General features: G+C 45.0%; 6 protein-coding genes and 1 pseudogene across 12 annotated transcripts; 3 read left to right on the plus strand and 4 right to left on the minus strand.

Annotated features, from left to right (window-relative positions):
* The first annotated feature begins 54,541 nt into the window (after window positions 1–54,541).
* On the plus strand, window positions 54,542–84,424 carry LOC129502016 (uncharacterized). Its single transcript, XM_055313365.1, has 5 exons — window positions 54,542–54,731; window positions 55,308–55,429; window positions 67,787–67,935; window positions 81,712–81,832; window positions 83,688–84,424. The coding sequence occupies exons 1-5, from the start codon at window positions 54,542–54,544 to the stop codon at window positions 83,712–83,714; spliced, it is 609 nt and encodes a 202-aa protein (XP_055169340.1). The 3' UTR covers window positions 83,715–84,424.
* A 3,078-nt stretch (window positions 84,425–87,502) lies between these two features.
* On the plus strand, window positions 87,503–200,203 carry KCNE2 (potassium voltage-gated channel subfamily E regulatory subunit 2). Of its 2 annotated transcripts, none has more exons than XM_055313736.1 (2): window positions 87,503–87,893; window positions 199,523–200,203. In XM_055313736.1, exon 2 carries the CDS (start codon window positions 199,535–199,537, stop codon window positions 199,904–199,906), a length of 372 nt encoding a protein of 123 aa, XP_055169711.1. In that variant the 5' UTR covers window positions 87,503–87,893; window positions 199,523–199,534; the 3' UTR covers window positions 199,907–200,203. The 2 variants fall into 2 exon arrangements, with proteins under 2 accessions (XP_055169711.1, XP_055169710.1); XM_055313735.1 differs by lacking the exon at window positions 87,503–87,893 and adding an exon at window positions 164,023–164,078.
* Window positions 169,004–169,104, minus strand: LOC129502265 (U6 spliceosomal RNA; annotated as a pseudogene).
* Window positions 200,204–204,401: 4,198 nt separating the features above from the next.
* SMIM11 (small integral membrane protein 11) lies at window positions 204,402–220,144 on the plus strand. Of its 4 annotated transcripts, none has more exons than XM_055313784.1 (5): window positions 204,412–204,483; window positions 207,580–207,663; window positions 208,304–208,406; window positions 213,885–214,093; window positions 219,965–220,144. In XM_055313784.1, exons 3-4 carry the CDS (start codon window positions 208,395–208,397, stop codon window positions 214,047–214,049), a joined length of 177 nt encoding a protein of 58 aa, XP_055169759.1. In that variant the 5' UTR covers window positions 204,412–204,483; window positions 207,580–207,663; window positions 208,304–208,394; the 3' UTR covers window positions 214,050–214,093; window positions 219,965–220,144. The 4 variants fall into 4 exon arrangements, with proteins under 4 accessions (XP_055169758.1, XP_055169759.1, XP_055169757.1 ...); XM_055313782.1 differs by having other exon boundaries at window positions 213,885–214,062; XM_055313783.1 differs by lacking the exon at window positions 207,580–207,663 and having other exon boundaries at window positions 204,402–204,483; window positions 213,885–214,062.
* An 11,827-nt stretch (window positions 220,145–231,971) lies between these two features.
* On the minus strand, window positions 231,972–232,730 carry CUNH21orf140 (chromosome unknown C21orf140 homolog). Its single transcript, XM_055313315.1, has one exon. It carries the CDS (start codon window positions 232,728–232,730, stop codon window positions 231,972–231,974), a length of 759 nt encoding a protein of 252 aa, XP_055169290.1.
* Window positions 232,731–250,698: 17,968 nt separating this feature from the next.
* On the minus strand, window positions 250,699–254,440 carry SMIM34 (small integral membrane protein 34). The gene is made up of 2 exons (XM_055313316.1): window positions 253,358–254,440; window positions 250,699–251,900 (listed from the first exon to the last, which is right to left on the minus strand). Exons 1-2 carry the CDS (start codon window positions 253,362–253,364, stop codon window positions 251,488–251,490), a joined length of 420 nt encoding a protein of 139 aa, XP_055169291.1. The 5' UTR covers window positions 253,365–254,440; the 3' UTR covers window positions 250,699–251,487.
* Window positions 254,441–277,518: 23,078 nt separating this feature from the next.
* Window positions 277,519–286,721, minus strand: KCNE1 (potassium voltage-gated channel subfamily E regulatory subunit 1). 3 transcript variants are annotated; one of them, XM_055313796.1, is made up of 2 exons: window positions 286,584–286,721; window positions 277,519–278,236 (listed from the first exon to the last, which is right to left on the minus strand). In XM_055313796.1, the coding sequence occupies exon 2, from the start codon at window positions 278,183–278,185 to the stop codon at window positions 277,793–277,795; it is 393 nt and encodes a 130-aa protein (XP_055169771.1). In that variant the 5' UTR covers window positions 278,186–278,236; window positions 286,584–286,721; the 3' UTR covers window positions 277,519–277,792. The 3 variants fall into 3 exon arrangements, with proteins under 3 accessions (XP_055169771.1, XP_055169770.1, XP_055169772.1); XM_055313795.1 differs by lacking the exon at window positions 286,584–286,721 and adding an exon at window positions 286,038–286,083; XM_055313797.1 differs by lacking the exon at window positions 286,584–286,721 and adding an exon at window positions 279,820–280,411.
* Window positions 286,722–288,358: the final 1,637 nt, after the last annotated feature.

Raw genomic sequence — 288,358 nt, forward strand, 5'->3', positions numbered from 1 at the left:
GGTAGTTTCTATGTTTTGACAAAGGTGTGTGTGTGTGTGTGTGTGTGTGTGTGTGTGTGTGTGTATTTGTTTAATTGATCTTCTCTGGAGAGGAGTAAAGTGAAAACATTGACCAAAATAGTGAAATAGTGAAAGTGTTGTATTTCAGAATGCAGGAATTCACAAATTTTTATTTTATTGCAGGTATTTCTTGGTGGATTTTTATGCACCAGCCACAGCTGTTGAGAGCATAATGGAACATTTGTCTCGAGACATTGATGTGATTAGACCGAATGTTATAAGACACCCTCTGACCCAGGAAGTAAAAGAGTGTGAAGGGATTGTCCCAGTCCCACTTGAAGAAAAGCTATATTCCACGAAGAAGAGGAAATGAGAAGATTTACCAGATTTTAGCTTTGTATTTAATTCTCTCACTTTTGAGTACCATGGATTAATAATTTACAAACTTGACCCTTATATGAGTATTAGGTGCCATTTGTTTTTCTAAGGTATTTTTAGCTCTTGATCTCTCTTGCCGTGAGAGGTAGGGGAATGGTTTGCTTAGAGCCACTTTGTAATCTGTGGTACCAGCACATCGTTCTTGATTTCATTTCATTAATGTAATTTCTTTGCCGTTGAGGACTTTGCCCAACAACACTAACACCATTTTGAAGAGCAAAGCTTATGAAAAATGCCTTGAATTGCAAGCTAATCATTCACTCTGTTATAACCATGCAAAATGAAAATTCAAGACTACTGTATCAGATGAGTAACTTTTGACCAGGATAATAAACACAATTTCAGAAAAACTCGGGGAGGTGTTTGTCTCTTCACCTACCCCATCGCAGTGAACTGCCCTTTACTGCCTGAGGCCCTGCAGCTTCTGTCTGTCCAGAAAACCAGCAGTGTGTGGGCAGGGGTTCCCTGGTTCTCAGCGCAAATGCAGAGACTGGGGAGAAGTCAGGGATGAGGGTGGGGTGGGAATGTGTCCTTCAACTGCTGGCATTCTATTAAAGCCATAACTTTTTCCTTTACCTCACAGGTAGCTTGTGGTTGGGTGGGTGTTCTGTGTAGAGGGACATGTATGTTCTGTGGCTTGGGCTCTGGCACTGCTTCCTCTCATTCTTCTGCCCTCCCCTGTCCTGCCTCCTCCCCTGTCCCTCTGCCCCAGCGGGTCTCTTTGCAAAAGTAGCCACCTTTGAATTCTGCTCTTCCTTCTCCCCCTACCCCCATGAGTCAGGAGCCAGTCGCTTTTGGGGTGAGGGTTGCCCAAAGAACTAGCTGGTACCAGTGTCTATCGCCAGTGGCGTGCTGAGCTCTTAAATAGGGAGACTTAGAAGAAGATCCATCTCTTTTTTTTCTTTTTTTTTTTTTTTTTTTTTTATTAGATACTTACAGACCTACTTTTAAAAAACATGTCCTGGAAATAAAAAGGCAAGTTTTGTTTTGAGAGTTTTTTGTTTTGGCAGGGGGAGAGGTTGGTTTGGTGATGTTGTTACACTCTGAGACTAAGAACCAACTAGTCTTTGCTTGAAATGGGTGTAATTGAGATACCATATTTAGCAAATAGAAATGCAAGGTGCCCAGTTAAATTGGCATTTCAGATAAACAATGAAGCATTTTTTTTCCCCATAAGTATGCTCCAAATGTTGTGTGGAATGTACTTATAGCCAAAAATGATGTGTTGTTTATTTGAAATTGAAATATACCTGGGTGTTCTGTACTTTATGTGGTAACCTTGGTGTAGTACCTCGCCAGGGACAGGGTCTGCTCTGCTCCACCAAGCTCCAGGGAAGTGAAGCCACCATCCTCTGGCATCCTGTAGTTTCAACTGACTGCATCGCACTGAGGCGAGTTTGAAGAGCATCGGGAGTTAATAGAAGAGAAAGCAGCTGGTGTGCTCCAGTTTGCCTCCAACTCTTATTCCTCGGCCTGCCAGAGAACTGATCTAGAAACTGAAATTTCATTCCTGGTCAGTTCCAGATCATCTGTTCTGTGAGCTTTAGTTTACACTGCAGTCTTAGCATCAGTAAGTGCTAGCAGCCTTAAATTTTTTTTTTCCTTTAAAAAAAGTCCACTTGGGGCAGCCCCGGTGGCGCAGCGGTTTAGTGCCGCCTGCAGCCCGGGGCATGATCCTGGAGACCCTGGATCGAGTCCCGCGTTGGGCTCTCTGCATGGAGCCTGCTTCTCCCTCTGCCTGTGTCTCTGCCTCTCCCTCTCTCTCTCTCTCTGTGTGTCTCTATGAATAAATAAATAAAATCTTTAAGAACAAAACAAATTAAAAATTTAAAAAATTAAAAAAGTCCACTTGGGGGCTCTGCCCCAGGCTGAGGACCCTGTGTCTCTGGCAGCCAAATGGCTTCTGAGGCGAGTAAGGAGGCAGCTTTTTCCTGGAACAGTTACTGGCACCTCCTCCTCATTTTCAGAGCTCGTGAATCGGGAGAAATTGAGCAACCTTCCCAAAGGGATGCTCTGCACGGGTGTCTCAGCAACCCAGTGACTGTTTCTGTGCGTATGTTGTTGGGGCCAGTACCAGCTACTAAGTAGAGTCTGGTTATACGAATTTATACAATCGGATCGTGTTAAAGCAGGAAGGGCCCCAGAGATGTGGCCTCCGCCTCTGAAATCACGATGAGACCGAGACACAGGTGTGCAAGACAGGTGCCCTGAGAAACAGGAGGAGCTGGGATCCTCCCTAATCCCAGGCCTCCTCCCTCTGACATGCTGCCCGTCTCTGCCTTGGGCGATCAGGTTTGTCACTTTGCTGAATTCTTCTGTTTTTAATTGACATGTAACTGACACACAACGTTCTATTAGTTTCCAATATACAGCATCGTGTGTTGATATTTTTATACGTTACAAATGCACAATGTGATCACTCTGACAGGTCTAGATAACCACTGTCCCCATCCACGGGTACTACTGTATTAGTGACTGTGTTCCCTGTGCCGTACGTTACACCCCCACGACTGACTGATTTTATAACCGGAAGGTTGTACTCTTCATCCCCTTCAGCTGCCCGTCCCACACCCACCCTCCTCCTCTCTGACAACCACCGGTTTGTTCTCTGTGTTTATGAGTCTGTTTCTGTTTTGTTCTGTTTTTTAGATTCCACACAGAAGTGAAATTGTACAGTGATTGTCTTTGAGTTACAGAGCCTAATATCCTCTAGGTCCATCCATGTTGTTGCAGATGGCAGGATTTCATTTTTTTTTAAGATTTTATTTATTTATTCATAAGAAACAGAGAGAGGCAGAGACACAGGCAGAGGGAGAAGCAGGCCCCATGTAGGGAGCCTGACGCGGGACTCTGTCCCGGGTCTCCAGGATCACACCCTGGGTCGAAGGCAGACACTCAACCACTGAGCAATCCGGGCTGCCCTGGATTTCATTCTTTTTCTCCAGACCCCAGATAACACGGACCTTCCACTTCCTCCAGAGGCAAAATACTATGAAGTCTCTTGGGGCACCTGGTTGGCTCAGTCGGTTAGGCATCTGTCTTCAGTTCAGGTATGACCCCGGGGTCCTGAGATCAAGTACTGCATCGAGCTCTCTGCTTCATGGGGATCCTGCTTCTCCCTCTCCCTCTGCCTGCTGCTCCACCTGCTTGTTCTCTCTCTCTCTCTCTCTCTCTCTCTCTCTCTAACTCTTTAAAAAATAAAGTCTCTTTGAAGAGCAGTTCAGTAAAGAGGGTCATTAAAACTGTAGACTGGAAATAAAAGGGATAAAGTGGAGGTTATCTGGGAAAATATGCTACTTCCTGCTTCATTAGGAATTTCCTGAAAGCACGGGCTTTTGGCCAGGGCAAGAGAGCGCAGACTCCTCCTGAATGGTTTGCATGCACTTTCACTCAGGTGCTCCCTAGGCTGAGTTATTCCTTCTCCTTAAAGCTGCATCTGTGCACCCTGCGTGCCGTGTTCTGTGCTGCACACGTTTTTTCCAGGACCTCCTTTAGTCCTTTGAGCAGCCTTATGGGAAAGTATCGTCACCCCTGGTGTTTGGATGAGAAAACAGACTCAGGGTGATTGGACTTTGACCCCACCACTACCAGAGGACAGCTGGGATCTTGAACTGGAGACCCTGACACCACGTGGTCTCTTCCCTCCAGTCACAGCCAGCTTGTCCTTGTCCTCCCAGGTTAAACAAAACACCTGGATGTCTTGGGTGGTTCATTACCGCTCCGGTAGTAGCAGTTGTCCTCATGGCCTGAGTGTGGTGCTGGCACGTTCTTTTCCTGTGCTTGGTAGTCCTTGGGAAGTCGACTGACATTCTTGAGCATTCCAGGTCATGCTAGCGTTCAGAATCCTGTGGCACAGTTTAGAGAGTGTCAGGAAGGAGGCTGGCTAAGTAGGGCAGCCATGCAGCATGCCACTTGCCCTCCTTGGAAGCTCCAGAAGGAAGCCACGGTCTCTCCTCTCTGAGCTGCTGATTCACAGCTGGACCCTCAGCCACTCAGGGACCCCTGTCCCCTTTCAGAATACTGGGTGTTTGAGTGGGGCATGCGTGTAGGTCATTTCCAGGCTGTGTGTTTGCTGTCAGAGCCAAGAGTGGCAGGTCCTCCTACCCAGGCTGGTATTGGTCTGCTCCTGCAGTGGATTTCTATGGGCAAGATGCTAGAGGGAGAGCTGCCAACAAAGGCAGCCCCCGTCTATCTGGGCTAGTAGGAGAGAAGGTGGTGCTTTCGGGACGGCGTGTGGTGGGCATGCTGCAAAGCAACTGCTGATGAGCTGAAGCCTGGAGGTGATGAGCCTTCCCTGAGACCCTGAGCTGGAGAGCGGGGAGTGGTGGGGAAGAGAGGGTCCTGACAAAGAATCCGGTCAGAGCTGGAAGATAAGACCCGCAGGGATAGAGTTGGAGGGTCGGAGTCTGCAGAGGTGCACTGAGCCCCAGAAGCACAGGAGGTCAGGTTCCAAGGTGAAGCAGTGATTCTGGAACGTTCCCTTGAAACGTTGCATCTTCCTTGGATTTGTTACCTTGACTACTTGTGGTTCACTTTGGACGCGAATGAGCTTCCAGAAGCACTTTGTTTTTCACATGGGGTGAAAGGAGGGAGGTGGAGAGTGAGATGGAGGTTGGGGCCCCAAGAAGCTAGTCTCAGGTGTGTCTTGGAAGCCGTTTCCTGGAGACGTTGACAAGTCAAGGAAGCATTTGGCAAGTGTCTAAATCGGAAATGACTAAGCCCTGTACCATGGAATGTCAGTAAGGAAGGACCATTAAGCACAAGTGAGCTGCTTAGGTTTTTGCCAAAAAAACACATTCGTGTTGATTGAAGTGAAATATTTGATTGAAGGGTTAGGAAGATTGAAAGCATGAACTGTGCTTCCCTACTTACAGTGGAGTCACTGTCTCCCCCGATACAGCTGGGGGTACCTGCCAGTACACCAGAGAGACTTTCAGCAAGAGCTCGATAGAACCCGTATTCCTTTACATTCCTTACAACTCCGTGAGGCAAGTATTATACCCATTCTGCAGATGGGACACCCAGGGCCTAGAGAAAATAAGTGACTTGGCCAAGGCTACAGTGGGAGGAATTAATTGGGTTGGTGATTTGAATGAAAGTCCACTTTGGGCTCACAGCATCCTGCCACAGGTGGGTGCCTACAGTCCTTGAAGAATAGGCCATTCTCCGATGGGCAGCTTCCAAGCGATGTACCACCCTGGACCCTTCCTACATCACACCTGGACCACGGACTCAGGCTTCTTTATCATTGTAAGAAGGGAGAGCCTGGATCTGGGACTTCTTGGAGCTGGGGGTGGTGTGTTTTTTAATCTCAGGTCTTCAAAGAGAAGTCATGCGAACAACAATAAAAGCGTCCGTGTACCCTGGAGACCAGGCCTCCTTTCTGCACATTTTTGCCTCTGCTCTGTATTTTCCCGAAGAGCTTTTTTTTTTTCCTCCGTACTCCAGGGGTGTGTTTATAAAGTGCACACATGGCAGGATGCAAAGATGAATAGGCAGTGACCCTGACCCCAAGGCCCTCATAGATAGGAGAGGTGGAAATACTGTGCTATCTGAAAACAGGCTATGATAAACATAATCATTAGGATTCAAACTAAATGCTGTGGAAACAACTGGTTTCATCAGTGCTTGGAACTGGGTGGGGGCAGTTTTCCAGCAGAGAGTGTTTAAACAAGCATGGGAGTGAGTGTGGAGCATAGGTGGGAGGAGGTGGGAGAGGGCAAAACCACACAGCGTGTTTCTGGAGCACCTGGGGTCAGGCAGGTACGGTCTGGTGGTGGCACGGGCTTGGTGTGTACGAGAGATTGGGGGTTCAGGGAGGGTCCAAGTCCCTCTCTGCTGGTGATGAAACATTTCATGAAGGGCTTCTTGAATTGAAAGGATCATTTTGAAGAGCCAAGAACGAGTACTGTGCATATTAACTCGCTGTAAAATGTGCATCCTAACTGACCAACCCTCGACCCTGTCTGCATGTTTGTAAGAAAGAAAGGATTATACAAATTCACCACACAGAGGTACAAAGGGGGTTGAGGCGAGGTTTTCAGATGCCCCCCAGCAGGCAGACCGTGTGCTTGCCCAGTGCCCCCAGCTGACCTGGGTGTGCTCTGAAATGCTGCGTGTGGGAGCATTTTGAAAGTAGAAATCATTCCTTTTGTGGTCTGGGCTGTTGCCACGTTTTGCTGGGAGGACTCAGGGACAGAGATGATGATACCTGAGATTGACGTGGAATGTCACCTGCCAAGAGCTACCCTATCTTCTGTCTCTGGGAGCAGGCCAGAATGATGGTGGTGGTGGTAGCTTTCCAAGGCACATGGGAACCTTGGTCGTCTTGAAAAAAATGTAGTGTTACAAGCATAGAACTTGGAGTCAGAGACCTACCTAATGGCTGTGTGTTGCCACGCTCCAGCCACAGGGTCTTGCACACTCTTTTCTCCCCTTGGCCTCAGGCTTCAGTCTTTGAATGGAAAATATGGCCAGTGAACCAGCTGGTCTTCAAGGCCCTGGATCAGGGCTCATTGCCTGGTTTGCTGAAGGAATATATTCCATCAGTGATTCATGGGGAGATGGGGAAGGGTTAAAATAATTTCTCAGAGGCTTATTCACACACTTCTTTTCATCTTCTGATAAGCATAGCTGTTGTTTTCATGGCCTGCCTGTGGGCTCTTGTGGGGCTGTTTAAACAGACTGTGCCTGAACACAAGACAGCAAAGGGTGTGCCAGGGGCCAGCACAGGGTTTGCTGGGCTCAAATGGCCAACATACTCTGAGAGCACAGCTTTAAGGCACATGGACTTCAAGCGCAGGCACGAGGCACTCTATTATTCCACAGGAGGAAAACACGGTATGGTGGCCAAGAAGTCACTGGGTGGTGGCAGAGTCTTTTTTTTGGAGAGGTGCACCACGACCCCAATAATCAACTCCTAAATATAGTGACAGCAGCAGTGCCTAAATACCCCTGCACACCCGCAGGTCCCCCGAGCCCAGCAGGGTGATCAGCAAAAGATTCCTGAAGCTAGAGAAGTCTCCACAGTGCTGAACACCTTTTGGGGTGTTGCAGGTGGTGACTGGTGCTGCAGAATTGGTGTCTGTGTGTCGCATCTGTACCCTTTTTCCCCCAGAACAAGCTAAGCTGTGCCTCCTCTGGGGAAAGAAATGTGATTTCATCCCATTTCCCAGAGATCTGCCTGAGATGAATCCATTGTGAGTGGAAAAGACAAGATGCATTGTTCAGTGGACAATGCCAGAAGTAAGGAATATGCAAAATGGACTCCATCTCTCCATTCCTAGTAAGTGGGAGACCATTGTTTCTATAAAGCTTGGGTTGAGCTAAGTGACTTGGATGTCACATTCTTTGTACAAACGAATCCCAAAATATAAGTATCTCTTTGTGGAGGACTAGATATTGCTTTAAAAAAAAATTATTTGAGAAAGAGAACATGTGCACTTGAGCGGAGGGGAGATGGAGAGGGAGAAGTAGACTCCCCAGGGAGCAGGGAGCCAGACATGGGGCTCGATCCCAGGACCCCGAGATCATGACCCAAGCTGAAGGCAGATGCTTAAGATGCTTAACCAACTGAGCCACCCAGGCGCCCCTGTTGTTGTTTTTGATAGATGTCAGACTCTGTTAACTGTCACTTCTCATTATTCAAAGATTCTTGTGAATTTGCCTACTCACAAAAATTTATTTGTAACCCCCCGAATCAATACTCAGTATTTTCACAGTCATTCATGGGTGGGGAGGTGAAAATTTGAGTCTCTTGTTGAGTCCTTTCCCAGCTGGGGTTGTACTAGGTGACACTCAGCCTTGTTTCAGCTCTTCTATTGTGAACAAGTGTCTTTTTTGCCATCTCTTTAGTATCATGTTGTTTGCCTCTGTGTGCTTTTTGTTGGTGACCTCTGTGTTTTAAATGGCCCAACCATAGTGCTATCTGGTATTCCCAAGCACGAGAAGGCTGTGATGTACTTTACGAAGAAAAGTGTTAGATTAGACTCAGTGAGGCAGGGGTTACAGTATTGTTTGCCTTTTTTTCATGTTAATGAATCAATATAAATTAAGTAAGGTGTCTTTATTTTTTATTTTATTTTTAAAAGATTTTATTTATTCATGAGAGACACAGAGAGAGACAGAGAGAGAGGCAAAGACATAGGCAGAGGGAGAAGCAGGCTCCATGCAGGGAGCCCGATGTGGGACTCGATCCCGGGATCCCGGCATCCCGACCTGAGCTGAAGGCAGATGCTCAACCACTGAGCCACCCAGATGCACCAAATAAGGTCTCTTTAAAAAGAAACACACGTAAAGCAAGATTGTGTATTGATGGGTTGGCATAAAGGTGACCAGAGGCTCACAGGAACCTAACCCTGTATATCTCCTAGGAGCAATGGGTTAGTATTCTCTAAACGATTGTTTGCACCCCACCTTTATAAGACCTACTGTCTTGAATAATAAGAATGGACTCTTATGTGACTCTGTGGCTCATGCTTTGTTTTTCTGCTGAGAACTCCTTTGACATATTTCTGTAATTCTCTGACATTTATCTACAATAAAGGCAATTTCTATTCCCAACATCATTCTTACTTTGCTTGTCTGGTTGTCTTCCACCATCCTGCCTCCCCTTTTCATCCACACATACTTTCATTCTCCATAGTCCCGTCCACTAGAAAACTACATGTCTACACAAACCTTTCTTTTAGAAAGTACCTTGGCAGAAGGGTTTGGCGATGTGGCCAAAAAGAGCCATGACTGTAAGAGAAGAGCCTCGATGCAGTGCTCCATTTATATCCCAGCAGGCATATTCCTGTAGGGTTTAGCTAGGGCCATGGAAAGGGGTAATTCGATAAGTAGTATAGCAATCCCCCACTGCCACCCCTGGCAAGACTCTGTGATAGCTCAATGATTTTCACAGCATTCTCCAAATCAAATACATTTTAATCACTTTTAAAGCAAGAGCAAAAATTTGGTCACAAGGCAAAATTACAAGGAATTTTAAAGGCACTGACTTTATAGTTAATGGTTACAACCAATGCCTCGAAAGCTTATTCTTCTTCCATATACCTTGTACCAGATCTGAATATAATAATATGGCATAAGGTATTTAACATGGTTCAGCCAAATATTAAAATCTCTACTCATTAATCCCTCGTTCCTCCTAATCATAATGAAATGCTTTGGGGTTAAATCTCTATTCTGGTCAAATGTGATGCCATAACAATGATTGTCCTCACCTTACAGCACTATTCATACTTCACTTTCTTTCTTAAAACTTGCAGGTGGGTTGCTAAACTAGAAACAGTCTCCTTTTTAAAAAATGCAAACATACATAAAAGTACAGAAGATCCTAGAACAGACTTGAGGTACTTACCACTTAGATTCAGCTAATACTGCATTTTTGCTCTACTTCAGCTCTTTCAAAGAAATAAAATGTTAGATAATGTCGAGGTCCTTTTTTGTATCTCTTCTTACCAATTCTTCCAAGGACTGACCATCATTCTAAAGTCAGTGTGCATCATTTATCTCATTTATATATATGTTCCACTACGTACATATGGGTTACAATTTATAAGACTGCCTTGTGGACTTGTACGGAACTAAATGGATTCATGGTATGGAGGCTTCAGCACTTAAGCACCATTTTTTTTCATTAAACACTATCATTTTGATATCTGTTGCGTAGATCTAGTTCATTGATCCCCATTGTCCCATAGATGCCATGTGTGACTACATCACACTTTGGCCATTAGCCTCTTAATGGGCAAGTCCAAGTTTGCAGTGTAGCAAGCAATGCCGCAGTACGCTTCCTGGCAGATGACTCCCGGGGCATATGTGTATTTCACTAGACATTAAATTGCTGGCTCATTGGGTATTTTCATTTTCACTTTTACTAGTTATTGCCAGATTTCTCTCAAAGTCATAGTACCAACTTATACACCCCACACAAGATTTGAGAATTCCTGTTTCAAACACCTCTGAATACATGGTATTATATTTAAAAAAAAAAAAAAAAAAACGGGGCAGCCCGGGTGGCTCAGTGGTTTAGCGCCGCCTTCAGCCCAGGGCGTGATCCTGGAGACCCAGGATCAAGTCCTAGGTGGGGCTCCCTGCATGGAGCCTGCTTCTCCCTCTGCCTGTGTCTCTGCCTCTCTCTCTCTCTCTCATTCTCTCTGTGTCTCTCATGAATAAATAAAATAAAGTCTTAAAAAAAAAACAAAGCTTTGCCAATCTAAAGAGTGTCAAAAGCTACTTTTTTTAAACTTACATTTCCTCAATTATTAGTTAGGCATGAGCTTTTTTGTTTCGTTTTGTTTTTTTTAAAGATTTTACTTATTTGAGAGCATGAGCAGGGAGGGGAGGGGGCAGAGAGAGAGGGAGAAGCAGACTCCCCACTGAGCAGAGAGCCTGACATGGGGCTCCATCCCAGGGCTCTCGGATCATGACCTGAGCTGAAGGCAGATGCCCAACTGACTGAGCCACCCAGGCACCCCAGGCATGAGCTTATTTTTGTGATAGGTCTTTTTGTTTTTTTTGTTTTTTTTCAATTAATTGTCTTTTTACTTTGCGAATTTCCTTCCTGGATTGTCATTTTTTCTAACTTAAGAAAACAGAAAGGCAATGCTTTCTATACAAATACAGATCATGAGAGTCAAAGACCACCGCCCTGGTCACACCCTGCCACTGGCAGGAATGAAGACAGATGCCTGGATTCTGTGTGCTTCTAGAAACACCACCTCTTGTTTTTACTTCCCCCCACTTCACATCCCCTGCACTAGCACACCTGTGCACACACACAGAATCTGCCTCTGCTGTCTCCTTTGAGAACTTTGGGACTAATACAGTGATGCCCTTTATTCTTGTTTGTGAGAGTCCCCATAAGAAGGGGAGGATTTCCAGGTCTCTCACCCTTGGCAACCCAATCTCCCATTTTGTTCAGTCTATTCCGTCTTTTGACCCATCTCCTTCTCTAATCCTGAAGCCTATTTCCTGTGCCCCTGGGACTCTCAGTCATCAGCCAAATTTCTGATCTCCTCAGCCTCGTCTAAAACAGGTCCTTCTTATTGCCCCAACTGAGACTGGGATCGCTCTTGGAATTGCAGGATCATATGGTTGATCTAGTTGTATTTTTTTGAGGAGCCTCCATGTTGTTTTCCCTAGTGGTTGGACCAGTTCCCGTCAACAGTGTATAAAGATGCCCTTTTCACCATATACTTGTCAACACCTGTTGTCTCTTGTCTTCTTGATGATAACCATTCTAACAGGTGTAAGGTGACAGTTTATTGTGGTTTTGATTTGCATCTCTCTGCTGATGAGCAATATTGAGCATCTTTTCATGTACCTGTTGGCCATTTTCATGTCCTCTTTGGAGAAATGTCTATTTAGTTCTTCTGCCCATTTTTCAAATCAAACTGTTTTGTTGAGTTGACCGAGTTCCTTAGATATTAACCGCTTATCTGATATACGGTTTGCAAAAATTCTGTCCATTTTATAGGTTGTCTTTTCTTTCTTTTAGGCCCCTTGTTGTGTTTTCTGTGCAGAAACTTTTAAGTTTGATGTTCCATTTGTTGATTTTTTTTTCCCTTTTGTTGTTTGTGCTTTGGGCATCATGTGTAAAAAATGTATTGCCACAGCCAATACCTGTGTTAATTCCCTATATTTTTTTTCAAGGAATTTTATGGTATCAGGTTTTCTGTTTAAGTCTTTGATCCATTTCAAGTTAATTTTTGTGAACGGTGTAAGTAGGGGGTCCATTGTCATTGTTCTGCATGTATTGTGCCAGGAGAAGAATACTTTTCTGCGATTGGTCTCTTCAAGAGATCCCATTTGGGCCTTGGTGCTTGTTGGCACAGGTAACTCTGTTACCCAGTTGACTCCCATCCTTCCCAGGTAAATCTTTCCTTCCCTTCTCAGTCTTCTGGTACATTTCTGCTCCCATTTCACTCTCAACTTTTGATCGTGCTCCCTATTTTGCTGAAAAAATTAAGACAATCAGAAAAAGTTCTACAAATGCTCAAACCACACCTGCTGTCCTCCTTGTATCTATAACTGCATCCCACCTTCCCTCCTGGATGCACTACCCACAATGCTAGAGGGGTCAGGTCTCCCCTGTGCCTGGGTGCCTGTCCCCTCATGCCTACTGGGGGCCCCACTCCAGCGAATCCGCCCCCCTTCCTCCTGCATCACCAGATTTCCCCTGTCTTCTGGTCATTCCCATCAGCAAAAAACAGGCTGTGAGTTCTTTCTGAGAAAACCTACTCTTGAGAAACCTTCTCAAAAGTTACGTGTGCTCATCACTTCTTCTCTTCTGACTCTTTAGTGAACACAGTGGTGAATGAAACAAAAGAACTTTTTGTATTGAGGTGCATTCTCCATGCCTCTTTGGACTCACTCTTATCAGGCTCACATCAATCAGGTCAAGGTATCCAAGCCCTTGCCACTTGGCTCTCATTTCACTCCTGTCAGCCCAGCCACAGTTGCTGGAAATGGCACCTTCACTGAGTTTCTAGGGCATCATGGTTCTGCTCTTCCTCTGTGTCCTCTGTGGGCCCCTGGGCTGGTTCCTTCTCATTTCCCTGACTCTTAGTGTTGGGGTGCTCTAGGCTCCACCTCCTCTGTGTCTACTCTCACATCTACTGCTCTGGTTTTACATATACATACTCCTGGTTTTTGTCTCCAGCATGTATTTCTGTCCTTGACACCATACTAGTAATTTCCAGTGTCTACACTCCATCTTCCCTGAAAGCCTGATAGGCACCTCAGGCTTCATGCATCAACACTGAGCTCCTACTTCCCTACCCCTCACCCCCTCAGGCCCAATCTTCTGAGTCTTTCTCACCTTCCACTGGCTCAAGTCCCAAATCCTAGAATCATCCTGGATTCCTCACTTCCTTTCATATCTCCTTTCCTGTCCCCTCAGCAATCCTGTTTTCTCACCTTCAGACCATACCTGAAATCTAACGGATTCTCATCTCCTGTACTGTCACCACCAAGGGTCAAACCACATCATCTAGACCACAACAAGAACCTTCTGGGTTAGGGATGCCTGGATGGCTCAGTGGTCTGCCTTTGGCTCAGGGTGTGATCCCAGGATCCTGGGATCAAGTCTCGCATCAGGCTCCCTGCAGGGCGCCTACTTCTCCCTCTGCCTGTGTCTCTGCCTCTCTCTGTGTCTCTCATGAATAAATAAATAAATCTAAAAAAAAATTTTTTTTTAAACCTCCTGGGTTAGTTTCCTGGGGCTGTCATAACAAAGTACCATGAGCCAGGGGACTTAAAAATTTTTTTTCTCCTAGTTTTGGAGACCAGAAGTATGAAATCAAGGTGTCTCTGGGTCTACTTTCCTTCCCAAGGCTCTTGAACAAGATCCTTGTTTCTTCCAGCTTTGAGTGACTTCTGACATAATCTTTGCTTGTGGCCACATCATTCCAGTCTCTGCCTCTGTCTTCACATGGCTTCTTCCCGTGTCTCTCTGTGTCTACTCTTTTTGGGCTATCAGATTTTGATCTAGAGCCCACCATAAGTCCAGGATAATTTCACCTCATGATCCTTAACTAATTACATCTGAAAAGACTCTATTTCCAAATAAGGTCACATTCTGAGATTCTTGGGGAATGTTCATCGTAGGGGGATACTGTTCAACTCACTCCATATCCTCACAGGGCTCGCTGTTTTGCTCTTGGCACCCACTGGTCTGACTTCAACTCAGCAGCTTGAGCACATCAGTTCTCTGCTTAAATTCTGTGATGGCTCCTGTTTCACCCAGAATAAAAGCCGAAGTCCTAATGGCCTATGAAGTCTAACTCTAACTTGATCTGGTCACCTCATTACCTCTCATCTTGTCTCCCACCATAGCCCGTTCCCCCACTTTGGCTCCCATACTTTGGTTCTGGCAGTGCCCTTTACCGCCTGCTGTATTTTTCACCACTGATTTTGCCTAGAATGGTGCTTGACACATTACAGCGGGATGAATGAAGAGGAATTTTCCAAGATGGAATGGTATATCTAAAAGCATCCTGGGCTATGAAATCTCTCGTTTAAAGAGAGCCAGTTCCGACAGCTCTTTCATACATCCTAGATGGAGAATGGATTATCTAGTCAAAAAGTAGATAAAGATTAGTAAGGAAAAGTACAGCAAAATACCTGTAGATGTAAAACATAAATTACCAAGGCCAAATTGGCAATAGATAGCAAAAGTAAAAAAAAAAAAAAAAAAAAACATGCATGCATGCCCTATGGCCTAAGTTATACTTGTGGGTGTTTAGCCTGAATCATGACAACACATAGAGCTAAGGTACCAGGATGTTCACCAAATTAATCTCTAATGATACCAAAAAGTTGAAAATCACCAAAATGTGCTATCATAGGAGATTATTGAAATAAATTGTGTATGGATTTACTCTGTCACCGGTAAAAATCAACATATGATAAATAGCATGAGAAAATATTTATGACACATCAATGAGAGTAAGATGAAATTTCAACAATGCCTGATGGCATTTTAGGTACATAAGCTTACTATGGAAATAAAACAGAATTTGCATCAAAAGAAAAGAGAACTAGCTCTACAAAACAGTAAAAAATACAGATGGGTTCGTTGGTAGTATCAATGGGAGTTCATGAAATATACTAGAAAGTCAGTGATTGGATGTTGGCGTAATCTTGAACACAGAAACATCATTAGGTTGACACCAATTTGGAAGAAAACCACTTATTATGAGGGTCATCGCAAGGGACTGGGTAGACACTAAGCAAACTCTCTTAGGATGACAACCACTGCTTTAGCTGCAGTGATGCGCCGATGCTCTTATGGAGGCAGCTGGTAAACCTGCTGTGGGGCCCCAGAGCACCCTGGAGAAGATCGCTGGTGTAAACCTGGGTAGACTCCAAAGACAGAACAAAGGAGAAGTTTTGGTTTGAATAAATAATCTCGCTTTGCCTTCCTTCTGAGCATCTCCCAAGGACTGGCCAGCGTATTCTCCCACCTATGGCTTTCTCTCTGGTTAAATGAATCACTGTTGGTGGATTCATTTTATTTTGCCTCCTAAACTGATCTGAGTGGCTGCTAGGACTGCTTCTGAGACCAGGAGCTGCTTTACATTGAATTGGGTTATGGCAATGGTGACAGCCTAATGCAGAGCCTGAGAGTGAGGCGGCTTTAAGCAGATGGCAGTGTGGGACCCCGATCCTAGAGCTGAAGAGCAGTACAATGCAGTCTGATTGCTTCTTAAAAATACATATATCAAGGGAAAAACCCTGAAATGCAAAGCATCAACATATGAGCAGATGTTGTCTCTGAGAAGTGTGATGATGGATAACTTTTATTTTCTTCTTTTTGTTAACTATAATTGCTAACTTTTTAAAAACAATGACCATGTGCTGAGGAACATAGTAGAAATATTTCCAAGAACAATGAAGAGAGACTGAGTAGCACCTTATGAGTAGAGACTGAAGTAGCACCGTATGTTAATAGTACTTCAGTTAAAAAAAGAAGCATAAAAACTGAAGCATTATACTGGAAAAAAGAAGGGGGAAAAAGAAAAGAGAAGAAAAAGAAGGAAGAAAAGAATGAGGGAGGGAGGAAGAGGAAGGGAAGAGGGAAAGAAGGAAAAAAGAAATAGGAAGGAAGAGGGGAGGAAGAGAGGAAAGAAGGGAGGGAGGGCTGTGCAAGCAAAACAATAGGAGAAACAACCTAATGGGTCTTCACAGCAGACAGTGAGCGAGGCCAGGCTTTTGTTTAGAGAGAAAGCTCATATGGTGCAGAAGACAGCAAACTTGGTTTGTGAAGTCATCATCCCCCCGGGGGCTTTGTTGTGCCTGGTTTTAGGAGAGGCCCAAGAGGGCTCAACAAAGCACAACTAATAATAGAATTAAGAAAATGATAGCAATTTGGGTTATTTAGCCTAAAAGAAATGAAGGTTTAAAAATTGTCTTAAGAGGTTCTAGATAGGGATCCCTGGGTGGCGCAGCAGTTTGGCGCCTACCTTTGGCCCAGGGCGCGATCCTGGAGACCCAGGATCGAATCCCACATCGGGCTCCCGGTGCATGGAGCCTGCTTCTCCCTCTGCCTATGTCTCTGCGCCTCTCTCTCTCTCTCTCTCTCTCTCTCCCTCTCCCTCTGTGACTATTATAAAATAAATAAAAATTAAAAAAAATAAACTAAAAAAAAAAAAAAGAGGTTCTAGATAAAAACATTGATCAATTGCAAGCCATTTTCACAGAGGCTAGAAGAAGAAATGGCCTTAGATTGATGAAGAGAGCTTGAAGGAAAAGATCCTCGCCAGGGAGGCTGATGATAGCTTGGCATGGACCGGTAGTGGGCTTGCTCAGCCCTGGGAGGACTGAATAGAAGAAACACCATCTGTCCTAGAAGATCCAGGGAGACTTTCCAGAAGTTTCCTTGAAGTTCCAATTCTGTGATGTCTCGATGAAGGTATAAACTCACCTAATCCATTCCTGAATGAGCTATCCTGGAACTCGAAGTGTCTGTGTTGTTGGCCAGGACTGGTCTTGGGAGAGCTGGTGGCCATCTGTGTGATGGGAGGGCGGGCTGCCAAAATACCATTCCTACCGCTGAGTCATGCTGTCTGAAATTCTACCAGGTGACAATCATTCTTTGGTCATCAAGAGCCCAATGGAGTGTGAGTGATATACTTATGGTTTTCTTTTTTTCTTTCTTAAGTTTAGGAGGGAATAGGTGTGGAGATTTTGAGATAACTAGTTTAGAATTTTCTCTCTTTAGAGATTGTTCAGAAAAATTATCCAAAACTTAGATAGAAGCCAAAGGGGCATGTCCTCTCAAGGTCATACCAAGGCACTGTTTGACAGGCTCATCCAAGGATTATTTGATTCTTGAGGGGAAGATACTCCTGTTTGACTTAACTATTTACTGGTTGATAAGCTCAGTAGAGTTACATGTTAACCTGTCAATTTCTGTCCCTTAGAAAAAATAACCACAAAGGTTATGATTTAATTCCCATGTAGGGCATTAACCAGTTTTGTACCTAACTGAGCAGTGATTTTAACATTCTGTGTTGTGTTTAAAGGTCATAGATTCTGCAAATGCTCTTTGAACCATCTTTCCTGTCGTACTGCTTTGCTCATTAATGAGTCAAATACATTTTGGACACATGTTCATTTTATATTTGTATGAGAGTCATGAGTTTAACTTTTTGAAAATTGTACTTTGACAGGAAGGAGATGAGGTTAAAGCATTAGAACAATTGCTTTAAAAAGCATGACATGGATTCTCTTCTGTATAGATGTTTATATATGATCATTCTTTGAAAGAGAAAAACTCATTAATTCCCCTGTAATCCATAATTAGCCAGCCCCTTGATGAGCAAGAGGTAATTGGATTTTTTCTAACCTTAAAAGAAGTGTTGGTTTCTTTTTGCTTTTTGATTTGCGTGGGTTTTTTGGTTTTGGTTTTGTTTTGCTGAGATCTGTGAGTGAAGCCAGCGCTGCCAGAATGGAAAGGGAGGGATTCTGAGTGCTGGAATGCTTAGGATTCTGATGCGTGCACGTGTCACATTGGAGAGCGAGATTTCAGAGGGCAGAGAGATTCAGGGGAAGTCCAGGCCCTGCCACCATCATGGGAGAAGGTGGCTGAAACTCACTGGAGTACAAGAGTTAAGGCAGAGAGTGGCTGGGAGCCAAGGGAGTCACCTGTGGGAATGTGGAACCCCTCCCTCATGGTGACAGACTCTGGTGGTGGCAGCAGTGCTACCTGCCCAGTGATGCCTGGTGACCAGGAGCTAACGTTTTAGACCATTCTGGGGATAAGAGGCACAAATGGAGAAGTTGGCCATAAGAGGACAAATCATCATAAAAATTATTTGGGTGACACATGGGCCGAGGATCTACTTGAGGTTCATGCCTGTCTTGCCCTAAGATGCAGAGACAAAGATAAATCTCAGATGCCAACCTATATGGGGTTGAGATCACATCTGAGGCCTTTCTAATAGCCTCCTCTGTCTCAAGAGGCTCCACAGATAGAGAAAGTTTAAGACCTCTCCCCAAGCTGTAGAAAGTGACACACAGCCCCAGGAGCCTTTGCACCTGCAGGGCTATATTTCACTCTGGATGGCAGTCTGCAGATTCTTAAAATCATTCCCTACCTCTACTCAGGGGCTGTTGTTCTGCTCCTGTTTAAGGCTCAAATGGCACCTCATGCTGTTGATCCCAACCTGGAAGTGTTTGGGCCCCCCATTCAAGATGTCTGAGCCCCTCATAGGCATCTCCCAAATACAACCAAACACCACACTTCTGCACCTTCATTGTGCGGAGCTGTTTCACAGCACGGATCTCTATCACAGCTGCAAATTCCAGTGTTATCTCTGTTGTGTTTTTGAACCTGTTTGCTTTTGATTATGGTTTGGTTTTGAAAGGGAAGAGTCACACACGATCCGGCTCCCTGTTTTCTTTCTCACATGGAGTAATAAAGCTTATTTACGGTGGAATTGTTTTTTTCCATCATAGCATATTTAATTTTATTACTCTACTGCTTTGTGCTTTGAATTGCATAGGGGAAGCAACGCATAAAAGAATATTCCACTGGGTTTTTTTTTTTCCCTCTTGTAGTTGATTGTGGAAAAAAAGGATGTAGCATCCTATTAGTCATTCTGTACCATGATGATTTTTTGGGCTATGACCAACAAAATTACATTTTACACTTGAAAGAACTCTCCAATTGAACCTTTCTATTCAACGTATGTGGACATAAGATTCTAAATATGGCCAGCCTCATGCATCATATCCAAAGTCCATTTCAGCCGTGGCTGATGATGCTCTCCAAGAATGCAGTTTGCTGCAGAGCAGGATGGTTTGGGCTTCTGAAGAGAAGTTTGAGCATGCTATTTATTTCGTTCTTCTTTCTATTAAAACTGTTTGAAAAATCACGGAACTCTAGGTAATTTGGGACGGCCTTTGGTTACAGCTACCTTGGCTCCTCAGCTTATTTCTTCATCACTCTGGTCTTTGCTTTCTTAGGCCTGGAAGAAGGACAAGGAGAATCTCTCTCTTTGGAACCAAGGGAGTTCCTTTGATTCTCAAATAGGCTTGTGAAAGATATGGTTGTATTGTATGTGGAGCCTTTTCACATGTTCTAAAGTCTTAGGTTTGAATCCACATTTCTTACCATTATTTACCATGTTTTGTATGTTCCCTATCATGTTGGACCAAATAGGTACTTTAATGAGAAGTTTCTGTCTCTGCCATTTTCATTTCTAGGATAAAAAGATGAAATCAGAGGGGAAGGTGTTTGCCATGCCAGAAATCTCCACAAATTAGGAGAAAGACTGATCAAACCCCTATCGTTCTATCTCTATTTTTACAAATGAAAGGGAAGCAGATTTTTACCAACTTGTGATGCCCTCCAAGAAAGAGGTGGGGATGCTGAATGTCCCAATTTTCAGTGGCTCCGTGGTTGCTTTAAAAACATCCTACTGATACGGAGAAATCAGAACCTTCATATACTGCTGGTGGGAATGTAAAATGGTGCATCTGCTTTGGAAAACAGTCTGGCAGTTCCTCAAAAAGTTAGACATAGAATTACCATATGATCCAGCATCCCACTTTTATATATGTGTATACCGAGGAAAATTGAAAAACACTTGTCCACACAAAACGTGTACACAAATGTCCATAGTAGTATTATTCATAATAGTCAAAACGTAGAAACAACCCAAATGTCTATCATCTGATGAATGGATAAATAACATACGGCGGAATATTATTTGGCTGTAAAGAAGAATTCTAGCAAGATATTTAAATCAAAAATAGAAATAAATCATTGGGGCAATTCTTCTGATCGAGGAGGGATTTATATCTAAACACATAACAATAATAATAATGCTCATTTGTTTATTAATAGGTACTATTCTACATATCTCATTTGATTCTTATGATAATCTTCAAAAATAGTTATTATCATTCCCATTTTCAGACAAAGAAACTAAGGTTCAAAGACATGCGATACTTTCTGAAATGTCTTAGTTGTTCTGTGTCCCAAGCCTGGGCCTCATACAGTTTCTGAAATGTGGGAAGCCCTTGACCTCAGTCTGGCAGAGTCATAATGGTGGAAAGAACCAGCTGCAGTGTGGTTTGGTGTATCCCAGCAAATATTTCTTCAGGTGAAGAAGCAGCCTGAACGGACACAATGCAGTTGACTATAGTTCTTAATAGTACAGTTCTAGTTGGTAATCAGATAAAAGATTGCATAGTTTTGCACCTGTACCCCAATAACAAATGTGGGGGCAGTTCTGAATTCATGGGTAAGAGGAAACTTTGTAATATATTAATTCAGTCATTCCAATTACTCCTGGGTTATTCTTTTCCCATCCATAGCTTGGTCTGGTTTGGAAGCAAGCTTCCTGGGCCCAGGGGTAGAGTTGTTCTAGTTTGGTTTCGGGAGCCAAGTTGCTCCTGGCAGGTCCTGGTTTTGTACTGGTGGCTCCTTTCAGCTCCCAGCCTCTCCCAGCACAGCAGCTAGAGCTTCTTTGCCAGTACGGACTGTCCTAGCCCCGATGTCCCTGAGCTGTTTGAAGGATTTTTTCCTGTTGGACTCTGCCAGACTTTGCACTTTTTGTTTTTTGGTTTTTCTTTGTTTGTTTTTGTTTAGATTTTATTTATTTATTAGACAAAGACCACAAGCAGGGAGAGTGGCAGGCAGAGGGAGAGGGAGAAGCAGATTTCCCACTCAGCAGGGAGCTTGATGCAAAGCTCAATCCCAGGGCTCCAGGATCATGACTTGAGCAGAAGGTAGGCACTTAACTGACTGAGCCACCCAGGCGCCCCAGGCTTTTTGCACTGTTATTGATACTTAAGCAGTAGCTGAGTGCTTTGTGCCACCTGTTTTTTTTCTGATGTTTGCTTTTGAGCTCAGCTGTGTAACAAAATTCTGTTGTTGTATTTTATTCAATATTTCCATTCATTTGGAGCAGGACATCTTTCCTCATCATCTCAGTCTTCCACATTGACCAGGATGTCTACATTTTTGCTGTTTCTTTTGTGGCCTAATTGTTATGGACTGAATGTTTATGTCTGTCCAAATGCAGATGTTGAAGCCCTCATCCCTAAGCTGGTGATGTGAGGAGGCAGGGCCTTGGGGTTGGGGGGTGGTTAGGATGGAGCCCTCTCCTAATCTCCTTGGTCCTATTTAAAGTGACTGGTCTTAGGGTGGTTTAGACTGGTCTAGATGCCCGGGTGGCTCAGTCGATTGGGCATCTGCCTTCAGCTCAGGTCATGATCCCGGGGTCTTGGGATTGAGCCCCTTGTAGATCTCCTTGCTCAGTGGGGAGCCTGCTTCTCCCTCTCCCTTTGCCTCCTTTCCCCTAGTACTCTCTCTCTCTCTCTCTCTCTCAAATAAATAAATAAATAAATAATCTTAAAAAAATAAAGCTCTTAGTCTTAAATTCCACTTTGATCTTCATATTGCCTCCACTCTCATTTTGTTTACTCTTGTCTGATATAGTTTCCCATCTCTTTCTTTCCAAGCTTTCTTTTTTTTTTTTTTTTAAATTTTTTTTAAATTTATTTACGATAGTCATACAGAGAGAGAGAGAGGCAGAGACACAGACAGAGGGAGAAGCAGGCTCCATGCACCAGGAGCCCGACGTGGGATTCGATCCTGGGTCTCCAGGATCGCGCCCTGGGCCAAAGGCAGGCGCCAAACCGCTGCGCCACCCAGGGATCCCCCTTTTCCAAGCTTTCTTTGTAATTTCACTTGGCTATTGTTTTTCATAAATAGCATATAACAAATAGTTCTTTAAAACTGTTTCAGATTATGTGTCATTCAGTGGAGGAATTTAATTGAGCCTTATTGAGATGTCTAATGTCTTTGGTCTTCTTTTTTCTTTTTCATTGTGTTTAGAGATTTTATTTGCTTATGAGAAAGAGAGAAACAGAGGGAGAGAGCATGAGCAGAGGGAAAAGCAGAGGGAGAAGCAGACTCCCTGCTGAGGAGGAGACCAGTTCAGACTCCATCTCAGGATCCTGGGATCATGACCTGAGCCAAAGGCAGACACTTAACCAACCGAGCCACCCAGGCACCCCTCTTTTTCATTTTTTACACATGATATTGGCCAGGCAGAGGGATCCTGGGTAAGAGCCTTACCTCTCAAAAACCTTAAGCCTGGCTCCACTCCTCAATGTTCCAGATGTTCCCAGTGAGAAATCTGGTGCCATTCAAATTCTCTTCCCGATGTAAATAATTTGTTTATATTCTCTGGTAGCTGACATTTGAGAATTCACCAGATTAGGTCCAGGGGTGATTCTTTTTTTTTTTCTTTTGAAATTGCTTTTATTAATCTTACTTGGTAGTTGAGTTTACTTATAAAAATTGTTCTTTATTCAGGTAAGCAGTATTCTAACTTGTTTTTCAAGTTCATGTCTCCATGTTATTTTTCTCAAACTCCTAATATTCAATAGCCAATATTCTCCCGGTATGCAGGATTCTTGAATCTGTACTCCCCGTCTCTTTTGTTTTATTTATGATTTTCATTTCATTGAGTTTTTGAGCTATGCTGTGAGATCAGTCAGATCATTGCTCATTGAGATAAACTTGTGCACCATTATGAGAAAGCTTAGGATGGAAGGATGTGTGGACACTGTTAGCATGCTGCCCTCTTTATGCTAGTTGCTTGGGGATGGTTTATACCTGGAAAGCGGCAGGATCCCAAACCTCTTGATGGAGACAACCTCATTAAGAGGGCAACTTCGAACTCCCAGGCTGACCCCAGATGGCATTTCAGTCTGACAGATGCTAGGATGAATCCAGCTTCTAGAGGAAGTAACAGTACTGATGGTTTTTGGTATTTTTTTATTTTTTTTATTTTTAGATTGTATTTATTTATTCATGAGAGACACAGAGAGAGGCAGAGACATAGGCAGAGGGAGAAGCAGACCTCTCACAGGGAGCCTGATATGGGACTCGATCCCCAAACTGGGATCATACCCTGAGCCAAAGGCAGACACTCAACTGCTGAGCCACCAAGGGGTCCCAGTACTGATGGTTTTTGAAGTTGAGTTTATTCTTTGACCTGAGTATTTTCTGGAATCACTTCTGTTTTCCCCACCTTGTACCCTGTTTACAGACCTACACACTTATTCTCACCACCTGACATGGGTCCTCAGTATTGTTACTCTTTGTCCTTGGGTCAGCTTGCTCATGAGCCTGTGAGCTCCATTTACCTTCCCGCCTCAGCTCAGGCTCTTGTCACAGACTGGGAAGCGTAAACAACAGAAATTCATGTCTCAGTTCTGGAAGCTGAAAGTCCAAGATCAGGGTGTCATCCGGTTTGGTTTCTTTTGAGGCCTCTCTCCTTGGATTGCAGGTGGTCACTTTTTGCTGTGTCCTCACATGGCCTTTCTTTAGTGTGTGCACATTCCTCATGTCTCTTTGTGTGTCCAAATTTTCTCCTCTTCTAAGGACATCCATCAGATTAGATTAGGGCCTCCCTAATGACCTCACTTAACCCTTAACTTTTTAAAGGTCCTATCTTCAAATATAGTCACATTCTGAGGTACTGAAGATTAAGGGATCAACATGTGAATTTGAGGAACACAGTTTAGTCCTAACACACCAGTATAGCTTGGTGCAGGCTTTGTTGATAGTAGATGCTCAACTAACATGATTAAAGGTTGGTTAGTTGAGGGCCTGAATGAAAGTCCCCCATTTTGTTCTATAATCATTTTGATCAAGCAAACTGTGTTGCATGGGATGGTACCATATGCTCTTTTAAGATAAATTAAGCCACCTGGGTGGCTCAGTGGTTGAGCATCTGCCTTTGGGTCAGGTCATGATCTCAGGGTCCTGGGAGCAAGTCCCACATCAGGCTCCCTGCAGGGAGCTTGCTTCTCCCTCTGCCTATGTCTCTGCCTCTCTCTGTGTCTCTCATGAATACATAAATAAAATCTTAAAAAAGAAATGATAAATTAAGTAACTATCTCATTATTGTCTTTTATTATCCTTAGCCAGTAATATTTTGTGTAAGTAACTCTATAGTTGTGTGAATATATGTCCCTTCCTTTTTTTCTCTCCCCCTCCCCAAATATCCTTCTATTGCATGGTAAGGAAATAAGTTCAGTGCCTTAGGGCAACTTCAATCCACAGTCTCTGTGGCAGAGCCACTGGATTTCTTGTAGCAGGCCTATGTGTGTTTGTCTGTGGGGATTTGAATCTGTGTTATTGCATACTGGATTTACCTGCCTTGGGGATTAAGTTCTTTTTTATTTCCTAGCACACTTTCTCTGTTTCATCATATTTATTTCCATGCTCTGCCCCAAGCTCTAACAAATTTGAATTTTTCAAAAAGCACAAATGCATTATGCTGATTATGTCAGTTATTTGTGGTTTTTCTAGTTTATAATAATGAAAAGCTAGAATTAAAATTTTTTCCTTTGGCTATTATATTCTTTTGCATTCTTCATTTTTATATTTTGCTCTCAGTCTTCTCATTGAATTTTTGATCTCTGAAATAGCAATTTAAAATAGCTATCCAATGGTATATGTATCCACAACAGAATTTGTTGCCAAGCATACAAAATGAATGGGCTCCTTATTCAAATGTTAAATGCCTACATACAGAGTCTATGTATAGAACTGAGATCGAGATCTGGAATTGGATTCTACAATGGATATCATCAGGATGACAGTTTCTAGTGGATTTAGGATTTCATTGAATTTCATAGTCCACCAATGCTATCTAATAAAACAATATGATTATCTTCTGTGTATGGTCTCAAGAGCCAAGAGAAGTTCATGTCTTGGCCACTCTGAATCACTTGCTGTGACCCACACTTTCCACACTGTGGTTCTTTTCTGGCTCATGAGCATGACTTTCCATCTGCAGAGAACACTCTTCCTCTCTTGCCCACTGGGAAGCCTTCCCTGATCTCAAACTAGTCTAGGTGTTCTCTATGCACTTCCAAAGATCCTAGCTGCTCCTCCCGAGCATGTATGTGCTGATTTGCATGTGACTGTTGATAGGTCTGTCCCACCTTTTGGGCTAAAGGTCCTTTCTCTGCCATGGATGTCTTTGGAAACTAATAAGGCCTGTGAATTGTATCTTAGAATCATTTTTAAATTTATAAAATAAAACACATTGTGTTCTGGTTCAGGGCAAGATGGAATAAGCACATTCTAGTCTGTCTCCAAGCAAATGCTGCTATAGGAGTTGGTAGAATGGTGAAGACAGAATCAGAAGTAGCCCTGAACTAGTAGTGGTGAGGTATCATTTTCCCTTTCCAGGACCATCCATCCTCGATTTAGCATAGCCCAAAACTCAGAAGTAGGCACTGGTATTTACAGAGAGAGCCCCAGGAGAAGCTCTACAGGGAGCAGAAAGGAGGTCTCCTAATATTTAGAAGAGTGGAGAAATCCCCTACATAGTTTTGTTTTTTCTTTTCTCCATTCTCTTGCAACCCAGTCCCCCAAGCAATCCTGTGGAATCAAGGGTATGAGAGCTTGCAGAAGCCTAAAACCAAGGGAGGAGAGTCTTCTTTCTAATCAGAGGAACTGTGGTCCCAAGAGTGTGAGGCAAACCCCCAATGCTTTTTTTTCCTCTGTGTCCTCCCACCGTTTGTCCCTGGGTGCAGATATAGTTATGAGAAATGCATAGAAGAGCAGCCTAAGTAAAGCCCCAGATTTCTAGCCAGAGGACCAAAAAGTTGAGCCTGTAGAAACTGGAAAGTACCAGAGAGTGGGAAGAGCTAGAGAAACCAACCTCATGAAGTTGTTAATGAAGTTCTGTGCTTAGCCCTGAGATTCACGATAATAGACTGAATAATAGACCTGAACCTAAATAGTATACCATTGTTTTTGAGAACTGGACTACAAATAAGATCACTGCCCAGGTTTCAGACTGGCCACCTGATAATGTGCACAGGGACAGATCTGAAGTCATGGAAAACAATTTACACTAGAACTACAACCCACAGAAGACTGGTTGGAATTTGTGACCTCAATTGAACCTGGCAGACTCTGTTAGAAAGACAGAAAAAAGAAAAGAAGGAGAGAGAGAGAGGAGAGAGAGAGAGAGAGAGAGAGAGAGAGAAAAGAGAAAGGAAGAAAGAAAGGAAGGAAGGAAGGAAGGAAGGAAGGAAGGAAGGAAGGAAGGAAGATCAACGTTCTCCATAGGATTTGGTCACAATCTAGAGTCCTAGAGTCTTGTAACATAATCATCAAATATCCAGGATACAGTTGAAAATTGCTCACTCAGCATTATGAAGAATTGGGAGGAATCTCAGTTTGTGTGGGAAAAAGACAGTCAACAGAAGCCAATGCTTAGATGACACAGAACTTAAAACAGCTATTATAAAATACCTCAACATGTAAGGGCAAGAAGCATTCTTAAAATGAAAAGATAAAAACTCTCAGAAAAGAAATGTAAGATATAAAGAAAAGCTGAAAGGAGACTTCAGAATGGAAAAGTGCTGTAACTGAAATAAAAATCTCACAGGATAGGCTCATTAGCAGAATGGAGATGACAGAGGAGTCAGCAAATTTCAATATAGACTAATAGGAATTATAGAATCTGGACAGTATGGAGAAAAAATATTAAAAATAAAAAAGACCAGAGCTTCATTAACCTTGTGGAACAACATCAAAATGTCTCTTTTCATAGGAGTCCTAGAAAGAGAAGATGTGTACAGAAAATATCTGAAGAAACAAGGGCTGAAAACTTGCCAAATTTTGAGAAAGACATAAACCTACAGACTGAAGAAGTCTAGGACACTCCAAATGAGATAAACCAAAGAAATCCATGCCTAGACACATCATTATCAAACTGCTGAAAACTAAAGAAAAAATATACCTAAAGAAGCCAGAGAAAAACTACACAGTACTTATAGGGGAACATGATTTATTGATTTATTTTTAAATATTTTATTTATTTATTCATGAAAGACAGAGAGAGAGAAGCAGGCTTCATGCAGGAAGCCCAACGTGCGACTAGATCCCGGGTCTTCCAGGATCAGGCCCTGGGCTGAAGGCGGCGCTAAACCGCCGAGCCACCGGGCTGCCCATGGGGAACATGATTTAAATAGCCACAGATTTTTCTAGAAAGAAATGGAACATTTTTGAAGAACATTTTAAAAGAACTACCAACCCATAATTCTGTATTTCATAAAAATTCCCTTCGGGATTGAAGATGAAATAAAGACATTCTCAGGTGAAGGGAAACTAAGAGACTTTAGTATCACCAGTTCTATTACTAAAGGAATTCCTTCTGATGGTAAATGACACCAGAAGGCAAACTGAAACAACAAAAATGAAGGGAAAACAACACAAATGGTAAATATTTGGGTAAATATAATAGTCTCCTTTTCATCTTTTAAGTTCTTTAAGATATATTTTGGTTAAAAATAAAAGTTATCATTGTTTAGTGGAATTTTCAGTGTATGTTGATGTGAAAAATATAAAAACCCAACCTGAGTGAGGAAGCATGGGAAAGAGAATGTATGTGGTGTTAATATATCACTTGAAGTGATACTCATTCTATATAGACTATGAAAAGTTAAATATGTATATTTTATTTTTATAAAGATTTTATTTATTCATGAGAGACAGAGAGTGAGAGAGAGAGAGAGAGGCAGAGACATAGGCAGAGGGAAAAGCAGGCTTCCCAGGGGAACCCAATGTAAGACTCAATCCTGGGACTCTGGGATCATGCCCTGAGCCGAAGACAGATGCTCAACCACTGAACCGCCCAGGCGTCCCTAAATATGTATATTTTAATGCCTAGGACAAATATTTAAACATTACACAAAGAGATACATAGTAAAAATGCAATAGATAAATTAAAATAGAAAACTAAGAAATGTTTAAAAGAGAAAAGAAACTTAAAGAAAAGGGAAAACATCAAAACTAAAAATAGGCAGAAAACAATAAAATGGTAGGCTTAAATCCAAAGATATTAGTAATTACATTACATGTAAATGGACTAAACACACTAATTAAAGCACAAGTTGTCAGAACCGATTTTTAAAAATGACTCAATTATATATATTGCCCATAAGAAAAACTCATTTCAAATATAATGACCTAGGTAGTATAAAATAAAGGTTGGAAAACATATATCACTAATCAGAAGAAAACTGAAGTGGCTTCAGTAATATCAGACAAAGCAGACTTAAGAGCAAAGAATAAAAAGGGATAATACATAGTGATAAAAGGAGTTATTTATCAAGAAGATGCATAATCCTAAATTTGTTTACCAAATAAAAGAGCTTGAAAATATATGATGCAAAAATTAACTGAAAGAAAAGATAAACAAATCCACAACAATAGCTAGAGACTTCAATATTCCTCTCTTGGTCATCAGGAGAACTAGTAGACAACCAACAAGGGTATATACTATAAATTATTGACTTGAGTTGACATTTATAGAATACTACATCCAAAAACAACATAATAAATATTCTTCTCAAATATACATGGAACTGTCACCAAGATAAATCATACCCTATGTCATAATAAAATTTTTTAAACAAATTAAGAGAATTGAAATCATGCAAAGTATATTCTCTGACTATAATGGAATTAGTCTGAAAGTCGAATAACAGGAATAATACCAGACCCTTGGAAATGTACAGTGTACTTCTAAATAATCCATGAGTCAAAAAGGAAGTGTCAGGGAAATTAGAAAATATTTTGAATATTTTCTAATTTGACTATGAAAGCATATATCAAAACCTGTGTGATACAGGTAAAGCAGTGCTTAGAGGGAAATTTATACAATTAAAATGCTCATATTTAAAATGAGAAAGCTATTAAACCAGTAATCTAAGATGCTATCTTAAGAAATTAGGGGGAAAAAAAGAGCAAAAAAAAACCCAAAACAAGCAAAAGAAAAAGAATAATAGAAATAAGAACACAATTAATCAAATTGAAAACAATTTCAAAACCAATAGGAAAAATCAATGAAACCAAAACTTGGTTCTTTGGGAAGATTAATAAAATTGATAAATCTCTAATGAGAGTTGTAGAGAGAAAACATAAATGACCAATATCAAGGATGAAAAATGAGTTATCACTACAGACTGTGTTCTTGAATGCAACAATTTATATAAAATGGACAAATTCTGCAAAAAACACAAACTACCAAAATTCACCTGAGATGAAATATAGATAAGTTAACTAGCCCTATAACTGTTTTTATAAATGAGTTTGCTGTTAAGAATTTGCAGTTAGAACCCGTCTGTTTGCTGAAATCTCCAGGCTCAGATCATTCTGGCAAATTCTACAAAATACTGCTAGCGATGGTTCACTAGAAAATTCTACCAAATATTTAAAGAAAAAATAAAACAAATTCTACACAATCTCTTCCAGAACATAGAACAGGAGGTAACACTTCTCAAATAAGAGGAACACCTCTCAAATAATAAGATCAGCATTACGCTGATACCAAAGCCAAACAAAGATGGTAAAGTAAAAGCAGAGTACAGAGCAATACCCCTCATGAACACAGATGCAAAAATTCTCAACAAAATATTGGCAAATACCTAGCATACATAAGCACATGAAGAGATGTTCAACATCATTGACCATTAAAGCAATACAAGTTAAACTCTGATGAGATCTAACTACATGCCCAGAATGGCAAAACACTGAAAATTAAAAAAACAGTACTGACAATACCAAGTGCTCATGACAATACAGAGCTGGAACCCTCATACCATACATTCCCAGTGGGAATGCCAAATGGCATAGCTCCTCAGGAAAACCACTTGGTGGTTTCTTATAAAGCCAAACAAAGACTTACCTACAATCCACCAATCCTACTCCTGGGTGTTTTCCCAAGTGAACAGAAAACTTACATTCACACAAAAGTCTGTACCTGCATGTTTAAAGCAGCTCTGTTCATACTCATCAATATCTGGAAACAGTCCAAATATTTTTCAATGGGTGAACATGTAAGTAAACTGGGAGTACATTCCTACAGTGGCATACTATTCAGTTTAGCAATAAAAAGGATGAACTATTGACACACATAACAACTTGGATGAATCTCAAAGGTGTTATGCTGAGTGAAAGAAGCCAGTCTCGAAAGTTCTATATACTGTATAATTCCATTTATAGGGACTTTTGGAAAAAATAAAACTATAATGACAGAGACAAGTCAGTCTTTTCCAGGGGTGAGAGGTTAGTGAAGACAATGTTTTTTTTTTTTTTTTTCCCACCCAAGTTCACACACTACTTAAGGAGAGGGTCTGTGGGCCCCAGCTTGAAAACCCATCCTATGCTATATATTATGTAGAAATTATCTTTTTTGTTTGTTTTTTGATGTTCTATGTCTAGTAAAGTAGACCAGCATATGGTAGACACTTAATTATCTGGTTAATAGAAGAATAAACGAATAAACAAGCTACAAAAGGACAAACATATAACAATATATTGAGAGATTCTAGAGACATTAAGAAAAATGAACCCATTTTGTTAACTCAACATATAATCACTATTCATAGTGATGAATTGGACTGTCTCTAATAACTCCACCAACTGCGCTTTCCTGATTGGGCCACTGACCAAGATTTGTCTTGTGTGGTTGTACTTGCACCATTCCTGAGCATCTCTTGTTTCCATCCTGTAGAGGGAACACAATTAAATCCTTTCTCAGAACGATACAGCTGTTGTCACCAAAGGTGGTAGATAACTGTCCTAAAGGTACACACTGCAATTAGTGCTTGAGATTTCCCAGGCCCTGTAGGACAGGATTTGGTAGGTGCAGTGCCGAGGCCATCATGAGATTCTGTCAATGGGCATCAATCAGGCTTAAAGGAGTCTGGGGTGAGGAGCACAGGTGGGCGAGTGCAGCAGAGCACTTTGCATGAGAAGGCATCGATGGGAAGTTGATGGAGACCTGAAAACTAAAGTTGTTGTTAGAACCCAAGAGCCCTCCTCACCCCCAGCCAGTAGTAAGAGCCAGTGAGAACACTTGCCGGAAGTTCTGGAAGAGTTGCACAAACCTAATGAGCTGCTACACTCTACTGACCCTGTCATGTACCAGCAGTGTCCTTGGTGACCCCTGGGAGGGTGGTGCCAGACCTGAATTAAGGATTGGAAAAGGTTAATCCCTTACTTCATTAAGTCACATCTGAGATGCCCTTGGATGTAAGATCCACCATTATTTTATATAAGAAAGGGAAAACACTGCCCATAGACTGCCGAGTACCTTTAACAACAATCCCGACTCCCGGGGATCCCTGGGTGGCGCAGGGGTTTGGCGCCTGCCTTTGGCCCAGGGCGCAATCCTGGAGACCCGGGATCGAATCCTACGTCGGGCTCCCGGTGCATGGAGCCTGCTTCTCCCTCTGCCTGTGTCTCTGCCCCTCTCTCTCTCTCTGTGTGACTATCATAAAATTAAAAAAAAAAAAACCAATCCCGACTCCCGAGTCAATCACAGTAGAGTTTTTGAAATTAATCTTCATCGCTTCTGAGAAATTTAGCAACTAAACAGATATCTCAGTGACAGAAAGTAACACAGCTTGCCTGTCTTTGTTGGTACCTTCCTTTCTGAGGTTCCTAAGGCACTCGGTTGGTTGTTCCTTAGCAAGAAAACATGGACTTAATGATCATTCCTCTGTGACAAATAGTCGTTGCTAATACCACATTTACATCCTACTGTTTGGCTTCTGCGCCTTCCTGAGTACAAAATAGCTTGTCATTTCAATGCTGAATCATGGTGAACTTTTTTTTTGAGAACATTTCTAAATGGCAGTTAAGCTCTCAGGTTAAACTTACAGATGCACATGTCTCACAGTCGAAGGGAGGACAGCATGAGCGGCCGCGTCTACATGGACACACACACAGACACAAAGGCAGCCATGTCACAACCACTGCCCCGTAGGCCAATGGCTGTTGAAAGGCACTGTTGACTTGAGATGCTTCTGGATTCCAGAAATGTTACATCGTGGAAAACTGTGCCTCTTAGAATCAGCGCAACGATTTTGTTAGATCCCGTGATCTGGGAGAGAGTTCTGCATCTAAGACATGTTTCTTGAACGTCCTCTGTTTGCTGGGGGAATGTTTTAGGCCTATGGTGGGAAGCCAGCGAGATAATTTCCTTGGCTGCGTGGAGCTCACACCGAGTCGGGACAACACATGATAAATGAATAACCAGAAAAGTAATCATATTGTTTTCAGTGCAGTGGGAGAAACAGACGGGTCAGAGATAGAGCTTCATGGTGGTGGTGAGGGGGTCCAGGGCACGTCTTGCATTTGTAGTGAGTTCTCTCCAATCTTGCTGATTTCCAACTGAAGAGACCTTTGGGTTTTGGTCTCTTGAGAGTCACTGATAGCCTGCAGGGTGATTGCCTGCCAAGGTTTGCCCAGGATGGAGGGGTTTCCTGGGATGTGGGAATTGCAGTCAGGAAATGGGCCTTCCCAGTCACACCGGCACAGTTGGCCTCCCTTCGGGATTCTAACTCAGTTTCTTTTTGGTTTAATATTTGCATTGCTTTCTCCATTATTTAGTGAAGTTTGATACTAAATTTACAACTGGGACTTTTTTTTTTATAAAGATTTTATTTATTTGTTCATGAGAGACACACAGAGAGGCAGAGACACAGGCAGAGGGAGAAGCAGGCTCCCTGTGGGGAGCTCGATATGAGACTCCATCCCAGGACCCCGAGATTACAATCTGAGCCAAATGTAGACACTCAACCGCTGAGCCACCCAGGCATCCCTACAACTGTGACTTCTTTTCTTCCACTTCCATCTTTTCTGTTTTCTTTTTTTTTTTTTTTTTAAAGATTTTAAAAGATTTAATTTATTTATTCATGACAGACCCAGAGAGAGAGAGAGGCAGAGACACAGGCAGAGGGAGAAGCAGGTTCCATGCAGGAAGCCCAACGTGGGACTCAATCCCTGGTCCCCAGGATCAGGTCCTGGGCTGAAGGTGGCGCTTAACCGCTGAGCCACCAGGGCTGCCCTCTTTTCTGTTTTCATTTAAAAAGGGGTTACTTGATAGATAAGACTAAAATCTTATAATTCCCAAATGCATTCAGCCATTTAACAGCTCCTACCTCCGGTCCTGTGGGGCTGCAGTGACGGAGCAAGGTGGTTGTTAGGGATGAGAATGCCTATCTACAGACAGCTGGAGAAAGGTAGGAAGCATCTACCAAGGACTCCAGGAGTTGAGAGCAAGTGGGTTCTGAGGATGCAGAGGTTAGGAGGGCAGGGGAGGCTGCCCTCTGTTTGTAATTTTATTTTACATTAGATGAGCAATATGAGCCAAAGGCTTCAAAGAACAGCAATTTTCTTTGCCTTTGAAATGAGTTAAGAGCAAAAACAATGCCATGCTTTCATGTTAGGAATCATTTTGGTAACGTGGAGCGGCTTTCTGTTTTTTAGCTAAAAAAAAAATGTCAAACTCTGGACTGCAAATGCTTTCATGACTGAAATATATGCTTTGTTCTCTTTAAACCAATGAAACACATAATTCTTGGCTCTCCCTTTAAGCTAGGGGCCCCCAGGTGGAGAAGCCATTTTCACTTGTGTGAGCAAATGTGGTTAGTGGTCAGTGACACTGCAGTCCTTATTAGTCCTCAGGGAACTTCGTGTCTGATCTCTGCCTTCAGCTCAGGGTCCAAGTGTAATGACTTACACATCCAGTGCAATAGTACACAACTACCATGTGATTCCTTTTCTTGCCCCTCATCCCTCTCCATTTCATGCCCCTGTCATATCTCTTGAACACATAGTTCCTCGTTTAATGGCTAACTGCACTGAATGCCGTAGTCAGTCTTAGAAGCGTTGTAATCTGAACAAAGCAATCAACTCTCTACCTCATCACTGTTGTTTATTATTATATTTTTCAAGATGGAAGTTGTCCTATGGAAATGGGAGCATGATTCCCTTAATCTATGCCAAAACTTTATTTAGCTCATATATGGCCAGGGAATAGAATGTAGGTGTGAGTGTGTGTGTGTGTGTGTGTGTGTGTGTACACACGTGCTCATGTATGTGCATGTGCATGCACTGGAAGTAGTACAAAACCTAAAAGGCTCAAAGTTAAGTAAAATTTGTAACCAGGGATCCCTGGGTGGCGCAGCGGTTTGGCGCCTGCCTTTGGCCCGGGGCGCGATCCTGGAGACCCGGGATCGAATCCCACATCGGGCTCCCGGTGCATGGAGCCTGCTTCTCCCTCTGCCTGTGTCTCTGCCTCTCTCTCTCTCTCTCTCTGTGACTATCATAAATAAATAAAAATTAAAAAAAATTTGTAACCAATTTTTAAATTAGGTATGTTTTACGGGTTGATGTTATTTGAAAGCTGAACAGCTGATGTCAAAAATAGACTTTCCAATTCTTTCCTAAGTGTGGCAAAAATAACCACATGCCTTTCTTGGCCTCCTGACTCTCACCCCAGAGGGTTTTCTTGTATAGGAACCAACAATGCTTTGGATGGAAACTCTGGATAGGCTAGTCATTATTTTAAGATTTAGGAGATTGCAGATTCTTGGCAGACCTTGGTTGTTTTTCTAGAGTAGTAGGCAAGTAGTTGGACAAAAAGCAAGGAGCAGATCCACGTTGCTGGCTTTGGGTTCTTCGTGAACAAATGAGACAAGGTGAGTAGCTGCCCTGATCATCCTACTCTGTTCCGTGAGGGAAGGTTCTGGTGGCTGCAGTCCTAGTGTGGAGCTTGTTCTCTTGGAAAACAACAGGACCTTTCCCCTTTGCCTTTAGGCTTGCCCGCCACTGGAGGAAGACCTAGACGATGTCTGCCTGGTGCCAGCACAGCCCATCGAGGGGTTAGAAATAGTAGCATTGCTTGTGGAGGGAGAACAATCACTCCATTGTCAGATTCTTTTTTTCACTTTTCATCCAAAAGCTGGGCTGCTTTGTAGCACAGTTGGAGATACTGTGTTGAGAGCCTTTGCTCATGGCAACGTTTCCTCCATTCGCTTTCTGCTGCTTCTTGCATTGGGAAATTCCATCCTTTAACACTGGGATTATATGTCACCATTGCTGAAATGATAGAGAGTTCACTTAATTTGCTGCAAGCATGAGAGACAGCCAGAGAGAATGGGAGAAGCATAGCATTCCCTGTATAAAGAGAGGATTGAACAAGGTCAGTGAACCAAAGAAGCAGCAGGTCACAAACCCTCAGGAGGTCATGAAAATCTCCCCAAGTTTCTTGTCTTTAGGAGCAAAAATGATGCCTACTTAGATTTTAAAAAACATTTTTTTACGTATTTAAGATTGACCGTGATAATTGAGCTGGGAGGAGAAGTTAAGGGCTCATTATTCTTGTTTCTGTACTTGAGCATGGTTTTGAAGATTTTAATGATAAGAAGTTTTTTAGAAAGTATTTACATGCTTCTACCTCTCATCCCAGAATGATTCGAGAGCCCCTGAGTGGGTATCATGTACACATACATGGCAGGGAGGGAGACTTAACCGAGCATGCTCATGAGTTGGCCTCAGTCAATTTAACTGAGCTGAACCCCCAAAGCTTCTAATCCATTGTACAGTTTCAAATGGCCTTTATTCTTAGCCATATGTTCTTTGGTCCATATCTTGAATGGATCATTTGTTAAAGACTAGAAGCACCAGCAACACAGATGCTGAAATTCGTGTTATTAATTCAGTTAATTGCCTGATGATAATCTCTTTATCTGAAGATGATCTTTTTCTCATCAAAATCTATCCCTCTGAAGATGCCCCTGGACTTCAGAAACTAAGTGTTACAGAAAGAAAAGACAGTGACAATTATGTATAATTTTGGTTTTCATTTATAAAGAACTAACAATTGTATGGAAGTGATTATAAATAGCAGCAAGTTGATTTTCTTTTTTTTTAAAGATTTTATTTATTTATTCATGAGAGATATATATAGAGAGAAGCAGAGACACAGGCAGAGGGAGAAGCAGGCTCCATGCAGGGAGCCCGATGTGGGACTCGATCCCGGGACTCCAGGATCACACCCTGGGCCGAAGGCAGGCACTAAACCGCTGAGCCACCCAGGGATCCCCGCAAGTTGATTTTCTAAGCACAAAATATAGGAATTTCAGACATGCGGTCATAAAAGCAATTTTTGATGCCCCAACTCCTAATTAATTTCAACCTGTATTTTAATGTGAGCGCCAAACAGCGAACACAAAATAATTCTTTTATTGACTTCCTCCCTGTATCTGAAGGTCTTACAATTGTTATCATGAAATTTATTGTCTCTTCATTGTTTCCTAGTGATTTTTGGGCACAGAAATGATAGAATTTTATAGAAATAGGGCATATGGGCACCTTGTAAGGTTTATGGGTTTTGGACACACACTCCTGAAATTCTATGTTAATACGCGCATTCAGTTAAATTTTTAAATATATTGAATATTAAAGATTATACCAATATGAGATTCACAATATATGTGGATAAAATAGAAACTATTTTTTACTCCCATTCTTCTTGCAATGCACCATATTGGACATCTTCTGTGTGTGTCTCTCACCTCTTGGCCCACCTTTGATGCCTGCCATTGTGGGGCAGCCACTCTGTGCAGGTGGATCCAAACAGTGCCTTGTTTCAGCTGCACCACATGTCTCTTTTTCAGCCCTGGGCTTCTCAGAGACCGTATCCTGGTATACATGGCTGCATTACCCGAAGTTGTAAGGGAGTTGACACTTCATGAGACAACCTTCCAAAAGGGAATGAGAGTCCATGGGATAATGCTTTCCTTTTTCTTCCCTCAGGCTGAAAATTCTGATGTGCATTCTACACAGCTCCTTAGAAGGGTCCTCACAGGAGGCAAGATGGATCATGTGGCCACCTTCTCTCCTTCCTTGCTTCGTTCCCTTCTGGCCTTGACTCCTGTTTCCTGGGATCACTCTCCAGAATAAGCTTCCTTTACAAAAGCCCTTGTCATAAGTTCTGCTTTCTGTGAGGAACCATGCTAGACACTAGAGTAATGTGCTAGAATTAAGACATGAATATAGATTGCTAAGGGATTGTTTGAGTTGTATATCTCTATGAGTGGGGTTCAAAGAGAAGTTTGGGAAGCACTAGACCAGATGTCTGTTGGAATCACTGCATGTAAAATGAGAATTGTCAGGTCCCCAATCCATTCTAACAGGTTTATGGGTATCTGAGTCTAACCATGAAGAACACTAGAAGATTCCCAAGCCTTGTCAAGCCTGCTCAACACCTGTGAGTATGTATGACATCCAGAAGAAGCAGAGAGCAAAACAAAACAAAACATTTTCACAGACATGTGAAGATTCCACAATCTTGGGAGTCTTCTACACTATTTCTGGGTCTAATTATAAAACTGCAAGTGATGCTGCCCTCCTCCAAGGAAATTGTTGACTTGACTCTAGGGCATGGTCTCTGCCTACAGGTAAAGGTAGAGGAGACCTAGGAAGAGAGCCTCTTCGCTTTTCTCCTGATCCATCCCTGGGAAGGGTGGCCTTTGCATCAGCCAGATTATTGGCTGGATGCAGGATTCTGAAATCTACGTTCCTCCCTGTAGTCTCTCTGTACGTCTAGTGTCTAGGCCAGTGGTTCTCAAAATGTGATCCCCGGGCAAGACCATCTTTTTCTGAAGGCAAACTTTCTCCTGAGGTGGTAAGGGGACAGGGTTAGAAATGCCAATTCTCGGTTCCCTCCCCAGATCTCTAGCAGCCTGTCCTGATAGCTTTCCAGTGATTCTGATGCCGGCTTACATTTGAGAACCGCTTCCTTAGGCTTTTTCCTTCTCACCCAGGCTTGTGCAAGCTTTGGGGGCCTTCAATGTTGATTTCACACTCCTTCCCAGAGAATGGGCTCAGGAAACAAAAGATGCCTTGATTAGTCAGGAGGAGAAAAGAGGCTAGAACTGTGTAGGCAGCTCCCCAGCTTCTAAGCAGATCATATTCTGGACTTTGGAAGTCAGCTGTTTGGAATGTGAGCTGTTTTCCTAGGAATGGTAGAAAGGTTCCCACGCCAGCACACAGGGCATATTTAATCCTGAATCTAGCTGAAATACTGCTGTGTCACAATGAAAAAGAGCAGATCACAATGCTCCAGTAGTATTAGCAACCACTCAAACAGAATAAAGTGATAAATGAAACACAGAAATAGTATTTTATTTATGCTCATGTTGGCGAGTTAAGGAAAGGTGGATTTGGAGGCAAAAGAAGAGGTATAAATGGGGATTTGTCAAGACTGAAGGAGCTGTTGGCTTTCCTCTTTAGATTGTCATGATACTAATTCCTTTAGTTCGAGTTTTCTTAAATGTGGTTCTGGACTGTTACTTTTTTTTTTTTTTTTTTGGAAGGCGAGTTTCACACTAGGAGGGTGTAAAGAATTCTGAGAAAGTTGGCAAGAGCTAAAAAGGAGAGTGGAAAGAGTAAGGGGATTAAAGAGAATGTGGGTGTGTTTTCTGTTAACATGACCATCAACAGAGACAGAATTACCTTGAGTTGTGAGCAGTAAGCGATGGATGAGTCAGGATTTTCTCCCTGACAAAAGAGGAAAGAAAGCAGACAAAAATTGACCACACAGCTGGTAAGCCAATTTTCATTTTGATAAATATTTACCAGTAGATAGTTGTATATGAAAAAAACAAAACAAAACAAAACCTGGCCACCTGTTTTGAGAACCTTCTCTATCATTGTATTGCCTTGAGACAATCACATTTCATGGCCCTTGTCCCCTCTCTGACCACCGATGGGCAAATGACCAGAGGCCTGACAGTGTCCACCGATGTGGTGTCAGAAGGTGATTTGGACCACTCCGCTGTCCTCCTTTCCCCTCCTAGACATTTGAAATAGGGAATGCCCAGAACATATATGTTCAGTCCGTGATGGGAAGAGGTACATGGCTAGCTGTGATCACTTTACACGTTTTCAAATCAAATGCTTCTAGCTAGGCTTTCTGTGGTGGCTAAAATACTTTCTTCCTGGACTCACTATGCCTTTATTAACCATTCTATTTTTGTATCATATGAATTATCATCACTGATGGTTGAATGGCTGGATTTAGAGAAATGTGGTAGCCCTAATGGAATTAATTAATTGAATAATATTGCCTGACAAATGGCTCTGTATACCGAAGAGGGCTTGAGACTTAATTACTGATGTCATTTATCTGTCTATTTGCACCCCAACAATAAGCGACTCGTTTCTCATTAACATTGGGTCATTTTCCAAAAGGAAGAAAAGAGGCCAAAATATCAGGAAGGGGAAAAAAAATCGATGTCTTTGTTCCCCACCTCATTATCCTGATAAATCATAACAGACTCTGTTAATTAGATGGGCAGCCTTAACTGGCTGACTCCTGTCCAACAATTACCTCAGAAAGAAGCACCACTGGGAACATTGCCTTCCCTTGGGAGGAGATGAAAGGAAGTCTGTAACAAAAAAAGGGATCTTTTCCCCAGCCATGCTGGGGGGATCACAGTTGTCAAGGCAGATTTCTAGACCAAAGGGCAGGACCTGTTTCAGGGACAGCGCCTGTGTATTATGGCGACGTGGGGTATCTGACACTGCCTTCCTAATCTAAGGCTTAGGTAATGGTGCTCAGTGCCTCCAACTCCCCCGGGGAGATTAAAGCCTAATTAAAACAGGGGAACAGGTGTAAGAGGGCCTGATTTGATCTGGCCAAATTAATTGCTGAGATTGGGCTTGCAATTGGTAACTGGAAACAGTGAATTAACTATCACCGGAATACAGCTAATCCCTTGGTCTCACCGAGACTGTGTATAAAACAGACTGAACTTGCTGGGAACACAAACACAGAGGGATTTGAAGTGAAGGTACGAAGCATCCTTGTGTGGGAAAGCCTCGGCAATGAGCCTAGCCACAGAGGGTGGCCATACATCCTAGACTGCCTGCCCGGGATAGTGCTGGTTTGTGCCTGTTGTCCCTACAAAATTGTTAAAAGTGCCTCCCTCCGTTCTCAGAAAAAATGTCCTTGCTTGGACAATAAATTAAATGATCACTGTATTTCAATGTCAATTTTAAGCTCCTTTTTTTTTTCTTTACCAGAAGAGTGGTTGAACAGCATTCCCCCAAAAGGTATCAAAGTCCTAACCCTCAATACTTATGAAAGTGAATTTATTTGGAATTTAGGGTCTCTGCAGATAATTAAGGTAAGATGAGGTTATTAGGGTGGCCTCTGATCCAATATGACTGATGTCCTTAGAAAAAGGGATCCTGGGATATTTGGACACAGAGGCATACATGCCCATATGCAGAATGCCATGTGACGATGGAGCCAGAGATGGACATGGTGCTTCTCCCAGAGCAGCGGTGCCAAAGATTGCCAGCAAACCCAGGAAAAGCCAAAAGGCAGGCCTGGAATAAATCCTTCCTCATGGCCCTCAGAAGGAACCAACGCTGTGGACACCTCAATCTTAAGACTCCAGCCTTCTAGAGTTCTGAACTGTTTCTAGAACTTTGAATCAGAACATTTCTGTTGTTCTTAAGCCATCCATTTGTGGCATTTTATTATGGCAGCCCTAGCACACTGATTTAAGTGGGCACTGGTTTCCAAGTGTCTGAAAACACTCTCATTGCTCTTAGTTTGTATAGTTCACAGAAATAAGCTGTGTTGGTGGCAAAGACTGGTACCGGGCTGGTGTGAGAAGTCAGTGAACCAACACTGGTTTCTCAGGCCCAGGTGCTGGGGATGGATGAAGGAGAAACAGACATGGATCCTGGCCTCCAGGAGCCAGCAGTTTGGTGGGAAGGGAGGTAATGCAGGTGACCTTGTATTTCCTTAGGTAGATATAAATATGTATCGACTATGCAGAGGAGGGAGGGAAGCACATCCCTAGGCTGGAAAGAAAATGTCTCTTCAAGAAAGGGACATCTAACTTGACCTGCTATGCAAAGGTTACCTGCATGAAAAAAAATGAGGGATTGGGGGAACATGTGTGAAGGCCCTAGGGCAAGAGGGAGCCAGAAATGTACACCGCATATCCAGAGAAATCCAACTGCAGAAGCAGAGAAACTGGAGAGGGTCGAGTTCCAAGTGAAGCCCAGTTCTTCATCCCAGCCCTCATCACCCACTTTATCAGAGGTTTAAAGACACATCATGTTCGAGACCCTGTGCTAGGGACTGGGAGATTCCAATGATGGAGACTAATGGAGTAAGCTGCTAACCAAGCAGTTGATGGCCTAAAGCTGGGAGAACAGGTGGGAATAGCCAGAGAGAACAAAGCCACCACTTCTGTCGGGAGAATTCAATTCCTCTGAGGTGAGTCTTGAGGAAACGCTATATGCAGTGGCTTGGGTGTGTGTGTGTGTGTGTGTGTGTAGGGAATAGGAGAAATCGAAAATGTCTATGCCAGGTTCAGAAGAAGGGACCCTTTGGTCCCTGAGCTCCCTGGCCAATAGTTTTCATGTGTCTAGACTTGGAGAGGTCACATATTCTGTCCAGAAGCACTTACTCTTTCTAAGTGTCTAATGTGATTCTATTTCACTGAAACCGAATTGGAGTTGCTCCTTGTCTAGGTTTCATTTAGGGACATGGCAAGACATTTTAGAACATTCTACAGAAAGCATTTGTGATGGCCTCTTGCCCTTGAGGAGCGTGCCCCGCATCTTTGGACCTTGGTTCCCAGGACCTACCAACATGATCCCATCTTGGATTTAGGTTTCTAGCTCCTTGGCCAGAGTCTGAGGGAATAATGAAATCAATACACTCAATCCATATTGTGCATGCGGTTTTGAACTCTAGGTTTGGGGGTTCTGAGGTGCAACCCAATCAAAAGGGCCTGTTAACAGCACCATTTGTGAGAGAGATTTCTAGGTTGGATGTTTGTCTTCTGCAGTTGACTTCGATTATCTGTCTCTGGTGGGCCCAGAACAAAAAGTTTTGGTAAGGCAAAACTAGGCTCTGATTTTGTAGGCATGGCATTCATTATGTAAGCGTACAGGTCTATGTTTCAAAATGAAAAATAACAATAATAATTAAAGTTTCTCTAGGCTTCTTGTGTCCAAACCACTCTTGCAAAATCACCTTTGGATGAGCTTTAAGTGTCAGCAAATCAGAAACATGTGGATTTAATTTCCTTTGAAATACACCAGGGGACCAAGGGGCAACAGGGCTTGGCAACCAGCTTCTTAGGGTTTGCCAAACCCCAAATACCTCACACTCTGGAAGAGCTGTCCCGCTGGCCCCCAGCAGTCTTATCTGGCCAGTCCAGCCGCTGCATTTCTTGCTATCCCAACTAGGTTTTCTCTAACCATTAGGCTGTTCTCTTGGTCCATTTTAGCTGCCAGAAGGACACTGTTAACACCACCCACATGCATAACAGAACTTTGGAAGAGGGACCAGACTGCAATGAGGTGTCAGGTTGGCTTCAGTCTTATCTGGACGAACAGGCCATCTTTGCAGCCATTACTATGTCTTTAAAACCCAAACCAACTGTGAGAGAGGTTTTTCCAACTTGACTTCTAGATGGGAAAATATTTTGCTTTTATGGTGGATGATGGTATTGGGCCCCAGATATATTAGGTTTCATGATCATCCATCACTCATGCATATAATATGAAACATGTCCATACTCTGCAAAGACCACAGCCACCCTGCCATTAGGTTCCAAGGTAAATATAGGCCCACAAACCTCCTGAAGAAACAGGGAAGAAGTTTCCTTCGAGGAGAGGAACCACAGTTGTGTAGTTGTGATGCATCTCTGAAACCCCTATCTCCTGGTCTACTCTACCCAAAGAGTAAGGATATGCCAATAGATCTGTGTCGTTCTCTGGCGCATTGTTTTTCTTTCTTGGTATTAATGCTTCTCTTTTTCTGTTCTATATTTTCTATGTCTTGTGTCTCTTTTGCCTTAAATACCAATGTACATTTAATGCAAAGGGCCAACTGAAGCTTTAAAAAGTACTTTTCACATCCAAAACAACTAATGTTTTAGTGCCTGTGTGTCGTATGTTTACATATACTGACTTCTTTGTTATCCTTATCTTACTGAAGGGGCAACAGAGGCAGTGCCAGAGAGACAGAGTAACCTACACATCACACAACCAGTAAATAAAAGCTCAACCTTGATTTCTGGCCACTGGGCTCCAGAAATGGTGTTCTATCCAGGGCTCAATGCTGTCTCCTACTCCATTGTTTTGTATGTCAAGTTGACTGGCCCACGAGGTGCCCAGATGTTGGTCAAACATTATTCTGTTTTCATGGAGGATGTTTGGGGATGAGATTAACATTTAAATTGGTAGACTGGGTAAAGCAGACCCCCGGACCTTGTAGTATGTATGTGGACCTCATCCAATCAGTTGAAGGCCTGAACAGAACAAGAATACCGACTCTCCCCTGAGTAAGAGGTACTTCTCTTGCCTGTCCTATTGAGCTGGGACATTGGCTTTCTTCTGCTTGAACTTGAACTGAAGAAATATCAGCTCTTCTGGGGTGTTGAGCCTACTGGCATTGGGTTAGAACTTCACACCTGGTTCTCCTGGTTCTCAGGCCTTTGGAGTTGGACTGAAAATATACCATTGGCTCCCCTGAGTGTCTAGCTTGCCAACTCACCCTGCAGATCTTAGGACTTGTCAGCTTACATAATGACATGAGCCAGTCCCTTATAATATCTCTGTTTCTGTCTGTCTATCTCTATTTACCCTATTGGTTCTATTTCTCCAAAGAACCCTAATACAAACTTTTCTTATTGAATTTGCCAGGCAATCCTATGGAGGTGATGGATCATCGCTGCTTGCCAGACGAGGAAAAACCTAGAACATGTTCATTTTATCCATGCACGTGTACCTGTACACATATATGCACACACATATACACACCTGAATTCAGGACGAAGAGCAAAATCAAGGTCCACGCATTTCTTATTCAGCACTTCTTCCCCAAGGCATCCACAGAGCAGCCACAGTTGGCATCGTTAGGTTTTTCCAGACCTTCTCGCAGAAAACTCTGCCTGGAGTATCGGGTGACAGAGGAACCACTGCTATTTTGTTTGTTCTTCAAATTCCATATTGTAAATTCCAGCCAAAAAAACCAACGAAGTAAAGAATTGGGAACCTTGCAAGTTCCCACCTGGAAACAGTGAATATAGGGAATGGATCCCTGAGGGTACAATTACCTCTGAACAATTGGGTGCTGAGCTGGACAAGGATATCTGGCTAGTGGAATTTTTGTGCAAAAATCTTTTATCTTTGTTAGCTCATGTAAACTCCAAGGCCATTCACTGCGTCAAGACTATTGACACTTATCCTAGGTGTTTACTTTTCAAGGCTTTGTCTTTTATAAAGCCACCCCAGCCTCAGGGTTAAGAAGAAATCAGGTTCTCTACTCTCACCCCACCCCCTGCCTCTTGCTTTTACAGTATCCACTGTGGCAGTCCAGGACAACAGGTGAGCTAGTAAACACTGAAGGTGTGTCGTGACTGTCCACTCAAAGCCAAGGGAGATTGGTGATCCACTAACATCTTCAACTGCTCGTACCGAGTGGTCAGAAACTCAGGAGGACGTGTCTGTGCCTTTCTACTGCTGTGTCCAAGCAGCAGAGGGGAATTCTATGCTGAGCTTTAGCAGCCTCAGGACCCTTGCAGCATCCTCTGAACCTCCCTGCTCTCCAGCTTCCCCCGCTGAGCTTTTTTTCTATGTTGAAAGTGGCTGGGGGTGACGGGGGAACGGTGCATCCACTTGAGGCACACAACTCCCATGCACACCTCCCTCTGTTTCTGCGGGAGCTGAGAAGCTGGGGGCAGGGAAGGCTGGCTGGGAAGGAAAGTCTGGGACTGATCCTGCAAAGATGGGGCAGGAGGTGGGACCTGGTGCTTGTAAGCAGGGAGCTTTGGTTTTTGTTTTTGTTTTTTTTTTATTTTTTTATTTATTCATAGAGACAGAGAGAGAGAGAGAGAGAGAGGCAGAGACACAGGCAGAGGAAGAAGCAGGCACCACACAGAGCCTGACGTGGGACTCGATCCCGGGTCTCCAGGATCACGCCCCGGGCTGCAGGCGGCGCTAAACCGCTGCGCCACCGGGGCTACCCGGAGCTTTGGTTTTAATGAATAAAATCTAAAAACCCCATGTTCCCACCTGGGGACCTTGGGTCCAAGGATGGGATCCTTGGATTGGGGTCAGTAGGTGGAATCCAGTTTGGTCAAAGGGTAATCATTCTCATCCTCTAACTGAAAACCTTCTCCCTCTCTCCCAACCCCCTAGCCCTAGAACAATACTATTTTCAAAAGGTTTGGTTTGGGCTTCACACGGTGCACTAGTTGCTGTGAGTGGCAAAGAAAAAAAAAAAGAGCATTTTCCATTTTAAAAATGAGCCTCAAATTCACTAGTTCTTCCTCAAGCCAAAAGCTCCTGACTTGCACTGGCTTCTCTCTAATGGATAATGGGTAGTTTTTCATACTTTGAAAAACACTGCTTTTTTTTTTTTTTTTTTCCTCTCCGGTTGAGTAAGCTCTTGCAAGTGGGATTAAACAAGAAACGCCATTTCTCATGGAAATGGCTTTATTTCCATTATACCCACACTGGCTTGTTTTCAGAGTGGCTCAGATGTGCTGGACAATGTATCCTGAATTGAGGAAGAAAAGGGAGATGGTTGAAACCTTTGCTTTGAGGGAAGAAACCCAGCAAAGAGATCTATTCATTCTCATTGACCTTGGAGATAGATATCACGTAATGCTACAGTTTAGGCCCAATTATTTGCGGAGGAGCAAGCAGGGCTCCTGTTCTGTGTTTTGTAGCCATGGCCCTCCCCTCTGCTGGGTGCCCCGGTATCAGGTGCCGCTCCCTAGCGGGCCGGGTGTGTTTGATGGGTCCTGACACGGCCTGGTCACATTCCCTCTCAACAGAGCTGTCCTTGGCAGCCAGCCCAGTGTCATTGGTGATGCCACAGAATAACATGTATACCTGCCTGTAGGATACCACCGGCTTTCTACCTGGTTCCCCTCTGAGATACTTCCAGCCTGCAAGAGGATCTGATTGCGCTTTAGATTTACTTAGGTAGCCTTCACAAATATTGATTCACGTTGAAACCTCCTAAAAGAAATACACCTAGCTCCACCCCAGATCAATGTCACAGAATCATGTGGGGATGGATCCTGGGCATGATCAACATTTAAAAAAAAAAAACCTCAGGTGGGTGCCTCTAAGGGACAGCCAGGGCTGGACCTCCTGAACTAGAGAAAGGAAAGCTGTCTCTTGGCCATGTCCTCGGGGATCTCCCGGTCTCTGTCTCTGTGGGTGGTGCTGCCCCATGTTAGTCGTCGGTTAAGGGCCACCCGAGTGTGTTTGTGCTCCTGGAGGAGGATTGTGTCACTGTTGTGAGCCCCGTTGATAGGGAAACGGGCATTGCATGGACTGAGTGTACCTGGCAGGTGGACACACGCACACACTCTCTCAAACCCTCTTCCCGGTTGAGAGGCCCTCACGGTGGTCACCTGTCTGGGCATGCAGGGTATCCTGTAACCATGGGAGCTGCAGTCCTGTGGCCTCGACTTCTAATCTGCGGAACTGTATTCACCCGTATTCTGGTTTCCCATTGATTAAAAAGGTACTTAATTTCTATTAGTAGTGTTAGAAAGCTTTTCTTCTCATGACCCTTGGGGACTTCCTAAACCCCACAAATGCCGCACCTCCTACTTGTTGGTAGGCACAGCCCTACGTGATGATGACAGAAAGGTTTACTGGAGACATACTTTAAATATACGGGCACAGACAGGCAAACAGGAAAGGATGGGAAAAGATGTACTCTGCCAACTCAAAGCATAGAAAGCTGATGTGGTGACCTTAAATTAAGATCAGGCAAAGTTGGCTTTAAGATAAGGCATATCAGCAGAGGTATTCCCCCAAACCTCAGAAGGCAATCCCCCTGCTTCCCACCGTCCTGCCGCCTGGGCACCCAGCCCTCAGACCCTGTGGTTCAACTGCAGCCGTGGGAACGGGAATCTGGGTAGGGATGCTGGGGGGCTACCTCCCTAGGTGCCTCTGGGCTCTTACTGCCTCCCTCCTTCCTCCCCCCTTCTCCCTCCTTCTTCCAGGCCCTTGGCATAATCTCATCCAGGGATTTAGCTTTTACAAAAGCAGGAATCCTTTCAGCTGGCTCAGATCCCTAAGGCAAGGAAGTGTGAAGCTTGGCTGCCTGGTGGAAATTGGTGTGGGTGGGGAATAAGGGAGCCAAACCCGAATTAGTACTTACTTGAGCAATTGATCCCACCACTTTTCCCAGGGGTTCAGGGACCGATCCAAATCTCTTGGTCTCTTGTTTGGACAAAAGCTGCAGAGGTGCTTGCCTTTCTGATCTTTCCCTTCCGGATCCCCAACTTTAACCCGTGCAAAGGCACTCTCATTTTTTTTTTTTTTTTTGCAGGGGCCTCTCAGCTCCCTCTGAAACCCTGTGCTGAACTGAGCAGAACTAAGTTACTCCCTCTGCAAGAACATATGGATGAGAGATTTGGCTTCTGGACCAAATCCTCACTGGAGATGTTTGCTGGTCTGACCCTGCTCCAGGTTCAGAGGTGCTCTTCGAGAAGGTAGCTGTTCTCACTCACCGATCCAAGTGTGTTCTGTCTTCTAATGGCCTTGTGCTGGTAGGGGCAGCTGGGAACTCACTATCACAGCAGGTCTGTGGATGCAGCACCTGTGTCATTTGGGAGCTTCTTAGAAATGCAGATTCCCAGCTGACCTGTGGCATCAGAATCTGCCACTTTAAGAAGGACCCAGGGAATTTATGCATATATTAAAATTTAACAAACACTGCTCTGGAGCATTCACATCAAGTTGATAGGAATCAAAACAAGACCTCTGTATTTAAAAAACATTTTCAAACAGGGAAAAACAGTTATGAAAAAAATTGCTTATTAAAGTTGCATAGAGGGGCACCTGGGTGGCTCAGTAGGTTAAGATCTGCCTTCAGTTCTGGTCATGATCCTGGGGTCCTGGGATGAGCCCCACGTGGGGCTCCCTCTCCCTCTGCCCCTCCCCCTGCTCCTTCTCTCTCTCAAGTAAATAAAATCTTTAAAAAATAATAATAAAATAACAAAGAATAAAAAATAAAGAGATTATGCTGATATTTTTGTTAAAGAGATACTTTTTTGTTTGATACTGCTAGTGGGAATTAGCACAGTGGCATAGCTCTTTAAAGAAATAATTTCATTTCTATGACTTAAAATTTAAGTGGTGCTATAGCTTCAAGGATATGGTGAAAGGATTTTCGGACAATGGCTTAGTTGTTTTTTCTAATCTTCTTCCTTGCCAACAGAACCCCAGTTTTTGGGGGGTGGGGGGCGCAATGTGCTTAGAAAACATTTTCTGGACTCTTTGCATATAGGGGTGGGTTTGTCATTGGGAGGCATCTCCAGATGAACTGTTCATGAAGAGAATCCAATCCCTTACCAGCCCCTTCTGACTTGTGACCTCTGTCCCTCTCTCCCCTTTATTTTGTCTGGAACTCTGATGGGATGCTGGAGGTCCATTACTCACTAACCTGATGTCAGCACTGCTTGCTTCCAGACTTTTCATAATATGAGAAAAACAAGATCCTAATTGAAATCGCTCTCTCTCAGGAGTGTGATATTTGCATTTGAACACAACTCCTAACTTATATGCAGTCTACATGTCCAAAAATAGAGGCTTGATCAATACATTATTATTTGCCCCCACAATGAAATGGTAAAAAGCTTTTTAAAAACTGTGTAGAGGGGAGTATTGATGGCTCAGTTGATTAAGTGTCTGCCTTAGGTTCAGGCTTAGATTATGATCCTGGGATCCTGGGATTGAGCCCCGCGTTGGGCACCCTACTCGGTAGAGTGTCTGCTTCTCACTCTCTCTCTGACCCTCCCCCTGTTCGAGTTCTCACTCACGTGCTCTCTCTCAAATGAATAATTAAAAAATCTTTTTAAAAATTGTGTAGAACTGTAGTTTCAAATTATTTCTAGTAGTGGGCACCTCCCCTTATTAACACTCAGCCTTTCATAGAATCTAAGTACATAAAAGTAGACTATCTCGAGTGAGTTGAAGGTGGGAACTCATAATCTTCCACCTGCAAAATTTGCTCTCTCCTCTGTGGGGATCTCGAAGCACCCTCTCTGGTCTCTAGAATCTGGTAAAACTCTAGAGCACAGTTTGAAAATGATTGTTGGAGTTATCTTGTTACCACGTGAAAAATATACTCATAAGATCTCGTTAAGGAAAGAAAGCAGTTGATTAATCAAATGATGATATGATCCAATTTTATATTAAGAACATAAAAGGTATAATAGTGATATATCGATCACTAATTTTCTCAGTCATCCCCTGTTTTTGAAAAAAAAGAAGTCACATTGATTGTAATTACTCAAATTCCCCTACTTGGGGGCCCTCATTCTCCACAGGGTAGCACCTGCCTCTGCAGTCCCCCCCAGCTATCTCTGAGGAGCCTTATGGGTGTTTCCCACCTGTTAGGACCACAAGCCCCCCATATTCTCTCTCTGGCCTCTTGGTTTCCATCACCTGCAGAGGTGTATGTGGACAGTCCCATCCTTGCTTTAGCTGCTGGTGCCTTGGGAAGGTCTGCTCCAGATGTCCACCTATCACCCACTTTGCTGCAAACATCTGCCTTGGCCCCATGCCATTTTCTGCAAAGAATGAGGAAGGTGAACCCCATGCTGTTCCATGGGGTTGAGCTGTGGCTCAGGGGTGGACTGAGAACCAGAGGCCATGTCAGGAGTCATGCAGACCTCCTCATTTTCTACCTGGCCCCATGCCTACATGCATTTAGCATTGACCTCCCAGTTCTCTCTGCCCCCACAAATGAGCTCATGGTGGGGGCAGGGGGCCTGTTCATCAGCCTGAGCTGATTCCCTGTGTGCATGTGTGTGTACGTGGATGTGCATGTGTGTATACATGTGCACATGTATTCTCAAAGCAATGTAAATAGGAATTTAAAAAAATTTTTAAGATCTAATTTATTTATTTAAGAGAGAGAGAATGAGCAGGGTGAGGGGTAGAGGGAGAAGGAGAAGCAGACTACTCGCTGAGCAGGGAGCCCGATGCAGGGTTCCATCCTAGGACCCTGGGATCATAACCTGAGCCGAAGGCAGATACTTAACCAACTGAGCCACCCAGGTGCCCTAGAATCAAAACTTTTTTTTTTAAAGATTTATTTTTATTTATTTATTTATGACAGACCTAGAGAGAGAGAGAGAAGCAGAGACACAGGCAGAGGGAGAAGCAGGCTCCATGCCAGGAGCCCGACGCGGAACTCGATCCCAGGACTCCAGGATCGTGCCCTGGGCCGAAGGCAGGCGCGAAACCACTGAGCCACCCAGGGATCCCCCTAGAATCAAAACTTTTAATAGTAATTTCTGAATGGCAAGATTGAGGGTGCCAAAATGTTCAATTTTTCTCCCTTACTTGTGTTTTTAAAATTTCTACAATAAACATGTGTTACTTGTATTTAAAAAAATGAAGATGGACTTGAAATCAGCTAATCACTGAATATACCTAACATAATTGCTTAGTACATTTAACTGTGAGTTTCTTGCCATCCAAGGCAAAGTATTTTACCTGTGGCAATGTTAGAGGGGTGGAGGCAGGCGCTGATGGGAGGAGAGGGAGGCAGGGTAGTGGGAAGGGGAGATAGCCATAGGCATACACATCATTGTAAAATTGTGGTTTCGAGTGATTTCTAGTAGAAGACACTTCCCCTTCTTTACATTCAATTTTTCATAAAATCTCAATATCTATATACTGTAAATAACGTGTGTGTGTCTATATCTTTTTTCCAGCTTTTGGAGAATGTAATTCACGTATAGCTAGGTAAGTTTAGGATGTACAAGGGATTGATTTGATACCCTTGTTATCTCTATCTTTGACTAGATAGATCTGAAGATCTGCTTTCCAACAAAGCCCAAACATCCAACACTTCTGGGGTGTGGCAACCTGTTCTTTCTAGAGTGTCAGTTCACTGGGCTCTCTGCCCTGCAGCTGGTGGGGACCAGGCTTGGGCGGGGGCCGGTCACAGGCTGACAATGCAGGGAGTGTACCAGAGGCCAGAGCTTCAGGTGGGGTACCCCTGGCATGAACACTGGCACATGGCTTGGGAGTGGGGGGGGGGGGTGGCTCCAGTTACAGTGACGAAAAGGGGACCATTAGAAAGGTGGTTATTACAGAAGCTGAGTCAGGTCACCATAGGAAACCATAAAACATCCTCGTTCCATTAAATGCTGCACCGTGTGGCCCTCCTTTTTGCTACTAAAGACTATTGGCTCCAGGATGATTTGCACAAAGATTCCTCTTATAACAGGACTTTCAACTCTGGTGGGAACAAGACCAGGGGTTCAAGGGCGCCTGCCAGGTGGGTCTCTGCTGACTTTAGTTCATTAGTGCTTTGCCTCCAAGGGAGTGGCCAAGCACAGAGGATTCTGATTTGAGAGCTGGACTCTCCAAATGCCCCGTTGCAGGGGATAAAATTGCAGTCCCCCTTTCCCTGTCACAACAAAAGAAGGCTCATCCCATGCCCTGTGGAGACTCCTGAATTTGTGTCATCTCCACGTCTGAGCCACTCCCAGCACCTGACACATTTTCTTTCCTTTATTTTCAGAACATTCCCTTTGAAGTTCTGTCCCTTCTCGTCATTGTTCTGTCTCCCAACTTTCTCAATCCCCACCCTGCAGTGCAGCATCTTGCTTAAAACAACTTCAAGAAGAACAACTTTGAGGTGTCTCCCTTTATGTTTTATTTTTTTAAAGATTTATTTATTTATTCATGAGAGACACAGAGAGAGGCAGTGACATAGGCAGAGGGAGAAGCAGGCTCCCCGCAGGGAGCCCGATGTGGGACTCGATCCCAGGACCCCGGGATCATGACCTGAGCCGAAGGCAGAGGCTCAACCCCTGAGCCACCCAGGCATCCCTCCCTTTTTGTTTTAATGCTGAAACTGGCCCCTTGTCTTCCTCACCCCACCAGTCCCCAACAGAGCCCAAACCAGCCAGTGTTTGTTTTTCTTTTTTTTTTAAAGATTTTATTTATTTACTTGAGAGAGAGCAAGAGAGAGAGAGAGAGAGAGAGAGAGAGAAAGAGAGCACAGAGGGAGAGGGAGAAGCAGACTGCCTGCTGCGCAGAGAGCCCAACTCCACTCCCAGGACCCCAAGATCATGACCTGAGCTGAAGGCAGATGCTTAACTGACTGAGCCACTCAGGTGCCCCCCATCCAGTGTTTTTTATTGGTCATTTATCTTTTGCTTAATTACATCAGCTCACATTTTTTGAGCTCAGACTCTGTTTCCAGCACATGCATCACTTAGCTTAATTCTGACAGCAGCCCAACGAAGTAGGTGCTTCAATAAACCCGACTGTTGAGATGAGCAAATTGACTCCTGCCAGGAGCCTGAAGCCTGAAGCCTCACATGAAAGGAAGGTGGAAGATGGCAACTCAGGCCACCTGGATCCCTGTCTGAGCGAGTGAGTCCTCTGGGGAGCCTGCACCAACATTTTTAAAACTTCTAATCCTACCATTCAGCATTTTGGGTGGTTTTTACCATCCCTCACCTTCTGTCTGCAAGGACAGACCACGGTGGAGCTTCCTGGTGCTGGGGTGTAGGTTGACATCTCAAAGCCCCCTGTCCTTATCAATATGTGGCCCAAGGAATAACACAGAGGGCATCAAAGAATAAGATGTTGAACTTGCTCAGACATTTCTGTGCAGATGTCACATCTAACCCTCGACTGGGTAATTTTATTATTAGTCCCATTACATTTTTAAAATTGAGGCAAAATTCATACAACCTAAAATTAGGCATTTGAAAGGCAGCATTTAGTACATCCACACTGTCATGTAACCACCACCTCTGTTTCTTTCCAAAACATTTTCATCACCCCCAAGAGAAAGCCCGTATTCATTTAAGCTGGTTACACCCCAGCCCCTGGAAACCACCAACCACTTCCTGTGTCTATAGATTCATCTCTACTGAATACGTCATATAAATGGAATCCTACAACATGTGGCCTTTTGTGTCTGCCTTCTTTCACCTAGGATCATGTTTTTTCGAGGTTCATCCATGTTGTAGGATGTTTCAGTACTGTTCCTTTTTATGGCTGAGTAATATTCCGTGGTATGCATACCCACATTCTGTTTATGTTCATCTTGGATGGCCACTTGGGGTTCCTCCACCATTGGGCTATGGTGAATAGCGCTGCTATGAACAGTTGTGTACTGAGTATCTGTTTTGAGCACCTGTTTCCAAGTTCTTCTAGGTGTATACCTGGTAGTGGATTTGGGTCATATAGTCATTTCTTTTCTTCTTGAGGAACCGACCTGTGCCATTCTCAAAGCAGGGAATCTGAGGCTGAACGAAATGATGAATTGTCCAAGGTCAGGTGACTGCAGATGACAGAACCAGCGCTAGGACCCAGAAGCTCACACTGCTGTCTGCAGGTGAGGACACACCTGCAGACTGCAGGGAACATCATTCATTCACTCACCAAACATTCATCCGGAGCCAGAGCTTGGCTTTGTGGCAGATTTAGCGATAAGTTCCAGAAAGGAGCTTCCTAATGCCAGAAACTTCGGAAGCAAACAAAACAAGGGTAGTATTTTTAATCATAAGTCAACACGCCCAGCTCACACATAAATTCCATTAAGCCAACAGTCTATTTGAGCACAGCGATGTTCTTCTCACATCTTGCTGCATGTTTTTATGCCAGTGTGGCGAGTTCACGCTGATCCTCCAAGAGCCCTGAGAGGTCTCCTCTCCCTTTTTCTGATTGTCTTTCACTGTCTGCATTTCTTGATTGACCCTGGGGACCGGCCTTTGCATGCTCAAAGGCTTCAACACCAGGGTCTGGAAGGAAGACTTTAAAGGGAAGGGAAGGGGTGGGGAATGGAGGGAGAGCTGGAGGGGGGTGCAGGCAGCAGGATTTAAGCACCCGGAATCTTATTTTCCTGTGGTTTCTAGAGGAATTTTCTTATAAAGAGGCAAATTCTCGTGTCTACCCCTGACCGTTCCCGGCTCACTGGAGCATTTTCTGTGTCGAAAGGTGACATCGAAAGGCTTCACTGAGCTGGCTTTGATAACAGGCTTGGGCTCCTCCTGCCCCCCCCCCCGCCCCGCCCCACTGTCCGGCCTCCCGTCCCTGGCCCCGCTGGCCTGATTAATCAGAACCCTGCCAAGCCCACTGAGGAGGGCTCCCTGGCTAATCTAATCGCCGTCCCCACGCGGGACAGACACCCCCGCTCGGCCAATGAGACGCGATTGTGCAAGCTCTGCTGGCCGGTGGAAATTTCCATGCGCCCGCGGCGGCTGCGGCGGCCCCTGGCGGCGTCGTGCGCTCCGCATTCCGCTGCGGTCCCCGAGCCGGTCCCCACGCCGGGTCCCCGAGCTGCGCGGCCCCGCTGCCAGGCGCTTTACCCGAGCCGCCGCGCAACAAGCTGGTGGCTTTTTTTCCCCCTTTGTTCTCCCCACCTCTCTGCAAGAAAAGCTTTCAATTGTGCAAATGCAAGAAAAGCTGGCGATGCCCGCGCGTGACGGGGGCGGGGGGGGGTGAAGAGAGAGAGGAGAGCAGGCTCCTCAGCTCCCGTGTTGCACAAGCAAGCTGTTAAGTCCTGCCTGGGTTTCTCCCCCAAGTTCCCGCACCGGGCTTTGCAACTCAGTGCGTGTAGGGAGAATGAATGAACTGGGCACCTTTCTAGATCTCTCCATCCGAGGACTCTGGCGACCTTTTTGAGAAGTGGCCGGTGGTCCTAGAGAGCGAAAGATGAGGAGTTAGCCAAGGTGTATTTCTAACGAAGGTGTGGAGGGAGATGGAGAGGGCACCCAGGACCCCAGGCAGTAAGATCAGTGCCATCGCCCAGAGCCGCACAGACAATTCCAAGGCCACAAAGAAGGGACATCTTGTTCAGCCTGCCTGTGCGGAGGAGGAGGAGGAGGAGGAGGAGGAGGAGGAGGAGGAGGAGGAGGAGGAGGAGGAGGAGATGCAGATCCCAGATAGGAGGAGAGGAGTTAGCCAGACAGAGAAGGGGGAGGCGCTGGGGAGCCTGTGTTCCAGCCCTGGACTGAGGCTGCTGGGCAGCCGGCTGCATTTCCACGAAGCTGGGCTGTGTTACCAGATCCCTATCTGTCTTTACTCCAGGTGAATTATTGCATTAAATCCACGTTATTCGGGGGGATCCGGGCCTGTTTCTGCTCCTTGCAATGTGAAAGGACCGACCTAGTGGACAGAGTCCAAAAATTAGAATGCAACCTTGCGGGAGAGCTGGTTCTGCCAAAAGACAATCACAATGGCTTCTTCTGGGATTGGAAGCGGGGGAGGGGGACCATGCGCCCTGAGCTATCTGGGAGGAAGGAAAGGGGGAAAATACGGGTTTTTCTTCCTAAAGGAGAGTATGAAGCTTCAGGAAGATCCAGGGAACAGAAAGAAGGGGCCACCCCCCTTCCAAAAGCCTGAGATGGGTGAACCAAGCCAAACATAGGGAGATAGAAAAGGTGGATGCCCCAGTTCCCCTAGGGGCCAGCTAGAGGTCCTGGAAAATCTGACTTTTATGAGTTTTTCACCTCTCTAAAATCAGGAGAATAACAATTCCTGAAACTAAACTAAAATGAAATGATATCTATGAAACTGCTCGTGGAGAAATATGTGGAAATTTTTACCCACGTATGCAAACAATATATAATCTATGTCTTTTTAGTTGAACCAACTGTGACAGAGAGCCATGGCTAAACTAATAGAGCAGTGCCTATATTAATGTATTCAGTAAATATTTACTGAGCACCTAACATTTTATGGGCATTGTTCTATGCCTGGGGAGACAACCCTGAAAGAAACAGCTATATCTGCTCTTGCGAAACTCAGATTGTGATGGGAAAGACAGGCCATAAAACAGATAAAGTTATAGACTATTTGAGGTGGTGATCAGTGGCTAGCAGGAAAGAGGGGTAGGGACATAGAAAGTAGGGGAGTGATTTTATTTTATTATTATTTTATTTTTGGATGTGCACATGCATGTGGTGGGGAGGATTGGGCAGGGGCAGAGGGATAGTCCGAAGTGGACTCCTTGCTGAGCTCGGAGTCCCACGTGGGGGTTGATCTCACTACACTGAGATCATGACCTGAGCTGAAATTAAGAGTCAGATGCTTAACCCCCTGAGCTACCCAGGTGCCCTGGGGAGTGACTTTGAATTGGGTAAGTAGAGAAGAGCTCATTGAAATGTTCATCTTTGAGCAGAGACCTGACAAAGAGGTGAAGGGGGTAAGCCCTTCTGGGGGGATTTCTGGGGGAAGAACATTCCAGGTGTGTGTGTGTGTGTGTGTGTGTGTGTGTGTGTGTGCAGGAGAGCCAGTGATTCAACGACGGGAATTGGGACTGTGACCCTCCCAGCTGGAGCAAAGAGAAGGCAGGCACTGTCCTGGGAGGAGGAGGACGAGTGGGTGATGGGGATGAGGTGAGTGTTCAGACAGGCAGTGGACAGCTCTGCTGAAGATTTCCCCTTGGGTCTTCAGAGACTGTAAAGCAGCTCCATTTCTAGCTTGGAGACTGGAGAGCAAGCAGTGAGCCTTAACCGAAAGCCTTGCTATGTGTTCGAGTGTATGCTGGGGACTCTGGAGAACACAAAGGAATTTAAATCAGACCCTTGCTCCGAGGGAGCCTGTGGTTTTGTCTGGAATAAAGTTGAGTGGCAAAAAGTAGTTAGTGACTGATACAAAAGAGTTCCTCACACTTGCTGAGTGCAGATGGGCCCCAAAAGGAGGAAGAAACTGCAAGCTTTGGGAACCCCAGAGGTACTCTGGGATTGTGATGGGAACCTAGCAGGTGCTCAGTGACTGTGGATCAAGGGAGTGCCTGAAGTGAAGCAGGGAAGGCTTTGTGGCTAATTGTCTCCTCTCAGGTTGGGGTGGCCTACAGCTTCTGGCAGCCACTCGCAGGCACCCAGCCAGTGTTTCCAGACCACGGCTGGGGCTGCTGTGGATGGTCCTCCAGCCACGCAGTGATGAAAGGCCTCGTGAAGAAGGAAATGACCTTGCTGGTTGCTGGATGGAATGTTTTCCCTGGAGAAATCACAAAATCAATCAGGTGTCCAGGCCTCAGCCTCACTCCTTTCCTGGGCCAGCCCAGGGTCCTGGGGTCAGCTCCTGGGGGGAGGTGGCTTCCTCTGACAGGCTAGTTTCCTTTCCAGGTCTCTGACTCTCCTTTGATTTTGTGATCCTGTTCCGAGGTGTCTCACCAGGCAAAGAGGGTGATCAGGGAGAGAGAAGTTTGATGAAATTGGTTCAGAAAACCCCACAGTGCCATGCCACTCAGAGCCCTTTGCAGGCCTGGCCAGCTGGCCCAGGGCTGACTCTCAGCAGCTCTAGAATGCAGCAGTGGTGGCCCCTCAGAGGCCACCCAGGAACCGGCTTCCTCACACAGGGGCCTAAGGCTCCTTTCCGAAATCAGAATTCTCACGGCAGAGTCTCCTAGCACTGGGCTTCCAGCTCTAGAATCACCCTTGACCTCCCTGAACAGGCCTGAGCAAGTCCTCAGACTTGCAGGGACTCATCCACCCCGGCTCTGTGCAACCAAGACAGCCACACATGCTTGTTGCTAAGCTCAGCCCAGTGGGAGCCAGGCTGCTCTGGTGACAGGGGAGGGAAAGAGAGGGGGCATTGCCCCATGCTTCCTTCTCATAGCTAAGCATTTATTTATTTCACATTTTGAGTAGGAAATATATCATATGATTCAAAAAACTAACAAATACAAAACTTGACACAGTGGAAAGTACCCTTTCCCATCAGCTCATTTCTCATCCCTCACCTCAAAAAGGTAGCCACTGTTCTTAATTTGTTTATCTCTAGATCTTTCTTTTTCTCTATTTTTTGCACATACAAGCAAAATGAATATATATGCTTCTCCCCTTTCCAACTTTCTACTTGCTCCGTTAGTATAAGAGCTGAGCTGCTATTCTTTTATTGTTTTTAAGGATTTTATTTATTTGTAAGAGACACACAGAGAGAGGCAGAGACATAAGCAGAGGGAGAAGCAGGCTCCCTGTAGAGTCTAATGTGGGCCTCTATCTCAGGACCCCGGGATCACAACCCGAGCTAGAGGCAGACACTCAACCACTGAGCCACCCAGGTGCCCTGCCACCTGCTGTTCTGTACCTTATTTTTTTCAGTTAACTCTGCCCTAGAGATCTTTCCATTGTGGTACATAGAGCACATCATTTTTCTTCTTAACCGATGCTTGCTTACTAAACAAAATGTGCCCCAACACATTTGTCCTCTATATGGACATTTAAGTTGTCTTTTGCCTTCACACAGTGCTGCCATGGATAACTTTCTAGTTCACGTTGCGCATGATTATGTGTATGCAGAAGGTAAATTCCTAGAAGTAAAATGGCTGAGTCAGAGGGTAAGTGCATCTCTAATGTGGACAGCTGTTGCCAGATTACCCTCTATAGGGGGTATACCAACCTCTGCTCCCAGGAACAGCTCAGGAGAGAGAGTGCCTGTGTCTCCAGAGCTCCCCAACAGAGTGTATTTTCAAGTTTTTGGATTTTTGCTATTCTGATACATTTTTAAAAAATCAGTATGGTTTGATGTGTATAATTCTTGTTATGATTGACACAGAGCCTATTTTCACATGTTTAGGGACCAAGTGTATTTCCTGCAAAATGTTCATATCCACACCCATTGGTCTTTGTCTCATCGGCTTGCAGGAGCTCTTTATGTACTGGGGAAATAAACCCTCTGTGATATGAGTTGCACATAGTTCTCACTTTGTCATTTACTTATGGGTTTGCTTAGGGTGTTTTTAAAAATGTGCTTGTTTTCTGCTGTGCAGAAGTTTTTGATTTTCATGTAGTTGAAATTGTCAACCATTTGTTTCATGGCTTCTAGATTCTGAGTCATGGTTAGCAAGACTTTCTTATCTCCCTTTTATGTCTTAGTTTGTCTTTGTGTTTTAAATTTTAATATTTAAAGTATATGCAGTTGGGATTTATTCTAACATAGATATGAAGTCTATATATATAAAATGTTTATCAAGGCACCTGTATGTTCAATTGGCTAAGCATCTGACTTCATCTCAGGTCATGATCTCAGGGTCCTGGAATCAAGCTCAAAATTGGGCATCCTGCTCAGTGGGGAGCCTGCTTCTCCCTCTTCCTCTGTGTACACTCTCACTCATTCTCTCAAATGAATACATAAATAAATGATCTTTAAAAAGTCACCTTGGATCAGTAAAAAATTTTCTTTTTATATTTTTATTGGAATAATATTTGCAAATTAACACTTCTAAGTTAAGGGAAATTGACATAAGGCAAAGTCTTCCTGTCTCAGGACATGATATGTCTTCTAATCTATTCAAGTCTTATACTTCTTTTCTCTGCTTTTTTTGGGGGGAGGAAGGGACTCACTTATGAGTGTTTAAAAGATTATGTAGGTCTTGCACGTATCCTGTGAGGCTTACTTTTAATTATTTTATCTTTTTTATTGTAAGTGAAGTATTTTCTTACATTATATTGCCTAACTGATTTGTTTGTATAAACAAAAGCTATTGACTTCTGTAGATTAATTTTACATATCCTACTATCCTACTGTATTCTCTTATTGATTGTAGTAGTTTTCACACATTTCTCTTGGGGTTTCAAAGAATAATACAAATCCCCTGCGAAGAGTGGTAGTTGTACCTCATTTTACTCAATTTTTATACTTTCAGTTGTGTTCTTTTTCTAGTTGTGTTGGCTAGTACCTCTAATACAAAATTAAATAACAGTGCAATAGTGAGCAAACACTTGTCTTATTCCTGACTCAAGGGCAAAGACTAGTATGTTTTGATTGTGTTTTTGGTTTTGAGGTTCAGATATATATTTAAAACATATCTATTTATTCTCATGTTATTGCCCTTGAAAAATAAAGGATGAATTGTCAAATTTTGTCACATTCTATTTGAACATGTATGAAGGTGATGACATAATTTTCTCCCTAGAATTAAGTGGATTTCCATAATATTGAATCATCTTTGGATTCTTGGAATAAGCCCCATATGGTCCTGTTGTGCATTATCTTCACTCACTAATAAATTGTCTGATAGTGTATTTGTTAACATTTTTAATGATAGTAAAAGTGCACAAAACTTAAGTATATAAGTAGATAAGTTTATGCAGGTGCATATGTAGTGGGTATATATGTATATATGCAGTATATGCATAATAATCTGCACATAAAAGTATGAAAAACTAATAGATGAGAAAAATGAATAGTAAAATATGTGATTAATCCTCAAAAAGGCAGAAAATGAACGAAGGAGTAGAACAGATGGAAAATAAAAAACAAATAGCAACATGGCAGGATTTAATGTGACTATATTGGTAATTAGTTGAAATGTACATGTAAAACACTCCAATTAAAAGAATAAAGCAGTCAGACTGAATAAAAAGAGTTGAGACCCAGGCATATAATGTTTCCAGGGAGAGCAACTCAAATATAAGGGCAAGGTTAGGATGAAAGTAGAAGATGAAAAGGTTATACCACACAATACTAGCAAAAAGAATTTTGATTGGCTGACTTAATAGTTAACTACACTTTAGGCAAGAAGTATTAGTAGAGGGAAAGCAGATGTTTCATTATGATAAAAAGGTCAATTCAACAAAAAAACCAAGAATCTAAAATTAATATAAATTTAAAGCACCGAAAGAAAAAAGCTATCAAACTAGGATTTTATATCCAGCAAAAGTCCTTGATAACATAATTTCAAAATAGAAATTAACAGAATTAAAGAAATAAATCAAAAAACCAGAACTGAGAATTAAGCATGTATTTTCCTATTCCATTTTATCATCCATTAGCTTTTTTGTTTTAATTTTTTATTTACTCACTTAAGTAATCTCTACACACAATGTAAGGCTTGAATTCACAACCCTGAGATCGAGAGTCACATACTCTTCCAACTGAGCCAGGCACCCCATCTTCACTTAGCTTTTTGATTATACTTCTTTGGGGAGTCATCGGCCTAAAGATTTCATTATGCATCTCTGACTTATTATCTTTGACCTTAAATTGGTACTTTTTTTTTTTTAAGAGAGGGAAGCAGGGAGAGGGGCAGAGGGAGAGGCTAAGAGAGAATCTTAAGCAGGCTCCATGCCAAGCATGAAGTCATACATGGGGCTCCATCTCACAACCCTGAGTTCATGAGCTGAGTGGAAATCAAGATTCAAATGCTTAATGGACAGAGCCATCCGGTGCCCTAAAATTGGTACTTTTATCTCTTCATTAATAGTGCAGTAATCTTACAACAGCATAAGTCCATTTACTCCATCCTGCACTTTTGGGTCTTGTTGTATAATTTTATGCATATGTTATAAAGCTCAGAGGATCTTATTATTATTATTTTGGCTTCAAACAGAAAATATTCTCTTCTCTTTTCCTGTGTATTTATTCTTTTCACTGTTCTTTATTCCTCTCTGAAGTTTTGTGCTTTCATCTGGGAACATTTTTCCTTTACTCGAAAAACTGTCCTTTAGTATTTCACGTAGTGCTTCTCCACAGGGGATGAATAATTTCAGGGTTTGTTTGTTTGTTTGATACCTGAAAAATTTTTAGTTTGCCTTTATCTGAAGGACTTTTGCTGGATATAGAATCCTAGTTTGATAGTTTTTTTTTTCTTTCAGTGCTTTAAATTTATCATTCCATTGTCTCGTAGCTTTCACAGTTTCTCCCAAAAAAGTTAATCATCAGTTTTGCTCTTGTCCCATTGAAGGTCACGTGCATTTTTTTTCTGGGTGCCTTTAAGATTTGATCTCCAGGGATCCCTGGGTGGCTCCAGGGATCCCTGGGTGGCTCAGCGGTTTGGCGCCTGCCTTTGGCCCAGGGCGCGATCCTGGAGACCCGGGATCGAATCCCACGTCGGGCTCCCGGTGCATGGAGCCTGCTTCTCCCTCTGCCTGTGTCTCTGCCTCTCTCTCTCTCTCTCTGTGACTATCATAAATAAAAAAAATAAATAAATAAAATAAAAAAAAGAATCTCCATACCATTAAAAAAAAAAAAAGATTTGATCTCCATTGCTTCACTTAGATGTGTCTAGATGCATTTTTTTTCTGGGTGCCTTTAAGATTTGATCTCCATTGCTTCACTTAGATGTGTCTAGATGCATTTTTCTTTTTATTTATCTTCTTGGGGTTCACTGAAACTCTGGATCAATGAGTTGACATCTTTCATCAATATTAGAGAATTGTTGGCCATTGTCTCTTAAAATTTTGCTTCTGCCCTTATTTCTTTCCTCTCATGACTCCAATTATACATGTATTAGATCTTGAGACTGTGCCTCATGTATCATTTATGCTCTATTTGTGCTTTATATTAACTTTTCTATTGATCTATTTTTGAGTTTACCAATCCTATCTTCTGCTGCATACAGTCTTCTTTTAAAACCAAGCTCTTAATTTTAGCTCTTGTATTTTCGGTGGTAGAATGTCCGCCTGATTATCTTCACAGATTCCATTTATTTCCTTTAACACATGTATCATATGATTTTAGAAGCACAGAAGCTGCAAGTGATATCTTCCAGAAGTGAGAGTTGCCTTTTCTTTCCGGTGAAAAGCAGATTTCTGTAGTCTGATCAGAGACTGAGGTGGGTTGGGGCTGGATTCTAGTTTAGGAAGATGCATTCCACCTCTGGTTTGAAAGTCCTGCCTTTTGGAGGTTTGAGCTAAGCAACCACTTCAAGCATGTTAAAATTTGGCTAATGTCTTGAGGGAAAGACTGGTCACATGTCTGGCAGGCCTCTCCATTTGATGGGACTGTTTTCTAAATACCTATAAGACTGCAGGATATTTCTCTCTGCCTTTCTAGCCCAGCCCCCAGCTTTCTGTGCATCCCTTCCCTCCCTTAGAACTTAGTGAATGTCTCATAAGTTAAATTAGCCTTGTGTTTTGGACTTTATTTTTTTTAAGATTTTATTTATTTATTTGAGAGAGGCAGAGCATGAAGAGGAGGGACCAGGAGACTCCCCCCCTGAACAGAGCTCAATCTCAGGACCCTGAAATTATGACCTGAGCTGGAGGCAGATGCTTAACTGACTGAGCCAGCTAGGCACCCAGCAGGTAAAATTATTTTTAAAAATATTTTATTTATCCAAATATATCTCAAATATTATCATAAATATTATCAACATATGATCAATGAAAATTATTAGTGGAATATTCTTTTTTTTTCTCTTCATAAGTCTTCAAAATCTGGTGTGTATTTTATACTGACAGTGCATCCAAGCTTAGACTGGCCACATTTTAAGTGCTCAGTTTCCATGTGTGGCTAGTTGCTGCTGAATTGGAGAGCTCAGCTCTAGAACACTGTCCTTTTCATCCATGTTTTCAAATGTATTTGAAAAATTGTTTTTATAACACTGGACAAACTACTTTTTAGATGATTTGTTTAATTTCCATGGTTTTTCCAGTTGTTGGATCCATTTAATCTTATTTCATATATTTGCCTTTTCTTTCCTCTTGATTTCATGAGCCATAAATTTGTACATTTTATTATTTTGTTTTTCAAAAAAACCCAACTTTTGAATTTATTAACTAGTTATATAATCTTCTGATTGGTAATCAATATATTTTAACTTTTTATTAATTTTAATTAATTTAATCCTATCCTTCAGGTTATTTGATTTTTTTTCTAACTTATTTATTGTTATTTCCTTCACTTATTTTTATTTTTTGTTTGTTAATGAAACTATATAAGACATATGCATTTTCATTGCACACTGCTTTAGCTGTATTGCTGTAAGTGCTCACATTCGAGTCTTCCTTATTACCATCTTCTCTTGTTCTGTGCTATCAGTTTGTATTTTTTCCTTTGACTCCACAGTTGTTTGAGAAAGTGTTTAAAATTTTCCAGTAAGTAGGGTTTTTTTGTCTTCAGATTTTTGACATTAATTTCTACATTGTCATTAAAGAATGTTTTCTGTTCTGTTTTTGTCTTTTGGAAATTTTGAGGTTTGTTCTGTGGTCACTTGAAAAGGAGATGTTCTCTATTTCTCTAATTTATTATATGATTTAGTTCTCCTTTAGCCTTGTTCATTTTTGTAAAGCTTGCCTTGTAAAGCTTTAAAGATTGATTTTTCTCTTTGTCCTTGGTATTCTATAGTTTCACTAGGAAGTGTGTAGGAATGGATTTATTTTAATTATCATTCTCAGATTGTGGTATACTAATTTAACTGAGGGTTCGTATCTTACTCCCGTATTCAAGATCTATGCCTGTCTTTGAAAATTGCTCAGTCCTTTCCTATATGTATTGAAAATTTCTCTTAGAAACCGTTGGTTTTTCCCATTTAAATGATCACATTTCTCAATTTCTCTCTCACGTTTCCATCCCTTTATTTTTTTGAGGCGTGTTGGGTAATTTCCTCTAACCTTTTGGTTTACTGATATTTTCCTCATCTGTGGCAGATATACCACATCAATTCCAGTTTCCCATAGGAAGTTTATATGTTTTCTTTCTCAAACTTCTATCGGGTCCTTTGGCCATCTTCCCATTCTATTTTCATTCTGGGCTAATGTTAATGTTTTCTTCCTTTATATGTTTAAATATGTTAGGTATCTCTTTTACATTGTCCTATTATCTTTGGTTCTTGATATTCAGCTTTTCCCATCTGTTGCATCTGTGATTTTTCCCTCATGGCCGTTCATTTCCTCATGCAGTTTATTATTTCTGTTTATCTTCAATGTGGCTCATATTTTTATGGTAAGTCCCAGTTCCCTGAGTTTGAGGAGGACCACCTCTACAGGACAGTTTCAATTTTTCTTCCACCAGGACCCTTATGGATTTCTTTAGTAACTTAACAACTTTTGATATTGATGTGGCTTGGGACCACTGTGCTAGGCATATAGTGTGAATTTATACTTGTCAACAGTGCCAGCCTGGGTGTCTGATTTCTACTATTTTCTCTTTCTTCCTCAAAGTACAAGTAGATTACAGTTGTCCTTGTCCCTTCTCAGACTGGTGGGGAGAATGTTTCTAATCCTTGGTGCTCATTTCATGTCTGGAGCAGTATTCTGTGAAACCCAATCCTGTGTTTTAGATCAGCAACTCCTCTGTATGAACATGCAGTCTGTACCTCTCAGCCGGTATCAAGTCCTGGTTTCCAGAAGTATCTCATCTTGAGTTCCCTCTATCACTTCAACTTTTCTTGCCTGGGAACCTGACTATGAATAAATCTTTTTCTTGTTAAGTTTCATCTGGAGATTTTTATCCATTTAAAGTGGGAGTGAGGGATTTACCAAGATAGTGACCAGAATTTCACAAACAAAATTTGAAGAGAAAATTAGTTTTTATAATAAGTTAAGGACAATGGTGGAATAGAATTCAAAATTTTCTTGAATTTTTAAGATACTCTGCACACTAAAGAAGTTTTGCTTGAGGCAGAGATTTGGGCCAATTTCCTTCATCCCTTGAGGTTACGTGTTTGTTCTGTTTTGTCATCAGGGGTACTTCTGTGGAAAAGTCTGAGAAGCATTGCCCTGAGATGACCTTGACTGCTAAAATGGAAATCACTCTGTGGGCAAGTCCCTGACATGTAAATTAACACCCAAGCTGCAGAGCACTTGCCTGGCTCAGTGGTCTGCATCTATTGTTTTGCCTAGGCCTGCCCTAAAATGTCAGGAAGGAAATCTTTAAAAATTATTATTATTATTCATGACAAAAAATTAAAACATTACAAAAGACTGTAAAGTAGAAAGAAAAAGAGCCCCAACCAGTCACCCCTCCCTCTCCCTCCAAATCCCTAAAGACTGCACTGCTTACAGCTTCTCATGGACTTTCCAGAAATGTTATGTGCACACGGATTCTTTTTTCTTTTTAGCACAAATAGGATCATAGTATACTTGCTCTGTATATTTATTTAGTTCTGTTACTTATTGCTACCTTTTGAATGTGTTTTCCTACGAGCACATGTAGCTGTACCTCATGTTTTCAGCAGCCGTAGGGATTTCCCATACATCGATGATCCTCCATTCATAGACAGTGGGCTTACATCCCATAGTTTTGCTATTTCCAACAACACTTCAGGAAGCGTACTTATGCAGACATCTTTTTGTATGTGTGTGAGCAGAACCTAGAAGAGAAATGTGGGCCAGAGTTTGGTGCATTTAAGCCTTTGATGGACAGGCTCTCCCAAAGTACAATGCACGCTTGAACTGTCACCAATGGTGGGAGATCTGCCTGGTGGTCAGGACTTTAAGGAGCTGCCAGACTTGTACCCTTGACTTGGCATTCCCAGAGAGTTTAGGGATATTGCCCCCAATTGAGGACAAAAATATGGTTATTGATACCAAGATCAGATGCTTCTCGTTTTTGAAAAATGTGGTTGCTAGAGTTGCTTTTGGGATTCCCCAAATGGAGAGCAGACATGGGTCAAAGGCCAGAAGGGCAGCATAAAGGACAGTGGATGAAGAGTTCTTATCACTGAACTCCTCAACTGTATTATTGGTTTTGATAAGTAACATATTTCACTATACAAAAAAGTGGAAAACGTGAAAACACACAAAGGAGTTAATAGGCTACTAATGTATGAGCAATGAAATAATACTATTTAAATAATTATTTAATCCGTTAAATAAGTAAAACTACCTTGTGGGGGGGTAGTTGGCACACAAAATAGGTCATGAAAATAATTCTAGCACTGAGACAAACTGTATTTGGGGATATGGCCCTTCATTCTTGGGAACAAGTTGCTAAACATTTTAAATATTTCTTCTGTGTGTATTGTATGTGTGTGAAATTTGAGTGTAAAGATAATGCAAAGTTGTTTTTTGCAAATGGTCACCAAAATTTGCACTTGACCTTGATGATTTCTAACTCTTTTAACTCTGATGAATTTTTTTTGGATTATTTTTTGGTGCCTGGGCAGTATGGAAGGGATGTGCCATCATTCATTTAGCTAATCCAAATACCATTAGACATTTTGGTAATTTCCAGCATTGCAATTTCCAGCACTATGGTGAATATTCATGAGTGTGCAGTACTGCTTTGCACTTCTTTGATTATTTCCTTAGGAAACGTTTTTGAATGTGGAATCACTGGTTCAGAGGTCATGTACATGTTTAAGTCTTTTTGCTCTATTTTGCCAAACTGACCTCTGGAAAGACAGTATGAATTTATATTGCAACTAGCAGTGCATAACAGCGGCAGTGCCCCTATGTGGTATTTGTTGACCATTTTATGAAGAGAAAAACAAAACAAAACAAAAAAAGAAAAAATGAGTCTCATTTTTTAACTTTACCTTTTTATGATTAGTGAGTGGTAACATTTTTATATGTTGTAAATTTTATGTTCTTTATGTATGTGTTCACTTAAATAAATTGGTCTGTAAAGGTTCATAATAAAATAAGGATAATCAAACCCTGATCATATAGGTTGCAGATATCCTCAGTTTTTCAGGGAATTTCTTGATTATTTTTTGAAAGAGATTTGACATAGAGTCAGATCTGTCTCTTCCCTCTCTATCCCATGATCCAGCTACAGGTCAGCAGCTGTATTTCTGCAGAGGATCTGGAAGCCCAGAAGCTGAGAAATGCTGGTGGGGTGCTGGGGACAAGGCTCTGTCAGCAGAGTCTGGTCATGGACAACTGTCATTCCATAGGATCACAAGGCAATGGGAGCTCTGGGTAAGGTTTGCTTTACCACTGCCTGCATTGCTTGTTGAGTGTCTTGCTGTGATTCCCCTCGAACCTAGTGGTCCAGGATGGAGGCTGCCCTGAACGCCCTGGGATGTGGAGCATATTGTTTCCACATTCCAAGCTGGCCACTGTGATATTGAGCCTCCTTCTTTGTCCTTGGTGGATGCAGGGCCAGCAGGCTGTCTTTTCATGGTTTGTCAAATGTTTCCCTGGACCTAAATGTCACTTTGGGCACTGGGACCTTGGATGTTGTCCTCATTCAAAACCCATTCATCTTTAGTCAGCAGTACTTGAGTGGCATGGAATGCAAAGGCAGCTGTTTTCTTGGTGGGGGTCATTATTAGAATGCCTAGAATTCCTGCAGCCGTCTTGATACCAGACAGAGAATGAAGCCCACACCAAAAGCAGAGAGAGGAAAAGAACTGGGTTCTTGTTGACATTCTTGAACCACTTATTCAACTGGCCCTGAAGCTCCCCTCAGGGAATATTTATGATATAAAATAATACATTCCCATATTGATTATGCTGGTTCCAGTGAGGGTTTCTTTTATTTGCGGCTAGAACCTCCCAGAGGATGGAGTAGTTATAATGCCAAAACCCCATAAAGCCCACAGCTTCTTAGCGTGTCCCAGGAGCAGTATCTGAAAACGCACAGTGGCATTATTCATTTGCAAATCTTCTCTGAGATGAAATTTTGTTCACTTTCTCCTCTGGTGAACCAGTGCTTCCACCTCTGCTAGCTTCTTTATTTCTATTCTCCTGGCTCCCACTCTTCTATGAAAGTCCAGAAGACCCTTCCAACAAGTGGATGTCTTCCCCTCAGGTTCCTGTTTGTGAGGAAGGATGAATCACTGCTTGTTAGTTGGTTCCAACTCACTACGGTGGCGGGGGGGTGGGGGGTGAGGGAGAGGCTCACTACGGGGTGGATGGCTCAGTAGTGGAGGTGACTTATCCCCTCAGGGGATGGCTCACTAGTGGACGGGTAACTCATTGGTGGGAGGGATGGCTCACTAGTAGAGGGGGATGGCTCACTAGTTGGGAGAGTCACACACTAGTTAGGAAGTGACTTATTATTGGGAGAGATGGCTCATTGGCTGGGGAGCGGCTCACTAGTGGGAGGGGCAGCTCACTAGTGGAGGGGCAAAGATTTCCAGCTGGAGAAGACTTGAAGAAAACCAGTCACATTGAGTGTATCCGGTTGGCAACATGGATGGTATTATTCTCCAGGACCCAGTTTCTTTCCTTCTGTATGCCTTGTCATCCTTGGAAATTGGCTTCATCCTCCAGCTGTTTTCAAGATGGCAGCATCAACCTGAGAAATAGCATCTTGAGGAATGGGGGACATTTTTCCTATGGCTTTCCCTCAGGGGAGAGGACCCTCCCATCCTGCTTTACTGTACCCCCAGCTGCAGGTTCTGTTCATGTCTTACTGGCCACCAGTGTGTTGCAAGGTCATCATGAGGAAATCACTGGCCACTGAGAATGGAGGGCCGCTTCCTGAGGAGGCCCAGCCCTGGGCTCACAGCTACACGGGAGTGGGGCAGATGTCTGAACACATGGGCATACTTTTCAGAGGGAGGATGGGAATAATAGATACTGTGACAGTCCAGGGTGCCGTCTATAAATATGATTTGCAGAGTTTCACTATGTTCCAGGACTTGATCTACAATATTTCTAACACCCACCTCAACCCCATGAGGTTGTAGCATTACCTCATTTTACAAAGGCGTAGACTGTGCTCGGAGGTTAAGATCTTTTTTTTTTTTTTTTTTTTGATAGTGTTAACCAACCCTTTTTCTAAAATGCTGTGGTAATAGAGTTTGTGAGTGGGCAGTTCAGGGTATAATTTCCCAGGTGGTGAGTGGAGATCAGCCAAGTGCAGTGTGATGCTCTCCCACCCTTTAGTCAAGTCAGGAACTCCCGGGGAGCAGGCTCTCCCCTGGGTGCTCCTCACCACGAACCGTTGAAAACCACTGTCAGGCAAGACAGGCCAGTTCATAATAATGGGAAGGCTTGCCAGGTACAGGACAAAATTACATGGGAGAACAAGTCAGGCACAAACCTTTCTAGATTGACATGTCTTTCCACCCCCACTCCAGCCCACTCAGGGCCACCCAACAAATGATGCCCTGGGGCCTTGGCATGCAATTAAAAGTGAAGAAATGCTTAATCAAATCATGCCACTTGAAGTGAGTTGGGCTGGAAAGAGAATGCTGTGGAGCGTTGGCCACAGTGGAAATTTACCAGGCCCAAGCCGACACCAAATACTCCCAGGTTGTTTTGAAATAGATACCGTTGTGTTCTGTAAAGTTCTGAGATCCTTTTGCAAATATTTAAAAACCTTTCTATTAACAACGATTGCTTTAGGAGATCACACACAGACATATACACACGCATCTGCACACACACCTCACTCCCCCTGCCCCAAAGGTTTCTACTGTGTGCATGGGGGAAGCAGAAACCCACAGCAGGCACTGCAGGCACCCCGAGCATCTCTTCAAACTGGCTGAAACCCATGAATCCCCTCTATCATCTGTTGAGACAGCTCCATTTAAAAAAAAAAAGTTTATTTATATTTTCCCCCCTCAAAAATGTCATGACTAACTTTCCATTCATTATCAAAATATTCTTTTGCCACTAATTTCCCTTCTTGGTTAAAATAAACAAAGAAGCAAACCCTGTTGGCATTGCATCTTAGGATGCACTCTGCTGTAAACAAGAGAAACTTTTCTTAACAGATCTTGAAGAGCCCTCCCGTGAGAATTTCCTCTGTTTATCAGCTTCATGTGGCACAGAGGGCAAGCAGCCATCATGAAGTGCAGGGCAGAGGGGAAGCTGTCTAGGACATGCCAGGACTCAGCATCTCCTCCTTCAAGGTGATGCTCCAGTTTCGCAGGTCAGGTGCTTCCTGCCCCCGTGTCCAGCTAAGGGTGCAGAATTGAGGGACCTGGACCTTGGGACTGGCTATTGTGTAACCTCGGGCAGTCCTTTCACCTCTCTGCCACTCACTTTTCTTACCCATAAAATGAAGCTGTAGGATCTTATGATCCCCAAGCCCTCTCTAGCACTGAAACTTTAGGATTCTAATCCAGCAATGTCTGCATGAAAAGAAGGGGGGATTCTTGAAAAAACAACAACAGCAAAATCTTAGTTTTTAGGATTCTGGAACATGCAGTGAAGAATCCTATGTGAAACTGAAACATTTCATTTTTGAAAGGCAGAATACAAGAGAAGAAGAGAAGTCAAAAAACTAACTCACCCAAGGCTTCCTTTCCAACAACACAGCTGAAAGCCTGCCCCAATGCCCCAAGGATACCCTGCAAATGGAGGAACAGGAAGGGGGTACAGAACACCCCTTTTTAACTGCCCTGAGCCAGGAGGGCAGTTCTCAACCCTTTAGCTTCACTTCTATTCCATGACCTAATCTGAATGCCTACCTGTGAGGCTTCTAGAGAAATGTTGAGGGGTCTGAGCGTGGGATGACTCTCTTGACTGTAGAGAAGAGCAGAGGTCTAGGGAGGGACTTACCTTAAGGGAAACCAAGACAAACCATTGAGTCTTTCTGTGGTAGATGTGGCTGTTGGTAGATGAGACCCTGCTCAGCATCCATTAGGGTCTTCTGGGCTGGTCTCCTGGACGTGTTCTACATGGAAGGGATGTGGGGGAGAAAGAGGGACCACTGTTAGAAAAAGTAGGGGCTTTTCAAGATTGGCCAAAGGGAGATGTTGTTGTCTCTGGTGGGGAAAGTCCCTCTTGGGGTGTGATGGCAGCAGTGATGTATATGGCCATGCTTATTGGAGACCCCCGATGTATTGTGAGATCCTGTAATGGGATTAGGTCCTGCAGCTACAGCAGTGAATGTGAGCTGCCCTGGGGCATTTAGAAATGCGAAGGGACTTGAGGTGGTGGAGGCTTGGATTTCTGTAGTACTACCAGGTGGCAGCTATCATAGTCATCCCCCTAAATCAGGGTAGTGTAGAGAAATAAAGATGAGACTGATGATGCTCTAACAGCCATGCCTCAGTCATGGCTTCCAGTTCAGGCCAGGAGATGGATGCTTGTGCCAGTTTCAAGGGAAATGAGAACAATGAGGATGATACAGTGCTGTCTTCCATAAATCTAAATTCATTTAATTTAAAAGACTGTTCTCTATTTTGAGATTATGTCTTCTCCAATTTTGGTATTTAAAATGTCCTTTCTTTTTTGAAGTGATGGCACTAGGTGATAGTTTTTTTAGAAATGTCCTTATTTGACAAAATAAAGAATTGGCAAATCCAGCTGATGCCTGTGGCCAATTCTACTGGTTTTTCTCTAAGTATTGGTTTTCCCTTTTTCCACGCCAAAAGAAATGTAAGGGGGCATGCGACCACCCAAAATAAAGCCTACAGTTCCCAGTTTTCTTTGGAGCTAGGTGTGGCCGGCTATTGAAGTTATGGTTGACGGGATGTTTGCAGAAGTGATGCCTGCAATTTCTGGGTAGTGTCCTTAAAGAAGGGACTTGTCTGCTCCCTGCTACTTTACCTCCTCCTGAAGCCTGGAATATAGGCATGGGGTTATCTGGGACTATGCAGATGAATGCATTGAGAGTGGCAGAGGAACCGGACGGAAGGAGCCTAGATGCCCCCAAACCATAGCATTACCATTTCAGCTCAGGATGCTTATGTAATGTGAGAGAAATGGACTTATATTTCATATCTCTGCAGATAAAATGAATCAGCATTTACATGATATTTGCAATAATGAGAATAGATGAAATTATCCAGGAATAGAGAGTAGAGGGAGAAAAAGAGCCTAGAATGGAGCCTTAAAGAAGTATAGTAGTTATATACAGGAGGAAGAACCCTTAAGGGGACTGAAAAGGGAAAGCCAGAGAACTACGAAAGAAAAATGGTGGAGAAGAGGCAGTGAAAGAATATATTTCGGGAAGGAAAGAATTCCAATTCCAGTGATGCTGAGAAGTCAAGGAAGAAGAGGCCCAACATAGCCATTCTGTTTAAAATGGAAGTAATTGGTGGTTTTATCAAGCATTGTTTCATTGAAGTGGTGAGATGAGAGCCAGGGGGAGGGAGTGAGGAGTAAGCAGGGTGAGAGAGAGAAAACGTGCTCAGAAAGCGTGGCCATGAAGGAAAAAGCAAGAGGGTAGGAGCTGGGAAGAGAGGAAGGGACTTCTTTTGTTTCTCTTGTTTTCTTCTCTCCTCTCCTTACCTTACCTCATCTTACCTTTCCTTTCTTTTTTTATTTTTTTCCTTTTAAAAACTGCAGAATCCAGGGTACTTACCTACAGATGGGAAGGACCCAGAACAGAGAAGAGATGGAAGGAACAGGAAAATAATACCTACAAACAGTTCCAGGGTAGATGGGAAGCAGGGGAGGCAGGGAGCATCTGCAGAGGAACTGGCCCTCAGCAGGACAGAGAGTTGGGTGCAAACTCAGCAATGCATGTTAGGCAGTTCATTCTCTTTTTTCAGTGTAGTAGAATCCAAGGTGGTCCATGCATCTGTGGGATTTGCCTCCAGCAGCACTCTGCTGGCTGGGGGTGGGGGGCAGGTGGAGAAGATGGATGCTCATGTTCATCCAGGGTTGGAATTTTGCTAGATGGGTGGGATGTGAGGACAGAGGAATAAGAGAATACATAGTATTTGGAAAAGAGTAATTAAACGAGTAGACCATTGAATCTAAGCAAGATAGAATGGAACCTGAAGAGAGTGGAAACAATGGACAAGGAATATCTGGAGAGGTCATTGATCAAAAGACGCCAGTGGAGTTGAGTAACATATGTAGTAGGATTATGGAATTGAGGGGAAAGTTAGGATATGAGGCTACAGAGAGCGGGAGCACTTGGGTTTGAGATTCAGAGGTGGAAGAGCCTCTAATGTCAGTCAAATCCAGAAGAGCATGGGAATGGGAGCTGAGGAAGAGGAAGGAGGAGGTTACTGGAGATGAGAGGACAAGAAGCCAAGAGGCTAGGATTGAGGCTGGGCCAACTGTCAGGATTCTGAAGCAGCAACATGAATGGGGGTAGAGAAAGTTGTGAATCATTTGCTAAATATTGGTTGGATGAAGAAATGTACCAAACAAAGTGCAGAAATGACCTAGACTAAGGCAAGGAAAAGACCTGAATGACCTTAGCCTCGGTTGAGCAGGAATTTGTAAAATCATGAAAGAAATGTTCTGGAAGTGACAATGCAGAGCAAGGAAGATGTGAGCCCAACTCCTAGTCCCAAGGTCAAGAGATAAGAATAAACAGTTTCCATTTGGAAAGTAGATAAAGTATCTCTCTCTGGGTCAGCCAGCAGCAGCCAGCTTAGTCACCTTAGCACTTCCTAGGAAGCCTTTAAAATGCAGATTCCAGGGCCCCATCCAGGCTAATTAAATCTGAATGTTTAGGGAAAGTGCCTGGGCCTAGGGCTGCCTTCATAGGCACAAGTCCCACTAGGCCCAGCATTCAGAAGAGCCCATGCTTAGTTTAATGCAATCTTGAAATTCTTAATAACTTCTGAACAGGAAGCCCTGTGATTTCATTTTACCCTGGGCCTCCCAAATTTAGGTAATCAGGCCTATTTGGGTAGCAGTATCCTTTAGAAATCTCCTCAAGGGAGGGGCACCTGGTTGGCTTAGTTGATAGAGCCTGTGACTCTTGATATTGGTGCTCTAAGTTCGAACCCCACATTGGATGTAGAGATTACTTAAAAATAGAATCCCCCAACAAAGTGAAACCACAATGAGATACCACCTCACACCTGTCACAATGGTTAAAATTAACAACTCAGGAAACAACAGATGTTGGAGAGGATGCGGAGAAAGGAGAACCTTCTTACTCTCTTACACTGTTGGTGGGAATGCAAACTGGCACAGCCACTCCGGAAAACAGAATGCAAATTCCTCAAAGAGTTAAAAATAGAACTACCCTGCAACCCAGCAATTGCACTACTAGGTATTTATCTGCAGAATACAAACATAGTGATTCGAAGGGGCACCTGCACCCCAATGTTTATAGCAGCAATATCCACAATAGCCAAACTATGGAAAGTGCCCAGATGTCCATCAACAGATGAATGGATAAAGTAGAAGTGGTCTATATATATATATATATATATATATATATATATATATATATGATGGAATATTACTGAGTCATCAAAAAGAATGAAATCTTGCCATTTGCAACATGGGCAGAACTAGAGGGTATTATGCTAAGCAAAATTAGTCAGAGACAGACAAACACCATATAGATTTCACTTATATGTAGAATTTAAGAAACAAAACAGATGAACATAGGGAAAGGGAAGGGAAAATAAAATAAGAGAAACGGGGGGGAGGCATCCATAAGCAATGCTGAACTCCAGGAAACAAACTGAGGGTGGCTTGAGGGAAGGTGAGTGGGGAGATGGGGTGACTGGGTGATGGGCATTAAGGAAGGCCCTTGATGGGATGAGCACTGGGTGTTTATGCAACCGATGAATCACTGGATTCTACCTCTGAAACTAATAATACCCTGCATGTTAACTAACTTGAATTTAAATAATAAAATAAAATAAGATCCCCCTCCCCCAAAGATAGAAAGAAAGAAGACCCCTCAAGGGATTCTAATGTGTGGCTCCAGTTGAGAATCCCCAAGTTAAGCCAAGAGTTGGAGGGAACACATGAAGAAATGTATAGGGTGCAGAGTATAGGGTGGCAGACTGAGTGGAAGGAAGGTGGCAGAGGGTATGAGGAGGAGGGCGCATGTGTACAGAGATTCCCACACTAGAGTTATGCTTGGTTCCTTGAAGGGTGAGTGCTGGGGCCTACCAACTTTGTCACGGCCTGAAAGAGGCACGCTGGTGGGGTTTGCCTTGCTGTCTTCTGGGGAGTGCATGGGCAGCTGGGGAGGGGGGCAGTGGATAGAAGAGCCTATGTAGGGGTAGCGACAGGTGTGAACAAGCTGAGCTGAGGCACTGTATGACTGTCTGGGGTGCTGGGGCCGGGGTGGGTGCAGACTCTCCAGGGCTCCTCAAAGCTGCGAGGCCTAAGATGTTTGGCTGGAGGTCTAGGTTCCGGAGCCGCCATCACATAGATGGAACATGGAGCAAGGCCAGACTCAAGTTTCGAGCACTCACAGTACTCAGGGAGCCTTACCAGAGACGGGGCATATCCATGAGAATCTTGCTTTCCCCTGGGAGTCTGAGAGGAAGTGAGCAGAGCTATGTAAACCGAGACAGGGCTCTGGGAAGAGGAGGCTCCCCAGAGAAACGAGCCACGAACACAGGCGCCACGGGGTCACTTGTCAATGAAATGTTGGTTGTTTTTCTAAACTACAAGAGATAAGAGGTGGTGAAATCTCTCAGCTTCAGCCCTTTAGTGTAAATATTTCCTTCAAAATCAACCCAGACAAGGCTGGGTCTCAAGGAGAAGCCAGGTACATGAGCCCCAGTGTCCCATCTCTGGGAGCTGCTCTGTCCGGGGCTGGCCATGAAAGCACCAGGAGGAACCAGGTGCATCTGAGGCTCCTGAGGCCCCTCCAGAAAGGATGCTGACCTAAGGGCAAAGGAGAAGCTGCCAGAGCAAAGCTTTTATCAGTGGTCATGGCAGCAGCAGATGCCATTGTCACTCTCCCCAACTCAGACATGGCTGGGGAGCGCGAGGGGTTGGGAAAGGTCATCTGAGTGGAATATCTACAGATTTGCCAGAGCAAAGCTAAGCACTTGATCTTTTAGGAATGGCTGAGACATGAGGGCAGCTTCTCACCTGGGTACTTTTCTATCCACCTTGGCCTCATGGGAGCCTAGCCCTTCCTGCTCGCTGGCCATCAGCGTCTTGTGGTCCAGGGGGATCTGTTCCAGAAGCAGCTGTGGTTCCTCTCCAGGGGTAAGGTTGAGTTGACCCCAAGTGTAGTCGGGCTGATGGGTGGCTGTCCAAGCGGTGAAAGCCCACCTGGATGAGAACATCTCATCCAACAGCAGAATCAGGCAGCCACGTAGGGAAGACCCAGAGCATGCTGGAGAAGGAGGTGTAGTTTCCAGGGACACGGGCCACTGTGAATATTCCACTCTCCACAGAAAGGTCCTAAAATTATAGGGGGCCACTGAGAACTGCTCTGAAGTCTGACTCTGTATTTTAACTTGGCCAGGGATAAAATGGTCAGGACAGTCTACCCTACTAGTGGGTTGGTTGGGTGGTTGGCAAGGGTGATACCCTTTGGCTAACCCTCCTTAGTACTGAAATTTCCTTAAACCACTGTTGGAGAAGATGGGCTCTCCCTTCCTCTGCCAGGTAAACCTAGACACAGCACGATGAATAAGGTTCCATCTGCTCTCGACTTCAGGCTGACGCTATCACATACCTAAGCGTGCGGTGTCCAAGAACTTGGGTGTCATGCTTCTCATGCAGCTGATTCATCCCTGTGTACACGAAGGAGTGTTGTGTGGGGAGTGGGCTCATACCTCCTGAGCATCTCCAGGGACTTCATTTGTGACCCATCCCTTACTTCTCACACATTCTCCTGTTACTCCCAAGTCCCATAATTTTATCCCTTCCTGAAATCTCTCTCCATTTTTTTTGCCTGACAACCTTGCCCTAACCTCTTTGCTCCAAAGAGCTTCTTGCTTTGCTGGCTCTTTCCCACCTAATTCTGCCTTTGAGTTAGAGGAACGTGGGGGGCTTCAGATTAGGAAGTTGGGGAAAGAAAGGAAGGCTCTGGATTCTGGAAAAGCGTAGACTGTCCCCCACCAGCCACCTCCTGACACACGCACTCAACTGTGGGTGCTGAAACGTCCTGCTCTTCAATGTTAATTTGCTGAGATTTGCTGAGCTCAGGAGGCCCATACTTCTCAAGAATGTGTGTCTCCTCACTGACCTTGAAATGCATTAAAAGGTCACTTTCTGCTCTCTGAGGATTTTTCCCCTTCACTGCAACAGGTAGGGGGAAGCCATCCTGACAAGTTCTTTTCCAGGTGGAAAGCTTCGTGGCTTTGCAGAGTTGAGAACTGGCTCCCTCCTCTTATGTGCGTGGGTCAATATGGCTGTGTGGCGCGCCTGTGCACATGGGGAAGTCCTCTCTGGTTCTGACCATTGTGTGTCCCTTCCTGGCAGGCAGTGTCAGTCCTCCTGCCAAGTACACAGAGTCCTTCCCTGATCTGGGGAACTAGACCACTTTATCCCTGGGGCATGTCCTGGTTCAGAACACCTCTGATGTCTCCACTGCATCTGTTTCTGCCTCAGGGTCAGATATTGGGGCTCCAGCACCTCTGGTCTGGGTGTGGGTGTTGTCCTATGTCTATCTGCAGCCCTTGCCCTAAGTCAACAGTTTCCAAACTTTTCTGATTATGTCCCCGTTTAGTAAAAAGTTGGAGGGGAGGTACATATTCTCTGTATGTTTACTTATAAGCCACGCACTCTGTAGATTATAAAACACATAAAATTGAGGTTAAAAGAAGGAACAAGATGACATAAACACGGTTTTAAGTGTTGTTACTTGCGGTGGCTTTGTATTACCATGAGTTATTACCTTAAGGCGTAATATGAATCTAGATTTAGGAGTTCTTGTTGACAAAAAGGGATATAAATACACAATTAAAGTAGCCTTCTTGTTGATTCAGAGTCATTTTTGACCAGCTTCCTGTCAGTTCTGATCAACTTCCCAGGGTTTTTATGGTGCCATGGGTGAGGGGGGGTCCACCTGTAGGGGACAAGTCAGCTCTGCTTGACCCTTTGTTCCCTGTCCATGCAGCCTCAACAGTATTTCCAGTCAGGTTTTTTTTTGGTAGTAATCCTAAAACTATTCATTCAGTTTGTGAGAATCGATTCCCTCACAATGAGATGATCGAAGTCACAAATCCACTTCACTGGATGCAGACAAAGTGTTCCTAGTCTCGTTCTGCCCAGGAGCTAGCTCCTCCATCAGGAGGCGTCAGATCCTGCATGTGAGGGACTAAAGTCAGGGACCTATGCCCACCTTGATATTAAATATTAGAACATTAGCTTGCTAGAGTTGCTGTCACAAAGCACCGCGAATTGAGTGGCTTGAACAATAGAAGTTTACTGTGTCACAATTTCGGAGGCTGGAAGTTTGAGATGAAGGTGTCAGTAGGGTTGGTTCTTCCTGAAGGATGTAAAGGAGCATCTGTTCCTAGCCTCTCTCCTGGCTTCTGGCGGTTGCCAGCAGTCTTTTGGTGTTCCTTGGCTTGTAGGCACATAACCCTGATGTGTCTTCATCTTCACATGGCAGTGTGTGTGTGTGTCCAAATTTCTCCTTTGTGTAAGAAGAATTAAGACCAACCTTAATAACTTCATCTTAACCTGATGAGCTCTGTAAAGACCCTGTCTTCAAATAAGATCGTGTTCTGAGGTGTTCGGGGTTAGGACTCTAACCTATCTTTTCTGGGAGCAACATCATTCAACCCATAATGATTAGTAAAACTCTTTTTTTTCTTGCTTTTAGGTAAAAATAAATAGAAGTAGAAGTTCTAATGGCTTCTTGCGATGTATCCCAGTGGATGATGCTCTGGTGCACCCCTGAGGTGTGTGTACTTTTCTTTGGAGACCACTGCCTCATTAGTTTGGTACCTCCTCCTCTTTTCCCCATGATCATTCACCCCCAGTTCTCACTGGGGGCAAAGAGAGAGTGAGTGTGTAGAAGACAGGCCTTGAAGAGAGCCATTTGGAATTATACAGAAGATTAATTTAATGATGGACTTCTGGCATCAGGATAGCCAAGTGAGCCACCAGCAAGCCTCCTCTCCCTTCTTCCAAACCTCAGAAATAATAAAAAAGACAGTTTTAATGCAGGCATAACTTCATTCAAAAGCAAAAAGACAGAAAGCAGTTTAGTGGTTCTTCAAAATGTTAAACCATGTGACTCAACTATTCCACATCTAGGTATATGCCCCAAAGAGTTGAAAATGTTTTCAAACAAAAACGTGCCTGTGAATATTTATAACAGCACTATTCGCAATAGCTAAAAGGTGGAAATGACCCAAGTGTCCATCAGCTGGCAAATGGATAAACAGAATGGGTTGATCCATACAGTGGAATATTACTCCACCATAACAAAGATTGAAGTACTGGTACCTCTTATATCACAGAGAAACTTTTAAAAACATGTTGAGTGAAACAAGCCAGACAGAAAAGGTTGCATATTGTATGATTCCATTTATATGAAATGTCTGGAATACTTCTATGGGGGTAGAAAGCAGATTAGTGGTTGCCAGGGGCTGGGGGCAGGTGTTGTTGGGAAGAATGGGGGGTAGTTGCTTAATGGAAGGGTTTTCTTTTATGGCCATGAATGTGTTTCACAACCAGATAGAAGTGATGGTTGCAAAATATTGTGAATCACTAAATGGTGTACTTTAAAGGGGTTGGTTTTGTGTTATATGAACTTACCTCAATTAAAAAAAATTAAAATCAAGGGATCCCTGGGTGGCGCAGCGGTTTGGCGCCTGCCTTTGGCCCAGGGCGCGATCCTGGAGACCCAGGATCAAATCCCACGTCAGGCTCCTGGTGCATGGGGCCTGCTTCTCCCTCTGCCTGTGTCTCTGCCTCTCTCTCTCTCTCTGTGTGACTATCGTAAATAAATAAAAATTAAAAAAAAATTAAAAAAAAAATTAAAATCAAGAAGGGGACGTCTTGGGGGAATCCTTAACCATAAAGGGCTTGAAAGGCACTGTGGGGACCCTCTGGTTACAGGTGAACAACAGCCCCAGGAGGAAGCACTGAGTGATACCTTCCAGTGTAGTGACAACCCTGCAATTCATTGGCCAGGACAGCCTCTACCAAACTGTCCATGGGAAAAGCCTAGCAACAACATGGAATTTTTTTTTTTTAAATCAAATGACTTAGTATTGTCTGCTGTTCAGAGATCTAGAACAATGTCAATGTATTAGTAACCATGACTTACACGACCCCTTCATGTCTTCTCTATCTCACTCCCAAACCTTAAAACCTTGTATTGTTAAGTTCCTCCTGTTTTCTTTGGAATGCAGTTCATTGACTTGGAATGACTATAATCTCCGGTGGAGAATAACATGCTTACTGGGTAAATAGCTCCTTCTCAAAAGAGCTGCAAAAAGCAGATTATGTGCAAATTCAGAGAATGCTTTTTGGTGCCAAGCTCTGGTTGGATTTGAAAGGTCCTGTCAAGTTTCAGATTCACAGCTTGACATTTACATGGTTATTTGTGCCACTTATTAACTGTGGTGTGTTAGTAACAATCTAATTATGACTGCCATCTTCATTTGTCTTGTGAATGACAAGAGGAGATTGCTTTGAGACAAGAGTTCACCCTGGGATGTTCTTCTTGAACACATCTGGGAAAGGCTGGGGGTCAAAAGGGCTGATGGCTTTGGCATGAGTTCCTTTCGGTCTGTTACGTTCTTGAAGCTTTTGCCCCAAGAACCCTGGTTGCTGGGCATTTCTGCTGTTCTGGGTCCAGGAAGAGTCAGAAAGATATGCTCTTGGGACCTGAGAAGCTGCTCCAAGTGCAATGTCTTGAATAGCCTTTGTTTCTAGGAGATTCTGAAGCACACAGATGGAAGCTCTGCCTTTCTTTAAGGTGGTTCAGAAAGCCAGCCTAAGTAGGGAATTGTGAGGAGCCAATATCCTGCTTTTTGAGAAATTTGTTCTAAGTTTTTACATTCTGACATTAAAAAAAGATCTTGAGCTGTGATTCCCAGCTTTGTGCCTGCAGTGCAAAGGGAATCTGCTCTGTTCTAAAGGGGCCTGGCCTCTCCAAGCTTCCGGTTATAACGGTTGCCTTCCCTCCACCTTCCCCACCCTGTGGGGCTATAGGGTGAAATGGTTCCTGAAAGGCAGGGGGACGACTCAGTGGTGGGATGAGAAAGAGAGCACAGACCAGCAGAAGAGAAGATCTATGGGATCTTGGCTCAGAATGAACTTCCTCCAGCTCCAGGTGAGCTTCTCAAAAACAGATTGAATCCTGACACTTTGCAAGAGAATCAGAAAGAATAAGGAAAGCATATCAGAAAGTAAATAAGGGACCTTGGACCATATGAGTTTCTAGACCTGACACCAAAAGCATGATCGTAAAAGGAAAAATTGATAAATTTCGCCTCCTTAAAGTTAAAGCACTTGTCTCATTGGGTCGTAAGACCCTCTATAAAAGATGCATCCATCCTGTTACTGCTGGCTGGGAATGGCTTTGTCTCACACCCATGTGATTTCACTGCGTCCCTCACAGCCCTTGGAAGCCTTTGGGGAAGACTGTAGGGAAGGGAAAATTGGAATTGACTCACATTTTGCCACCTTCTTGGAAAGAGACCTATCCTCCTAGTATCCATTTTTGTAAAATCAAATTAAGTTGCTGATTGATACTTCCCCTTCCCTAAACCATCTTCATTGTTTGGTGCCTTAAGTTTGGATGCCATTTGCCACACCCCTGATGTGGCATGGCACTGGGTGAGAGTTTGGAGCAATGACCACCTACCTATTTAGAGTCTCTGAGACTTCAGATATGTGCAGCCATTTGCATTTCTGCCAGGCAAGGAGTTTCTAAAAAGAAAAAAAAAATAGGCAAGACAAAAGTCAACTGAATGCCCACACAAATACATTAAACTGGGTTTTGACAAAGGAGCAAAAGCAGTTCAATGGAGGAAGGATGGCTTCAAAAAATGGTGCTGGAGCACTTGCTGTCCACAAGCAAAAATACCAAAACCAAGACCAAAACCTCCAACTTCCACCTAAACCTTACACATCAGGACTCATTATTGTTACTCTTACTCATTATCACATCTCATACATGTTTACACAAAAAAAAAATCACTCATAATGGAAATGGGCTTAAATTTAAAATGTAAAAAACAAAACAAAACAAAAAACCTTCTAGGAAAGAAAAAGGAGAAGATCATAGGGACCTAGGGCTAGACAAAGAGCTTTTTAGACTTGATGTCAGAAGCATAATCTGTAAAAGGAAAAATTAATAAAATCCTCAAAATTAAAAACTTTTCCCTGTAAGAAGAATGGAAAGACAAGGTATGCCTGTAAGAAAATACTTGCAAAATGTATATCCGACAAAGGACTTATATCTAGAATATATAAAGAACTCTCAAGACTCAATAATAATAATAAAAAAAAACCCCTAAACAACCCAATTAGAAAATGGGCAAGGACATGAACAGACGTTTCACTAGAGAAGATATGCAGAAAGCAAATAAGCAGAGGAAAAAATGTTTAGCATCGTTAGCCATTGGGAAAATGGAAATTAAAATTAAAATGAGTTATCACTATCACCTTTTAGAATGGCTAAAATAAAAACCAGTGATAACACCAATTGCTGGCAAAGATGGGGAGAAACTGGATCATTCACACATTGCTGATGGGAATATAAATGGCATAGCCACTCTGCAAAAGTCTGGCAGTTTCTTACAAAACTAAACATGCACTCACCATATGACCCAGCAATCACACTCTTGGACATTATCCCGGAGAAATGAAAACTTATGTTCACACACACACACACACACACACACAAACCCTCTACGAAAACCTTCATAGCAGCTCTATTTGTAATAGTTTCAAGCTGGAAGCAACCCAAAAGTCCTTCAATGGGTGAATGGTTAAATAAACTGGTACATCCATATCTCTGTCAATTTCCTGCTTGCGATAATATATTATGGTTATGCAAGATGATGTTATCATTGAGAGAAACAGGGTGAAGGGATCTTCTTGAATGATTTCTTACAACTGCATGTAAATCTACAATGATCTTAAGTCCGTTTTTTTTTTTTTTTAAATGTTATATTGAGAAGTCAAGTGGATCAGATCCTAAGAACTAGAGAGCCGTGGCACCAGGACTGGACTCTCCGAAGCTCTCGTGAGGCAGACCGCAGAAGATCCGGGAGCTAAGGAGGAGGAGCCTTTGCTTGAAAAGTGCAATTAATAATAGCATTGCCTTTTTACGATCCACCAGTTATTCTCCTTAGTATTTACTTAAATGAGTAAAAGAGCTTAAGTCCATACAAAAACCTACACACGGATGTTTATAACAGCTTTGTTCGTGATTGCTAACACTTGGAAGCCAGCACGGTGTCTTTCAGTGGGTGAATGGATAAATAAACTGTGGTATATCCATACAATGAAATATTAAACATTGCAAAGAAAAGAGCTATCGAGCCATAAAAAGACATAGGGGAATTTTAAAGTGCATATTATTAGATAAAAGCCCTGATCTGAAAAGGCTAGATACTGTATGGTTTCAACTGTGTGACATTCTGGAAAAGGAGAGACTGTGAGACTGGAAAAAGATGAGTGATTGCCAGGGATTAGGGAGAAGGGAGAGGAGGATAAAGAAGCAAAGTGCAGAGGATTTTTAGGACAGTGAAACTACTCCCTGTGGTACTCTAATGGTAGACACATGTCATTATACATTTGTCCAAACCCACAGAATGCACACCACCAAAAGTGAACTTTAGTGTAAACTATGGACTCTGGGTGCTAATCACATGTCCATGTAGGTTCATTGATTGTAATAAGCATAAAAAGTCTAAAAAAATAAAGCCTATTAAAGATAATAACAGCACTGCCTTTATTAACATCTTCACACAATTCAAGGTGCTTTTAGGAACATTTTCTCCTTTTAAGGACCATCCTCAAGACCGTGCTGTGGGGTGAGTGGAAGGCAGAGGATGTAAAGTGAGAGTAAATGATGTGCAGAGCACACCAGCAAGGGGCCAAGCAGTGGGCAGGAGGTGCTGATGGGGTCAGGGACACACCTGGCCTCCTAAGGGCAGGGATGGGTGAGGAGAAGACTCCCTGGGGCTCACTGGTAGGGTGAGCGGTGGATGGGGTCCTTGAAGCTCCAGTACAGGCAAACCAGATGGAGGCAAGGAAGAGAGGTGTGTGGTTCAAGAGAGGGAGGACCAGGGTGGAGAAGTGATAGGGGTCTACTAGGATTCTCTTTCTGTCACTGAATGCCGTGCTAGCATGTCAGTGGGACTGTGCAGTTTACCCAGATTAGGAAGGGGAGAGGGAAAAGCAGGAAAGGGAATTAGGATTGGGGTCAGTCCAAATTCAAAATGGAAAGGGTAGGAGTCGGAAATCTCCAATGGATCCATTAATTAACCCAAAAGGTCTGTGTACTCTGGAGACTTCATATATTGCCAGGGAATGGGAGAGAACATGGTGGGAGGGATTTTTTTCTTGGCGTCATGACTTCTAGGGATGTATGCCGGCTGATTTCCCTTATGCATGCCTTCTTAAATGATCTCTTTCCAAGCACTTGTTGGGGGCACACGGTTGGGTACACTGGCTTGCCAGCTCTTCGTCCTGGCAGAGAAAGCTGTCTCCCTCTTGTGGTCCCTTGGAGAAACCACTCCTGGCATCTGGGACCTTTGGAGCTGGAAGGGCCCGGCTGGTACTTCCAAGCAAGAGGCACAGGCAAGTGGACACTGAAGTCCCAGCTTGGCCCTTGGCTATTTTTACTCAAAGTAGACTCAGAGGAGGCCTGAAAATCAGGGGAAGTGGAGATGAAATTGAAGCAATGGCAGAGGGGCAGAAGATTCTAGAGCCTCATGGGCTGAGCAGGTGCTGCTGCTTGGTAACCGGGGGGGAGCAATGTTTGGAAAGAGGAATGCTTTTGTCCTCCAAGTCCTCTTTTTGTGCGCTCCCCCAACCCAAGATGACTACAAGCATCCTCCTTCTGTACAGTGGGGCAGCAGATGCCCACGCTTTTGTGATCATAATGGTATTCCTCTATGGGGACAGTCACAAAGATTTGAAAAAGGCAATGATACCCCAAAGACCTGTGGTTGTATCACCCCTTCTAATCTTGGATCTCGGTGGTGTCTGTTGAACCGAGGTCTCCTGAGCAGACTTGTTGACTTGGGGTCACGTGGCATGGGTGGCCAAGGGCCCAGCCCTCCTGCCTCTGGGGGCAGCCCACTGCCAGCCTCCTCCTTATCAATCACTGCAAAGCAAATCGGAGGTTAAAGAAGGAAAGAAGGTGCTGATGCTTGGTGAGGAGAGAGGGAGATTTTGGTGAGTAGCAGCCTCATTTGAAACTCCAACGAGTCAGATCAGATGTCTTGGGAAGTAAGTCCCCTCACCTCCAGGGCTGAAGTGCTGCCCCTCTTGGTGGCCTCCTGCGTTTGGGGGGGCCTTTGATTTCCATGGGGTAATGGCCCAGGGCCTGTCTTTCTTACCCACTGACAGTGGTCTCCCTTCCTGGGCTCTCTCCAGCAAAACACAGCTGTGCAAGGCGGGCTCGGCTCTGCGGCTCACTGTGATGCGCTGAAACCCACGAGGGCCATGAACCAGAGGCTCTCACCTATCTTCATACCTGCTGCCTCTAAGCCCGAACTAGGATGTTTTCAAAATCTCCATTTTGTTTTTGAAATTTCTTACTTTCCTTAGTTTTTCACCTTTTATTTGGAAACTTTTCAAGTGTGTAGAAATCTGTGAGAAGAGCACAGCGCACGTCTGTCCGCCCTTGACCTGCATTTACCAGGAGTGGCATTGCCACGTGTGCTTTTAGCGCTCCTTGTGTAGACCTATTATGTCATTACCATTAGTTGCTGAAACATTTGAGAATAAGTTGCAGGCACCATGAGCCCTCATCTCTGAATACTAGTAATAAAAACACTCATTGTTAAATCACAATATGTTTATGAAGTTCAGAAAATTGAACTCTGATACAATACTGAATGTAATATATAGCCTATATTCACGTTCCACCAATGTCCCCCAAAATGCCCTTTATACCAATGTTCTGATCCCAAATAAAAAAACTTTTATCGGGATGCCTGGATGGCTCAGTGGTTGAGCGTCTGCCTTCTGAGCAGGGCATGATCCCGGAGTCTGGGATCGAGTCCCACATCGGGCTCCCTGCGAGGAGCCCGCTTCTCTCTTTGCCTGTGTGTGTCTCTGTGTGTGTGTGTCTCATGAATAAATAAATAAAATCTTAAAAAAAAAAAACTTTTATCCTTAGTGTCAACAGGTGTTGAAAAGGTGGATCTGGCTACACACACACACACACACACACACACACACACATTACACACACCACACAAACACATACACACCACATCACACACGCTGCATACCACACTACACACACACTACACCAGGCAAACATATTACACATACACTATACACACTGCACACATCACACATACACACACCACATCGCACATACCACACACTTCACCACACACACACCACACTGCACACATCTCACACCCACACCCACACCCACACCCCACACCACACACATCACACATACACACCACACAGACCACACTACATACCACACATGCACATCACACACACCACGCAGATTTAAGCTTCACTACCAAGTATTCTCCCTATAAGAGGATCTTAACGTATTTTTTTTTGTATTTATTTATTTTTTATTGACAAACTGCCTCGCTCCCATGCTGGGGTCTTCTAACCAGGCTCATTCCTCCAGCTGCTGGGAAAGGGGCTCAAGGGGCCATCCTGTCTCGCTGGCATGCTGGATGTGGGGTGGGGAGGCGGGGAGGATGGGCTTGAGCAGACCACGAGGCACACCCATCTTCCTGCAGGAATGCCTTGCTCTCTGATTATCAGTGGGCAGCAGGGAGCTTTTGCTTTGGACCCACCACCATCCTCCTAGGGAAGAGGCAAAAAGAGCTAAAGAGGACCGCAGGGGTCAGCTGCTGCTCAGCCTCCCTCTTCTGGTGGAGAAGACAATGGAAGTTCAGAGAAGTGAAGCAGCCTGGCCAAGCTCCCTTAGGCACCACGGGGAATGGGGATCAAGCTGATATTTTTTCAGGCCATCCAGCTGTTTTACAGACACCCACATCTGGGGAGCAGGGAACCTAAGGACAAGAGGGAGAGCATATTCCCTGGAGAGAAGGAGAAGCAGAGGCCATGAACAAGCTTCTCGAAAGATGAAGAGGCAAAGCTCCAGATGTGGTGTAGCTCCCCTGACGTGAAGCAGCTGGAGAGCTGAGGTCAGGCTCATCAGCCCTGAGGAGGTGAGTCCATGGGGAGGTGTTTCCCGCTGCTTCATGGTCTCAGTGGGCACCCTGGCAGGCGAGGGCCTGGAGGCTGTTCATGCCCCCTTGTCTGTCCCAGCTTCTAAGTGATCTCGGTTTGGATGTTCTACTCTGCTTGGCTTTCTGTCTAGGACTGGAGTCTGCTGGGAGGAATTTGCCATAATCTGCTATTCTTGCTTTCAAAGTCACCAAGGGACGCAGACAGGAGACATATGCTCAGTGTGAACGAGACATCACAGCTAAAATCATCATTTTTCTAGTTGCAACCAATTGGATTTTACAGGACTAAGTAATTAGACAAAAAGTCATAAGCGGACAAAATAAGAGCTTTCTGCCAAGAACCCCTCTGCTTCAGGGTTTGAGGTTGGAATCAGCGGCCTGATTTATGGGGATCCTGTTCCCTGGGAATGCAGAACCCTGTGCCAGAGTTGTAGGGCTTCATTCCTCCTGAAGACGGCCTGGAGCAGAGACTGTCCAGGCCGCATCTGTTTTGCAGATTAGGAAAGACACACAGAAAGCACACTATTGTGCTTCTGCCACTCTCATGGCTCATGATGGCCTGAGTAAAGTGTTGATGGCCAAGCATTAACATGCAGTGCACACAACTTGGCCTTCCTTGGAGAATCTTTTTCTTTTTTAAAAAATACTTGAATACCATATTTAGAAGTCCATGACTACTAAGAGGGAAGTTTGGGCAAGATGATCCCTCTTAGGGATCCGATCCTCTTTCCAGGATAGATCTTCTGTTTTTATTTTCAACAACAACAAAAAAAAATAGCATGAATAGACTATACACATATCTTGGGAGTTTACTGTGTGCCAGACACGTTCTGAGTACTTTACCTATTGTTTTTGTTAGTCCTTAGTATGAGATAGGTCCCATTTTAGAGATGAAGAAACCGAGTCTCAGAGAGAGTGAGAAACTTGGACAAGGTTTCACATAATTAGGTGGCACAATCAAGATTCCAGCCCAAATAGTCTGGCTCCAGAGCATACCCTTAACCACTGTTCTTTATTTTCCCTTAACACATTCATCATTTTAAGTCAGTGTGTGTTTGCTATAGACTGACTGTGTCCCCCCCCACACACACACAAATTCACATGTTGAAACTTAATGCCCAATGTGACGGTGTTAGGAAGTGGGGCTTTGGGATCTGATTAGGTCATGAGAGAGGAGCCCCCATGAATGGGGTTAGTGCCCTTATAATAGAGACCCCTGAGTGTCCCCTTGCCTCTTTAACCACATGAGGATTTGGCATGAAGATGATTGTCTATGAAGCAAGAAGCAGGCTCTCACCAGACACCAAATCCATTGGCACTTTGATCTTGGACTTCCCAGCCTCCAGAACTTTGAAAAATGAATTGTTGTTTCAAAGTCATCCAGCCTGTGTTACCTTTGTTATAGCAGCCTGAATGGACTAAGACAGTGTTAGAGGTGGGCCTGGGCTGGGGTTTTCTAGATGAGTCTTCTTGTGTGTAGATCTGATGTAACCTCTCCAACTTGCTAGGACATTGTAGAGCATTCTGGGGATAGGACTGATTTTCAGTGCCCTGAGCCAGGTAGGTAGCATGGCTTCTGGTGGGGGCATCGGCACTGCCTTATGGAGGAAATGTGAGAAAGAAGGGGAGTGGAAGGCAGCCTCCCAGATGTCCCTCATGATCCCTGTCTTTTGGTAATCCCTTCTCCTTCCGTGCATGCTGGACCTATCAACTGACTTCTAACAAATAGAATATGGCAGAAATGATGGGATGCCACTGTGGAGATTATCTTCCATCTTGGCTGCTCCCATTCTCTCGGATCACTCATCCTTGGAGAATCTAGCTGCCGTGTCGTATGGTAGCTCTGTGCCATATGGAAAGGGTGAGGTCTTTCAACAACCAAATAAGTGAGCCTCAAAATGTATCTCCTCCTCCCCAACCCCCTCCAATCAGGCGTTTGGATGAAACCATAGCCCTGGTTGACAGCTTGACTGAAACCTCATGAGGGATCTTGAGTCAGAGGCACTCAGCTAAGCCACATCTGGATTCCTGACCAACAGAAATTGTAAAATGATAAACATTTGTTGTTTTCAGCTACTAAGTTTTAGGATAATTTGTTACCCAGCAATAGATAATTAATACAAGGAACATCTGGCACTCATCTCCCTCAGGTGTCCCCGAAGAGCTCTGATGGAAAAAGGCTTGGGCAATCTGTGGGTTTTCATCAGCCCCCATTGGTGTGTCCTGGATGTGCCCTGAACGTGTAGGTGTTACCTGATGTCTAAGGGCTGGCAGGAAGGAAAGCTGTGTTTGGACTAACCAGTGGGGTATGAACAACTTGCCTGCACATGCTGGGCATGGAGGAGGAGACAGACGACTCAGGCTCATAGGAGCCACAGCCACCCCAATAAGTTTTAGTGCATGCTCTTCCTACCCTTTTACCCTGATTCTTTCACCAAAAGTGGAATCTGTCAGAGAGCTTTATAATATACATAGCACTTCTATGTACATTCTTTCTCGGGTTTTTCTAGTTATCCTAGGAAGCAGATAAATAAGGAAACTGAGCCCCCAAAACTTGTATAACTCTATATGGTTTACAAGTTCTCTCATATTCATGTTCTCACCCAAGACATCATGTTTATGTTTGGGCTCAGAAGGGTTGAAAACCCTGCTGGTGGGCACCCGGGTGGCTCAGTGGTCGAATGCCTGCCTTTGGCTTGGGTCATGGTCCCGGGGTCCTGGGATTGAAGTCCTGCCTCAGGCTCCCCATAGGGAGCCTGCTTCTCCCTCTGCCTATGTCTCTGCCTCTCTCTCTGTGTCTCATGAATAAATGAGTAAAATCTTAAAAAAAAAAAAAAAACACCCTACTTGAGCCAGGACCTGAACACAGATAAGAGACACAGAGCCTAAAGATAGCTCCCTCCTGCCCCCTGCTTGGTTTCTAAGCCCCAGTATACCTCTGAGCCTCTTCCTGCCCATTGAGGACCACAGAAGAGGTTCTCAGGAGGGGTTGAGTGGAGAGGGGGAACTAAAGAATTAGGCATCCCTTCAGAGAGAATTCTTTTTTTTTTTAATTGGAGTTCAATTTGCCAACATATAGCATAACACCCGGTGCTCATCCCGTCAAGTGCCCCCCTCAGTGCCCATCACCCAGTCACCCCAACTCCCCACCTACCTCCCCTTCCCCTACCCCTTGTTCATTTCCCAGAGTTAGATGTCTCTCATATTTTGTCACCCTCACTGATATTTTCACTCATTTTTCAGAGAGAATTCTTAAAAATGCTGAAACACCATAGAAAAATATGCAAAGGAAGAAAAGCCCTCCCCCAACCAACCAAGCAAAAAACCTCTCAAAAACACAATTAATTTTTAGCTATAATTTGGGGACAATAACATTATACTTGACTTTGAAGGTTTTTATGAAGGTTAATTAATTAATTGATGAATCAGTTCATTAAATATATGACAGAATGTCTTCCATGTGCTAAGCATTATTCTGGATACTTGGAACGTAGTAGGAAATAAGATCTAGAAAATTCCTATCCACATGGGGTATATTAAATTCTAGTGGAAAGATCTGCTTATTCTATAGGAGCTTAAAGTATGTTTAGTTATAATTCATGTGTAGAGGTGGGCTACTTTTTCACTGAACTGTATGTCATATATACTCTTCCACTGGTTTTAGGAATTTACATATTAAATTTTTAAATTGCTTTAGTTTACTTAACCTTATCTAATTGTTGGGCATTTTGACCATTATGACTAAAGCTGCTCTAAACCATTCTCTATAAATAATTTTCAACAATTTCTTCAAACTATTTCCACAAAATAAATTCCTACAAGGAAATTACTGGGTTAAAGATGTATTTTTGACTTTTGTTAGATTATATCAGATAATGCTCCAGGAATGTTGCATCAAACTGCATAATCAGTAATGTTATTTTTTAAATCCTCAGTATTGCTAGCATTGGATTTTTGTCATTTAGTTCCTTTTTTTTTGCTAATTTATATGTTCAAAATGGTATTTTACAGTTGACTTGAATTTTATGAAGCTGAATATTTTTCTTTCAATGTCATATATAGAAATCTAGTCAGGCTAGGTAAAGGTGTGGTAATAACATCACAAAAATCTTAGTGACTTAAGATTTCTTAAGGTTTAATAAAGGTGATAATAAAGGTTTATTTCTTGTTCATGGCTACATTTCCAGTGTGGGTTGATCAGAGATATTGCTCTTCATTGTAGGAGCCAGACTGGTAGAGCATCCACTATTAGAAATGTTGTTGACTCCTGAGGAAGTGGAAGAGAATAACAAATTATGTTTAGGTCATTAAACACTGTGGCCTAGAAGTTGCACATGTCATTTCTTCCACCATTTCATTGACCAAAGCAAGTCTCATGACCATACCCTACTTCAAGGGCAAGGGATCTGCAATTCTATCATAGTCCTAAAAGAAGATTCAGAAAAATATGAAAGAATTAATGACCACCACGTCATGATTTATTCTTTGTGTTTTTTCCCATATAAATGGACTATTTATTCTTTGGTTACTTTATGGGAGGCATTGGATTCTGAAAAAAAAAAAAAGAAGCATAATATTCTTTATTTAATGCTCTTCTCTGAGAACATTAGACACTCAAGTCACCATCCCTCAGAATTCTTCTGAGGTCCCCTTTCCCTTTCCACCAACTCAAAACATGCATTAACCTGGAAGTATTTTTTACTTTGTCTTCACGTTTCTTTTTTGCTAAGTCATAGTGACGAACTCAAGAAGTGTCCAGTCATCCTTTCCTCATTCTCAACAATGGGGCATTGTTCTCTCAGGTATTGCCTGTAGCTTTGATACTAATTGGTGTGGAGCCCAAGGAGTTACTTTGAAGTGATGGTTTCAGTGGATTCAAGGAGTGATTACAGGATAGTGAGTTACTTGTTCCTTTTCAAAGGCAAGTCAATTTGGCTTCATTTCTGGTTAACCCAGTGCTTCCTTTGATGACACCCATGTAAAAGAGTGTTACTAAAAACAATCAAAGCATATTTGTACTCCAACTTAAATACTGTCTGATGTATTTTTTGTTATCTGACTGAGAGTATGGTTGTTTCAGGTAAATGCAGACCTAATTTTCCTTTTAATATAAATCTGATAACTTTAATGAGTTGACTCTTGTATTTCTCACCTGATCGAGTTCCTTGTATAAACCAACTAGAAAAGAAATAATTAAGATAGAGATTTAGTTTTCATCTGGGATAGCACCTTTAAGAAAACTATGCTGTTCTTAACAAAGATCACTATATGCTGGTTTGAATATCCCCATTTGGGGAAAAGGGTCTCATACAGAAAGAGGTGTGAGTCACTTGTGGTTGGGTAATTACGTGTGTGGGGGAATGAATGTGTGTCTGGGAGACTGCACAGATACTGGTAACAAGTGAAGCCAAGAGTCTACTCCATTATGTCATTGATACACCCCTGCTCAAGAGGGGCAGGTTCTAGGGTACATCTCTTGCAGTTGAATGCTGGCAAGTGCCTGATGAACCAGGCATGGAAGCGTTTCTGCTTGGGCTAGTGGGCTTGACAAAGGACAAGGCTCTCTTCTATTTACTCTGGGGGTGGCCTGGGAGCCTCATAAAAACTCACAACCCTTCATGTCTCACCTAGCCCCCAGTGATTCTTAGCCCTTGCCACACATTAGAATCACCAGGGAAGCTTTGAAAAATACTGACATCTGGGACTTATCCCCTAGAGATTCTCATTCCGTTAGTCTGTGGTGAAGTCTGGGCTTCTGTATTTTTTCAAGTTGAAATCAAGTGAAGCACAAATGCTTCACATTCTTTCTGTGTCCAATGTATGAAAACATACATGTTCACCATCAAACATCAAACAACCTCACTTTGGGGCATTTGTTTTTCATACTCATGAGAAGTAATTATTTCAAGTTCATTCTTTTTTTAAGACTTTATTTATTCATTCATGAGAGACACACACAGAGAGGCAGAGACAGGCAGATGGAAAAGCAGGCTCCCTATGGGGAGCCCGATGTGGGACTCGATCCCAGGATCCCAGGATCATGACCTGAGTGGAAAGCAGACTCTCAACCACTGAGCCACCCAGGTGCCCCGAGAGCTAGTTATTTCAACCCTTTCTCCTAAATTCTGTGTAGTATTTTGTGTGGTGGCTCCCCCAAAAGATGTCCATGGCCCTTTGACTGTGAACTTATTTGGAGAAAGGATATAACTAAGTACAGACAGGCAGCTTGAGATGAGATCATCTGGATTACCCAGGTGGGCTTTAAATCCAATGAGAAATATCTCTGTAAGAATAAGAAGAAGAGAAGACACAGACATAGAAAAGAAGGGATGGCCGTAGGAGATGGAGGCAGAGGTTGGAGTGACAGCCACAAGCCAAGGAATGTCTGTGGCCACCAGAAGTTGAAAGAGGCAAGGAAGTAGTCTCTCCTAGGGCCTCTGGAGGGAGTACAGCCTTGCCAACACCTTGATTTGAGACTTCTGCCCTTCACAACCACAAGAGGATAAATTTCTGTTATTTGGAGTCACCAAGTTTGTGGCAATTTGTTATGGCACTCACTAAATATGTCCCATGTCCTATTTCCTTTTTTCTTTACTCACCCTTCCTTTGGCTCTTTCCAGGTGTCTTTTGGCTGTTTTCCAGATAAAGTCTATACTTTTTCTGATTTCTCTTCATCCTCCCTTGACTAAGGCCTCCTGACACCACAGCAGCAGCAACACGATGCTGACCCGTGGATATGGGCTCCAACAAAGACTCTCTGGCTATTGTCTTGCTTATTTTGAACATTCTTCTTGGAGTGGTGCACATTTTCTCTTCACAGGTTTATCTCTCTACCTGCGCCCTCAGATAATGTCTCCTTTATCTGTTTTCCCCAGGGTCTTTGTAGTACTAAGTTGATGCATTGATGTATAGAAGCAAAGGCAGTAGAGATAGAGAAAAGGAAAGGGATAACCCTAGGATATGCAGCTAGGGCCAGAACAAGTTTTATGGGTCAAATGCATGATTTTCAGCTCTTGAAAAGCTATTTGCAAAAAGGATCTTGTTCATTGCCTTTGCGGAAGGGCACAGGAATGTTGGGGCATCAGAATCTGAGAATGTTCTAAGTCTTCAGAGTCTGTGAATGCTTTAAGTCTTATTTCTTTGGTCAGTCCTTTTATTGTCTCATGCAGAAAAGTAGCTCCTCCTTCAAATAGCTCCGCCTACTAAAATGGGCAGAAGCAGAGGGGAATGGAAGCAGCTGTGTTAAAACACGGTCTTCCTAAGTGTTCACTGGCTTTGAGTGAAGTTTCACATTAGGCTAGAGTCTTGCCTGGGATGCCTGGTGGTACCTGCAGATGATGATGTGAAAGTGAAGAGGGCCTCTCAGTAGGGTCTTGTGAAGGTGTGGGTTCAAGAAGGGTAACCCAATCAGATCCAAGGATCAGAGCTAGGGGACCCAGGGCAGGAAGCAGGAAGTCTGTAGAAACTATGATGATCAAAAAGGACTGTACAGGTCCCAGGATCTTCTGAATCAGTGAGCCAGTTCCTGGTTCCAGGTAGTGCTGGAAGGAGAGCTGGCTTGGTTGGTGCAGGTTTCTCTTCTTTTCTTTTCTTTTTTTTTTTTTAGTAACTCTTGAATTTTATTTTAATGAACTTTTAATTTTAGAACAAATCTTATTTTAAGATATGTAAAAATATTGTAAAGATAGCACAGAGAGGGGCACCTGGGTGTCTCAGTCGGTTGAGCATCTGACTCTTGGTTTCAGCTCAGGTCATGATCTCAGGGTCATGAGATGGAGCCCTGCATCAGGCTCTGCACTCAGTGGGAAGTCTGCTTGAGATTCTCTTCCTCTTCCTCCCCACTCCTCTCTTTCAAATAAATAAATCTTAAAAAGAAAAGAAAAGATAGCACGGAGAGTTCCTATATGCCCCATACCCAGTTTCCCCTATCACTAATATCTAATCTGAGTATGAGTATGAATATTGGTCACAATTTATGAACCAATATTGATGCATTCTTTTTAACTGAAGTGCATACCTTTTTCAGATTTCCCCAGTTTTTCTTTAATGTCCCTTTTATGGATCCCATCTAGGATCCTACATTTACATTTAGCTGCTGTATCTTTATGTTCCTCTTGGTTGTAACAGTTTCTAGGACTTTGTTTTTGATGACTTTGACAATTCTGAGGAGTATTGTTCAGGTATTTTGTAGGATTTGTATGATGTTCTCCTCATGATTACACTGGGGCTATGGGTTTTGGGGAGCTAAATGCCATTCTCATTACATAATATCAAAGGTACACTAAAGGTATCAATATGACTTATTACTGTGGATGTTAACTTGGATCATCTGAGGTAATGTTTGTCAGATTCCTACACCGTAAAGTTACTTTTTGTCTCCCTTTCCATACTGTCCTCTTTGGAAGAAAGTTTCTGTGCACAGTCCATACTTAAAGAGTGAGGAGTTATACTTTGTCATCTTGAAGGTATACCTCATTCTGTATAAATTACTTTAAATTCCTTCACAAGAGATTTGCCTGTTCTCCCCCATTTATTTATTTATGCAATCATTTATTTACAACAGGATGGGCTTATTGATATTTACTTTGTACATTGAGTTATAACCCAAAACTGTGTTTCAAATTTTGTTGCTCAAATTTTTCCAGGTTTGGACATTGAGAACTCTTTCAGTTTGACATAACCCCAACAATGTGAGTTGTTTTTTGTTTTTGTTTTGGTTTGGTTTTGAGTACTTCCTTACTTTCTGGCACTACAAGATGTTCCAGGATCATCTTGTATATTTTCTGCCCCTGTCTTAGAATCAGCATTTCTCCAAGGAGCCATGGTCCCTTTTATTGGAGAATGTTACTATAAACCAAGATCTGGATGGCCATTGCTTCTGGTCTCTTAGTTGACAGAGTAAGAGGAATATGTGTGTATACTAACTTGTGTCTATACACCTACCTACAAATATTTATACACACATAACCATCGGTATCTGTTTTAAGCTAAATATGAGTTCATACTGATGTCTCCAACTCTATTCCATTACTACATAGATTATTGTAGCCTCCTCTTATTTCTTATCTGTAACTTCCCACCCCAAAAGTAAGAAACTCAACTCTCTCCACATGCTATCCATTTACTTAACTGTCCAATTCCAATATACATAGATAGTGTTTTGAAAGTCATTAACTTGTTCCCTTATGTGAAATAACTTCATTATATAGAATGCAGTGCTGTGTCTATGTACATTCCTCTGGCTTTTAATCTTACAGACTCTACCCATTTCCAAAGTTTCTTAGGTCAGCACTTTATTCCCCTATTTCTGTTTTTATCTGGGATCTCCTGACCTCTGAAATTGATATTTTGTTCCAGTTTATCTAGAAGAATACCAGGGAAGGATTTAGACTTGAACCAGAGTTTTTGGTTAGAATAATGGGAAACTTTGATCATCAGGGTCCATATTAGTTGCTCAATCCTACGCCGGTCATGCTGGGGTTGTCCTTCTATCCATAAGGACATCATTTCTATGGAAAAGGAGCAATTCCCTAAAGGAAATATTGGGACAGATAAAAACCACAGATGTCCACAACATTCTACTCCTTAGTCCCACAGCAAATACACAGATCCTTCTCATATTTATGGTTCAAAATATACCTCATTCTAACAAAATTTATATATAAATATATATATAAATATAAATATATATATAAAGTTAAATCAAGCTAACTCAAGCTAAAGCCCACACAATTACCATATCCCAATTGCAAATCCAGGATCCTGGCTGATGAGGTTTCTTTTCTTTCTTTCTTTCTTTCTTTCTTTCTTTCTTTCTTTCTTTCTTTCTTTTTCTTCTTTCTTTTTAAAAAGATTTTATTTATTTATTAATGAGAGGGAGGGGGGTGCAGAGACACAGGCAGAGAGAGAGGCAGAGAGAGAGAAGCAGGCTCCACACAGGGAGCCTGACATGGGACTTGATCCCAGGTCTCCAGGATCACACCTGGGCCGAAGGCAGGCGCCAAATCGCTGAGCCACTCAGGCATCCCTCTTTCTTTCTTTTTCTAAGCTTTGGATATCACTTCTTATGGTCAGGCAAATACCCAGAAATATTTGGATTTTTAAAAAGAAGAAAAAACAGACTAATACTTAACCAAAAGATTAACCTTTAATGGAGAAATAGCAAGGAAGATTTTCTGAGTCAGGAAACTTCATACATTTGTAGTTCTCTTCACAAAATTCTGCATAGGTGCTCAACTACTCCATTCCTATGCTAGTCAAGTCCAGTGAAGAAAGCAGAAAATGAAGGCTATGGATTCATGTGTTTTGGGGACATTCGTTTCTATTCTCAAAATTACTTAGTATATGTTCTTATTTTGTTTATATACAGGGTTCACTTACCAGTAACTCAAACTCAATTACTCTGTTACTTTTCATGACAGTTTCATTTAGTAATCACCTTGTGTTTGTTAAGAATTTTGTATGTTTTTCTTTAGTTCTATTAATCTTAGTAGAATTTCAAAGCATTGAAATTAAACTATGTCAAATTGTTTATTTTGAAAACCTTTACAAATGTCAATGAACTGGGAATATTAATTGGCACAGAGTGTCTTCAAAGGCAGAATGAGATACAATATTGACCATTGCTAATATGATAAGACAAAAGTTGACATTAATAAAAGAATTGTAATAATTTACCATCTATTTGATCGCTTATGCTTCTTAGCATACTATAAAGTACTATAGAATTAAGAAAGCGGTTATAAGTTTATGAAAGGTAAGAATGCTCTGTTTGCAAGCAGAGCCTCTCAGTAGTTGAGTCTTTATCAATTCCATTTCTTTAAAGATTCTGGTATTTAACACACACACACACACACACACACACAAGTTCCCCAAGTGGTAAAACATTTTAACCATTTCCATTTAATGAATTAATCTTTTTAATATAAAAATCTGAGTTTAATATAATTGTCTCACTCATAAGATTGATAAAAGGACAGAGGTATTACAGTTTGTGTGGACCAGTATTAGGACAAACATTTAAAATCAGGCGGCTAAACATTGCCCTCTCTCAATTCTAATAATGTATTACTATGATTACATATAAGCCTATCTAGAGATAATGTCAGAAGTTTCCATTTAAGACTCTTTATAGGTATGAGATCCTGCACTCTCTGCCTTCTGGCTTTCTGGCTTCCCTACAATAGACAAACTCTGATGAGTAGCCCTTTGTAAAGCTCAATCTCTTCAGGCCTCCGCTAGAAAATCTTCAGTAACTCATCATTTCTTAGGCTTCTACCTATGGTCTTCCATAATTTGGCTATCGCTTGCCCATTTACCCTTATTTCTCATTTATTATCCTCCCTCTATTTTTAGTTTTTCTTTTGACTGGAAAACCGTTTCCTAGTTTTGACTAGCAGTTCCTAAGGGCAACGGCCCCATCTTGTTTATGGCAAACATCATAGTGGTTATAATCTCTTCCTAAATATGAATGAATAAATGAATGTGTACTTACTCAAATTCTACCCATTTTTTTCAACACTTAGCTTGAATGATACCACTTCTAAGAAAACTGATTCCTTCCTTCATCTGGAACTAACTTCTACCTTCAAGCCCTGTGATTTATAACTCCTTTTTTTAAATTTTTTAAAATTTTTATTTATTTATGATAGTCACACACAGAGAGAGAGAGAGGCAGAGACACAGGCAGAGGGAGAAGCAGGCTCCATGCACCAGGAGCCTGATGTGGGATTCGAACCTGGGTCTCCAGCATCGGGCCCTGGGCCAAAGGCAGGCGCCAAACCGCTGCGCCACCCAGGGATCCCCTATAACTCCTTTTGTTACACAATTTCTACACACATATATCCTTTGCTAATGATCTATGCTCATTCATCTTTGAAAACATGAAAGAATAGGAAGAGGAACTTGGAAAATAAAAATAAATAAATAACCAGCTGATCTGATGTCTGTAACACACATTTGCTTTTCTTTTCACAAATGACAATTGATCTTTTCCTACAAAAATTTGGTCTCTTCATTATGTTATCTCTTTTTTCTTCTTCTTCTCTCTCCTCTAACATAAACCTATCAATCTCTTTCTTTGCAGGGTCATTTTCATCAGCATTCAAACATATTCTTAATCGCTTCTCAGCCTTTTGGCTAAGATCAAATGCAAACATATTCTTATATTTATCTTCTTAAAAACAGTCCGCATTGATACTACATCCTTTTCTAATCACCACCACATTCTCTCTGCTCCTTTTTACAGCAAAATGTTTTCAGTTGTCCATGATAACCTGTCTCTACTTATTCATCTTTTATTCTTTATGCATCTCATTTAGATTGGGTTTACAACCCATTGGTTCACCGTGGTCATTCCTATCAAGATCATCAGTTTGATCTTCATATTGCTAAATTCTGTGGTCATTGTTTTCTGTTTATATTCAAGCTCTAAGAGGCATTTAACATAGTTGATTATTCTTATTGAAATATTCTTTATGTTGGCTTTCATGACATCATACTCACCAGATTGATTTCCACCTTTTTTACTACTCTCTAGTAATGGAGATAAACTAAATCACAAATAGTTTCAATTAATCAAAAGAAGGAAGTAAAAGAGGGGGAAAAGAATAAAAAACAGATAGGAAAAATAGAAATAAAAAAGGAAGATGGTAAACGAAAATTCTAGCACATGGATAATTGCATTAAATATAAATGTTCTACACACCCCAACTAAAAGGCAGAGATTGTCAGACTGGATAAAAATGCAAGATTGCACCATGTGCTTTCTACAGTAAACTCTCTTTATGTACAAAGACACAAATAGGTTAAGAGTAAAAGGATTTTAAACATACACCATGCTAACTTTCACAAATACAGTGAAAACTGAATTGGCTATATTAACATCAGACAAATCAGACTTTGGAACAAGGAATATTACCAAAGATAAAGGGGAGTTCATAATGATAAAGTGATCAATTTTTCAAGAAGAAATAACAATTCCAAGTGTTTATTCATCAACAATCAAGCTTCAAAATACATAAAGCAAAAACTTAACTGAAAGGACAAACAGATAAATCCATAATTACAGTTTAAGACAACACTCCTTTCTCTGTAACTGGTGGGAGAGAATATCAATAAACATAAAGAACTTGAGCAATATGTCAACAAGGTGATATAATTAACATTTATTTAAAAATGCTCCATAACAATAACAGAATACTCATTTTTAAAATTTGCACATGGAATATTCATTAAGATAGGTCATATGTAGGATCATAAAATAAGTCTCAATAATTAAAAAAAAGGTGAAGTCATATGGATTTTGTTCTTTAATAATGGAATTAAATTAGAAATTTATGACAGAGATCACCCATGGAGAGCATGCTGAAAGAGAGAAGATATGGTCCAAGGCTAAAACTTGCGGAAATAACCAGTATGGTGGTTCCACAGGAGGAGCTTTTGAAGAAAGCCAATGAGAAAAGGTCAGAGAAGACTAAACAGAACCAAGAAAGATGAGTCACAGAGCCAAGGAACTACAATGCTAAATGAAGAAGTATCCAATAAAATGAATGTTGAAGCAAATCCACTGTGCTTGAAGACATAGAGATTAGTGGTGGGCCTCAGAAAGAGATGATGTTGATGAGAAATGAGAAGTAAAGGCAGTATCTATCCTTTTTCCAAGCAAACCTCCTTACTTCTTGGGAAAGCCAAAAACATAAAAACAATGCAGTGGCTGGAGGGAGGGTCAGGGTCAGAGGAGGGATTTTTTTTTTTTTTTAGTTTGTTAATTTGTTGTTGTTTTAAAGACAAGAGAGATTTGAACATGTTTGTAGACTGAAGGTTAAAAGCTGGTAGTTGAGAAGGGATGGAATTATGACCATAAGTGGGGGATTCACCTTGAAAACAGAGATGAGAAGTAACAATGTAAGGATGAGTGAAAATGTAGACCAGTTTGCTGGAAGTTGCTATACAGAGCACCACCATTGACTCAGCTTTTACCTTTATGTTGATGACTCTCAAACTTTACCCTTAGCCCTAACTTTTGATCTCCAGACCCAATTTCTAAGTGCTCTCTGGTCTTGTTCACTTAAATAGACCACCACTTTGCATTTACACATATGAAAACAAACTTGTATTCTGTTTGACAAGTTCCCTTTCTGTCTCTCCTCTCTTCGCTTTTCCCCTCTCTTGAGTCAGGCAATTAGAACTGCAAGTCAGCCTGGTATGTGGCATATCCTAGCCTTAGGTCAAATAAAAAGCTGGGCTCCACTTGTCAAGAGCTACAGGTCATGGAGTGGGCTATTGATGCATATGGGTTGGATGTAGGTGATGGATCATAAAAGATGGGTTTTATAAACAAAAGTAAAAGATATGATGACAAATCAAAGCCAGCCAGGTTACCCCAAAATGTCACCAATTCACAGAGGTGAAACAGGAAGGAGAATCTAGGTAGAAAACAGCAAGATGAAATTTTGTGCAATTAGAGGGTTTGAGGGTAGGAAGCAGATCCTGGAGGAAGCCCCAAACTGGTGAAATGCTGGATACAAACCCTTACCATGGTGATACTTTGAACTTGACCATGCACATAGAAAGAGTCATTAAAAGCATGAACATGGGGCAGCCCAGGTGGCTCAGTGGTTTAGCGCTGCCTTCAGCCCAGGGTGTGATCCTGGAGACCTGGGATCGGCCCCACATCAGGCTTCCTGCATGGAGTCTGCTTCTCCCTCTGCCTGTGTCTCTGCCTCTCTCTCTCTCTCTCTCTCTCTCTCTCTCATGAATAAATAAATAAAATTTTTTAAAAAATAAAAGCATGAACATGGCATAGACTCCCCAAGTTTATAGATTGAAGGATCCATCATTCTTCTACACCGGCCTTGGAATGTGGACTTTCCCTTGATTGTTCCTTTTCTTTCCTTCATCCCCATCCTATCATGATTTATTTTTGAGCACTGGATATTCTTCCTCTACCATGTCTCTGTACTCTGGCCCCCAAAGCATGCATCTCTTTTTTTCTTTTCCTTTCACCAACCACTGTCTAGATTCCTTATACCTTTTGTTTCTAGTGAGTTTAGAAATGTAAAAAAAAAAAAAGAAGAAGATTTTCTCATAGTTTTCCTGCTCTTGGCAGACTAGACCTGGCTAGAGGCCAGTAGTAGCAATGTGCATGAAAATGAAATATATATATATTACATATATATATATAATGATGAAGAGAAACACTGATCCAACCCTTGGAAAATAACTCTCCTGAAAGTCGTCTAGGTTTATATTCTGGGCCAAGATGTTGATTGTTGTTTATTTGCTCTGAGCCAGACATGGTGGCCACAAGCTGCTTGGCTTTCCAAAGCTCTCACAAGGCATTATAGCCCTGCATAGGCCCCCTTCAGAGAAGATTTAATTAGGGCAGACAATATTAATGTTTTGGCCTGAAGACTGCTATAGTCACTCTGCTTGATGGTGAGTTCGGGAGTCATCCATGCTGGGCCATGACTCCACTCTGTTGCCCACATTGGTAACTTTAAGTTTCATAAATGCTTGGATGTGTAAGCCCTCAGAAAAGTATCCTCTTTCCTCACTCACCTCTACCACATGGGATCACCTGTGGTTTGGGGCCAATGTATTAATAGCACTATAAATACAGCTCAGAAACTGGTCATCACCTCTCTCTTTGATATCACCTTTTTTAAGGACAAAAACCTCCATTTTGTGGTAGACATTGCTGCTTTTGACATACAGGAGTCTAGAAACAGGGTCTTGTCAAAATGCAGTTCAGATGTGTGGCCACATTTATTCCAGCCTTGGCCCAGTGGCAGCAGAGTATCTGTTACAAATAGTTAAGCTACCAGTCACATCAACCAGCAACTATTCCTAGCCTCTCTGCTCACAGAATTAAACTACTGGTACATCCTCATGTCCTCACATTCAAGAAATATAAAAACCTGCAAGAGCACTTATTGATAATGTCTCTTCCTGGACCCTAGTATAAAGGGACAGGGATCCCAACCATTGTGTGAGAAAGGGAGAGAACTGTGACCTGAGGGTTGGGTGATATGTGCTGTCATGGAGGCCCATGTAAGGCAGGGGAAGGTGGCAACATGGCCTGTCACTCAGGCCACTGAGGAATGCTGACCAACCTCAGAGACAGAACTGGCAAGGGAGAACAGCACCCCTAACAGAGAAAGCCCTGAGTTTCACTGAAAGATCCAGCTGACCTTTGGTGGGGGACACATCATGGTTTAATTTAGAGGGCAGAGAGACTGGAAATAATTTCCTTGCCTGCGTGTGACTCGGATAGAGAGAAGACACAGTTCTAGGTCTCAAACTCCTGTCCCTAGGTTTCCTCAACAGTGATTCTCACTAGGGAAGTGGTACCACTTCCCTAAGGAGAGTATATAATAATGCGAGGGGGGAGGCATTTTAGTTAGTCACCATGCTGTGGGTGTTGGCATGAGGAACTGAGCCAGGAGACAAAACAATCAGCAAGGCCTAGGACAGTGGCACCCAACAAAGATTCATCTTGCCGGGATGTCTCCCTATGAGAAACACACATGGCCTTCCCAGAAAGCTCCCATCAAGTCAGGACAGTCTCTGTATTTTGGAGTTTCAATATGGTGTCCTGCCCCTGTCTTTGCCTGTCAGAGCACAGAGCTTGCCAGCTCGGCCTGCAGGGGTTGGCACTGGCCAGCTAAGGCACACCAAGGGCCTGTTCAGTTCAGCAGCTCCTGCAGTTGACAGTGACCCCAAGCCTTCACTAGCACCGCAGCAAAAAATATCTGTAGTAGAGATTGCTCCTCTGAGAGGAGAACTGAATTTTACAGCAGGATTCATGATGAGGATGGCTTTAGAGGGCTGGGTGGGAAACAGTTTTAATTCACTACCTGTAGCTCTCAGGGAACAGAGATATCTCCTGAAATACGAGTTCATTCAGCTTTTAGAAGGTTCTAGAAGTTTGCACTACCAGGTTTTTCTTCCCTAGGCACCAACCCAGTTGCTGGTCGGTCAGTTTCTTGAACCAGAGCGATGGTATTTTGACAATGGCTAGAACCAAGCTTAGACATAGAGGTAGCAAGATTCTGGCTCCCTTTTTAAGTTTTCTTCTTCTCTTCCCCTCTCTAAAGGTAAGAGCAGAGCCTGCCCGTGGTTTGCTAATTGTCTTCAAGTGAAAAGCCTGTTTAATTCAGAAGAGATTTTAGACTCCCAGGGGCGTGACGCCCATCATTTCACAATGGAGAATTATTTTGTGGTATTTATTTTACGATTCCTGACCCTTGTTCTAAATCTTGCCGGTGTGTTTTCATTTAAAATGTATTAACTGAAACTTGGCATCGTGACTTGGCTCTATTAAGCTCTACAACAGCTTAATCCAGATTTTATTATACTGGGACTTGAGTATATGAACTGTAATATGGGAGATGCTTGGGGATAAATAAAGTAATTTTGATACTTACTATGCGTTTAACTCTTCTGGTGCCCTCTTGGCAATTAAACTGGAGTACTTGTGGTTGGATTTCAACATTTTCAAAATGTTGTGACAGTGACTGTTAAGCCTTCCTGAGACTGGGGCTAATGGGATCTGGGGTAAATAGCAGACTCCATTGAAAGTTCTAGGTTCTGTGGTTGTCATTCATTGGGCTTGTCTCGTGAATGTGGGGCCTGATGAGGCAATCTGAAGAAAGCAGCCTCAGTCTCCCCTCTGAGCTCCGGGATACTCAGAGCTCGGGATACTGCTCACATCCTTACCAACTATACTTGGAGCTCCTGTGAGTTCTTCAACCTCAGGGATTGCAAGTGGACCTCTTGACATCCCCCTCAGGCCTGCTCCTGGACTGTACACCCCTTCTGGAAGTGGAGCCACCATTTAATCAGTTGCTCCTGCAACTCACTCTCCTCTAACACAAACTTCTGTCTGCAGTCCATCCACTTCTCTCCATCTCTACTCCCCCATCCCAGGTCCACTGCCAGTACTTCTCACATGGGGTACCCATTAGCCTCCTACCTGTCTTCCCATGACTGTTTGTGACTATGTTCATCTGTGGCCTTCTCTCCTACAGCTAGGGTAGTCTCCTCTAAGTAGAAACCAAAGCACTTTACAGCCCTGCTCCAAAGCCTTCAATGGTTTCCCAGTGCACTGGCTTAGAATTTAAGTCTTTCACGTATCCCGAAGACCCTGAAGAATGTGTAAGGTGGCCACCTAGCTAGGTCCTCTCTTGGATCCTGTTCTAAGTCCTTCTGTTAATCCATCAAAATCTGTGTGTTTGTGATTCCAGGCACTCTATCTGGAACTCCCAACCACATTCTCCAAGGAGATGCAGGTCTGCTCTTGTCTGCTGTTCTTTCTGGACCTCTGGAGACCCCAGGGTGCATATAATGGTGGGCTTCCTCCACAAACCCTCAGCAGCTATGGGTACAAAGCCCTTTGTCTCAGGCTGACTGCTGGAATTAAAGTACTTTAGGCTCCTTTTCCAGGACATAAAATAAAATGTGCTTAATTGTCCCTAGATGTAATGCAAATAATTTATTTGCTTTTAAGTTTCCATGTGGGCCTAGAGAGTTTTTATGTGAAAGAAATATTTACTAAGTTTGTAAATAATGTATAGAAAGTTAGAAGGGAAAAGAAGGTGAAGGTGGGTGAAGGCTGTTTGCTTCAGTGCTGCTGGCACCTACTGAAGGAAATCTGAAAGGTCACATTCTAAGGCCATTTTCCTCTTTGTTTTGTTTTGTTTAGAACAAATACTATACTTTTGAATTTAGGATAGCAGATTTGTAAACCACTAAGGAGGGAAAAGCAGATGTTTGAAAGAGATGTACAAAGTCTTTTATCACTAGTCTTTTCCATAATGAGCTGTTAAGAGCTAAGACATACTTCTGGAGAATCTAGATAGGCCCCTGGAAGCCCAGTTGAGCTTGATCCACCCAAGACCCAGCTAGGAAAAATAGAAAGACATTTCTCCCAGGCCTACCCAGTTGGACGGAGCCTCCTCACCAGTTTCTCAAGCACCTCTTTATTGCACTGTGCCTCTGAAAGTGGAAGGGGAATTTTCTTAAGAGGTCTTCTAGTTTGGCTCCCTGGCCTCAACAGGGGAGCTAAGAATAATAAACACCTTGTGCACTTGGATCCAGAGAAGCTAAGTGACCTTGCCTAAGGTCACACAGCTAGTAAACAGCAGAGCTGATGCTAGAACAACACAGGCCAACGTGGGCCAGACTTATGATGTTCACTCCTATGCCGTATCTTTACTTCCTAGTCCACATCTGTGCAAAACCATGGTTCTCAACATTTCTGTGTTGTCATATTCAGTGCTGAAGTGTTATGCTTCTCCCTGTTGTTTCTCCTTTTTCCAAAGTACTGCCCACCTCTTCCTTCTTCCAATCTGTCTACAAGCCAATATGAAATAAAAATGTAGTAACTCTCTTTTTAGAGAATGTTCTAACCCCTTGGTCCACTGTCCCACCTCCTTTGCCCATCATAACAAGGTTGAGAAACTAAAGCATTTAGAACTTCACAACTGCTCACCAGGCAGAAAACGATTCCCTTTCATTTATTGTGCAAAAATATGCCCAAAATGTGGAACATAATCTTCTCCATTCCCAGGGATACTGCCCTGGATTTCTGTTAGCAACATTATTTTCTTTGGAGCCTTATGCACCTATACAGAAGGATCTAATTATGTTTTAGCAAATCTCAGTGAGAAAGATCTAGTGTAGTAGGTTGATCTCATTTCCAAGTCAAGATCACATGCAGAAATTGTATTCCACTTTTAAGCCATACAATCTTATTATATTTTAAATGATTTCATAAACTGTCTGAAATTCTTTCAGCAACACAGCAAGCTGTATAAAAATGTATATGCAAACACACATATGTAAATCTGAATATATTGAGAGCGAGCATAGAAAACATTAAGGTACTGGGGTTAAAACCACAGAGCCAGGAGCTGAAATGGTATGTCCTCTTGTACCTTCCTTCATATACTTGTGCTAGCAATCAAAGAATATGTACCATTTTCCCACCCGAACCAAAAGTAATCTTAATTAGGGAACCACAAATAATGTGAAATGTGATCATGCCTGTGATCCACCAAAGCCACTCTTCTACTTTCCAGGTAGAAGGCTGAAAATTCTCAGGACCCCCTCCATCTATAGGCTGCATGCTATCTGTGGGAGCATGAAGAAACATCTGATATCTTGCCATAATGGTGCATTTCCCTAATAGGGAATAACTAGTTTACTGCCTCCTGTAGCATAGAGTTCATGCAGCTACCACCCTCTCCTGTGAATTCAAATGGGTAGATTCGTGAATGGTACAGATGGAGAAATAGATTAACTTTAGAAAGGATGCTGGCATTGATGCTCCTGGGACTGAACTTCATCCAAGACAGAAATAGTCTTTGTGCTTTCAAAACTGGGAAGTCTGATGCAATTTTACTCTCCTTGTCAAATGGCTGGATGTTGTGCAATGACCATGAGGGGAAAATGGGAAAAGCATGAGCCATTCAGGTGGCTTGATATGAATAACTTGAAAATGAGGCAAATTATCATGCCGGGATTTTCTACTAAGGTATCAGAAGATTTCTTTGGAGTTTGAAATGTTGACAATTGGATTCTGTGCCCAAACAAATTGTCTATGAAAGGCTCTTGCCTGCCTGCCTGCCTTCCTCCTTCTCTTCCTTCTTTCCTTCCTGCCTCCCTTTTCTTCCTTCCTCCCTTTTCTTTTTCTTTTCTTCCTTTCTTTCTTTCTTTCTTTCTTTCTTTCTTTCTTTCTTTCTTTCTTCTTTCTTTCCCTTTTTAAAAAAAGATTATTTATTTACTTATTCATGAGACACACACACACAGAGGCAGTGAGAGAGAGAGAGAGAGAGAGAGAGAGGCAGAGGGAGAAGCAGGCTCCATGCAGGGAGCCTGACATGGCACTCGATCCCCAGTCTCCAGGATCACGCCCTGGGCTGAAGGTGGTGCTAAACCTCTGAGCTACCTGGGCTGCCCTCTTTCCCTTTCTTAAATATTTACTGAATATATGCTAAGTGATATGGTACAAAGAGAAATAAGACATGATGCCTACCTTCATTGACTAATGGGGGAGATGGATGTGGACCCAAATATCAATTCTACACTTGATCTTAGCCAAAAGGCTGAGAGGTGATACCAACTCTAATATTTGATGGTATGTGCTGTAATTGTACCCCCCTGGGGATGGGAGGGACATTCTCTGACCAAACCTGCAATTCCTCCCCCCTCTCTTGACCCACTGCTTCATCTTATGGTGTGCATTTCTATTTGAAATTACTTATATGTTTATGTTCCATTTCTTCCAACTAGAATACCAACCTTTTGAAGGCAGGGATTAGCTTTATTCATCAGCATACTCCCAGTGTCTGGGAAGGAGCCTCATTAACAGTAGGTTCTAAACAAAGATGTGTTATGAGCACAGGGCTGCAGAAATGCTGAAAAGGAGGAGATTGCCTACAGCAAAGATGGTGATGAGACTCAGAGGGAGGATGTCTTGTATGAGAACAAGGCACAAACTGCAGTGTCTCATTGGGTAGAGAAAGTGAAGCAGACACATCCCTGGAAGAGGGGACAAGGTGGGCAAAGACTTACACGTGTGAAAAAAAACTTCAAATGGGAAAGTTAGGGCAGGGAAGTCATGTTTCAGGCGTAGTCGATGAGGAGCAGGAGAGGAAACTTTATCAAGAAAGATTGGGCTGTACTGTGAAAAGATCTAGAACAAAGTGAAAAATAATATGAATTCACTGAGTTGTTGGAAGGTTAACAAAATCTTTTCTTAACTATTTGGGATATAGAAATAAATAAACTCGTGTGTGTGTGTGTGTGTTCACTGAGCATTTCACACATAGTAAATAACTAACAAAATTAGTTTCCTTGTATAGCATGCCAAGGAATTTATCCTACAGTTATTAAAGTCACCCCCTGCCTGAGGTATTTAACAAGGGGAGCAGCACGATAAGATGGGTATTTTGGGAAGCTCCAGAAAATGCAAGAGGCTGTAACAGGGAGGTGAGGTTAGACTAGAAGTTAGAAGTGATAATGACCAAATTGAAGTCAAATCTGTTTGGAGAGAGAAGGTTTCCATTCAAGGGGTATTTAGGTGGTAAAGGAATAAATCTTCATATTCAGTTCAATGTGGAGAGGAAAAAGGAACTGAAGATGACATCAAAATGCCTTCACTGCGTTTGTTATTGTCTGATATGACAAAATATATCTGGTTTTTGTTTGCTTGTTTGTTTTGTGCACTGTGTCACCCACTAAAAGCGAACTTGTTCTTTTTTTTTTAAAGACTTTATTATTTATTTGAGAGAGGGAGAGTGAACGAGAGAGAGAGAGAGAGAGCACAGGCAGGGCTCGATCCCAGGACTCAGAGATCATGACTTAAGCCAGAGGCAGATGCTTAACAGACTGAGCCATGCAGGTGCCCCAGATGTGAGCTTCTTAAGGATTCTGCCAATTTTGCTCTCTATTGTATTTCCAGAGACTAAAACTGTGCCTCTCTCCCAGTGAATACTCAATTAGTATTTGCAAATGAATTAGTGAATGAGTGAGAATGCTCTTTGCCATAGATCAGATAAGGAAGGCAGGAAAAATATCAAGTTTGGATGAAGAGGTTGGAAAGAAGGCACAAAGATAAGGATCTCCACTTGGGTGGAGCTGCCTGAGGTTCTGTGAACCCACAAGAAAAGCCAAGATTACAAAAAAATAGCAAATGCTGGAATCATTTTGAAGTCGTTAACGTGGTGGTGATGAATGAGATTGTTACAGAAGATAAGAAGGGCACAGATTTAGAATGAAAACCTGGGGCACACTAATATGCAAAGGAAGACGTGGAACCAAGACAAGAGATGAGAAGGTGCGTGGGAAGTGTCAAAGGAAAGTCCCGACAGTGTGCTGTCCTAGAACCATGGCAGGAGAAAGCTTCGAGAAGGCTAGTGTCAAGTGACAAACCCAACAGCACAATAGTTTAATGGTTCAAATTTCAAGGGAGAGAGCAGTTGATGTGCTAGGGCAGTATGTTGGCTTGCAAGTCTGGTTTGCAAGACCCAACTGTTGACTTTTGTGGAATTTTGTTAGCTATCATTAAAATTTTAAAATTAGATTTTATAAGCTTGCCATTAAATATATTTTATTAAAATCAAAGATAATTAATTATTTATTTTCAAAGTTATTTATTTTATTTTTATTCTTTATTTTATTATTTATTATCAAAGATGTTAATTATTTTATTACATTTTACTATTGTCTGTGTTCTTGAGGTTCTTTGTGTCTATCGAATCTGTGTGGTTTAAATGTTGCATAGTGGCATGATAGTAACTGTCTCCTCTCAGCTTTGCATTCAGTGATGTTGGTAGCATGAAGTCAGCTACAGTAGGAATATTTACACCGTGGCAATTGGCAAAGGAGTTAAATCAGGGCTCTTCTCCCCACACAGCTGGTTATTAAACATTTACTGTTTATAATGGCATACCACTGCTTAAATGGGGGGGGGGCAGGGAAGGATCCAGTGTGAGGTCCATTTAGACTAGGGAGGATGGGAGTAAGAAGCCATTGGAGAGGGTGGTGGAGATGCTGGGGACAATGGTGCTTAGATGAAACATGGCTCTGAGCGGGTGGTGGACTGGGTCCCAGAGCCCAACTATGGGGAGGGCCTATTGTCTGCTGACATGGTGTAAGTTCCATTTAAATATATAACAAAATAATGAGATTTTTTTCAGCCATATCCTCAAGGAGACTGTGGTTGCTCCATTTAGTCTACTTCTCTTTGTAGAGTTCAGCTTTGAGCATTTACAATTTTGTCTTAAGTGTACTGCCATATTGCCCCCGCGCCCAGTGTGACAGACCATCAGCCTATTTATTTTGCATAAACTCTCTTCCTTGGCAAATTGCTAGACAGGCAGTTATTTTGTGTGATAGACTGCTTCAGTACGGACAGTTTCAATGCAGTCACTGGAGATCCAATTCAAATACCATCCTTAAATCAGTGAAGTAAATTCTTAGAACAGATTGCCAGAGGGAACTTAGTATTTCTCGATCTTTTTAAGCCCTGCTTTGATTTTTGATAAACATGCAAAGCTCAGGCTCTTTAAAAATTTTACTTGAGGGGCACCTGGGTGGCTCAGCTGGTTAAGCATCTGACTCTTGATCAGCTCAGGTCTTGATCAGCTCAGGTCATGAGTTGGAGCTCCATGTTGGGCCCCATGCTGGGCATGGAGCCTACTTAAAAGAATAATAATAAAGATATAAAAATATTACTTGAGGTTCAAATTAAGCATAATCTTCCCCACTCCATAAAAACACTCCAGTGTTTATAAACTACATGTGCCTGCCCCCTTACCCTCTCTTCTCATATTGCCTCTCTCCTGGGAGGGGAGTATGCGACCTGCCAGCTGAAAGCCACCGGATTTAGTACCCTGAACAATGACGTCAAGCAGGTCCATCAAAAAGGCAAGGTGCAACAAAAGCTCCAATAACTGAAGCCCCACATCACTATTTACCTCACATATCCTCCCATAGAAGCACGCAACTTCACCTGTTACTCTGTGTGCTGGTCTCTTTCTCCTCTTTCCCACTTAGGATGCTTTTGCATGATACTTGCCAGATTTCATAATCATCTCTCCAATTGTCCTTCCTGGTGACCATTTACAATTCCATTATATTAATAGAACACAGTCTGCCTAAACCATTTCCTCACAGTTGGGTACTTGGGCTGTCTCCAATTATTCACTTGAATACACAGCAGGACTCGAAACATCTTTTTACACATGTGTTTGTTTCCTTGGAGTTGTTCCTGGGGACATTTTTTTTTTCCCTAGAGGCTCCACCAGGTCAAAGAGTAGAATGATTTTTATGACTTGTCCCTTATTGCAAAATTGCTCTTGAAGACTTTTTTTTTTCTTTTCAGTTTATGGTGCCACCAGCAAAGCTTATTGAGCCTGCTTCCCCAAAGCCCTGCCAACAAACAATTTTGCCATTTTTATTCATTTCTCCTGTTGTTTTGGTTGCAGCACAATTCCACATAGCTAAGGAGATGGGGTCAGAAAATAATCTCCCCCTAATTAAAGCCTGCTCCGGGTATATGTAGAAGGTTTTACTATATATTATAAAGAGTTAAGAAAGATTTTTATCATTCAAGTACAAAAGAGAAAAAAAAATGTAGGGACACAGGCTACCCTTTGAAAGGGGTTAGAGACAAAAGAGAGATAGCATCAAAAGGCAAATGATGAGGTGCATTGTAGAGCAAATGAGAAGGTAGATGTTTCTTGTTATTATTTTCAGCCCTTTACGAAGCAAAAGAATTGCTGGAATTACTAAATTTGGGGAATCAACCTGTAGAGTAAGCTTTGTTTTTGCTCTTCCTGTTAAATGTCAAATCCAACACTATATGTGGGATATTATCTTTTCTCCCTACTTGGCTTGAGATCTGTTTTCTCTCTCAGTAGCAGTAATGCAAAATAAGAACAATGAAAATGCTATTAAATTGGGTTTTTTTTTGCATTTTTAAGAGTGCTCATTATTTACATAGCAGTCCCTACAGGCCGCATGTGGGTATCTCTGGCATTCATAACAAACAACAGACATATACAGCACATTCCTTTAAGAAGACGGCTGTATTTATACTTCATTATTTTTGGACATTTAAAACCAATTTCCTCTAAAGGGACATGACTTGCGTTTTCAGTTTCATGGAGAATCTTCTCAAAGGAAGCAACTGGATTCAATGCAGCTATCGGATTCTTTCACAGATTGCAATGTCATATCCCTGAGAGAGACAAATGTCTCCAAAGGCTGTATGTGCTGTGCTCTACCTCTAGTTGCTTATTAAGGTCTTAACTTCTGTAATCTCAGCTCTCTCATTGTTGTTAACTACTGAGAAGTTATCTGTTATTTTTAGAACTTGTTTAGCACGGTGAGATTTCCTAATACACATTTACATGGGCTGACTGAGATCCTCCTCCATCTTTGAAATAAAGAGCCTATGTCTACACAAGCAACGTGAGGTGCCATACTGGGGCACATTCCAAATGACCCAGCCAAGAGAACAGCTTCTGCCTGAAATAGAGGAATTTGTTCTCTTGATGGGAAGGAATTAAATTTCATTATTGTTTTCCTTTCTTTCCGAGAACTTCTTTTTTCTCTGTTTTAGCTTACTCAACATCCCTAATGCATTTGAGACACACTTCCCTGTTGGAAATTGCCCCACCTTGGTATCTCTGACCTCTTTCTCTGATTGTCCTGCTCTCTGGTAACTTCTTATCTGGAATCTTTTGTGGCTCTTCTTCTTCCTCCCCCCACCTTCCAAATGACAGTAGGCCCCAACACTCAGGCCTTCTTTTCTGTGTGTATTTCTCCAGAGAGTTCGTCCATCTCAAGGCTTCTTCTACTGTCTCTGGACAAAGACTCCTGAATCAGCATCTTCTAGTACATTCCTCTTCGCCAGGCTCCAGTCCCTTACCTCCTAAGAGCAGTCTACAAGTCATTTCTATCACCACATCTTCCTGACTATGCTGTCCGTCTGGCAAGTGCAAGAAAACACCTTCCTCCCCAGTATGCTCCGGTCAGCTAGTTCTCTCAGCTTTAACTCCTCTCAATCACCCAGACCTACCTTAAGCATCTTTGACCCTTTGCCTTTTCCTCAAATCCAGACACCAAACTGTGCTTGGATGTACCTCAAAATTTCTCTCACATTAGTTTTCCCGTCTTTGTCTGATTTGCTGCCTTTATATTCTGCTCCCCTTGCCTGCACAACCTGTGAGCTGAACACCCCCGTGCCCATCTCTTCCCACATCCCTCCACCCTGCCCATCCCTCTCAGACTTCCCAAGCATCATGGTAGCTGCTTCCTTGTTTGAGTATTCTCAGTGCCTCCCAGTCTAGACCTCCCAGTTCTGTGTCTTTCCTGGACTTTATAATCTGGCTCCAAGAAGCAATGTTTCTTTCCCTCCAGCCTCCAACACAAAACATTCCCATGGGCTGATTTCTTTGTCGTAGCTACATAACAGTGTGCTGTAACTGTCTGGTACTGACTCACGAGAGCTAGTATGAAATTTTCAGGAAGTTTTGGGGCCAGTTAGACGCAGCTATTATTAAAAAGTAAATTGTATAAACTTAAATAAATTATGTTTAAAAAGTCCTTAAAACTCATGAGTTTCTAATTATTTTACTCTTATCCGTGCTTTTGAGATTATTTATGTTGCATGCGGAAATGCTCTATGATGGTGAGCTAACACACATTTCTTCCTAATTCTGAATTCAGTAATGACACACTGGTAGCTAGGAATCAGCCATGTTCAGAATATTTATACCGTGGAGATTGAGAAATGCCACAAATAGTGGTTTGTTTCTTTTCCTAAGAGAGGAATGTTGAACTTTACCCAGCATTCTACTGTGCTCATCCCCTGTATATTCCTCTGTCTGGGACTTTCTTCCCCCCCCCCCCAACCACCTTATCTTGCACTTCTTCACTTTTTCCTGCAATACAAAGTCTTTACTCATCTATAAACACCAGTTAAACTCTCCTTCTCCATCACACTTCCTCTGACAGTAATTACTTTCATTGATCTATTTTCCACCCAAACCCTGTGTTCTTCATATCCTGAAGGAGACAACCTAGTACTTAATAGGATGTTTTGCATTAATTTGACTTACTTCGTTGATTCAATCATTGTTAGGTCAATGTGTTCCTGTAGAGCCTAGTGTGTGCCATGCCTGGTGCTGGTTTTCTTTCTGGCCTTGCTCACTTATTGCCTTTGACTTCCATCCACTACAGCTTCATGCACCTTGAAAGTCACCAACCACTTGACTTCAACGTCACTTTTGAGTCCAACATAAAGCAGAGCCTAATGGGGGCTCAACATAGATCTATAAGTTGATACAACACTCTATAAGTATTAGATGTCCAAGGATACTGATGGCTACTATTGCTGAATTTCAGGGGAAAAAGTGCCTTGGTTCAAGTTGCTTGAAACTTTTGTATCGAGTGCTGAAAGTTTCAGTGCCTCAAGTCTCATATCAGGGGATGGGGAGATGATGATGAGGTGTTTGGGAGGCTTGAGTTCAGGACCACGTGACCATGGTCACACCACTGTTCAGTTTCTATACTCAGATAATATTATTTGTCCTGCTTACCTACTTACTTGGTTACTGTGAGGACCAGAAGAGCTAAGTATGTCCAAGTGCTTTTGCAAGGGTTCCTCTAATGTACAGACCAAGAGCCTTTACAGCTCCCCCCAACCCTTTACTATATCCATGCCATGTTCTTTCCTTCAGCCATCTGTAAGCAAGAACAAAAGGACTAATCTGTATCTTCCAGATTGCACACCATTTCCTCCATTTTTTCCCTAAGATAAGGAGGCAGAGATGCCAGGATTGATGTCCAAAATGAGATTAGAAAAAGCAGGAGCATGGCACACTGTCATTACCAGTATCAAGCAGTCATGGCACCATCTCCACAGGTTTTGGTGGCATCATAGAATGTCCCTCCATAAATACATAGATACATCCATATAGGTAGCTTATTTTTGATGCTTTCAACCATCCTGTGAAGTGAATAGGGCAGGATGATAATGATGATGATGACTAATGATTCCTATTTTATGGGCTTCCCCAAAGAAACATGGCGGCTCAGTGGTTGAGCCAGGATGAGAAGCCAGGTTTCTTGTTTCCAAGCTTAGCATGAATTTATAAGCACCCACTGTCCCTCTCATCTGTTCAGCAGCACCACTCAACTTTGTGCCTTTTCATGAAGGTTTCTGTCCAACATCTCTTTGTGACACAAGGGAACGAACCTACCCTGGGAGTCAGGGGGTGTTATTTGAAGCAAATCACTTTGAGCTTCTCAACCTCTTTGTACCCCAGAGATGGATGGCATCTGTCACAGGCAGTGGTTGCACTGCTGCTCATTGTACTCACCTCACAGGGCTAGAAGATGGTAGATGTGATCATGGTTTGAGAACTAAAGCTACATGAACCAGGACATCATCAAACATAACAATGTTCCGTATTTTTAAAGCAGCTCCTGGAGAAGTTGGTGAATTAAAGCCATCCCTGTGCCAGCATTTCTTCTCTTTCTGTGGTTTTCCCTGACTTTTCCTGGCTGCATCCTCCATACAGAGGGCATTGAGGAATCCATACAGTTGTTTCTTTTCTTTACAGAGTCTCTAAGAGTCATGGCAATTAATCTGAAAACCTTTCTATCACTTGGCCAAAAAGATCAGCCATTAGATTGGTCACTTGTAAGACTATTAAGTCTCTTCTGTCCTTTTTTTTGCCTCTTTCTGACATTGAAAAGATACTAACTTGTCTCTCAAGTTCCTGTCAGAATTGCAGGGTCTGTTCTCTTGTGGTGTCTTAGGATGGCTGCAGTCCCTCACTGGACAGTTTGAAGAGTAGGAAGTGGGGGGTGAGTAAATGTCCAGTGGAAACACAAACAGGCTTGGGCTTCTGGTGGGCCCATTGTTACCTGCTGTTTTACTCTTCTAAGAATAGGAGCAAATCAGACTGAGGCCAAGCATTTGCCGGAGTGTCAGTACTAACCTTATGAAATGTGGATAGCTTTTTTTGTTTGTTTTTTGTGTTTCTGTTTTGTTTTTGCAAACTACTAATGTTCTTTTACCTTTTGCATTTTTGTGGGGAGAAAAATCTTCCCAGTTCTCCTTCCTGTGTTGGCGCTATCCGTTCCCCCTCAGGGGAAGAAGTTGGGAAAGAGTCAGAGTTGCCCTGTCAGGATGCAAAGAGAAAGAAGTTTCTGATATCCAGAATAGGACTTTGCAGCAAAACAATAGTTTTGAAGACCAGACTTTGCAGATAGGGAGAGGATTTTGAAAATTCTTTAACATACCAGGAACTAAGGCTGGAGGACCCATATCCTAAATTTTTTCCATAATTATGGAGGAGATAGACTTCAGCCAGTGACAATTAGGCCTTGGGGCTTACAGTTCCAGGGTAGGGGAAAGATATGATAGACGGGAAGGGAGAGCTTAAGCTCATCCTACATAGGCCTTACATTGTGAGTTTAGAAAATAAATGAGAAGGAAAAAGACTGGGCCAGGTACCAAAGATCTTGCTCACACACTTCTATCCCATGGGACTTCCAGAAACATCTGGATAGGTGAGGTAGCCCCACCCCTCAAGGCTCAAGGCATGTTTTCCTGGGTGTGTTAAAGGGAGGCTTCTGACCTCTAGGAGGAACCCTGCTTCTCATCATTTCCAAAATGGCAGGGGAGAACTGGCAGCAGGCTGACAGAGGGGAGGCAAGAGACCAAACCCCAGTCCTGATATGCCCTCACAGTCACAACCCCAGAGTTGGGGGTGGGGGGCCCTGCTGGGTAAGCTGAGGGAACCACAGTTCAGGACTCTGGGAGGAGACTGTTTCATAGACTTCTCCTGCATCAGCCTGGGAAAGACATCAACTGAGTGGGTCAGAGGGACAGACAAATAGATCGGCCCTCCCCAGCTATCCTCACCTTCAGTGTGGAATGGGCAGCAGATGGGCCTGGATGCCTTTGAAGAAACAGGCAGAAGCCAGACAAAAAATCTGGCTAGGGAATGCTTTCCAGTAGGGAAGTTCAGAGATGCCTTTCCCTGTCTCTTCAAAGTCAGGGAAGCCTTACCTTTCCTCCAAACACTTAGCTGCTACATTGGAAAGAGGCAGAGCAACAGGGGAGGAAATCTGAACCATCCTAGAGAGACTGTTAAGACATTCCGTACAGAGAATTGAACTTTGAATAAACTGACCAAATGTTTGCATTGAAAGGAGACCATTTAAATTGGAAAAGTCTGAACTATTGTTAATGGCCAGGCCTGGTTGCCTCCACTGCCCAGCAGGGTGGGGGCTCAAGACAAATAGCAGATGAAGTTATATAGAGAAAAATAAAGGATCGTTTCTTTGAGCCTCTGTGTTGTAATGTGAATAAATTTGTGGCCTCAATATATTTGCCTTCTCAGTCCCCTCTCTGCCAGCAAACATTTCTGACAGAGATCCCAGTCTCCTGCAAATTTCTCTGAAAAATCGCAACTACCTGACTGGTGTTTCTATGCATAGTTAGTACTGTCCTGGGATAAGGTGAAGAAATGGCCTGATTACTGTTTTCTATTTGAGGTTTCCATTTTCTCCTAGCTGGCAAAGGTTAGCGTGGGTGCCTGAACTTTTTGCTATTATAGTCACATGTTCCCTCGGGGAAAGCGAGGAGGATCTTTCCACACAGCTTCCCCCAAGGTTCCCCCTTAGCTCATAAATAAGGAAGCTTCCATGACTATGCCCTCCTATCCATCCCTTTTACCATCTTCCTAGTGTGTTTGGTTAGGACTCAGAGGATTTGAGTCAACCCTTTACTAACTGAAGGCTTGAGGATCCATGAGATGTATGCATCCTGTTTCTTGGACTTCTTTTCCTGCTAGGAACTTTGTTTCCCATCCACACTTCCCCTGAGCAGGTCTGCCATTCTCTTTTGTCCCACTCCACATGACTGGATGGGTAGTTGGGCCAAGGGCCTCTCTTGGTAGCTGGGCAACCAGGGCCAAATGCTTTTGCAGGAGTTTGATGGTCTCTGGTTTAGGTGTGACCCTAAAACTATACGAGGGAAGTCGGTTATTCTCTATCCTGGCATCCTATTTATTTCATTCATTGCAATTATCATGAGATGTGACTTCCTTATATGTTCATTTGTTTACTGAAACAAGAGGGAGGGGCCCTGTGTGCCCTGTTTATGGTTACATCCCTAGTACCTGGAGTAGTGCCAGGAATACAGTTAGTACTCAATAAACATTATTGGATTAATGTGTTGACGGACAGAGGGAGTGACACAGGCATTAGGGAGTGGGGTCGGGTAAATGCATAAGATAGAGGAAAGGAAGAAGCTGAGGTGGCACCCTGATTCGTAGCTTGACTTTGCTACTTCCTAGAGCCCTCATCTACTGAGGGCGAGTTCCCTCTCTAAGCTGCGGTGAAAAGAGGAGAGTTCTATTGTAGTCTATCTTCTACACACATGACAGATATTTTAAAAAATGGCATAAAGTACATATTTGGTGTTGGTGTTGGTGATACCTTTGTTAAAACTGATGAGCCTACGTTGATGACAGGTGTGATTTTACTACCATATGTCTACCAACCATTTGAGGCAGGCTAGCCTGCCAAGAAACTTCTGGCCAGATGATTGAAGAGTGGCGGGAGGGACCATGCAGACTCACTTTACTCAAGATGCCATGAATCCCAGATGCAGGCAGGTGAGCTTCGAGTCCAGTTGGTTTAATGCCACTGTGAGACTCCCATCTCAAGGAGCCGATGTGGCGTCGTCCTTCAGGGGACTTGCTGTGTTAGAGAGCTGTGTGACTCCTCTCTACTTCCAATGCTAGCATTTGAGTGACAGCAGGGAGGCAAGCCACGGAGAAGGTGGTGGCCCAGCTTCTCTCCTATGCCAGCGGTGTCTGGGGCTGGCGAGGGGAGTGAGAGAGCCTTCTGGTTGCTGTTTGATGTACTGGGTTCCCGTGCAAGATTCAGTTTGAAGAAGGTTTCCATAGTAGAAACCATTTTAAAATCTTAAAACCACAAAATTACATAACTTCTCCAATTTTTTCCCATCTGTGACGTGACCACTTTACAATCCTATACCTCTCCAGGGTGGCAGGAGTTGAGGACAGAGTAGCTTCTCTGAAGAGCACTCTAATGCTATTTATAGCTCGTGGCAGCCATTTTACCCCATCTAAACTCCAGAAGAGTCTTCCTACTGAGTTACTTTTCTGTTCCCCTAAAGCTACATGCTTAGAGCTGAGGAGGCCACGACCCATGGATAGCTAGGGAGTAAAATAGCCTGTCCACCTGCTAGACTTCCAGAAAGGTCCAGGGTCATTTCTCAGGGTGACTGCTCACTGAAAGCTATGCCAACACCTGGAAATTCTCTGTAGTGTGTAGATGTAGTATAATATGGATGTGAGGAAAAATTGAGTCCCTAATTAGTTGAAAGCTTGCACAGGCCTCCCAAGAATTCTGTGGTAGAACCATCTGGATTTAGTCCTTAGTCCTGGGATTAAAGGTACAGTTGGCTCTCATTCCATTATTCCTGATGGAATATCAAGATATTGCTATGGATGCGAAGCGTAGAGTCACAGGTGGTTTTAATGTGATTTTTTTTCTTTTTAAGATTTATTTATTTATCTACTCATGATAGACACAGAGAGAGAGAGAGAGAGAGAGAGAGAGAGAGGCAGACACAGGCAGAAGGAGAAGCAGGCTCCATGCTGGGAGCCCGATGTAGGACTCGATCCCGGGACTCCAGGATCGCGCCCTGGGCCAAAGGCAGGCGCTAAACCACTGAGCCACCCAGGGATCCCCTTCAATGTGATTTTAATTTTGATTTTTTTTCCTGATAAAATGGGAGTCTCTTTTGGATTATGCACATTTACACACATGAATCCTGCAGAACAATGCCTGACCCATAGCTCAATAAATGTTCATAACACTGGTCCGCCAACCTTACGATGTTTTCACCTGGGTTGAGGAAGCATAGGAGCAGGTTGGTAGAGTTCGGTCTTGTTTGCAAGGCTGGGTGAAAATGACTTCCAGGTACAAAAATTGATAAGCCTGAAGTAACTTTCCCCATGGGCAACTTACATTTTCCTGGCCTAATAAGTAGGAATCTTGATAAATATATTGCTATATTGATTATGTGGGGGCAGAGTCACTAAGTAGTGGGGTAAGTTTAAAGCTCAGGCCTCAACCAGATAGTTTAGAAAAGGCCCCTTGCCCTTAGTTTAAGTCAAAATATATTCAGAAACCCTCCCACCCTCCTCTTGCCAAAACTCAAGGGCTGCCTCGGAGATATTTATGCCCTTTGGGAGAATCTGCCAACATACAGTTGTCTCTACTGGGCAGTGAGACTACTGCAGCCCCTCTGTGTCGCCAGCTCTGGTTCAGACAAGACGGGCCTGTCTTCTGCCTCCGGGACTCCTGGGTCTCAGCCAGATCCCGGGGTGAGCTGGGGAGTGAGGACGGGGTGGGGTGGACTGCTCGGGGCTGGAAGATGAATGGTTTCATCAGTTTGACAGGGGAGGAGGGAGATGGGCCGTGGGGCTTGCAAAACATCACATCTTGGCAAAAATACTTTGAAAAACAGGAGATTCCTGGAAAGCAATAATGCTGACAGCGGAGAGCGAGTCCGGGGCCTGCCAGAAAGTGGAGCAGGGCTTTGGTTGAGATGCCGAAGAGGTGCTGAGTCTGAGAACAGGCTGGCCTCTCCTGCTGTCTGCAGGCCTGTTTCGGCTGCAGGCACTGCTGTGAGCTCCCTGCTCACGCAGCATCCCCTACCTGCACTTAGAAAACTGGCCTCTGCTTTGGTCAGAAACGGGGCCCTGCCTCCCTCTCTCTGCCCCGGCCCAGCTGGCTCCCACCGGCATCGGGTCCTGCTTCAGGCTGTGCCCTCCACTTCTGGGGTCTCCCTCCGACCTGCTCGCAGCCCAGTCATCTCTTCCCTTCCAGGCTCAGCTCAGGCACCACCTTCTCCCCAGACCTTTCTCACCCAGGCCTCTGGCCCTCTCCTCCTCTCAACTTGTACTACACACAGCCCCACTTTGCAGTCCTGTTCACAAACAGCGCTGTTCCTGTAGATGTTGGTGTCCTTTTTGTCCTTTTAGAGTGGATTTCCCAAAATGTTTCAGCTCATCTGTTGTGAGGATCAAAACAGTTCTCTTCAAACAGCTGCGTGAAGGCTCTGGCTGGCGCCTTGGCCCTTCTCCATATGGGTTCCTCCGTTGGGCCTCCTCTATCCTGGGAGATCAGAGGCCCTCAGGGCCGGCCTGCAACCTGGTACTGGGCTCCCCATCAGAAACAGGAGCACCACAGACACTACGGCCCTGTCGGCTGGGGTGTGTGAATGCTTTGGGAAAGCATCTCCTCTGAAGGCTGGGGCGCCGTGGCTACCAGCCAGAGTAGGTGATCGGCACTCACAGTTCAAGGCACCTGGTGACCTCCCACGACCACGGGGATGGGTGTCTGCATAGGTGAAGATAGGGATCTATCCACTAGCGATTTCAGACAATTCCTCCAAATGACCTTTCTACCAGAACTGTGGCCCAGAAGCAACTGACTTTGTCAGACTTTCTCTTGTCTCCAGCCCCTGCGGCTTACAAGGAATGTCAACAGTCGATGGCCTGGCTGATGGGTAAGGAATAGGAGGGGTGGTTGTGTATTGGGTGCATGCTGTGCCATGTGACTATTATAGACCGAATTGTGTCCCCTCCAAAAGTCATAGGTGGAAGGCCTAGCACCCAGGTCCTCAGAGTGTGGCTGGCTATATTGGAGATGAGCCCTCTGAAGAGGTGATTAAGGTAAGGAGGTCATGTGAGTGGGCCCTGATCCCTTCTGACTGGGGTCCTTATATGAGGAGATTAGGACACAGACACATAGAGGGAAGACCATCTATAGATGTTGGTGTCTTTTTTGTCCAGAAGACAGCAGCCTACAAGCCAAGGAAAGAGGTCTCAGAAGAAGCCAGCCCTTTCAAGACCTTCACCTTGGGCTTCCAGCCTCTAGAACAGTGAGAAAACATATTTTAGTCATCATCCACAGTACTTGGTTATGGCAGCCCGAGCAGACTAAGACAGGGACATGTGCAAGTGCCTACATGAATAGTCCTGAAGTGTCCTCAACAATCACATCCTGAAAGCTCTGTAAGCAACACAGGTGCCATTTGCCTCAAGACTGTGCTCCTCCTGGCCTCCCGGGGCTGGTGATGCTAGGTGAGGAATTCCAGAATTCCAGTGTTTCTGATCCCGTGTGGGGACCCAGCTAAATGCAACTTTGTTCTATGTGCCCATGAGACCCTGCTCAGGAACAAAGATCAGAGACCAGGGGAAGCTTGGACCTGGCAGGTGATGGGGATGTAGGGCCATTTTGTCCTTGAGATGAGCTGACTTGGCCGATGGTGGAGCAAGGGTGTCTGGGAGGCCACCGAAGCCCTGTGCAGCCCCAGGATTCCCCTGACACAGACAGGAAGACCTGGGGCAGCCCCAGAGTGAAGCAGCCCTGGGGACTGATTGCCAGGGTGGGTTTCCCAAGGCTTCTGCGGAGAGCTTCCGGAGGCTGAGGACTGGGCATTGTGACTCCACTCATGAGGTCCGGGGGCGGGGAGGCAGTGAATCTTGCTGATATTTCTTTCCTGTCGGTGGCCTCTATAGGAGCTCAGCCCGGAGCTCACCCTAGAGTGGAATGGTTTGTGGCCCTGGCACAACACCGACGGTTTCAAAGATTGTAGTTGCAAAGATTGAGGCAATTTGTTTTAATTGGAAACCTCTAGATGCATTTCCGGCACTGATATTCCCCAGATGACCCCCTCGGCGGACTGGGAGCTAAACAAGAAGATGTGTGTGTTTCAGAAAACCTGATGATTGGAGTTTCAGTCAAGCCCCCTCCCGGAGTTCTGCATGTGTTAATGCGCAGATGAAAGGCCCCGTGTGACTTGGATCTACAGAAACTGTCAATTCTAAAGGCCTTCTTTTGGTCTTAAAAGGTGTCCTTGAAATTACTCCCAGGTTTTGGCCCCAACTGACTTTCCAGTCAAATATAATTGGCCGAGTTTAGAGCACAGCTGTGCGGATTTTGAAGCTTGCCTTTGAGAGTCCACTGCTGGTGAGTGATCTCAATGATGACACGTGTAGAGATACCAACCAGAGCACCAGAGGAAGGATAATGGGGAGCATTTTGGAAGATACTCTCATGAGGTAGGCCTGGCGAGCACAGGAGCCCAGAGCTGGTTCCACACAGCAAGGCCAGGTCTACAGGGGTCCATTCATTCTCCTCTTTGCCACCCCCACTTGCACTTTTGACTATTACCTGTACCTGTGGATGGCTGGTGGATGAGATGTGTCGTCCATGGCCATGAGCAGGGAAAGCTAATAGACTCCCAGAAGACCCGTCCCCTGCCCTGAGCCTCATTAGTGTCTTGTGGTTTCCAAACGTGCAAGTCGGCCATAGATTTTCAATGTCACGTAAAGATCTATGGGTGGCATGTTTTTCCGCACGCTGGCGACAATGCCCTGTCAGCACCTCAATGTCAAAGTCACGAAACTCAAACATATATTCTCTTCCCCCGAGTGGCTTTTTCTCCTGCAATCCTTGTTTCTGCCGATGACCCTGGCCAACCCCACAGAATCCCCTGAGCTGCTCTCCTGTCTCTCACTTCTCATCTAATGAGGTGCGCCCCATTCCAGATCCGGCACTCTCATTTCCTCTCTTCCCTTCCAGATCCTTCCCTACTGTCCCTCTTCTGGTGACTTTCTGCTGCCTCCTCACTGGTTTCTGCATCTCTAAGTTCTCCTCCTAATCTGAGAGTTCTTGAATTCAGTATACATCAGCATCTTAGAGGTTGTTAAAGTGTTGCTTCCTGGGCCCCTTCCCTAGAGATTCTCCTTTTGCAGGTGTGGGACGTGGCCTGGGAAACTTAACGTGTATTCCAACATGCTGCTGGGGCATTCTGATCCACGTGGTAGGGGACCACGTTTCGAGAAGTTCTGCTTTTACCTATTTGGCTCCTGTAGTTAGGGAGGTCTTCCTGTGGCCTAGCTGTCATTGGGCGCCTCCTCAGCTCAGAGCCATCGAAGGCCCCCATTGCCTTGAGCACAACCTACTGGGTCAGGCTTTCAGAGCCTTCCGTGTATGGGCCCCAACAGGATTTCTGGCCTCATTTCCCACTTTTCCCCTTTAACTGTATAGGCTAGCTCAGTGGATTTCAAACTCATTTAAGAAACAGAATCCAAAGAAAAAGAAAAAGAAACAGAATCGATTAAAATAATTAAGTATTAGTGCAGAGTCAGTATTTTTTTTTACTTTAAAATTTTTTTAAAAAGATTTTATTTATTTATTTGACAGAGACAGATGAAAGAGAGAGAGTGCACAAGCAGGGAGAGCAGCAGAGGGAGAAGCAGGCCCCCCACTGAGCAGGAAACCCAACATGGGCTTTATCCCAGGATCCTGAGATCATGACCTGAGCTGAAGGCTGACACTTAACCGACTTAGCCACCCAAGTGCCCCAAGAGTCAGTGTTCTGTATGAAATTCAAATTTACATAAATGGAAGCAGGGACCAAAGATTTTTTTTTTAAAAATTATAGAGGGCACACATGTAAAATTAGGAAAATTCAATTATTTGCTGTGGTTTGGGAAAAGATTAGTATTGGTATTTTCAATGTTACATGAATAGCAATCGGGGTAGTGCAAATCTGGGGTGTATAGTTTGGGGCCTAACTAACCCAGGCTACTTGTTTTTGAGTTAACATGAGGGGCACCTGGGTGGCTCAGTCAGTTAAGGGTCTGCCTACAGCTTGGGTCATGGTCCCGGGATCCTGGGATTGAGCCCTGCATCAGGCTCCCTGCTCATCGGGGAGTCTGCTTCTCCCTCTCCCTCTGCCCCTCCCTGCCACTAATGCTCATTCTCTCTCTCTCAAATAAATAAATAAAATCTTTAATATGCCTGAAAGCAAAGGGTGTGGGCTTTGAAGTCAGACAGTCCTGGATTCCAAATGTGATTCCACAATTTACTGGCCCATGACCTGTGGCCTAGCCTCTCTGAGACTGTAAAATAAAGACAGTAATGCTCAACCAGGGGTAGGCTGGGAAGGGGATTAAGGATAATGTAGAGCTGAGCCCACAGTCACTATTGATGAGCAAAGGAAGCTCGATGTGGTGGAGAGATGGCTATGGCTTAACCCCGCAGGCCAAGAGTAGCTCTGAGCTGGAGGATGCAGTCCTCTGTGAGCCCTGGGAGCTTGACCAGCTGGCAGAGTGGAGAAGGGACCAGAGGAGCATGCTGGGGGGAGGGGGAGGAGAGAGAGGGAGAGAGATTGTTTGTTGCTATGGCAATGAGCCCCACAGAGGGGACTAGGGCCAACCAAGAAGGCAGCAGTGAGCCAGGTGGCAGCGCAGGGCTTTGGAAAGACATTTCAAACTATTCCTTCTCCTGCAAATGCTCAGGTTATGGTAGGCCTCAGGCCTATCGTGGATCATTTAGTTGATGATAACGGGTAACACAGAAGCAGTTCATGGCTTCAAATTATCCTCTCAGCTTCCATTCTCTCCCAGATTCAATCTGTTCTTCATAAAATCTAGAATAAGCTTCTGAAACAGAAATCTTATTGGAACCCTTCCCTGCCAGTCTTCCTTTGACTCTCTGCTGCCCACTGGTTTTCAGGTAAAGTCCACCTCCATTAGCATGACCTAGGTGAGGTCCTTTACGGCTTCCTCCCTGGCCATTACCCTCAGAAATATCCTTACCCTAAATGCTACAGCCATGTAGAATTATTTGTTCTCAACTTTTGATGCCTTCGTGCGTCTGCACATCCTTCTTTCCCTCTGCTTGGAGGGTTCTTCCTTTTTCTTCTTGGCACCCCCCCCCTTTTTTTTCTTGAGTACTCAACTGAAATGTTACCTACCATGGGAATTCTTTTCCATTTCCTTCAGAGAAATTAAAATACTATTTTCCGCCCAGCTTCTATGGTACTCCCTGTGTACTTCTAGTTAAGCCCCTGTCACTGGGTTCTGTAAATGTTTAGTTTAGGGTTGTTTTCTCCCCTAAGTGAATGCCTTCTCAGTATTCAGGACTCAGCCCAAATGTCATTTCTTCAAATCCCCAGGTCTGAGTAAGGTTCGATCCTTTGCTCTGCTCTTTTGGAGACCTGAATCTTTCCTTAAGGGTCTCTGTCTCTGTAACTGCATGTTCATGGGTGAGATTACCCGACCAGTACCTTCTCCCCTCTGGACTATAGGCATCAAGAGGGCAGATATCAGATTTATCATTGAATCCTCAGTAGGTAGCACATTATGTCTGGCACACGGTAGGAGCTTGATAAATGTTCTTTGAATATATGAGCGAGTGAATGAATGAATGAATGGTTGAAGTGCTCCTCCTTTGGGTAACAAGAGGATCAGCAAATCCCTTCTTCTGGAACTGCTTTCTTTATTAGATTGAGTTCTTTTGGTTATAGTTTTCTTTAAGTTTAAGCATAAAGGGGAATTTATTGGAAGGTTATTTGGCATGCCATGTGATCCAAGGAGGAGTTGAAAAGTCACACTTAAGGAAGATGGGACCTAGGCTGCTTTACTGATGTCAACCCCAGGAGTTAATAGGCCTTTTCCTCTGGAACTATGCTATTAATATGCTTAGTTCTCATCTCCTGATGTCTGTTACTCTCATTCAAAGTCCAAATTCCCAGAGGAAAGAAGCTGATTGGCCCATTTAAGTAAAAAATGTGTCCCCTCCCCCAGTCAGCCCTGAAGAGGCAAATTCATGCTGTATAAACAGGGCTGCCAGTAGCCCATTCTTGGAGTTCCCAGAGAAAAGAGAGTTCACCATGAGCGAAGGACAGAGTTACTGAGTCAGGTGTGCAACCTGGTGTTCTGATTCATACCTGATATTATTTCTTCTCTCCTCCCCACTCCTTTATATAATGTCTATTGTCTGTAGCAGAGCAGGGTATGGAATTGGGAGAAATGATGTGATGGAATGGAGGGGAGGGATGAACATCAGTTGGAATTTAGGAACACTCTGAACAGTGCACCTTTAGCATCACTTTCTGCATCAGGTAAGATAATGCTAGCTCCTATGAAACCAATACAAGAATGTATTTGGGCACAAACACAGTAGAAGTTTCTTTCCTGCTCTCCTAAAATCTCAAGTATGTTCCTGGTCTGCTGGTGCCTCTTCTCCAAGAAGTGACTCAGGGACCCAGGCTCCTTCCATGCTGTGGGTTTTCCATATTCAATTTAGAGAAGTGTATTTGCATCAAGTCAGTGGAATGGGAAAAAGAGGATGGGACCTGGAAATGATGCCCAACACTCCTGCTCACAGTCGACAGGCTAGAACTCAGTCACATGCCACATCTAATTCCAAGGGAGACTGGGGAATGGAGGTGAGCCTGTGAGCCCAGAAAGAAAAGGAATCCAGTTCGAGAAGCCGCTAGTCCATCTACTAACTGTTACCTGGACACGACTTTTGGCTGTTTCTTCTGGGCAGTGGATGAGTGTGCTTGTGTGTCTAGTTCTGCACTGTGCTACCAAAAGGGGCATGTCTGAATGAACAGGAAAGTTGGTATATTTTGGTGTTGGACAGCCAAGGTCTGGGCTTCTGGGGGCTTGTTCAACTACACGATGATCTCACTTTTTCTAGACACTGTTTCCCTAATCTATGAGATTGGGTCCCCATTTATCTTGCTGATACTACATGACTAGGTTATCCTGGCCCCAACTGGTTGACATAGGATTAGACACTGGACTGGCCACCCAGATCCTCTCATTTGGGAATTTGAAATTAGATCAGAGACTCGATCTTGGAAGTTGGCTGTGAAGTCATCTTCATGGCAGCCCTGGGGATGAAGACCCTCAACTCTCTGCAAGGAAGGTTGCGGAAGAGCTGGGCCCTGGCCTTCCCATGGCTGGTTGCTCGTGGCTTCCATGGCTTGGGGGAATCTCTACTCCCAAATTATTTAATGTCTAAGTTATTCAAATTGGTGGCTATTTCTTGCAACCCAAATAACTTTAATCAGTAAAGGAATTTAATGTTTATCTTGGACAAATCACTTCAAAACCACAGATTTCTCATTTATAAATTGAAGATAATTTTATCTGCCCTGCCTATCTCTCAGGACTGTTAAATAGAATAAAGCACATGAAGCACTTAAAAAAACTGAAAAACCATACAAATATAAGTGGGGCTATTTGTCTATAGCAGGAAGAGTTTCAAGAGCTTTTTTTCCAAGTATGAAAACGAAGATTTTCTTTCTTTTTTAGCTTTACTTTAATTGCTTTGTGGTCAAGTTCTCTCAAGTGCAGGAAATCTCCATAGTTTGAGGTTTACTTTTCTTTTGCTAGATATGTAATACTTTGATTATTTCTGACACTGAAATTACCCACGGTTTGCCTTTGCCAAACCAAGCCCAATTTTTGTATTATTATTGCTGTTAGAGGCCATATTCAGTGGTGCTGGTTGAGAGTCTGAATCGAACAGTTATTCTCAACCCATCACACCCAATGCCCTCTTTTTATACTATCTCTCATTCCCCTATACTTTTCTGAAATGAAACTGTGTTAGTTCACTAGGGCTGCCATAACAAAGAACCATAGACCTCGCAGCTCACATACCAGAAATGTGTTGTCCCACAGTTCTGGACACTGGGAATCAAAGGTCAAGATGTTGGGGTGTTTGGTTCACTCTGAGGACCTTGAGGCCTGTAGCCGGCTGTCTTCTCCCTGTATCTCCTTATATTGTCTTCCCTCTATGCGTGCCTGTGTTCAAATCTCCCCTTTCAATAAAGGCACTGGTCATATTGGACTAGAGCTTCCCCTCGCCATGACCTAATTATTATTTGGTTATTTTTGTAAAGACCCTATCTCCAAATAAGGTTGCATTCTGAGGTTCTGGAGGTTAGAACTTCAACAGTGGAATTTGGATGCTGGTAGGGGGAGGGGACACAATTCAGCCCATAACAGAAATGAATCTAATCTCTGTATGTGGATTATATTTTAAATGGTCCACATAATGCCCTGACTTAAAAAGAAATGGGAAGTAATTTGTAGCAAATTGTATGTTTACACGGGTAAATGCTCCAGCAAGAGTGAGGTAGAAAATGTAGGGCCCAGGTCAAATACTTGGGTGTCTGTGCAGCCTCTGTCTGAGAGCAGCAGTTAGGATTGCAACCTGCCACAGGTGACTCAAGTACCATGGGGCACTGTCGGTAATGACATGGTATCCCAAATAGCGATTGACTCTTTACAAAGAACAGTCTTCCCTCAATTTATATGGGAGTCTCACTCCTGGGGAATTGCAGCATATTTTTAAACCTTGCAACAAATACTTTGTGTTTGCATGTAAAACAAACAGTTTTTATCTCTGGGAAGCTCTGGTGGAACATTTGGAAGTCAGCAGGATGTGGGATCACTCTTTACTACAGGGGACTGTCCCAGGCTTTGCAGAATGTTGAACATTCTTGGCTTCCACCAAATAAATATCAGTGGGACACCCCTGGTCATTGAGACAAGAATACCATGAGAATTTTCATAATGGTTCTGACCCATTGAGAACCATGGGAGCAGAGAGGAATCCAACAGCCCAAGGAGAGCGACTGCCAAGATGAGGGATGAGAAGCAATGGGGGTGCACCGTGCTCCATGCTGAAGGGACCATCTTTGTTTCCAGCCAGACACTGGCATCCCTGATCAAGAAGGGCAGGACTAGTGCTCTCCTATTTGTCATTTTGTATGCCTGGGCACAACTTGGAAGTCACAACTTGTCTTTGTCACGGTGGTATGTCCAGGGCCCAGCCTAGTGCTGGGCACATGGCAAGCATCCAATGTTTGTTTGGTATTGTTGAATGGCAGTCTTAAAGTGGGGTTGGATGAGTTGGTGTGAGAAAGTTCCATTTGTTTGTTTTATGTTTATTTGTTCACTTACATATCCCTTTGAAAGTTATTGAACTATGAGTTCACATTGTACTAATTCCTGGAGAAACCCAGAAGTGAGAGGTAGTCCTTGATTTCAAAGTGTGCAGTCTAATGAGGGAGAGAGATCTACATGCAGGTCCACTCCAATGTGGTGTGAGTTAAGTGTCAGGAATAGTGGGAACATGAAAAAAGGGGCACTCTAGCCAGGCTGGGATGAGAGGTAGAAATTCTGGTAATTATCAGAATTACCAGGTGCCCCAAGGAGTGATGTGCTGCTGAGCTACTACTCTCCTTCTTGATGGGGAAATGAGATAATGGGGAAGTAGAGGAGGAACCCCAGTTTTGCAGACAAAAGATAGGTCATGGGATATCTTTTGTGCCATTTGTGGCCCATTGTAGGTCCTGATCCTCCCAAACTTCAGCCCAGGCCTGGAGCTCTCAGATCCTCCTCACCCCAGTTATACTTCCTTTCCTCTTCTTTTGTCACTCTTCCTGTCTTCTTGGTGTAAGCTCTGCCCTGAGCAGAGGAGAACAAATATTCAAGGGTGGTGGATCCTGGGGGCTTAGTCTGGCTTAGGCCAGATTGAAGAAGCCAATCCTTTTGGGAGTAGCAACAGGCTCCTGCTCACCACCACCCCCCAGACAGTCCCCTAGGCCTGTCTCTCTGGAGACCCTACCTATAAAGTGCTGCTGGTACAGTGTACTCTACCCTCTGCTGCCCACCCCCCTCCCATCTGTCTTCTCCTCATTTGCCCATGCTCCCAGCTGAGTGGACCATCATAGATGTTTTCATTCATGTTCAACCTTTTAAGAAGGAGCTCTGGATTCCAGCTAGAATATGAGGACGGAGACATGCTTAAATGCACTCCTAATGGTAACAAGAAGAATTGAATTAAACAATAAAGCTTCTGAGTGGGGTCCAGGGCCTCCATAAAACATCTTTGTGCTGGAGCTCAGAAGAAGACTTTGATGAAGGAATGATGAAGGGAACAAATGGGAAAAATGTGGTCCCTGCTCATCCTCTGTGAGTCTGAAGGCAGCGGAAACACTTCCAGGCATTATTTCTAGCCAGGGAAAGAGGCTAAGCAGTTGTCTGGAGCCAAAGACTGCCAGGAGTAATAAGAAAACCCTTTAAGTGAGCTTTCTCCATCTGTTTAGTTTCTCATGCTGAAAAAAGAAGAAAAAATATAAATAAATGATTCAGAGAAATGTCACATGCAATTACCTCCGCCAGGGAAAAATAAACAAGGCTTCACTTCATTAGGAAGGTTCTCACGTGACTGGTACCTTCCGGTGGTCTTCAACATTATGAGCTTCCAAGTTCAGTTGCTCAGACTCAACTTGGCTGAAACTTGGCTCTAGCAGCCAGGCGGGGCCATCTCTGCGGGGATCTAGTGCACTGGGCATCTCTCTCTTTCTCTCTGCTCAATCACATTGTCCAAAGATGAAATCAGGTTAGAGGGAGCATCTGGGTAGCCTAAAAGATGAGGAGTGAGTAAAGGCCCTGGCCTGTCTAGTATACTGGTAGGAAGGTGGGAGCTTACTCTGTGAGCACCCATACTAGCCTTCCATTGTTTTTAGCACCATTCGCCCTAACCAGCTGGCAGTCCCTCAATGGGATCCTTGAGAGCAAATTACAGCATGGCCCCTGTTGGCAAAAACAGTAATGTGCCATGCCCTTGGGATTGATTCTGCCCAACAAGATCAGAGCAAAGAAAGTCGGTTTGGACCTTTAACTTTAAAATTGATTTAACTTTAAAATGGTGAGAGCATTGCTCTTATTAGCTTGCAGCTAACCTTGTAAGCCTCCAGCAGGGCCAGGAAAGTTGGTCATTCAACAGCGCTCATAAAAGCAATGTCCTTAAATTCTCTCTGCAAAGCACCCAGCCCAGGGTCTCATGCACTGATCTTCAGTAAATAGGATTTGTAGATGCTGAGTAATAAATGTGGATTGCTTCTGTGCAAAGATCTCTTTCCCCACTGCCACCAGAGCAGACCATACCCCCAGCTTTTCAGTAAAAGCCTATGCCGTGTAACCTCAGCAACCTCAACCAGCAACCTCAACCAGCAACCTCAACATTTTTGTTCCATGTATCATAGTTTCTTCAAAGCTTTCCTTCCTCATCCCCTGCCCCTCATTCTTTTCAGAGGAGGGTGAGGAGGCATATGTCTTCATCTCTCTGCTAATGACACCCTAACCTCGGTCTTAGTCACATCTACTCCTTTCTTATTTGGAAACTTTCTCCAACAATTTATTTCCTCTTAAACTCTCCTTCTCTGCTGTTTTCTTCTTCTTTTTAAAAAATATTTGTTTGTTTATTTATTTACTTATTTAAGAGAGAACACACATGCACACAAGTTGAGGGAGGGGCAGAGGAAGAGAACCTTTAGGCAGACTCTGTGCGGAGCAGAATCTGATGTGGGGCTCTATCTCACCACCCACAAGATCATGACCTGAGCCAAATCAAGAGGTGGATGCTCAATCAGCTGAGCCACACAGGCCTTCTTCGTCTTTATCAACAAGTGTCTCTGGCTTTCCCTTCACACCTTAATCTTGGCTCAACTAAAAATGTGGTTATTTTGAACTTCACAAAACCAATCTATCCTTCCAGTGGGAGAACAGTCTCCCAAGCAACTGAGACCAAATTTTGGAGTCATTTTTGATTCATCTGCCTTCCTTGTGTACCTTTTGCATTCAGCCCTTCTTTTCCATTATCATTGTGACAAACCCAATTCAGATGCTTACTATGTCACACTGGACATAGAAATAAAAATGGCTGTTTATTAAGTGTTTATCATCTGCCAGGCACTGTGCTGCATGCTTTATATACATTATCTCACTCTTCATATAAATCTTATGAAGTACCTGCTGTTATTATCCACTTTTTTTTCAGATGGGTAAATTGAGACTTAGTTAATCAGGTAATTTACCCAAGGCTAATAGAGCTGACAGGTGGAAGAGTCAGGATTCACAGGCAGGTCTGCTGACCCCAGAGTCTTAAACTGTGATGCTAGGCTCACAATTGTGGTTGCTTCTTCATTGGTCTCACAAACACACAGGGCCTCCTGTGCTTCCTCTAGTCTACCTTCTTCACTGTTACCAGAATGATCTTTCTAATGCCCCAATGGGACCACATCTTTCCTACTCACAATTTCTCATTGGCACTTCATTGCCTACAGGAAAAAGTCTAAACAACTTGGCTTGATATTTCAAAGCCAGTCCCACCTGGAGCCTTATACTCCTTCTTCTCTCCTTTTCAGCTCTTTTTACTGTAATCTTCTCTTTTCTCCAAAGTTCAGTGCAAGTGTAATCTCCATGGAACATTTCTGACCACACTAACTGAAACGATTGTTCTCTTTGCTTAAGTTCACCTTGTGCTTAATTTGGACCCATGGTGCTTGTGGTGCTTGTACCCTGAGCTGATTTATAATATGATGACTTGCATACCTGTCTTATTATATTCTTGAGGTAAGGGATACGTCTGTTTGTTTTTACAACCCCTACAATATCTATCAAAATTTGGCACACCAAGGAAGGGTATTAACTGAGGTAACATTGGCTGCTGTGACAAATACTCCCCAAATATTGGTGGCTTAACACAATGAATTTTTTAATATTATATTTATTTATTTGAAAGAGAGAGAGAGAGAGTGAGAGAGACTGTGAGTAGGGGGGAGAGGGAGAAGCAAAGCTCCCCACTCAGTGGGGACGAAAGGCTCAATCCCAGGATCCTGAAATCATGACTTGAGCCAAAGGCAGACACTTAACTGACTGAATCACCCAGGTACCCCCCACAATGAATGTTTATTTCTGAATCTTGTAAAGTTTAGTTGATGACAGAGGGGGTGAGAGTGGTGCTCTGCTCCACATAGTCATTCAGGGACCCAAATGGAAAGAGACACCTCCATTTTCTTTTTTTTTTTTTTAAATTTTATTTATTTATTCATGAGAAACACACACACACACAGAGAGAGAGAGAGAGAGAGGCACAGGCAGAGGGAGAAGCAGGCTCCATGCAGGGAGCCTGACATGGGACTCGATCCCGGGTCTCTAGGATCAGGCCCTGGGCTGAAGGCAGCACTAAACCACTGAGCCACCCAGGCTGCCTGAGACTCCTCCATTTTCAACATGTGGCTTCCAACTTTGCTTTGGGCATTGAAAACCAGACAGCAGATGAAGTAATAGAGAAAAATGGGGGCAGATGGCCTAGGGGGTTTCATGGCCTAGGCCTGGAAGTGACACATTCCGTTGGCTAGAACTCAGCCTCATGGCCACAGAAGCCATAAAAAAAAAATAGGAAATGTAGGCATTGTGTGCTAGAAAGGAGAAGAAATGGAGTTCTGGTGAATAAACAGTCTATATTTGTGAAATGAATAAATAATATATTGCTGTTGATTTATCAAGGAAGTGAGCTAAGAATGGTCATCTCCAAAGTGGGACACACACACTCTAGGATGTGCAGGATGATCTATTGGCACAAGGAAAGGTGTATTAGAACAGGTTTTTAAACATCTAATATAATAAGAAAGAACTTCAGCGTTGCCAGCATTGGGCATATGAAATGACACTGGTGCTTATAATTGGTCCTTATGTCAGATCTTCCCATGTCTCATCCAACAAGTGAGTCATCTTGAAGGAAGCATCAGCATCCCCAGTATGCAGATCCATTCATTCATTTTAGTTCAGGGAGATTTGGCAAATGCAAATCATGTGAGCTTAGTTAAGTAGGTTTATGGTTCATATTATCTTGTTTTTTAATAAAACCAATCCTTGCAAAGTGATCAAGCAGCTTTAAATGTACCTACAGAGAAACTGCTGGTTGTAGACAATACTAGTAATGAAAGCAGTAGTAAACCATTAGAAAAAATGTCAAGGCCAATCCTCTGGTGCAAGCAAGCTCTTTGCTGGCCATGTTAGGAGGCAAAACAATGATAATCTCATCAGTTCTGGCAACAAGTGACCAAAAAAAATAATAATAATAAGATTTATGTCATCTCATTAACAATGTATCCTAAGCTAAATGGGTATTGTAACCGGGGTATCAACTAAAGCTGGTATGAAGCCAAAACTATGTGCAAAACATTTAAACACTTGCTATCTGGAGTATCAAACATCTACAATTTTTTTTAATGTTTAGAGCTATTCACTTACTAAATCCAGTGCTTTACAAAAATCACAATAAATTTGATAAACATTTGGAAGCCCTTAAGGGCTTATTCAAATTTCTTATTTAATAGTTTCTTATTCAGTAGTAAATGGGAAAAGCTACATACTATGGAAGAGACACTTGTCACTCCTGTTGTGGACCCAACAGGGGGGAAATAAGACATGGAACACAAATCAGCGACTAACTGAAAATGCGTCTGTTTGCCAGCACACACTGTTCACAGGTGCCTTGAAAACATCACTGAAGACTTAAATAAGTACGAGAAGAAATTAGACAGTGTGGGAGGCTTACGATGTTGAAGTACAGATGAATCACATCCAGGACAACTTTCTTTGTGAACCTCTAGAAACAGGTGGCCTGGAGAAGATATTTTTAATGCGAGGTGACTTCTGTAACAAGAACAATGTTTTATGAGACAACAGAATTAGCCTAACCCTTGATATGGCAGCCAATTTGACCCGAACGTAAAAGGAATCCCAGGGTAGCCCTACAGAGAAAGATCCAAAGGTGATTTTATTTACTACTTCCTTTGCAGGCGAGTTAGCACTGGGAAGAGGTTGTTGCTGGAAGGTACAGAGTTTTAGAGGACGATGCTGATGAGGCCAATTCTTAAAACAAAATAAAGCAATAAAACAAACACCAAAAATCCTGTATAATATGTGAGACTCTTCCGAGTATTCCGTAATGGAAGGGGAAGTATCATAAACATATCTTGTATCGTGCAGAGGTTTACTGATTATCTCTTATAAAATACTTAAAAGCATTTGTCCAACTTGGAGAGGAGGCATCCAGTTGCTTTTACAGTAAGATTAGTGTTGCAAATTCAGACACTTTCTGCAGCCTGTGGCTGTCAGGGGCTTGCTAGCTGGCAGAGATTTCTGAAGTGATAAATCAACATAATCTGCAAAGGTAAAGATGATGTTTTACCTCCAAGTAAGAAAGTTACTGATTCTCAAGAGGAGATCATGCTATGGAGAAAGCATTTTGAAAACAGATGTTTGGAAATATTCCACAACTACATAGTAGTGTTGTCAAAAATGATGTGTTACCTATGAAAACTCATATCTGCACATTTTTTAATAACAGAAACTTCTTTTTTAACCCGTTCCAAAATCTTCCAGAGGAAGCATTTCAGTGAGTTTTTAATCTGTTGGTTAAAAATATCAAAAAGCCGATGTCTTCCGTTTAGATCACAAGAAGATTCTGTTGTATCAGGACAAAAGAAAGTTACTAGTGCCATTTCAAGAAAACCGTCATGGTTGGTAAAAAGAATGGAACGATTCCTGACACAGTAAATACAAACACACATGTACATCTTCCATTTGGTTCTTCATATTGGGGCGGTAACTTTTTTAGCCAGGCCGGCCAATAAAACCACTTCTCTAAAAACAGGCTATGTGGTTTCATGAAGCATAAAGCTAAGACTTGCAAAAATGATGAAGTGTACTACCCACCTCTCTCTTACCAAAGATATATTTTCAAGTATTCTTTCATTATCGGTCCAAATTTTATGGGAGACCGGGGCAATGCTTAATTTAGTTGATAAAATTCTTCCAAGCATGCAATCACATGTCTTCCTGGCGTCGCTCACCAGGTGATGATGAAGGGTCATGAGCGCAATAACAAAGTTTCTGAGTGATTTGAAGATTTTGAAGGATAGATGAGATCAAATCAAGATAAGAAGGTGTCATTTAAAAACACCCATCCTCTGGCTTTACCTCTGCTGAATTAGCACTTGAATAATGCCTGGATTGGTAGATGAGCTGGTTGGGGGGAAATGCTTGGCAGAGTGTCCTTTGACCATTCAACATTTATTAGTTCTGCACCACCTGGCAGGCACTGCAGGTACAAAGACACCTGAGACAATGGCTTGCCCTCAAAGAACATAGAATCCGGGTTCCACTGGTGATTGAACATGACAGTTGTGCCCCAGTGCTGGTGACTAAGCATCTTTCCTCCTCCTCATTTCCCCCCGACCCCACCCCACCCACCTTTTCTCCAGTGAAGATTCCTTTCAGAAATTCTTTCAGTTCCCGCTGTTGTGCTCTACGTTTCCTGAGAGGAGCTGGAGATAGGTCTGTCATTCTAGAATCTTGAAACTTTACCCTAACTAATTAAGAATCTTCTAACAGTTCAATTAATCCCATCTGCTTTCAACCTGAATCTTTTTCTAATCTAGAGATTTGTATTTCCTGGCTCTTTTGCCATTTTGCTCACAATGTCTTATTAAAATCTCATCTTGAAGTTGTTGACAGCTCCCCTCTTATCTTCCTCTGGTAGGAGAATAGGGCGATACATTAAATTGGCCTAAATGGCCATGATATTAAACAACTGTGATTTGTGAGCATTAATTGTGTTCTAGGTCGTGGGCTGAGCCCTTTACATATATTTTTAAATTTAATCCTCACTTTAACCTTTGAACCTCTCTGGGGGAAGTTCAGCTGAGAGGGTTATCTGTTGGCCCAAAGTTATGCAGTTGGAAGGTCATAGTCTGTTTGTGGGACTCCAAAGCCCACAGTCTAACCACTTTACTACCCCATCTTTCCTCTTTAACTATACACCAATCCTCCACATAATACTTACATTAACTAAATCAATCAACAAAAATATTTCAGGGGTGCTTCTAGACTCCCCTACCATCCAACCAGTGGGTCACAGTTTTGCAATTCAAATGGGAAAGGGAAATAATCTTCAGTTCTACCAACTCTACCCTTGATATTCCTGTTAGACCCCAAGCAGCTGTGCCCCCCTCTCCACCTACTGGTTCCCATTTCCTTCTATCCCCTTTGCTGTGGCCACACCAAACTATTTTCACTCCTGATTTGGACTAAGCCACTCCTTGATGGCCAGCCTCTACAGCTGCAGCACGTGCTATCTCCAGCATGCTCCACTTTCTTCCTTGTCTGTTTCTTGAACCCTCTCAATTCTCAAGACCTCGCTCAAGGACCCCATCCTCTCTGAGACTGTTGCAGAGCCTGACTTTATCCAGCTCTCAGCAGAGGGGCTCATCATCCTCTGTGACCTTGTATCTCTGTTAGCACACACTGCCCATCATCATGCTATACACACACAGGCTGTGTCTGTTCAGTGTTTCGATCCCAGTGCCTACCATCTGGCCCTCAGAGGTAGTTAATCAGTGTCAGCTGAACGAATGAATGAACGAATGAATGAATAAAAAGTATGGAATGGGGACAGGGATGGAAGAATCTGGGAAGTCTCCTGGCCATCTCTGTAGCTGGAATGGTTATGCATTCCAGAACTTTGCACAAACACTCAAGTAGAATTCAGCCAGCCAGGGTACGTGGTGGGTCTTGGAGCAGGGGAAGAAGAGAGAGATCTTCCCTGAGTATCCCAGTGTTGAGATCCCCCCACAACTTGGCCTGATCCATCAAGTTCAACCCAAGGCCAGAAATTCCAGAAAGCATCCTAATCCCCTCTACATAGCTTCAGCCCAAAACAACAAGCCTGTTGTTTTTAGGCTCTAGGACACTGGGAAAAAAATATAGGGGAAAAGTGAGCTGATCACACTCCTACAAGTAACACTTGCCTGGGGTGGAATGTGGAGCTGGTTGCTTTTAGAGCAAAATATTATGGGCAAGAACCAGCAACAGTGCAGGGAATAGGGAGTATTAGATTCCTCTTGCTGCTGTAACAAATTATCACAAACCCAGTGGCTTAACACAACACTAATATATTGCTTTCCAGTTCTGGAATTCAAAACCCTGGAATCAGTTTCACTAGGCCAAACTAAAGGTGTTGGCAGGGCTGTGTTTGGTTCGGGAGGCTCCAGGGAAGAATCCATTTCCTTCCCTTTTCTGGTTTCTAGAGGCTGTCCACATTCCTTGGCTCACAGCCCCTTCTTGATCTTTAAATTTTATCACTCCTTCTCAACTTCTACCCTTACATATTATCTCTCATTCTGATCCTTCTGCCTTTCTCTTATTAGGACCCTGGTGATTGTATTGGGCCCACATGTTTTTATCTTGGAGAATTTCCCCTTGCAAGATTCTTGATGTTATCACATCTGTAAATTCCCTTTACCAGATAGGTAACTTTTTTTTGGTTCCTGAGATTAGGACATGGACATCTTTGAAGAACCATTATTTTGCCGATTATAGGGGTAGGTTCAGAGGAGTTCATGTTCCAGTTCCCCAAGTAACTTTGTGTGTGTGTGTGTGTGTGTGTGTGTGTAAAGGAAAAAGGAAGAACAGACTAACAAAATGAATACAGCCCTCAATATAAAAGAAAACAAATCAGTTAAATATTTATTTTGGCTTACTTCTAAAAAAACAGGGAAAAACAGACTTAATGTATAAATAACAAAATTAACTTTGGTTGAACTGCAGCTTTTTCACTGACTAGCTGTGACCTTGGGTGACTTATTTAATTTCCCTGATCCTAGATTTTCTACTAAAACCAGAATATCAATACTTACTTCCCCAACTGTTAAACATGAGAAATTTTTAAACCCTGCAAATCATAGAAAATAATTCCATTTCTTCAACCCTAATATACTTTAATTGCACTAACAAAAAAAATAAGAAGGCATATCCAGGCTCAGTTGGTTAAGTGTCTGCCTTCAGCTCAGGACATGATCCCAAGGTCCTGAGACTGAGCCCCAAATTGGACTCCCTGCTCAGTGGGAGTCTTCTTCTCTCCCTCCCTCTGCCTCTCCCCCTGATCATGCTCTTTCTCTCTCATTCTCTCTCTTGCTCTTAAATAAATAAAATCTTTAAAAAAAAGAAGAAAGAAAGAAAGAAAGAAAGAAGAAAGAAAGAAAGAAAGAAAGAAAGAAAGAAAGAAAGAAAGAGAGAAAGAAGAAAGAAAGAAAAGCAGATGCACACAAAAATGTATAGGGCTTAGCCAACTGCATAACTGGGCCAGAACTATAGCAAATATACCCAGTGTGATTGAACATACAATAGGAACGTTCTCAAGAACATTTCATAATATTTTAAAAACATGTCTTTTTTTATTTAAAAATTTATTTCAAAAAAATATTTCCAGCTCTATGAAGATATAATTGACATAGAACATTATGTAAATTTAAGGTGTACAATGAGTTGATTTGATACTTATATATTGCAGATGATTGCCCCCATAGCATTAATACTTCCATCATGGCACATAATTAGTGTTGCATTTTTGGGGTGAGACATGTAAGACCTACTATCTCAGCAACTTCAAAGTATATAATACGCTAATGCTAACTCTAATTGCCAAGATGTACATTCGATTTCCAGAATCCGTCATCTTCTAACTAGAAGTTCGTGCACTTTAACCAATATCTTCCCATTTCCTCTACTCCCAACCTCTAGTAGCAACCATTCTGCTCTTCTTTTCTGCAGGTTTGGCTCTTTTAGATCCCATATATAAGTGAGATTATACAGTATTTGTCCTTCTCTGTCTGGCTTATTTTCACTTAGCATGGTTTAGGAGTCAGTGGCTGTCTGTGGTCAATAGAGAAGACTCATGCTAACCTAAAGATCTGGGAATGGCAAGTATAGGTTTGCTGGCTGGAGAGGTCATGGTGGGTGCACTGCCATATTCTGACCAAGGTTGTGAAGCATCCTGTGGAGGACAAAACTCATAAACATTCCCATCTGGGTTTGGTGGACTCAGAAAAAGCAAGTACAGCAAGGGAGGATTGTTGCCTGGGAAAGGAAAAGTCATTGGTTTGCAGCCTAGAGGTCTTCTGAAGTGATGTCTCTTGGTGAGGCTCAAACCTGGGACTGTGGTGTACATTCCTTGCATTGCTGTTCTAAGTCTTCTCTGGCTCTATAGCATTTCAGATGGTGCCCATTTCTTGTGACTTGTTATCACGCAGCTCGGTCCCCAGGGGAGACATTCACATCCAGCAGAGGGGTGGCATTGTGGATGAGGATGGGCCCAGCTGTGGGCAGGTAAGAACACACATCCCTGTGTGGGCTCTGAACATTTCTCCTCCCCCTCCTGTCATCTCCTGTCACTTTGTGCCTCTCCCTTGGAGAACAGTGCTTTGTACATAGTGATTAGTCATTGTGAAGTAACTGAAAGACTTCTTTAAAAATTAGGATTTTAAACTACTGTAGTGGAAAAAATGATAAATAAACCCAATAGTTATTATTCTTTAAAGAGATAGTATGAATAAAACCCAGACTTTCAAACACTAAACATTCATATGATGGCCTTTCCATAGAAAGAAGGGGATGACAAGTGCAGAAGTGGTCGCTTATCTCCCCTCTTCATGTTCCTCTAACCCAGCCTTGACTGAGCCTTGTTATCACCCTGAGAATGTTTAAAAAATACAGTGCCAGGGACACTCCCCAGACCAATTAGGTCGGAATCTCTGGGCATGAGCTAGGGCATTGAGATTTCATTTTAAAGCTCCCTAGAATCATTTACTGTCTGGTCAGGGGTGAGAACACCAGTCCTTATATTCTAACTTCCCAGGGAATGAACTTCCAGAATTGAATTCCCAGTCCCCAGGGGCCACATCTCCATGGTGTTTACTGCTTGGTCCAATCCACCAGGCAAACATACCCAGTCTGCCCCTGTTTCTTCCCCATCAGGTTTTCATCAAAAGCCTTGAGAGAGTACCAGTGCTTGAGAAGCAACCTAGACTTCAAGTCCATGACTATGATGTCAGGAGAGAGAATGGACTCTTGGTGGAGTTGTCAAAGGAATTATCCAGCTTCTCAGGGACAGGTCACCTGGAAGCTGGCCCTCCCTGGCATCAGTGATCCTTGGGGACCAGTCCCAGCTTTTGCCTAACCAGAAGGGGGCTTATGCAAGGGGCCTCCTGACCCACCTAACGCCTTTTCCCTTCATCCTGTTTCCCACCTTGACTGTTTCCTAACCCTGATCCAGCGAGTGCTCACCCTGAATGGCCCCTACACCCCCTGCAACTGTCCTGAGCTCTGCCTTAGACAAAAAGACTCAGATTCAGGTCACCTTTCTGGACTCAGTGTTCCTTGCTTCCTGGACCTGAGTTTACCTTCTTGTGGGGAGTCCCCTGGGCCTGGGGGGCTGCCTGTCTTCCAGTTCTGGTTGTCTACAACCCTCTCATTCCCCCTGCTGCCCAAACTTTGCTCATGACAATTATTTTTCTCAATTGCCTCATGCAAGGTTTCCGCGGGGAACCAAATCTGGTCCCCATAAATGTGTGGTGAGCTTTAAACAAATATTCACAGTGGCATTACAATAATGTCCACCAGATACAGCTCCAAGGGAATGGGTGGAAACTCAGAGTAGATGAGAATGTGGTTTCCAGCATCAGTCTTTTAAGTGTATAAGTATCTTGGTGAGTGGTAAAAGAACCCATTATTTATTTTACTTCTCCCTCAGCTCAAGTTGAAGACTTTTTGCCTCTAAACCCTGAAGATGTAAATTACTGTGGCCATTTTGTGGGCTTTCCTATTATAAAAAACCACTTGTTTTCATGGTGGTTCAACATTGTTATTTTGAAATTTTAGGTGAGAAACTCGATAAACTCCCAGGATTCTTTTTTTATGCAAGTGGAATTTTGCCAAGCTTGGGAGCATCAGTCAATCCCTACCCTTAAGCAAATGGTAGAGAACCTACCTTGAGCGCATCTTGCTGTCCACCATGCATGTTCTTGTTGGCAGCAGGAAGAGGCTGTGGGAAGTCTAGACACTGCGTGGGGAAAGATTTTCGAGGGTCCTGGCCCTGGGAACATACCTTCAATCCTTGCTACTCAAAATGTGGCCCAAGGACCCGCTGCATCAGCTTCACCTGCGTAATTGTTAGAAATGTAGAATCTCAGAATCTACCCAGGTCCACTCAGCCAGAATCAGCAGGTTAACAAGATCCCCAGATGGCTCATGTGTACATTCACAGCTTGAGAAGTGGTGTTCTCAGCCTTTTCCTGGCCCCTTCTTCCTCTCCTGAATTTTACTAACCTGTGCCAAAGAAGCATTAGATCCACATAGCCCCTTTCATCTAAAAGCTCAGAAGACAGTAAGTCACCTGGGTGTAGTGATTTGACGTCACCTGGGTCTCAGGTTGTGGTCTTGCCTGACAGGAGAGCTACACTTTGAAGAGGGTGGGTGCAGTTGGGGCAGGCTTTGTGTAGGTATGCCCAGGAGGTAAGTGTTTCAGCAAGGTAAATAGAGAAGATATCAGCCCTCCTCTTCTAGTGTCCCACATTTGTGAAAACTTTGGCATGAATGCTCTGTTCCCTGCTTGCCCCCATCCCATGCACCTGCAGTGCAGAGGACTCTGGGCCAAGGTTTCTTAACTCAAAATCTCAGTACCTTCTTCCCCTGTTGGTGTAGTGGGCATTACCAAAACCATCATTATCCCAGAATTGTTTACAACGAAATTGACTGGTTTTTTAAAAATATTTATTTATTTATTCATGAGAGACAGAGAGAGAGAGAGAGAGAGAGAGGCAGAGAAACAGGCAGAGAGAGAAGCAGGTTCCATGCAGGGAGCCCGACGTGGGACTTGATCCTGGGACCCCAGGACCACGCCCTTGGCCGAAGGCAGGCGCCAAACCACTGAGCCATCCAGGGATCCCCCGAAATTGTTTACAAAACTTGCTTCTCCACCCATTTAATGGCTTGACATTTGGTTACCTGACTCCTTGGTAGTTCCTCTTCAAGGAGAGACAGAGTGGTGGACGGGGTGGGGAAGAGATGCAGGAAGAGTTACGACTTAGCTTTGCCTTATTTGGGTGGTTCAGATATGTCAAAACAGTCCCCCATACCCTTGTTTCTTATTTAGTTTGCATAATCAACAATACCACACAACATGGACGAGTTCATCATATTTTCTCCATTCCCCTTTATCAGTGATCAAGAAAGCACAGTGGTTCTCACCTGACTGAGGGAGATTTTTAAAATGCCAGTACCCAGGCTCCTTACAGACCTGTTAGGTAGGAACCTTTGTGGGGGAAGCCAAACAGTGGCATTTTTTACAAGCTCCCCAGATAATTCTAATAGACCGCCAGGGTTGAGAACCTCTGGTCTCAAAAGATAGTCAAGAACAATGGTTCTCAAACTTCAGCACACATCCAAATTGTTTGGAAGACTGGGCTCAAGAAGTTATATTTTTAACGAGTTCCCAGGTGATGATGCTACAGCTGCTGGTCCTTGTTCTGGGACCAAGCATGAGAACAATTGGTCAAAGGATCTGAGTGAAAATCTTAGCTGTGCTGCCAATTTGCCATAAATATGAATAATCACTTGAAGTCTTCTCTTTGCTTTGATGATCTACAACAGGGGCAGGCAAACATCTTTACGTAAGAGCCATATAATAAATATTTCTAGCTCTTTGGGCCATATAGTCTCTGTTGTAGCTGCTCATCTCTGTCACTGTAGTACAAAAGTAGCCATAAATGATGTGTGAACAAATGGTGTGGCTATGCCCTATTAAAATTGCATGTAGGTAGCAGGCAAGATTTGGACCATCAACCATAATTTGCTGACTCTTGTTCCGCACTTTTACACACTTTTACTATCAAGGTACCTAAGTGAAGATTTTTTTAAAAAAGATTATCTAATTTGGTGGACCTGGATCTAGGGGTGCATATCTCTCATTGGTCCTGTAAAATTCATGGCTATTACCTTTTTAAATATTGCCTCTTCCACATTTCCCCACTCATCTCTTCATGCAACTCTCATCTGGTAATATGTTACATTTTCTCCCTTCATCCTTCATGCCTCTGAACCACTCATATTTTTACCTCTGTTTCTCTGTGCTGCATCCACATCTACTTTTCATTTCTGACAGTACTTTTTGGCTCCTTTTCAAATCTGCTTGATGTATTTTGACGCCTATTATATCCTCATCATACACTCAATTCCCTCATTCATTTCTTTAAGTATCTTTACATAAACCAATTTCACATTCTCTGTTAGTATTTCCAACATCTGCGATCTCTGCAGGTCTGATTCTGTGGTTTATGATTTCTCTTGATTTTCACAAACGGCAGCTTATTTCTTCCTGACTTTGGTGAATTTTAATTCTGAGCTCATAGTCCTTAAAACCCTATCTGTGATCATTCTTTGAGGTATTGCATTTTTTTTCTATCAGATGCATGGGGGTAGTCCCAATCTGTTATCACACAAAATAAATTGCTGACTTTAAGAGCTAATCAAGTAGTATGAATTTTGGCGCACTATTTCAGAAATTCTCAGGAGACATTTTTCTTTCCTCTTGTATCCAAAGGGCCTCTCAGAGTTGGTGGTCCTGGTTTTATGTGAGGGGTTTCCCAGTCACCTTTTTACCCTGCCTGTCTCTGGTGCCTGAATGCCCCATTAAAGCATGGGCTAGGTCACCAAGAAATGGCCATGCCCCCACAGGTAACCACTACCTCCAGCATTAGCTTTCTCAATTCATGCTTTCTCAAAGTTTCTGATCTCTCAAGAATGCCTTATTCTGATGCTGGTTCAGCTGTGCTTTAAAATAATTATTTTAATTAATATCATCTCCAGCTTTTTAAGTAGCCTGTTTAGGGCTGGTGTCATATTACCAGAAACATCAGTAGGTAGCTTCCTTATCTCTAAATGGAAAAACCAACAGAACCAGGACTCCATGCATTTTTTAAAATGAATGAATCGGTAATCTTTATAATGTTCTCCGCATTCTCAGGGTTATGCGGTCATCATGCTACTGTGCAATCTGAGGACAGACTAATGAAATGTTTTCCAGATTAGACTAGGTTCATAATATGAATCTATTTCATAGACTTCTTTTTCAAAATGTACTGTATGGAATTTGTGGACTTAGCACTTGTAGGTTTGAGTTTCCCTGTGTGATTCAGAAGGCCCATATCAGGTTGCAATTTGTCCTTTTGCTGAGGCATCAATATGAACCAACTATTCCATGAGGCTCGTAGTGGAGACAAATCTTTTGGCTTTCTGAGTGTGCCTAGCTCACCCCCAGAATCCTCATCCCAGGGCACTATACTGATCTCCTCTCCTTGACTTGCACTACAAAGTAAGTCTTTTGAAATTATCAAGCAACAACAAATCAGTTTTGTGTATGTGAAAAATGGTCACCAACTAAAAGCTTGACGTTTTGTAAAAGTTGAGAGGCAGTTAGATTGTGGTGTGCATGGATGTGCAGGAAACACTTAACTCCCGATGGAAATGTGATTCGGGAAGATGCCAGGAGCTTGTACAAATTTTCCACATTCTTGAGTTGGGGAATTCTGGAAGAATCAAGAGTGCCATCCCATGAGGATTTCAAGTGCCTACTGCATATTAATAAATAGCTTTGTGAAAAACAAAGTTAAGCAGAAATGCTAAGTTTAAAAAGAGTCTGTACACTTTGGCAGTTTCTTACAAAACTAAACATACTCCTAACATACGATCCAGCAACCAAGCTTCTTGGCGTTTTCCCAAACGAGTTGAAAACTTGTGCCCACACACAAACCTGTATATGAATGTTTATAGCAACGTTATGCATAATTGCCCAAACTCGGAAACAACTAAGATATCCTTCGGTAGGTGAATGGAGAAAATATGGTACATCCAGACAATGGAATATTATTCAGTGATAAAAAGAAATGAGCTATCAAGCTATGAAAAGGCACGGAGGAAACTTAAATCCCATATTATTAATGAAAGAAGCCCGTGTGAAAAGGCTACGTACTGTATGATTCCAACTATATGACATTCTGGAAAAGTATGGAGATGGAAAAAGATCAAGGGATGCCAGGACTGGGATTGGGGAGGGGGATGAATAGGCGGAGCACAGAGGGTTTTTACAGCAGTGAAACTACTCTGTGTGATACTGTAATGGTGGATACACGTCATATATATTTGTCAAAACTCATAGAGTCTTCAACACCAAGTGGTAGCCCTAATGTAAATTATGGATTTTGAGTGATAACAATGTCCACGTAGGTTCATTGACTGTAACAAATGTCCGATCTGGTGCCAGATTTGATAATGGGGAAGGGGAGTATGCATATGCAGGGACAGGGGACATATGAAAATTCTCTGAACTTTCTGTTCAATTTTGCCATGAACCTAAAACTGCTCTAAAAAAATAGTTTATCAATGAAAAAAAATAAAATAAATATGAGGCTGCAAAATGGAATGCATATTTACCTCTGCTGCTTCTTCAGTGTAGCTGTTACCCCCTGAGAGAAACAACCCTCCTGAAATCACACACGGGGTCTTGGTCTGAGTGCCAGCTCCTCTGTGTGTCTCACCTGGCTAGGGAAGTGATCTCGGGTCCCAGAAGGGAGAAATGAGCAATGACATCTCAGGGCTTGGAGAATGTGGAATGAAAGGAGGACCTTCTCCTACAAGCCTGGCACATGGCCTCCATGAAGGATGAGAAGGGAACAAGAAAGGAACTCAGGCCATGTGGCATCTCCTGCCTTCCCAAGAATGGCCAGGGTGCCTTTCTGGGAAGGCTTGTGTGTTGGGCAGAAATCTGTACCTCTGGGAGCATCAGAATGAGCAGGGAGGGGCTGGACAGGCAGCCGGAAGACCCCACCTCTGGCTTCTCTTGATTCTTAGTGCAAAGCAGGACCTCCACACAGGCACACACTAACATGTGCAAGAAGAAATGCACAGATGAAGACAGATGGACAAGCATACATTGATGCTCACCTGCCCGGCATCTACTCGCACAGTTACGTGTGTGCACGTTCCGAGTTCATGTCTATTATAGATACACACGGACAGATGATCAAGGCAGCTTACCATTCTGGAACACAAGCGGTAGCTGCTGATAAACATGTTCTCTTGATGGCCTGGGGAGTTAATTATTCTAATGCACATCCCCAGGGAATGCGACAGTCTTCCAGAACAATCAGCCCTCCTCCCTCAGTCAGCTGCAAGTGGTGGGACTCTGCCTGTAGCCGAGACTCCCCGTATGGTTGCTGGCAAGTGCACACATGTGTTCATGTCAGTCTGCCTGCAGGCGGCTTTCCCACCCACGCATCTTCAATGCCCAAGGCAGGTTGTAATTTAGCGCTGTCAGCTGATGACACTCACTTCCCTCTTGTGACACTGCAGGCGTTTGGGGGCAAGAACGTGCTGCCTGCAGCTGCCCGAGAGGGTCAATGACAGGAGTGGTGAAGGAACTGAGTCATGCTGGTACCCCCCGGGCCCCAAAAGCTTGGCCCTTCTGACTTGAAGCCTGGCTCCCAGTGTTGCATAAGCTTCCTGGAGAGATCAGCAGTCGTTTGGGACACTTCTGCCTCTAGGCTGCACATGGAAGATCTCCTAAGTAGAAACAGCCCCATTTGCACACTGGCAGCTGGAATCTAACTGAATGTGGAAAAAAGCTCAACAGAGGGCTCAAACCAAACAAAAAATTAACCAAAACAACACCTTTCAAGTTTAGTGAGGACTACAAAACTATTTTGAAAAACTTCTGGTACTAATAGTCTTAAAAAATTGATTTAAAGACTCTTCTGTTGAGTTCAGAAGCAGGGAGGCTTTCAATACTTCCATACTTCTAAAATTCTCTACTTTTTTCCTTATAAAATGACCTTATTGAGCTGTTTTGCAACTGTGATAGCCACAATAATGGCCCCTAAGGATGTTCGCCTCTTAATCCCTTGGACCTATGAATAGTTACCATACATGGCAAAAATCAGAAGTGATTCATCTTAGGGTTTTGAAGGGGGGAGATTATTCTAGATTATTCAGGTGGGCCCAATGAATTACAAAGGTCTTCCTAAGAGGAGGAGATGTGAGGGTGGTATCAAAGGCTGGAGTGATGGCTGTAAAGATAGAGAAAGGAGCAAAAAGACAAGGAACGCAGGTGGACTAGTCGCTTGGAAAAGGCAAGGAGATGAGATCTCTTCTGTAGCCTCCAAAAGTGTGGAGCACAGCCTTGCCAGCACTTCTATTTTAGGATTTCTTAGCCCTCTTCACTGTAAAATAAGAAATTTGTTTTAAACTACTAAGTTTGCATTAATTTGTTTCTGCAGCGATAAGAAACTAATACAACCTATAATGAGTGATCAGATCATGCCTGTTAGTTTAAAAAAGGAATGATTATTTTGCCAAATTAACTGTTCCTGTGGATCTTCATCATACAGGTTCCTTGAATGCCTTCCTTTGTTCTGGTGGGCTTATAGTAGAATTGCTCAAATAGTTTTCACATATTTATGCTAAGTGAAAAATCCCTGTTGGGAGGCTTAAATCTAACTATCGAATTACAATCATCTTCACCCATCTTTGCTGGGAATTATCCTACTGTATGAGTTTTCTAGTACTGCCAGTACAAAGTGCCACAGATTGGGAGCTTGAACAACAGCAGTTTATTTTCTCACAGTTCTGGAGGTTGGAAGTGCAAGAGCAAGGTATCAGCAGGTTTGTTTTCTTCTGAGGCCTCTCTGCTTGACCTGCACATGGCCACCTTCTTGCTGTGTCCTCACAGGGTCTTTCCTCTGTACCTGCCATGTAGGTGTCCACATTTCCTCCTCTTACATGGATGCCAGTCATATTGGATTAGGGCCCATTCGAAAATTACCAAAAGGCAATTTAAACTTAATCACCTTTTTAGAGGCCTGATTTCTGGTTACTTCCCTATGTACCGGGGGTTAGGACTTCAACATATGAATTCGGGGGGAGCACATTTCAACCCATAACATCTGCACTAGGTACAGGTAGGAGAGAGTCTATGCCAGCAGAGCAGATAAGACTGTGCAATGCCACTGAAGGATTATTCACCATAATTCCATATTTTTTCTGCTTTGGTACAGTCAAGTGTACCATGGTACGAATCAATTGAAACTGTGTCATTTTGTCACCTTCTGGCCCACAAGGAAATGTGTCGCAGAGACCATTCAACTAAGATGAGGACAGGTCACCTCGGAGTGGTAGAAACAATCGCAGAAAAATCTTATGGGGTTGGGAAGTTGGGGGTGGAGGGTAGGGAGGGCTGTATAAATGCAATTAGATCCCTACTTCACACCATGCACTTTACACATACACCAGATGGGTTATATCTACATGTGAAAAATATACTTCAAAACCTGGTAAAGATAATAAAGGACCATAGCTACATTATCTTGGAGTAGAGGAAATCTTTTTTTTTTAAAGAAGAATTTACAAAGCCCCAACAATAAAAAGATAAATATATTTAACTATTTTAAATTTTAAAAATCTGTGCAGAAAAACATAAACTTCTATTGGCAAAAGATTAAAAACAGACTGGGAGACACATTTAATAGACTAGGAATTAGTATACAAAACACATAATAAAGAAAAGTAGAAAAAAATGAATTGTCTGAAAAGGAAACATGAATGGCCAACAAATAAGGAAAACAAACAAGAAGATCCTCAAACTCAGAGAAGGCAAAGAGAAACAACAAAGGGAGACCATTTCTCACTCATTGTATTTGCACAATTTAGTAGTCAGGCTATCGCAACTGTGGCAAGATTGTAGAAGAAATGATAAATCGTTGCTGGGAATATGAATTGGTAGAGGCATCTTGGAGAAAAAATTGGTGACATGTAGGAAAATGTTTACCCTGTGCTAGAAATTCTGCTTTGGGATAGCACTAGACAGCCTCCTGCGTGGTGTCATGAGCATCTTGTACCCAACAGGCTGGTGCAGCATTTTTTTGTGTTGGCAGGGGAAAAAGGAAGTGACTGAAACATCTCTCAGTATAGGAATAAAGAAAATGTAGTATTCTCTCTGATGAAATACCCTACAACAATTTAATAAATAAAATTGATATATAGTAGCATTAATAGATGTTAAGATCATAAGGTAGAGGGTAAAAGCAAGATGCAGATTGATGGGATATATACAGATAATGTACTTGTGTTTTAAAAACCAAACCACATAGTGTGTGTGTGTGTGTGTGTGTGTGTGTGTGTGACAGATACACATCTATCTAGAAAAATATTTTTCAAAGAAATGGAAGGATACGTGAACATTTGAGTCTCTAGGGGGATGTGAAGAGGGATGGGTCAGGGTTGGTGGTTTGAGGGGCATTAACTAACAGCTCTCCTCGGCTTGCCCTGCCCTTCTTCTCCCTCCTTTCCTTCCTTTCTTCCTTCCTTCTTTTTTCTCCCCCCAGAATTGAAACAAATAAGAAAAAAAAAAGTTAACATTTATTCATTTTAAATTGTGGAAATATGGAAGTTTAATTTCTTTCCTTTATTTTACTATAACTTTTAAATATCAGAAAGCAGAAACCGAAGAACCTGGTATTTCTATAAAGAAAAAAATATCACAAACTGTAAAACTCTTTTAAAAGAAATAAAGGAATACTCAAACAAAAGAAGAAAAGTATTATAGTAAGTTTGCTGTGTTCTAGAGAGTGGGCCAACTTCCTAATAGCATAAACCAACTCCTCAAAGTTGGGAGCGCCCACTGGTTTTTGAGTTGGAAGGAACCAGAGTGATCATTTACTGCTGAACCCCCTTTTTTAAAACTTCCTTCACGAATGATCTCCAGTCTCTTGAAATATTGTGGTGACGGTGTCTTCTTCTAGTACCAGCAACTAGCCCTACTGTTCTGAAGCAAGCGATTCCATGCATTTTTCAGCAGCTCCGACTCTTGAGGAAAACGCTTCCTAATCTTGAGAAGAAACCTGTTCCTCTGGACTCCAGTGCTTGGTTCCATTTCTTCTTTCTGGAGCAACAGAGGTGAAATCCAAGGCTTCTTTAACAGGAATGTCCTTCAAAATGTGAAGACAGCTATCTTGCATTTACAAGTTTTTATACCTAAAAATATAAAGGGCTTTTGACGCAAACGCAAACATGTGAGCATCACATGGGGACATCACCATAAAACTCTAATAGGCTGTGAAATTGAGCTTTTAAAATTCTCTTTGACAATATGGAAGAAACTAACCTGACAGCACAGAGAGCTCAGGCCGTCCCAGATAGTGAATTTTTCCTCTGGACTTGGAGGCAAAGGAGTCCCCCTCTTCCACCAACCCCCCCCCCCCAAGTGCATAATTGATGAGCGATCCTTATCAGACTTGAAAGGACAAAGATACAAAGGGGAACCGGATGCCTGGTTAGGAACTGATACCTCCACAGACATGAGAGGAAGCCACATTATCTCCTCATTAATGGCACTGTATATTTTATAAGAGAGTAGCGATGCCTTGCCAATTTCAGTGCCAACGGGAGCTGACAAAGGGATCCAAATACTGACTTAGGAAAGTTTATCTTAAGGGTAAGGGCCCCTGGAGGCCCGGACCCCACGGTATCGATGTTTATTGGTTGGCTTCTTTCCCACCAGCTCGAGAAGTGGCCAATGGACAAGAGAGCCTGTTGGCTGACGCCGTCCGAGTTACCTGAGATGCCGTGTATCACCGTAGCGGGAGGGCGGGAACGTGAAGCTCAGGTTCCCACGTCGGTGATGAAGCCGGGACTCCAGCTCGACTTCCTGGAACTCAGCAGCCCTTCGTTTTGTTCTGCTGCAAACCTGACCACCCTCGGGCACTGAGGGCATCCAGAGCAATGATAAAAAATAGCTAATGGCTGGAAGCAACCAATCAAAACGGACCATGGCTGCAATGCCTTATGGGTACTTCCGGCCGGATATCCGGCCGCCGGACAGCTCGAACCAATCAGGCTCCGAGAAGCCCTTTCCGAGGAGAGACCCCGGAAGTGTCGCTCCAATCACGTGGACTGGATTGTTACGTCATGTGAGATCTCCCTGAAATTATATTTTAAGCATTGAACCTCCTCTTTTTAAAATTCCTCTTTGGGAATCACTTCAGTTGGTCTTTTTTTTTTTTTTTTTTATTCATGAGAGACACACACAGAAAGAGGCAGAGACACAGGCAGAGGGAGAAGCAGGCTCCACGCAGGGAGCCTGATGCGGGACTCGATCCCGGGACTCCAGGATCACGCCCTGGGTCGAAGGCGGCGCTAAACCGCTGAGCCACCCAGGGGTACCCAGTTTGTCTTTGAATGCAGACGAAAATGAGGAAGGAATGGGAAAGGGATGGCTTAATTTTTCTACGTTGTGAGATGACTGACAAAGCTCCATCCTTCTCTAAGGTGGTTGGGCGGCCTGAATTGAGGGAGGGGGTGTAAGCATCCCTTAACGCCCTCCCCATAGGTCCCCAACCCTATAGTTCCCTCCTCGGAGAATGATGCCTTCTTAAAACCCCGCCCCCCATCTCCACCTGTTGCCATCTCACCCCAGAGCCATTTCCCCTACAGCTTCCTCCACGCAGTCTTCCTTTTCTCCTTACCAGATTCCATCTGCCCCTCCTTTCAGCTATAAGTCTGTTTCCTAAGCCTGACATGGTCCACGCGGATAAAGAAATCTTCAGATGGTGCTTCCCAGACAGCCGTCCCTAACTCTGGGGGTGTTGTGACCACCTACAATGGAAAGTAATTATTTCACAACCTTTCCCTTACTGTCTCTCCCCCCCTCCCCCCGCCCCCGGCACCCACCCCACATCTTGCTGTATGTTTATTTGTTTTTGACTAGAGTGAATTAAAATCAGTTTTGTTTGGAGGATTTCACAACAGGCTTTGACATTTTTGGAGATACAATGGAGAAAGATTGAAGACGAATGAAAACCTAACCACCGTGAGCATCTCACGAGTTTGTGGGGCTTTCCCCCTTAGTTGTGCAAACTCAGTCCAGTGGGATATAGAAATGAGCGCTGCAGGAAGGCATTTTTCTGTTTGCCAAAAAGCAGTGGTGTTGAATGGCTTGAGAGACCACAAAATCACATTTCTCCACTCAGCACTGGGGAAAAATTCTAATGGGAAAGTATATGACCAATTCACATCACCTGGGTCCACTATAGCCAGAGAAAAGGGGATTCCAACCCAGTCACTAATATGCAATGGATTAACTTGCTGTGGGTGTTTTTCTGGGTCTTTCTGTTGTCTTTTGATTCAACCACATAATTGCCTAAATTAAGCAGTGGAGAGTGCCTGGCTCCTTAGTTCTTGGGCTGCTACCCCTTGAACTTGCATCGTTTAGATTAAGGAAGAAATGAAGGCAACGCAGGAAGGTTCTCGGTTGGGATTGCTGGGGGCATTAACTTTAGTGTCAGTCCCAGCTCTGCCCCCAGCATTTCAGGTGCATGAGGTCTGGCTGGTTTCTCAAGAACTTCCCTGGTCTGATGCCCACTTGAGAAGTTTGTTCTCCAAAACTCAAACCTCAATAATTATAAAAACTTATTGGAAATGTTTGCAATATTTTCAAGCTGAAAATATGCCTATATATTTTAAACAACCCCGAAGGGATTAAGAAGGGGAGAGTGTCAGGGCTGGGTAAGAGGCAGCCTCGTGCTGAAGGCCCAGGTGGGAAAGTGCCAATGTCAAATTATTGGATGAGATTTCTGAGCAAGAATCAAATATTTCAGTCCTCCAGCATTTGTGGAAATTATTTTAGCAGGGAGCAGTGGTGGCACCAGGACAATGATTTGTTTTCTCAAAGTCTAAATTGGGAAACTGTAGGGCTCCATGTTTACCTTTTCGTTACAAATTTAATCTTTAAGATATTCTATCTGAATGATGAAAAGCCAAGAGGTAGAGCTCTGTAGTTTAAAATGGCAGGGGGTCTTGAAGACCCCCCAAAATTGCTTAGTAATAGATCAGTGATCTCCAACCTCAAATGACTTCCACATATATAAATTGGAGGCCAGAAGGAGACAGTAAGGAGAAGAACAGAAGGGTTTGTTTGGAGAGTACCACAAATAATTATAAGTTATGGGAACAGAGAGGAAAATAAGACATGTTGATTAGAAACACCAGGATGAATTGGCATTGATTTCGCTGTACAATAGAAAATTTGTTTCAAATTTTCTTCCAACAGATGCATAGCATGGTGAGAGAGGAATTAAATTTTATTCCAGGTTCAAGTTTAAGTTTGGAAATGAAATTTGGGAAGGTATGCCTCATTTCACAGAAACCAAGCAACTTTCTGAATACTCTTACATAAGGTGTCCAGTTGAGAGCTGATTTGATTATCTAGTAACTGTAGGCTCAGAAAAAAATTGCTCTCCTGCTTTTTAGTATATGTTTAGCCCTTTTTGTTCACTTGCTGATGCATCCTAATATTCTTCCCTGTGAATCTTCGCATGGCCTGCCACAGTCTGGTTCTAATAGCAGTTTCAAAAAAAAAAAAAAAAACCCACAGAAGTTTCCATAAAGCCCTTGCTTGTTATATGGCTACAGAACACCAAATCACACATTCTGCTTGCTTAAGTTGCAGCTGTTAATTTTCCTCCAGGTCCTTAATAACTGGAATAAATACAAAAGTCACATATATTATTGCTCTCTCTCTCTCTCTCTGTCTTTTTATTATTTCTCTTTTTAAATGAAGAGCTGGTTAGCACTATTTCCTTAGAGTGGGATTTGACTGCTTGTGGTGCTGACTTTCTTCTCAGAGTCCATGTGGTCTCTTGACCAGGGAGCCCTGTCACTCAGCCGGCCATGGGCTGACCCCTGGGCTGACCCACAAGGCTGGCCCAAGGCAGAACTGGCAGGTGGGCATGGCTGTTCCCCCAGCCCCCTAAGAGGGGCCTGTGTCCTGAGCATGTGCTCACCCTGGGCTCCACTGGCTCTCTCCTGGAGCCACTGTTTAAAAGCCACTCACAATAAAATAAAATAAATAAATAAAAATAAAAATAATAAAAGCCACTCAGACCTCACCCCATTGGCCTTCTTCTACCCTAATCTTCGGCCTGAATCATAAGTGTTCCTGTGACCCTGCTCCCAAGCCTCAGAAAGGTCCCTGTTCATGGACACCTACTCCCATGGCGTTGCTCAAGAATCTCTACAGGGCTGATGTGCAATAGCAGAGAGCCCCTGGCCCACTGCCCACAGTGACTTCTCTGCCCCTGGGGGCTCCCCTGGGCCCTCAGCGGCCTCACCTCCTCTTGCCTAATTGTCAGCATATCCCTGGGCCCCACAAAGAAGACGGGGCAACCTGCTAGAGGGTAAGCGATGCAGAGGATCATGATTGGGCTTACTGATGAGTCCAATGCCTGGTACGTAATCTGCACTCAGCAAAGTGTTGTAACACATTGGGGGAATCCTCTTCCTCTTTTCCTCCTTCCTTCCCTCCAGAAAAGAAGACACGGCCTCTCTCCTCGTCAGGGATGATCTCAACCTGCCTTGTCACTCTCTCCTCCAGAAGCCTGGTCCTCCCTGGTTTCCTGCCCAGGATCCTCATCTCTATCTTTCTCTTACCCTCAGCACCACCTCCTCTCTAAGTGGTATTCTCTTTCTGGCCGTTTTTCCCCAAAGGTTGGAAACTTGTTATTATCAGGGTAGATAGAAGTACTTATAGAAGAGGCAGGAGCTCTCACGAGGAGATAAGGAGAAAACCAAACAACAAATAAATGATTTCAGTTAAAAAAAAATTGAGATTTTTACAGGCTACTCCTGAAAAATTAGAAGGCCTGCCAATCCCAGACCAATGGATCCCCGTATCAACCAGCATCAGTCGTTCCTTTCCAGAAGACCTTGCCCTGGACAGATGCAACAGATGTCACCTCCTGCATACTATTCTGTCAATGGCCCTGACATGCTTTTAAATTTCGTTTACAAAAATATCACTGGCAGGACGCCTGGTGGCTTAGCGGTTGAGTGTCTGCCTTTGGCTCAGGTCATGATCCTGGGGTCCTGGGATCGAGTCCCACATCGGGCTGCCTGCAGAGAGCCTGCTTCTCCCTCTGCCTGTGTCTCTGCCTCTCTCTCTGTGTCTCTCATGAATAAACAAACGAAATATTTAAAAACACCGGCTACCTAATTCTGATAGACAGAAATGCATTCCAGTCCCCGTTTGTAGAGCTAGAGGTTCTTATGCTGAACTTGGCAGTGGGCTGTTTGCATGACCAGTAGAGAGAAGACAGGGAGCTATTACTGAACTTTTTAGACTTTTTCCTTCAATCAAATGGGACCACCGCCACCTCCTCTCACCTTTCTCTCCCTGCCATCTAACCAAAACTCACCTGAATTTCCCCCCAACATCCAGAAAAACCACACTCCAAAAGATTCAGAGCCAATGGAGACAAAGATGCTTTGTCGATGAAGGATTTACTGACATATTTCTGAGAGATTAATTGGCATCAGGACATGAAGAGGGACTGGGTGAAAAATGCCCTCTTATAAAAGATGTATTTAAAAACCTGATTACAAACATAGTTCACATTCATTGCAGAAAACTCAGGAAAAACAGAGAAGCACAAGAAAAGAAAATTAAAACCACCTCTACCCTCACACCTAGAGAATACACCTTTCATTATTTTTTATTCGTGTAAATGGAGCAAAACACATTCCAAAGATCAGATCTTATGGTAACCCCCTGTCCTGCATCATATTAGACACATTTCCTCGTGTTACTAAATATCACCTACCGTATAATTTTAGGGATGATTTTATACATCGTATTCTACTGGGGGAATGTATCATAATCTAGGTAATCATCTCCTACTGTCAGGCATTGTTTCCAATTTTCTCCTAGCTATGAACATCCTTGCTTGCATATGTTTTCACATGTCCATGATTATTTATTAGATAAATGTCTAGAAGTGGATCAGTGAGTCACAGGTACGATTTTTTTCAAGGCTTTTGATAGTATCATCAAATTGTCCTCTGGAACTGTATTCTCACCTGCAGGGTATAGGAGTGCTCATTTCCCCAAATCCACACTACCTGGAAAACATGTCCTTATGGGTTTGGCCGATCGACAGTTGTAGCACTTGGCATTTAACAATAATATGCCAATAGCCAAGGACCAGACACTGAAAATGGTGGGGAGAACAGAGGAAATCTCTGAGAACCCAGAAGGGCTCTTTTACAGAGGAGGAAAGTGAGACCCAGAGAAGTAAGTGATTTGCCCAAAGTCATACAGGTAATCGGTTGGTGTCTTATTGATGTTGGACTTGAGTGTAGTCACCGGCCTGCGGCACAATGACCAATTCTGGTCACAGGGTGGGATCAATGAGTTAACAGTTATCCCAAGCTTACCTGACTTCCCTTGCCCCCTGCCATTTTGAAGCATTAAATTTAGGCAGCTGCTCCTACTGGTCGTGAAACGTCATGATGACCAGAAGTTCTCTAGGACCTCAACACTGGGCCAGATCCTCTTCGTGGTTGCTCTTCAATATATATCCTGAGTCTGATCAAACCTGCACACAGCGAGCCGTGTATCAGGCTCAGATAAGGGCTAGGTGGTCTGTGTAGGAGCAGCAGCCTTCCTAAAAGCCTCCTCGAAGAAGAGCACATGCGACAGTATCTCAGGTTCAAGATGCGTGACTTGTTGCACCCGGAGGCAGCTGGTCAAGTCCAGACTAGTGCTGTATGTGCTGCCTCTGAGCCCTGAGAGCTCTCCGCCTCATTTCTCACAGCCGATTTGGGGAAATTGTGGCTCCTCCCTGGCCCTTCAGCAGTAGCTCTCTAGGTGCTCCACACTGCCACCCACGGTTGGGTGGTGGATCTCTTCCCTCCCCTGACTTCTGTGACATCACCACTCTTTTGGTTTTTGTCCTACTTTCTTGTATCTATTTCAGTGTGTCTGCTTTAACCTTTAATCGTAAATATGTGGCACAGATCTCAGATCACAAACTCAGAGATGTTCGTTATTTTAATTTTCAAAACAACCACTTTCACACGCTATTTCAAGCTCTTATTTTGCCAGATAATGGAAACTGAAATGCCAACGAACTTGGGGTCATCTCAGATGCTCCCACTGCCCTGTTCTCCCCTTCCTCTGGGAATTTTATGCTGAGGGGAGGCGCAGGGGTCTGGCATCCAGTTACCACTTATCATCCTTGGGCACATACACACTGGCACAGCCTGAGGCGTCTGTCGTTCCTGTCAGGTCCCTGTCCTCGGCAATGTATGTCACCACAGTGTCCTCCTGGGCCCCCCTGAGCTCTTGTCAGAGTTGGCTGTCTCTATCATTTCTGGGCTACTCAGGGACACATGGAAAATATCCAACTAGCACTGGTGCGGGTGCAGGGGAACTGTAACATGTGACTGGGCCATTTGCCTGGTGACATGCCACCCAGCTTTTGCTTCTCCAGTACTCGTGCTTGGCATGGAGGCACCCCCTCCCCTTGGCTTGCCTCCTTTCACGAATGCAGAAATAATTCTTCCTAAAGAAGAGTAGCACCTTACTCTTGGATTCCCCACACCTCTTGGACATTTCTGCCATTCCTATCCTACTCCACACCCCACCTCCACCTTGGCTGGGTCAGATTTTAAAATCCTGACTTTGGGATGCTCCAATTTAGAGAATAGAAGAAGTAGCTAGTGAGCAGTAATACTAAAAACTTCTAACACATCACGCTGTCATTGTGCTACCCATGGATCTACTCTCAACCCTTGACGGGGACTTGACCCCCTGACATCCTTTCCAAGATGGGTCTCAATCAGCTCCTGTCTGCTGGTATCACTTCTGCAGGTTTCCACTCTCAGCAGTCCCCCAGATGTGACGGTGCTTCCCGGGCAGCACGACCAAACCAGAAATCCACTTATATCTCACTTATTACCTTGTTCACACCCGCAGAGTAAGAGGACATCTCCCGCCTCCACCCCTACTTGATTTGCTAAGGTCTACCCTGCCACCCTGTCTCCTCTTTCATGGAACTTTCCCGACTACTTTGTCACTCCCCTGATGGCTTCCTTCTTGAGTCCTACAGTACATATTGTCACTCACATCTCACTGAACATGGGCTGCTTAGTATGATTTTGTGAGATATTGACTAAATCATGACTTTCTAAGGGGGCAAGGACTCTGCCTCTTTCACTGCTGTATTGCTGTATTCCCAGGACCTAGCACAGTAGATATTCATCAGACATTTCCTTAATAGATAAATTCTGTTAAGTGCTGAGCCTCATCAAAAGAAAAAGTTGTGCCGTACACCTTTAGAGAACTCCAGAGCCTAAAAAAGTCCATGGTGCTGAGTGTGTGCTTGTGCATGATGGTGATGGTGAAGTAGAGAAAGGATACAGAGGTCACCCTGGAATTGAGAAAGTATTTTTATGGAAGTACCAATACAACATTCTCATTACTGAATACTCAAGCCGGCCATATCTGGGTCCTCATATTAACCCCTTCCTTGACAAAAACTTTGATTTTGTGTGTTGGAGTATCTGTAGCATAATGGCATCATTCCACACATATCTAAAAACAACCAACCAGATAACGCACATGTAGTGAGTACCTAATTTGTGTCTGGCACTGGGCTTCTAGAAATGGAAAAAGAAAAAGAAAGGAAGATTGCTTCTGGAGAAGTGCTTGTCTCCCAGAGGTTACAGTCTAGTTGGGGAATCAAGTCATGCACACCCCAAATAATAACAGGGCAAGAACTAAGTTATACATCAGGTACCAAAAAGAAGGTCTAGCAGCTAAAGAATTAGGAGATGAGAAATCCCTGGAAGAATCAATGAACATATCACAGACACGAAGGGACTTAGGTTGGACTTTACGTGACAAGGTCACACGGGAATGGCCTTGTGAACACCCAATGGCTTTAAGCATAAAGAGAAACAATATTACTTGTGCTTAATCTAATGCAAAATTTATTAATCTCATAAGCCTATTAAATATTGTTCTTCTAAAAATCCAAACACCACTTACCCAACCAATAACGTAAAACTTAGGAATTTCCAAATGAAAACATTCTCTGATATTTAAACATTGATTACAAACTCCGTTAATCAAATTTGCCTAATCATCCAATTAAAATCACAATTCCACTCTATTGGTTTCTTTTGCACACTTCAAAAAAAATGTGCATATTATCACAATGCTAATGACACTGTGTTACAATTACACTTAAAACAAGGATAAAAGTTCTAGTAGCATGGACCTATTTGTTTCTTTATTATTTTCCACTTATTCTTATTTTGATCCATTCCTGAGATTTCAGTGACTCTACAAGATAGTGATTTCTCTGCCTTCCTAAGATGATAACTTATCAGAACCAAAGTCAAGGTATCATCTCAGCCTAGTCAAGCCAGCAGGTTCTAGGTTCTATACCAACTGAGTCTTGTGGGGATATAGGGTATGGTTACAAAAACCAAGAACATTTAAGTCCAAAGTTTCTAACTGGGTTCCTTTTTTGTTTTGTTTTATTTTGTTTATTCGTGAGAGACACACAGAAAGAGGCAGAGACATAGAGGGAGAAGCAGGTTCCCTGCCGGGAGCCCGATGAAGAACTCGATCCCAGGGTCTTGGGATCACGACCTGAGCCGAAGACAGACCCTCAACCTCTGAGCCACCCAGATACCCTGCTGGATTACTTTTTATGATGGAATTTTGATTTTTGTGTTTGCAAAATCTCCCTCTGAACCTTGCTACATCCACCCTACACCCTCCCCCATCCCTGCTTCCTGCCCTGAGGGCCTGACCTATATGGACTCATAGATGGGATGGAAGAGACTATCTTCTTGTTGGCTTCAGCTAGCAAAGTGCTCAGCCTAAGATTAGAAGCCAGCAGTGGGGCGGCACCTGGTCTGACTTCTCTGGCCTCTCACTGTGAAGCGGTTTTGGCAAGCTGTGTCCCTCATAGCTCCTCTCAAGGTGGCCTGTTCCACAGGACCCTCCTGTTCCATGTTCTAGGGACTGCTTCTTCCTTCGGCCAGCCTGGTGGATGGAGAAGCCAAGATAACACCAACACGGCAGTCCTCCACCACCCTACAGCCAGGGCACACCTTTGTAATTATCTCCTCCTTGAATGATCCCCTCTTGCCAGGCCCCTTGTTTCCTACTGGGGTCCTGGCTGTGGTCTTGGTGGGGGTTGGTGATGTGCTTGGGTACTCTGGATGCCCCAGGGGCAGGTAACTCTGCCCAGCTTGCCAAAGGCAGGGACAGGAAAGACATGTCAGAAGACACTGACATTGCAGGATGGCGGCCAGTTTGGTCAATAGAGGGCGGACGGTTGACCTCAAGAACCTGCCTGCGTGGACACCCCCAGCAGCAGGGGAACAAGGGGCCCTCCCAGCAAAGAAAGACATCCCAGATGACAAGCTCATTCAGGACCGAGGATCATCAGGACTGAGGTGATCCTCAAGGCGGGAATGACACCTTCCAGGATTATTGTGGACAACTCGCAATAAAAACATTCATCAAACCTCTGCCAGAGGAAGTCCTTCAACACCAGGCTGTTGCTAAGCTGGACGCTCAGCATTGCCTCGTTCTTCCTTTATTAAATTGGCATCATCACTATTGTTGCCTGACTTCAAACCTCCTTTAGATGAGCTGGAGATTTGTGAGGTCGCATCCACACGGACGTGCTAGAGAACTAGGGCAATTATGCGGATAATTCAAGCCAGAGCCTGGCTTTGCTTAAATTCCATGATCACCTGAAAAGCCTGTTTTTCAGAGTATCTCCAATGGCACATTCAGACAAAAACAATTTTGTTTTCTGGATGACGGCCTCTGTCTTTTGGCCCTGTGACTTTAGCCCCAGTGGAAAAGCGATATTCATCATGCTCTGGTCCTGAGCCTGTGGAATCAATAAACAAGGCATCGTGATCAGGACCAGTAACAGGTCCAACTGTGCACAGCAGAAAAAATGGAAGGAGAAGAGATCTGCACAGGCCCCTCCGCCCTGCTCCGCACTCTGTGGACAGAATTCATGCAAGGCCGAGTAAGCTACCCTGGGGCTGGGCCCTGCCTTGCTCTCGTTGCCTTTCTGGAGTAATGGTCATGCCTGCAGAAGTAAGTCTTCCACGGAGCCCTTTTAAGTAACCTGCACACATCAAACTAATGAAAACTTTGAGCCAGTGTTGGCTAGAAGCGATTGGCCACTTTGTGCAAACCAGCTTGGTGGCTATTACTTGAGCTGTGAGCATAGTTGGGGAATGTGGGTGAAATGATTTGGAGCTTGCAAGGAAAGACCCATGGCCTTCCAGGGTGCCTGGAATTCTACAGTTAGATATGTGTTTCTTTAGCTCTTCGAGTGTTTTCCACCTGTAAGAGCCTCGCACTAAAATATTACCTCTAAAAGAAGGGACATTTCTAGATCCACTAGTGTGCTTACTCAGGGTTCATACCGTGCTGCTTCATTTCATCTTTATAATCTCCTCGAGAGAGAGGTGCTATTATCATCTCCATTTTACAAATGTGAAGTCCCAGGAACAGAGAGGTTCAGTAACTTATCCTAAGCCACACAGTGAGTAAGTGGAGGGGCCAGGACTGAAACCAGGCAGTCCACTCAAAGTCTAGGGCATAGCTCCCCCTCTTTTCTGCATTCCTTGGGACAAGATGGGGTTCCTCTCAACTCAGAAGGAAAAATGGGTGCAGCAGAGCTGATTTGGAAGAGGTGGTATCTCAAATGGCAAGATACCCTCTGTTATCATGGCTGGATAACATTCCCATGATATCCATGATACCCTCCTGGTTGGATCAGGGGCCTTAGCCAGCAATGTCAAGGTTTTCTCCAGACTATTCAGAGTTCCCTGGAGGAGGTTAGCCCCTCTGGTCCAGGGTTGCTTTGGGTTAGGGAGTCTTCTCTGCCCAAGGGCCATGTAGTTGAGCCGACACCGACAGTAAGAGGGGAACAGATATAGACATGAGGAAGAACATGCTAGTGGGGCCAGACTCCATGTGACTGAGTTCTAGCTCTGCTACTTTTTAAGACAGTGACTCCTGGGAAAGGATAGCTTACCCCTTGTGGGACTCAGTTTTGTCACCTGTGAAATGGGAATGAGGGCAGGCACAGTACCTAACCTGTAGGTTTGCTGTGAGGACAGAATAATAAGCAATGGCCTGGCTAGAGTTGAGAATTCTGGGGCACTCATCAGTGCATTAGGGTGGTGTAGAGTGGGCCCTGAGGTCTCTGATGGTATGGGAAGGGGCGGTGGTGGGTGGGAATGTTATCCAGCCATGATAACGGAGGGTATCTTGCCATTTGAGATATGAGTGGATCTTGAGGGCATTATGCTAAGTGAAATTAGACAGAGAAAGACATAAACTGTAGGATTTCACTTAGATACGGAATCTAAAAACAGCAGAACTTATAAAAACAAAGAGTAGAATGGTGGTTACCAGGGGCTGGCAGTGGGGGGTGGGCGGTGAGCCGAAGTGGGAAATGTATTTAAAGGTACAAACTTGCAAGTAGCAGATAAAATAGTCCCAGAGATCTAATGCACACCGGAGAGACTATAGTCAGTAACACTGTATAATAAAGTTCAAAGCTGCTGCGAGATTCGATCTTAACTCTTCTCACCACAAAGAGAAATGGTAATTATATGACAGGAGAGAGGGGCTAGCTAATGCTCTGGAAGTAATCACATGGCAATATATAAATGCATCAGTTAAGCATGCCGTACGCTTCAAACTTCTACAAGGTTGTATGTCACTTATATCTCAATAAAAATTGAAAAATTAAGTTTTTAAAAAAGGATGTTGGCTGTGAGACGTGGTCCACTAGTGAAGACAGTGGGCTCAGGAGAAGATGGTTTTGTAATGTCAGAAAGAAGCCTGTGTGTGGGAAGGGAGAGACTGAGGAAGGGGTGACAGGAAGGTCCTCCGAGGGGAGGACACAGTAGACCAGGGTTTAGGTAGAGAGCTGGCCCTGGGGAGAGCCGTGCACGCTGCTTTCCTGAGGCCAAGTGCAGGGAAGAGACATCAGATATGGAGAAAAGTAGTTCTTGAAGATGGAAAGCTATAGCTAGTATAAATGAAGACAACTCTCTTTTCAGGGCCACAGCCTTCTCTACACTCCTGAGGGTGAAGTTATCAGTCAGGAGTGAGAGCATCGTGTAACAGTTGAAAAACATTAATTAAACATAATACCGTACATTTATCTCTGCTGGTACCATTTACCAATTTTTTGTTGTGTCTGTCTCACTCAGACAGAGAGGCGAAATATGAACTAGCTACTGTGGTGAGCTAACTTTGCAGGGCTGGAGTGTTTATAGAAAGATTTATCCAACTGGGCAGAAACTCTGTGGCCATCAGACACTGAAGGCTAAGAGGGTCTTTTCATTTAGAGATATTAAGGAAGAGAAGTGGTATGCGGCCAGGATCTAAGCCAGCATTCGAGAACTCTGGGGCGGGGGGATTCTAATTTATCAGACTGGAGGTTTAAATTCAGAGGTGGTCAAAGTCCAGTGTTTTCGAAGACGAGCAAGCTAAATGTAGATCAATGGCCAAGACTGTTGGTGAAGGATGTAACCCATCATTACGTGTGGTCACAGTGTCCCCGGAAGCCCTACTGCATAACAGAGGGCTCAGTATGTGAACCTTGCCTCTCCAGCATGTCACAAAGCACAGGTATGAGAGAAAACAAAATCAACCAATACTTTAAAAAAAAAAAAAAAAGCATTTCTCTGTGGGAAAGAAAACATTTTATCAGGGTAAAATCACACCTAATTTCTTAGAGTTTGACATGAAGATGAATAACTTTGTGGATATAACTTATATAGACCTTCAACAAACTTTTGTCTTGTCAATGGAGGCTATGAAATACTGACTTTCTGTGAAATTGTTGAGGACATAAAGTCATGAAGAAGGGATTGGTTTAGAGATGACAAGCCCCGTGATTGGGCTCCCTGGAAATGGGCAACGTGGTGGCCCAGAGGCTGAGATCTCCAAGGTTGCCAACAATGCCAAATTCTTTCGTAGTAAACCATCAAATCAGCAGAGATTCTAGGAGTGACGCTGGGTGGAGTCCGTAAGTAGCATATAAACACTGATTGGTCTCTCAAAGTAATAATGTTAGCATTCACAATTATTTAGTGAATGTCCGTGTCAGACCCTGCCCCAGGTACCCTGTCATCTGCAAGCTTAACTCTCACGAGTCCTGCAAGGCAGATATTTTTATTTATAGATGAGGAAGAAAGAGGAGACAGCTCCAGGGGTCCCTGTCCTTTTGACATCATATTAAACTGCTAGGGCCCCGTACAAAATATGACAGATTGGCTGGCTTAAACGTCAGAAATTTATTTCACACGGTTCTGGAGGCTAGACATCCAACATCAAGGTGTCTGCAGGGTTGGTTTCTTCCGAGACCAATCTCCTCGGCTTGTAGATGGCCATCTTCTCATTGTGTCCTGGTGTGGTCTTTGTTTCACGCACGTGCACCCCTGGTGTCTCTGTGTGTGTCCAAAATTCCTCTTATGAGGGCTCCAGTCAGCTAGATTAGAGCCCACCCTAAGGGAAGCATTTTAACTTCATTGCTTCTTTAAAAGCTCCACTGCCAAAGACATTTGGAGATACTGGGGGTTAGGGTTTCAGTGCATGAATTTTGGGGGTACACAGTGTTGCCCAAATCAGACAGCAAGTAGGGTGAACTTTGGAAAATGATGCCATTGGCATGGCGGTAGAGTCTATTGGACCCTCCCACCCTGAAAGCAGGGAAGATGTATTCTCTTTAATGTCAGACCCTGGGCAGGGGGCAGGGGGGCATGTGGGGAGGTCAGAGAATGAGGAGTATCTCCCCAAAATAAGCTGCAAGGAGAGTGAGGAGAGCGAGGAGAGAGAGGGTCTCACCCTCCCTCTTTCCTACACACCCTCTCTTCCATCTCAAGTGAAGTCTTGAGTCTTTTATACAGGTCAAAAATGCTGAATTCATTTTCTTCACCCTAGGGTCTAAAATACAGAGTTGAAATAAGAGACCCAGCCACCCTGCACCCCACTCCAGGGCCAAATCAGATGGATGGAATCTGCTCCAAACACAACATCATTCCATAGCGCATAGTTGGGGTAGAGCATGTGGAATGGGGCTAGAGTTACTTGAATTCTTTTCGAGGCTGACATGTATGCAACCCCGGACACAAGAAACCCTCTCTCTGCATTCAGTTTGCAGCAAAGTAAACAATTTGTAGCAAGTCAACAGGGTGTCTGTTGTGTCCAAGCTTGGCAGACCCAGCTTCAAAGAGGCCTTTTGTTGTAAAGGATATTTAAAAATTCTTCGTTAGCTGTAAAAAATTATTTAAAAACCTCTTTCCCAGCCACCCAAATACCTCTCGTTAAAAAAGAGACAAAAATAAAAAACCCCCACAACATTTGTGAATAACAAGGAATGGTCGTTCATGGTCCTGACTTCTAGTCTGATCAGGTCGGTAGGGTTTATGGAGCACATTGGGGTGCCCTTCCTGGGCGATGCGCAGAGAGAGAGGAAGAGGAGGGAGATGGGCTCTGCCTATGAGGGAAGAGAAGAAGACATGATAGAGGTGACACAGTCTGCGGGGACAGTAGAACTCCCAACATGTACAATGTTGCTTGGGAATGATTTGGGGTAAAAGGCAGGGCCATGGCCTTGCACAATTCTGGGGGCTATCTTTTATCCTGGCAAAGCTGAGCCACTGATCTAAGCTGCAGTATGTGTGGAACCCCTGCAGGGGGTAAAATCGAGGGCCAGAGGCCTCCTCTAGGGACACAGGAGCGGCCCCAGCCCAAGTATCAGTGGGACCCCAAATGCTCCCATGGGCATCATGAGAGTCATCCCTTGTGCTCTGTCCTCCAGGGCCCAGCAGACCCCATGGCCCACCTTCCCGGAGGGGGTGGCAGGCTGTTCCACAGGGGTGCTGCAGCACCTCCTGTTGGGTCTCCCCATATCCATAAACATGCCTCACTACTTCTTGGGGGGCTCACAAGAAGCTCCCGCTGGCCGGCTGCCCATGAACTGGTCAAGATGGAAGGAACGCTCAAGTCCCCTAAATCATGTCCCTCCTGGTGCAGGGGCCATGCTAGTCTTCTCTGTATACTTCCAATTTTAGTGTGTGTGCTGCTGAAGCAACCACAGTCACGTCCTTCCTTCTGGAAGGAAGGAGACTGAGACCAAGAGAGAGAGAGGCCGGTGTCCAAGGCCCCACAAGAAGTGAAGAGCAGAGCTGGGTGAGTGTCACTCTCCCTCCTCCAAAGCCTCGTTGGCTTTGTCACTGTGACCCCTGTGTCCTCTCCTCTCAGCTAATGCCTCAGTTTCAACAATTAGAATTGTGATCCTTGATGTGAAGGCACCAATTCCCACTACAGTGTAAATCATTTAATACTTACCCTGTGATTAGTGCAAGGGTAGTTGGATCTCATCCCTTCTTAGGAGCAGATTTTGGCAGGCAAGAAGGTGAGACTCTGAGCCGTTCTTGTTGGTGGTGGAGGGTGTGTGCCCCCCAGCCCCCCAGGAAGATGGGCAAGAAGCAGGGGGAGGGCAGAGAGGGGCCCAAGACAAGTTTGCACACTACACAATATTGCCTCCATCTGGCCTCGCTTGGATGGTCTGGATGATTTTGATATTATCCAGAAGACTTAGGATGCTGACCAAAGACTTCTCCAGATGCTCAGAAGTTGTACTTCCAAGCATAATTCTTGGCTCTCTGAGAACCACAAGTAATTGATGACACCCCCCGCCTTTTCCACATCCTATTCTTTCCAGCTCCTGAACAGATAGATTTTCTTGTTTGTAGACTCATTCATTCCAGGCTCCGCAGTAATCTCAGATTTGACAAACGCGAATGCAGTGTGGTCGCATTCATTCGTGGTCACCTGGTCCTCATTAGGGCCATCGGAGGAGGCCAGGGCCTGGTTTTGTGATTCGCTATTCCTCCTCCACGCAGGCTTGAACGTTCTCAGCAGCCTTTTGTTGTTTGCATGAAGGCCTTGGAGGACTCCGCCGGGCTCGGCTCAACATTTTCCACATGACTGATGGCATTCAAAGCTTTGCAATCCCAATAGGCAAATTTCTTGACTGGCTTTGTTTCTCGGTGTTTCAGGTAGAATAATAAGGCTCTCTCTGCCAGGAATGTCAGTGTGTGGTTGGGAAGTTGGCATTTTTCTATAAGGAGGCAGGGAAGCCAATTGGTGGGTGCCTGGGTGCCTGGTGCCAACAGTCAGAAAGGTTATTTCAGTATTTCTCATTCTTAGTGAGACAGAGATGGTGTGTCTTAGGGTTAGGGTGGGCCAACGGAGGAAGTCTTCCTGGGGGGCGCATGCGATTGTGAGCCAAGCCATGGTGAAGCTCTGCTTCATGTGCTCTCCTGAGGCCATGTGGGGGCTGGGTTTGGGATGGGGTGGAGGGTGTTCTGGGATTTGTCTTCCATTTCTGCAGCTGTGAGAATGGCTTGGCCCCTGCCAAAGCCTTTTGTTCCATTTTTCTCTTGCTTCATTGGGACATTTCCGGAACCAAATATGTTCAACTGGTCCTCAGCTTTAGGAGGTAATTGAATATCCAAATGCTGGTCCTTCTATTGTCCAATGACCAGAACCAGCTGAAACATCCAATTTTGCAAAACATTATGCTCCAGCCTTTTCCCTAATTATCTCTTCCAATTATAATGTTTTCATATCCCTTTCTTGCTGAGGTGAGTGAGAAGCCCACATGAATTCTGCAAATTCTTATATTAAACTCCATTCTTCATGCACCCAAATCACATTCTCTTAGGCTGTTTTGTCCCACTGTACTTTGACATGGATTCCAAAGTCTGGATCTTCCTGAAGAAAGACTATTGTAATTATTATTTTGAAATGGACACATTTCTGAGCTCTTGGATCTGAGCCTGAAGATAAACATGGGTACTCAGGGGCCTTGAAACCCACACTCGCTGCTTGCTGATCCTTGCAGGCCTGTTAGATCAGTGCCAGACTAAACATAAAGCTGGCACTCCTTCCCTGGGCCAACACTTTGGGGCTTTTGTCAACTGGGCAGGAGTGCAAATCCTTGAAGATACTCTCCATGGAAAGCCTGTTTCTTTATGTCCTTTGGCTCAGACCTTGGCCATGTTGGCAACGTGGCCTTGAGCTGCCCTGGGATGCCTTGACATTTCCTCATTTGGGCCTCTGGGGTCTTTGCTCCAGCTCAGCTGCATATCTCAGGAAGAAAGAAGGAGGGATGACCATGGTCCTGTTTCTTGGCCTCTAACATTGAGAAGAAGCTTTGGGGTGAGGAAGAGTCCCAAGCTCCAGGTCTTGGTCAGCTTCTGACCGGAGAGGTAGAGAGGAAATCAGAGAGATGGGCTTTGGAATGGCAAGGAGGGAAGAGGTGATGGCAAACAAGAAGGGAGTGTGAGTTTATTACCCCATGCTAAAGATATATCTGGTGTTATTTGGAGTCACTGAACACCTGGGAAGCTGAACCCTTTACCTAGCCAGGTACCTCCAGATATGCAAATACATTAGCTCTGCAGCCACAAGTGGTCTTTGGAAACCCTATTTTGTCCTATTTCATCAAAACCCTATTTTGACAATGTTCCTGTCTCACTGAGGATCATTTACCACCCTCTTGAGCTGCCCCTGGCAGATCCTGGCTCGGCAGGACAGTCTCCTGGGTGGTGGCCTTCCACGATTCTTCCTATAGAGGCCACCTCCACAGTCCTCCCTGCTGCTTCTCCTGCTAGCTTCCCTTAAGCTTCCTATAACCCCATCTTGCTCCTTGGATCAGAGAAGAAGGGAGGAACCCTCCTATTCAGAGTCTCCTCTTTTAATTCTCTTTGGTTCTTAACCTCGACCAGTTCCTTGTCCCACCCCCCTGGGTGACACTGCTCCAGTGGCCTGCCTTTGGGGACTGTTTTCCATTGCCTTTGGAAAGCAAACCCAGAGGGTGAGCCAACTTTCAAATATAGAATGTATTCCTGAAATAAAGGAATCTCAGCATACATTATGACTGGGATGATGTGGAAGGTGGACGGAGGGAAAAAGGAAAGAAGCTGGGATGGGTGGGGGAAGGCCAAGTCACCCATCTTGACTCAGAAGAACCTCGGCTTGGTCACTGCTAATGCCATCCTGAAGTTGTCATGGAGACCATAGTGTTATAAGGTCCGGCCACCTTCCTTTGAGGGGGGTCCTCGGCAGGCTGATGGAAACAATAGGCATGATCTTTTAGGTGTCACCACTTACCCAGATAAGCTGCCAGGAGCAAAGGCCCAGAGGCCTTCCCCAATGAGCAAATTCAGCTCACTCTTAGCTTACATTCCTTGAGTGTAGGAACCATGCTTCCTCACCTCTGCGTATCAATGTCAAACACTGTCCCAGGCTCAAAGTAAAAGTGTGAGAAGTGCTTGTTGGTCTGAGGGATCTCAGGCTGGCCAGGACCTAGATGTGAGAGGCTGAACCAGAAAAATAGGACAATTAGGCATTGGGTCCAGAGTTATGCATGTCTTTAGACATTGGTCAAGAGGATCCATAGATAAATGAGAATCATTAGAAACCCATTAAAATATTTTTCTTTGTCAATTTTAAAACGAGTACTCATTTTTACAAGTGAAACAATGCAAAGATATAGGAAGAAAAAGTTGTATCTCCCTTCATATCTCTTCATCCTCTTTCATCTTGGTAAGGATTTTTTTTTTTTTTTGTCCTTGGAATTCCAAGATTTCCCCAAGATATATCTAGGTGTGTGTCTTTAAAAAAATAACCCTGTATGGGACTTGGGCCTTTCAACCTACAGTCTTAAGTCTCATATCAGACCATGGAAATTTTCTTCTGTTATTTGTTTAAATATTACTTCTCCTCCATCTGTTCTTCGTTCTCTCTCTCTCTCTCTCTCTCTCTCTCTCTCTCTCTCCCTCTGGAACTTCTATTATTTGAACATCATATCTCCTTTTTTGTCCTCTAAATCTCTACTGTTTCCTCCTGATTTCCAAATGTTTGTGTTTTCATATTATAAGCCTTTCTTCTGCTTGATCTCCTAGACCTTTAATTCACTGATAAGCAGCGATCGTCTTCCTTTCAGTTTATTTCCCAAGTTTTTAAAATAAAAAAGTGAAGTTCTTTTAGTTCCTAGAAGTCCTTTTCTTAAGCTCTGTGTCCTCTTGAGCATTCTCATTACTCCTTTGTTCAAGCCTCTTCTGTCCATCCTGCTCCAACAGGGGCCTCTTGGGTTGAAAGCTTGATCTTTCTCCCTCTCATCACAGACCCTTAAATGTTCCTGACTCTGTAGTCCACTGGCAGGCAGATCAGGATAAGCACATTTATCAAGCAGTGGCAAAAGAAGCAAGTAATGGAAGATTCAGCAGTTTCTGCTTTTAGGTGTCAGCAGTAAACCAACTGGTCAACCACTGTTCTACAGATCTGAGAAGGGCATCCTCTCTTTGAGCTTCTGGGATTCTGGTCTAGATCTCAAAGAGGATGGAGGATTGGGAAATTATGAGCACAGGTAGGAGAATTAGCTTCCTAGAGGAGGAGAATATTCCTTTTTCTGACCTGCAAGATGGGCAGAGAAGCAATATAAATATTGACCCTGTACCTTTGTCACTTCATGGGCAGTAAGTTAGGGGAGTTCATGGTCAATGATAGAGATGGACTTGGGTGGTTAGAGGTGAGTGTTTCCTCTAACTCAAAAATAAATAGCCACTGAGCTGTTGCCTTCAACCTCCCAACGTTTTCATTTGTCATGGTCAACTCAAGCTGGTGGCTTGAGCACCTCCTCTTTGTCTAACGCTGTTAGGTGCTCTGAGGAGTGAAAAAGACTCAGAAGGAAGAGTTCCCACCCTAAGACACTTCCCTGTCCTTCAAGGACCTATTTGGTTACCACATCCTGAATTCTCTCTCCTGTGAGCAGCAAGGATGCTGTCATTCCACTTGTTCCCTCTTCAGGTCTCAGGGAGGATTCTGCAGCTTCCTAGCAGGGGAGGTGGGGGGAAGGTAGATCATCCACACAGATAAGGTGGTGCAGGGTAGTGTGGCAGGAAGGCCTGAGGCTATAGCATTCCTGAGCTGTCCTTGGTTTACCTGTCTGTGGTGAATGTGAGACTCAGGAGGAGCCAAAGGCTGGCTGGGATAAGGTGGGATCTCTGAGAGGAAGGCCCAGGAGAAGTCACAGCCAGACCTCAAAGGGAAGGCCAAGTCACCAGGAGCAGGTGGGCTCTGATGGAGCCAAGGAGACTGACCACATGGCCACGGCCTTTGGCCACCATTTCCAGTGTGTGAGGCTCAGCCAGCAGACAAGGGATATGGCCCAGGAGTCCAGAGAAGGCAAAAGTCACCACACCAAGAATGCTGAGATGTCCCCTTTTGCCTTGAGGTTACAAAATCACCACCACCCCATATTCTCAGAGGCCATGGAAGAAAAATCTTGGAGACTTAGAATTTGGGTTTATTTTGTTTTTCTTTCTTTCTTTCTTTCTTTCTTTCTTTCTTTCTTTCTTTCTTTTCTTTTCTTTTCTTTTTTTTTAGAAAGACTGAACATAATTAAGAGGGCTTTTAAAATTTAGGATCTAGGTAATAAAGCAGATCAGAGCAGTAATGATCAGAAGGAAGACAAGTTCTAGACAACATAAAGGAACTTGCTTTATTTCCTGCACCTCCAGGTTATACAGGGAGTTTGGAAACACACACACACACACACACACACACACACACACACACACTTTCATGTCTTTTGATTCTTTTTTCTAACCCCATTGGTTAGAAGATGACCCAAAATTTATAGGAGAAACCACAAGAAGACAAACAACCCAATTAAAGCATGAGTAAAGGACTTGAGTAGCCATTTCTCCAAAGAAGATACACAAATGGCCAACAAGCACATGAAGAGATGCTCAATGTCATTAGTCATCAGAGGAATGCAAATCAAACCCACAATGAGACACCACTTCAAACCCACTAGGATGGCCAGATTTTTTTTTAAATTTAAATTCAATTAATTAACATATAATGTATTATTAGTTTCAGAAGTAGAGGTCAGTGATTCATTAGTCTTATACAACACCCAGTGCTCATTACATCACGTGCCCTCCTTAAAGTCCATCACCCAATCACCCCATCCCCCCATGCGCCTCTCCTCCAGCAACCCTCAGTTTGTTTCCTATGATTAAGAGTCTCTTATATTTGTCTCCCTTTCTGATTTCATCCTATTTTATTTTTCCCTTCCTTTCCCTAAGATCCTCTGTTTTTTCTTAAATTCCACATATGAGTGAGATCATATTAGAATTGTCTTTCTCTGACTGACTTATTTTGCTTAGCATAATACCCTCTAGTTCCATTCACATCATTGCAAACAGCAAGATTTCACTTTTTTGATGACTGAGTCGTATTGCATTTCATATATATATATATATATGCATGTGAGTGATATATATGCATATATATACACCACGTCATCTTTATCCATTCATCTGTTGATGGACATCTGGACTCTTTCCACAGATTGGCTCTTTTGGACATGGCTGCTATGAATATTCGGGTGCAGGTGCCCCTTCAGATCACAACATTTGCATCTTTCGGGTAAAAACCTAGTAGTGCCATTGCTGGGTCACAGGGTAGCTCTACTTTAAACTTTTTGAGGAAACTCCATACTGTTTTCCAGAGTGGCTGCACCAGTTTGCATTCCCACCAACAGTGTAAGAGGATTAGGATGGCCAGATTTTTTTTTTTAAGGGAGGGAAATAGCAAGTGTTGTTGAGGCTGTGGAAAAGTTAAAACCCTCCTACATTGCTGATGGGAATATAGGATGGTAGAGCCGCTGTGCAAAAGTGTTGGTGATTTCTCAATAAGTTAAACATAGAATTACCATCTGACCCAATAGTGCCACTCCTAGATGTATACCCCCAAAACTGAAAACAGGTATCCAAACACATTCTTGCTCACAACTATTCACAGCACATTTTTCACAACAGCCAAAAGTCGAAAGAACCCAACTGTTCATCAACAGATGAATAGATCAACAAAATATGGTCTATCCATACCATGGAGTATTATTTGGTCATAAAAAGGAATGAAGTACTGATATATATTTTACAGCATGGATGAACCTTGAAAACATGATGCTAAGTGGAAGAAACCAGACACAAGAGACCACATACTGCATGATTCTATTTATTTGAAATGTCCAGAACAGGCAAATCCATAGACACAGAGAGCAGATTAGTGGTTGTCGGGGGCTGGGAGGGAGGGAAAAAAAACAGAGGGACTGTTTAGTGGGTGCAGGGTTTCATTTGGGGTTATAGAAAGTTCTGGGACGAGATCATGGTGATGGTTGCACACTGTAAAGATACTTAATGCCACTGAATTATACACTTCAAAATTATAAAATTTGTGTTATGAGCATTTTTACTTTAAAAAATGCATAGGAGAGGTGTCATAGCTGGAGTATATCTACCTCATATTAATAAAGCTCGTACCCATTTGTTGCTTATTGCATGCTAGCATTTTGTGCAGACACTCTCATTTGGTCCTCATAGCAATCCTAGAAGGTGGTGTCATTCTGCCTGTTTGCAGGGGAGGGCACAGACCTACAGAGCTAATGTGACTGCCCAAGTCCCAGGGAGTGTGACTCAGGAACCCAAGCAGTGAGGTAAGGAGTGAGCGGCTGCTAAGTCCTCCCTCCTCCTTAGGGTATTAGGTAAGTGCTCTGGACACAGCACCAACTTGTCATAGCAGAGGAAGATCCTCCCCGTGTCATTGGGCTGAGCAGCAGGAGGTACTATTCAGGCTCTGGTCTCTGATGAAACATAAAACAGGGGTAGGAAAGGGCATCTGGAAGGAGACACCTTCCCAAAGCCTGTTGGAAGGAAGCCCAAGGTCACAAGGACAATGGTCCATGAAGGAGCAGCTGGTGTTACCTGGATTGTGAACAAAGGGCCTCTTCCATGGAGAAGGTGGGCTTGACCCAAAGGATGCCACTTCTTTCTTGTTTCTCAGCTCTGGAAGCTGGAGTCGTCCTTCACCAGCACTACACATTAGTTCCTACAAAAAAATGGCCCAAGCAGACCTTCTGAGAAAGAGCGGTGGGGTGACACATGGTAGGAGGCCACAACGCATAGGCAGCTGTCTCCTGAAAGGATGTCAGGTCGGTGGCCAGCTCTGTCCCTGCTATAGCAGACCAGGGGCAAAAACACCAGTCGGGGAACAGCTTCGAGTGTGGGTGTGATGAGCAGAAAGGATATGACCTTGGCATTGACTGTCCCAGCCCTGGGCCACCGTGCCTGGGTCCCCAGTGAAATCCCATCTAGCATTCCCTTCTCTGAGAATCATCGTCAGAGCCAGCTCTTTGGAGGGCAGTGATAAGGATTCTCTGTTTGGGCAATAATTGGCATCAAAGCCACAGTCTGTGGTAGGACATCACTTGACTCCCGTCCTTGCAAAAAACCTTCTGATGAGATTCTAACTTTGGCCTCTTCTGAGTTACTAAAATAGAAGTGGCAAATATTTTTTCATCTCTCATGCCAACTCCTATTCATTGTAATGGCTTCCTGGGGCACAGGGTTGAGGATTCCAAGCTCATGTCTAAGGCTCTGTAGAAAAGATGACCACTCTTGATTAGTGAAGTCTGCAATGGGCAAGCAGCAGAGGCGCCACAGTGGAGGTGGCTGGCTCCTCTACTGTCCACAGTATAGGTGGATGGTGGCTCAACTCTGGGTTGCAATAAGCATCTTTATCATCATAGGTATTCTTGGAAAGAAGTCCAAGGGCATTCATGCCCTAGGAAATTTCTGGAAGTGATGACCACTCTCTTCCATTCCTGAGGGGTGGAGGGGGGAGGGACTCCCAGAAAGACTCCTTTCTTCTCCATTATTTTGTGCTCCTGAGAAGGGCAACGGGTCAAGGGCTATTTCCTCCTCTTTCCCCAAGGAGCAAATTGATTGTTGGCCAGAGGGGCCTCTTTCTCCAAGACTGTTCTGGAATTCTTGTTTGCCCAGGGCAGCTGCAGCCACACACTTCGCCTCTCGTCATGGAAAGCTGAAGCTTCTCAGAGCCCAAGCTAAATACTGGCTGCGCACAACATCCAGTTTTCATGAGCCCCTGGTGAATTGAAACCCAGAAGCCAGCAGCACACCTGCCAATTATTACAGTTAATTCTGTGCAGGCTTGAATCAGGAACCGAGACAGAGAGTTCTGTTTGCTGCCGGGGGGTGCGGGGGATGTGCAGGGTGGGCAGGCAGGAGTGGCTGTGGCCATGGGCTGTGAATGCCCCCTGTGTGTGCCCGAGCCGGTCCTGGCAGCCACCGTGCCCTCCCTGGCACTGGGCACCTGGCATCCAAGTGTGACTTCGGTGGGGCCTCCTTCTTGACTCTGTGTCTGTGATCAGAGATGTTGATGGTCCAGAACTTTTCTTCCTCCTGCTGCATGCCTCAGCCACCCGCTTCCCCTGTAAGGACTCTGTGAAGAACCCTTCTGTTTATTTTTTCCAAAAAAAAAAAAAAAAAAGAGAGAGAGAAAGACACTCAGCTTAAAACTGTGGGTTTTTTTTCTGTTGCCTTTACTCCTCTAATGCATCAGCTTAGGAGATCCCGTTGATTTGGGCAGAGGACAGTCACCCTTTGTTCCCTGGAAGCTCGTTTGGTGGTGGGCCACTGTCAGGTTCTAGCTTGTTCCTGCCTGCCTCAAGGTGACCTTGAATCTGACTGCTCCAGGCTCTCGCTCCTAAAGTGTTTCCAGGCCTCTTTCAGTTGGTTAATTAATTCATCTGTTCATTAGTTCATTTGTTTCTGTGAAGCCAAGTAACTGGACTGGGCATTGGGAAGACAGTGGAAAAGAAGACAAATTCTTGTTCTCCAGACTCAAGCGGGGAAACAGACAGTAAGCAAATAATTACAGAATTATTGAATACCATCCTAGTAATGCCAGGAGGGGATTCATGGGGAGCAATGGCCAGAGTCCCAGGGATAAAACCCATCTCTACCCCACAAGAAGGGGGTTAGAACACATAAGACGTTATAGCAACACCTGGTGTGTGATGCAAACATATAAGAAGAGGACTTGATCCAGATGGAGCAGGTGCTATCAAGGATGTTGTCCTCAACTTCCTTGGGCATTTCAGGGGAGACCAGAGTGGTGATTAGGATGAGTCGGAGAGTAGATCTGGGTGGGCCAGACAGCAAGTCTCAGGAGGAGATAGAGTGTGTAAAGGGCCCCCAGGTACATGGCTCCTCCAAGCCTGGAAGCCGCGTGAATGGGGGCCTCCCTCTCTGGGACTCAGGGAGTCTATGGGGGTGATTAGCAGTGGTGTGGCACCTCTGCATCTGCTCTGTCTTTTGTCCCATGGCCCCTGGATGTTGTCTTCCCATGATTCAGAAAGACAAGCCATTGGCCAACTTGACCGCCCATGTTGGACACTATGCCAGGGCCAAGGTTGGTGTAAAGATGATGAGACACAGATACTGAGCCCAAAGAGCTCACTTATGAGTGTAGTGGATGGACCCAGGGATGGGTGACCTCAGTGCCCAGAGGAGGGAGTCGTGATCACTTCCAGCTGGGGAGGGCTGAGAGACTATCCGGAGGGGAACCGTGCACCTACCGCTTCTAGAAGAACAAACCTTCCCCTCATGAAGAGGGGGGTGCAGAGATGAGTGCACTAGGGCATGGCGAGTGGAGAGCATGTTGCACTGAGCTGCACTGTCTACTGACCCTAGGACACTCGAGCCTCTTTATTGACGCAGGCAGTGGAACCACTCCTCTCCTGGCGGTGCAGGAGGGGGGCTTTACTCCAAACACTGCAGGAGAGGATGCAGCCGGGAGGGGCTGCATCCTCTGGTCCCTCATGAGACCCTCTGGGCTGGCTGGTCCCTCGCAGATGAAGAGCTCCATCCTCAGTGACCTACAGTTCTCCCATCAATCTGCAATGTGCCCACCTTGGGAGATTTCTCGGCCAGAAAACTAATCTAATAAATCTTAGACCTGCCAGGGTCCCAGGGTTCCTGTGCTCTGTGCTCCCCTCTGGCCCCGGCTGTAGCACATGTCGCCTCATTGTGGCCCAGCTCACCGAGCCACCTTAATCACACGGTATAAGCATCTATTTTAGTTACATAAACAGAGTTGTCTACATTTGGATCCCGGGGCTGGCTGCAGGAATTTGTAAACAGCATGGTGTACGAGGCTTGCAGCAAGTTGCCAGGACGCGCTCCTTTCCCACTGCCTGTTGTCCACTTTTCCCTTTTATAGAGAGTCTGGCTGGGAAAGAGAGACAGAACTTATTTGGGAATCGAGGACAATCTCTCCAGCAAATTCCTTTCTCCCACTCCTGCAACCACTACCTCCTCTTCTGAAATGTTGAGGTCTGGTGCAAAATTAAAACTGGTCTTGAGTTATGGGTTCCTCCTAAATGCTAGCTTCTCATAAATATAAATCCAAACCCCACAGAAAACAAACTCGGGGAGAGCTGATTCCCAGAAGGGTAACCAGGAATTTTGAATTTGAGGCAGGTTCTAAAAACTCCTGGACACTGATGTCCGTATCATAGCCAAGACCCTGTGTGACATCGCGACGTCCATCTTTCGCTCCTAGCCGGAGCTTGTAGTAATGACATTCTTGAAACCACAGAGAAGCAGTAGCTCGAGGGGGGAGAGGGGCATTCATTTTTTTTTCTCTTCATTTAATAACCATTAATGAAGCATCTGCTTGGATGAGATGCTGCATCTGGTACTGCAAGCCTTAGGAGGGGTATGACACAAATCGTTGGCATCAAAATCCAACAAAGGTGGAATTTCAAGACCCATCGTGATAGGTCTGGGATGGCAGGGACAGTTGAGGTTTACTTGGTACACATTTGCCGAGGGAATAATGAATAAGGGGGTGGAGAAGGAAGCCTGCTTCAATGACTGAAGTCAAATCTCAATCTAAAATTCAACGCAGGTGAACTTGTGCTCAAACTTAGGGCAAGGATCACAAACCATCCCACTTTGCCTGGGGTCGAGGGGATTCCCATGGATGCAGGATGGAAAAGAATTCCCAGACGAACGAGGATAAGTCAGACTGCTTGCTGAAACCTCAAAGAAAAGAGAATTAGGGAGGAGAAGACCTGACTAGGAAATATGTGAATTAGGGAAATAAGGGGGCTCTGGGAGCAGAGGCGTGTAAAGAGGCACTTGCCTTCTTCCCCCGTTCATGTTTTCGTTCGGGAGAACAAAGAAGCAGAACATAATTCATCCACACAGGAAGAAACAGGGCAATTAGGAGATTATAAGGAGTTGGGCATCGCAAGCAAAACAAGAGGACTTCAGTTCTTAAAATAGCCCTAAACAAGCTCGGTAGTAAACACAACTGCAGATATGTTTGAACTTCGTCTCCGCGGAGAACTGCAGAGAGAGATTCATGGGTTTTAAGCATCCAAAATGCAGTAAGGGTCTGGAACAGTTATCTGTTTCTCAAGAACGTCCATATATGGAAAAGTTGAAGTTAGGATAACCAGCAATTTTAAACAGTCGACGTTTAGTGCAAAGGTTCTACATCCTACCTAGATGTGGCATTTGCTTGCTTTTTTTGCTGTCGAGGGTAACCCTTGCAGTAAGATGTGCAGATGTTAATATTGACGGATTTTCTTTTTAAGAAAGCAAGGAAGTCTGCTATTTTTTAAAAAAGAGAGTTTAATGTGCTAGAAATGCTATAGTTGGGCTGGTGATAGGAGAATCAGCAGAGGGCTTCTGTGAAAAGTCTAGCTGGTCCTCGCAGAGGGAAAGGCTCAGCATTGGCGCCACTCGGTGTCCACTATGCGAATTTCAGGTATAAAACCCAGGGAGAGGCATAATTGCTCAGAAAGTGACAGGAAAGGCCACTTTGACCCCCCGAAACAGTATTTTATGCACTCTGTATAAAATAGCGACCTACATCTTGCACTTTTGGGTTTGATCATGACTTCCCCAGCCGTCTTTCCTTATCTGTCGGACGGGGCGTATTGTGCCAGCTTTGCAGACTGGGGTAAAGACCAGAGGCCCTGAGATGTAAAGCGCCTTGCACCTTGCCTGGCACACAGTAGGTTCTCAATAACTGGAAGTAGCTGAGCTGGAGGCAATGAGTGTTGACAGTATTGCTGGGCGGGAGGCCGGCTGAGCCTGGGAAAGTTGGCTGTGGGCTGCAACGTCAGATTGTATTTGAACTTCGGTGCTGTTAGTAATTTCCTGAGAGAAGACAATGCATTAAGAGCCATGTGAGAATTGCAAAGTGCAGCTGGAGCGCCTGGTTTCTTCAATGGCAGCAAAGCTCAAGGTCAAGTTTCCTGGGTGAGATATTACCACCACCACCCCCTGCCCCGCCCCTGCGGCTTTTGGTCCTGCCCAAACTTTGACAAGTTTCCAGAAGTGTGATAAAGCGGAGGCAGCTCTGCCTGAGACGGGGACAGAGAAGATGGTGAGAATAACAGAAGAAGTGGATGAAGGGACAAGGGATGGTCAGGTCCCTCCTTAGCATCTGGCTCCTTCCTATGCAGAATCAATCAGCTGGGCCCCATAACCTATAAGGCCTCGTACAGTTCTAATCCTTTAGAGTCCTCAGGGTTCATAACTCTAGGTACAAAACATAGAGGTTTCCTGGTGGAGGATACGGAGCAACTAGAATTTTCTCTCATTGCTGGTCAGAATGTAAAATGGTACAGCATCTCTGGAAACTAATTTTGGCAGTTTCTTATCAAACTAAAACATGCATCTGGGATCTGATCCAGCAGGTGCACTCTTGAATGTTTATCTCCGAGAAATGAGAACTTAAATGCACGCCCAAATCTGCACATAAGTGTTCATAGCAGCTCTATTCACAATAGCAAAATACTGAAAGCAACTCAAAGACCCTTCCGCAGGTAAGCGGTTGAACATCTGTTTATGTTCTAGAGTCCGATTCAGCAGCTAACCAGGGACATACACAACCCACATGGATCGCACAGGCATCCTGCTGAGTGGGGGAAAAAAAGCCAGTTCCATGGGGTTTTGTACTGTGTAATCCTATTTCTAGAACATTCCAGAAGTGATGGATTTATGGAGAGAGCAACCAGGGAATAAGGGATGGGAGAAAAGGGTGCACGTGGGCAAGGGGGGGGGAACATGTGAAGTTTAGTTCCTCAGTGGTGATGGGACAGTTCTTACCCTGATTTTTGTGCTGCTTCCACAAATCTATGTATCAGATGAGGTTCCATCAAACCACCCCCCCACCCCCACCCCCCAACACAGATGAGTGCAGGTAAAAATGGTGAAATCTGAATTTGGTCTGTGGTCTAGTAAACAGCACTCCATCAATACCAGTCTCCCGTTTTTTTTTTTGTTTTTTTTTTTTATGACAGTCACAGAGAGAGAGAGAGAGAGAGACAGAGACACAGGCAGAGGGAGAAGCAGGCTCCATGCACCGGGAGCCTGACGTGGGATTCGATCCCGGGTCTCCAGGATCGCGCCCTGGGCCAAAGGCAGGGGCCAAACCGCTGTGCCACCCAGGGATCCCCAGTCTCCCGTTTTTTAAAAAAAGATTTATTTATTCATAGAGGAGGAGGAAGTGGGGAGAGAGTCTTAAGCAGACTCTGTGCTGAGCACTGAGCCCCTTGTGGGGCTCGATCTCACGACCCTGAGATCAGGACCCAAGCCAAATCTAAGAGTTGGACACCGAACCGACTGAGCCACCCACACGCCCCCCGGTTTCCTGGTTTTGGTATTGTTTTACAGCTATGTATGATGTCACCATTGGGGGAAACTGGGTGAAGGGTAGGTAGGACTCGGCATTTTTGCAGCTTCCTCTGAGTCTATCATGCTTTCAGGATAAAAATAACACAAAAAGAAGTATATGGAATGGTTGTATTCATGACTCTCTAAAATAAAAATTAAAAAAAAAAAGAAATCAACCCAAAGCCTTGCGGAGGGCTGTTGGCAGTGAGGGCCGGTGGGGAGGAGGGCTCTCCCGCCCAGAGCAGCACGTGGCTGTTCTTATCAGCTACACAGAATTGCTCACCTCCGGACTCAGAAGCTTTATGAGTCATGCACACTTGACGGCGCAGTGGGGACACAGTGTGGTTGTTTTGAACACCGCAGCCTCCGATTTAGACTTTGTTTCTCTAGCCCTAGCAGAGGGGAACCTATTATAAACACCCTGCCTGTCAAGCTTGAAAGACCATAAAAGAGAGTGGACATTGGGAATTCACCAGAGTGGACAGCAGGTGCCCCCCAGCCATCCCTTTCCTGGATACTTGGTAAAGCTGTGCTTTCTCCTTGAGGATGCTAACTGAAGGCGGAGTTTTTCTTTTTTTAATTTTATTTTACTGTAGTAAAAACATTCTGCATGCGCTCTTCCTTCTCAATGATCTTTAAGTGCATGATGTAGCATTATTGACTCCAGGTACCAAGTTGAACAGCAAGTTCTCTGGAGCTTTCTCATCTTGCTTGGCGGGGACTTTATATGCCTGTCGGGTGGTAGCTCCCCATTTCCACCTCCCTCCAGTCCCTGGCAGCCACCATCTACTCTTTGATTCTCTGCACTGACTACTTTAGACATTCCATAGAAGTGGAAACAAGGCAGTGTTTGTTTTCTATGACGGGCTTGTTTCACTCAGTATAATGTTCTCCGGGTGTATTTGTGCTATCACAGATAAGCTTCCTCTTTTTTTTTAATTTTTATTTATTTATGATAGTCACACAGAGAGAGGGAGGGGCAGAGACACAGGCAGAGGGAGAAGCAGGCTCCATGCACTGGGAGCCCGATGTGGGATTCGATCCCGGGTCTCCAGGATCACGCCCTGGGCCAAAGGCAGGCGCCAAACCGCTGGGCCACCCAGGGATCCCGAAGCTTCCTCTTTTTAGAGGCTGACTAATGTTCCATCGTATGTGTCCACCACACTTTCTTCATCTGTTGATCTGTTGATGAACTCGTAGGTTTTCTCCATGTCTTGGCTGTTGCGACTAGTGCTGCAAAGAATATGAGAATGCAGACATCCCTTCGAGATCCTGATTTCGCTTCTTTTGCAGAAATACCCAGACCTGGAATTGCTGGATCATAGGTTCGTTCTAGTTTTCATTTTTTTTGGAGGAATGTGTAGCGACCATACCATTTTGCATTCCCACCAACAGTGTGAGAGGGTTCCCGTTTCTTCATATTCGCACCAACATTTGTCATTTTGCTTTTTTTTTGATAGCGGCCATCCTGACGGGTCTGAGGTGAAGCAAATCCCTAAAGCTACTACTAGCTTTGGAAACCAGCAGAGGCCTAGAGATGGTTTTCTCCAAGACCAGGCAAGGAATCATGGGTTTGTTCTAAATTTTCAAGGACACAGAGTTCTTAGAAAAGATTTTGTATGGGAATAGGTGCTTCCCAGGGAGTGCCTGGGGGTCTCTTCTTGCCCTGGAGACTTTTCGGCCTGGGCTTCTCTCTTTGAATTAGACATAGAAGCCCCAGAGAAACCTCACTCAACACTAGTGCCCAAATGAATGACTTGGGAATGAGGAGAGATGTTGCCAATAAAACATCTGGAAAGAGTTTCATTGGATGCACTAACAGGACCTGGTTTCTAAGCAAAGATAGGCCTGACTCTTGGCAAAACCAAAAAGAAGACCCCTTCCTCTGTCCTCTTCTTCACGTTGATCTGCTTTTCCCTACAAGGGGAAGCTTTCCCTTGCTCCTGGGAGTGAACCCCCATGGCTGTCCCTTGGGTTCCAGGCTTCCCTCCCACCCTTCCGCCTGGTTTTAATTCCCACATACCTGTGGCCCACACGATGAGGATTCTTATTTGCTCTGATTCTCTTTCTCATTGAAAATCATCTTTGTGGGGGGCATCTGGGTGGCTCAGTTAGTTGGGCATCTGCCTTTGGCTCAGGTCATGATCTCAGGGTCCTGGTATTGAGCCCCATGTTGGGCTCCCTGCTCAGAGGGGAACCTGCTTCTCCCTCTGCCGTTCCCCTTCCCCCTCCACTACCCCCACTGCTACTTACTCTCTCTCTCTCAAATAATGAATAAATAAATAAATAAATAAATAAATAAATAAATAAATAAATACTTTTTAAAAAAGTGATCTTTGTGAAGGAACTCTAGTATAATGACAAAGTGTCATTTCACTCTGTATTAATGTCCCAAGGAAAGACACTACTAGCGATTCTGGGATGACACATGCCCTCATGCGCTCCATTCTGTCTTCATTTTCGCTAATAGAAGTTGAAGACAGTATCCTGTCATTTGGGCCCAGGTCATCTATCTTTGTGTACTTTGGGCCTCCCTGAAGTCGAGTCATGTCAAGGAAAGTAGAGCATGATGAAGCTGAGGTGTCCTCTGGCTTTCCACTGTGAAGCAGGCCTCCGGTTTCTTGCTGGCCAGAGTCTCATCCCCAGAAGCTGTAAGCCTACAAAATTGGGGGAGCTCCTGGGTTAAGGCTCCATCTGTAGAGGATAAAATTTAACAACACCTAGTTTGCTCTATCAAAAGCAGCATCTCAAAAGCATCCTACCTCCTTCATTGTGAAACAAAAGAAGCCCCACATGTTGGGGGAGTGGAGCCTTGATGAAGCCATATTTGTTGGAAACGGTCAAGCTTATTTTCTACTTATTGTTGGAAATGATCAAGCTTGTTTTCAACTTAAAGAAGAGAGAACATTCGAGTAACTCTTCAGTCAAATGGTGTCACTGCTTCAGGGAGATTGTCAGCTCTTCTAATATTCTGAAGCTGGGCACAGAGAAATTAGAAAATCAGTGTGCAGCTGCATGAAAGTACCAGTGGTTTCTCAGCACAACCAGCTCCAGCTTTTCATAAAACCGTTAGGCTCGTGCTAAAAACATCAAAGAAAACTTCCTATTTTATAAGTCCCATTTGGAAACTTCACTTTGGAAATTAATGCTCTTGAAATGAGGTAAAGTTTCTTTTCCAAGGATCTTTTTGATTGGGAGAATAATCTTGGTACCTTGTAAATAGATGAGGTGGTGGGTTTCATCGGTTCTGGAATTGAGAATTGAAGTCTTTTCTGAGTTTGGGAAACACGGAGAGCTTTTGTTCAGCCAGACTTGGGAAAAGCAGTACAGACCAAGCTCTTGCTGTCATGGAGCTCAAGCTCTAGTCAGAGGCAGGAAAAGTAAATAGCAAGCAATAAAATAGGAGAAGTTCAAAATTCAAAGATGTTCCGCACACAGAGTGCAAGCTGTGCACAGACCCCATTCCCACTCTAAGGGCCTCCTCCCACCGTGCACTGCCTGACCTATGCCACAGTACGTGGCAGCCCTGCACAACTCAGACAATAAAACATGTTACAAGGAAAATAAAGTAGAGTGACTGGGGACTAGGGTGGGTGCGTGCCAGGGTGACAGGCTGGGACAGCAGGAAAAAACCTGAGAAGATGTCATTTGAAGTGAAAAGAAGTGAGCTGTGCTAAAATCCAGGGGAAGAGCATTCCAGGCAGAGGGAACAGCTGATGCAAATGTGCTGCAGTCAGTTGAATAATGGCCCCTTAAGGACCTCCACACCCTAATCCCTGGGGCCTGTGAATACGTTACCTTATGTGGTTAAAGGGACTTTGCAGTTGTGATTGAATTAATAGTCTTGAGATAAGAAGATTATCCTAGATTGTCTGGGCAGGCCTGATACAATCACCAAGGTCCTCAGAAGAGGAAGGTAGGAGGGTCAGTTAGAGGTCAGAAGATGTGATGGTAGGAACAGAGGTTGATAGGATATGAAGAAGGGCCACCATTCCTTCCAAGGAGTTAGGGCAGCCTCCAGAGGAAGTGGGTTCTCCCTCCAGAATCTCCAGAAGGAACCACCCTACCCACACTTTGGACTTTTGACCTCCGGAACTTCAAAATAATAGATCTGTGTTGTTTTAGGTCACTACATTTATGGTATTTTGTTACAGCAACAATAGGAAACTAATACAGATGCTACAGTGGAAATGAGAAGAGTAGGGAGGCAGGATCAGGCTATAAGAGGAAGAGGTCAGAGAGGAGACCAAAGGCTTGGTCCTTTATGACACCAGGCATTCTGGACATTATTCTGAAGATGATGGTAAACCAGTGGAGAGATTTATTCAGAGAATAGCATGTTCTGATTTATGTTTCTAAAAGATCACCCTGGTCTGGTCATTCTTAGAAGTGGATGAATGGGTACAAAGAGTGGAAAGCTGAAGACAGTTAAGTCATGACACAGCCATGAGCCAGCGGAGGTTTGAAGAAAGTAAACTGACTTGGGATGTGTGTTGAGGTATCAAATTAAAACACAAAACCACTAGAGCAGTAACAAAAACAAAACAAAACAAAACAAAAAGCTGAATGTATTGCTTTCCAGGCAAAGGAGACAAGTTCAAAATGTCTGTACATAAATGGGAAAAAGTAGGTTCAGGGCAACAGGGAGACATTACAACTCAAAAAAGGTCAAGATTCTGAGAACAGGTATCTGGTTGGCTCATAAAATGGGGTGTAATTCTTCTTTGCATTTGGCTGTTACACTAGTTGACACAACAACCCAGCCTGTTTTTCAAAGAGGCTGGGATGGGCTGCTAAGGTTTTGGTGGGGGGGTTCAATGTCACCAAGGAGGCAAATTCATATACCCATGCTCAAGGCTTGGAGAGAGTTTTCTCTGATGGGAGGTAGTCAACAGTATTTGCTAATGGAGTGGGTGTGGGAGTGTCGGTTTGCAACCCTCCCAGGAGCTTTGCTCATATAACCTGAAACTAGCCCCTGTACTCAGAGGGCGGGGAGAGCCCAAAGAGGAGGTGGTCACTCTAGGCAGGTAGGTGGCAGTTTTAAAGTTCCAAAGGGAACCTACATATGAGCCTTGCCTCCGGTGGCATCAAGATGAATGGATCCCTATACCTGCTTGCCAAATTTTAAAAGTTTATAAAGAGGCCTTAACCAGGTCTAGACATGTGCAAGTGTTCTCAACACCACATCATTATCTCAAGGCCATGTTCTTGGAGCAGCCTCTGGGAGAAGAAGAGGTGAGCAGAACCCACATTCCAAGGACAGGGTGGGGTTTGAGGAGCCTCCAAGTGTCCCTGTCCAGCTCAGAGGTCAGTGAATGGTCACATCTTCCCAATGACATCCCCCCACAGGGAGATGAGGAAAAGAAAGGAATCAACACTAATTCTTAGGGTTTGGGCCTAGCTAACTGGGATGGGAGGATGGTAGGGCCACTTTGCTGTGATGGAGCATAGGTAGGAGCAGATTTGGTGGGAGAATTAAAAGTCCTGTTTGGACCTTGAAGTTGAGATACCCATTAGACATCCACATGGTGATGTCAAGCAATCATTTGGACATCTGAGTCTGAAGTTCAGAGTAGAAGACTGGGCTTGGGATATAAATTTGCAAGTCAACTACATAAACTTGGATTTTTAAGAAATGAGCTTTATTGTGGTATAATTTACATAAAATTACATGTATCCATTTTAAGGGTATGGTTCAATGAATCTTGACAAATGTGTACACCCAGTAACTACTACCACAATCAAGGTATAATACAATTAAGTCACCCCATAAAGTTGTCTCAATAATTTGCAGCCAGTCTTCCCCTTACCTGACCCCAGGAAACAACCGATCTGCTTTCTATCACTATAGAGTCCTTTTTTTGCCTTTTCTGGAATACAGAACAGCTTTTTTTTTTTTTTTTTTTTTGCATATCCAACATCTTTTGCTCAGATAATCTTTTTGAGATGTATCCATGTTGTTGCTTGTTCCTTTTTCTTGTCAAGCGATATTCTATTGTATCGATATACTGCAATTTGCTTACCTATTTATCTGTGGAGGGATATTTGAGTTATTCCCAGTTTTTAGCTACTCTGAATAAAGCTGCTATGAACATTCACGTGTAAGTTTTGTGTGGACATACTTTTTTCCATTTATTTTGGATAAATACCTAGAAATGGGATTTCTAAGGCCCCATGGTAACCTTCTAAGAATGTGCCAAGCTGTTTCAAGTGGTGGTACCATTTTATGTTCCCACCAGCAATGTGTGAAAGTTTCAGTTACTCCATACTCTCATCAACACTTGGTGTTGTTGGTTCTTTAAGAAGGTCTTTGGCCATTCTAGTAGGTGTGTAAGTTCTTTGTGCTTGTAAGTTCATTTCCCTAATGAGTGATGATGTTGAGCCATTGAAGGGTATAGCTTAGTGAAAATGAAAAAAAAAAACAAATCATAACTTACTCCTTAAAAACCAAAATTTGTATAGGAGAGGGGTAATTGAATCATCAGAGAACAATATTTCCATCACCATAGAAATACAAAGTCTAAATTTGGATTTAACTGTAAATGGTGACCTACTGAGGAGGTTGTGGAGAAGGAGAGAGGGTGTGGACTTAGAGCTACCTAGATAAAGCCTGTACGGGATATCTTCTAGCAAGATTGCCTTGAGTAGAGAGGCACTAACTGATTTGAAATCCTCCAAAGACAATTACCCAACTTCCTGCATTCCCCATTCCTTGCCACTAGCAGTTGTCAGCCTTTTGGTTTGTGTCATAGTGATGCCCTAGAAACAGTACTAGTAGCTTGAAAGGCAGGCTCAATTCTAAATAGTCTTCCACTGTTCTTATCTTTCGAAGGAATTTTGGGTTTGTTAGTGCTGGATGTGGAACTGAGTAACATCCAATTTTAAATCCAAAAGCAGACTCAACTCCCCATGCTTTAAAAACATATGCCATATGTAGGCAGAGAAGCTCTGTAAAGGTGTGGGTTGCAATTTGATTTTCAGAGAGAACATTTGCTTTTATGAACCTTGCTTTCTAGCAGATACCATTCTACTCTCCTGTTGGGGACAATGCAGAGCGAATCAATAGATAGCCTTTTGCAGAGGCCGGGGGGGTGGGGCTAAAGCCTGTCAGGGGGAGACATGAAGCAGCTCTGCCCCCTTCCATTTTCTTCTCCACCCTGCAACTGATGCTTGGATCATATTTATACTCCGCTTCTGCATCTATTTTGTCAGGTCCTCATCTTGGTCAGTTGTGTGGATTGTGTATCAGGGCACGAGTAAGAGCCATCGAAAAATAAACTGCTAAGGAACTACTCCTTACACAGTGCTAGAACATTCTTTCCCTTGATGAGATCTGGTCAAACTGCTTCTCACTGCCATGTCCTCTTGCTCACCTCTCTTAAAAATAATAGCAAAAGCTAATATGTATAAAAACACTTCCTATCTTACTATGTGTCTGGTTCTGTACTAAGTGCTTTACATTCATTATCTCACTTAATTTTTGTGACAACCCAATGAGGTAGGGGCTCTGAATCTCCCTAATTTACAGATGAAAAATCCAGAGATCAGGAACGTAAGTAATTTGCTCGTCTGGTTTATCAGCCTCCAAAGCCAAGCTTTGGGCTCCTAGGATGTACATTGCCTTCCAGTTCGGCCTCAAATTACTCAAGTGTAGGCTTGCACGCTGTTCTGATTATCCTCACCTTCACACTAGGAGGATGCAAGACACCAAATTAAATGACGGAGGCCGTTTCAGGAGTTAGGGAGACGTTGGTCTCTGCTCCTCATTTCCACCAGCAGGTGGCACAGTTGCCCCAGTGGAATTTCCCTGGGAGCCATTTGAATGGCTTTCGTTTCTATGGAGACACTTGCAGCCCAATTGGACCATCAAAACATTTTTGTGTGGTTGTGGTTGACTAATCGTGTTCAGTGAAGACAATCTATGAGGACAAATGGTGTCCCGAGAGGCATGAAGTTACAGAGATCCTTGTATTGCTTTAGGTCACACCTGCTATGTTGACTACTACAAGCTGTAGACAATTTTGTAGCCGTGCCACCCAGTGCACTTCAAGCCACGTTGCTCAGAGCACCGTTTGATGAGAAAACTCAATGGTGAAACGAAGTTAATTTTACTTTGCACAGCGATAGGGCAGAGTAATGGGCAGCTCTATGACTTTCAAATGATTTTGGCGGTGTGTCACTACCACAGCCACCATTCGGGGTTAGATTCAAATCCTGGCTCTACCTTTCTATGTCATCCTGACCTCTTGCCCTCTCTGTGCCAGGACTCCTTAGCTGTAAACCTCAGAGTACCTTTACATTAGGTTGTCACAGTGATTGCATGAGACTAATACAATAAAAGCCTTTGAGTAGGACCCAAAACGTGATAATAGGTATCAGCTCCTTCCAAACCCCACTCTGTCCAATTCCAAGGACTCCCATCAAGATAGAAAAGGATCTTTTGGTGAGAAGAGCATGTTCAGCTCTTTCGAGGTCTTTACATAATTTGCTGGTCTTGCTTCCATGTCCTCTGTTTAGTACCTTTATTGTGGCCAGTTTCTACTGTACAAGATAACAATGTTGCTATAAAGCCACTTGAAAATTGTCTCAAGGGGGGGGTATTTAAACAAAATTAGGTTTATGAGGAGGTGGTTAGAATAGGGCTGCTTGCCTGGAAGCATATTGACCTTCTCCTCAACCCACACCCACGCAGAGATGGCCACGTTCAGCTCAAGTCTCTCTGGGATGCTTTCCCTCGGCATAAGTTCTGCAGGGAATGGGGCTTCCACTAAGCCTTTTCCTGAGGAGGGGGGCTCACCGTGCTCAGGCAGTGTCCTGGCTGGTGCTGGCATCACGGGGTCCGAGGAGGGCACTTGTATGTTGCCTCTACCCAATGCCAGACTCCCAAGCAGGCACACCCCATCAGGCACCAAGGTTAATTCCCAACTGCTGGCCGGTATTTAACTTTCCACCTAAGATTAGATTAAACATTTGGGTCCATAAAAGCCTAGATTGTAGACCGCAGCTAACAAAGGCTTGGTTGGCTGCAAGTTGAGGGTACTCAGCAGGCTGAGATTTATGCATAGTCCTGGAGAGCTTGCCAACACCAACCAGGAGGTTCAGATCCACCTGGCTTTGTAGTAGGGGATTTAATTACTGCTCACGCACTGCCTAGGTAAGCTTCTATTGCAAATTCTTTATTTTTTGAGAAATTAAGTAACAAAGTGATTTTCCTTTTCAGAAATTTATAAAAGGAATGATATTCCTGGTATAAGATGGCCTTTCCTTCTTTTTTTTCTCTCTTTCTATTCTTCTCTCTCTTTCTATTCTTCTCCTTCTTCTCCTTTCTCTTCTTTTTCTCCTGGTCCCCCTCATCTTATTCTAATTCTTGATAATGCTTTCCTTCCTCATTTCTTCATAATCAGATGAAAATTTTGAAAGTGTTTTTACAGAATGTTCATGGTAAATGCAGATAATCATATTCTTTTCTATTCTTGATGTAAAAATGACTTCAGGGTGCCTGGGCAGCCCAGGCAGTTAAGTATCTGACTCTTGATTTTGGCTCAGGTCGTTATCTCGGGGTCATAGGATCGAGCCCATGTCTGGCTCTGTGCTGAATGTGGAACCTGCTTAAGATCCTCTCTCTCCTTGGGACGCCTGGGTGGCTCAGTGGTTGAGCGTCTGCCTTCAACTCAGGGTGTGATCCCAGGGTCCGGGGATTGAGTCCCATATCTGCCAGTCTCTGCCTCTCTCTGTGTATCTCTCCTGAATAAATAAAAAATCTTAAACAATAACAAAAAAAGATCCTCTCCCTCCTTCCTCTGCCCCTCCCTGCCACTGTGCACTCTCACTCTCTCTTTAAAAAAAAAAAAAAAAAAAAAAAACTTCGCTCTTGTGTTAGCCCCAGGTGATGCTAATGATTCACCATCTTTCTTTCTTTTATTTTGAAGATTTATTTATTTGGGGGGGCTGCAGAGGGAGAGAGAGTCTTAAGCAGACTCCCTGCTGAGTAGGGAGCCTGAGACACAGGGCTTGATCTTACTACCCTGGGATCACCACCTAAGTCAAAGCCAAGAGTTGGTCCTTTAACCAACTGCACCACCCAGGTACCCCACCATCATCCTTCAAGAAAACAGAACTTCAGATTTTGGGATCAAGTGGGTGTTACTTTCCTCATAGTGTCTAGATTGTCTCTGTTGCAAATTACACACACCTGTGACAAGCACAGTTGGAATTAAGGGACCATTATGTTTCCTGAAACAGGGTACAACTAATTGGTGTGTATGAGCTGAAACCGTGGTCTTGGTCTCATTTTCTTTTTTTTTTTTTTTTAATCCAGCTGAGCTGCCCAGTCACAGGCGATGGAAACGGCATTATTGCAATGTGTGACCTCTGCTAGGGCACAGTGGATGCTGGGTGCTAGCCTGGGTGACTCGGGTTTCTAGTTCCAACGTGCAAGTTTTGTGATGCTGGACAGGTGATTTAAGCTCTGTGGGCTATAGTAACTGCACCTGCCAAATGTGCAGGCCAGCCTAAATCATCTCTAGAGGCCCATCCTGTTTTTTGAGCAAGAACTGTTTATTGAAAATGCCTGAAAATATAGGTCCACATATGTTAGGCTGGACAATATGAAGTTGCCAATACTGACCATATTTAACATATGAAATGACAGTTTCATATGGTTCAACAGAACATAATATGGTTCAACAATTTCAGATGGTTCAACAGAACATAAATAACCATCTTTGCATTGCTAAACACCTGTTATGGTGTTCTACTAAGAGAAAGGATAATATGTGTGCCAAATATGATCAACGTCTATCAGTTAAGAAGTCATTCTGGGTATCATAAATTTAAACCTATTTGAATGTTCTAGCATAATCTCCATCAATAAAATTGACAGACACAATGAACTACTCAGCCTTGTCTCATGCAACAAGGTTGAGAATAGGAATCCCCCTTAGACTCAATTTTTTCAGCCTGGCCAGGAGCCAGGCAGTTAATCTACCTGAGCCCTTTTCACCCTATGATTAAGTTTTATGAAGAAGCACCTCCCGATCTGCCTCTTTTTTTTTTTAAGATTTATTTATTATTTTAGAGAGGGACTGGTAGGTAGAGGCAGAGGGAGAAAGAGAATCTCCAACAGACTCCCTGATGAGCACAGAGCCCCATGCCATGATCCTGAGATCATGACCTGAGTTGAAATCAAGTGTTGGATGTTCAACCGACTGAGCTACCCAGGTGCCCCAAGAAGCACCTCCCTTGATCTGCTTTGCTGTGAGCCTTTGTCCATGTTAGAAGAGCTGAACAAATAATCAGTATTAGTTCTAGAAGCATGTTGGTGAATGTTGCCATGCTCATACCATGAAACAAACCCAAACAACTCCCTTGGAATCCAGCACTGAGGTTCCTCAACTCAAAGATACTTTGTCACAGAGATACTTGGCTGGGCTTTAGGGGGTCCAGGAGTCCCCTGAAATTAAATGCATAGCTTTGTATGAACATATGTATGTTTTGGGGGGAAGAGTAAAATCAAATTGTTTAGTTTCATTTTTCAAGGAGTTTGTGAATCCTTTCCTCTCCTGCAAGTAAGTTGAGAATCACCATTCTAGTAGTTTCCAGTTGAAATCCATAGTGCACGCGAGAGGAACAATTCATTGATTGACTAGATATTTAGTAGAGATCTGCAACACCAACCATGATGTAGGGCCCTGGGATTCAAAGATGAGTAAAGCAATAGATCCCTGCCCCGCAGCAGCCCAAGCTCTCATGTAATTATGATCGAAGTTACTTAAGCTCTCTGAACATCAATTTCCCTGTCTGTAAAGTGGAGGCAATAATCCCAGTGTCATAGAGTGGTTCTGAGTATGACATGAATGAACACACAATGCATGGGTCATTGAAAACGAGCAAACAGACGAACATGGCAGTTTGCAGAAGTAGCACAGACGGGGTCTCCAACTCAGAGGTCCAGGGAAAAGCTTGTGGATGAGGTGACCACAGATGGGGGTTTCTAAACTACAAGAGCTTTCTGCCATTTTTGTGAGTCTGGAGATACTCAGCTCCTTTGTCCTATAGAGATTATATTTCTTGGGACTGCTGGGTGGCCCAATGGTTGAGCGTCTGCCTTCGGCTCAGGGTGTGATCCCCAGGGTCCTGAGATCAAATGCCTCATCAGACTCCCTGTGGGAAGCCTGCTTCTCCCTCTGCCTATGTTTCTGCCTCTCTCTGTGTGTCTCTCATGAATAAATAAATAAAATCTTTTTAAAAATAATAAGCTGCTTTAAAAAAAAAGAAATTATATTTCTTTCCTCCTCTGCAGGGTGACTCAGGGACATCAGAAGACCAAGATTGCTTCAATGCCCTCTCTTCTCTCCTTTGGACTCCATCTCCCCTCCCCCCCCTCAATTGCTTAAAATTGCCCCATTCCCATTTTAGCTGTGCAGTCTTGAAGCTTCCCTTGAGGCACCCTGTCCCTAATGGTCTCGCCAAGCATCGAAACATAGCTTTCCTATTCTCCTATGTCCCCATTCTCTCAGAATCCTGGGGAAAAAAAAAAAAAAACAGACTAACGATTGAACACTCTTGTAAGTTAGGCGCTGGCCTAGATTTTTCACAGGTGGTGCCATTGCTTTGATGAAAACCTTCAAAGAATGGTGTTGGCAGTGAGCGTGCCCTATCCTACTGCACTTCCCATTGAAGACCGGACCTTTACTTCCTCTGCTCAGAGGCATCCCTGGTGGAATTCCAAGCACAGTGACACAGCCCACAAAGGAGATATGTGGGAGGAGGGTGGACAGAGGAGCTCAAAGCATTTAGGAGCTTGCAGTGGTATCACCTCTCTGGGGGAGACTGAGATGCAAGGCAGGGCCTCGTGTGGCCCAGTACATACTGGAGTAGTAGTAAAAAAAAAAAAAAAAAAAAAAAAAAAAGTGCTGTCTGGTATGCAAAAATAACTAGAATAGTTCCAATCTTGAGAGCACCTTAGAAAAAAAAACTCTGTAATTCTCTGCCCAGAAGGGGATCCTCCCTTCCCCTTGCTAGTTCTCTGCTGCCCTAATTTTCCTCAGCATCCTCCCCCAGACCAAATTTCCCACACCACTCACTCCTGTGACTTCTCTACCCCCTCACCGGCCCTTAGTTTTATACACTTAGCTCTTCTGCTTCGTTTTTTTTTTTTTCCTCATCTCTATGCTCTGTGCAGTTTTCCATTTGGCTTTACAAAAGGAAATAGAATTCTCTCTAGAGGGTGCAGAAGGGGGAATGTACAAGTTGGCAAAATCACAATTTTCTTCATTGGATGAAGACGTGGAGGAGGGTTGGCAGAAATAGAGGGTGACAACTCTCATAGGTGAAGGAATCGTATCTGTAAGACTAGCCCTGACATACATAGCACACAGGGGTGGGCATTGTCTTTTAATCGATGAAACAAGTGTGACCTCCCCCCAAATGAGCAGATCTCATATCTGGAAGAGTTAAGGAGCCAGTGGTCATGTCTTGCATAGAATCAAAGCCAGCTTAGCTAAACTTTTTCATATCCGCTTCATATACTCTTTGCCCTATATTATTTTTAGGGGGAAGAAAGTATGTCTCTGTTACATTGCTCGGAAAATGTGCTTGGCATGTACTTCGGGGCAATCTTATTTATTTGTCAAGTTTCTTTTCAAGTCGCTCTAGGCTTTGTGTGGATGGGAGAGTGAGAGCTCTTTGAATAGTAGGACTTAAACCATCAAATTGAAAAATTCTGTTACCTTAGTTATAGTAATTCTCAATGAATGAAATGTTGAGAAGGTGTCAGAGAAAGGCCTGGACGTGTACTCGTGCCCCTTCCACAGGTGGGGAGATTGAAACATCTCTCCTCATAATAGGAAATGAAAGATATGTTAAAGAGAAGGGACATTGTTTTCCAAGTGCATTAGGCAAACTCCCTGTCGGGTTGTTTGGGCTTTTATTGACTGGGTGGACCTGTAGGTCCTGGCTAATCACAGGTACACTTCCTGTCTACATTCCTTCCAGTCTGTTCACACCTGTTTGCTCCATCTATGCACCATGTTCAGCTTCATTCTCTGAGCTCCCTTATCACTTTGTTCAGACCTCTACTCTTTGTACTTCTCATTGCCATTTGCTTGCAGTTCTCCTGTTACACTGAGCTTCCCCAGACAGAAATCTCATATTCATCATCTCTGCATTTCCAATGCCTTGCCTATGCCCGGCACATCCATTTATTCATTAAACATCCACTATGTGCCTTTGATGTATCAGGCTCTATGCCAACATTTGCTGTACCAAGATAGGCAAAGGTGATATGAATTCTGTCCTCATGGAGATGACAGTTGAGTAGGAGAGATGACACCAAAAGCCAATAATCATGCGCACACACACACACACACACACCCCAGCAATATACACACATCATGAATGCATATTGTGACAACAGCTTTGAAGAAAAAAAAATAAGATGCTATTGGAGATAAGTGGTGGTGGCAGGGGGTGAGGGGAAGAACTGATTTATTTATTTTTTTTATTTATTTATGATAGTCACACAGAGAGAGAGACAGAGGCAGAGACACAGGCAGAGGGAGAAGCAGGCTCCATGCACCGGGAGCCCGACGTGGGATTCGATCCCGGGTCTCCAGGATCGCGCCCTGGGCCAAAGGCAGGCGCTAAACCGCTGCGCCACCCAGGGATCCCGAAGAATTGATTTAGAGCAGGGCCAGGGAGTGTTCTCAGAAGGGACAGTTAAGCTGGGACCAAAAAGATAAAGGGGGTAGAAGAGGGAACAGAAAGGAAAAATTATTCCAGGGTGAGGGAAGAGAATGTGTAAATGTCCTGAGGCAGAACGTTTACCGACTTGGAGGAAGGAAGGCCAGTAGGACCAGTTGTCATGGGGATAGAGTAGTTGGATTGGGAAGGTGGTCAGGGGTGAGTTCAGGCCAAGCCAGGTGAATCCTACGAAGAAACTAGGATTTTATTTTAAGTACTACAGGAAGGTACTGAATCGTTTCAAAAGCAAGGGGATATGATTCGATTTCCTTCTTAAAAAGAGCACAGTGACAGCTGTGGAGGGCACTGAGGGACAGATATGCTCCTAGGAGACGGTTTTGGGGAGGCTGCATTGCACTGTGTTGTGTCATCGAGGTGAGAGATGTTGGTGGCCAGGCAGTGCCAGTGAGGAGGGAGAGGAGAGTTGGATTTGAGGAATATGAATGGTCTCTCAGGTTGTTTCATTGTGCCACTTGCCTAAGACACTTCTTTCAAATGTAGGCGTACACACTCCTCTCTTTGGGATTCCTGGAAAAAGCACTGTGTAGTCAAAGGAGATGGAACAGACAGCAAAATCCGTCAGTGCCCCTTGCAATCCTCTGCCTCAAAATTCTCCGAAAACGCGGGTCAGGCATGAGTCACCTCTTCATTCCCCTGATGCCTGCCAATGCCTGTGATGAACAAGGCATTATGCTAGCCACTGTGAGGTGACCCATCTGTTTAAAAATAAAGTAGTGCAAAGTGATTGATGAAAATTTGGAACATGAGAAAAGTATAAAGAAGGAAAAAATTTTCGTTAGGTATACCACCATCAACATTTTGAACTATTTCCTGTCTTTTTCCCATCGTCATTTGCATGTTTATGTTTATTCACATATGGAAATGGAGATACTATATTTAACTTTATGTCCTCTGTCAAATTTTTATTGTCAGGTATCCTGCACGCAAAAAATGCATGTGCAAAGCTTAAAGAATAAAAAAAAATATGCACTCAATCAATCACCAGCTATGTAAAGAATAAATTATATTACCTCCCCCTCTGCATTTCCCCTCTCTTTATCCCTTCAAGTAGCCAAAGGCAGAAAGAGTCAGCGTTCTTAACCTTGTTCTATTTTATTATTCAAATTGCAGAAGGAGGGAGATATGCCTACTTTAGCCAATCTGACACAGACCCTGGAAGATGTCTTCAAAAAGATTTTTATTACTTATATGGACAATTGGCGCAGGAACACGACAGCTGAGCAAGAGGCCCTGCAAACCAAACTTGATGCTGAGAACTTCTACTATGTCATCTTGTACCTCATGGTGATGATCGGAATGTTCTCTTTCATCATTGTAGCCATCCTGGTGAGCACGGTGAAATCCAAGCGACGAGAGCACTCCAATGACCCCTACCACCAGTACATCGTAGAAGATTGGCAAGAGAAGTACAAGAGTCAAATCTTGAATCTAGAAGAATCAAAGACCACCATCCACGAGAACATGGGTGCAGCAGGGTTCAAAATGTGTCCTTGATAAGTGGGAAAGGCATAAGGCTAACGTCTGATATCCGGATATGAAGAGATGCCCCTGCCATGGAGAAAATCCAAGCTGCCATTGCTTAGAAGACACTAAGTTCCTTGCTTTCTGTTGAGAATTTTCATGGAGATCATGCGGCTGCTCCATCAACACTGATGACATTTTAATCTCAGTGATTTATACTTGCTCATCAGAGCCATATTTTATGCTGAAGACTTCTCTTACTTTCTGGGCAATATAAATGTCATCTGAATCGATGTCAGATTTGACAAATTTTGTCAAGTTAGTGAAAATAAAGTCAAATTTGAAGTAAAGTGCCTGTATACTGGCAGTGGGGATAAAGGGGTGGCTAATAAATCACTGAACCTTCTCGCTTATGAAACATTATTTCCTATGTGACAAATTAACTTTACTAATAACCCAGGGTAATAGTTCACTTAAAGAAATAGCATCTTTAAGAACTAACCAGTACAACAGAAACATATTTTTAACATTTAAAGTTTTCCAGAAAACTTAGAAGTTCTTGTTATTATAGAAAAAATAAGGAAAGGTTGTAACATTGCTTTATAAATAGCATTCTTTTGATCCCGTTTATCTTCTTCCATTTATATTTATTATATTATTTATTTATATTATTTATATATAATAATTATTTATTCTTACTTCTGTTTCAAGAGACCAATGGTACAGAAAGGATCTAATTGCATCAGCAAGGCTAGCAAACTAGCTAGACAGTTAGGGTCTCCTAGATGGCTCAGTGGTTGAGTGTCTGCCTTTGGCTCAGGTTGTGATCCTGTAGTACCGGGATCGAGTCCCACATTAGGCTTCCTGCATGGAGCCTGCTTCTCCCACTGCCTATGTCTCTGTTTCTCTCTCTGTGTGTATCTCTCATGAATAAATAAATAAAAATCTATTTTTTTAAAAGAAAAGCTAGACAGTTGATGATATCTAGTTGATGATATTTTATATTATAGATGCCAGCTCACAAATTAGGTGACTTCATCTGTTACTTAAACCAAGCAATATTTAACACCTATCTACTGGGGCCACTAGCATAGACCCCAGGAGGTGAACAAGACTCTGAGCTGGAGCAGTCTACTCATTAGAGAGAGTCAGGTACATAAACATCACGATGATAGGACATGACAGGTTATAAAAGAAACACTGTGGGCAGAGCTAGAACAGGGACAGGAGAGCAGGCCTAACTTAGTGAAAGTCTACTCTCTGAGTAGCTGAGAGTAGGAAGTCAGAGCCAAGACCCATGTATGGGGCCATTGCTTTGGGCCTCCAAGCTTATCTTTCTTCTCTGCCATCTCCCCATCAGCTGGGGCACAGCAATTGCATGTAGGGCCTCAAGTCCCAGGGTACTAAGACAAAATTCAAAAAAGAAGTCCTTCTTCAAGTCATGCTTGTAGGATGTCTTCCATTGATTACAAGGATTACATCTCCAGAGTGGGGTAGCTACAACATTTGGGTTTCTTGGTAACAGATGTGCAATTATGCTAACATGAGCATTATGTACAGGGTTATGGAAAGCCACTTGCATTCCCAGAGCAGATGTGGCAAGAGTGGCCTCCTTCTTCAGATCAGAAACCCAGAAATGCTATTGCACACAGAACATTCATCCCAGTGTGCCCAGAGGGGCCACTTCAACTACAAAATCCTGGCCTTGGGTCTGGACCCAAAGATCCAATGTTTCCACCAGGTGACCAAGACTATCTTCTTCACTAAGCTCTGGTCAGGCTCTTCTGAGCTCTCAAGTGGGCCTCAACCTTGGCCTATAGACACTTGGTGCAAGTGATTTTGTCCCTCTCTCCACAGTAGGAGATTTGAACAAACACTAGAATAGCTTCTAACAGCTCAAGGCCTCATCACTAAGAGGACCCCAGCCCTGTTTGGAGTGCCTGCCTGAGAAAGTTCAACAAGCTGCCAGAAAAATTTATCATTGGTTCCAGCCAAAACCTGGAGATAAACAGATCAGCTCCCTGAATCCCCTCTGAGAACAGTTACTTTAGAAAACTTGGAATTATAAATCTTTTGTCTCCCTCTTTTAGATATAAATCTTTTTATATCAAGACCCAGAACTGTCTTGTCCCTGAAATGCCAGCATTCACAAAGGTAACTCTCTCGACCCAATTGCTCTAACCTACCCCACTGTCTTTCAGATAAGTGCCTATTAACAAAACCACATCAGACTGACTAATCCCCCGGTTTTTGTAAACGTCCACTTTCCTGATTCTGCTCAACTGACCTCACTCCCTCATTCTCCTTTAAAATGCCCAGTTACCGCTGCATAAGCCAAAGTTGACTTTAGTTCACACTGGACCCTCTTCTCTCCTGCAGAAGTTACTGAATAAAGTCTGTCCTTAAGGCTTTCACTAGTTTCTGGCTTTATCTTTGACATAGGAAACCAAATGGAGGGAAAGAAATTTAGATTCTCCTAAGAAAGTCTATTTTATTATCATCACTGAAAGTGTAGTGGTAAGGTAGATGGTTATTAGCCAACTTTACTTTTAGGGGATGGGAGAAATGGTGAATCCTTAGATGCATGTTGGGTATACAGTAGTTGAAACCCCATGCCCCCCCGTCTGCCACTTTCAGCATCAATTCCCCAAATCCCAGGCTGGCTATTTTCAACTCAGCAACTAAGATGCCAATTCAAACAACTTGCTGGGTTCCCCACCTTGCCCCAACCCCCTTTGCTTTTAGAGCTCGGTCTGCTTGGATGACTGGCTCCATATGACCTGAATCCCACCTCCTTCCTACAGCAGAGTTCAGAAGAGGTTGGAAAAGGAGCTCATGGTACTTGCTGTCCTGATAGGAGTCTACATATGGGAGTCTACATCCAGACTACTGAGCATCAGCTTCCAGCTGTGGCACTGGTTGGCTTTAAAATCCTGGGCATATAATGTTTGTCCTTCTCCAATTGACTTATTTCACTCAGCATAATACCCTCCAGTTCCAGCCACATCGAAGCAAATGGTGGGTATTTGTCGTTTCTAATATATGGTCTCATTCATTTGGGGAATATAAAAAATAGTGAAAGGCAATAAAGGGGAAAGGAGAAAAAATGAGTGGGAACTATCAGAGAGGGAGACAGAACATGAGAGACTCCTAACTCTGGGAAACGAACTAGGGGTGGTGGAAGGGGAGGTGGGGAGGGGATGGGGGTGACTGGGTGAGGGGCACTGAGGGGGGCACTTGACGGGGTGAGCACTGGGTGTTATTCTATATGTTGGCAAATTGAACACCAATAAAAAATAAAAATAATAAATAAATAAATAAATAAGTAAATAAATAAATAAATAAATAAATAAATAAATAAATAAATAAATAAATAAAATCCTGGGCAGAGGGCAGCCCGAGTGGCTCAGCGGTTTAGCGCTGCCTTCAGCCCAGGGCCTGATCCTGGAGACCCAGGATCGAGTCCGGCTCCCTGCATGGAGCCTGCTTCTCCCACTGCCTGTGTCTCTGCCTCTGTCTCTCTCTCTCTCTCTTTGTCTCATGAATAAATAAATAAAATGTAAAAACAACCCTGAGCAAATCCCTTTAATCTCTTAGTGCCTCCACTTCCTCACCTGCGAGTTGGTTATTTTACCTCCTGTAGGGTCTTCTTGTGAGACTTCAGTGGGACCTCACAGTGCTCAGGACAAAGCTAGTTTTGTCCCCCACCCCCACCCCCTTTTTTTTTTTTAAAGATTTCATTTATTTACTCTTGAGAGACACAGAGACAGCGAGAGGCAGAGACTAAAAGGGATGAAAGAGAGGCTCATCCCCGAAGAGCCAGATGTGGGACTCGATCTCAGGACCCGGGGGGGGGGGGGTCAGACCTGAGCCAAAGGCAGACGCTCAACCACCGAGCCATAGAGCATCCCTAGCTTTGTCACTTTCTATCGGAAAACTTGGCTTGTGGGCAGAACTAAAGCCTCCGCCGCTCGGGCTGTCCCTTCCTCTGCACCCCGACATCCTGTCCTTCACCACCACACACGGCACAATGCGATCTGGCGTTCGACCCCCCGGTTCGGATCCAGCAGAGCGTGTCGTTGCCAAGCCGCGCCTTCTCTCGCGCCAGCCGCTCAGTCTCCGCTTGCAGGGGACCTCAGTCCCGGGGGGGAGCCGGGCCCGGAGAGCGAGCCCCGGGAACATGCCCGCGGGTCTCCCCGGCCTCGATCCGGGGTCGGGCGCGCCCTCCCGTGGGGCAGGGGCCGCGCGCTGAAGCGGGAGCCCGGGAAGCCAGCACCGCGGGCTGGCGCCGTCCCAGGGGAAGATGCACGCATTTTGTCAAACAAGATGAACGCTAAATTTGGAAAACTCGATCCTCTGGGCGCCTGACACCCCGCGTCCGCCCGCCCGCAGCTCAGGTGAGCGCTGGACCCGCGTATCTCCGCGGCTGGACCACCAATCGTGACCCGCCCCGCGCTGCGCCTGCGCGCCGCCCCGCCCCCGCCAGCAGCCCGGGCCCACTGCGCCGGCGCGCGCTGCGGTGCATTTCGGGATGTGTAGTTTCCTCCCCGCACGCTGGGAGTCTCGCTTCCTGTGCAGGCCTGGCGCCGGCTCCTCCGCGGCCTGCAGCTGTAAGTGGGTGACATCGGTCAGCGGAGCCTGACTCGAAGCCCGGCCGCTCTTTAGGGCGCTGGGGAGTCGCGTGGCCGCCCCGCGTCTGCGCCTGCTGTCGCGGATGCCCGCCGGCCGGCGCCGGGTCGGCGCGGCGGGGGCGGGGGCGGGAGGGTGACAGCCGCCGCAGCCCCCACCTGCGGGTCGTCGCCCCGGCCGGCCCGGCCGTCCAGGCCTCGCGGGGTCCGCGGCCCGGGCACCTGCAGCTGCCTACCACCCCCCCGAACCTCTCAACTGCCAATGAGCGGGGGAAGAGTTGGGGTGCCCCGGGGAGAGCCTGGGGATGCGACCGCGCTAGCTAGGCTCGGACTGACGGGTCCCGCTTAGTGGCGGAGGCACCAAGCACAGACGGCCCTGGACGTGGTTAGGCGTGCCAAGAAGGAAACGTAGATTGTGGACAATATTCTGTTCAGATTGCTTTCTTTTTTCTTTTTTTAAAGATTTTATTTATCAATGAGAGACACAGAGGCAGGGACACAGGCAGAGGGAGAAGCAGGCCCCATGCAGGGAGGTCCCCGGGGTCACGCCCTGGGCCAAAGGCAGGTGCCAAACCGCTGAGCCACCCGGGAATCCCCCCCCCCCCCCCCCGATTGCTTTCTTCGGTGGATGGGGCTTCTGGTTTTGGGGGAGAAAACTGGCAAAGGAAAAAAAATGAGACTTTTTTTTTTTTTTTTTTGCAGTAAAGGAGACAGAACCATTTCTATCCAAGCCATTGCTATTTTTCAGATGTTAAGCTAAGATCGTGGATGAGTCCAGAGAAAGTCTAAAACTCCCTACACTTCATAGAGTTTATACCTCAGAATTGCCCCTGTCTCGTTGGCTTTTGCAGTGCGGCCCTCAGATACCACCTGCGCCTGTGTCTAATGCTGCCGCAGGTGTGCACCTACGGTGCTGGAGCTAAGAGCCTGCGGATGTTTTTAGCTTTCTCAGTTGTTCTCCTTTGCTCTGAAATCCTGCTGGGGTGCTACAGAAAGGGCTGAGTTGGCTGCTGTAATTGCAGGGGGAGGGGGGAAGGTATCAGTTGGAGGCAGGGGGTGGGAATGAGCTGGATTGATCAACCTGCTTGTCTCCTGCCCTCTCACTGCACCTCTTCCACTACTTTGTTTGCAGGTTGACTAAATATGTCTCTTTCTAAAGAGCTTGCAAGTCATCACTCTCCGCTTGAAATTGAGGACACTGCCAGTAACGTGTCATAGTCAGATGCTGTGATATCAGAAAGAATGGTGACTTAGGAATTCTAGAGTGGCAGAGTTCTTTGAATTCTGATTTTTAAAATGAGAATATTTTGAATTAATTAATTTTTTATTTTTTAAAATTACATTTTTTATTAGTTTTAAAAGATTTTATTTATTTATTCATGAGGGAGAGGCAGAGACACAGGCAGAGGGAGAAGCAGCCTCCATGCAGGGAGCCTGATGTGGAACTCGGTCCCAGGACTCCAGGATCATGCCCTGGGCAGAAGGCAGATGCTAAACTGCGGAGCCACACAGGGATCCCCAAAAAAGAGAATATTTTGGTTCAGAGAGGTGGATGGTTTGCCCCAGGTCACATGCCTGCTGTTGGCACCACCACAACTAGAGTCCAGCTCTCCAGTCCTCTTGGTCCCTGCTGTCTTGCATTGACTGCATTTTGCCTTGATTGCCCCTTGTTTATAGTTCTTAAGCGTGGCATGTCCATTAGCAGAAAGAGAGATATTTACCATGACAGTAACAGTTGATATTTATGTAACGTTTTTCATTTGCTGAACATGCTGCTTCCTGTTTACAATCCAACCCCTGAAGAATTTACAAATGAGGGACCTGATGCTCAGGGAGGCCAAGCAACTTGTCCAAGGTCACATCAGTAGTAACCGTAGTCCTGAGTTGCCAGAGGGCCAGATCATTGGGTGGTGGTGATGTTTTAAGGCAATACTCCTTTTTTTTTTTTTTCCTTATTTCCTTAAATAATCTCCACACCCACTGTGGGGCTCGATCTCACCACCCTAAGATCAAGACTTGCATGCTCTACTGACTGACCCAGCCAGGTGCCCAACTAGGTGTTCTTTTTCATTTCCTTGCATAAGCTTTTTGGATCTACTTGTTATCCTTGACCTTGGGAATCAATATCTTATATTAATCCATTGAGGTATCTTACATTAATCCATCAGTTCCTTTATTAATTCATGTTATTAGTATGTTAATTACATTCATACATTAATATGACCTCAGAGAATTAGGAACCACCAAGCTCACCTATTATATTTATACACAACTCAATTAGAGCAAGAGCTGTAAGAATAAAATTTACGTGACCTTAAACGTTGCAAGTTACAGTATGGCTAATCCCTGCGATTATCCGAGATTCCTGAAAGTGAAAATTCTAGCAACAGGTTATGACATGCTAGGAAGATATTTCTCTGGTCCAAGTCAGAATCTGCTGCTACTAAAAGACAAACGGGTCATTTATCCATGAAGAGAACGAGCACCTTCAATCACTGTCATCAGATTTAAACAGATTTATGGTGTACATTCCTTTCATTAACTTATCTGGCTTTGAAAGAAGTCATGGGGAAAAGTTAGTAATCTTGTGCCAGCCTACCAGCATGTTTTCCAGATACTATGACCTTGAATAGATGAGGTACGAATTTTCTATATTTATGCTTTTGTAGGTAAAAGTTTTAGTAAAACATTATTATCCCCATTCCAAAGGCCTGTGAAATTTTCCTGTGCTTTTCTTAATTCTAAGTACATTTAAAGACAAGCGTCTGCGTGATTCTGGAATGCAGAGCTTTCTGCCTACATCAGCTTAAGACACCACATTAGATGGGGTTCAAATCCCGGTCTCCATGTGACCCCTGGACATGTTACATAGACTTTGTTTCCTCATCTCTGAAATGGAACAGTCACCTCTGCCTCCTAGGGCTGATGGGAAGACTGCATGAGTTCATTCAGCTAGTGTGCTCTCGTGCAGGTGGGCAATGTGAAATGAAACTATGATTATGCTGTAAGTTGCCAAATTTCAGAAAAAGTTGGGGCCCTAGAGCCCAGCTAGTTGACACCCCCTTTCTTCATTTCCAGATGGGACCAAGGCCCCGAGAGGGAAGTCACTTACCAGAGTGTAGTAGGTTCTTCATCCACAGCTCAAGTCTTCTAACTCTTGGGGTATGTGCTGTATTCTAAAAATAGTGACATATGAGGCCGTGAGCAAAGGCTGCGCTCTGGCGGTGTCCCTGACCTGTCCCGCCCTGCTTCACCTTCCCCTAGGTCTCGCTCACATTTTAGATGAAATTCTAGATAGGAATTGCTTTCAAAGGACAATTTTCCCTAGCATTTACTCCCCTCCTTGGTATTTTTTTTAAAAAACAAGATTAGCTTAGTTAACACTCCGAGGACCTGAAAAACAGAAAGACGCTCATCCACAAGCCAGCTCTTGCTCAGGACAGGAGATGGGTGGAGAAGTCAATTTTGGCCTTGAGCTCTCATGCGCACAGATGAAAGGAATGGGGGGAAGCACATGTCCTCTTAAGAGCAGGGCTGCCACATTTGCTCGGGGCTGTGCTCCTACCCTCAGCCCAGAGCAGCTGAGGAGACCTTTCTGCTCACAGGGACCCAAGCCTGTGTCAGCCCCGAGCCAGGCTGCTTCCCCCCAGGCTCTGGGTCACCCTGTTGGGGAGACTGACCCCTCCTCTCTGCAACCCTTGCTGTCTTTGCTCATGCACCCTTTCTCTCCATCAAAGAGGTCTTCCTAAGGCGATCTGCTCCGGAAAACCTCAAGTGACCCATGTCTTCTCTTCCCCGCCAGAACAGCAAGACCTGCCCTCCCAGCTCCTCTCCTCATGCTCTGGTCTGCGTGGGCCTGCATCGACCCAGAGTGAATTCACAATCAGTCCAACATGAACTGGAAGGTGAGAATTGTTTTAAACATGATGACTTGGGGTGTTGTTTTTTTTTTTCTTTCCCCTCACTGTAAGCATTCAGAATAATTCATTCTGGAGATGTAGGTTGATTAAAAAGAAAAAATCGGGCTAAAGCAGGAATCCTAATGATACTTAATATTCTACTTTAAATTAAAACATTTAGAAGTACATTTATTCCCCAGACCCTTGGAGGAGGGCTAGGCCCTTTCTTTGAGTGGCCGTACGGTGACTTTGGATCTGCCTCACTTCTCTTGCAAAAATCATGGCTTTAAAGTTTTACTTACGGTTTCACATTTTGGTTTCTTTAAAGTGGGTTAGTATTTTATGAAACAACACACAAAACCTTTCCAGGTTTTTCTGTCTTTCTTTGATAATCTTTTACATTTGTGTTGCTAACCGTTCTTGGTTTTGTTTTGTTTTTTTCCAACCTAAATTTGAAAATGCACCGAAAGCATTCAGTTCAGTTTTCACGGAAACAATTTTTTCTTTATATAATATAGCCATGTCTCATCAGTGTTGTGTGTAATTAAATGATCCATTATAATACCATCAAGTACAACTTAAACTGGTTGAGGAATAAACACAGCTGTCCTGGGTAGAACAGACTCAGCCGCCGCGAGCCTGCAAGCTGTGAGCATTGGATGGGCTGTGGGCAGCGGTCAGCAGATCTCTCCTGAAGTACATGGGGTGTGGCAAAGATTGGTTAAGACAGCAGCCACTAAAATGTGTCTTATTGTAGATTCTTTGACACTGTGAAATTCAGTAAAAACCGTGTCATCTCACCCTCCGGAGATCGCTACTAGTAACAATTTTGGTGTGTTTTCTTCCATTCTTTTTCTGTATATGTAACTGTAGCGTGTATGTATTTTCAAACTTGCAATCTCATCATATGTATTTTTTTTCAATTATGAGCATTTATTTCCTTGTTCAAAACATCCACCAGCTTTGCATTGCAAGGATGGCTGGAATGATCTGGAAGGAGGACCAGGGAGCTAGAAGGTGGAGAACCCCTCTCCTTCCCCAGCTCCTTTGAGTAGGGGTTTCGGCGCAATGCAGGAGGACTGTGAGGACTCTTGTCTAGGACGAGCCTGGCTGAAGTCAAGGGGCAGAGTGAGGGTTTCTTGAAGGTGTTGAAAGTACAGGAGTGTTTGTTTAGCATATATTGAGCTCACAGCAGAAAGGCTGAGAAGGAAAGACAAGGCACAGTGGGGGATATAAGGGACAGAAGCAGAAAGTATGGGGTGGGATTTAGGGAAGGGCTCGTCCTCTTTGTGGTGGCCACAGTCAGTGGGGACAAGAGGCCATGTGAGCAAAGTTCATCGTTATGCGTCATGCACCAAGGCAGCAGCGCTCACACCTAAGGGTGCATCAGAACCGCCTGAGGACTTGTTAAAACAGATGGTGGGACTACCCCCAGAGTTTCTGATCTCTTAAGTGTGGGGTTAACACTGGTCTAAGGCAGGGCACAGAGATAGTTTTTATTGATTTAATTTCTAAAGTTTTTGTCGTGGTTGTTGTGGTTTTGTTTGTTTGTTTTGTTTTTTTTTTGTTTTTTTTGTTTTGTTTTTAGAGAGAGAGAGAGCATGCCCATGGAGCGGGGAGGGGCAGGCAGAGGGAGAGAGAGAATCCCAAGCAGGGTCCACACCCAGCACAGAGCCCAACTCGGGATCAATCTCACAACCTCGAGACCACAACCTGAGCCAAAATTAAGAGTCAGATGCTCAACAGACTGAGCCACCCAGGCACCCTTAAAGATTTTATTTTTAAATAATCTCTGCTCCCAAAATGGGGCTCGAACTCAAAACCCTGAGATCAAGAGTTGCATGAGCCAGCCAGGCACCCTGCAGAGAAAGTTTTTAATCAGAGTGACAGACAACCCATTTGACCACCCTGGCCCATCCTGCTTGTGAGAAAAGGAGTTCTTTCTTGTGCCAGGGACAAAGTCTGCCCAAACCTTTCCAACTTGGAGCAGACACACAGCCCTGGGGCTGCCGGGGAGCAACCTCATGTTTAGAAGGGGGCCCTTCCCTGTGCTGTCAGAAACAAGTGGCCTGACTACACAGAGCTCTGGAAGGTGGGAGGATTCTATAGCTCACCGTAGAGCCTTCGGGCTTCCTTTTCGGGCTCAGTGGCCTGGGGCCGTCAGTGACAGTCAACATCCTGCATTAGCAATGGAGTGTGACCTCATTACTCAAAAAATTAGCCATTCTCTGGTGCCTGGGTGGCCTCAGTTAAATGTCTGCCTTTGGCTCAGGTCATGATCCTGGGGTCCTGGGACCGAGCCCAGCATTGGGCTTCCTGCTCAGCATGGAACCTGCTTCTCCCTCTCCCTCTGCCTGCCACCACCCACCTTGTGCTCTCTCTCCCTCTCTCTCTCTGTCAAATAAATAAATAAATATCCGTTCTCATTACACAAGTATTGGGGATTTATTTTAAAAATTGGTATAGATCTCGTCGACCCCCACAATATTTTATTCACTTACCCCCTTGAAGGTTGGTCTGTTCTGAGAGTTAAAATAAGGGTTTGATAGAAATCAAAGCGATTGAGCACAGCTAAAGCTTAGTACCGTGAGGGGTAGAGCCCTGCATAGTGTCCTTGACCTCTGCTGCCGCTGCTGTGCCCTGTCCTAGGCCCCAAGCTTCAGCCTCTTGCTGCCTTCTCTCCGCTACCTCTCCGCTACCTTCAGGAAGAAAGTAAATCGTGAAACCACATACCTCTGTCCAGTGTTGATGCATTCCCAATTCGGTGCATTTTCTGACTTCCGGTTGAGATCTCCATTCGTGTAACAGCTAAAGCTGTCTCATGTTCAGATCACAGGGAACCATGGGCTGTGATAGGGACCCTATGACCCTCATCATTGGACCCACAGGCCCAGCTGTAGAGATGGAGAGAACTGGAAGAGTAACTCTTTCATGTGGATTAGTGCTCAGTTGGCCTCGATCAACCTAGTGATCATAAAAAGGGGTCCCCACCTCTAAACTGTTGATTTTTGCCTCCAACGAAGTAAAATAAAAGAACATTTAACATTTTTTTTCTTTCATTGCTGGTTGATAAACATGGAGTCAAGCTTCCTTTCTTGAAGCCTCTTCAAGAAAATAGATGAATTAGGGGATTATTTGGGGCAAGTAGTGGAGGTTAGCTGTAAGTCTGAGTGAGGAGGGTCTGTGTTCTAAGCTGCTTATATTTGTTAGGAGAAACAGTTTCACTGGGCCAATTTGTTTAGTCTTTTATGCTCTTGCTGGAGCGATCTTTTCTAAAGCACGTATGTTCTTTTTATCGTTTACCATTAAAATGACTTCGCTGTGAAAATTATTATCCAGTTACTCAGTGTTCTTGTGTTCTTACCGTTTTAGTTAAATTCAAGCCATTTAAATATTTGAGTTCCTCCTTTTCATATCCGGCATATTGCTACTGCATCACATTGCAGCCTGCCTCAAACATCCATAAGTAACCAGCTAAATAACTTCAGAGGTGGTGAATCTAGTTGCCTTTGGTAAATTCAGTAGCCAAGACACCACTTACTTGCATAATTTACTTGTAAATCTGGTAAGGGTTGGGGAGAGCGTGGTATACATTACAGTGTGGTGTAATGATGAAGAGAGTTTAGGCTTTGGACCGGTCGTAGCTCGGTCAAACCTTAACCTTTCCAGACTTTGCACTTTCTCAGCCACAGAGTTAGGACAGACTCCCTGCCTCATGTGGATGCGATGTGGGTTCCAGGGGAAAATGTATAGGAGGCGCTGAAAGCGCAGAAGGGACCCTGGGAGGCCTAACTGATGCTACATCTCCTGCGTGTGAGCTCTACATCTAGGTCTGAGCATTTTAATAAAATTGAACAACCACCTATGTACATAATTTATGATTTCACTAATTCCACTTCCTGAGAAGTCAGGGGGCAGTGGAAAGAAGAGTGGCAGAGAGGTTAGAACATTTCACTCTGAGTGTGGCCTCATCATGAGGGAGCTGTGTGACGGGGGCTGGTGTCTCCCCACCATGAGCTCTATTCTCCTCCATGAAGCAAGGAGGTGGACTAAGTCATCTGTGAAATCTCCCAGCCCTCCAGCGCCGTGAGCATGTGGTACCCGACCACAGTTTTTTCTGACTAGTTGAGTTCACCTGTTACAAGGAGAGACCAATGTGCTTCCCACAGAATCTCATTATATAGGAATTGCCTAGAATAAGTTTGGCAGTTTAATGATTTCATTGGAATAAATCCTACCTATTCTCTGGAATGGTGATCACTCAAAAAAAAAAAAAGCATATCTTTTTTTGAGAACGAACTTTTAATCACAAAAAGCTCATAAATCATCATTCAGATCATACTAATCATGTTTATAAACCAAGTATAATTAATAGTTTAATATATTTGGGGGATCCCTGGGTGGCTCAGAGGTTTAGCACCTGCCTTCATCCCAGGGCATGATCCTGGTGTCCTGGGATCGAGTCCCACATGGGGCTCCCTGCATGGAGCCCGCTTCTCCCTCTGCCTGTGTCTCTGCCTCTCTCTGTGTGTGTGTGTGTGTGTGTGTGTGTGTGTCTCTCATGAATAAATAAATAAAATCTTTAAAAAATAAAAAAAATAAAGCAAGTATAGTATTTGCCTTGAGATACTGTTTTGCTGTACAGACTGTCATAATAGTGCACCTGCAGGTACAGAGAGTAATTCAAATCCATAGTTATTCCCCAGACGTCATTTTAGCCCATGGGTTAAAGCTTCCCTCTAATAGGAAATTATACGAACGGTTAATAAATAGTAATTCCAATGTTTTGAATTTTTTTTTTTTTTTAAGTAGCTTCCACACCCAGTGTGGAGCCCAGCCCGGGGTTTGAACTTACAGCCCTGAGATCAAGACCTGAGCTGAGATCAAGAGGCAGCTGAGCCACCCAGGGACCCCTCATGTTTTGAATTTTATTGTCCTTTTATATTTATTTTACCTTCAAATCCCAGTGCTAATGAGTAGCCACAACCAAGAGGAAATTGTAAGCCTGCTGAAGTGGGAGACTGCAGAAGGAAGGTCTGTTCCAGACTCCCTTGAAGAGACAGAAGCTCAGAAAGTCAAGAAGCGACTGACCCAGGTCGTGTGGTCTGTCTGTGGCAGAGCAGAGCCATCCCCCAGGCCCGCCGACTCGGGTCCTTTCTCTGGACAAAGGTGCTGCCTCAGCAGCAGAGGGCCTGGGGGCCTGGCAAAGTGCAGGGTCCTGTTGTGAGAGACCAGAGTTATGTCTGCGGTCCACGGGTGGCTCTCCTGCGAAGCCAGCCTCGAGGGAGTGACGGAGGGCGCGCTGGCGTGGGGCCGGGGACCTTGTCTGTCCTGGTCCCTGGCGAAGCCCCAGCACTTAGCCTGGTGCCTGTTACCTAACAGGTGTACAGTCAAGGTTTGTTAGATGAAGGAACATGAAAGAAACATTTCTTATCAATCATAGAGCGTTTAGAATGTTCTATGTCGCTTGCTTTCTCCCTTAAGGTCCTTGAACATGTGCCCCTGCTGCTGTATATCTTGGCAGCGAAAACCTTAATTCTCTGCCTGGCATTTGCCGGAGTCAAAATATACCAAAGGAAAAGGTTGGAAGCCAAACAGCAAAAACTGGAAGCCGAGAAAAAGAAGCAGGCAGAGAAGAAGGATAACTGAAGGGGAATCAAAGGTACAGGGACTTCGCACCGTCAAAGGATACGGTGAGCTCGGGTGGGCTCGTCCCTTGGGTCTGAGGCTGCATGAGACCCTCCTGCTGTCCGATGTGAACACCTGTAGGAGGTGAGGTGCGCAGACCCCGACCCTTGCGCCCTGGGTGCAGAGGAGCCAGGGCACGCAGATGGTTGTCCCTGCCTCGGCTCCAAGCCTGCTGCTCCCTTATGGGGGGAGTGAGGGGGGGGCAGTGCTACTCTCTTAGGAGGGTTGGGAGGGGTGCACAGTGCCGCTCCCTTATAGGGGAATGGGAGGGTGGGCATTGCTGCTCCCTTATGGGGATGGGGGGGGGGCGGGCAGTGGTACTTAATGAGTCCTGGGTCTCCAGACCCCTGAAAATTCCCTGAAAGCTGTGGACCTTCTCCCCACAGAAGCAGACATACTAGAAACCCCTACAGTTGTACCTAAAATTGCAGACGGGAGTTGGGAGGAGGAGGGGGTCGACAGGTCTTTTGCAACGCATGCCTGCACCTAAGGTTAGGAGACCCTGCTGTATCTTCAGGATGAAGTTTGACTCCCAGGAATGGCATCAGAATCCCTTCCCCCAGTGTCCTCAGCCAGGTCCCATGCGTGCCCTCCAGGGGCCACTCCCCACAGTCCCGCAGGCCATTCTTTGACCTGACTTCCTCCCCCCTCTGCCTTTGTTAGTCCCAGAGGGCCCTTCCCAACAGCCTCTCCCCCGGGCATGAAGTCTTGCTCTGCACCAGTCCTGGGCCTATCACAGAGCCCACGGGAGGTGCCGGGACCCCGCCTGTTGAGTTAAGGCAGTTAAGTTGTTGCTAAACCCTCATTACAGACCAAGCCTCTGACAGCACGTCCCTTAATTCTCACTCGCTGAGCTAATTTTCTTCATTTGTTGGGTTGAAATCTGTGCTTCTCTAAAAATTAGAGGATTCAAATACAGTGGCAGGGGTTTCTAGATCACGGTCCCCAAACTTGGCTAATGGATCAGAATTGATAGAAGTGCAGATTTCCAGGCCCTGGCCCCGAGGGATTCCATTAAGTCTGGTTGGGTGAGGACATCTGTTGTTTTGAAAACCCAGTGATGGGGGCGGGGGCGGTATCTTACACAGCCCTGTCTCCCTGGGCTTCGGGAAGCTGTGATCTCCAGAACCCTCTGCGCCCTGCGATGCCGCTTCCGAACATTGGAAACATCCGAATTCCCGTAGAGAATTTTCAGCGCTGTGCCGGTTAAAGGCGCACTTAGCAGTCATAACGGCAGTACTCCTGCCGCATGACGCGTGCTAGCATTTTGCTCGGCATTTCTTGGACGGTGGTGTTACTCCTTCGACAGCTCTGGGAGGGCTGCCCGGCTTGAGAGAGGGCCAGCGCTCTACCTGTGAAGAGCAGAGTCTGATTTGAACCCAGGGCAGGCATGCGCCCCTGGGCCTCAACGCTGAATCCAGGGAAGTGCACTGTGACAATCACTGCAGCCGTCTGGGCCTCTGGCCCTACCTGCCACACCACTGCACACCGTGCTGCCAGGCCACTGCCCACACTCTCCTCTGGCCCTGCCTGCCACACTACTGCCACCTGGCCACTGCCCACCAGGACTGCCCACCGCACCACTGTCCAGTGTACCACTGCACACCAGGCCACTGCCCACTGCACCACTGCCCACCCCAAAACTGCCCACCAGGTCACTGCCCATGCTCTCCTCTGCCACTGCCCATTGCACCACCGCCCACCAGGCCACTGCACCACTTCCCAAGGCACCTAAGCCCACCGTACCACTGCACACTGAATAACTGCACACCAGGCCACTAGGCGCTACACCACTGCCCACCAGGCCACTGCACCACTTCCCAAGGCACCTAAGCCCACCGTACCACTGCACACTGAATAACTGCACACCAGGCCACTAGGCGCTACACCACTGCCCACCAGGCCACTGCACAACTTCCAAGGCACACAAGTCCACCGTAGCACTGCACACTGTACAATGCACCACTGTGCCACTGCACACAGAGAAACTGCACAAAGGCAACTGGCACTGTATCACTGCCCACTGAATCTGCACACTGAATCACTGCCCCACTGACCACCAGCCACTGCAACACTGTCCACGTCCCACAAGCCCACCGCACCACCGCACACAGAATCACTGCACACCAGGCCACTAGGCACTGCACCACTGCCCACAGGCCACTGCACCACTGCCCAAGGCAATCAAGCCCACCACACCACTGCCCACCGCACCACTGCACAATGAATCACCTCACCACTGCCCAACAGCCACTGTACACTGCACCAGTGCACCACTGCACACCAAATCACTGCACAAAGGCCACTAGCACTGCACCACTGGCCATCCCCAAACTGCACACTTAGTCACTGCACCACTGCCCACCAGGCCACTGCACCACTCTCCACGGCCCAAGGCACCCAAGCCCACTGTTTCACTGCACCACTATCCACCAGCCAGTGCACATTCACCACTGCACCACTGCACCCCCGAATCACTAAACATCATGCCACTGCACACCGAATCACTGCACAAAGGCCACTAGCGCTGCACCACTGCCCACCCCGAAACTGCTCACTGAGTGCACCACTGCCCACCAGGCCACTGCACCACTCTCCACATCCCCAAGCCCACTGCACCACTGCACACTGAATAATGTACACCAGGCCACTAGGCACTGCACCACTCCCCACTGCACACTGAATCACTTCACCACTGCAGAATGAATAACTGCACACAAGGCCACCGGGCACTGCCCACTGTACCACTGTCCCCCTGTATACCGCCCAACTGGCCACTTTCCACTGCACAACTGCCCACCCGGCCACTGACCACTGCACACTGCATGACTGCTTCACTGCATTGCAGGACAGATGACTAGGCCACTGCCCACTGCATCACTGCACACTGAATAACTGCACTCAAGGCCACTGCCCACTGCACCATTGCACACCAGCCAGGGCACCATTGCACCACTGCACACCGAATCACTGCACACCATGCCACTGCACACCAAATAACTGCACAAAGACCACTAGCACTGCACCACTGCCCACCAGGGCAATGCCTACTGCACCACTCTGCACCTGTATACTGCCTACTTGGCTACCTACCACTGACCACTGCAGCACTGCCTCACTGCACATTGCAGCACAGATGACCAGTCCACTGCACACTGCAGCACTGCACATGGAATAACTGCACACAAGGCCATGGCCCACTGCACCAGTGCCCATGAGGGAACTGCTCACTGCAAAACTGCCCATGGCACCACTGCACACTGCCCCACTGCACACTGCCTCACTCTCCACCTGTATCCTGCCCACCTGGCCACCTACCACTGCACCACTGCCCACCCGGCCACCTACCACTGCACCACTGCACACTGTGCCACTGCCCAAGGCACCCAAGCCCACCACAGCACTGCACACTGAATCACTGCACGCCAGGCCACTAGGCACTGCACCACTACCCACTAGGGCAATGCCCACCAGGCCACTGCACTGCTGCTCACCCATCCACGCACCACTTCACCACTGCCCAAAGCACCCCAGCCCACCTTCACCACTGCCCACTGCACCACTAAACACTGAATCACTGCACCAGTGCCCACCAGTCACTGCACCACTGCACACCTGCCACTGCACACCAAATAACTGCGCAAAGGCCACTAGCACTGCACCACTGTCTACCCCGAAACTGCACCCTGAATCAATGCACCACTGGCCACCAGCCACGGCACCAGTCTTCACAGACCCCAAGCCCACCGCACCACTGCACACTGAATCAGCGCACCACTGCCCAAGGGGCCCAAGCCAACCACACCACTGCCCACCGCACCACTGCACACTGAGTCACTGTACCACTGCACAGCTAATCACTGCACACCATGCCACTGCACACTGAATAATTGCACAAAGGCCACTCGCACCGCACCACGCCCACCCTGAAACTGCACACTGGATCACTGCACCACTGCCCACCATCCACTGCACACTGCACAACTGAACCACTGTACACCCTGCCACTGCACACCAAATCATTGCACAAAGGCCACTAGCACTGCATCACTGCCAACCAGGGTGCTGCCCACTGCACCACTCTCCACCTGTATACTGCCCACCCGGCCACTTGCCACTGCCTCACTGCACACTGCAGCACAGAAGACCAGTCCACTGCACACTGCAGAACTGCACACAAGTACACTGCACCTCTGCCCAAGGCACCCAAGCCTACCGCACCACTGCCCACCAGCCACTGCACACGGCACCACTACCCACCAGGCACTGCTCACTGCAGCTCTGCCCCAGGCACCCAAGCCCACCGCGCCACTGCCCACCGCATGACTGCACAATGAATCACTGCACCACTGCCCAACACCCTCTGTACACTGCACCAGTGCACCACTGCACACCAAATCACTGCACAAAGGCCACTATCACTGCACCACTGCACACCCTGAAACTGCACAGAGTCACTGCACCACTGTCCACCAGGCCACGGCACCACTGCATCACTGCACATTGCAGCACAGAAGACCAGTCCAGTATACACTGAATAACTGCACACAAGTCCGCTGCACCACTGCCCAAGGCATCTAAGCCCACAGCACCACTGCACCACTGCACACTGAATCTCTGCACCACTGCCCACAAGCCAGTGCACACTACCACTGCACCCCGAATCACTGCACATCATGCCACTGCACACCAAATCACTGCAAAAAGGTCAATAGGACTGCAACACTGCCATCCCCAAACTACACACTGAGTCACTGCAGCACTGCCCAAGGCACCCAAGCCCACTGCGCCACTGCCCACCACACAACTGCACACTGAATCACTGTACCACTGCTGAACAGCCACTGTACACTGCACCATTGCACCACTTCACACTGCACCACTACCCATTAGTCCACTGCCCACTGAACCACTGTACACTGAATCACTGCATACCAGGCCACTAGCCACTGCACCACTACCCACCCAGCCACTGCCCACCAGGCCACTGCACCACTGCCCACCAGGCCACTGTACCACCACCTAAGGCACCCAAGCACACCACACCACTGCCCCCTGTACCACTACACACCTTGCCACTGCCCACCATGCCACTGCACCACTGCCTACCTTCCCACTGCACCATTGCCCACCTGGGTACTGCTCACCCAACCAATGCCCACCCTGCAACTTTCCACTGCACTGCTGACCACACCACTGCACACGGAACCACTGCCCACCTGGCCACTGCCCCGCCAGCCACTGCACCACTGTGCACCAGGCCACTTCCCACTGCTCCACCACCCACCTGGCCACTGCCCACCAGGACACTGCCACCCCCTCCTCTGCCACTGCCCACCAGGACACTGCCCATCAGCCCTCGCCAGTCCTTGGCAGGCTGTCTGCTTCAGGCAGGCTCAAGAAGCTCCTGTCAGGGAACCTTGCTTTTTTTTGGGAGAGGTGCTTTCCTGACTGAAACTCACAGGGTCAGCAAGGGTGAGCAAAGAGGGCCCTGCAGGAGTAAACCAGGCCAGGGAGGGCAGTTCTCTTTGAAAGGTTGCAGGTTGCATTTGTGCCCCAAGCAGAGTCCTCGTGTGGTGCCTTAGAGAAGAGGAAGGAAAGATCGAGCAGGGGCCCTACATACTCTCCCCTCCCTCAGGCATCCACCTAGGCCCTCAGGGTGGCGGCAGGGTTGCCGCTTTCTTTTCTCTCCAGCCTGGAGCCCGGTTTTAAACAAGGGGGACTTGTAGATGTTCAGAACATCGTGAGGCTGAAAATATGTTCGTGAATAAACTTCAGTGGTTTCTGTTTGTCGCATTGAGATGCTGAGCATGAGGGCTAATGCTAAGCAGCTAAGACAGACATTTCCTGCTCATCCTTTCGGTCTTCCTTTCTAGAATTTGCAATTTACATGTCAGCCTGAGTGGATTCCAGCTGAGAAGACAGAGGAAACGGTTATTGGAGGATGTGTCACAGGATCAACTCCCTGCCTGTACGGTTAACTTAAAATTATATCAATTTTTTTATGCTCTTAAAAGAACCACTATTTTATTTACTGAAATAAAATACCTTTGTAAAAAGGGCGTCTCCGTCTCTGGAATAAGCCAAAGGCTTTCTGTCTCACACAGACACCCCTACCCCCGTGTTGTGAGGGGAGGCCGTTCAGCAAGCCCACACCCCTCCTAGCCTCTCTGAGCTCTGGGTGCCAGGTCACAGGGGCTCTGGCCTGGACCCTGGGCCACAGAAGAGGCATCTGCTCTAGGAATGGAAGCTCAGCTGTCTCTCCTCCCCAGCCTGCCCCCCTCTGCCCTGCTGACCGCCCCACACACTGCTCCTCTCTTGCCCGTCTTCTGCTGTGTTTTCATGGTTGGGGTGGAGGGAAGCTGCGCGCTCGCTTGCCCAAAGAGTATTGGCACCTCGGGGGACCCCTGAAGGTCCTTGTGAGGAAGGCTACAGGGTGAGGCCCTCTGGCCACACTGGCTGGGAGGCTGGGAGGAACTCATGTCACCAAGTCCTGTCCTGAAAGAGTAAGAGCTAATGTCCTCCATCCTCTCCCCTGGTTTGCTCTTTGGGATTTGCTGATAAGAGCTGAAGGGGGGCTGAGCCAAGGAGACCCCCAGATTTGAGAGGAGTGCTACTAAGATTTTTGGACTCAGCACCTAACGGGCTGAGACCTCTATTAAAAGATGTGTGTTGTCTCACTTCCCTCAGATCAGCGTGCATGTGGGATGAGGAAGCCGGAACCCTAGCCATACATCTGGTCGGTGCAATGTGTGATTTGGTCCCTTTGCTGGTGGCCCCATGGAAAATTTGCATGAGTGTACAACCGACCCTTGAACCACATGGGTTTGAATGGGGGGGCTCAGAAGCAGCTTTTATTTTTTCAGTAAATATAGTACAGCGCTGTAAATGCATTTTCCATGATTTTCTTAACATTTTTTCCTCTAGCTTACTTCAGGAATACATTATGCAATACATATGCAAACCATGTGCTAATCAACTATTTACATTAGTTGGTAAGACTTCTGGTAAACAGTAGGCTATTGTTTTGAGGAGTCAAAAGTTAAAACAGGTGGATTTTTGATTACACAGGGGTTTGGCATCCCTAACCTCTGCATTGCTCAGGGTCCAACTGTATATTAATAGATGTTCAACCCACTGTGGCCCAGATTGGTGGAACTTTGAATTTTAAATGAGGCATAAAAGGAATTCTAGGGGTGCCTGGGTGCCTAAGTCAGCTGAGTGCCTTTGGCTCTGGTCATGATCCTGGGGTGATCTTGGGGTCCTGGGATCGAGCCCCACATCGGGCTCCGTACTCAGCGGGGAGTCTGCTTCTCCCTCTCCCTCTGTCCCTCCCCCTGTTCATATTCTCTCTGGTTCATTCCCTCTCTCAAATAAATAAATAAAATCTCTAAAAATAAATAGGGGCCCCTGGGTGGCACAGTGGTTGAGCGTCTGCTTTGGCTCATGTCATGATCCCGGGGTCCTGGGATAAAATCTTGCATCAGGCTCCCCAGGGAGCCTGCTTCTCCCTCTGCTTATGTCTCTGCCTCTCTCTCTGTGTCTCTCATAAATAAATAAGCAAAATCTTAAAGTAAAAATTTAAAAAAGGAATTCTATTTTTCTTAAGTTTTGCTGTGATTGCTAGATGCTCTTAATCACAATTTAGAAAGCAGAGTTTACATAGGACCAAATTCTAAGTACAGAATTGATCTTGACCCAAGAAGCTACAAATCCCCAAATAGTCAATGTGGCCTGGGTCTCATGGAACATGAACAGATGCCAGAACAGAAGGGTAACGCCCCAGCATTTCTGCACCCTGCCCCTGCCCTACTTCCCTGACTTGCTCAGGTGGAGCCAGAACTGACTCTGGTTCCATGACCAACCCTCCTGCCTTTGTCAGGAGTGCCCTCTGCAGCCCTGCAGGCGGCCCACCCACTCTGGTCTGGGAACTCTGCTTCCTTCTCTCTCTGCAGGTCTAAGGCATCACTGGCTCCCAGCATGCCTGGTGGGATACCAGGCAGCTCACCTGGTACCTCTGGGCGCCTTCCCTCCCACGTGCACTCCCTGCTGTGTGCTCATAAATCTGAGGAGGGTGGCTGTTTTCCTGGAGAATCTAAATATGCCTAAGCAGTAGGTGGTCATGTTTATTTTAAACACAGGTGCTTTTCTAGGGGGACTTAAAACTTGGTTTTGGAAATTGTGGAACATGGGGTCATCTTGGAAAATTTGGTAGAAGATGATGTAAGGATTGACCCTAACACTGACTGCACCCATGGGTTTTTTTGTTTTGTTTTGTTTTGTTTTGTTTTTTTGTACACACGAGTTTTTGTTGTTGTTTTTCCAGTCCCCATTCTCATATACTGTCTTCTACCACTAGGAGGAGACAATTAACACCACTTGGAGTTACTGATGCTCCCACTCCATACACTTGACGTCAGTAGATTTATAGTTTGAGTTTAAAGAATCGGTTGGTTGGATGCAGGCGTGCATGAGCGAATGTCGGTGGGTAGATTGGGAAAGCCCACAACCGGGACATCCCCGCCCCATGGAGAGCTAGCACCTCTCTGGACCATAATTGTGAGCAAATCCATAAGGAGACCACCTCCACCAGCACCACCACCAGCACCACCCCATAGCTGAGAGATGTTTCAGAGAGCATAAACCGAAATCTGTTCTCTACCCACAGGGAAGCCCCACGATCCCTTACACAGATCCTCTTTAATCTTTAATTAGACACGTCCTAACACCTTTTCATTGGTTTCAAGCTTACCAGGTATTGAAGTACCTTAGAGCAAGAGAAGTGGTCTTGCCCAAGCAGGTGGATCCTGAGAACTCACCGTACGATCGCCCCCTCCCCACACCGGGAACACCACACAAGAGGACGTTATGTTCACAACGATGACCTTAGTCATCGTAGAGCCTAAGGAAAGGCTCTACAGTGTTCAAGTCCTCTGCTTCACGAGGCCGAGACACACGTAATGTATTTCAGGAACCGAATAGTTCCAACAAAAAAATCCCGGGTGCTTTAGAAAGAGGTCACCTCTCCCCAGACAGTGTCCAAATCATCATCTCTAGGGAAACGCAGCTCTAAATGACTCACTCCCGACGAATTCCAGATGCCTGGGCCTCGACAGCAGTGTCTCCCCTGACTTGATTACACGGATGCTGCTTGACATCACTGTCCCGTGCAGGTCGCCTATGTGTCAGAGTTAAGTCGGGGGATGATAGAGAGTCCGCAGCGAAAGGAGAACTGAGGATGGGTTCTCCCCTGTGAGCACACACGAGAGAGACAGTTTAAAATACACGTTCCTGGGCCAGACTCCAGACCCCCCCCCCTTCAGAACATGTGGGAGAGACCGGGAATCTGTGCTGTGAACAGCCTCAGAGGGTCCCAATAAGGTGGTCCTTGGACCTTCTTTTGAGCTTTATATATATATATATATATATTTTATTGAAGATTGGTTGATTGATTGACTTGAGAGAGAGAGAGTGAGAGAACAAGCAGTGGGGAGGGGGAGAGAGGGAGAAGCAGACCCCCTGCTGAGCAGGGAGCTCGATATGGGGCTTGATCCCAGGACCCTGAGATCATGACCTGAGCCGAAGGCAGACGCTTCACCGACTGAGCCACCCAGCCGCCCCTTCTTTTGAGCTTTAAACAGACAGAGGGAGATGAGCCCCAGGAAGCTAAGTCTGGGAAAGCACATCCAGGGTGGGAGGATGACAATCAGGAGACAGGGGGGTGGTGACTCCTCTCTCGGCTCTTACTCCCCCACGTGCTTTATTTCTGTTACCTCCACCGGCTGTCATTATCCCTTGCTCAAAATAAGGAAACTGAGGCACACAGGTGCATCACCCCGTCTAAGGCCCCCAGGTGGCAGGAGGCAGAGACAGAGGTTAGGCTCCATAGATCAGCCCTGGGGCCCATACCCTTCGCTCCTGTGGATGGAAAGGGGGTGTGGGCACGAGTCCTGGTTCAGAGTGGCTGGGGGCCGGGGTTCACGGGGCAGCATGAGCGGCGTGATGGGGGCAGAAGCCGGGCTGTGGTGAGCTGTGGGGCTGGGAGGGGTAGAAATGGTGCCACTTGCATTATTATTTCAAGTGTGTGTGTGTGTGTGTGTGTGTGTGTGTGTGTGTGCGCACGTGTGCGTGTGGGGGGGGGTGGTGTCTACAAAGCCAGGGCAGAAACATCACTGAACCAAGTGCTGGTTAAGAATAACCGGCTAGTTTTCAGATCATGCGTTGAGTATTTTCCTTGTGCTTCCCAATGTTTGGGACACTCGCTGATGTATGGATTCTTTTTTTCCAATTCACTTTGTCCCATTGGCTCAGATTTGTTGTGTTTTTTGTTTTTTGGTTTTTTCCATTGGCTCAAATTTGGAGGTACTTTTCCGGAAAACACGGCTGATAACTGGAAAACTGTAGAAGAAGTGTCCTGTGAGGCCAGCTCCCCAGCAGGCTGCAACCTCCCGAGGTTGGGGTGGGGGGAGACCCCGGGAGCCCAGGGGAGGGCAGGACTGAAGGGGAGGTTTCTCTGGCGGGAGGAAGCAGGAGCGTGATCAAGGCTGCAGGGGGCAAGGGGACGGATGGGGGCGTCTGGGGGCCAGGCACTGAGGCTCCTGGAAGCCCCGCTGCTGGCCTCGGTTTCCCCTCTGGTTTGGCACAAGGCCTTCTGTTCCCAATGTGGGGGGGGCTGCGGGTGCAGCGGGGACCCAGTGTGGTGACCAGAGTCTCCAGGGCCAAGCTCCGCAATCCCCTCTCCCTCGCCTTCTCCGCTCAGGTGGACGCACCTTCCTCCCTGTGCCCCTGAACCTCGGTGGCGTCTCCCCGCTTCGGGGTGCCTGCGGTGTGAGCAGCTCGGCCGAGCTGGGAGGGAGCCCAGCTGTCGGGTGCCAGAGTAGCTGATCCAGGGAGCGAGCCCAAGATGGAAGGGTTCAGCCTTTAAGTGCTTTCTCGGAGGTTCCAAGGGACCACAAGCAAGAGTCACAGCCCGAGGAAGGGCCAGCTGGCCTGCCCCATGTCCCCTCAGGATCCCCCATCAGGGGTCAGTGGGGTCTACACCGACCAGCAGCCGCTGGGCTCCCTGAAGGGAAGGTGCTAGCAGTTTTAGGGACCCTAGGCCGCAGGGAGAGAGGCGGGGAAGAAGGTTCAGGAGCGGAGAAGGACTGGGGACTGGGTCAAAGCAGGGCAGTGTCCCCAAGCCTTCCCCATGAGGACATCTCAGTAGAGCAGCCTGAAGGCCTGGCCCCGGAGCCCAGGAATGAAGGCGCCAGGCTGGGGGTGCGGATGGGTGACTCGTCAGAGGCCCCGGGGCCCGGCTGTCACCACGTCCAGTGTGGGGGGGGGCGGCTTCCCCTGTGGGCCCTGGAAGGCCACACGCCCTCAGTGGGACAAGTGATACCCCACAGCTTAGACGGGGAAGGGCATCTTCCCGCCCCGCAGGAAGCCCGGCCTGGCTGTCCCCCCCATCCTGGCCCTGCCATTCTGCTCCCCTTCCTCCCAACACACGCACCTCCGTCACACAGCCACGTGTTGCACGCACGCTCCCACGACCTCACACGACATGCACGCCTCTGCCACGCAGCTCACGCACTCACATTTCACACAGAAACTCACAACTCTCACGTGGTCTCACACACACCACTCTCTCTCAGTCTTACACACTCACAAGGGGTCTCACACACCCCCATGCATCTCTCTCACACTCACACACGACTCTCACACAGACTCTCACACCCACAAAATTCTCCTATGGTCACACCCTCACACCTCACCCACATACTCACAGCCCACCCACAGTCACACACACAACTGTTGCACGACATATACTCATGGTCACACACGCATCTCACGCACACGCCTCTCTCAGACACAATCTCACGCATGTATGCACAACTCGCACATGGCCACGCTCATTTCTCACACATACATTCACACACTCACTCTCACCGCCCCCCCCACCCTGAGTGTGAGGGGGTTAGATCCTACACACTTGTTCAAGCTCCCGCGTGCCTTGGCCCTTTCTCCCTGTGATGAGATCCCCACACTGTCTCAGGTCCCCGCCGTGTCTTCTATAGCTCTTGTCCCACATTCCCAGCACCTCATTCCCTGGCCTCGGAGCCCCCACCACCCAAACCTCTAACATCTCATTGACTGAGAGATACCCCCACCACCAGACTCTGACTGCCTCGAGGGCCAGAGCTTGTTTTCACTGGGACCCCTTTTCCCACCACACATAGAAGGTGCTGGAATGTTGATGAGTGGATGACTGTAACACCAAAACGAAGGGGAGCAGGGAATGTGGCCAAGACTGCCAGTTGCCTACCTCAGTATTCCTTCTCTTCTCCTAGTAACCCTGATTTTAGCTGCCCACAGTGCCTCCCCAAATAAAAGACTACATTTCCCAGTTTTCCTTGCAACTAAGTCTTGCCAATGAGCTTTAAGTGGAAGTGTTAATGCGGGACTTCCAGGAAGGTCCCTTAAAAAAGGGAACTGATGAACTCTTCTTCCTCCCTTTCTCCTTCTTTGCTGCCCAGAGTGCTAATGCAATGGCCTGTTCAGCAGCCATTTGGGACTGTGAGGATGGAACCAGGTTAGGACAGTGGAGTAAACAAGATAGGGATCTGGATTCCTGAGGCTCATGGATCCAACATATCAGCCTTCAACTAGCACCTTGGCACTTCTTAATTTTTGGCGGTGGAGGTGGGGTACCTTCTTATCTCTGTGGTTAGGTGTCCACTACTCACAACCTGACCTCATCCTAACCAACCCATGAAGCCTGCTAGAGACAGGTGATCCTTGATAAGAAGACATGGATTCTGACCCTCCCATCACTACAGGGGTGCATGTCCCTAGGTGAGTCAGTTACTGCCTGGACTTGTCTTCATTTATAAATGACCTTAATGATCACTGGTCTGCCTATGTACAGGATGATCATCTAAACTGAATGAGGTCAAGTGTGTAAAAACGGTTTGTATGTAGAAAACAGTCACAAATGGAAGGAGCATGTACCGCCTGGGTAGGCAACTGAGCCCCGATTGGGCAGGTGCGGCTCCATCAGCCCAGCTGAGCTTGGACTTTCCTTGGGTAAACAAAACAGGATCCACTGGACATCCAGCTGCATTTGCCTGTTTTATGTTTGGGCTCATTTTAGGACAGCCCATTCCAACACACCACCTCTTTGGGAGTCACCGTGCCATGGAGAGGGGGTGGGGATGTTGTTGGTGACGGTGAGGTCCAGAGAGGATGGGATGACTCATCAACTAACCTCAGAAGGACAGTGGCGCCACCAACATCATGAAACCTCTTCCAGAGGACTTGTCCACACACGCAGGATTGCTGTGCCTTGTTACCTACTGTTAGGTTTCATGTAAGCACCGCACATGGTTGCTCTTGAAGAGTCCTGGCTATGCTCACCACCCTCCCTGTCCACCCTACCAGATGAAACTTCTTATTATCATTAGCTGCCTGACCTGTCACAGATGGTCTTAAAAGAAATGCCAGAGAACAAAGTTCCTTTGATCAAAGTGTCTTAAGATGTGTCTACTCTCATCATGCCGTGGTGATAAAAAGCAGCAAGAATTTCCCTCCGAGAGAGAAAAGGAGATGAGGTCAGTGACATCAGGTCTGCTTGCGGGCACACTTGCTGGCCCTTCAGCCTGGATTAGAATACTAGGAGCTTCTTGGAGAACACAGGCAACACCCTTTTTGAACTTGGCCACAGCAACTTCTTGCAAGATACATCCATGAAGGCAAGGGAGACAAAAGCAAAAATGAATTATTGGGACTTCATCAAGGTAAGAAGCTTCTGCACAGCAAAAGAAACAGTCAACAAACCTAAAAGACACCCTACAGAATGGGAGAAGAGATTTGCAAATGACCTATCAGATAAAGGGCTGGTATCCAAGATCTATAAAGAATTTATCAAACTCACAGTAAAGAAACAAACAATCCAATCATGAAACGGGCAAAAGACAGGAAGAGAAATCTCACAGAGGAAGACATAGACATGGCCAACATGCACATGAGAAAATGCTCCGCATCACTTGCCATCAGGGAAATACAAATCAAAACCACAATGAGACACCACCTCACACCAGTGAGAATGGGGAAAATTAACAAGGCAGGAAACAACAAATGTTGGAGAGGATGTGGAGAAAGGGGAACCCTCCTGCACTGTTGGTGGGAATGTGAACTGGTGCAGCCACTCTGGAAAACTGTGTGGAGGTTCCTCAAAGAGTTAAAAATAGACCTGCCCTATGACCCAGCAATTGCACTGCTGGAGATTTACCCCAAACATACAGATGCAATGAAACGCCGGGACACCTGCACCCCGATGTTTCTAGCAGCCATGTCCACAATAGCCAAACTGTGGAAGGAGCCTCGGTGTCCACTGACAGATGAATGGATAAGAAGCTGTGGTCTATGTATACAATGGAATATTCCTCAGCCATTAGAAACGACAAATACCCACCATTTGCTTCATCATGGACAGAACTGGAGGGTATTATGCTGAGTGAAGTAAGTCAATAGGAGAAGGGCAAACATTATATGGTCTCATTCATTTGGGGAATATAAAAATTAATGAAGGGGAATAAAGGGAAAGGAGAGAAAATGAGTGAAAATATCAGTGAGGGTGACAAAATACGAGAGACTCCTAACTCTGGGAAACGAACAAGGGGTGGTGGAAGGGGAGGTGGGCAGGGGGTGGGGGTGACTGGGTGACGGGCACTGAGGGCGGCACTTGGCGGGATGAGCACTGGGTGCTATGCTTTGTTGGCAAATTGAACTCCAATAAAAAAAATTTTTTAAAAGTAAAGGTGAGATTAGATCCCAGGAAAAAGAAAAGAATAATAGGAGCTTCAACATGCGGGGCACTCAGGAGGTGCCAGTCACGGTGTAGGGGCATGGCTTGTGCTGGGTGTTTTGAAGTCCTCAACCCTAGTTTACCAACCCAGCCTCAGGGAAGTGAAGTAACTTGTCCAAAGCCTCATAGTTAATAAGCTAGAAACTTAAGATTCCAGTGAGGTCTACCCAATTCCCAAAGCCCAGTGTACTTTCCATTACTTCCTGCTGGAAGTTTCCATGCTTAGTATTAAGCAGCGTTTCTTAATTATGCATACAGTATTATGTAACTAAATCACACGTTAAAGGAGGTCCTTTTGATCTCTTTTGTATTGATGTCTTTCCCCTCCTTGCCTTCCTAATGAGTAAACAGGTCCCAAGGGAATAGGTCCCTCAACTTGACTTTTTGGATCATTTTGGTTTTCAGAAAAAAAAAATAGCTCTTCTTGGTTTATCTTGTTTGTCTGAGAACCTTAAAACCCTTCCATTTCTTTCCCCCTCATTGCAAAATAATGTCCTTGCAAGGTATCCTGCTTCTTGCTCAATTTTGTGTTGAAATATCTTTTTGTTGTGCTGTCCACTTGGAGGCGGGCGCCTTGTCAGCTGTCAGAGGTGAGCCTTTTGCCACGTGAACTGTGGGAGAGAAAAACAAAACGCTGGGCTCCAGTAACAAAGCCAAGCATGGTGCTTAGGTACGTGGGTGTTAGAGTCTGACTGGCTTGCGTGACCTCAAAACATCTCGGCTTCCTCACCTGTAATGGCTGAGCCTCCATGGGGGGGGGGAGGTTACGGGATTAAATGAACTGCCCTGTAGTAGAGAGGCAGCATGAATAATGCCTGCATGTGTGAACGCTGGGTTTGAACCTTAGCTCCTCCACATTGGAGTGAGTTACATGATCTCTCCATGCCTCAGTTTACCCCATCTAAAACACAGAACAGTGGCTCCTCCATCACGGTCTGTTGGGAGGACTAAATGAGTTAAGGAGGCATAGCTGTGAGTGCTTATTACTACGTAGATCTTGGGTAGATGTGTCATAAGCGTGATATAGGGGCCAAGCACACTCATACCCCCAAACCCAGGCTAGTTACCCTGGGGCCTGCACGGTGCCAGTGTCCTGAAGTCACCAAGGAGGTTTAAGTCCTATTACCTGCTCTCAAGGAACCTAAATTCTAAAACATAGGTGAAACAGGTAGCAAAAAAGACTCACAGAAGCGTACCACACAGTAAGAGCTGTTTCACCAGGTTAATCCTGGTGGAGAACGCTGTATTTCAGTTGACAGAAGACTTTCTAGCATCTACAGTCAGCTGAATAATGGTCCCCAAAGATATCCAGCTCCTAATCCCTGGAACCTGTGAAAGGTTACCTTACATAGAGAAAGAATCCCTGCAGATGGGATTAAGTTAATGATTTTGAGAGGACCCTGGATTACCCAGATGGGACCTGAGTGCCACCACGAGTGTCTTTACAAGAGGGAGGCAGAGGGGAATTAGGAGAAAGTAATGAGGCTACAGAAGCAGGGATTGGACCGGTGTGGCCACAAGCCAAGGAATGCCAGCAGCCACCAGAAGCCAGAAGAGCGAGGGATGATTGATTCTCAGAGCCTCTGGAGGGAGTGCGGCCCTGCCCACACCTCGATTTCAGCTGAGTGGAGCGGATTTCAGACTTCTGGCTTCCAGAACTGGGAGACAGTAAGTGTCTGTCGTTTAGGGCCACCACGTTTGTGGTAATCTGTTACAGCAGCCACGGGAGACCAAGACAGCTGGCTGGCTGTGACGTGAGGTGTGTGACAACTGAGGTTGCCGGGTTCTGGGGGATTGGTGGTTGCAGTTGCAACTGGTTCATTCCCCGGATAAAACTCACGACAACAAAACGATGCAGATACGTCCACCACTTGACTGCTGAAAATCACTGAACATCTCTATTCATCGGACCACATATTTCTAAAAAAATCCAGGGAGGCTCTGGAGGAAAACAGGACAGGAAGACAAGCAAATCATCTGAGGCTTTCTGCAACTGGCTATCAGGAACCTGGCCTCACAGTCTTATCTATGGGCAATTCTGTTAGGAGTTAGGCAGAAATTTTCGTGAGTTGTTTTTGACACCCTCTGGATTAGTTATGTCTGTTGTAAAATTACTGCCTCGACATATATAAGTGGGAGTGACATTTCTGGTATGTTTAATTGGAGGCAGGTCTTTTTCTATAAAAGTTAAAAAAAATACCACCGCAAATCCTTACAGCCCACATTGGCAGCAGCTTTAAACCTGAGTTAGGTGTGCTGCGCCAGCCACAGGTGTCTTGGCTCTCGGGACCCCAAGATGCAACTCCATGGCAAAGTCTAACGAACTCCTGGTAGGATTCGAGGTGTTGGGCTGAAAGATTGGATAAGTGGGCTCCACAGACCCTGCTCACTTCATCTGTTCACCCACCAAGTCCCAGGTGAATCAATCAACTACTACAGCTCTCCAGGTGCCTTATTGGGACCACCAACTTGCCTTGGAGCATCTGGATGGGATTTCACCTCGGATGTCTCTCATTCAAACTTTGACACTGTTTTCTCCAAGCAATGGGAAGCAATGAGCCTGCTCAGCCACTGTCTGGACCACTTATCTTGCTCATGGCAAACTGGCTCCCTGTGGATTATTTTGGTTGGCTAAAACTAGTTGGCACGCCATTTCCAACTCTTTGGTGACTACACACTTGGCTCTTTTCCTTTCTGACCTAAATTTTGATGACACAACCTTTAGCTCTGCTCACCCCTGCTCACCATTGAGCTCCTTTGGGCTGGACTAGTTGTCATCCTCCCATTAGCATAGCTCTCAAGGTGGCCTCAACAAGATGGGAGTCGAGATCCCTAATTTACCAACAAGCTTTAATGGAAACCTCAGTAAACATAGAGCATTTTTCCAGCACTTTGCCAACAGCCTTAGAAACCTTGGTCCTCACAGCATCCCCCTGAGGCCGCTGTTGGAGTATCTTTGGGTCCAGAGTCGAGCCCAGCAGAGTTGGTAAAGACTATGCCCATAGTATGGTCCCAACTGCTTGTTAGAGGAGTCACCCTTAAGAAAATTTGCCAAGATAGTAGTTTTCCCATCTACGTACTTTGTTGGTTAGTATTTTCCATTTGCTTGAGTTTATCCTTCCAATCCCCTTACTAATTAAATTGCTGAGAAGTATATACTGGTAAGAATAGACATTGTCAATGTACTGCAAACAAAACTCCTTTCTGTTATTGATGATAAACCATTTCAGAGAAGACCAGGCTGAGTCTAGAGGGTTTAGGTAATTGTAAGGGGAAGGCAAAGAGAGTAGTTCATGGCCACAGGACTTGGCTACCTCAGGGCAACACACAATGCTCGTTAAGTTAATGACTGATGGGACACGGACCTGGGCCTCCAGCTCTGTGTCTTCTTTTGGCTTCACCTTGTCCTGCTGCCTTCTCTCTTTGACCACAATGGCACACTTGCCATAGGCCTTCTTCACCACATCGCAAAACTCAAAGAAGAGGCTCTCTTCCCGTTTGATGCATAACTCGTCTCTTAGGAACATCCGATACTTCCAAGGCACCCATCCTTGACTACTACTAGCATGCACAATACACCAAGTTGGAGTGTGCATGAAGTACCCATCACTAAGATCTTCTACCCCAGTTACAAGACTTTCAGCAATATCAGTTTCTCCAAAATATATGGTCTTAAATCCATCATATTGCAGTGATCTCAGGCTTTTCAAATATTGGAGACATTGCTTCCTCCTGATGCTATCAAATGGATTTCTGCTAATGATGTTTCTTAAAAGAGGACTTGTAAAGTGAGGCATGGTGTCTCCTCAAGTGATTTCAAAAGCCTGCATGTCTCCATCTGTACAGATCTGGCAAGAGTGGCATGATGACCTCACAAAGGGCTTTCTTACAGCTAGGCCTGTCACATAGATACACTTTGAATTTCAAAGCACCATGAAACGCATACTCAGTACAGTTTTTTTTCTGGCTTATATGAATGGGAAATGCTAACCATAAAAAAAATGTTTCTTTGACATCGCTTCTGCCATGGTTTGGGACAGAGATTGGCAATTGTATTAGTTTGCTAGGGCTGCCAAAACAAAACACTGCAGACTGGGTGGCTTAAACAACAAATTTATTTTCTCATGCTTTTGGATGCTGGAAGTCCAAGATCAAAGTTTTGGCAAGTGTGGCTTCTTCTTCTGAGGTCTCTCTCCTGGGCTTGTTGATGGTCACTTTCTTGCTGTGGCCTCATATGGCCTTTCTTCTATGTGCATGCATGTCTCTGGCCTAATCTCTTCTTATTCACTAGCCCTGTTGGATTAGAGCCCACCATATGATTTCATTTTACTTTAATCACCTCTTTAAAGGTCCTCTTTCCAAATAGAGCCACATTCTGAGGTACTGGGGTGGGGGTTAGGGCTTCAACATATAATTTGGGTGAGGGGGACACAATCCTACCCACAACAACAATCTTTTAACGGTGAAGAGCCAAATTTATGACCCCTCTCCTTTTGGTTCAGGAAGATCAAGAGGAATATTTACATCCATTCATCCATTCCAAATATATTTACTGAGCACCTACTAAGCACTAGGCATTGTGCCAGGCACCAGTGGTACAGCCATGACATGTGCAGTGAGACCTGCACAGGTGTGTGGTTTAAGTCTGCATATGCATGGAGTTCACAGGTGTCAGAAGAAGGTATGGCAAATAGTATAAGAAAGTCAGCCTGCATGCTTGGGGTGGTGGTTGTGGGAGGGACTGCAGCCACCAAATTCTCAAATTCCTGGGAAATGCCAGGACTTGGGACAAGTCCAAGCAGATGTCAGGCCACAGTGATGGGTGTGAATGTGGCCTCACTGGGCTGTATAGGGAAGTAGAGTACATCTGAGCACTGGGGTTGTGGGCAGAGCTCTGGTACCAGATAAACCTAAGGGTCAAATCCTAGCTCCACCTCAGTAGCCTCAACTTCTCTCTCTGTAAAATGGGGAGAATACCTATGGCAAAGTATTCAGGCAAGGACCTACGAGGTAGTAAACAGTATTCACTGGCACAGAGCTTAATAAGTGGCTGCTGTTATTATTGAGACAGACTGGCTGGAAAGATAGACCCTAAGAGAGCTTGGCAGGGACCAATGAGAAAACAAAAAGTCTTGGAGGGAGGGGCAAAGGATGAGAAAAGAAAGGAAAAGTTAAAAAAGAAAAATCAAGATGAGGACCACCTTGAAATGAAATAAGTTGCCCATCCCATGGCAAAAATGGAAAGTGTTCCTTTCCTATTTCCTTCCCTAACTCATTCATTTCCTTCCTTCCTTCCTTCCTTCCTTCCTTCCTTCCTTCCTTCCTTCCTTCTTCTTTCCTTCCTTCCTTTCTCTCTTTTTCTCTCTCAACTTCATCAATAAATCTTGAATGCTTCCAGGTTCCAGGCTGTGTAAATCTTGGAAACACTAGAGTTCCTTGAAGTCTCCCCAAGGAAAGCACCATCTTGTGGGAGAGAAGAGTCAACAATGAGTCTCAGGAAAAGGAGATGGGCCTTGACAGGGAAGGGAAGCTCTAGAAATGGGGCCCCACGGGAGGGACATCTTCCAAGGAGGCGATGGAGCAGGCCAAGTGTGGAAACCCAGGGATGGGGTGGCTGTGGTGAAGAGCTTGTATTTCAGGTGAAATTAATCTTCAAGAGGCTCCTGACACATGGGAAGTGTCACAGAATTGCTGAGGAAGGGGTGAGCTACACAGAGCCCAGAGAATGTGCAGCCGATGGTGGTTGTAGAGGGAACTGTAGCCACCAAATTCAAAGATTTCTCCATTGAGGGGAATGGTTGGGCTGAAGAGAGACACAAAGTTGTGAATGCAAAGCAGGGGAGGGGAAGAGGGACCAATGGCTATTTAGGAGGCACACCCTTTGTTTACATCTTGTCAGTGCACTTCCTGCTTGCTGAGTAGTCTGTTAATTAAATCTTTACCCCTACCTGGGAGGTGAGAGAACTTCCTTATATTTCAGGAAGTGGGAAGCTCTGGAGGGCTGGGAACGGGGTGGGCAATGGGGAAGGGGAAGATCTATTAACTGTCAGAATTGAAATTTAAAAATTGTTGGAGCACCTGGGTAGCTCAGTTGAAGGTCTGGCTCTTGATCTCAGCTCAGATCTTGATCTCAGGGTTGTAAGTTCAAGCCCCACTTGGGCTCTATATTGGGCGTGGAGCCTACTTAAAAAAAATAAATGTCCTCATTACCTTTTAAGTTATAAACACAACGCATAGGTGTTGTAGATAATTTCCAGTCTTACGGAAGTCATTTGTTCTTACTGCATCCCTACCTGTTTCACTCACCAGAGGGAATGCTGTTGGAATCATTTGGTGTCATCCAGATGCTATTCTACTTGGATTTAGGAGGATAGATACATATCCATGATGTTTGATTATTTATTTATATATTTATTTATTTATTTTTAATTTATTTACTTTAATTTATTTTTTATTGGTGTTCAATTTGCCAACATATAGAATAACACCCAGTGCTCATCCCATCAAGTACCTCTCTCAGTGCCCGTCACCCAGTCACTCCAACCCCCCGCCCACCTCCCATACTACCACCCCTTGTTCGTTCCCCAGAGTTAGGAGTCTCTCATGTTCTGTCTCCCTTTCTGATATTTCCCACTCATTTTTTCTCCTTTCCCCTTTACTCCCTTTCACTATTTTTTATATGTTTGATTTTTTAAAAAAATTCATTACACTATTCTGTGACTTGCTTTTGTAAATTTCACAATAAATCAGGGACACCTTTCCATGTCATTAACACTGGAAAGCCTCATTCTTTTTAATAGTCAATGTACTCCATTGTTTGGATGTGGCCCACACTATTTAACAGATGTCCTATTTTTGTAGTTATTTAGATCGTTTCAGGGTTTTTGCTGTTTCAAATAATGCTATGCTGAGTATCTCCTCCTAATAAAGGTATAATGTAGATAGACACATCCATATATGGCAGGGGAAAGGAGGGGTCAAAAGCCGTGCATAATTTAAATGTTGGAAGATATTGCCAAATCATCCACTGAAAAGTTTATACCAACTTGTACTTCTTGGACTGTTACCACCACTTGATGTTTGTGATCTTTAATCTTTGCCAATCTGATAGGCAAAAATGGTACTTCACTGTTTTAACATCATTAATTATAAGTAAATCTGGCAGTAGGATTTAAAAATAATGTCAAGAGGAATTAGGTATAAAAGTCACAAATTTAGATGCCGTTGGGGGTTATTTTTAGAGAGAGCATAGGGGCCATGGGTTTGGAGGAAGCCAGCCAGAGGAGGAGTCATGGAACCCTGAGAGGCTGGGCTCAGGTGGGCTCCCCATGGGCTGCCCACCAGGCCTTGGAGGTGACTGGGGGGGATTCTAGAGTCATAGTGGTCAACAGAGGGATGCAATGCCATGCCACAGCAGCCCTTGCAGAGACTCCTTCTGGATGCCACCATCACTAGCCTAGAAGGAGACCTCACCAGCCTCTTGCCTGGCAGCCAAGAGGAACTACCACACACAGAGAAACTCAGAGAACCTTTCATTTTTCCTCCTTCCCTTGATTCTGCATCTCCTCTGCTTCTCCTTCTTGGCTGTAGGTTCCACTGGGAGCACCCAAGGGCCTGGGAGAGAGAACTTGGCAACTCAAGAGTCGGCTCCCACTTTGGAGATCTTGGAGGGTGATGGAAGCACCACCAGGGGGCAGTCTGGACCTGTGTCCATGATGACCTCTAAGCAGCACCATAATCCCCTCCCAGGAATGGAGGTAGAAACTTGCCTGCCCCAGAAGCACCCCCACGCCCCTTCCCAATCGCAGCCTCCTCCCTCAGTCCTACGAGTACCTACCCTCTGCTTTTCTAGAAAATTCTTCTGTTCTTCTTTCTTCTCTAGTGCCTGGGTAACTGATATTCTAAGGTAGAACACTATAGTGTATTTAATTTGTTTAAATTAATTTCATATAATTGGAAAATCAAGTTTGTTTGATTCAAAGACAAAAAAGTGATGGAAGGAAACGTTTGGAAACCGGTTGTACCAAAACAAACCTAAAACCAAAAATCAAAAACTAAAACAGTTGCCCTGCATAAGAAGAGATATGTGTGTATGTGTGCTAGTTTGACTCTTATCCCATAAGCACAGGAAACGTTATGTTTATTTACTTAATCAATGACACTGGACTGAGGCATTGTTGGGGCTCCTGACCCTACTCCCAAGGCCAGAGGACCAGCAGGGCACTGAGGTCACCCTTCCACGCTGCCTGCTCACTAGAGGCACCCCAGGAGGGGCTCAGATCCAATTCTTGTGGTTCCATCAGCTGGGTACGGGTGTCTTGCTAGGGCTGAGAACCTCTAGGCAACCTCTAGGTGTGCCCCAAAGCTACTGCCTGGGAGGCCCAGTCACATTTAGGGGGACCAAGAACGAGGAAGTTGAAGACCCCTAGAACCCCAACCTAAGAGCCTCTGTCCAAAGCTGGGCTTGAGGATAGCTTTGCCCCATTCTCTCACCTGCTTCACCATCCATGGCCCTGTCCTCTCCCTTTCCCTCCCTCCACAGGACCAGTAGCTCAGTGTCACCACACACAGGGAGAGAGTCTGCCCTTGGGTTTTTGGCCTGGCACCATGCACCTCCTGAGGCCCAGAGCCTGGCCCCCCCTCCTGTAGGCAGAGCAGGAAGGAAAAAGTCCTGAGAATGAAGCCACCTTTACAACTCACAAATGAGCCTGCCCCTCTGTCTGTGTGAGTCAGACTTTTAACGTCCTCCCCAAACTTGATATCAGGAAAAAACTCCCAGTGAAATGTGTCTGTCACGTGAGGTGGCAAGGCCCCTGCTGGGTCGGCGACTGGGGGTAACGGTCATGTTTGGGATCACCCAGTGTTGGGAATGGCCCGGGCCCCCTACACAAAGCACCTTGGTAAACCCTCTCTGCAGCCCATGGAGTTGGAAGGATTACTGCTCCATTTTCAGGACAAGTTGTTTAGGAAGAGAGGGTAAAGGGGCCCCCTTTCTCCTTGCCTTGCCAACCAAGAGAAGAATCCTCAGTTGCCTCTTTTTCTACAAAATGTTTTTTATAGATTTTATTCATTAATTTGAGAGAGAGAGCACAAGCAGGTGGAGAGGCGGACAGAGGGAGAGGGAGAAGCAGGCTCCCCACCGAGCAGGTTGCCTGATGTCAGGCTCAATCCCGGGACCCTGAGATCACGACCTGAGTTGAAGCAGATGCTTCACCAACTGAGCCACCAGGGGCCCCTCTACAAAAAACAAAACAAAACAAAACAAAAACAAAAACAAAAACAAAAACAAAACAAAACAAAACAAAACAAAACAAAGACCCCTGATGTACTTTTGGGAGTTAGTTAGTTAGTTAGTTAGTTAAGAGGGTTGACAGGGAGGGACCACAGGGGCTTCTCATAATCCTTGACCCTCTCTGGACCTTCTTTTCCTCATCGGTAAAATGAAACACCTGGACCAGGCAAAGACTGAGTTTCATTTGGCCTAAAATTTGATCTTTTACTTGTGGAATGAGTAAGAGATGTGTGAGTGTAGATGTAAGTGTGTGTGTGTGTGTGTGTGTGTGTGTGTCTAGTGTGTATATGTGTGTGGAAGGATGTGTGTGTGTCTGGGGCATGTGTTTACATGTGTGAGCTTGTATGTGTACGCAGATTCATGAATGGCTATATATGTGGGGGGGGTATTGTGTGTGTGAGTGTGTGTGTTTGTAAGGGGTGTGTGGATGTGTGTGTGTGCATGTGTGTCTGTGTGTATGGCCTGTGCTGTGTGTGTGTGTGTGTATACCCCCGAATGTGGATTTTAACCACCTGGGACCTGTTGGCAGACGCCGACCTCCGGAAGTGCTTCCTGTTCTCTCTGCAGCTGAGGGACCCGCTCACAGAGGACGGCTTCCTCAGGCCTGGCCCCAAGTGACAGCCCTTCCCTCTCTGCACTCCTCCCACTGCCCTCTTCCCACATATTCGGTCTAGGAGGAGGCCTGGGCATCATCAGGATTTTTGCAAGTGGGGCACCTAGGTGGCTCATGGGTTAAGCTTGTGACTCTTGATTTCAGTTCAGGTCAAGATCTCACGGGTTGTGAGATCGAGCCCTGTGTTGGTTTCCACGCTCAGTGAGGAGTCTGCTTGAGATTCTCTCCCTCTGCCCCTCCCCCCTGCTCACACTCACGCTCTCTCTCTCAAATAAATAAAAATCTAAAAAAATTTTTTTTTTTAACAAATGTCTACGTGATTCTAAAGTGAAGCCAAGGTGAGAACCCCTGTCTTAGGACAAGTTTTAATTGGGCCTAGTTGGGGGCCTGTAGGGTGCAGAACGTTAGAGCTGGCTGGGTTAATTTTGAATGCAACAGAACCATTTTTAATGATTTGTTAATATAGATTTTTTTTTTTTTTATAAATGCAGAAGAGAGAAAGTAGGGGATAGGTTTGGGCTACTCCTTGCTCCCTATGGTGGCCTAAGGAACTCCATGGAACGTGGTGTCTGAGTCTGTATCAGCTGCTGTGACAAGTTACCACAGCATCAGAGAGGGGTTGTGCCTCAACAGCAAACATTTATCTCTCACAGCTCTGGAGGCTGAAAGCCTGAGATCAGAGCCCCAGTAGATCCCATGTCTGGTGAAGGCCCATCCCCTGGTTTGCTGGCCACCTTGACCTCATTGTTTCCCCACGTGGGGGAGAGGAGAGAGAAGCAAGCTCTTCCATCTCTTCTTATGAAGGGCACTAGTCCCATCATGCAGCCTCCATCCTCATGACCCAATCACCCTCCCCAAGCTTCCACCTTCTAATACCTAACACCACCTCAGGGGGGTTAGGATTTCAACACGAATCTTTGGAGGGCATGAACGTTGAGTCCTAAGAACTCCTTATCTGGTTCAGTTCTGTGGTACCATTAGTACCTTCCCTGGACTTTGGCTTGTGGCCTTCCAGACACGTGGTAGGCAGGCAGGCACTTCCCCACCTCTCCCTCCCCTTGTGGTTGAGAACAGCCATGAGTTAATTCCAGCAGTGGGTGGTGGGCGGAAGTGGTGGGTGGTCCTTCAGCCTGGGGCATTTAATGGTCCAGGTGAGACCCTCCAGACCCTTCAGCGCTGAGACCAGCAGTGTTGCAGAGAGGGGCTGTTCCAGAAACTTGGGCCTCAGAGTAAGGGCAGTAATAGCATGGAGCAGAGTCCCAGCTGACCTGCAGGGCACCCGTGGCATGAGAGAAATACGCCTCAACCAAACTACTGGTCTTCCCCGCTCCTTACCTTGAATGAAAACAAAAATGCATTTTGGACAAAGACTTCGTAGAAACATCACATGGACTTCTGAATCCGATAGACCCAGCTTGGAACCTCCTGCCTGTTGTGTGACGATAGACAGGTTTCTGAACCTCTCTGAGCCTCAGTTCCCTAACAGTACTCACCTATGGAGTGGATCACGGGATCGGTGTTAGTTTTCTTCTCTTCTATTGAAACTTTAGCGGGTACAGGATTAAAATCCCTGCTTGCATCTTCCCCACCACCCTTCCTGACGGTACCATGAGTTTGGTTCAGGTGTTCATGCATCTCTCGTGAAGCTCAGATTCTTCTGGAGGAAGACAGGCCAACTCCCGCTCCAGACTCAAGCCAATCCGCATACTCCGCTCCCCACCCGTCACATGGTTTCGGGGTGTGCTGTGACTGAAGCAGCATCCCCCCCCCAATAAATCTCAAGATTCTTGCTTGGACTTGGGCCCTCATGCTCCAAGAGGGGGCTAACCTTGCTTCCCTGCATCATCTCTTTTTCCTGAGGACCAGATCTGTCCTCTGTGCAGAAAGCCTCACCGACACTTGTTCAGACATATCCGACCCCAGCGGGGGACGCAGCCTGGGCTCCAGCTGGGACTCTCACTTGTCTTCTGCTAATTAAACTTCCTAATCTAACAGAACTGAGCAGGTTTGCAAGGCAGGGGGTGCGGGAAAAGGAGCCCCTCCTGGCCTAGCAAGGAGGCAGCGTCCCCCACACCTCGGGCTAATAGAGATGCGCATGAAAGTGCTTGTCTGGGCCTTGGTGACAGCTTGGGACCGAAGGCTGGAGCTAATCAGGGTTTCAAACAACCAGGAAGACCATGACTTGAGGGCAGACAGCTCAGCTTGTCCCTGGAAAATACTAATTACAATAATAATAATACTCTCCAAAGAACTTTCTCGCATTTGTGCGCAGGGTAAAGCAACCCACGTCACGGAAATGATGTGGCTTCATTTAACATTTACTACTTTCGTTGAAGACTAATCAACATGATCCTGCTTGTTGGCTTCACTTCATTAAATTTTCCAGTGCGTCAAATTATACGGCTAGTGCCGACGGTGGATGACCGAAATCTCTCTTTTTTCTGCCCTGACCGGGGGTTTATTGATCGATTTCACAGTTGTGCTGTAACCGAGGGTCCCGAATCATCGAAGGGTTTTTCTTACAAAGGGTTCCCAGCCTGTGGAAGATTTGCCTTCTGTCACACACTGACCTGGTCATCTGGCCAGGTCTGGGGGGAGGACCCTAGCTTGGAGGAGGTCCCTAAGCCACGCAGAGCCTAAGAGAGACCATGACGCCTTCTGAAAGTGACCTGCACGGAAGCTGTCCCAGGATCCTGATGGGCAATGCTTCTCCTGGAGCGACCCCCCCAACCCCACTTACATCATCCCCACCCCCCCAAAACACACTATTTCTGACCCGGGCTACCTGCCCCTTCCCTGCTCCCAAAGATCCTGGCTCACCTCCAGCTTTCTTTTATTATGTTGTCCTGTGTGGTCCCTTGACACTCCGCTTTCTCCGACAGACTGTGTTTGTCTGTCTTGCTGGTCCTTGCACGGTGCCTGGGCCTTGCATCCCTGCCCATATAAGAAATGTGTATTTGCTCTTTGCCTCGGTTCCTGGTACAGAGCTTCTTTTCTTCATTTTAAAGTTTTATTTATTTATTTATTTATTTATTTATTTATTTATTTATTTATTTAAGAGAGAGAGAGAGCAGGGGCAAGGAGAGGGGGGAGAGCAGGGAGGGGCAGGAGGGGAAGGAGAGGGTAAGAATCTCAAGCAGACTCCACGCTGAGTACAGAGGCTCGTCCCATGACCCTGAGATCCTGACCTGTGCCCAAACCAAGAGTCTGACACCCAACTGACAGAGCCACCTGCTAGCACAGAGCTTCTAAAACCCTCAGAATATCCCGAATGAGAAGAATATCTCTTATTATTTGTAACAAGCCCCTTTCCACTCTACCTGAATTTATGCTAATAAGGTGACCCTGGTGGGCCCTGAGGTTGCAGATTGGATGCTGGTTGCCATAGGAACCACTTGTGTGATTAGAGGGTTGGAACCTCCAGGGAGGGGAGAGGGGGCTGGAGATTGAGTTAAATCACCGGTGGCCACTGATTTAATTAACTGTGCCCACATAATGAATAAAAAATGCATAAAACCCCCTAAAAATGGGATGCAGAAAGCATTTGAGTTGGTGAGCTCAGAGAGGTGCTGGGAGAATGGTGTCCCTCAGAGAGCCTGGAAACTCTGCACCTCTTCCCCCATACCTCACCCCATAAGCTCTTCCATCTGGCTGTCCCTGAGTTGTGTCCTTGATTGTAAACTGGCAATCTAATAAGTGTTTCCTTGAGTTCTGTTCAAGCTGAGGGCTGTTCAAGCAAATTACTGAGCCTGAGGAAGGGGTTGTGGGAACCCCTGATTGTAGAGCCAGTTGGACACGCTGCTGGCAATCGGGAACTTGAGACTGGCGTCTGGAGCGGGTGCTGTCCTGTGGGACTGGGCTTTCAGCCTGTGGGATCAGTTCTAGCCCTGGGCAGTTAGCATCAGAACAGAGTTGAATTATATAGGACACTCAACTGGGGTCTGGAGAACTGGTTGCTGGTGTACAGAAATCCCACACACTTAGTGTTACAAATGAGCAAAAAATAGCTCAGGGCCCTTGCCATGCGTCTGGGGAATCACATGACCTCAGGACCAGAATTACGTGCACTGCACTGGTGTCAAGCGCTACTTTGGTAGGGCTGCCTCAGAAAGATGAGGTTGAGAGCAGAAAGGGGGAGGGAATGAAAACCTGGGGTATAAATCCTTATCTGGGAGCATCCTCAATGTAAATAAATATATGGTTTGTCTTCTCCTGACCTCTGAGCACTTGCCATCACCCATCTTATAGTTTGTTCATTATGTCCTATCACATGGCACCTTTAAAAAAAAGAAAAGATTTCATTTATTTATTTGAGACAGAGTGAGCAAGAGACAGAGAGAGCACCAGCAAGGGGAGGGAGAGGGGGAGGGATAGAAGGAGAAGCAGAGTCCCCGCTGAGCAGGCATCTCAACCAGGGGCTCTGGGATGGGGACCTGAGCCAAAGGCGGACGCTCAACTGACTAAGCCACCCAGGGTCCCCCAAATGGCACCTTTTGCTTCACATTTGTATTGGAGTCAAGTAAACCTTGTGTCACATCCTCCAGGCCGTAAGCTACCTAAACCGAAGCTGCCTTAGGCCGTACGCAGCAAAGTGCTGTTTGTGCACGATGCAGGTGTTGAGTCTATACTGGCTTATTGGTTGATTTAACTTGAGTTATAGTACACACAGCACAAGTGAAAGGCTCACAATCATGTGGGCTCTGTCTCTTGTTCTCCATGACTAGTGTTTCGTTATAGTGGATCACATCCCAAACTGAGCCTTAGTCCCTCCCCGTGCTCAATGAAAAAAGTGGCCTGTTGTCCGGGTAACACTGCAGATTATATTAACAGCTTCCTGCAACCTCAGGTTCCGGAAACCCGCTGGCCTTCATTCTGTCTACCACCACCCAGGCCTGCTTGGCCGTGAACTTGCATTCTTTAACTCAGACCTTGTCTCATTCTGGGTGCAATCGGGAGACAGAAGCCACACGATCAGCTGTGGATGTTTAATGCACAGAATTACTAAACTGAAACAGGGAAGAAGTCCTAAAGATGTAAAGAGGAGGGACACCTGGGTGGCTCAGTGGTTGAGCGTCTGCCTTCCGCTCGGGGCGTGATCCCGGAGTTCTGGGATCAAATCCCACATCAGGCTCCTTGCAGGGAGCCTGCTTCTCCCTCTGCCTGTGTCTCTGCCTCTCTCTCTGTGTCTCTCATGAATAAATAAATAAAATCTTAAAAAAAAAAAAAAGATGTAAGGAGGACTCTAACGGTGCTCCAAGGCTGAAGAAGAGTGCCGAGGGAAGGACAAGCTTGGAAGAGGGGTCCCCTTCCCAAAGCTGAGGTTCAGACCTTGGAGGATTGTGGCCAGAGGAGGAGTTTGCAGGGTTGCCTGGACTGGAGCTGGGCCATGTCCCCGAGCAGCAGGAAACGATTCCCCTGGTGCAGGAGAGCGGAGGCTGGTGGGCAGGTAGGTGCAGGGTTGCCGGGCGCCGCCATCCAGGTGAGGCCTGAAGGGTTGTTTCCCAAGGCCCTTCCGATATGGATACCATGCTCCCCACAGTCCAGGCCAGGCTCCACTTGCCAGTGAGTGGGCTCCCGTGAACTCTGAACTCTATCCTGCCCAATGGACTCACCCACATATTGTGCTAAGAGACTTGACCAAACCTGGCTTCCACCCGCACTGGGCCATGTGCATCAAGATGACCCCAGCCCCATGTGGAGTCTTCGCTCAAGAAAACACAATGCTGCCAAACCACAAAATGCACGTCGTCCCACAACGTGCATCTTGCGTACAACCCACCTTGTGAAAACATTTTCAGTAGCCCTCCACCTGTCTCCTTCCGGAATCTTCCATGTCCACAGAGCTCCAATCCCTTTTTGTTCCTTATCTGTTCTCACCTTTGTCTCAGCTGGAGTGAAGCTCAGTCTACACTGGCATCTCCTTCCTCTTCCGCAGTCATCTGAATACAGTCTGTCTTGCTGCCTTTACTAAGCACGATGCCCAGTGCTGTTTTGTCTTTGACCCTATGCCTTGTCAGCTCAGACTTCCATAACAAAATATCATAGCCTGGGAGCTTAGACAATAGACATTTATCTCTCCCAGTTCTGGAGGCTAGGAGTCCCACACCAAGGTGCTGGCAGGTTCCGTGTCTGGTGAGGACTCTTCCTGGTTTGCCACCTTATTGCCTCACACGGAGGAGAGAGAGCTCTGCCGTCTTTCTTCAGAGAAGGACACTAATCCTATCATGGGGCTCCACCCTTATAACCTCATCTAAACCTATCACTCCCCCCCCAAGATCTCACCTCTAAATACCATTACAATGGGGAGGGGGCATCTGGGTGGTGCAGTCGGTGAAGGGTCCACCTCTTAGTTTCAGCTCAAGTCATGATCTCAGGGTCATGAGACAGAAACCCACAGTAGGCTCTGCACTCAGTGTGGAGTTGGCTTCAGGATCCTCTCTCTCCCTCTTCCTCTGGACCTAACCCTGCATGTGCATGCACTCTCACCCTCTCTAAAATAAATAAATAAATAAATAAATAAATAAATAAATAAATAAATAAATCTTTAAATACTATTACAATGGGAAGTAGGGCTTCAATGTACACATTTGGGGGGACACAAACATTCAGTCTATAGAACACTATCAATCCCTTGACTTCCTTATGTGCTGTCCACTATCTTCTGCTGGCCTCTGTCTTGGGCAGCTGCTACCATAGCCTTCCATCATGGGTGACTAGATGCCCTCCTGCCAGTGAGTGAGCTCCCTACACCCCAATTCTCTCTGTGCATCTGCCCACCAGCGTTGGCACCCTTGTGCCCTGGGAAATTGTTCCCTGCTGCCCAGAGACTGTGGCCCAGCCCAGGTCCAGGCAACCCCACAAACTTTTCCACCATCCAGTGGCTGCAACCAGAACTTCACCAATGGGGTCTGAACCCTTGCCTTGGGGATGGGACCTCCTTCCAAGTTTGTCTTTTTCAGAGAACTCTCCCTCAGCCCTAGGGTGTGATTTAGAGTTCTTTTTATATTTGTATAGTTTCTTATCATAATTGGATAGTTCTCTATATGAAACTTCCTCTGGGGCAGCCCGGGTGGCTCAGTGGTTTAGCGCCTGCCTTCAGCCCAGGGTGTGATCCTGGAGACCCGGGATTGAGTTCCACGTCAGGCTCCCTGCATGGAGCCTGCTTCTCCCTCTGCCTGTGTCTCTGTCTCTCTCTCTCTCTCTGTGTGTGTGTGTGTGTGTGTGTCTCTCATGAATAAATAAATAAAATCTTTGGAAAAAAAAAGAAGAAACTTCCTCTGTTCACATGACCATATGGTTTGTCTCCAGGTTTATTATTCGTGGGTGTTACCATGGAGGCAGCACAGTATGTGGGGATACAGAAGACGGGCAATGGACAAAAGAAATAACCCATGTACTACACTTAGTGCCTGGTCCATACTGAGTCCTTTTATTTTAACTCTTATTATTTTTACATGAGCATCATTATTTTTTAAAGCACATCTGTAAGAGGCTTGGCAAGGGGAGAAGGCTTTCTGGAAGAAATGCTATCTGAGCTAGTTTGAAGACAGACAAATGAACGGGGTGTATGGGCAGAAAGGCAGCCATCCAGGCCAAGGCTGGAAGCCTGCCCAGCTCCCACGGCTGCCATAAGGACCCAGGTAAGATAGAAAGATAAATGTACTTTGTAAACACACAGAAAGATTGTAAACAATAATAACCCAATTACCTTTGCTTGTTGGAATTACTTCCTTAAGAACAACGAATATCCTTGTTCAAATTCCGTGCTCATTATATTTTGTCTGGAGACTGGACGTTTCCCCCAGAAGTGCCCAGTGAAAATTGTTAGGACCCATTGTTCCCAATGAAATAGCTCTCATTGTAAGTAACTCAACTGACACACTAGTGTAGGCATCCTTCGTTCATTCAGCAAATATTTATTGTATGTTTTGCAAGGAATTGGTAATGTCAAAATTATTCCTGTCCAGATTATTATCATTGCCCTTCTCGAGTGGTGGGCAAGTCATTGCAAAGACATTTCTTAATGTGTTCTGCTGTCCTGCTAGGTCCCTAACCTACTCTTCCCTCTTTTTCTTTTTCCTTTCCCCTGAGAGGCAAATTCTTCTCTTGGTCTCCTATAGAATGGTTCTATCCATGCTTATGATCTCATGGGGTCTCACTTCCTGTACCAAACACTTGGCCAACAAGTCCAGTTCCCATCCTTGGAGAGATTTTGTTAAATAAAAATTTCCTCTTCAATTCATCCAAGCATTTACAAAGTGTTACAGCCACCCTGGAGGACCACTAATTCTGCCTTAGGGGTCAAGAAGGCTTCACAGAAGGTAATACCTGGCAACAGTCTTCTTATTGACATTTTCTCTATAGACTTCTGCACCACAGAAGGGAGCACATGACTCAGCCTCAGCCAATCAGAGTTCTCTATTCCTTGGGCCCACCCTCAGCGACTAGTCCAAGGGGTAGGCACCTGCTGTACCTGATCCAAAGCAATACTCTCTTCTGACATTTGATATTTGAGCAGAGGCACAGAGAGGCAGCATGGAAGGTGAGCCATCATCCGGGAGGACCCTAGAGATATGGTTCTCCAGTTGGGGCCTCTGTGTGAAGGCTTTGGGCCAACTAGCATCTCTCCTTCCCAAGACCTGGATAAGCTGCTGTTCTTTTGATTCTGGGAGCTACCACAGTTGCCTTCCCAGAAATCTTCTTTTTTGGGGGTAGGGGGTCATGAGTTACCTAGAGTCGGTTTCCATCATGGCCAAGAGAAGAACTTGAACTTTAATTGAAGACTGAGTTGACATTCTTCTGCTCCAGTGGAAATCTTGACAATCAGAATCAGTCGTGAGAGTCAGAGCCACCGGCCACTCTAGGAAGAGCTGGGTAAATACTAACAAATGTTTAGGCTTTAATTATTTTAAATCCTTTTTTAGAATGTTGTGATGGGGCACCTGGGTGGTGTATCAGTTAAGCATCTTACTCTTGGTTTCATCTCAGGTCATGATCTCTGTGTCTTGGGATTGAGCTTGGAGTCGGGCTCTGCACTCAGGGTGGAATCTGCTTGGGATTCTTTTTCCCCTCTTCCTCTGCCTCACCCCCTACTCTCTCTCTCAAATCAATCAATCAATCTTTAAAAAATAAACAAAATAGGGGCACTGGGTGGCTCAGTGGTTGAACGTCTATCTTTGGCTCAGGTAGTGATCCTGGGGTCTTGGGATCGAGTCCCACATCCCACAGGGAGCCTGCTTCTCCCTCTGCCTATGTCTCTGCCTCTGTGTGTCTTTCATGAATAAATAAATAAAAATCCTTAAGAAAATAAACAAAATAAAATAAAATGTTCTGATAATACATCACACCAGACAAATGAAAATGCAGCTGAGCTGATTAGAATTTCATTTAGAATAGAAGTATTCCAAACACCCAGGAAAACTCTGGTAACTTGGATTTGATTTGGTAGAAATCATGGTACCTTCAACCACAAATCCCCAGAGAAGCCATTCCTGGAAACTGTTAACCAGATCCATTCTGCATTGATTTTAAATAATCTCAATGGCAGAGGTAGGCCTTTAATTGACCTGATCCTCTAATCTTGGGTGTAACTTACTATAGGGACAAAAAAAAAAAGTGTCTGAAATGTTGAGAATCAGCTTTCTCTGTTCCTGCTTCCACCAGGGCTGGTGGAATGTGCAAAGCTCACTTGCTGAACACCCACACTGTGGTGCTGGTACCTTTCCCACTGGTCCAGCTACGTGGGGTTTGCCAAGATAGAGGTGGATTATTCTGAGCCTGAGCATTTTAGATTTAAAGGATTTTGCATAAAATATTCATAGTACTTGTGTCTCACCAGTCTTGCTTAAAATGGAGAATGTAGTCTCCATCCAGGAACACATCTTCCATGCAAACTCTTAGACCAGCTCCCCAGAAAACAGGTGAATTTGTATCAAGAAACAGGTGGCCTGGGAAAATATCCTTAGATCTCATGTAACTAACTGCATCTGAGTGTCAATGGGAAGATGGTGGCTTTGTTCCTTAGGAAATACTGTAAAAGCCTGTCCCTGACCACGTGTCTAACATGGCAAGCCCTTCTTGGGATTTCCATGGTGGTTTACTAACAGAGTCAAGGGTTGGGGATTAAATGGAACAGGATCTCATTGAATGCTCCTTGAGAGGCCAAGCAATGTGAAATTATACAAGTGATCATTGAACTGGCATTAGAAACATACCAAATCTATCTTTTCCCTGAAACCCCAAAATCCTAGAAATAGAAAAACCTTGATGAAGGAAAGGATCCTAATTTACCACATCACATTGCTCCTCTTTTCAAATTCTACTTCAAGGCTCACTTCCTTCAGGAAATTATTTATCCAGCAGTATCACAGGATATTTTTGGTTGAGGGGGGTCAGAAAGTTTAATAAAGGAGATTTATTGGCTCACAAACGAAACAGTCCTGTAGCAAATTAAGGCTTCAGGCACAGTTTTGTTTTGTTTTGTTTTTTTAAAGATTTTATTTAATCATGAGAGACCCAGAGACAGAGGCAGAGGGAGAAGCAGGTTCCCTATGGGGAACCTGATGTGGGATTTGATCCCAGGACCCTAAGATCATGACCTGAGCTCAAGGCAGAAGCTCAGCCACTGAACCACCCAGGTTTCCCTTCAAACACAGTTTGATTGGGACTCTAATCTCTGTGATATTCTCAGTTCTCCTCTCCAGGCTGGATTTTGCCCTCAAACTGGCTTTTCTAACGTTGGCAAAGGGGCTCCAGCAATTATAGGCTCAGATCCGCATTTAACACAATCCTGCACAAGACAGAACTTTTATGTCCCAGAATCTCCCTTTAAAACCTTTCCAATCATTCTGAAGATCAGCTCACTTAGGTCATGAGTCCTTCTTGGACCCAATCAGCGAAGCCAGGAAATGGATTGTGCCGATTAGATTGACGTGGCTCTCTTATTTCAGCCCTTGAACTGGGAGTAGTTACAGCTTCCTTAGTGCCATATGGATCTCCAAATGCAAATTAGGGGTGGTTGGGTTAAGGAAGAGGGAAATGCATGCTGGGGAAGCAGCTAGCAGGAGACAACTGAATCTTCAAATTCACTTAAGTTCTGACCTTTCACTCCCATTGTAATACATTCCATGTTCCTATTTGCTGTGGATTACATTTTTGTCTATATTTCCTTCTCTTTTATCCTGCCTTATAAGCATCTCAAACATATGGATGATGCCTAGCCCTAACTATAGAAACAAGCCAACATTTCTAATGTCTGTGGAAAATATTTTTTTAAAAAAGAAAAAAAAAAGAATAATACTTGGAAGTTGACCTCACCCTCTAAAAACAAAAGCTTGAGGTTTAATTCTGACTTTTATGAAATGTGGGGCTGGTTGCAGACCACTATCTGGAGACGGGGGGAAAAAAACCCACTTTTTTTCATTTGTGATCCAAGGAATGTCTCCAAAAACGGAGCTGAATAAACTTCATAGAAGTTGGTACAACAAATAATTTATCACTTTGCCTGCTGAAAGCCTGCAGAAGTTCAGCTAATCACCATCTCTCTAAATTAATTACTCATCTAGGCAAGGTCTTACTTCTTTTTAGGCAGAGACAAATATATAAGTAAATAAAACATTTGAGTAAACATCAGCCATCAACCACCACCACTATCATCAATATCAACCACCACTACCACCACCATCACCCTTAATATCAACCACCAACAACATGACCATCATCAACATCAACCATCAACCCCACCATCAATACTACCACCAACACCATCATCAACAACAGCTATTACCAATGACATCACTACCATCATCACTAACACCAATACCCCCATAGCATCAACCACCACACCACTATGAGCACAGGGTTTATATTTTACATTTTTACTTTACTTTGAAAAATATCTTCATATGCATGATCTTATTAGCTCTTATCTAGTTTGTAGTTTGACAGACCAGACATCATCATTCTCATTTTATCCGTGTGGAAACTAAGGTCCAGAGAGGTGAGGTGTTGAGTTCAAGGATACCTAAGTGTCCTTGACTAGAGTTGGATTCCTCTGACTCCAAAATTAATACTTTTTTTCAATGGACCCCATGCCTTCAATAAAAATGAAGAACTTCTGACTGACTTCTGCTGTTAACAACCTTGGCTCTAAGTGAGAACCTCTAGAATGAATAGCTCTTTGAAGCCATATATCCCCCTGCCATGCATTCCAGGTGAGAGCCACAAGTCACTCAAAGTTGATGTCATCCTCTGGAAGTTGAACTTTAATCCGGGGCGCTTGACTCCAAATTCAGTCTTCTTTCCATGACAAGAGGCTACTTTCGTGTATACCCCTCAGGAATCTCCTAGATTCTCTGAGAACACTCAATGCTCCATGTCCTTCCCTGGAACATAACCTTTTCCAGTGAAGGGTATGACTGGAAGCTGCTGCCCCTGCTGTCCTGTCTCAAAGTGCCACAAAGCCTGAGAAGGAAACAGGATGGGATGCTGGCCTTCAGTCACACTCCCATTGGCCTAAGTGCCCCAGTGATCCTCTTCCAGCCCAGCTCAAGGATCTGACTCTTCTCTCAAGGTTCCAGGTAAACTCAAAGCTGCTTCCCCTTGTATGAAGGTTGGGCCTCTTCTGTAGAGGTCAGCTTGCCTTGAACTTTCAAGGGATCCCTTGGATTTCAGTTTGGCACTCACTGTTTTTAAATGTTGGCCCCAGGCTGACCTGGTTGGGCTGCAGGACAGGTCTGTTGCTAATCGTCAGCGCAGAGCATTTGGACACCTTGCTTTGGAGACCTTTCATTTTGAGTTCAGAGGTCAAATTTGAGTAGTAAATATCTTCCAGGGATTTATCATTCTTTCTGAGGATGTTGCTGGCTAACCGGAAGAGGAAAATCACTCCGTAGATGCCAATGATGGTGAGGATGTACCAGGCAGCGCTGGTCCCATCTGGAAGTTTCAGGGCCCTGGTGGAGTTGGTGCCGCTCCTCCCTTCCATGTGGTCCCTCAGCAGGTAGCCTAGGCCAGTGCTGGCCTGGGTCTGGTTGGGGGCTCCCTGAGGAGTCCACTTGATCACTGAGAAACAGAGAGATCCAGATGAGACCCAGCATCCTGGGCTGAGGGCTGCCTGGCCAAGCCAATGACAGTGTGGTCCTCATATCAGTGGGAAATGTGGGGGAAATGTGGGACTGCTTAAAGGGGGCTCTCTCTGTTGAATGGTCAGGAGTCTAACAACATATACATAAAAAGGGGTTTTGGGGGGCATACTAAATATTAGTATTTGAAAAACTAAGACTAACCATGATATAATATGCAATCATATGCCTAAAAGGAGGGAGGATATGGCATTTGCTTGAAGCTCATATATGTATAAAGTATCTCTGAGAGAATACACAAGAAATTGGTACCTGGGGTTGCCCTTGGGGAAGAGAATTGAGGGATGAGATGTACTTTTCACCGGTTCCCTTTTGTACATTTTGTACCATGTATAGTTACCTTCCAAAAGGAGTTAATCTAAAAAAGGAAAGGGTACAAGTGGGCACTTTTCTGGCCTCCTTGGTGAAGTGCCCCTGGGGAATGACACTGTGTGCCCTTCCAAGACCAGAAGATTAAAATCTTAATTGCTGTTTAATTCAAAACTGTTTTTTCTCCTAGGAGAGCCAGTGGCCATGAAATGAAAGGCACAGAAGTAGTACATAAAACTGTGAGACATTTTTCCAATTGAACTTTACTGGCTCAAATCCCTAATTCTTGCCCTGCGTGAGCACAGATGTTTTCGGATGTGTCATAGAATATATCCCACAGCCTGCCGGGTAGACCAAAGCTGCTCCCCAAATGCCATCTATTTGATATTTGTTTGTTGCTAATTCATTTTGCTAATGGCAAGATTCAGAGAGGCTGGTATCTTTTGTTATAGTTAATTGTCAGAATAAGTGAATGATCTTATTACTTTTAGATGAAGGCTTTAAAAATAAATCTACAAACCACATGTGACAAAGCCCAAATGAACAGATTTAATTATATAAAATTGGTCACTCATAACAAATGATACAATAACGAGGAATTTTATACCACTGTTGGTGGAAGGGTTTGAGAACTTAAAGTATAGAAAGGGGAAAATTGTCATCATTGCTTTCTTTTTAAAAGTCAACCCAATAAGAAAATCAGAAGTCTCAATTACAGCAAGAGAACACACTGAGAACTCTGAACTTTTCTGTGAGTTGTTATAGAATGATGTGATATGCTCAAATACATATATAAAATATGCCCAACCGAGAACTACAAGACATTAAATAAGTTTTAAAATAGTCCATATCCACAGGAAAGAAATTCACTATATTAATTATTGCAGCACATTGTTCTGCACTTTTCTTTTTCTAAAAAAAATAGGTTGGTCATATCTTAATGGACAAACACATCTTGCAGAAAGAGACACCTTTTCCTCTGTGCCATTTTGCACTTATAATTTACTGATGTGAAATACAGCAGTCATTCTAGAACAGCTCGTCCTTGTATTGAAGAAGAGTACTCACGTTCCATGAGGCGGTCTCTTCCTCCACTCTTGAGGGAGGCAAGTTTAAGCAGCTGCCGTGGCCAGAGAAGATGGAATGAGAAGTCTTCCCGGCAAGTGATCACAGTCCTACTGACGTGAGGCTGCCCCGAGGTTTGTGAGCAGAGCAGGGAGTAACACGATACCCAGAGAATTTTGGGGGCTGTACCAAAAAGAAACAGCAGAGAAGAGTTTGGACGATTTTTCTCTCCTTAATCAGGGGATCGAAATCGACCTGTCTACTGTTGGCTCAGAATACAAAGCACCTCCTGGCTGAAGCTTGTTGAGGAGGCCTAAAGCAAAAGAAGGTTTAAAAAACGTGCTGGTACCAAGGAGTCTCCAGCTGCCCCTGGTCCCATCCAGGCCTGCAGTGGTGAGAGGCTCCCTAGGAGGCTGCTCACGAGCTTATAGCCTGGATGGTTCCTGAATTCCCCTGTTCTGCACCTGTCGTAGGAGTGGGAGATGGTCAGGTGTGGCAGAGGCCTGTTGTTACAGGGTCAGGAAACTCCATGGTCAGGAGTCACTGGCTTCCTCTTGGACTGTCTCCTGGATGAGGAAACCCAGACAGGAAGGCACAGGCACGGACACAGCTGAGGGGCCTGGGCTCCCCCTCAGGGATCAGTGGGCAGTGGGCCGGTAGGCCAGGCTGTGCAGAGTGATGCTTCCTTTTCCCACTCTCCTGAGTCACAGCCCACACTGCAATCTAAGCATATTTAACCAGAAAGTGCTAGAAGAATAAGAGTCTGGGAGAAAAGAAAAGCAGGGAGCTTTGGCAGGATCTGTGCACCCATTGTTCCCAGCCTTGCTCCTGAATCCTCACCAAGAAGACCAGCACCTGCCAAACTTATAAGGGTTTTTGGCTTTTAAGAAGTAATTTAAGGGGTGCCTGGGTGGCGCAATCGGTTGAGTGTCCGACTCTTGATTTCGGCTCAGGTCATGGTCTTGGGGTTGTGAGATGGAGCCCCATGAGCCTGAGCTCAGTGTGGAGTCTGCTTGTCTGCCCCCCACCCCCGCCGCTTCCTCCCTTTGCTTGCACTCAACACTCTCTCTCAAATAAATAAAATCTTTTAAGAAGTCATTTGATCAAATTTCCATCAATAGGGGACTAGATAAGTAAATTATCAAATTTGCCATATGACCCAGCCATTCCACTCCTAGGCATATATCTAGGAGAAATGGTCACAGACACCTGGACAAAACCTTGCATATGGATATTCATTCACAGCAGCATTATTTGTAATAGCTAAAAAGTGGAAATAGATCACACGTCCACTGACTGGTGAAGGGGAAAATGAAATGCAGTTGATCCCTATAATGGACTATTATTTGACAGTAAAAAGAAATGGTGTTCTGACACGCACTACAACATGGATGGACCTTGAAAACATTAAGCCAAGTGAAAGAAGGCAGTCACAGAGGACAGTATATTGTAGGGGTCCATGTATATGAAAAGTCCAGAATAGAAAAAACTATAAAGACAGACAGTAGGGATCCCTAGGTAGCTCAGTGGTTTAGCACCTGCCTTTGACCCAGGGCGTGATCCTGAGGTCCTGGGATGGAGTCCCACATCGGGCTCCCTGCATGGAGCCTGCTTCTCCCTCTGCCTGTGTCTCTGCCTCTCTCTCTGTGTCTCTCATGAATAAGTAAATAAAATCTCAAAAAAAAAAAAAAAAGAAAAAAAAGACAGTAGATTAGCAGTTGCCTAGGGCTGGGGTGGAGCTTGCAAGGTGATAACTAAGGGGTACAGGGTTTCTTCTAGGGATGATAGAGGATTCAACAACTCATTATGATGCTGGTTCCACAAGTCTTCTGCGACTAAACCAAAAGAATGAACTTTATGGGATATGAATTCTGTTTCAATAATATAACCTAGGTGTACAAAGGAATCTTATGGAGCTGTGACAAAGAAATGCAGAAGCTCTTTGTGTACTGATGCATAGAGTTCTCCTGTGTGTGTTCAATGAAAATAGCAAAGAGAACATGTTATCCTCCATGCAAAAGAGTAGGAGGGGAGGGGCTCCTGGGCAACTCAGTTGATTAAGCATCCAAATCTTTATTTCGGCTCAGGTCCTGATCTCAGGGTCCTGGGACTGAGGCCCACATCGGGCTCTGTGCTCCGTGTGGAGTCAACTTGAGATTCTCTCTTTGCCTCTCCCTCTGCTCCTTCCCCTTGCTCTCTCGCTCTCTCTCTCTAAAATAAATAAATAAAATCTTAAAAAAAAGTAAGGTGTAAATAATATAGATCTGATTTGCTTGTATAGACATTGAAAAGCTGCTTTAAGGATGCCCGAGAAAGTAAGAACAGGAGTTACCTGGAGAAGAAGAAAATTCACTGGATGGACATGGGCAGGAGTCGGGGGAGAATTTTCACTGTATATCCTTTATGAATCGAAATAAGTTGAACCATGTCTGTGTGTTCCCTAGTCAATAATGAAAACATCCACTAATTACATGTAAATCTTATTTAGGCTCCTTCTGTCTCTCTGTAGGGGGATGGACACAGACAAGGGTTTGTCACAGGGACCAGCTAAGGTAAGAAGGGGCAGAAAGGAGGACCCTGGATTAAAAAGGGCAAAGGCAAGAACAGGGTCAGTGGTCAGGGCTCTGGTCCCAGCTGTGCCCTAGCCCTGGGACCCTGGGGCAAGTCCCTCCCTACCGTGAGCCAGTTTCCTCTCCTGTATGGTGGAGGAGCTGCAGGATCTGATAGCCGCTGGTCCCAGGAAGGTGGGAAGGAAGCCTGGGGAGGCCTGGGGAGGAGCCGCCCCGTGGAGGTGTCTGAAGGGGAGGGCTGCCAATGCCTGGTGGCCTCAGGGCAGGGAGGGCAGGCCTGGGCAGCTGGCGCCAGGAAGTGGAGGCTTCATGGAGTGTGTCATCTGTGAGGTCAGAAGGTTTCAGCATTTAGCTCAGCAGGATGAAAGCATGGGATGTAGGGAGCAATAAGCTCCAGAAAAATGGGGGAGACCAAGAAAGGCGGCCTTTGGTCTCTGGTCTCATCTACGCTGTACAAGGGCACGCAGGTGAGGGCATAGTTCTATGCCAGGTGCTCTCTGCCTGGCTTCTGCCTCCCTAATCCTTGGAGGCAGAGGTGTTATTCCCCCTTAGAGAGAGGGGACACCCTTTCAGGCTCAGAAAAGTGACTTCGCCCAGTGTCACACAGCTCACAGGTACCAGAGGTGGGATGTCTGAAACTGAAGGCATTCTCCTTCTTCACCCTGAATGTCACCTGCAAGCTGGACCCAGGGTCCCAGAAATCCTCCCAATAATCGTTTGCCCTCCAGGTTGAATTGTAGACTCTCCTTGCTGAGGCTTTTTTTTTTTTTTTTAGATTTTATTTATTTATTCATGAGAGAAAGAGAGAGAGGCAGAGACACAGGCAGAGGGAGAAGCAGGCCCCATGCAGGGAGACCGATGTGGGACTCGATCCTGGGTCTCCAAGATCATGCCCTGGGCCAAAAGCAGGCCCCCAACTGCTGAGCCACTCAGGGATCGCCTCCTTGCTGAGGCTTATCTGTGATCCTGAAACCCTTCCTGTTGGCCAAAATGAACATATGATGTTAAAAGTCAGGATCATGGATATCCTTCAGCTGAAGGTAAATCACTAAAGGTGGCAGGAGGAGGACTCTAGGGTGCTGGCCATACTCTGTCTCATGGGTTTGATCAGTTTGGGGGTCTTCATAAAATTGTTCATGTATCTGCTCGTTCACTCTTCTGGGTGCATGTTTCACTTCAAGGTAAGCCTCACCCGGTTTCTTTAACATGGAAAGACCTGACAGACAATGGGAAAATAAAATGTAAGGCTTATGTAGAAAATACAGGCGCTATTTTTTTTAAGGTTTGATTTATTTATTCAGGAGAGACACAGAGAGAGAGGCAGAGACACAGGCAGAGGGAGAAGCAGGCTCCCTACAGGGAGCCCATGTGGGACTCGATCCCAGGACCCCGGGATCACGACCTGAGCCAAAGGCAGACTCTCAACCACTGAGCCACCCAGGTGCCCCTACAAATGCTATTTTATTTTATTTTTTTAATAAATTAATTTTTTATTGGTGTTCAATTTACCAACATACAGAATAACACCCAGTGCTCATCCCGTCAAGTGTCCCCCTCAGTGCCCGTCACCCACTCACCCCCACCCCCCGCCTTCCTCCCCTTCCACAACCCCTAGTTGGATTCTATGTTATGGCTGTGGCCACATGGTACCATCTGATGGAAAGTGCCCTGCCTGGATTTGGGGGGCGGGTGGTCGAGATCATGGTCACAGGGACTGGGCAGCTGCCTGCCTTATTTTGCCGTGTGGATGATGCTATTTGTCATTCCCAAATGCTTACATAACAGTGGAAGGGAACAGTTTGTACCACCACAAGGGCCAAGAATTTTCTTCCTATTTGTGTATGTCTCTTTAGACGTTCTGGTTCAGTCTAGACAAAGTGCGATCAAGCAAAGCCATTCACCTGGTAAATATTTGTCTGAGCTACAGTTCTGGGGGAAAGGGACCCTAATACCCTCTGTCTCCTTTGTCATTAGAAACCAAACCCTCCCAGAGGGCCATGGCTTGTTTTTTCCTTCCCTCTTTCCTTCCTTCCTTCCTTCCTTCCTTCCTTCCTTCCTTCCTTCCTTCCTTCCTTCCTCCCTCCCTCCCTCCCTTTTTCTTTCTTTTCTTTCTTTTTTTCTTTTCTTTTCTTTTTCTTTTCTTTTTTCTTTTATCTTCTTTTCTTTTCTTTCCTTCTTTTCTCTACTAAAGAACCAGTCAGCTTAGAAGATGTCTAAATTGGGAGCCTGGTTAGCAGGAAATCCTTTATTTATCTTTTTCTTAAGGCCTCAGGGTTGACCAGGACTCACTGGGACTTGGTCCAGAGTGGGTAGGGAGGGTAGCCCAGCGCCCAGGACCAGCGTAGAGTAATCCTTCATTGCTGTTGCCTCCAGGTGCTACGCGGGGCCACTGTTGAACACTGGCTTGGTGCAAAGTCTTCAAAGGGGTCAAGTGTGTGCCCAGGAGACAAAGCATTAGCTCTAGACACTTGCCTGTTGCTCATTCACACCGCACAACAGACCAGTAGGACTGTCTGCTCCCTTAGCTCTCTCTTGTTCCTTCCCCTGGCAAAGTGAAACAGCACAGTGAACAGGTTTCTGAAGTGGAAGTAGACGAGCAGGGCTGAACAGAGAAAGCCAGCCCAGCTGCCATTTCCTACTGCAGTTCTGCCCCCTTGCAGGCCTGACCAGGAAGGGCAGAGGAGCCTTAGCCTTAAAGATCGAGCTCGGAATTTTTTTAAGATTTTATTTTTGGGGTGCCTGGGTGGCTCAGTTGGTTAAATGCCTGTCTTCAGTTCAGGTCATGATTCCAGGGTCCTGGGATGGAGCCCTGCATTGGTATCCCTGCTCAGCAAGGAATCTGCTTCTCTGCCTCTCTCTCTCACCCTCTACCCCCCACCTCCACTCTGTTCATTCTCTCTTTTTTAAAAAAAAAGATTTGAAGATTTATTTATTTATTCATGAGACACACAGACTGAGAGAGAGATGCAGAGACATAGGTAGAGGGAGAAGCAGGCTCCTCACAGGGAGCCCGATGTGGGACTTGTGACCTGAGCTGAAGGCAGGTGCCCAACTGATGAGCCACCCAGGCATCCCTAAATAAAATCTTCTAAAAAGGATTTTATTCTTAAGTAACCTCTACACCCATCGTGGGGCTCAAACTTACAACCCCACGATCAAGAGTTGCATGCTCTACCGACTAAGCCAGCCTGGTGCCCCTTGAAATTCGATTATGACATGAGACTGCACCTCTTAATTACTGAATGAAGACCATTTCCCTCAACTTAACATGACAATGGGATTAGGGAAAGATCAAACCCCATATTGTGTAGAGCGCAGAGAACAAAATTAAAGAAATGGTGGGAGCACAAATAAAGTGCAATTATTGCATCAAACGAGTCTTAACTCTACTTTGATGATGCACTACCATCAGGATGCTATGGGGTGCAGAGCCAAAGCTAAGTAAGAGTTCGTGAGAGGGAGACTTTATAGGTTCAAGTAAGAAAGAAGGAAGCAGGGTAGAGCTGGTCTAAAGGGCTAGATCCAAGAGGAGGTCCATTGCTGTCTTCTACTTCTACCTCTCTGCCCCTTGGCCTCATTTCCTCCCGCAGCAGAGGGGCTTCCTCCATATCCTGAAAACACAGAATACAACTTTTTTTCAAGATGCATGGAATTTTCACATGCATAAAATATCATATATATGACTGTAAAAGGCAACTTAGAACATTTTAAAAGAAGAAATATTCTGTTACCAATTATTAAAAGATATATTAAGTTCTAAAATTGAAAAACATAAAGCTTGTTATCTGGAAATCAAAGCCTAAAAAATTCTTGGGTCAAAAAGAAAATCAGAACTGAAAGTAAAATGTTATTTAGAAAATAAATTATAAATAGCACGTATCTAAACCGAAGTGGCAAAGCTAATTTTAACAGGCAAGAAAAAAATAATAAAAATGGATGTACTAAGAAGGCAAAGACAATCCTTTCAACAAATGGCACTGGACAACTGGATGTTTCCTTGCAAAACTAAACAAAGAGACAAACTGAGACCCTTACCTCATGCCATATACAAACATCAACTCAAAATGGATCATTGGGCTCAACCTCAATGTAAGAGCTAAAACTATAAAACTTCTAGACACACACAGAAGAAAATCATGACATTGGATTAAGAAAAGATTTCTTAGATAAAACATCAAAACCACAATTCATAAGAGAAAAAAACCTAGTAAATTGGTCTTCTTCAAAATGTGATCTTTATCCAAATGCGAGGATCTTTGATCTTCAAAAGACACTATGAAGAAAATGAAAAGACAAGTCACACAGACTAGGAGTGAATACTTACTTGCAAATCAGATATCTGATAAAGGCCTTGCATCTAGAATAGATGAAAAAGTCTCATAATTTAATAATAAGAGGATGAACAACTCAATTAGAAGTAGAAGAAGGATTTGAACCGACATTTCACCAAAGATAATACACAAATGGCTGGTAGGGACATGAAAAGATGCTCAACATCATTAATTATCAAAGAAATACAAATCAAAACCACAATAATACATGAGCACACATCCACTAAGATGGCTATAATTTAAAAAACAGCAAGGATATTGACTTTCGGCGGGGATGTATAGAAACAAAAGCCCTCATATGCTGCTGGTTGGAATGTTGATAGCATTCTGAAAAAACAGTTCAGTAATTTCTTTCAAAACTAAACTTATACAAACCATATAATCTAGCAAATTTACTCCTGGTTATCTACTGAAAAAAAATATATGCCCACAGAAAAACTTGTACATAAATATTCATATCAATATCATTCATAATAGGGATCCCTGGGTGGCTCAGCGGTTTGGCACCTGCCTTTGGCCCAGGGCGCAATCCTGGAGTCCCGGGATGGAGTCCCGCATCAGGCTCCTCGCATGGAGCCTGCTTCTCCCTCCTCCTGTGTCTCTGCCTCTCTATGTCTATCATAAATAAATAAATCTTTAAAAAAATACCATTCATAATAGCCCCAAATTGGAAATAGTCCAAATGTCCATCAACTGGTGAGTAGAACCAAAAAGTGCTATACCCTTGCATTGGAATATTACACAGCAGTAAATGTGCATGAACTTAGGAAGCATTATGCTGAGTGAAAGAAGCCAAACAGAAAAAGCTACATATGGTATGATTTTATTTATGTGAAATATCTGGGTAAGACAAAAAGAAAGCAAGAAGCAGATCAGTGGATTCCTGAGGCCAGAGGTGGGAGCAGGAACTGACATAAACAGGAGAGGGGAAATTTGGAAGCTGATGGAAATGCTTTAAAACTGCATCGTGGTCATGGTTCACCATTGTGGAAACTTATTAAAAATCATCAAGATATTACCCTTTTAGAGTGGGCAGGTTTTACAGTATGTAAATTATATCTCAATAAAGCTGCTTTAAATTTTAAATTAAGTACCTAATTCCAGATGTGTGGGTAAGAATCACAAAATGAGCCTGAAGAAAGCATGGCAAAAAAGATCTTAAAAGGTAAGAGCAGAATTCAGAAACCAGAGACACAATAATGCTCATAATGCATCTAAGAGTTGGTTCCTTGAGGAACGGATAAATAAATAAAATGGAGACATCATTATTGACCCTCATAAAGAAATAAAGGAGGGGATCCCTGGGTGGCTCAGTGGTTTAGCGCCTGCCTTTGGCCCAGGGCGTGATCCTGGAGTCCTGGGATCGAGACGCACGTAGGGCTCCTGGCATGGAGCCTGCTTCTCCCTCTGCCTGTCTCTCTCTCTCTCTCTCTCTCTCTCTCTCTCTCTCTCTCTCTCTCTATCATGAAAATATAAATTAAAAAATCTTAAAAAAAAGAAATAAAGGAGAAAGCACAAGCACACCAAATTAGAATCGTGAGTGGAATAGCCATAGGTATAGGATATCAAAGAAATGATGCCCTTCTGCTCAACTCTGTGCAAATCAGTCTGAAAGCCTTGACCAAACAAATGACTTTCTAGGAAAAGATAAATGATCAAAACTGACACCAAAAGAGATTTTTAAAATCAGTTACCATAGAAAAGATGTTGAAAAACTTGCTAAAGAGTCATCCACCCAGGTATGCCTGGGTGGCTCATTTGTTTAACCATCTGACTCTTGATTTTGACTCAAGTCATGATCTTAGGGTCATGAGATGGAGCTCTGTGCTGGACTTGGAGTTTGCTTGAGATTCTCTCTCTCTCCATCTCCCTTTGTCCACTCCCTGACCCCCACCCCTACCTGTGCATGTGCTCTTTCTCCCTCTCAAAAAAAAAAAAAAAAAAAAAAAAAGAGTCATCCACCCAGAGAAGCATCTAGTTCAGACAGTTTTACAAGTGAATCCTACTAAACTTTTATGGATTAGAGAATGTTGTTTTTAAACTGCTGTAGAGCCTGGAGAAAGAAGAGAGCTTCCAAGTTTTTCTGATGAAGCTAGCAGACGGATGATAACTTAACCCAACAAAACCACCATAATAAAAGGAAACCACAAACCAACTTCACATATGGATACAGATGTATTTTAAATACAGTATTAGTCGACCAATCCAACAGTGCATTAAAAGAATAAATGCCCCAAACAAATGCAGTTGTGCCAGTTATGGATGAGTCGTCCAATATTAGGAGATCTATGAATGTGATTTACCACATGAATAAGTCCAAAGAAAATGTGTTCATCTTCACAGATGATAGGTATTTGTTAAATTCCAATCTCATCCTGATTTTTTAAATCTTGATGAACAAGAAAATAGCTAATGCTCTAAAATGCCAAATTAAATGTATCTCAAGTCAGAAACGACATTGTGCTTAACGGGGAGACACGAGAAGCATTCCAGCGTGCTGGGAAACAAGACACAATCACCTGTTACCACCACTGCACATTGTACTGGAGGAATTGTCCAACTCAGACAGGAGGCACAAAAACCAGAAAGGAGGAAGCAAAAATTATTATTGGCTGTATGGTTGAAAAACTGAAGAGAATCAATTGCAAAATGATTAGCAACTGTAGGACAATTCAGTAAAGCTGAGTGGGTACAAAATAAAGAGTAAAAAAAAAACCCCAATATTCAAGGATCTGTATTAACAGCACTTTGTAAATATAATTAAAGATTCTGGTAAGAACCAAAAATGGGGTGTCGAGGGGCTCAGGCAGTTAAGCATCCAACTCTTGGTTTTGGCTCAGATCATGATCTCAGGGTTATGTGGTCAAGCCCCACGTCGGGCTCTGTGCCCAGCAGGGAGGCTGCTTGAGATGCTCTCTCTCCCTCTCCTTCTGTCCCTCCCCTTGCTCATGCTTTCTCTCTCTAATAAATAAGTAAAATCCTTAAAAACAAAACAAAACCATAAGAACCAAAAAGATAAAACACCCAAGAGTACAATGAATTTATAATATTCATACACAAAGAAAACCTAAAAGAGGGGCACATGGGTGGCTCAGTCAGGTAGGTATCTGCCTTGGGCTCAGGTCATGATCTTGGGGTCCTGGAATTGAGCCCCCTGTAGGGCTCCCTGCTCAGCGGAGTGTCAGCTTTTCCCTCTCTCTCTGCCTCTCCCCCTGCTTGTGCTTGCCTGCTCTTTCTCTCTGTTAAATAAATACATAAAATCTTAAGAAAAAAGGAAAAAAAAAAGAAAAAAGGAAAAATTCTTTTTTTTTGAATTTTTATTTATTTATGATTCTAAAAGAGACAAAAAAGATTTGACTAAATGCAATGATTTCCTACACTTTGATAGGAATGTGTAGGATGACAGATTCTTCCCAAATAAATCTGTAGATTTGGTATAATCCCAAAGAAAACCTCGACAGAGATTTTTCTTCGGTTTTTATTGTCATTCTGGTTTTGCTTTGTATTTCAGAACTACAGAGAACCTCAAAGGATCTGAGCCCACAATCCATTCGCTAATGATCTTACTCTTTTCTTTCCCTTTCCAGTAATGTATTTTATGCTTTTCTGACCCGTCCTTTTTCCTTTCAGTACCAATGAACAGAATTTCAGCTTTTAGGCTTGAAAAATCACAGCCACGCTGCAGCAAAATTGAAGGGAGCAAGCATGCCCCCCCACCCCCCCACCCTACCCCTTCCCACCCCCCACAGCTGCAGAGAAGAGGAGAGAGCCTCCTGCATCCTAAACATCCATCCTTAAAGACACTATTTCAACAAAGGAATAAGCAAGTCACCTGGTTGATCAAGGTTGCTGCTCTGCCCTGAGAAAGGTAACTTTTAACTTCTCCCAAAGGCTAAAATGTCAACTGGTCACTGACTTAATGGAGTTGGCTCTGACAAATATTTAGAGAGATGCTTCTGTTTTTTCAAAGGTATTAGCATCTGTGAACTTTCTTTGGCTTCTCACCTCCCTCACAGGCGGCAGGAGGTAAACAAATCTGTCAGATCTCCTATTTAAACAAAGGCTTTGAGAGCCTGGCCTCATTCAAATTAACATAGAACGAGCCCGAATTGAGAACTTACATGGGAATTGGAACATGCAGGAATAGCTATGAAAAATGGGGGTGGGGAGGGTGGGGGGGACAGAGGGAAGGAAGGTAATGAAATATCCCTGCAAGATGTCAAAATGTATTGTGAAGCCACAGAGATTAACATACAAACAAGGAGACAGATCAATGGAACAGAATGGAGTCCTAAAATAGACTGAAAGACATTGAGGAAAATAATATGAAATAAAAAGGATGTTTCAAATTAGTGTAGAAAAGATGGGTTGTCTCATGAAGGCATGGGACAATTGCGTAGACATCTGGGAAAGAGTAAAATTGGATCTCTGCTTTAATACTTACACCAGAATAAATTCCAGATGGAGCTAAGTTATCATTTAAAAAAAAATACAGCCATAAAAGTGCTAGCACAAACATGGGGGATTTATTTTTATAATCTCAGATTGTGGCAGACTTTCCAAGCATGACACAGAAGTCAGAAATCGCAAAAGACAAGACTGATGAAACCAAGCACATAAGAGTTAAAATTTTCTTTGGGGCGAAAGTGAAATACTATTAACAGAGTCAAGAGACAGATGATAAACGAGGGGAAGCATTTACAACCTATATGGTAGCGTATCAATTTTTTTTTAATATTCAAAGGTTTTTAACACTTAGAAACAGGTCAGCAATTCAGCAGAAAGATGGTCAAAAGATGGAAGCAAGTAGTCACAATGAAGAAGAAGTACAAATGTCTTTGAAACATAAAAATTGCTCATTGTCACTCATAATAATATGAACGCAAACTGAAATTGTAAGGAGGTCTCATTTACAACAACAGATGAGTACGGATCATCTGTGAGTTGGATTTATCCACGGTGCCTTTGCCACAGTTTCCAAAGCAGCCAGAATGGTGTCTGACACATAGTGACAGCTCATAGAAGCCAATTATTAGTATCATTAGAGGATAATTGGCATCATTAAGATTTTATAACATACATCCCTTGTGATTGCTCGGTCATCTTCTAGGAATTTGGGGGACTTAGGTGTGAGCAGATTTCCAGGATATAGGTACAAGTCTAGTCATCACCCCCATTGTAACAGCAAAAGATTGCAAGCCATCGAAATGTCCATCAAGAGAAGTCTGGTTAGGGATCCCTGGGTGGCGCAGTGGTTTAGCACCTGCCTTTGGCCCAGGGCGCGATCCTGGAGACCCGGGATTGAATCCCACGTCGGGCTCCTGGTGCATGGAGCCTGCTTCTCCCTCTGCCTGTGTCTCTGCCATTCTCTCTCTCTCTGTGTGACTATCATAAATAAATAAAAATTTAAAAAAAGAGAGAAGTCTGGTTAAAGACAGCATGGAGGGGCACGTGGGTGGCTCAGCAGGTTGAAGATCTGACTCTTGATTTCGGCCCAGGTCATGATCTCAGGGTGGTGAGACAGACCCCCACAAAGAGCAGGGTGTGTGTGGGGGGGTCTGCTTGTCCCTCTCCTTCTGCTCATCCCCCTTTTTCTCAAATAAATAAATAAAATCTTTTTTTAAAAAGGATGGAAATCCATCCAATGGGATCCTAGGCAAGCATTCAAAGGAATGATGTAGACGTCCATGCACTAATGTGGAACAATCTTCAATATACTGCTAAGCAGGAGAAAAATAAGCATGATGCAGATTGGGATGTGCTGTGTACCCCTGGTACCTAAAAGCCGGCTTCTGCTGTACAGACACGGACTATCTCTGAAAGGACACTGAAGAATCCTTTCGTTGCTTCTGAGCGATATCCTTTTTGATGATTTGTTAACTTATTTTATTTTTACAGTGCGTCTATGACCTACTAAAAAGACAAATCTTTTTATTTTAAGAGTGAAAGAGTTGGATACCAGCATGTAAGCTCTTTGCAGGGCTTCAGCCTTTTCTAGGCCAGCACGTTTGAAATTCTTGCTTTCCAACATTTCACATCCGATCCTCTAAAGTTCCATTCGCATCTTCTTGTAGAAACATTCCCCCCAGGGGCACCTGGGTGGCTCAGTGGTTTAGCACCTGCCTTTGGCCCAGGGTGTGATCCTGGAGACCTGGGATTGAGTCCTGCACCGGGCTCCCTGCATAGAGCCTGCTTCTCCCTCTGCCTGTGTCTCTCATAAGTAAAAAAAATATTTATCAAATATATTTAATATAATATAAATATATAAATTATAATAATATATTATATTATATTAAAAATATAAATATATATTATTTATTTAAAAATTTTTATTTATTTAAAAAAATTTTAAAAGAAAGAAAGAAAGAAAGAAAGAAAGAAAGAAAGAAAGAAAGAAAAAGGAAGGAAGGAAGGAAGGAAGGAAGGAAGGAAGGAAAAAGAAAGAAAGAAAGAAAGATTCCCCTGTGTAAGGGAAATAGCCTGCCTCACAACAGAATCCAAGGAGGCACAGAAACGGCATGTGCAGGTTGCCCTGACTTTAACCAAAAAAGTTGAAAGTCAATAATTCAGGAAGCCCGGGTGGTGCAGCGGTTTAGCGCCGCCTGCAGCCCAGGGCGTGATCCTGGAGACCCTGGATCGAGTCCCACGTCAGGCTCCCTGCCCGGAGGCTGCTTCTCCCTCTGTCTGTGTCTCTGCCTCTCTCTGTGTGTGTCTCTCATGAATAAATAAATAAATTTTTTTAAAAAAGTAATTCGGAGATTCCCAGGTGGCTCAGCAGTTTAGCACCTGCCTTCAGCCCAGGGCCTGATCCTGGGGTCCCGGGATCGAGTCCCACGTCGGGCTCCCTGCAGGATGCCTGCTTCTCCTTCTGCCTGTGTCTCTGCCTCTTTTCTCTATCTCACATAAATAAATAAAATCTTTTTTAAAAACAAGTCAGTAATTCATTCTGCCTCTGATTCGGGACCGCAGGTGATTACTGATTCAGTAATTCAGTGTAGCTGTGCTGATGCTCACCCCACTAGACCTCCTCTCTCCCAGGGGGCCGAGACCCTGGGACTCGGGGTTTCTTGCGGAGCAGGGCTCCGGGGTAGCCGGGGATGCTCTGCCCCCGCGTGGCGAGCGGCCGCTATGACACCCAGGAGCCGCGCCCGGTGTTTCCCGGGGTCCATCCCAAGGGCTTTGGCTATAGGGCGCTGATAAGACGGCAGCGTTTCTGGGCGGGGGCAGGGCGCGTCTTTTAGCGCAATACTTCCACGTGTGGATTTTAACATACACACACAGCTCAAAAGACAAAAAAAAAAAATGAAGTGCATTATTCTGGGCCTAATAATGATGGCTGATTTTTTTTTTAAGATTTTTTAAATTTTTTCACGAGAGACACACACACAGAAAGGCAGAGACACAAACAGAGGGAGAAGCAGGCTCCATGCAGGGAGCCCAATGTGGGACTCGATCCCGGACCCCGGGATCACACCCGGAGCCAAAGGCAGATAGATGCTCAACCGCTGAGCCACCCAGGGATCCCAGTTACTGATTTTCTTAAAAATCCAAATTTTAGTATTTCATGTTTAACAGACAAAACTCCTATGAGGATCGTGGGGTGTGTTTGGCCGGAGCCTGCCTCACTTTGACTTCAGAGTGTGCTCTGGGTGCCTCTCACCTGTGACTTCCATAGTTTTGCATGCTCCAGCATGTGCATCCAAAGGGCGGGAGGTGGCCAACCTGGCCAAGTTTGGACACCCAACCCAAATATTTAGGATGGGTCTAGAACAGGGCTCAGTACACTTTATTTTTCCTTTAAAGGGCCAGATAGTCAGTATTTTTGGATTTGTGATCCATGTGATGTCTGTCACAAGGACCAACTGTGCCTAAGGCTGCAGCCTTAGACAACGTGTCAACGAATACCTCTTTCCAATAAAAGTTTATTTATAGAAATAGGTGGCAGGCCAGAGGTGGCCTGTGGGCCACTGTTGGCCCCACTCTGGCCTAGAATGTTTGCCCCTGTCTTCAAAATCCAGTGAGAAGCTACCTTGCAGGCAGTGTGATGTCCTGCAGTCCGCTGTCCCACGAAGTGGAGTGAAGTTCAGCAGAGTCAGTGGTGGCTCTTTGCTGAGTTAGCGTGTCCGTTCTGAGTCTGTCCCAAGGTCAATACGTCCAGACCTCTGGTGGCTGAGTAAAGGTATAACCTATGTGAGCTGGGGAGAGCACACACTGAATGCCTCAGTGCTGAACATGGCCCCCGCGTCCTTGATTCGAGAAGTCTGCCCCAAAGCTGTAGTCACCAAATGTCTTCATCCTCGTCCGGCTGCATCAGAACACATCTGCTTCAATGTGTCCCAAAGATCCTGTGAGCACATGTGCACAAAGAAACTAACTACAGCGGCCTCCTTTCCTGCAGGGCTCCGTTAACCTTAAAAACAAAACTGCTAGCCATTTTACCAGCAAAAGATGGGTTTATTCAGGAATAACAGAGAACTGCAATGCAGGACAAGCCAAGTTCAGCAAAACCGTAGGCAAGTCTGGAGAACAAAGAAGAGGAGAACTCTTGTAGAAAAAAAGTGGGGAGGTGGGGAGGGCATGTTGTAAACAGAGTCTTTGGGGGAAAACTGCAAGGTTGAAGTGTAGTGGCTTCTCATTGGCTGAGTTGTGGCTGTCTCTCATTGACTGGGGTTGTGACTGTCTCTCATTGACTGGGGCTGTGACTGTCTCTCATTGGCTGGGCTATGATTGTCTCTCATTGGCTGGGGCTGTGATTATCCCTCATTGGCTGGGGCTGTGACTGTCTCACATTGGCTGGGCTGTGACTATCTCTCATTGGCTGGGCTGTTGCTGGGGCAGGAGAAAATCTTGCTTCCTGACCTTCGGGTTAGGCTTTGTGTTGGGAATGGAAGGTGTATGTCTTTTTTTAATTATTATTTATTTAAATTCAATTAGCCAGAGTATAGTACATCATTAGTTGCAAATGTAGTGTTCAATAGCTCATCAGTCACTTATAATACCCAATGCTCATCACATCAGGTGCCCTCCTTAATGCCCATCACCCAGTTACCCCATCCCTCCTGCCTACCTTCTCTCCAGCAACCCTCAGTTTGTTTCCTAGAGTTCAGAGTCTCCCATGGTTTCTCTCCCTCTCTGATGACTTCCCATTCAGTTTTCCCTCCCTTACCCTATGATCCTCTGCGTTATTTCTTATATTCCACATGTGAGTGAAACCATGTGATAATTGTCTTTCTCTGATTGGCTTATTTCACTCCACATAATAACCTCCCGTTCCATTCACATCAATGTAAATGATAGAAGTTCATCCTTTCTGATGGATGAGTAACATTCCATTGTATATATGTAGCAAGCTGTGTGTCTTCTGGGGGACTCTGTTGACCATTAGCCATAGGGTATGAGAGCTTCCTCGCCCACCTCCAGACTCCATTTTAAATGATGTTTTCCTTTCTTAGTTTTCCCAGCTGTGTGTGGGCCTCACTCGTTCCCTTTGACTTGACTACCTGATGGTGTCATTCCTTTTCTCTCCTAATGTAAGGCCAGCACTTGAGTGCATGACTCAGCTCCTCCCTAAATTCACAAATTCTTGCCTGGGCCACATTCAGTCCTGCCAGCTCTTGGGGACTTCCTTAATAGCTAAAACTTTGAAGCTTCCCTTCTCTTCTCTTCTCTTCTCTTCTCTTCTCTTCTCTTCTCTTCTCTTCTCTTCTCTTCTCTCTTCTTTCTCTTCTCTTCTCTTCTCTTCTCTTCTCTTCTCTTCTCTTCTCTTCTCTTCTCTCTCTTCTCTTCTCTTCTCTTCTCTTCTCTTCTCTCCTCTCCTCTTCTCTTCTTTCCCTTCCCTTCACTTCCCTTCCCTTCCCTTCCCTTCTCTCTCTTGTCTTCCCATTTTCTTTTTTCCCCCAATATCAGAAAGGTGATCCTTTGAAGTAGAACAGGCAGGAAGCATCAATCTAGTGGGTGCCCAGCATGCAGCCTTGAAAGGCAGCATCCAGCCTCTAAGGAGTAGCTCCCACGTTGCGTTTATTGAAGTGTAAATGGTTATAAACAGTCTTGCTTCCAAGGCCCTGCTCAGGCTGCAGTGTAGAATTTACAGGGATCAGCTGCGGTTACAGGGTAACAAGACACCCCCCCACCTTCTCCCACTGTCCTGTCTGCAGGCTGCTCCCCACAGTTAGTATCTCTTCAGTTTGTCTCTTTGGGGTTTTTTTCACATCTGTTTTTACTGATTCTTCATATTAATTTCTCTGTCAAAATAAATAGGCTTCTGTTCTCCCGAGCAGACTCTGGCTGATAGCCACAGAGTAAGTGATAAGGCACATCTGTTGAGGGATGAGAATGTGTAGTGGAAATGTCACTTGAGAAAAATCACAATTGGGTTTAGAGCAGCAACTGGCCTTTAGTGAGAACAAGGAACACGGACCCTGTAGTATGCACTTGTTCTGTGCCTGGCACTTTCTAAACTCTTGGTCTAGAATTTCAGTAGTGGATTGGATGGAATCCATATCCACACAGGGTCTCAAAATGTGCCCTTATTTAGAAATAGGGTCGGGGTGCCAGGGTGGCTCAGTCGGCTAAGCGTCTGCCTTCAGGTTGGGTCATGATCTCAGTGTCCTGGGATGGAGCCTCACATCGGGCTCCCTGCTCAGCAGGTAATCGGCTTCCCCTCTGCCCCTCCTCCCACTCCTGTGGGTGCTCTCACTCTCTCTCTCCCTGTCAAATAAATAAAACCTTTAAAAAAATATGTATGTATTAGAAATAGAGTCATTGGTGATGTAATTGAGGTAAAGATCTACATGAGATCAGCCTGGGTAGGATGGTGTCCTAAATCCACTGAGTCATGTCCTTGGAAGAAGAGGAAAAGTACACACACAGAGGAGAGGGCCAGGTGAAGCCAGACTCAGAGGCTGAGGTGAGGCACCCACTAGCCAAGGAATGCCTGGGTCCTCCAGAGGCTGGAAGAGGCAGGAAGGACCCCCCTCCCTGCCAAGCCTTCAGAGGAAGTGCGTACAGCCCTGCTAACACCTAGATTTTAGGTTCCCAGCCTCCAGAACTGTGAGAGAATAAGTTCTTATCATTCCAAGTCACCGATTTTGGTGCAAGTGGTTACAGTAGCCTTAGAAAAACTAATATAATCACTGAATTCTCACCTAAAAGCCATGTTTAAAAAGCAGCCTGGAAAGCTGGGTTTTCTCCTCTGGATCTCCTGGGTTTTCCCCGAAAGCAGGCACATCCTCCATTCTTCCTGCTGCTTCAAGGCCTTGTGCTGCCTAGTTACCTTGGAGCCACCTCCGTCCTCCTGGGGGAAGCCTTCCTGACCCCACGGGTGGGGAGTGAGGGCAGTGAACCCACCCAGCTCACCTCCAGCATGCCCTCCCACCACATCGTATCTTTGAAACTGTGAGTCCACACTCAGTGGCAGGTACAAAGGAAATAAAAGTCAGTGCTGGTCACAGCCCTACAAGCCCAAACGGTGTCCTTGGAGTGAGTTGGAGAAAGGCACCCCTTCTGTCAGCAGCCACAGTTCCACTCCAGAGCCCACAACTTGGCTGGAGGAGCAGGGGCTGGATTTCGCCTCCAGTCACCCCCCTGGCTCAGCACCCCACTCATTGCACAACCTGCCTTGATGTCTCCGGCGGTGGTGCATGGCCGGAAATTACAGCTCAATGGCATGTGCCACCTTGACGCCTGGTGCAACCCGAAGGCTCTGAAGGGTCTGGCCGCAGGCTCCCCTCCACTCTGCCCCTGTGGAGAGGGTCCTCCAGTCAGCACCCCTTCCAATCACAGAAGCTCAGGGCCTGCTGAGGCCTGAGTCACGGGCTCCAGCTCCCTCCCAGCTCAGGGGATTGTCACACAAGCCCATCCCGGCCTCTCGAGGGCACCGGGCCACCCCACCCCACCCCGACTTGGTGCCACCAAGCCCGTCTCTCACAGCCCTGCCTGTGCATTCTGTCCCCAAGCACGAGCCCGGGTGGCCTGTCCGAGGCACACGGCACCTCCTCCCTCTGGCTGGGAGTATGTGAGACCAACAGCCTGCCGTCGACCTCTCTGCCCAGGGTCTGGTGCGGGGTGGTCCCCATCCCCATAACCTTGGGGCAGGAATCCCTCCCTCCCCACCAGGGTGAAGAGGAGGTGAAAATGGTCAGAGGCGCTCTGAGGTTACCCAAGTGTGGAGTAAAGCCCACCCAAGTCCTCTCTCCATGCAGAGCACAAATGGTCACAGGCCTGGAGCTGAAACGGGCTTGGGTATAAGTGAGACACCATTTTCCCAAGCTGGGAAGGATGATAAAGAGTCATTTCTGGGGATCCCTAGGTGGCTCAGCAGTTTAGCGCCGCCTTCAGCCCAGGGTGTGATCCTGGAGACCCGGGATCGAGTCCCACGTCAGGCTCCCTGCGTGGAGCCTGCTTCTCCCTCTGCCTGTGTCTCTGCTTCTCTCTCTCTCTTTCTCTCATGAATAAATAAATAAAATCTTAAAAAAAAAATAAAGAGTCGTTTCTGGAAATGGGGAGGGGATGAGCAGATTCCAGCACAAAGGAAAGGAGAAGGGATCCTAGTGCCTTCTCAAGAATTCTGAGCCCTTGGGGTGGGGGCCCCTGCCCAGAGAAGACTCTTCCTGGAGACCGCCTCTCTCTTTCCAGACTTCCATCTTCCTGTTTCATGAAGGCCCCTCGGTGAGCCCTGTCTGGAGGAACGCGACAGGTGAAAGGAAGCGTGGCCTCCCAGGAGTGTGTAAAGCCCACTGCGAGCACCTGGCGCAGCCCCAGGCCTGCATCCACCTGTCTCCAGGGGCTCAGGGCATCCCGACGTGGAGACCTATCCTCCACGCCACCGCCAGGGGGCAGCCGCGCCCGCAGGGCCTGCACACCCAGGGCCTGACCCAAGGATTTTCAGAAATCTCCATACCTGGCTGCAGCTCTGCAGCCTTTGGTTATCTCTCTTAGTCTGATTTAATGTTTATGTCTCATTTGTGCCCACAGAGAAGTCATCTGACGATGTGGATTTAAGATAGGGTGTAATGGGGGGGGGAGGAGAGAGCGAGCGAGCTCGCCACATGCATCAGGGCAGCCTTGCCTGGGAATTTAAAGTCTGTGGAATCCACAGCAATGATTTCTGCCTGTGGGCTCATTTCTAACTCTTGGTGTGACTGCTGTTGGGTTATAACAGCGTCCTGAGGGGAGATTGAAGCTCAGAGCCAGTGCGAAGGCAATAGTTCAAAGCATATTCTCATGTTTGGCAGCTTGCCTTCCTTTTGGCTTGGTTTGCTCTTTAATTTTTTTTTTTTTTTTTAAGGGCTTGGCTGATATGCTGGAGGACTACCTTGTCTTTCTAAGCAGACCTCTGGGTATACAGCACGGATGGTATTAGGATCCTTTTTGTGGAGGACCTGAGTGGCTCAGTGGGCTAAGTGTCTGCCTTCAGCTCAGGTCATGATCTCAGGGTCCTGGGATCAAGCCGCCCCCCCCCCCCCCCCCCCCCCCCCCCCCCGCATCGGGCTCCTAGCTCAGCAGGGAGCCTGCTTCTCCCTCTGCCTCTGCCTGCCACTCCTGCTGCTTGTGCTCGCTCACTCTCTCTCTCAAATAAATAAAATCTTAAAAAAAAAAAAAAAAGGATCCTTTTTGAGGGTAAGTTGTCTGATGTTACTGAATGATATCCTTCAAAAAATGCTCAGGCTGACTTAGTGTATGCAAAGAATAAAATCGGTAAATTCACAGTCCCCACCTTCCCCTGCAGTGTTCACTAAGTCTCTGCTCCTGGGTGGCTAAGGGCGATAACCTGTCCCACCTCAAGGCCTCTAGAAGCCCTTAGCCTTTAAAGCAGCTGGAGGAGGGCAAAGAACCAGGGCCCAAAATTAGGGAAGCAGAGCTCCTGCTGGGTTCTCCCTTAAAGGACCAATGACCTTGGGTGTGTCCTTGAACCTCCTGGAGGTCTAGTTAACCTTCTTGGAGCTAACTCTTCTAGGGCAACTGTCTAATGAATTGCACATGGCCTGTCTACACTGGAAACGTTTACCCACCAGCCAGGCCAAGTGGCTCCAGAGACATGAAAGTGGGTCCACCTCCCCAAGATGGACCTTCACAACTAATTTCCAAGAGCCTGAGGGGCAAAATCGGAGTTGTAAGGTACCCTTGCGCAGTGACCGAGTGAGAGAGAGGCCTGACATCCGAATGGGAGAGGCTGATGAATGGGTGCCCTCATGGTGCCAGATGAAGACAGCCTGAGCCAGAGTCTTCAGTGGCCAGGACCACACTTTGGGGGAGTGATTCCACCTGCTTCTGCCACCAAGGCCAGGCAGCCAGCCTTTCAGATGCAGGTACCCCTCCCCGACTCTGCTTTCTAGCAAGTGTGACCTGGGCCTGCTGGCAGTTGTTCTTCCCCTTTACAGCAGAGGTGGTAAATCAGTGGTCTTTGGGTACAATTCAACTCAAGGTCATTTTTTTGGTTTGTTTGGCTTACACATTTTTTTTTAAGAAAACTGGAACTAGGTGCCAACATTTAAAAATCGAGAGATTTCAAATAAATATCTGCATTTCCAGCTTCTCTTAAAACCCCACAAGTCCATTAAGGCAGCATCTGCATTCCCAGATGGCTGGCTTTGCTCTCTTTGCTTTCTATCTGTAGACATGAGGGGTTGACAGCAGAGTTTAGCTACCCATGGGCTGGGGCTGCTCGCCAGAGCCTCCCAGGAACCCACATCCATTCCTTAAAGTGTCATTATGATTTGAAGAAAACACACACCACAGATCATGATGAAAGACTTTAATTTTTTTTAAGATTTTATTCATTTATTCATAAGAGACAGAGAGAGAGAGAGAGAGGCAGAGACACAGGCAGAGGGAGAAGCAGGCTCCACACAGGGAGCTGGACATGGGACTCGATCCCGGGGCTCCAGGATCACACCCTGGGCCCAAGGCAGGGGCTCAACCGCTGAGCCACCCAGGGATCCCACAAGACTTTAATTTTTTAAAAGAACGTAATTCCTCCCAGTCACGTTGTCCTACCCGGTGAACACATAAAATACTGCATACAAAATATTGAGATTCCGTTTCTAAAGAGCTCGGAGCAGTACCCAGACATGCCGAGTGCATGTGAAACCAAATTTTAACGTGTGCTCACAAGCATTTGAAAGCTTATAAAAGCTTTTGAGGGGTACCGAGGGGAGGGTGCTGAGTATCTTGTCCCTTGAGGACTGGGAGGACTACAGATCATAGGGTGTCCCCCTGCCTTAAAAGTCACAGGAATCCCAGTGGGGGAGAGCAAACCAGTGGTAAGCATGAGCTGGAGCGCCTGGGGTACCAGTCGCTGTGCCGGCGGCTCTGACTCACATTCTGGGTCCCTCTCCAAACTTGTGATCCCGGCCTGCCTGCCTTTCCTGTGGGCAATGTGTGTCTGTTGGAAGCAGATAATTCACGGGGTCCATGAGGGCAAGCAGTTGTGGGAGGGCTTCCAGGGCCCATGACACCCTGAGATGTTGGGCAAGATGCGTCCGTGTGCATTTCTCGGGTATGGGGGATCATAGCTTTCATTAGATTTCAAAGGATTCTGAACCAGAGAACCATCATCACGGGGACTAGTCTACACCAGACCTCTGCCCCAGAGATGTCCTAAACCCCAAGCTTGCCTGAAGGCACCACTGTCTAGCCCATGAAGCCAGAGCTGCAGTGAACTGGGCCCGATTTGTCCACTGAATACGGCCAATGATGCTTATGTGTTGCTTTTAATTTATTCTCTGTACAGGTTCCCAAAAGTTATATTTTACTTAAATATTCCATCCTTCTCAGGAATGGGCAAGCAAGCATTCAGGATGTCCCTGAGCACTTAATGCAGCTGCTGGAGAAACGGGCTGAAAGCAAGGCGCATGTTCTCTGGGATTCTCGAAGGTCGGGTCACGCTAAGAAGACTTTCTTCTATTGCCCCAAACAACAGCCCCAGCACCACACCTCCACCCTAATCCATTCTCCCTCTCTCATCTGTGAGGAAAGATTCCCAGAGACTCTTCTGTCCCATAGGGAGAAGGAGAGTGGAGAGGAAAGCTGCTGTCTCTAGGGGTGGGGATGAGGGCACTGCTTGTTTCACAGTTCTGGGGGCTAGAAGTCTGAAATCATGGTGTGGTAGGGCCATGCTTCCAGTGAAGCCTGTAGGGGAGCTCCCCTCCTTGCTTCTCCCAGTCTGGGGGTGGCCGTCAATTGTTGGCCATCCTTGGCTCACAGGTGTGTCAGTCCAAACTCTGCCTGTCTTCATGAGAGTTCTCCCCATGTGTCCCTGACCTGATTTCCCACTTCTTATAAGAACATCATTCATATTGGATGTGGATGAGTACAATGTGTACTCATTGTAGTCTGATTACATCTGCAAAGACCCAATTTCCAAGTATGGTCACATTCACAGGTACCAGGGTTAGGACCTGAACATGTCTTTTGGCTGGGACACAATTCAACCACAGTGGACACATGGCCTCAAAAGGCCCTGCCCCCCCCCCATCACAGTGTTGCCACTTACCCATACCCGCTCCTTCTCCTGGGTTCCGGGGTGATGGGTGCACCCCTCCCTTCTGCCATGATAACTGAACCCCTTCCCCTTGGTACACATTCTGAGGTGGAAATTTTGTCTCCAGCATCTCAGTCCTGTAGTTAAGTGAATTTTTCAGAAATTGACATGTGTGAGTAGGAAGTGTCTGTGTGTGTGTGTGTCTGTGTGTGTGCATGTGTGGATATGGGTGTAAATGTGTGTTTGGGGTTGAGGGGGAATGTGTGAAGGGTGGATATAAGGTAGGGGGGCAGGAGGCAGGAAGGAAGGGGAGGCCAGAGCCACCATAGTGAGGGCATTCGTGACAAAAGCAGAGTGGTATTGTCCCGTAACAAGAGCAGGGAGGATGCTTGGGACAAATACGGCAATATTATGCCTCTGGTCTCCATCCCATAAAATAGGATATTATTAGGATATTGACTTTGTCATTTTGACAAGAACCAAAATAACAGAGGCCCAAGGAAGATCAGTTTCTCTTTCCCATAATGCCTGAGCTGGCGAGTGAGCAGGAAGGCAGAGAGACACTGCCCTGTGACATTGCCCAAGGACCTAGACTTGCTGCTCTACCACCTGAGAGGATGCTGTCCTTTTCCAGAGTCAAAGCTGGCTCATGACCTCATCCCCATCCAGCCACTGGGAAGGGGAAGGGGAGGGAAGTGGGAGACACACCCTTTCCTTCTCAAGAATCCCTCCCATGTCTATAGGCCGGAATGTCATTAAATGACCTTGCTAGCTGCAAGGGAGTCTGGGAAATATAGCTTTTATTCTCAGAGGTCATGATCGCTGGAATGCTGCTAAAATTAACAAGGCAGAGACAGATACTGGGGAACAGCTGGCAGCCATCACAGAAGAAATGTGATTTTAGAGAAATAGTGTCATGAATCCATCCTTCACCCCTTACAAGAGAAAAAAAAAACCCAATTACAATTACATCCCTACAATAAAGAATATAAAAGGCACATGATTAGAAAAATCAGATTGCCAAGTAAGATTTGTCCAGTTTTAACCGACTGTGGGGTCATGACAAAGGTTTTATCTCGGGAAGGTGTGTGTTGGGGCGTTCGACGGCCAGCTGGTTTTCGATGACATAACATGCCTTGTAGCTCTCCAGAACACGGGCCTGGCAATACGCCTTGTCCTTCTCCTGCCAGGTGTCAGACTCGATGTATACATTGAACGGGTCGTGGGAGTGCTCCAGCTTCTTGGAGCGGATGTAACTCAGCATGATGCCCAGGGTGAAGAAGCCGAAGAAGCCAAGCACCATGAGCACGTAGAGCGCCGCCAGCTGGCTGTCATCACGGCCGGGCGACCTGCGGGCCAGGCCTGACATGTTGTTGCCGCCCTCTTCAACTGTCCCCTGCCACAGTGTGGTCAGAAAGGGCATCACCTCGGTGGCATTCGATGGAATCATCCTGGGCTTAAAGGTTCTGCTGCAGGAGCTCGAACTTTCCGAGAAAGCTTTCTGAAAGAAAAGGGCAATCTGGACTCAGAAAGCATGTACCGGCCCAAACCTACCCACACATGCACAGATTTTTGAAATCTCAAGGGAGAGGGGTGCCCGAACATACACCTGAGTCCCTGGCATGTGCCACCTTGAGTCTGCACAGCACCTCTCTGGATTGATCAAGTAATCAGTTGGTTCCCTCTTATTTCCACTCACCACTGCCACCGTCTACCTCCTCGGAAACACCCAGAAAGAGTTCCTCTAATATACACACTGTGTTGTATGTGTGTGTGTGTCTTGGTTTATGTGCTATGGACTGAATTTTGTTCAGCCCTAACCCCCAATGTGGCTGCACCTGGAGACAGGGTCTTCTGGAGGTTAACTGAGGTTACAGGAGATCATTACAGTTGGGACCGTAACCCGCTAGGACAATGCTCTTATAATAAGAAAGAGAAATCTCTCCCATGCAAGGATGCTATGAGACGGCAACCAGGAAGAGAGCTCTCACCAAGAACCAAACCCTTCCAGAATCTTGATCTTGGACTTAGACCCTCCCAAATGGTGAGAAAATATACGTCTGTGGTGTAAGCCCCCAGCCTGTGGGATTTTGTTACGGCGGCCCGAGCTAAGCCATGTAAGTGGTGCTGGGTTATGTATCTGCCTCTCTTTCCTCCCTGCCATGGCTTTACGGCCACCTCGGCTACTCCGTGTGCCTGCCTGCCTTCCTTTACTTCTGAACGTTGCACGGTACCCATGGCACACACCCACTTCCTTTCTCTGCCTGCTGCCCCAGAACTGGATGCTGCTGTGCCCACTAACTCCATAAAACAAAGGGACAGCAAACATCCCTGTCCTCCTGTGGACCTGGAAAAATCACACACTTGCTGCCACTGGTGCCTCGTGGTTTGCACAACTAGTCAGACTAAGGTACTCTCGGGCGTCCTAGGGGGTGATGTGCAAGGGGTGGTGTGTTCCAGCACCAAATACCCTGTGTATGGAAAGAAACCCTACCATAGTGCTGTGAACTTAGGGTGCTGAGTGTGAGTGGATTGGTTTTTCCAGCTCATTAGGAAATATCAGCCCTGGGGCACCTGGGTGGTTCAGTTGATTAAGCATCTGACTCGGTTTCAGCTCAGGTCATGATCTCAGGGTCCTAAGATCGAGTCCTGCGTGCTTTCTCTACCCCTCTCCCTGCTTGTGTGCACATGCTCTCTCTATTTCTCTCTCTCTCAATGAATAAATAAAATCTAGGAAAGAAAGAAAGAAAGAAAGAAAGAAAGAAAGAAAGAAAGAAAGAAAGAAAGAAAGAAAGAAAGAAAAATAGAACCAGCCCAGGGATTCGGAGTTTGGGGTTTTAGGTCTGGCTCTTCCAGGGCTGACCACCATGGCTCTCTCTACCTTGTGGAGAAGCTCCTCATGAAAGAGAAGCAGAGGAGTTTATGGGTTTTCCGGACATCTCTGGGGCTTTTGAGTCTGCCCTGAGATCTGTTAGAACAGGTTAAGCTGCATAGGCTCAAGAGACTTCCAGGTACTGATTGTTCTACAAAACCAGCATTTTGCCCCATTCTAGCCATGGCAGTAGGTAGGAATTGTTTGGTTACCTTTTTTTTTCTTCGAAGCTTAGATGCAGAGCTGCTAGTCTGCTGGAAATCACTCAGGACGAGGTTTCAGGCAGCTGAGCTTTCCAAACATGATGCCCCACATTTTCTTTTTAAATGACTTCAGAACATTTATGAATGCACAGAACCCTGCCCCCAGAAAATACACAGCCCTTGAGCTGATAATGTAATTTTTTTCCCCTAAAGAACACAGAATGACCACAAGCAGGGAATCCTGCTACCAATGACTATCAGAGCATTCTTATCACTTCATGACCACATGAGACTAGAATTATGGTGGACAACCTCCAGAGGTTAATTAGTTTAGAACCAATAGCTTCACATAGCAAGTTGATTTAACAGCAACTCCTGTAGCTAATCCACATGGGGGGGGGAATCACAGAGAAGATCTGTTACTTAAAACCAGGCGGACTTTTCTGTGGCCGGAGGAAGCAACCAGAAACATCTGCTTTGAAAACCTGCCAGGACAACCGTCCTCAGCCTTGCTCTCAGGTGGTGGTGCTCAAATTTTGGCATGCTTTACATTTCTTTCTTTCTTTCAGATTTTTTTGTTTTGTTTTGCAGGGTGGGAGGAGCAGAGGGAGAGGGAGAGTCTTTTTTTTTTTTAAATATTTTATTTATTTGACACAGAGAGAGAGAATGCAAGCAGGGAGAGCCAGGCAGAGGGAGAGGGAGAAGCAGGCTCCCCATGGAGTAGGGAGCCCGATGTGCAGCTCGATCCCAGCACCCTAGGATCATGATCCAAGCTGAAGGCAGCCACTTAACTGACTGAGCTACCCAGGTGCCCCGGAGAGGGAGAGTCTTAAGCAGACTCTGCACTGAGCACAGAGCCCGACATGGGTTTTTTTTTCTCATGACTCTGAGATCACTACCTGAGCCAAATTGCTTAACCAATTGTCCCACCCAGGTGCCCCTGGCATGCTTTAGAATCACCTTCTAAAAATGCAGAGTGCTGGGCTCCACCCCCAGAGTTTCTGATCTAGAATGGCTGGTGTGGGGCCTGAGAATTTGCATTTCCAAGAGATTCACAGGTACTACTGAAACTCCTGGTCCAAGGACCCCCACTTGTGACCTACTGGAATCACCTGGAGAGGCACCTGGGTTAAGCATCTGCCTTTGGCTCAGGGCGTGATCCTGGGATCCTGGGATCAAGTCCTCCATCGGGCTCTCTGCAGGGAGCCTGCTTCTCCCTCTGCCTGTGTCTCTGCCTCTCTCTCTGTGTCTCTCCTGAATAAATAAATAAAATCTTAAAAAAAAAATTACCTGGAGAACTTCAAAAAATACTGATGGCCTGGATCCCTCCTTCAAAGATTGTGATGTCCTGGCTTTCTGGCATAAAGCTTCCTAGTTGATCCTAATTTGGAGCCAAGCTTGAGACCCACGGGACTATGGAACCTTAGGAAACTGACCCATCTTTCCTGCTGCAAGGTGCTAGGAAGAATTTGATGAGCAGAGAAATGATTTCATAAAACAATTTTCCAATCGCATTTGGTTTTTAGATTTCCTTTTTCGGTCTCCTATGTCCCTGGTGGAACCTGAAGAGAAGTGGCAGAGAGAAACTCTCAAGCCTCACTATAACCCCAGCTGCCTCCTGCCTAACTCACGCTGGCAGCTTAAATTATGTGGAGCCTGTCAGAGCCTTCATGCCAGGCCCGAAAAGCCAAGTTCATCAACTGCCTTTCAAGCAACGACTCTGAATTTTTAAAGAGAAATCTTCTTCTTACTTTACATTTAATTTATTGTATTGCTTTTGCGAAATGCCCTCTGTGCCCCGAAGGCCTGCATGCTGGGCCACGTGGTGTTCTGTGTAATGAGTCTCAAAATGAGTTTGGCAATGTGCTCTTAATAGTCAGCATGATGTAAACGAACTCAATCTGCATGTCAGCTGGGGGCTTATGTCTCATTCTTCCAAGTTCACTTCCATTATAATGCCAACGCACTGCCCTGTGGCCTGTGTGGCAGACTACTGGACTCACATGGATTTGAAGAGCAAGTAAGCCAGCAATCTTAACTTACAGGAAACTGGGATCCACAGAGTTGAGTTGACCTGCCCAAGGTCATGTCTCTTACCAAAAATACATCTAAAATTCAGTCTTGTAGCCGTGAACTCACATTCTATTAGTACAGAAAAAGGAGTTCTCAGCACTTCGTAGGGAGGGAACGGATTCTATATTTAAGGTCAAAGGGACAGAGGACCTGGCCACCAGGTCTACCCAGATGAAGACTAGCTTGTGACCTAAAGATGCCATCAGAAGACCCCTCCTCGACCGGAGAGAACACAGATTTTCATAGCTTGTACAATGACAAGCGGACTGTGGGAGGCACAAGCAGCAGGAACCAGGGAGGTCAAACTCCGAACACAACCAGTCTTATGGCCAACCTGTGCTGAACATTCTCAAACTGACCTTACTGGGCCTAGAAAGAGGGGGTTTCTAGAAGTTTCTGCTTCATCCTGGGTTTGAGATTCCTCATGCAGAATAGATACTGCCCCCAATCAAGGTTAGTACGATTTTCTTTTCTCTTCAAAGCTTAGGGCCAGAGCTAGTGGCCTGCTGGAAGTCACCCAGGGTACAGCGTTCTGGGCAGGTGAGCTGAGCTAACAGCTAGAAATGGAGTCCAACTGGGTCTCCACCACCCTGGGATTCTGGAAGGCCCCCAGCTGCACCCAGAGGAGAAGGGGACAGTGAGTGACGTCACGCTGTCCTGGCACACGCTGCCCCTTTTGCATTTCTCCCTCTTCTAGCTACATCGCCTGTCAGCACCGATAATGACCTGGAGGCTTTTAGAACAGATTTCCTAGCACTGCCATCTTTCCTTCTTTCTTAAGCATTCACTGAGCACCCAAGGCTTTTGTGGGCTGACTCCAACCAAACTTCTGCTCAGAGGGATTGATGCTGGGGGGCGGGGGAGAGAAGAGAGAGTGTCTGATACAGAGCTCAGAGATCTGATTTCCAGCCCTGGCTCAAAACCTAGATAAAACACAGGGCTCCCCTGGGCCTCAGTTTACTTATCTTGGTAAACAGGCATACGTTCCTATCCTCTTTTTTTTTTTTTTTTTTTAATGCAGATTCAGATTTGAGATCTGGAGAGATGCTAAGATTCTGCACTGCTTTTTTTTTTTTTTTTTTTAGGATTTTATTTCTTTATTTCAAAGAGAGCAGAAGCTGGGGGAGAGGGAGAGGGAGAAGCAGACTCCCCACTGAACAGGGAGTCCAATGTGGAACTCAATCCCAGGACCCTGGGATTATGACCTGAGTCAAAGGCAGATGCTTAACCAACTGAGCCACCCAGGCACCCCCATTCCTATCATCTTAACAGCATTCCTTAATAAGCATTTCTTCAGTCTTGAAATCATCATTAGGCTTTACTTGCTTCAGGAAGCAGAATTAGGGTAAAACCAATTATGGGTTAGCCTAATTTTGGTGAATATGATCTTATCAAGTTAAGAATTCTGCAAGCATGATTTCCTTGGAAGCAATTATCAATTATGTTCATCTTTCTCTCAATAAGTTCTGAAAACATATTTACCTCTAACAAGAAAAAATAAAAAGCCAACGGGGCCCCTAGACCCTTCCAGGGTATGAAGGATGGAAATGTGAACCAGTGAGCTGGTGAGAGGGACCCAGCCAAACCCAATATGGGAAAAAGGATAAGCATTCTGGTGTGAGGAATTGATGGGAGGATTCCCAGCCTCCGGAGGGCAGCTGAAGTCACATAGAAGGAGGGTGGATGGACTATCAGACTGAATAAATTCGAGAAGCCGAAGTTTTCTTATCCAAAAACTGGGCATACTAGAATCTCCCTTGACTATACTACCACAAGGTTCTGTGAGGCACAGAACAAACCCCCAGTTTTGCCACCTCTAAATTTTGCAGCTCTCTCCACAAGAGAGGCACGACTGCCATATTTGATTGTCAAAATCCTGCTGGTCCTCCAAATGCCTACTCCTCTGCCAACCTGGGGGTAAATGCCCCTCCCCTTCTTTGATCCCATGGTGCCTTGTCTCTACCACTCAGATTCTAATTTATTTTACAATAATTTATAGGCTTGTCTGGGCATTTCTTTCCAGGAGCTCAGGAAGGTCAGGGATGATCTTGCTCACCTTGTCCCCACGTCAGCACCCAGACTCATTCCATAAGAGATTCCTGAATTAAGTGGGGGTGCCAAGTATTAAACCCAATACAACTATAATGTGATTGCAAGTGCAAATAACCAATAAGGCATGATACACTCTTGAAAGAAATTGGGGGGTAGGGGATCCCTGGGTGGCTCAGCGGTTTGGCGCCTGCCTTTGGCCCAGGCGCCATCCTGGAGTCCCAGGATTGAGTCCTGCATCGGGCTCCCGGCATGTAGTCTGCTTATCCCTCTGCCTGTGTCTCTGCCTCTCTCTCTCTCTCTCTCTCTCTCTCTCTCTCTCTCTCTATGTCTATCATAAAAAAATAAAATAAAATAATTTTGGGGGTAGCTAAATGGAAATCTCTTTGAATATAATGTATGTTTTTACATAATAAAATGTAAACTATTTTTATTTATATTTATTTTGTAGTATTATTTATTTTGTATATTAAAATATATTTTATTATTAGTAATCTGATTAACATATTTATTATTATTATTAACATAGTTACATATGTATCCACAAACTACTTTATTTCTAAAAAGGTTTAGGGCAGTCAGTAATTATGGACGGTATAGCTGAATTTTTATCCTGTCCCTTTCGCTCCTGATAACCATATTACCATATTACTTAATAACTGCCACTGTAATATGGTTTTCTTATTTATTATGTCCATTGCTTGTTTGTCTTCTCCACCAAAACACAAGCTTTTGAGGGCAGGGATGTTTGCATGTGTTATTCTGCATATATCTCAAGGCCTAGAACAGTATCTGGCATGTGGTAGGAGTGCAATAAATATTCATGGAATGCAGGCATGCATGGATGAATGCATGAATGAATAAATGTCCCATTCAATTACCAAAAAGCCCTGAATCACCAGCTGTACCTTCAGAGACTTAGGATGACAAGAGTGAGTCCCTCTGATGTATTCACAACGTACTTTATTTTCAAAACAATCCACTTTCTAAGAACCTGTCAAAAGCCAGACCTCTGGAGATATTCTTAAAAGGGAGAATGCCTTCCTCGGACCCATCCTTAGCTCATCCCTGATGAATATATGAAATAGACCACAGAAAGCAGGTTCGGGTTCCCTCCCTAACAATCCATAGATCAGAGATGCCTGAGTGGCTCAGTGGTTGAGTGTCTGCCTTTGGCTCAAGAGCATGATCTTGGGGTCCTGGGATCGAGTCCCACATCGGGCTCCCCATGGGGAGCCTGCTTCTCCCTCTGCCTGTGTCTCTGCTTCTCTCTGTGTGTGTTTCTCATGAATCAATAAATAAAATCTAAAAACAAACAAACAAACAAAAAAACCCCAACCAATCCATAGATGGGAGTCTAGGTGCTTTCCAGCAAATCACCATATATGATTTTAAACATCCGAGTGATCACAGCAAAGTTCCCCACCACCAGGAACATAAATGGTTACTGACCAGAACATTCCTTAATGGAACCAGAAGCTCCATCTTAAACCTAAATGTGGACTCAAAACAAACAGATCACATTCAGTAGGTTAACAGTTCACATACTAGGTTAAAAAATCCAGGCAAGGACAGTGTAACAGGTGATAGATCCAGGACATACATACGACAGCTACTCGGTCAACTTTCTTGCAGAAGTTCCACATTTTCCCCAATTACCACGATCAAGACAAGATACCAACAATGTTCTGCAAGTCCCACGCTTCTTCCCCAGGGAGATGCCAAGGCCCAAGAACCTTCCTGGCCCCAAATTAGAAAGGCCCCTCAGAGGCCGGGTGTGTATGGCAGTATTGCCTGAGCTGGGTGGAGGTCTTTGAAACCCAGTGGGGACTGGGAGCGCGGGCGGTTTTAGTTTTCTTTGGGTGCTTTTAGGTTTTTCCCAAGTTTTCTACAAAAATGCCTGAGATTTCATAAAAATGGGGAAATGTGGCTGTGACATGGTGGTGAGACAGTTCTCTAGGCGTGCGTCTCTAAGTGAAGCCCCGCAGAGGGAGAGGAGGCGCGACCCATCCTCCAGCCCCGCAGGCCTCCGGGTCCGGGGGGCGGGGGGGGGTGCTGAGGCCGGGTCCCTGGAGCCCCCATCAGGGTGGGGAGCCTGGACTTACCGGGTCCGGGGCGCCGAGGCAGCCGGGTGCGCAGCGGGTCCGCCGGCCGAGCCCGAGGCTGCGCCCTCCCCGGGCGGGGGGCGGGGGGGGGGGGGCGGGCAGGCGGGCGGGGCCTCCCGGAGCCCGAGGGCGCCCCGCCCTGTCCCCAGGGGTCCCTGCTGAGTCCCGGCCGGGCCCTCCGCTGCCTGCGTCCCGGATCTCGCCGGGTAGGCTCCGGCCGGCAGAAAGTCCGCATTGCCACGATTGTCAGCCAGCCAGACAGCCAGCCAGCCCGACAGACAGACAGACAGACAGATCTCCCTTCCTGCGGGAGTTTGCAGGAGGCAGGCTAGAAGCCGCTGCGGCCCCGAGAAAGGCATTCCGGGGGACCCCCACCCTCGGCGGAAAGCCAGGACAAATGTCCCTACTGTTTGCAGCTGCAAACAGTAACTTAGAGACGCTCAACACCCCAGCAGACTCCTTGGGGCTGCCGCGCGCACGCCACCCCCCCCCCCGCCCCGCCAGCTGTGTCCCCGCATCCCCGCGCCGGCATCCAGGAGCACCCACCTGCCCACCGGGTGGACCGGGTGTCCAGCTCCGAGCTGCAGGTGCGGCTGTGCACGCGGCAGGTGCAGCCCAGGCCCGCGGGAGGCTGTCGCTGGAGCCACCCACGCCCTGGCAGGGCCACTCCAAAGTCCTCGGGGCGCTGGCACGGGCCACGAAGGCCAAACATCACAGCGCCTGAGTGACCTGCCAGCAAATGCCACAGCAGCTGCCCACAAGCGTGGGAGGCCCCCATGAGCCCGGGGAACTTGCAAATGCCAGTCCCGTGAGAGCTCTGGGGAATAAGGTCCAGCTCACCGGCTGCAGGCGGGTCGCAGAGCAAGAAGGTTCCTGATCTAGAGCCAGGAGACCTCCCTCTGCTTGGTCTTCATCCTCCCATCTCCTTCTTGGGCCTTGGCCTGGGTGCTCTCCTGGGCAGGGGGCCCTCGGAGGGGACCGCGGCCTGTGACATTCCAGGACTCAGCTCAGCCGGCAAACGCGGGGCTGGCACCTGCGTGCTCCACGGGGGCCAGGACAAACCCACACCAGGCACTTCGGAAAGCCCTAAAATATCTGCAGCCTTGATGTGTGATGCACTGTGTGAAGTCGGCTCTGCCGGGACGGCCTGAACCTTAGGAAAGCTCTATGCATAAAAAGGTTCTTTGTAGTTTTACTTGCAATAACTAGAATCTGTCTCAGAACAGAAAAGTGGTCCATGGTCGTACCTGTGACAGAGTATGGCTCTCCGGACTGGAATACCTCATGCCGTCCGTAGGGCAACGTTTGCCAACAGTTTGTAGGACGCGGGGTCCTTACACTGTAATGTTAAATGCAAAATACTGGGTCTCTAAATTGTGCACACGGGATGCTATGCGTCATTTTGAGAATAAAAAAAAAACACACCCCAATGTTAATATTGTCTATTGATGGTGGGCTTCTGTGGGATCTATTTTCTTATTTACACAAATCTGTGTTTTCCTTTTCCTTCCCCCACTCCCCGCAATAATCCTATATTCTTTAATATTTAGGGGGGAAAACGCATACACTCTATCTGGAAATTCCCTAGTTTCACCCTTCTCCAGATCATGTTCCAGATCAAGTTGTTCGGAGATGGTCTCTTTTTGCCCACCTTTCCACGGGGAACTTGAGGAGGGGGTGGGATGGAGAGTCGGTTAAGGCAAAAATGTTTGTCCCATTAAATTTGTGTGCAGCCCTTTCAGTGGCAGGTAATGGTGTGTGGCGTGCCCCACAGCAGCTGTGGGATGACCGTCTCCCCTGGTCCTGGAGCCGTGCCTGCCCACCTGTCACCCAGTTATCGTGGAGACGGTGTGTATGGTGGTGTTTTCAAAAGGTGCTACGTCTGTGAGTGGTGGTGCTCTTCTCTTCCTGCTTCTCTCCATCCCACGTGTGATGATGGGTTATTTGATGATGATGCTACTGTTTTGGTCATTTCTTTTTTTTTAAGAGTATTAATTTATTTATGAGAGACAGAGAGAGAAACAGAGAGAGAGAGAGACAGAGAGGCAGAGACCCAGGCAGAGGGAGAAGCAGGCTCCACGCAGGGAGCCTGACGTGGGACTCGTCCAGGGACTCCAGGATCCGGCCCTGGGCTGAAGGCGGCGCCAAACTGCTGAGCCACCCGGGCTGCCCTGTATTTTGTTTCTTGAAAGGGTTTCTTCTTTTCTCTTTCACTTCCTGCTTTTACCCTTCTAGAACTCACCTTTCCTCACCATACAGGTGTGACCGAGCTTAAAGTAACCCTAACAATAGAGCCACGGCCTGCAAAGGCCTGGGGTCAT

The sequence above is a fragment of the Nyctereutes procyonoides genome, unplaced genomic scaffold (assembly GCF_905146905.1).
Source record: "Nyctereutes procyonoides isolate TBG_1078 unplaced genomic scaffold, NYPRO_anot_genome, whole genome shotgun sequence".
Lineage (NCBI taxonomy): Eukaryota > Metazoa > Chordata > Mammalia > Carnivora > Canidae > Nyctereutes > Nyctereutes procyonoides.

What these genes read in the sequence shown, in the direction of transcription:
- LOC129502016 (XM_055313365.1), top strand. Translation starts at nt 54,542, where the DNA reads ATGAGACGCGATTGTGCAAGCTCTGCTGGCCGGTGGAAATTTCCATGC. An exon ending in AGCCGCCGCGCAACAAGCTG is followed by an intron (nt 54,732 to 55,307) that starts GTGGCTTTTTTT and finishes GGAGTTAGCCAG; the next exon opens with ACAGAGAAGGGGGAGGCGCT. An exon ending in TGAACTTCCTCCAGCTCCAG is followed by an intron (nt 81,833 to 83,687) that starts GTGAGCTTCTCA and finishes TATATTGAGAAG; the next exon opens with TCAAGTGGATCAGATCCTAA.
- CUNH21orf140 (XM_055313315.1), bottom strand. Translation starts at nt 232,730, where the DNA reads ATGCCTCACTTTACAAGTCCTCTTTTAAGAAACATCATTAGCAGAAAT.
- KCNE1 (XM_055313796.1), bottom strand. Translation starts at nt 278,185, where the DNA reads ATGATTCCATCGAATGCCACCGAGGTGATGCCCTTTCTGACCACACTG.